The sequence below is a fragment of the Coturnix japonica genome, chromosome 7 (assembly GCF_054131305.1).
Source record: "Coturnix japonica strain WE chromosome 7, WE-NBRP24, whole genome shotgun sequence".
Classification (NCBI taxonomy): Eukaryota; Metazoa; Chordata; class Aves; order Galliformes; family Phasianidae; genus Coturnix; species Coturnix japonica.
In genome coordinates, this window is record NC_140669.1 from 8,918,776 (window position 1) to 9,163,890 (window position 245,115).

The window sequence follows — 245,115 nt, forward strand, 5'->3', positions numbered from 1 at the left end:
CTCTAAGTCATCCTGTGCTACCTGCCCTGTCCCCCACCTCCCTCCCTTTTCAGTGCCAGGAGGCACTGGGGTGCTAGGGGTGCAAAGACGTAGCTGGGGAGGTGTGAGGGCAGGTAAGACCCAGCCAGTGTGTGCATGTGTGTGCGTGTGTGCGGGGCCCCCCTGCACGCCCAGCCCTGCTGCCAGCCCCACTGCTATTCCAGGCATCCACAGCAGGTCGGGACAGGCATCAAGGAGGGGTGGCTGCCATTCGCCGGGGGCCCCACCAACCCACTCAAAGCCCCCGCGAGAGCTCAGGGCCAGTGGGACTGGGGGCTTTGTCAGGGAGGGTGCGCAGTGCGGGGGTCCTGGGGGTGTAGAGCATCCCAGCGTGCACGGGCAGCCGGGCTTTGCGGCAGGAAGGTGGCTCCATCTGCAGGACACAGCCCCGCCGGGAGCCCCGAAGCCGTGTGAGCCCCGGACCCCACACCGGGAGCCGTCGGGGCTGCGGGAGGCGGGGCCGGACAGGGCTCCACCCCGGCCCCCGGCCTACATAGGGAGGACCCCTCACCCCCTAGAGCCTGCTTTGTCCCGGGGCCGGAGGACGGAGCGCGGTTGCGGCGGCGGAGGTAGAGGGGGAGGGTCGGAGGTGTGCGGTGAGTCCCCTGTGTCCGTCCCGTCTGTCCGCCCATGGGGACACGATGCTGCGGCAGCACTACGATCGGCTGCTGGCCCAACTGCAGTGCGCACAGCAGCTGCTGGAGCAGGACGGCCGGCTGGTGGAAGGTGGGTGTGTGGGGCATCATCGCGTGGAGCTCGTGGGGGACGCTGCGAGCGGCCTCCAGCTCGGTTCGACGCCCACTGCCCTTACCTGCAGACTTCATCCGCGTTGTGCACAGCTTTGAGGCCATGCGCCAGCAGTGCTGCCAGGTGGAGAAAGAGGGGCAGCATGCACGGGAGCAGCTGGCACGTTCTGAGGCCGAGCGGGAGGCGCTGGAGGTGAAGCTGAAACACGCCCGCAAACAGGTGGAGGTGGAGATGAAGAAGCGGCTCCGTGCAGAGGCTGAGCTGGAGAAGCAGGTCTGCTGGGCTGGCAGCTGGCACTCACCAGGGGTGCTGGGAGTGCTTGCCTCATGCCACCTTGTTTGGGTCGCAGGACCGCAGGGTGCAGCTGGTCTTTGAGCTGCTGCTGCAGGAGCCATGGGGCAGTGGGGAGCAGTGCTCCATTCTCCGTGCCCTGGCTGGATGGTGTCAGAGGTCAATCCTGGCAGCAGGCAGGAGGTGAGCGGGGCTGGGGGCACTGGGCAGGATTGGGGTCCCACAGCCATGCTGACACTGTGCTCTTTCTGCAGGTCACCTGTGGTGGATGAGTCGTGCCAGTCCCTCCTGTCTCACTCAGACATCAGCTATGACCACACTGAGGATGATGTGGTGAGGAGTGACCTGGGGGAGCCTCAGGGACTGCCCATGTCAGTGGGCAATTGGGTGCTGGGGTGCTGTTGGCCTGGCTGAGCCAAGAACCTCTTCTGCCTTTAGGATGTTGACATGACGGTGGTGCGGGCTCTGAAGCGCAAGGCCCAGGAGAGACAGGTATGGAGGAGGGATGCTGGGCATGGTATCTGCCATCCCTGCACAGAGGGCTGTGAGAAACCCAGCAGGGGGTTAATGTATTGCTGCTGGGCTGGGAGCGCCGTCTCTCAGCAAACCTCTGCAATCAATAGAAACTCCATTACGCTGTGCTGTGGCCCGGCCGGGCTCCTCAATAATTCATCCCCACGTGTGGGCATCCCGTGTGCTGCTCTGCATTGCAGCCCTGGCTTGGGCTCCTGATGCCAGGATCCTTCTGTGGCTGCTGTGGGGTTTGGAGACAGCCACCTTTTTCAGGGCTGAAACCACTGCATTGGGGTGTTTGATGGGCAGTCAGAGAGAGGTTCCCTCTCCTTTTCATCAATCCTTCTGTTCTGTTCCCAGCGCCTGTCACTGGCCCCTCAGGTTGGCCCTGCGGTTGTGGCGAAACGGCACCGTTCTTCTGTGGCACCCTCCAGCACTGTGAGTGGAGACCCTCAGGGCTGGGCAGTGGGCTGAGCGTGGCTGCAGCCAGGCACCTCCTCACTGCCCCCACCTCACAGGAGAGCATCCCCTTTGCACCACGTCCTGCTGAGGTCCTGGATTGTGCCCGCAGCCCATCACCTCCTGTGCTGTTGCCACGCCGCTGCTCACGCCAGGGACGTCGCAGCTCCACGCATGCAGGTCATGGTGGGGGGTAGTAGGGGGTGGCAGGCCTTGGGTGCAGGCGGGCTGCTTGTGTGGGGAAAGTGAGACTGGAACTGGAGTGCTTCCATTGCAGGGGAGGAGATCAGGTAGGGGATGCTTGTGTGGCACTGAGGTCCTCTGGGTGTGTTGTGTGCCTCCATCTCCACTGGGGGGCTGATGGGTTCCCAGGAAGCAGGGACCCTCCTGCATCCCTTGACTTTGGGATACTGTACTGCTTCTCTCTGCAGAGCTGACTACAGCACAGAGCACCAACAAGAACCAGGACAGCCGTGCTTTAGCACAGGAGAGCCAGGCTGAGGGTGGCTCTGTGGTGCAGCCAGCGCCGTGTCCCCCTCGCTCCCCTCCACCTTGCCTCCCATCCCCCCAGCACCACTTCTCCTCCAAAATGGTGCGTGCCGAGCACCCGCTCCTTTCATTGGGCCCTATGGTAAGGGGAGCCAGCATGGCCAAAGCAGTGCTGGGCCCTCACCCCATCTCCCCTCCCCAGGTCATCCGCATGGAGCCCTGTGGTGCCTGTGGCTCCCGCCTGCGCTTTGGAAGGGCTGCGCTCAGGTGCCGCCAGTGCCAACTGCTGCTGCACCCCAAGTGCCGGGAGCGCTGCCCCAGGCCCTGCACTGCTCAGCCTCGTCCACAGCCCTGGCCCCGAGAGGCGAGTGGGTGGCCATGTCCCTGGACACCATGGTTTGGGTGCTGAGTGGGCTCAGTGCTGACCTCCCTTCTTGTTGCTCCCTTCAGGGTGTGCTGGCTGACTTTGCCCCCCAGACCGCCCCGCTGGTCCCTGCGCTGGTGGTGCAGTGTGTGACTGAGGTGGAGACGCGAGGCCTGGCCGAGGTAGGGGATGTGGTGATATGGGGTGAGGCCGTGCTCCCCGCAGGCTGAGCTGCTCAACCTCCACAGGCCGGGCTGTACCGGGTGCCGGGAGCAGAGCCGCTGGTGCGAGAGTGGAAGCGACGGATGCTGCACGGCGGGGAGAGCCCGAGCGGCGTGTCTGACATCCACGTGGTGTGCGGTGTGCTCAAGGACTTCCTGCGGGGCCTCAAGGAGCCGCTGGTCACCTTCAGTCTGCACGCAGCCTTCCTGCAGGCTGCTGGTGAGTGGGGGGTTGGATGGGGCGGGGGCTGCTCTGCTGCCATAACACCCGCTGCCTCCACAGACATCCCCGATGAGGCTGCCTGCAGCACGGCCCTGCAGCACCTGGTGGGCAAGCTGCCTGCCGCCAACAGGGACACGCTGGCCTTCCTCATGCTGCACCTGCTCAGGTAAGGGCTGTGGGGCTCCAGCCCATCGCCCACATAGAGGTGGGTGCCCTACAGCCAAGCCCTGTGCCCACCCTGTCCCCTCGCAGGGTGTCACGCAGCCCTCACTGCAAGATGGACGTCCTCAACCTGTCCCGTGTCTTTGGCCCCACTCTGGTGGGGCACAGCTCCGCCAACCCCGCGCCACTCACCATCCTGGAGGACGCACCACGGCAGTGCAAGGTGAGCAGGACTCAGGCTGCAGGTGCTGCCACAGTGCTACCATCCCCTCCTCCAGCCTCCATTCTTCCCTCTGTGCAGGTGGTGGCTCGGCTCCTGGCGCTGCCATCTGACTTTTGGAGGGGCTTTGTGGGGTCAGAACAAGAGAAACCAGGGACAACACCAGAACCAAGCAGCAAATGTGGTGAGTGTGTGGGACTCTCACACCATAGCAGAGCTGGGGTGTGACCCCCTGACCCACCCTGTGTCCTGCAGAGCCACTGTTTCGCCCCATTTCCATCCCAGAGCTACTTGCAGGGCAGCTGAGCCCCACCAGGACGTGCTGCCTGCCTGATGCCCTGCGGAGCTGCGTGGGCACAGCCGCCCAGTCACAGTGAGTGCTGCTGGAGGGAGGCTGGGGGGGCCCACCTTGCACCCTGACTCATCTCCTGTGTTTCCCCGCAGGCAGAGGGCAGCCCCTGGGAAGGTGCGGTTCTTCCCCCCTCTAGTGTAGCCATGGCTCCCTGGGGTGGAGCTGGCACCCAAGTAATGAGGGGGAAGAGAAAGAGGAAGATGGCGTGGGCCTGTGGTGCTCAGCTTCCCTGTAGCTTTGGGTTAGTACAAAGATTATGCCCCATACTGGTGGTTGGTTTATATTAAATGTTTGCAGCAAAACTGGCCTTGGGTATAAGTGGTATTACAGCAGGATTGCTCCAGGGCTTGTGGGCAGGATTGTGTGGGGCTGGGGACTCAGTGGGCAAGAGCTGTGCTGAAAGCACTGGACACAGTGGTCCTCAGCATTCTGTTTCTGCAGGGGTAAGGCAGCCGCCATCACTCCTGGGCTGGGTAGGCAGGGAGGGAAAGGCAGGGCCCCCTGCAGCCCCTCTACTGAGGGGCCCCAGTAATCAGAGCAGCTGCTAGGGGCAGGACAGCCCCAGGACTTCCCACCTTCCTGGCCCCTTTTAACTCCTTCCTCCCCTCCAGCAGAGCTGCAGCGTGCAGCAAAGGTGTGCAAGGCTCTACTCGCAGCAGAACAGGTAGATGGGCAATGGCCCAGGCAGGGCTTGTTTTTTTTCCCCCCATCTGCCCCCTATAATGTAGCACAAGGAACAAGCAGTAAAGGAGAACTTAGGGGAAAAGGATCCTTGCACAACAGGGCAGCTGAGAAACCTTTGTCCATACTAAAACCCAGGGCAAATATGGAACACAGGAAAAACTTCCAAAGTGAGCAAGTACTTTGGCTCAGCTCCCCCTCAATGCAGGGGTGTTCACCAGAGGGCAAGGAAATTAGCACATCCAAGGCAGAGGCAAAACTGAAAGAGTTTAATGTGCTTAAAGTCAGGGAACAGCTAATCCCCACCCAGGACCGCAGCAGAACTGGCAAAGGAATGCACAAGGCTGGGAGCAAGGATTTGCTGCAAATCCATCCAGCTGGGGTGGTACGGGATGGATGGAGAATCCCTAATGCAGTGCCTGGTGGGAAGTGAGGCGTGATGTGCCCTCGGCAGCACGCGGGGCTTTAGCACAGAGCTGCATGACATGGAGGGAAGGCAGGGAGATAAGTGGATAAAGGGCAGCACCGCTTTCTGCTGCGTGCCAGGATCAGCAATGAGCTGCCTTCAATAAAAACAGGTTTTACAAGCCGCAGCAAGGCAGTAGATCTCTCTGCCCCCTGCACACAAGTGAGATGATCTCTCTTGTGCCTTGTAGCCATCACTGGTGCAAGGGCAGGCGTGCAGTGAGGCCCCCCATGTTGGCCCTCAGGAAGGCAGGGAGCCAGGGCCCTGATGCAACCTGTGCAGGTTACAGCCTGATGAGAACACGGCTTTGCCTCACACTGAGCCCTTGTGTGAAGGTGCTCCTGTGGGAGTGGGTACTTTCACAGCTACCTCCAGGGCCAGCTGTCCCATTCAGTGCTGTTAGGCCAGCCTGATTCTGCTGGCGTTGCCCCATGGTAGGCAGAAACCCAGCCCAGGTTGTTGCAATCACATTATTGAATCCTCCCACCAGGTTCACGCTGGGTGGGGTGTCCGGGCAGAACAGGCAAAGTCAAAGCTCCCCTAGGATGAGCCAACACCTTATGAGGAGCTGGAGCTGGGGCAGGGGTACTGAGTTTTCCAGGGCAAGGGCCATGATGGCAGTGCCCTTTGGTATGGCAGCACCCAGAGCTCAGGACCCAAAATGCTGCAGGGAGCAAGTGCTCTGCTCAGCCAGCAGCTGGAGTGAGGGCCCTGTGTAGTCTCAAAGCTTCACCCAAACCCCTGGGCTGCAAGAGAAGCAGCATGTGAGGCTGACAGCTCACCAGCTTTAATGTCTATCTGGAGCTGGCTTCAGGCACTTGCAAGGCTCCTGCACCTGGCCCTCTGGGGTGCTGGGAACCCCCCAGGAGGTGAAGCCCTATCTGGGGGCTGGCAGAGGCCATCCCACCCCAGCGAGCAGCTGTCTCACAGGATGATCTGGTTCTTGTAGCTGCGGCTCAGCTCCTTGTGAGGAAGGACGATGGAATTGAGAATAACAACCTCAGCAGGGATGGTGACACTGCAGCCTGTAGGGAGTGCGTGAGGCCTTTAAAAAGAGGGAGAGGACCCTGGCTCACATTGCAGGACCCAGTGTAGGGCTGGGACGAACTTACCCAGGATTGTGATGGAAGGTGTGAGACGGCCGTCACGGAAGAGTGTCTCGCTGTCGATTTTGGCATAGGGATCATTGGGGTTGGGGTCACTGGGTGTCCCTTCAACACGGGCCCAGCGCCCAATGGTGCTGTCCCAGCCCACGATGGTATTGAGGACGCAGGTGTGGTCCTGGAGTACAGTGGTGGATGAGAGGTGCAGCCGGGGGCTGAAGAGGAGACTACCCCTGTCCAAGGGCAAGCCCTACTTACATGCAGTGAGGCCCCATGCAGGATGATAGACTCACGTATGCGCACACCAGCTCCCACTGTCACTCCTTCCCCAATGGAGACATTGGGGCCTAGCTGTGAAGATGAGATTGTGATAAGGTTGGGGACAGTGGTGTCCTCAACCCCCCAGTCTCCCTGCACTCACCACTGCTGTGCTGTCCACAGAGGCTGTAGGATGGATGTACACATTCCCTGCAACACAAGGCAGCTATGTCATGGAAAACAGCTCAGATGAGCACCTGATTCTGAGCATAGATCTGCCTGTGGCTCCTGGCTGCATGGAGCAGCTCCCAGGGCTCTGGGGGATGTCAGTGGGGTACCTCGGATGATGGGGCCTCCAGGCTTGTTTTGAGCCAGCCTCTCTGGGTGGCTTTGGCTGTACTGGTTCAGGTAGAGGCGGCTGGCATAGATAGCAGAGCTGGAGGAGGAAAAGCAGAAGATTGTTATTGCCTCTCTGGTGCCTCCAGGACAGAGGAGAGTCTGAATTCAGTACCTGCCATCCCACCCCCCCACCCACCAGGCTCTGTCTGGGCATCTGCCTCTCCCACGTCTGGCACAACTTACTCAAAGCTCCTGCTGCACCAGCCACAGCCCTTACCCAGCTGATTTGATCTGGCTCCAGAAGCCATCAGTTTTGTAGACGTAGAGTTTACCGCTCCCAGCCAGGGCTGTAAACACATCCTGCTCCAGCCGGATCACTTCAGCACGCTGCCAGCCATTGGAGCTCTCCTCTCTGCAAGCAAGAGGTCTCTTAGATCCCTGCCCCAGCAGGGGACCCTGGCAGACCCTCTTCCAATCTGGGGGCTCCTTCCTAAATGTGAACTCCTCTCCAGAGACACAGCCAGCCCTGCCAAGCCTACAGTTACTCTGCCAGCTGTAATAAGTTCTGTGCCAGAAGTGGATGGTGCAAGAGCTCCACCCAACCCAGGCTGGTGTAGGTGTGGAAGATCTTGTCCCCTAGCCCAGAGCCCTGCACAGCTGGACTGATGCTGGGTGGTAGCAGAGGTGACAGGCTGCTCATGCAGAGAGCTGGAAGGGGAAGCATGAGTGCTCCCAGTTGAAAAGCTTGCTCAGCCCCTTGTCCAGAGCTGTATGAGAATGGGATGGGAGGAGAGGAAGGGAAAGGGCGTCAGGAAGAGATGCATAGGACAGCCTTGCAGGGCTGCAGCAGGGAGAAAAGCATGCGTTACCGCTAGGCACAATCCAGCAGAGAGCAGCCATCGCAGACACAGAAGGACTGACTTACCCAAGGTAAGGGCAGCTGGTGCAGGACCAGGAAACAAGTGAGTGATGGCAAAGGAGGAAAGAAGATCAAGAAAGAATGGAGGATGAGTGTGCTGCTGCAGGCCTGGGAAGCAGTGGGGCGGGGTGGGAGGGACACAGGGCAGAAAGGGGCTCTCACAGCGCTAGCTCCTGCTGGTTCCTTTGGAAGACCTCGCCGATGTGCTGGAAGATGGCTGACGTGAACAGATAGATGCCACAGTTGATGATCTCACTGACAAACGTGCTGGGCTTCTCGACGTAGTGCTGGACCTGAGTGAAGAAGAGATGTGAGGGCCAGGGCAGAGCCTCAGCACCACGTTAACCGTTCTTTCTGCCCCTTCCTCTACCTCTTGCGTGTCCGCATTGGCCACGATGCAGCCGTAATTCAGAGCCTGCGTCCTGTTGGCCTGCAGAGCGGGGTGTATCAGTGCATGGGGAGCAGCAGGTGGGTGCGAGCAGAGCTCACAGCCTGAGCCTCATCCTACAGCTTCTGCCCAGCCCGTGCCACGGCTGCGCTGCTCCCCATCCCCGCCACGCACCGTGGTGCCCAGGATGACAAAGCTGTCCTTGTTCCCATGCCGCTGCCTGAAGTCCAGCATCTCCTGCAAGGGGAACTCGGAGCACACGTCCGCATTGAGGACGAAGAAGGTGTCGGCACCACCCGCCAGGATCTGGTCACGGAAGTGGTAGATGCCCCCACCCGTGCCCAGGGCCGCGTACTCCTGGAGGTACCTGTAAGGAGGGAGGGCTTAGGGATAGCTGTGCTTAGGGATAGGTGTGCTTAGGGATAGGTGTGCTTAGGGATAGCTGTGCTTAGGGATAGCTGTGCTCAGGGATAGCTGTGCTCAGGGATAGCTGTGCTTAGGGATAGCTGTGCTCAGGGATAGGTGTGCTCAGGGATAGCTGTGCTTAGGGATAGCTGTGCTTAGGGATAGGTGTGCTCAGGGATAGGTGTGCTTAGGGATAGGTGTGCTTAGGGATAGGTGTGCTTAGGGATAGGTGTGCTTAGGGACAGGTGAGAGGGGAAGGCAGGGCCACGGGGGGAACCCGGCATCGCACCCACCTGATGGGGATCCTGAATTCCTGCTGTGCCGCCGCCAGGAAGCGGCTGAGCGCCTCGTGGGGCTGGTAGAAGCCCATCAGCAGGATCTCCTTCAGGCCGGGCACCTGTGGGGACGCATTGGGATTGCAGCTCCCGCACGGCACCCGACCCGGTTCGGTTCGGTCCGGTCCCCTCGTACCTTGGCGCACGCCTCGATGTGATGCTGCACCATGGGCACACCGGCCACGGGGAACAGCGGCTTGGGCACCTCGAACGACAGCGGTCGGAAGCGGGTGCCTGCGGGGCACAGCGGGTCGGCGGGGCCGGGAACGGGCTGAGCGCCCCTATGGACCCGGCCACGTACTTACCCTTCTGCGGGCCCCCGATGAGGATCACGGCCTTGAGCGCCATGACGGCACGGCCGGGCCGCACCAACGCTTCCGGGACACATCAGCACGCTCCGCCGCAGCGTCACCGCCAGCACCGCCCCGCTGCGCTGCGCCCGCCGGCCGCCAGGGGGCGCTGTATCGCTGCCGCTATTGAGTTGAACCTTGAGCTGAACCCCCCCCCACGCTGTCCCACCCTCCCCACGCAGCCCCCTCCCATAGAGGCGCACAGACACGCTCGGGCTGCTCAGGGCTTTTATTGCTGCTCTGCACGGTGCTGCTTCAGCCCGCAGGGACAGCAGCCGCTCTGGGGCCTGGCAGGGAGGTGGGGGCACGGAGCAGGGGCGGCGCTTCTCCCCGCGGTCCATAAGTCCAGTCGCTGCAGTTGCCCCGTGCTGCCCAGGGGAGGCGATGGGGTCCGCGCGTGTGTGCGGGGGCGTGCTGTGCGTGGAGCGTGTGGGTCGGCAAGGCACATGGGTTGCACGTGGGATGGCGGGGGCCGCGGGGAGCGATCTGGGTCCTGGTGGCTACAAGCGGCTCTTCCTGCTCGGGGTGCCCCCAGGAGCACGAGCAGCGTGGGCCTGAGCAGCTGCAGAGCGTGCGTAGCCCGGGGAAGGCACCGGTGTGGGGCCCGGGCTGCAGCCCTATGGAGCAGGAGCAGAGCCGTGCTGCCGGCCCCTCTGCGCAGCACAGCGGAGCAGCCTCTGTGTTCAGCACTCCCGTGCAAAGCACGCTGACCGTGGGCATCCCCAGTCATGTCATGTCATCCCCCCCCAGTGTCATGACAGTGGGAGCCACGGGCTGCGGGTAAGGCACGTGGCTGGGCTGGGTGCTGCAGGGGCAGCCACGTTTTGGGGCCAGTCCCCCACTGACCGCGTGGCCCAGGCTGGCCGGCATGCTGGCAGATCTTCCACACCCCCATCTCCACCCCCGTCCCGTCCCCATCGCATTCTTCCCCCAACCCTCTGCCACATTCTCCATCCATCCCAGCATCTCCGCCTGACCCCGGCTGGGGCCCCATTTTCCATTAGCTCTCCTTTGACTGCACTGAAAGACTCCGCTCGTCTCTCTCCCTGTGCTGCCCTGCCGCCATCCCTGGCAGGTGGGGTCCGTGGGCTCATCCCGGCTCCTCGGCCGCCCTGTCCCGCGGCCCCTGGAATGTTCCTCTGGCTCCTCACCCCTCACGGTTACTGCGGCCCCGGTGGCTGGCCGCCCTGGTAGGAGCGGAGTAAGACCTTGTGCTTGGTGACAGCCTCACCGCGGCGCCGCTGATGCTCCACCAGGAACTCCTTGAGGCGGTTGGTGGTGAAGGTGAGAGTCTGGCGGCGCAGCTTCATCAGGTAGGCGTCCTGGAGCCAGGTGTTGGCGAAGCAGTCCTTCACGGTGGGGCGGCTCCTATAGAGGCTCAGTGTCAGAGACCACCCACCACTTCCACACCATCCCCAAGCTAAACACCAGCACTTCCCTCCGAGACCCCCTAGGGGTCCCCCTGGGTCTTCCCAAGCAGGGATGGGGTTTAGGAGTCACTCACCAGGGGTGGACGGTGAGGACCTTGCGGATGAAGAGGGCGGCGCTCTGCGAGACGTTGGGGTACAGCTTGAAGGCATCAAAGCGCCCTGCCAGGATGCGGTTCTCTGTCTCAATGGGGTCCAGTTCAAAGAATGGCGACCGTCCGCTCAGCCTGAGAGGGAGGAAGTGGCACGGGCTGGGCACAGTGGTGAGAGGGCACCGAGCACCCACCCACATCCCCGTGTGGGACAAACATCCAGCTGGAAACAGTCTGTAGGGCTACAGCAACCCCCACCCCCAATCCAGCCTGGCGGCCCTGCGTGGGGATTGCTCCATCTCAGATGCTCACCCCCAAACCCCTTTCTCTTACATGATGTAGGTGAGGACACCAACACCCCAAACATCCGCAGCGGAGCCCACCGGGTCGCCTTTCACCACTTCTGGTGCTGCAGACACAGTGAGAAGCTCTGTCATATGCACAGCAGCCAAGCCCAGTACCCACAGCACCCTGAACACCCACAGCCAAGACAGCACCACCAACACCCCACCTCTTCTTCCTCCAGCATCCCTTGCTAGCACCCTAACACAACCCAGCATCATGTACCCCAAATGCCCCACAGACACCCAAATGCACCCACTGAGCCCAACAGTCCCCTCCAGATACCCCCAGCATCCCAACCACTACTCAGCTTCCCCAGGCCCTGTGCATGGGCACAGCATGCCCCACTCACACATGTACTCCAGTGTGCCCACACGTCGCCCCAGCTGCCGCAGCACCAGGGGGTTGTAGGTCTGGGCACTGCCAAAATCAATGATCTTGAGAGCGTTTGTGCCCGAGACCACAACATTGTCAGGCTTGATGTCAAGGTGCACAATACGGCGGCCATGCAGGTACTCGAGGCCCTGCAGCAGCTGCAGGACGTAGCTCACCACGTCGTCCTCTGAGTAGCGAAACCTGGGGATAGGAGACATGAGCAGGGTCCCCACACTTGTCCCCCAAACCCCACCACCCCCACCCCCTGGACCTGTCCACGATGCTGTAGAGGATTTCCTTGCCGGCACAGTTCTCACAGATGAGCACCAAGTAGCGAGGGGTGATGTACGCCTCGTGTAGGGCCATGATCCGCTCGTGGTGCAGCGCCTTCAGGATCTCGTACTCCTGCAGCACACTCTGCTTCCTCTCTGCCTCATAGGGCACAATCTTGGCCATGAAGAGCTTTCCTGTGGCGTTCTCCTTGCACAGCCGAATTACCCCAAAGCGGCCCCTGAGCACAGGGTGATGATGCTCAGCCCCCTGAGCAGGATGCTCCAGGGGCATCCAGGGGCAGCACCCCATCCCTCACTTCCTCACCTCGCTTTCTCATCCAGGAAGGTGTATGGCTTCTGTGGGACACCCTGCCGCAGTGCTGTGCCATCTGGAGCCCTGCTGTCACGCGAGGGCTCCTTGGAAGACGGGGTTGAGGCAGGCACCTCCTGGGCAGGGGACGAGGTGGGCGGCATAGAGACGAAGGACGTGACCATGTAGGGGGGCATCTTCCTGGTGGGTGCAGTGTTGGGGGCGGTGGATGCCGAGGGGGCAGGGGAAGGTTTGGATGGAGAGGGTGCCCGAGGTTGGGGGGACACCCGTGTGGGCGAGGTGGGAGCAGATGTGTCCGTGGGAGCAGCAGTGGTGCCTGTGTGGGGCATGGCAGCAGTCTGAGGGGCAGTGAACACCAGCTCTGGGGGCTCACAGACAGTGATGTTGGGTGGGAGCTTGGGGTCTGGCTGTGCCCCCTCAGGGACACCTGGCTGCAGTGGCTGCTCAGGCTTCTGCAGCACTGCCTTGTGCTTGCGGGGCGGTGTGGTTGGGGGCAGCGCTGGGGCCGGGGGCTCCAACTGTGCCTGGGGTGTCTGGGTTGACCGGCTGGAAGCCGCCTTGTCGGGGACGGGGACAGCAGTGTTCTTGGCTGGAGCAGCACGGGAGTCTGCAGGGAGGGAGGAGAGCCATGAGCTGAGTTGGGGTGTATGTATCCAGGAGCAGGGTGCAAGCAGCATCCCACTGTCTAATGCCCTGGAGGAAGAGCCTGCAAAGCACCCTGCTGCTGCAGCCTCATTCAACACTATGGGCACTGCCCCATGGGAATGGCTGGCTTACCTGTTCCTTCCAGGTGCACTTTGCCTGATACGGTGCTGTAAGGCCCCTGCCCAGCCTTATTGACACAGGCCACTCGGAACTTGGCAGCGCTGCCAGGGGGCAGCTCTGTCACGTTGAAGTAGCAGTCAGTGATACCCGTGCTGACCAACTTCCACTCGTGTTCCCCTGCCGGCATGGAGGCATGGTGAGGTTCAGGCTGCACCCTGTCCCACTTTCCCAGGCCCCCAGCACCCATCCATGCAAGGGTGAGGGTTGTAGCCCAGCTGAGGGTGCTCGCAAGCAGAGTGGGGGTGGCCACGTTTCACTGGCCACGTACCCTCTAGCCTGTGCTCCAGCGTGTAGGTGCAGGGGGCTTTGCTCTCTGCGGGCTTCCACAGCACCAGCACCGTGTTCTTGTACTTCTGAGCGATCTCTGGGGTGCCTGGCCGCCCAGGGAGCCCTGACGGGGGACACAGAAGTAGGCAGGCTGGGTACCTGGCCAGCAGCAGGGTGTGTGGGCTTGGACACACAGGGAACTGCAGCAGCCTGTCCCCCTTGAAAGCTCCAAGTAGGGATGGGCAGAGCAAGGATCCAGTCCCCAGCCCTGTGGCTGTCTCACCGTGTTAGCAGCAGTGCCTGAGCATGCATCCCTCCTGCCAGAGCCAGCCTCGAGCAGCCCAAACAAACAATCCCCCAGCAGCTGGCATGTGTTCTATCCCTGTGGGGCAGCACCTCTGTCCCCTGAGATCCCCCCACCCCCGTGTCCTTACGTGCCACAGCCAGTGTGCAGGAGCTGATGGCTGTGCCCAGGGTGTTGGCGGCTGCACACTCATATAGCCCCGCATCCTTCCTGGAGACCTTGGAGATGGTGAGCATCTGGCGGCCGTCCTTGCAAGAGATGATGTTCAGCACATTGTCCGGCTGCAGTGACCGCTTATCTGCAAAGGGGAGCAGAGGAAAGCAATGCTACAGCTGCTCCCTGGGCACCCACCCACTTGGGCCGTCCTGGCATCAGCAGCCCCACCTTTCATCCAGACAATTCTGGGGGTTGGGCAGCCGGCGGGCAGGCAGCAAAGGGTCAGAGCATCACCCTCCAGGAGCACCTGGTCCTTCAGCTTGATGTGAAAAATAGGGGGGAAATCTGGAGAGCAGAGGGCATGGTGAGGACAGGGTGCCAGGCGATGACCCATGTGCCCTATATCCCGCTCGTGCCTACCTGACTCGCTGGGTGCATGCTGCCGCCCAGCTGCAGAGCCATCCTCCCGCAGCAGGCTGGAGGGGATGCTGGGCTGTGAGGACATCTTCTCCTTCTTCGTTCGGGAGAGCCCCCAGCGCTCCCAGCGCGATCGCTTCTGTCCCTCACCTGCGGGGAATTGGGGAGTGAGGGTGGCTAGGACCGATTCCTGGGGACTTACCGGGGAGGCAGCTCGGCCCCAGGGTGCTCCCAGCTCCCTGCTCACCTTTGGCAGAGGCGGTGGAGCGGGTGCTGCCCTCCGAGCGCAGGGACTCGGAGGACGGTGCCGGTGCCGGCGGTGGTCCCACCTGGTCCTGCGCCACGACGCCCACCCGTCTCAGGCTGTCCCCCTCCGAGATGGAGCGGCGCAGCAGGGACGGCCGCTGCTGACCCAGCTCCCCCGGCCCCTCGTCCTCGGGCCGCTCGTCCGACAGGCTGCGGAGCCGCGAGGACACCCGCTCCATAGTGGCGCTGATCTTCCGCCGCACCGCTACTACCGGCGACTCCCCGCCACCCCCCGGCTCCGACTTGAGGCTCTCCGAGTCCCTGCGCTCCTTGGAGCTGCCCAAGCCCAGGCTCCAGGAGAAGCGGCGCCCGCGGGTCGGAGTGTCACCGCCACCTTCCTCCCCTTTGCTCTTCCTCCTCTCGGGGGGTGGAGTGCGCTTGAGGAGCACAGACATCCTGCGGAGGAAGCCGCTGTCCTTCTCCACCTCGTGCAGGTCCTGCACTGACTTGGACTTCTCCAAGCCGGCGGGCTGGCTCCGGCGCAGCTCCAGGGGCACGCCGGCCGGTGTGGGCCGGTAAATGCCGTCGTCGCGGGCCGACGGGCTGGCCAAGTGCCGGTCCTCAGAGCGGGAGCGAGTCAGGAGCTTCAGCCCACGGCTGAGGGATGACTCGCGGCTCCGCTTGAATTTGGCCTCGAAGACCTCCTCGGAGTCAATGTCCTGGATGAGCAGGGAGCTGGATGAGCCGGTGGGCTGTGCTTCCTTCTTCTCCTCTGGTGCTGGTGCCGGTGCAGGGGGCTCAGCAGGGGCAGCGGGCTGGGGTGCTTCCTTGGTGGCCGGCTCCCCCTGCCACGTGGCTCCCATCGCCTGCATCACCTCCGCGTAGGAGGACTTAGTGGTGCGAGCCCCAGGGGCCAAAGGCTGCTGCGGGGTGGCTGTTCTGGGCCTGGCAGCCCCTACCCCAGGCGTCCCTGTGGCTCTAGTGGCTTCAGCCTTGGTGGGCACCTTCTCCTCCATTGGCTTCTTCCCCACAGTGCTGGCTCGGGCCTGAGGCTGGACCCGCTCCTCTGGGCTGGGCTTCCTCTCCTGGGCAGCCTTGGCCACAGGGGGCTGTGGTACAATGGCCTCCGGCACCTGGGGCCGTGCCTCGGTGAGTGCTGAGAGTGATGGGAACTCCTTGAGCCTCTGAGCCTCAGTGTGGGCCATTGGGATCTCCAGGGGTGCACCGGAGCGGCGGTGCCGGACAACAGGCTCAGCATCACCATGGCTGAAGGAGCTGCTCTTCTGCAGAACGCGCTCAGGGGGCATCAGGTGGGGAGAGGCGGCCTCGCTGGACGCTGCCCGCACCAGCCGTGGCACTGAGGGTGCCAGCTGCTCCATGCGGGGCGGCCACTGCCCCTTCTTGCTGGGGCCGACCCCTAGCGTCTCCAGGAGCGGACCCCGCAGGCCACTGACCTTGCCATCGGTGGTGCTGCCCCGCAGCAGGCGCTGCCGCATCAGCTCCAGGCGCTGGGCATGCTCGTCCTCGACTCCCCGACGCCGCGGCAGCTCCATGGAGGCTGCCTTGGCCAGGGCACGTCGAGGCTCCCGGCCCACCTCAGCCCCCTCTTCAAGGCCTGGGGGCCGGCTCAGCAGGGCACTGTCAGCCGAGCTGCCCCGCTTCAGCTCACCCCGCCGGGTGCTCTCCGGGGACTCCAGGCTGGAGCCCTTCCTCATGGCTTTGCGGGGATACTCGAGCCGCTTCTGGGCCTCGGGGGCCTCCTCATCGGAGGAGCTGGGTGCCTCCACTTCTGCACACTGCCGCCGCGGCCCTGGGGCCCTCGGCCTCTTCCCCAGGGCTACTACAGCCTTTCCTGTGGCCTCGCTCTGCCACTCCATGGCGGAGCCGTCCCCTGGCACAGCCACCTCCTGCCGCAGGCCCTCAGCTGGCCCTGGCATCTCGTCATCCGTGGGGATCTCATTGAGGGACATGCGGGAGCCAGAGAACTCCACCTGGTGCGGCATGGGGATGAAGGGCAGTTCGTCCAGGTCATCCGAGTCTGAGGAGGACGAGAGGGCTGGAGACTCCTTGAGGTGTCGAGGCACAGCGATGGAGAGGTGGTTGGAGGTGTCCTCCAGCAGCTCTGGGATCGGCCGCAGCACCATGTTGCACTTGTAGCTGATCTGTGAGCGCTGCAGCCCACGGACAGGACTGGGTCAGGCTCAGGCAGGCAGCACAGCACCATGCGTGGCATCAGCCAGGCTGGTACAAATTGCCCTCTTCCCACCTCAGCTCCTAACCCCACCTGCCATTTCCGACGGGAGAGGAAGAGCTTCAGGTGGTCGGTGCTGATGACCTTCCCCTTTGCCAGTGTCTGCAGGGAGAGGGGACAGCCAAGTCACTTAGACCCTACAGCAAGCCCTGAGCAACACTACAGCCCCCAGGTGCTGCTCTGTGCTGGGACTCACCTTGAACCAGGGGTGCTCCAGAGTCTGCTCCGCATTGGGTCTCCTGTGAAGCAGCAGAGCCAGGTGAGATATGCATCCTGCCAGCTCCTCACCCAGCTTCTCCACCCCCATGGGGCCCATGGCCGTGCCCCAGGAGGGGATGGGCTCCACAGCACTCACAGCCTGTCATTGACCAGCACTTTGATGACGAAGCCCTTGGCCTCCCGAGTGAGCCCCTGGAACATCCTTTCCTCAAAAGCCACGTTGTAGTTGCGGATGTTCATCAGCGTCGTCTTGTCGTTCTCACCCACAAAGGGGGAAATCCCAGTGAGGCTGTGAGAAGGGAACACTGTCACTGGGATGCGGGAAACAGCTTGGCATGTCCTGGGGACTGAGGGCTGCCCCAGTGCCATGGCAGGAGCAGCCAGAGAGGAGGTGAGGAGCACAGAAAGGGAACGGAATGGGGGTCCCTTCTGTGGGGACACTCTGGGGCACTTACCACAGGTAGGCGATGACCCCCACAGGCCTGTGGAGAGGAGAGCAGGGTCACCACACAGCACCAGTCCCTCAGCACAGTGGGGATGCCAGGTCTACCCGGCTGCCCTTACCAGACATCGGTCACACTGGAGACGGGGCTCTGGTTGACGATCTCGGGCCCCACAAACTCGGGGGTGCCGTACTTGCAGTACTGCGGCTCATCAGGCGTCAGCTCCTGCGCGTTGCCGAAGTCGCAGATCCGGACCTGCTCACTGCTTGAATCTGCCATCAGGAGGTTTTCTGGCTACAGGAGAGTGCAGGGCAGGAGGGAGCTTGGCAGGAGGCTCCCACTGGGGAGAGGCACAGCAAGGCACAGGGGCTGTTCCCTCTGCAGGGACCCAGGGAACACTCACTTTGATGTCCAGGTGCAGGACTTGGTGCTGGTGAAGGTAGCAGATCCCTTCCAGGATCTGCCGCATGTAGGAGCGGACCTGCAAGGGAGCAGAGGTGGGGTGGCACCAGGCAGCAGTGGGCCCGATGAGGTTGGCGGATGCCACCTCCTTTTGGCACAAAACAATGAGCATCATCTGGTATCCCAGCCATCATCTCCCTGCCCACTTCACCCACCTCAGACTCGCACACTGAGGGCTTCCTCGCCATCCTGTCCAGCAGCTCATCCTCAGCACAGCTGGGAATAGTCAAGGATCACAGGGAGCGCTGTGCCCGTGCCCTCCTCCCACCTTGCTCCCCTGCACTCACTCGGCCTTCCAGCCCCCCCCTGGCCCCCACACCACGCCCCTGGAGGATACAGCTCCATCACCATGATGACTGCATTCTTCTTCTCAAAGGCGTCGTGAAAGAAGACGATGCGCTCATGGTCAAGCTGTGAGAGGATGTGCAGCTCCCGGCGTGCTGACTGCTTGGCCTTGGTCCTGCCAGGGACGAACTTGGCAGCAAAGTCCAGGCGGCTGCTCTTCTCTGTCACTCTCCGCAGGTAGGAGAAAGCCCCCCTGCAATGTGCCAGTGGGATGAGGGGGTGGGGAGGGAAGACCTCCCCATTGCTGAGAAGCTGGGGTAGGCACTTGTACCCGTAGGGAGATGCCCCAGGACCATCACTGGAGGATGACGACTGTCCTCAGAGGATCTCCTGGCCCCGTACCTCCCGATCTCCTCGTGTACATCATAGTAGTCAGTCAGGCGTCGTGCCTTGTGCAGCGCATCTTCCTCCATGGTGGCATCGGCTGCAGGCTGGGCTGGAGGAAGGAGAGGTGTTGTTAGGGTTGAGCAAGGGGCAGGGGGCAGGCCTTGCAATGCAGGGCCAAGGGGACCTGGCTGGCTGTACCTGCGTGCACCACCAGCTCAGCCTTGCAGGAGACCTCTCCCGCCAGGTTTCTGGCCGTGCAGGTGTACACCCCACTGTCGGGCTCAGCAGCACCCAGCACCACCAGGGAGCACTCGTTGTCCTCATAAACAAAGCTCAGGTGGCTGCTCTCCTCCAGAAGTTCCCCATCCTGGGGGTTTAGCAGATGTCAGGAGACCCATGCCACCCCCCCACCAGCTCCCACCCCCAGCACCTGCAGCACGCTGTGTCATCTGGGGAGAGCACAAACCCAAAGCCCCAGCACAAGGAGCCCGAAACAGGGAGGGGAGCAGCAGCTGTGGGTCTGTTGGGCTGTGGGTCAGGGCAAGGTACTGGGGTCCCATCCCACCTTGTACCACATGATGTCCGGCAGCGGTTTGCCCTCCACCACCACGGCAAAGCGGGGTGTCTCCCCTTCCTGGGCATCAATGTCCTCCATGATGGACTCAAAGCGCGGTGCCTCTGCCAAGAGATGGGGCATGGGACACCACAGGGCAATGCCACACCAACACAGTCAGAACAGGGCGCCATGGGGCCATAACACACGAACACACTGAGAACGGGGCACCATGAGGCAGTGCCACTCAAAGGACGTGGACGTGCGTGGGACAGAGTGGGGCTGCATCTCCCTTTTATAGATGGATGTGAGGTGCTGAGGGGCAGCGCTAGCCATGACACTGGTGTGGGTTATTGTGGAGCTTCCCTCATGGCTCTTGGCTATGGAGCAGTGTGTGTCATACACGGATAAGGGGCACCATGCAGCAGTGCTATTAATAGCACGTGGCCAAGGGGCACCAAGGGCCATGGCACAGTGCCACCCATCGGGGTAGCGTCACCCATGGCACAGTGCCACCCCATGCACATGATCATGGGGCATGCGGGATGCCTCTATTCAAATCAGATAAGACACCAGACATGCATGCATAGCTTTCAGCCCCATGAGGCACCGCCACCCGGTAGGACAGTATCCCCACAGCATGTGAGTACAGATCATGGATGAGCATTGCCATGCAATGGGGCAGTGCCCGCTATGGCACGCAGCCATGGCGCACCCTGAAGGCAGTGCTACCCTGTGGGAGGATGCCACCCCCACAGCAGAGGGGCACAGCCCCCCGGCACGGGGGCACCTACCTGCGAGGTGGAGGCGGAGGGTGCAGCGGGCAGTGCCGTGGCGGTTGCTCACCTCGCAGGCCAGCGGCCCTGCAGCCCCCCGACCCACGCGCAGCAGCCGCAGGCAGTGCTGGTCATCATCCGGCATCGTCACCTCGCACGTGCCCTCCTGCTCCCCCAGCACCTGCCCGCCCCTGCGGGCACACACCATCAGCTCTGCATGTCACCATTGGGTGTATGCCCTGAGGAACACCTAGAGCGCGTCCTACCTCTTCCAGGTGACGGTGGCCTCCACGTGGTTGATGGTGATGGTGATGGAGGCTGGTTGGCCCTCCACCACGTACACTACATCAGGCTTGTCCAGGATGACTGGAGCCTCATCCAGATAGGGACCTGCCACACATTTTGTCACCACACCTCCCAGGTCACATACACAGCCCTGGGCTTGCAGCCACCCATCCTGTCCCTTCAGCCCAGCACCCTGCTGTGCACTCACCCCGATCCAGGAGCTTCACAGGCCCCACCAGTGGGGAGGGCTTGCTGTTGGTCTTGGGGGTTGCAGTGATGACACGGAAGAGGTACTGGGCCCCCTTGGTGAGCCCATGCACTGTGTAGGTAGTGTCCCGCAGGCCAGACACCAACACCATCCACTGTGTCATGCCCAGCACTTGCATTTGTACCACGTAGGTCACCGAGCTGGGGTCTGCACGGGGACAGGGTCAATGCAGAGCCCACTTTACTGTACACAGCAATGCCCACTGCCTGCCCCTCACCTATGGCCGTGTCCAGCCACCTGGGCTTGTTCCACGTCAGCGTGATGGCTCTGCCAGTCACCGAGGCCACTGTGGGGGGCCCATCCGGGGGGGTTGGCACCACATCTGCAGGAGAGAGTTGGGGAGTGGGGTGAGCCTCCAGGAGTCCCCAGACAGCACCAACTCCCCAGCAACCTGCACTGCCCTGTGGTCCCATCTGCTGTCACCTTGCTAAAGGGATGCTGAGTCCCACATATAGGGCACAGGAGTAGCGGCCCCCGGTGGTGAGCTTACTTACCTGTGACATAGAGGTGTGCATAGCATGTGGCCTTCCCTACTTTGTTGGCAATAACACTTTTATAGACGCCAGCATGCGTGTGGCTGACGGCTCTGAACACCAAGCGATGCACGTCCTTATCTGCAGGGATGGATGCAAGAGCACATCAGTGCAGTGCAGAGCTCCCTTTCTGGGCAGTGTTGTGCCCAGAAGGAGGTGGCTCTGGCCAAGGGAAGAGCAGCAGGTAACCCTACATTGCATCATCTTGCGATCGTCGGTGCTGTCAATGCGTGAGCCATTGTGAAACCAGGTGATGGATGGGTAGGGCATCCCAGCCACCTGGCATTCCAGCACCGCCTCCTTGGACTCCACCACCTCCAGGTTGTGCAGTGGCTTCAGGAAGTCAGGCATGGTGAAGCACTCTGCCTCGGTCTCCGCCTGTTCTGGTTCCTCTGGGATGGATGGCATCTTCTCCAGCTTGGAGCTGTGGGCACCCATGATGAGCACAGCGTGCCCAGCCTGGCCCCAGCAGCATAGAGTTGCCTGGCAGATCTCATGGGCACCAAGTAGGGGACACCATCTTACATCTGGGAGGCAGCGGATGGCCGTGGCTCCTCCACATAGAGCTCGGCAGAGCACTCCACGTGGCCATGGGTGTTCCTAGCAGACACCATGTACTGCCCCTCATCCTCACTGCTCACATGCACGATGACCAGTGAGTGCAGCCCCCCGTCCCGCTGGATGCGCACGTTCTCCCCTTCCTGCACCATCTGGCCTGTGTGGAGACATGAGTATGGATGGCATCAGCAGCCCCAGCACAGCCCTCTGTGTCCCTGGCCCCGTGCCTCTGATGCTCCAAGAGCAGGGCTGGGTTTCCTTTAGGGCTGCAAACCCCATGGGATGAGGGCCGTAGGATAGAGGCCATGGCACAGGGGTTACCAAAGTGGCTCCAGGTGACCGTCGGTGCAGGGGTCCCGCTGACCATGCAGTCAAAGCGTGCCGTCCGTCCTTCCACCACGTCCACATCCTCCAGTTTGCGGGTGAAGAGCGGCTGCACAGAGGGTTTCACTGTCAGCCGGGCACTGCAGGTCAACTCATCTGCAAATAGAGCATGGGGGGGGGTGAGCCCCTCATGGCCAGAAGCAGAACTGAACACATGGGGCAGGGCACAGCATGTCACTCCATGGGGGGTGTGGGGATCAGAGTGCATGTGCATAGCATCCAGGCACAGGGCTTGGGCTCTGTTGGCTGAGTGCCTCTTCCCTCTCCTCAGACAATAGAGGTGTTGTCTGCTAGGTGTAGTGGGAGGGTGCACTGTCCTGGGGCAGGGGGTTACCATTGGGATTGCAAGTGCAAAGCTCAAGATGAGGATGGTTGAAGCTGGGACTTACTGATGGGGTGTCTACTCACCCCAGGAGGGGAACAGAGACACTTGTCCCTCTATGGTGAAGGAGAGACATAGGTTGTGTGCAGGGGGAAGTGCAGAGGGCACAGGCCAGGGCAGCTGGGAGTGTGCAGTGGTTCCTGACACCAGTGGCATCTTTGGAAAAGAGGGCAGGCCACCCTGGCCCCTGCCAAATGCCCCCATCTCTGAGCTGGGCTAGCAGGGACATGTCAGTAACAGGACCCCATAGGCTCTGGAACCTGGGGATAGGAGCATGTTCCTGATGCATGGTACAGCCATGACACAAACATCTCCCAGTGCCTGGGAGCTGCACGCCTACTGGACAGGGCTGAGTGGGGTGGGCTGCAGGCTCAGGATCACTGACTGGTGCCCTTTTATGTGGCACTAAAGCCCATGAAGTTGTGCAGCACCAGCTGCAGGAGGCACAAATCGCTCTCTATCCCCCCACTCCCTCTGGCACTCAGCCACACCAAGGCCGGATCCCAAGCAATACCCCCAGGGACTGCATGCCCACCACTTACCCTTGGCCGTGCTGAGCTTGCAGGTGTAGATGCCGCTGTCGTCCTCATGCACGGAGGTGAGCAGCAGCTTGCACTTGCGCCCATCAAAATGCATCTTGCATTTGAGCAGGGCGGGTTGGAGCAGCCGGCCTCGTGACAGCCAGTCCACATCCATGTCTGGCGGGCCAGCCACCAGGCACTCAAAGAGTGCCAGCTCCCCCGCCCCGACCACCACGTCCTGCAGGGGAACCACCACAGCCAGGGACTGGCACTCGGGCCGAGCTGCCCGGGAAGGGGGGAGAGAGAGAGAGAAAGAGAGACGCATCTCAGCAACTGAAAAGCAATCATGGGGGGTGGCGAGGAGGGAGCCGTGCAGGGTGGGGGCATGCGGGGAAGGGGCCCCGATGGGCAGAGAGCGGGATGCAGGCAAAGGGATGCAGCGGGGAGGAGGTGAGGGCGAGATGTGGAAAGCGGAGCTGAGCCGGGGTGGGTGGCAGAGGGAAGGCAACGGGGGGTGAGGGGAAGTGTCCGTGCCAGGAACACACCACACAGCGCTTTACCAAACAGATTTTATTAGAGCTACAAAAAGGGTCACGGCCTCGCAGCCCACATCCCGCCAAGCCCCCCCACCCTGGGGAGAAGAGACCCAAAGCCGGGGCTGCTTCTGTGGCTGGAACTAGGCAGACCCTAGGGTCACAGCCCCAGCATGGGGGTCCCCGAGTCCCTTATCCCCCAGGCTCTGTGGTGGAAGCCATTGCACCATGTTCCCTTTCGTATGGCCCTAGCTGGCACTGAGCAGCCACGGGGCCAAGCTCCCTGCTCCCTTCCCCTGAGCAGTGAGGAGAGGAGCAGCAGGACACACAGACACAGACACACGGATGGAGCAAGACATGAGACAGCATTGGGCAGCCGCCCTAGCCCGGCTGAGGGGGTGCCTGGCACTACTGACCGCCCCCCGCCTGCTGCTCGGCCCCGGTGACACGGTGCCCAGCCACCCCACGTGCCCCACACCCGCCGTCGAGGGCCCGCGCATCCCCGCAGTGTATCCAGGACGAGGCGGCGGATGGAGCAGAAGGTAATAATGCAAGGTGAGGTCCACTGCCTAAGAGGTGTCCAACTAAGAGCCCCCGTGGCTCTGAGAGATGAACCCCCTTATCGTACTCCCCCTGCGTACAGACAAAAACCGCAGTCAGCAAGCAGAAGGGTTAGTGCAGCGGAGACGGGGCCGGCACACACGCACATGCCAACACGCAACGCTGCGTGCCACAGACATGGAGCACGGCAGGGGGACTGGTGCCTCAGCCAACACCCATCCATTCGCTGGGTGCGTGCCTGGCTCCCATGGCCACTCCTGTGCTGCCACTCTTTGCTGGGAGTGGGGGCCTGGCAGGACACAAGCAGTGCAGCAAAGGCTGGGGTGGGATTGGGACAGCCCAGGGACTCAGGCAGCCATCAGCAGGGAAGGCTGGGAGGAGCAGGGCACACAAAGCAAAGGGCAAGAGAAAGACAGCATCACTCATCCCCTTCCTGCAAGTCCCTTGGTCCCACGCCACTCCCCTGTTGCACACACATATTAGGGCTCCTAGGAGGATGCTGGAGCCCACAGCAGGGTTGGGGAGGAGCAGCCCAGCCCCAGGTACCCAAGTACTGTGGGAGCTGCTCTGAGCTGGGAGCAGCTTGCAGGCAGGGAAGGAAGGAGCTGTGTGCATGGTGGAGGGCCATGTCCCCTGCAAGGCCACCAAGGCCAGGAGCCCTTTCTGCACAGCCAGGGCCAGCGTCCAGCCCCAGTATGGGGACAAGGGGACATAGTGTAAAGCTACTCTGGTGGAGCAGCAGCCTCTGGGTCAGGCTGGGGATGTTGGCACAGCTGGGCAGCAGGACCCACTATTGTGGGGCTGCACATTTGGACTGGGCAGTGGGGCAGCGTGCCTCCTTCTGCAGGGCCAGCCTCTGCAGCAGTGTGACCACTCCATGTCCCCTCCCTGCCACCCTACCAGGCAATGCGCTTCCTGCACTGGGCTCACGCCCACCTGCTCTGCAGCAGGGAAGGGCAAGAAGCAGCACCACCGAGAAGGGGTCTGCAGCGGCCCCTTCCCCACACAGCTCATGCAGGGTGCTGGAACTGGCCAGCCCCATGGGGACATGGGGACACCCTCGGGGAGCTTTACCTCTGACCTCCAGTTTGGCCTCGCACTGCTTGGTGCCATACTCGTTGACAGCCTTGCAGGTGTAGAAGCCGGTGTCAGTGCGCTCAGCTGCCAGGATGTGCAGTGTGTACAGACCCCGGGCCCCCTCTGTCTCCTCTGCATGGTGACGGCGGCCGTACTTCACGGGCTGCCGGTTCCGCAGCCTGCTCAGGGACATGGGCAGAGAGGCATTGTCACAGCTGGCCCCATACAAAGCCCCATTCTCCTCAGTTTCAACCAAGACCAAGACCAGAGCTCCTCTCCTTGGTGCTACCCTGAGCTGGCAGGCCCCAAATGGGAACATCCCCATGCCTGCCCCCTTCCCTGCCCTACTGTGACCCAGTGAGCTCCAGGACTTACCAGTAAATGATGGGCTTGGGCTCTCCACGGACGCGGACACTCATGCTGACATCTTGTCCCTCCAGCACCGACTGGTCCAATAGGGCCACCTGAGGAAGAGGAGGTCAGGAAGCAGCTGGCACCCATCACCCTGGGACCGCGTGTCCCTGACACCACCCCGAGGACCACCTGTACCCCATCACAGGGGCAGCCCTAGAGCACCACAGGGCACAGCTCCTCCTCTGCCAGGTCCCGGGGGGGCTCTCAGCTCACCTCAAAGGTGGGTGCAGCCTTGAAGCTGCTCTCCGAAGAGCTGTGGGCAGCTCCATGCTCCGCTCTGGGCTGCAGTTTCATGGCTGGTCTGTGCTGCGGGGTTCCGGACTCGGGGAACTCTTCCAGTGGGCTCAGGTACTCCTCGTCTGAGGTGATGGGGCTGACCTGGCCCAGAGGGGGGGCCAGGTTCCCATGCCGCTCCACGGCGGGGGCTAGCAGGAGAGGGTAGGTAAGGAGCTGGCAGCACACAGAGCCGGGCAGGAGGCTATGGGACCCCTCCCCACCATCGTGTGCCTGGAGATGCCCGGGGATGCCCACCCTATGCTGCATCCCGCCAGGAGCAGCACGGTAGCCGGCAGCGAAGGGGTGCCGGGCTGCGCGGGGGGTGGGTGCGAAACACGCCCCGGGGCCGATAAGGGGACGCGATATCCCGCAAGGCGACAGCGGGGCTCAAGTGGCTCTTACGCAGCAGGCCGCGCTCCCATCCTTAAGCCGCCCGGATTCCGGGAATGGCTGCCCCTGCCTCGAGCCGGCAGAAGGCTGAAGGTGACATTGGCAGCTGCGCTTCCCTCGCAGCCCGGACGGCCGCTCCCGGGGTCCGAGCTCGGTATCGCGGCGAGCACGCGTGGGCAGCGGGTCCGGCGTGGGGGGAGCGTGGGGCCGGGATGGGGGTGAGATGTGTGCGGGGCCGGGGGCGAGCGTGCTGCCGGCAGAGCGCTGCCCGAGGTGGGGGTGCTGGCCCTACTCCAGCCCGGCCGTGTCACCCCCCACCACCCCCCCGGCCTGCGGATCCCCTTACGGAGCTGCCGAAGCGGGAAAGCGGGCGGGCTGCCCGGCGACGGCTCGGCCCCCCTGCCCCCTCGTTGCCCCCGTGAAGCGGCAGCGGGGCGGATAGCTGCGGGGGTCCCGACCCCCGACGCCCGTCGGTCCCGCACGGCTCCCCTCAGCCCCTCCGCCCGCAGCCCTCCGGTGCCCCTCGCACTCACCGGGGGGGACGCGGCCCCCTCCCTGAGCGGGACCGAACCGCGGGAGCGCCGCTGCCGTTGCCGGGTCCGGGGCCGATGCGGCGGCTCCGGGCGCACATCCAGCCCGGAGCGCTGAGCCCTCCCCGGCCGAGCGCCGCCCTGGCCCCGCGCCGCCGGCCGGCCCCCGGGGCTGGGCCTGAAGCGGGGGAGGGCCCAGCGACGGGCCGGGGGCTGCCGACCCCCTTCCTTTCCGGCCGCGGGGTTGCGCGGCTCCGAGGGGCGGCAGCTGCCTGGCTGCGCGCTCAGCGCCCCGGGGCGCAGCGGGGCGGGGGGGGATCGGGATTCCTGCAGCTCCCCGGGGCTCTGCACTCCCCAGGGAGAAGTCTTGAGATGGGAACACCTCGGGGCTGCGGTGGGATGGCAATTCCCGGATGGCGGAGGGCACGCTGGGCCCCAAGGCAGGCTGCGCGTCGGTGGGCAGCCGGGGTGCCCCGCAAGGCACTGGACTTGCCAACTCATTGGGGATGCTCGGTGCCTGACCCCGCTCCCCCCACGGCACAACCCGGCAGCGAGTCAGCTGCTTCGGTTCAGACAGAGCCTTGTAGGGTAAGGAAGCAGCTTTCCTAGCAGTGACAGCAGAGCTGGCAGGCAGCCCGTCGCCTCGCCGGCCCTCCCGCCGCCCCCCGCTGCCTGCATCCCGGCCGCCGGCACTCACCGGGCCGCACGCTGAGGATGGCGCTGCAGCAGGTGGCTCCCACCTCGTTGGCCGCCGTCACCGTGTAGAGGCCGGCGTCGGCCACCCGGGCGCTCCTGACCAGCAAGGTGTGCCGCTCGCCCTCCGCCTTGATGGGCCGCGCCGTGCTGCTCCTCAGCGGCACCCCGTCCTTCCTCCAGGACACTGCGGACAGAGGCAGGGTCACTTCAGACCATCCCGGGGTAAGAGGGAATCCTCTCTCCCCTGGCATCGGCGCAGTTCTCTGCCCAGCTTGGGGACCGCTTTGCCATCAGGAGCAGCCCCAGGTCCTCATGGACCCTGATGGAGAGAGGCCTCTCTATGGTTCCTGGCATCCTCCTGCCCTCCAGTGGAAGATGGAGGAGGGAAACAGAGCTGCTTTGCTCGTTGCCAGCCTCTGCCAGCTGCTCCTGCCTGGTGCCTCCTCCTGCTATCCCAGCACAGGAGGGTCACAGAGGTTCTGCCTGCACCCTGCCCTTTGCACCGCACGCTGGCACTTTGTTCCCCAAGGAGCACAGAGCCACAGTTCTGCCACACAGCTCAGGTGGCCCCAAGAGCCCGGGGACAGGCAGGATGACAGTGCCAGAGCCAATTGCATTCTCATGCCTTGCGACCACTCACCTTCTGGCTGCGGGTTGGCTGTGACAATGCACTTGAGCAGCACCTCTGATCCCACAGCCACCGCTGTGTCCTGGATGGGGATCTCAAAGATGGGCGCTTCCAGGGGATCTTCACCCGCCGAGACGTAGGAATCATCAGAGGACTCTGCATAGGGAGAGATGGCCCCATGGCCATGAGCAGGGTGAGCACAGGGTTCTGGGCCACTCTGGGCATCCCAAGGTGGCAGTGAGGTGTGGCAGCACCACAGTACCCCCCTGACTGGGACAAGAGCTGTTTCCTACCTAGCTCTGGAGAGGTGGGCCGGGCCCGGCGCCCCTTCCCCTTGCTCCGCGTGCCTCTGCCTTCCTGAGCCGTCCGAATGCTCTCTTTCTTCTCCACCACTTTCGCCTGCCTTCTTTCCACCTCCTTCCCTGTGCTGTGCTGCCCTGCCCAGCTCCTCTCCAGCCGGGCCTCCTGCTCCATGCCCGGCTTTGCCCAAGGCAGGAACCGCACCTCCGCAGACACCTCCGGCCTGCGGTACAGCCCGTGGGGCACGGCCAGCCTGGCAGCCAGCCCTTCACTCGCCACCCCGGGGGCCCTGGTTGCAGCCACAGGACTTCCATCCGGGCACGAAGTCCTTTCAGCGGCACGACCCCGTGGGGTGGTCTGTGCCAACAGCCACTGCTCCTTCTTCCTCACTTCCCCACCACCATCTTGCTGCACAGCCTTCCTTGACTCCTCCACTATGCCACCCCGTGCCAGGCCTCTCCGTGCCCGCTGTCCCCCCGGCTCTGGCTCCCCGTTGGGTCCCACCAGTGCCACGCTGGATAGAGCCAGGTGCTGGATGACGTGCGTGCCGTCGGCCGGAGCCGAGGCCTTGGCTGGCTGCACCTTACGTGGCAAGGCTGAGCTGCGCGGGGTGCGGGCGGTGGGGGGCTCAGCGGGTGGCTGTGGTTCAGCCTTGCCCAGCTCCTGCGAGCGCCGCAGCTGCTGCTTGGACACGGTCCTCTTGATGCGGCTCAGCTCCTCCGAGAACTTGTGCTCGATGTCCTGCACTCGCCCAGCGAACTTGCCCCGCTCATCAAAGGAGGCTGCCTTCTGGCGGAAGGCTTGGCGACGGCTGGCAGCGCTGCCTTCTCCATCCCGCCAGCCCCCCAGCGTGCCCACCCGCCGCTCCCAGCCGGGCTGGTCGAAGGAGCGTGTCTTGCGCAGGGGCAGCCATGGCCGTGCGGGGAATGGGCTGTCTGCCTGCTCCAGGCTCCCGCGGCGCTCCTCAAAGTACTGCAGCCGCTCAAAGATCCTGGAGCCGGCGCGCACCAGCTTGGGCGATGCCCGCACCGAGATGCGGCCCGATGCGTCACTCATGGGGGTGGCGGGCCGGGAGTCCTGCGTGCTGCCCTGTGAGTGAGACTTGGGCTTCTTGATCTTCTCCTCGTACTCCTCGGGGACAATGTCCTGATAGTCGGCCGGCACCGAGGACGTCCTGCGGGGGGTCACGGGAGTGCAGGAGGCGGAGGGGAGGCGGGCAGAGGGCTGCGAGGTGGCTCCGGAGGGCGTGGGGGGGCACAGGCCAGCTCTTGGAGATGGCGAGCGGATGATGGGCGGCTTGGCGGTCAGCGGCAGGGCAGCAGGTGAGTGCGGAGGCTCAGCGCCTGGCTTTGGGGAGACAGGACCGCTGTGGGGGTCGTCTCGTCGGTACCCCCCCTGGGGGATGCTGCTGCAAGGGGAGAACGGGGGAGAGCAAGTCAGAGCCCGCCCTCACCTATGGCCACATCATGGATCCCAACCCAACCACCCAATAGGGCATAGCAGGGGACAGCCCCAGGACCCTCAAAGCACCACAGTGAGGGGGTCCAGCCACACGCCATCAGGAGCCGGCTTGTTGGTATGACCCCGTGGTGTCTTACTGCTGGTGTCTCATTGCCCAGGGACACCCATGTAGGACAGCAGTGTGGTGAAGCTGGGACACTCAGCAAGTGCCCTTCCCAGAGCTGCCATGCAGGTAAGATGAGGGCACAGGGACAGAGGGGTGCCCAATCTCCCTGGGGGGTTCCAGCATGCCAGGCAGTGCAGAGAGCTCTTCTGCAAGGCCACAAGTCATCACCCAGTGTACGTGCTGCTGCCAACATGTCCCCCTACCCTGCCTCCCCCAAAATCCCCACCCACCCCCCTGGCCCCACAGCCCAGGGCTTGGCATGTGCAGTGCAGAAATCAAAAAGTGGAGATGAGGTTCTGGTGGAACAAGCAGCCTCAAACACAAAGGGGAGGATGGAGGTTGAAGGAGAAGGCCTGCGGGGCTGGGGAGGGACAGGGGCTCTGAGCATGTCAGCAGGCCTTGGGGAACAAGTATGTCCCTCATCCCCGCTGCCACACCTAGGTGGTGGGGACAGCTTGTCTGTGGGTGTCACACCTCTGTGCCCCTATGTCCCTGACCATACAGAGCCCTCACAGCTGGCCAGGAAGAGGTTCAGTTCAGATGGGGTTACCCCCAAACCTTAACTGGCCATAGCAAATAAGGACCCTGCTCCAGGCCCCCCACCCCAGGGCTGTTCCCTCCTCACCGGTGCCAGGTGCCTACTGCTCAGAGCCTCCGTTCCTCATCCGGGCATGGAGAAGGCAAAGAAAGCCCAGGTGGAGGAGAGAAGATGGCTGCGGGGAGGAGATGGCCCCAGCAATGTCCCCTCCGCGCACTTCTCCCTGCTACTTACACATGGAGCGAGAGCGCCCGTCCTCGGTACAGGCTGAAGGCGCTGCCGTAGGGGTCGCTGGCCACTGAAAGGCTATCCTCCGACCCCCAGCTTGTGCCCACCAGATTAGCCCGTGATGCCCGCACCAGCGGCTCCACGCCCAGGTGCCGGACCTCGGTGCCACGTGGGGACGGCGCGTTTGCTTGCCTTGGAGTTCCCTGCGGCTGCCAGGCACTAGGGCGGAGGTAGGGTCCCCGCACGGGGAAGTTGGCATCCGGCTCCTTCTCCACCACAGTCTGCTGGCTGCCCGACCAGCTGGAGCGCTCCTCCGCCTGAGACAGGGCCAGCACCGAGGTTGGCGTCGTGTTCATGGAGGCGTCCACCAGGGTGTCGGAGCCACCTGGAAGAAGAGCAGTGGGCATCCCCAAGTGGTATCCCACCCAGCTCAGCCCATGGGTGGGCTGCTCCAAGAGGACCTCTTCAGCTCTGTGTCCCCGCAGCTCACCCGTGGGGGTGCTGAAGGCCGTCTCATCCTGCAGCTCGCTGCGCTGCGTCACCTGGGGGTCGCTGGGCTCATCCTCGCCGGTCTCCGAGTCTGTGGGGGAAGAGTAGAGGATGAGGGGACACGAGGAGCAGGCTGGCACTGCTTCTCAAAGACCTACCGGCTCCAGCAGCAGATGGGCAGTGCACAGGCAATTCTGTACAGTGGGAGAGCAAGGGTAGGAGAGGGATGACTGAAATATGGGGGACACAGAAGGAACAGGCTGCCAGCAGGAAAGGCAGGACTGAGGCTGGAAAGACCATGGGACAGGAGTGGCATTAGATGATGCTATGTGGGATGGAGGCAGGAGAAAAGATGGTGGTGGCGGTGGAAATGCAGGGGAAGGAGGATGTAACTGGGTGATGGAGACAGGGAGACAGTGTGGCATTGCGACAGGGAGACCCGCTGGGGGCACAGGGTCCCATCTGGGAGCAGGGCTGACATGAGGTGGGCATCTTCCTACCGTAGCTTTGCTTCCTGCAGGAGCGGAAAACTTCGCTTCCATAGGGGCAGCAAGAGAGAGAGAGACATCAACACCCGGTTATCGGCCCGGCCTGCGGAGACGCGTGGGGCACTGGGGAGGACTTTGTCCCCAGCATGTCCCTGCACTACCATGAGGCAGTGACCTGCCAGGGCAGCAGCTGTGTGGGCTGTGCCAGTTCAGAGAGCCTGGCACCATGTGCTGGCCTGGGAGGCCAAAGATGGGGCTAGGGCTGGCCAATCGCCTGGCTCAGGGCCCACAGTGGGCACCTGGTGCCTTACCCTTCCGTATGGCAGAGGCCATGGGTTTGGCACCCCCAGCCTTCTCTACACAAATTCACTACACAAACACAGTCACTATGTCATCTTCAGCATCACGTTCAGCCTCTCCTTCCCTGCATCCCTCCTGTAAAGCACATGGCATCTCCTCCTCCCCACACCATGGTCACATCCTGCCTGCACAGCAGCCAGCTCCTGTACCTGCTGCTGCTCCAGCTGTCCTGTGGGCCCTGTGCCCTCACCTCCTGTGCCCCAGGTGCTGGCACACATGGATATGTGTGCCCGGGGCACACATGCTGTATCAGGCCTGCTATGCACTCTGCATCCTGAACCCCCCTACAGCAAGTGTTCAGAGGTGCTGCTGTGTCCCGTAATGTGGTTCTGGCTGGGAGAGCACCAATGCTGCTCTCAGGATGAGGCTGTGGGGCACTGTGCGCCCAGTATATTGTGGCCAAGTCAGTGAAGAACCACTGTACTGTTCCTTCCCAGGAAAGCAAACCCACATAGATACCAAGGGTCACCATTTCTTCCTCACCATTATGCAAGCCATCACAAGCTGTGACTGCAGAGCCCTTTGGCAAAGCCCTTGGGCTCCCAATGGGGGTCCACACCGCTATCGCCTCCCTGGGCTGGTCTGGTGCAGCCCAGCACACTGCTCACTGTCCCATCACTGCCATTGCAGCAGGTTGCCTGCCACCATGTCCCCAGCTCTCCCAGCAGCACCCCTGCTCCTGGAGCTGTGAGGACAAAGGCACACACACGGGACAAACCAGGAGCCCCTAAACGCATTTTAGGGCTGTGCCCAGCCCTGTGCAGCCTCTGCTCACTGCCCCCTCCCTGGTACTGCAGGGGGGCCAGACCCCATCCCAGAAGGCAGGGGCAAATCCTGGTAACTCAACGCACCATGCGTGAAGCGACCGAAGCGCCGCGAGTGGCCGGTTTTCTGCAAAGGAAGAGAGAAGAAAGCGTTATCCACAGCACAGTCTGATGCACACCCCCAGCTGCACGCCCCCAGGGTACCTACAGGCACACACCCCACGCACACAGCCGTGCACGGGTGTAGGTGGGCACGTGCAGCGCATGCCCACCAGCGCACATGCACGCACATCTCTTGGTGCTGCTCCCCTCCTGTGCCCAGGGGTGGCACGGTGTACCCCAGTCCCGCTGCCTGCAGCCAGCAGCTTCATCTGGGCATGTGCCCAAATGCTCCACAGCCCCTTCGAAGCTGCTGCCCGCGCCAGCACAGGGACTGAGCCAGCCAAGTGTCTTCCAGGCACTGGCCCAGACTCAGCCATGGGCATGGGCCCAGCATGGGGACAGCATCCCCCAGCCTGGTGGTGGCCATGCCAGCTGTGAGAGAGGCCACCTGGCACAAGTGCCATGAGATGACCAGCCCGCAGGGTGAGAGGCGTGGGAGCCCCGCCGTCTGGGCGAGCAGGATCACAGTGTGGGGCAGAGGTGCCAGCTGCTCCCTGCCAGCTCCCTGCCCTCCTCTTCACCGTAGCTCAGGGCTGGGTATCTGCTTGCCAAGGGCCACCTGGCTGCCATGCTGATGTATGCAGGTAGGACAGGGGATGTTGTCTACAGGCAGCAGGGCTGAGTTGCCAGCACCCAACGTTGCTCCCAGCCCAGCCAGGCAGCAGTGACTCCCTGGGACAACAGCAGCCTATGCCCTTGCTGCCCATTGAGGAACGTGAGTGGGGGTCTCCCAGAGCCTCCTGCCCATCCTGCTGCTTCTAGACAACCACACAGACAGACAGCCTTTAGGAATGGATGACAGACAGTCCCCAGGAACAGACAGCCCCAGGGGCAGCCAGCCAGCCAAGCACAACCAGCAGTTAGTTGTCTTTACAACAGCAGCAGGCTCATTTTGCAGCCCCTAGGGTGCCAGTGGGCAGCACAGAGGGGCTCCCACTGCTCCCTCTCAGCATGAGGTGCTGGCCAGAGGGCAGTGGATGCATGAAACACATTTGTATTCAGGCTGAGCCAGGTTGAGCCAGGCTTCACCTCCCCTCCCTGACTGCCTGTGCTGGTTCTGGCTGGCAGCCCGCCTTCCAGGCCAGGGAAAGATAGATGAGTGATTAACTGCACCATCGGCGGATAATTCCCCCATTAAAAAATGAAAATGCAATTGAGTGCCATTATCGGGTGTGCTCACGGCTTCCCCGGGGACTGGCGCCATTGACTCCCACCAGATCTGGTGACTGCACCCAGCAGGGCAGGGCCCACTGCTATGGGGGGAGGTGAGCCCCTGGCCTCTGCCCCACAGAGCACCCCCAGCCCGGACCCCTGGGACATGTCACCCACCCACAGCTCAGAAAGCAGCATCCCCCATGCATGATGTAGGGTCACCTCCGAGCAATAAACCCTCTGCTTTCAAAGAGAGGGACAGAAAGGGGGCAGGAGGTGGCAGGAACAGCTTGGGACCAACCCCAGTGAGATGAGATCTGGGCAACTTGGCCAGCAGTGATGCACCCTGCCTGGGGTTTCATTTTCAGCCTAGGAAACAGAGCAGGGGAGCCCCTGGAGCCCACCCTGAGCTCACAGAGAAGGGAAGAAAAGCCAGTGGGGATGAGCATCCAGCCTCAGCCTTGCCCCATGGCGAGGTAGGGTGAGACTTGCCCCTGCCTCGTTGCCCCAGTACCTGCATAGACCCACCATCCTCATGCAGGGTCCTTCCAGGGGGCTATCCATCCCTATAGCTGTGGCCATGGGGTGAGTGGGGCCGTGGAGCACAGCCCTCTCCTGGCACATGGAGCCAAGCAACATGGCAGTAGTATTGCTGACTGTGAGGCCAACAGGGAGCGGGGCCAAAGGGAAGCAGGGAGGCAGCGGGTGGCCCAGGTGGTGTGCCGAGCTCAGCCAGCACAGCAGGACCATGCCCTGTCACGCAGGCCATCCCCAAGGGCAGATGAGGCATCCAGGTACTGCCCCCAGGGGAGATGGGTGCCCCCGCACCTGGGCAGGACTGTCATCTCCCCACAGCATCCCTGGGTATCCACGTCCCCATCCTGCACGCCTGGGTGGGGACTGTGGGGACACCCAGCAAGTGACGGTGGGGTGGCTGTGCACCCCCGTAGGGTGTAGCAGTGGGGTGCCGCTGTGATCCCCACGAGGGGGTTCCTGGCAGGATGCCCCCATCCTCCCCCCACCGCCGAGGCCCGGTGACGTCCTTGCTCCTCGCTCGGCAGAGCGTGCGGAGAGGCCCGCGGAGGATCTCTGCTGTGCCAGGCATGCTCCTGACGCGGAGGGGATGACGCATGCAAAGCCTCATCTCCAGCTCCGTGACCACCGGCGGCGGGGCCGGGGGGAGCCGTGCAGCCGCCTCCGCTGGCTCCGGACGGCAGGGAGGGGACGGGACCCCCGCCATGGGCTCGCGGCTGTACTGGCAAAGGCGATGCTGCACACCTGCGCGGCTCTGCTGCGAGGAACCGGCGGCTCTGCGGGCGGGGCTAGCGGTGGGATAAGCCCGGGGGGGGATCAGCGCAGAGCCGGACTCGCCCTCTCCCCACCCGGGATGGACGCGCGCCCGCTTCCCGCTACTCTCCCCTCCGCCCCACCTCCATTCCCCCGTGCGCTCACCAGCTCGCAGCCCTCACCTGGAAGCGCTTCTTCACCCAGATCTTCTTCATGCTTCTGCAGAGCCCCGGCGGCCCGGCCACCGCCGCTCAGGCCCGGCAGCGCGGCAGCCCGCGACTGGGGGGGTCCCCGCTGTCAGCGCCCCGGCGGGGCCCCCAGCATCCTCCCGGGGAGGGCGGAGGAAGAGGCGAGGGCTCGCCAGGTTGGGCTCTCGGGAGGGCTGGGGCTGTGAGCATGAAGCATCACTGGAGTGCTCCTCCCTCCATCCTTCCTCCGCCTGCCTCCGCCTCCGCCTCCTGCCAGCCCTGGCACGCAGTGACAGCGGCGGGGGACGGTCAGGGCACAGGTGGCGGGGGCACCGCGGGATGGGGGATGCGCACATACATCCCGCACCCCTGTGCCCTCCTGATGGCTTTGGCCGTGCGGGATGCGGCGCTCCGAGCCCCTCGCTCAGAGTCGCAGATCTGCTCCCTCCTCTTGCGCTCAGCACCGCTCAGTGCCGGGGGTCCTCAGCGCACCCCAGCGCAGATGACAGCAGCACAACGCTCAGCACCGGTTCTGTATGGCACTGCCACATGCACACCACGATGCCTGGCAGCTCCGGCTGCTTTTTTGCACTCCCCCTCCCAGCCCACGGCTCCCAGCATGGAGCTTGTCACGGCTTCATAATAACTCGCAAATTACCGGGTACAAAGGGAGCTGCTCGTACGACGTTGCTGACAGCCCCACCATCCAAGGGATGCTGTGGGGTTTCCGTGGAGACCCTGTGCGTCAGGCGAAGCACACAAGTGGCAGAGCTGGCACAAAGGGGATCTCCTGCTGGAGCCCGGGGACACCAATATTCCACTCAGCCCGGTGTCACCCCTAAAGAAAAGTTCCTTGCTGGGTGTCCCCTGTGCACCCTGGCACACAAATCCTGTCCCTGCCACGTGCTGCATGCCACACTGACACTTGCTCACGGAACAGCCTCTGTGCAGGGACAGCCAGCCCCGCTCCCCAGCATCCCCCTGCTGCTGATAGAAGGATGCTCGAGCACACGGTGCATACTGCAGGCCGAGGACACAGCGTGACCTTGGCTGGGGTGCTTGGGCACAGAGTGGGACAGGAGGGGACATTTTCTACCCGCTGTGCCAGCCCTGCTGCTAAAGCACTGGGCACAGAGGGTGTGTAGGGAAGGCAGAGCCCTCCTGGTGCCACCAGGGCATGACACACACCAGGAGGGGAGCAGGCAGTAGTGGGAGCTGGGGAGCAGCACCAAGAGGAGGAAGGGGCTGCGGCCCTGCACACAGCCCCCAGAAGCTGTGCTATATTTACCCACACTCGGGCCCGGGTCTCAGCTTCTCGTGTGTAACACAAGCCCTACAGCCTGTGAGAATCCGAGGGGATGGCACATTCCTCAGCAAAAATAACCCCCCGACAGCAGGAGAGGGCAGGGGTGGAGGTGACTGACTGGACAGCTGCATGCTGCTCCCCTGCCTGTTCCTAGCACCCCAAAGGGGACCAGCAGCACAGCCTCAGAGTGAGTCCTGCACCCAGGTGGCGTTAGATGGAGCCAGGAGATCCCAAAGGGCTTTGCCCCCATGCACAGCCCTACCTGGGGAAATGCTCCAGCTGTGCCAGGCTCCGATGAGACACAGCCAGGCACACCGCCCACCCCATGGCATACCAGGGGCTGGGGTGGGCACAGCAGCACAGGGAAACTGAGGCAGTCCCAGGGAGTGCCCAGAGAAGGTGACAGCAAGGGGAGGCTGCGAGCTGTGTCTGACGTTGAGCAAGCAGAGAGCTCAGGAGGGCTGGCAGGGGCTCTGGAGAAAGGGGCAGCTGGCACTGGGCACAGGCACAGCTCTGCAGAGTAAGGGCCTAAAATTAGGCACCGAGATAAACGGTGTGAGGTGATGAGCCACCAGGGACACTGTCAGCATGGCTGTCCCAAGTGGGGAGCCATCAGCACCTCCAGCCATAGCCTCATACCCTATGGCTGTGGGGAAATTGGGGATCAGGGAGGGCACGGGGGTGCTGGGACCACTGCCATGGAGATGCACAGCTGTGCCAAAATATGCTGAGTCCCCGGGATACATCCTGTGCCCTGCACTCTGCTGCAGGCAGGCTTCATCACTTGCACCAAGGGGAAGGGGCTGTGCAGGGTATGTATCACTGTGCAGGGTCAGCACACAGGGAGCACCGTGCAGAGAGAATTACACAGGGACTGCTTCATCCACCTCCCTGTCCCTGCACCCAGCCCGTCCTGCAGAGGCAAGGTTACATGGTGCTTTGATTGCTGAGTGCAGGTGGAGGCAAGGAGCAGGACCCTGTGCTGGGCCCTGAAGACACACAAATCCAACCTTGAAATAAGATGCAGCTTCGGCATCACTCATTGCTGGCACAGGGAGGGGGGCCAGGCTCTCTAGCAGGAGATTAGTGGGGTTTGGAAGAGGTGATTTAAGCTGGCTTATGGTGAAAAAGGCAGGAGGTGCAGCTGAGAAGTGATATGGCATTAGCGGGCAAGGAGCCTATGGTGGGGACCCCTGGAGCCCCTCCTGGCCTCACACACACTCCCTGCTCCCCATGCCAGGCACTGACGCACTCAGGGGACCTGGGAGAAAAGCAGGAGAAAATCATTAGTGGGGTGGAGCGACAGATTCAGGGCAAGGGATTAGAGGAGCTAAATCGGGCTCGTGCGAGCAGGGGAGAATGCGGAGCCGGTGCAGGAGGACCTGAGTACAGAGCTGGGCAGCATGGAGCCCCCCCAGCAGTGACCTGAGCCACCTTGGGAGAGCTGTCAGCCCCATGGAGAGCTGCAGCTCACTTCACACGTCAGGGAGAAAAGGCAGAGGACTGGGGCATGGCACCATGCAGAGATCATCGTGCTCCAAAGCAGGGCAAAGCCACAACCCTGCCCCAGGGCTGGCTTTGGGCGGCTGTTTGCTGAACACAGCACACGGGAGCGCCTGGGGCAGGCTGACATTCACCCCACAGCTCTGGCTGCTTTGTGCCTCCTGTGGCTGCTCCAGAAACGTGGTAGTGAGGGCTGGGAATCGGGAGCAGGGAGGCATGCGTCAGCACAATGAGAACAGGCACCTGGGGAAATCAGGCAGCTCCGAGCAGAGACACACTGCAGGTCAGAGTGACAGTGGGGTGAAGCACTGCTCTATGACCCCATCACAATCCACAGCGCCACTGACCCCAAAGGTGGGATGCACAGTGACCACACACCCCCATTGCTGGGCAGGACATCTCCTGCACACTTCTGTGCTCCCTCTCCAGGCTCACCAGCAGCAATAATGCACACTCTGCAGTGGTGTTCCCTCAGCAATCCAGCCCCAATGCAGAGCAATGTTTCTTCCTCACAGCTGCCTCGTGCAGCACAACCCCGGCGCTTTCCTCACCCACAGCCCCAGTCTTGATAGCACCTCAGTGCTCCAGGGAGGTGGCACTGCCCTGAGGTGATGAACCCACTTCTGTGCAGTATAAGGCCACTGCTGCAGCCAGGTGCCCCACGCACACCCCACATAAATGCTGAGCATAGGGCAGCCATGGGGCTTTGGAGATTCATAGAATCACCAAGGTTGGAAAAGATCTACAAGATCATCCAGTCCAACCATTCACCTATTACCAATAGCTCCCACTGAACCATGTCCCTCTACACAACATCCAGTCGTTCCTTGAACACCCCCATGGTTGGTGACTCCACCACCTCCCTGGGCAGTCCATTCCAGTTCCAGACCACTCTTTCTGAGAAGTAATATTTCCTAACGTCCAGTCTGAATCTCCCCTGCTGCAGCTGGAAACCATTCCCTCCAGCCCTAATTGAGCAGATTAAATCCTAATTCAATCCTAATTCAGCAGATGATGGCCCCTCCCTCTTGCTAATTAACCAGGCCCTGCCTACTAACATGCATAAGCTCCCCCTTCATCCCTCAGGCTCCTCCCCCTGCTTCCCCACTCTTGGGGGTCCCAGTTCCCTCAGTGCAGCACCAGTGCCCCTTAGTGCGGCCCCAGTGCCCACTACAGCTTCAGTGTTGTCATCAAAGCCACTTGTGCTCATGGGGACTGGTGCACGGGGGTGGTTGATGCAGGGGAACCGGGGGTACCATATACCCAAACAACACAACCAATCTCTCTCTCCTGCTGCCCCATGCAGGCTCACCATCACATGCCCCACCACCTCCACGCTCTGGCATCCTGCCCTGCCCGGCAGAGGCTGCTGCAGCCACATGCTCTTTCCCCAGCTGCAGAGCTGCTCTGGTGCTGCCAGTACGGGGGACCTCAGCCTGTTGCAGTCAGACACGGCTCAGCTCAAGCTCAGGCAGCCCCTGGGCATGCCTGCAAAGCATCGCTGCTGCCTTCAGCATGGGGAAGCAGTGTCAGTGGGGATGCTGGAGCTGTGGTGGTGGAGCAGAGGCGCTGCTGGCCATGTGGCCCTTACCTTCCATGTCGATGATGGCCAGCACCGCGCTGGTCATGGCCTCTCCTCGCTCATTCTCAGCTACACACGTGTATACGCCGGCATCGTCCTTCCTGCTGTCCCGGATCCACAGTGTGCCGTACTCCTCCCCGCGTGGGGCCAGCTGCTCCTCATTGTGGTACCAGCGCAGGTTGGGCCGGGGGTTCCCCACCACCACGACCCGCAGCCGGATGTCGCAGCCGGTTCCGATGGCCGCGTTCTTCAGCTTCCGCACGAAGGCCGGTGCCGCCAGGCGACCAGGGCTCTCCTCAGCCGCCCTCTGCTCCGCCGTGACCTTGGCACGCTTTGGGGGGATGCCGGGGCTCGGAGGGGCTCTCCCCATCGCCCGCCCGGGTTCCCCGCTGGCCCCGCCGGTGCTGCCACGTGCCTGTGCCCGGTGCATGTTGCTTGCTTTCCTTTCCTCACCTCCCCAGTGCCACAGTCCCACGCCCCAGTTTCCTTCCTGGTGCACACCAGGGGGTGTGGGCAGTGAGGCTGCCCCCCGCTCCAGGTGCTGTCCGGTTCACAGCGTCCCCCAGGCCGGCCACAGCCCCAGAGATCGCGGTGCCGTGGGCAAACCGGGGGCTATTTTTAGGCTGGGGCTCAGATTGCTGCTCACCACATCTCTTCTCACCCAGCGCAGCACCCGCGCACCGTGCTCCACCACAACCCCTGCCCACCCTACACCTCAGCACCTGCTCTGCCGCTGCCCCGTGCGGGTCCCGTGGTGCCGGTGCTGCCCTGCCGCTGGGCCCTGACGTCCCCCCCTCTCCTGTCCAGCGCAGCCCCCACAGAGCTGCGCTCCCTCTGCCCCCTCTCCTGAAGTGGCAGCTGCCTCTGATATGTCACATTCCTTGGCCAGGCTCCCCCTCTCCGCGCCCGCCACGCAGCCCTGCAGCCCAGCTCCTCTTGCAAAGATAGAAAGGGGCCAGCACCTTTCCATATTAGCAGTGAGGCCGGAGGGGAACCGGCCTTCCCCCCCACCTTCCCCATTCCCAGGCATGTCACCGGATCAGGACACAGAGACTCTAGAGGCATGTGGAGGGAAAGGACACCGTCATGCTTCCTGCAACGCGAGACCCTGTGGTGAGCTGGGATGGGATCCGGGCCCTGCAGTGCATCCCCATGGAGGGCTGTGGGTTTGGGGGTGCCTCCCTGCAGCCAGCAGCCAGGGCTACCAGTGCCACACGGTGCTTCACCACCCCCAGGCAAGGCAGGGCTTCCCCAGCTCTGGATTTATGGCAAACATCTCATCACCTGGGCCCAGCCTCCCTATCCAGGGGCTGTAAATCTGGGTGAGCAGGACATTAACGATATGGCACGCTGCTCGCTTGCTGTGAATGAGCCTGGCTGGGTTTGGCAGAGCCAGTGTCCAGCACAAGGGCAGCTCATTAGTGGCACAGCACTAGCACTGACGTTTTGCATGTAGGGGTGCAGCTGCGATACCCTGGGACATGCCAGGATTGGGGACCCTGATACCCACACCAGGGGCTGCAGAGCAGCTGGGCAGATGGCAGCAACTCCAGAGAAAAAGCCCGTGAGAGTTTTGGGGCCTCTCTTTCTGCACTTCAGTGCCAAGAGCTGCTCCTTCCCCACTCTGTCCCAGCACCAGGGGTGGCAGCGGGGACAGCTGGCACAGGGCAGCCCCTGGAGCAGCTGGATCTTCAAGAGGATGGCAGCGATGGGCAAGGTGGGAGCAGAGCCGAGGGCAGAGCCCTGGCCCCACCACGTAGGCAGGGAGGGAAGTCACCGCTGGTGTCTGTACCCCGGGCAGTCCTCGATGTCACAGGGACACCTGCTGGACACAGCCCTTGGGGTCTGAAAGCCCTACAGCCCTCTCTTTGGTCCTGCAGCCAAATAAGGGGGGGGTCCCCACAAAGACAGTGAGTTGTTCAGTCTCTCCGGCGGCAGCCCTGTCCCCGCCGGTGGCAACAGATTGAGGACACTTGGTTTTTGTCGCTAAAACATCCCACTGGGAACGGCGATGACGAGGGGAAGAGGGGCAGCACCGGCTGAGAGCCACCTCAACGCTTTGTGACCCTGAGGGGGGAACACGGAGCGTCCCTCCGTGTGCTGGGGGCCAGCCCAGCTCCGACTGCGGGCAAAGGGTCCCAGCAGAGTGTGGGGATCCCGCAGTCATTCTGAGGCTGCTCAGGGCTCAGCTCCCTTCGGGGACGGGCTCTGCTGCAGTCCTGGTATCGGCAAGGTTGCTCCCCAGTGGTGGAACTGAGTACCCCTCGATGTCCCCCCCCGTGTACCGCCCCCTTCCCCTCCCACGCTCCCGCCCCATAGATGCACTGGAGGCAGGGCGATGCTCCTCTTGTTTATTTCAGCCGCCGGCAGTCACGTACACGCGGTGGGGTGGGGGTGCGGTGGGGCGAGGGGTGGGGGCGCCGGCCCTGGCCCCCGGGCCTCTCTCCGGCTCCTCTCTCTCTTTGCCCCCTCTCTCCCACTCACTCACTCCTGCTCTTTCCTGTGTCCACCTACGGGTTTCCTCTCTGCTCAGCCAGCCCCATCCCCGCGCAGCCTCTCCCCCTCCTCCCCCGGACGGGGCTGCCTCTAGGGCAGCGTAGGGGGGGAGCGCAGAGCCCCGGCCCCCGGAGCACCCCAACCTCTCCCCGTCCCCGGCATCGCTGCAGCCCCACCCAGGAGAAACGCCAGCTCCGGGGCGAGCTGCTGTGCCGTGCGGGGAGACGGCTCCTGCTCCTGCGGGACCGCCCCCGAGCGGGGAGGGGGCTGCGGGGCGCGGGGGGATGCAGAACCCGCTGCTGGGACCCGAGGCCACCACCTGCTCCCCCCACCCCTTCCTGCTTGTCCCCTCCGTCCCTCTCTGCCGCCCCCCGGCCCGGCCCTGATCCTGGCGCTAGCTGCGAAGCCTTGCGAAGCCGAAGGAGAGAGCCCGGGGGTGTGGGGGGAGCCCGGGCCGTGCCCGGAGGCGGCCGTGTCGGGGGGAGTACGGGCTTGGGGGGGGCAGAAGGGCGGCTGGGCACCGGGACAGAGTCTTCTACAGCACCTCGTGCTGCTGCTGGGTCGCCTCGCTCACCACCTGAGGGAAAGGAACGTGAGATGATGCCATGTCCCCGATCCTCACCGCCCATCTGCCCCCCCCCACACACACACACAGCGCTCACCTCTCCATCACGAGTTTCGATGGTTTTGATCATCACTGTCTTCTTGGTGTGCACCTCAGAGCCACGCTGGTCTGGGCTGGTCTCTGTGGGGAAGGGGACACGGGGATGGCAGCGGCCACGCAGCCAGGTGGCATGGGAAGGTGGCACTGGGGCTGGGGCCGAGGGTTTCCAGGAGCCCTGAGTCCCCCCACCTCACCCAAACACCCCATGTGCCCCTCCTCCCCACCCTCCTCCCAGCTCAGCGTGCCATTCACGGGGACTCCCGAGGGCTCAGCCCAGCTCACCTCGGAAATTGAGAGCGGAGGCAAAGGTCTGGTGCATGGGGATGCTGATCCTGCACGGACACAGAGGGGAGAGCTCAGCACCAACCATTCCAAAACCAGGCCCCCCCCCCCATCGCCCTGCTTCCCCCTATAGCTCACCGGTTCTCCTCGCCCTCCAGCAGCTTGCGGTAGGTGGCGATCTCCACGTCCAGAGCCATCTTGACATTGAGCAGGTCCTGGTACTCGCGCAGGTGCCGGGCCATCTCATCTTTCAAGTGCCGGATCTCCTCCTCCAGCCGTGCAATGGTGTCCTGGTACCCGCCGGCCTCCCCTGCAAAGCGCTCCTCCATTTCCCTCATCTGGCGCATCAGAGAGTCGTTCTGGGGGGAAAGTGGTGTGTGTCAGCAGGGGGGTGGCACACAGAGCACCCCAAAGTCCTTCCTGGGGTTCGTTCCGTGCTGTCTATGGCTCACCGTGCCCTTGAGGGCATCGATCTCACAGGTGTAGGACTGGATCTGGTGGCGATACTCCAGCATCTCCTGCTTGGCCTGCCGCAGGGCATCGTTGTTCTTGTTGGCCGCCTGCGTCAGGTCAGACACCTGTGGAGGGGATGTGGTCAGCCGGTGCTGTCATGGGGATGGACCCACTGACCCCCCAGCCCGTCCCCAGCCCCACACCTTGGATTTGTACCACTCCTCAGCCTCGGCAATGTTCTTGGCGGCGATGCTCTCGTACTGAGCGCGGATGTCCCGCAGTGCGGCTGTCAGGTCGGGCTTGGAGATATCCATCTCCACCTGGATGTGCTGCTCCTGTAGCTGAGCCTGCAGCTCGCGGATTTCCTGAGGACACAAAGGGGTGCGTCAGGGCTCCATTCCCTGCTCCATTCCCTGCTCAGCCCCAGCCATGCCTGTGGGACACAGGGCTGCCCCTCACTTACCTCTTCGTGCACCTTCTTGAGGAAGGCGATTTCCTCCTGCAGGGACTCAATGCGTCTCTCCAGGTCGATGCGTGCCAGCGTAGCTGCATCCACATCCTGGAAGAACACAGAGAGTGGGGTTAGGGCTGTTGATAGGCACCCTCGGGTTGCAGAGGGACCACCAGCCGAGGCTGGAAATGGCAAAGCTGTGCCCATAGCCATGCTCTGGTGATGGGCACTGGTTACTAGAGGAGGGGGAAAGGAGGACAGTGGTGGCCAGGCAGCATGGGGACTTGTCTACTCACAGCTCTGAAAGCAGCCAGGTTGTTCTCAGCCTCCTCCTTCAGCTGGATCTCCTCTTGCAGCCTGGAGACAGAGAAGGAGGCATTAGGGGACACCTGGAGAGACCCCTGTCCCCCAGCATTGGTGTTCCCTCTTGCTGTCCCTAAGCACAGCGTGGCTGGTGGGAACACAGCAGATTGTCCTGCGTTCCCAGCAGGCGGAGAGAGGGCTGGCCGGGGGCCAGGGGCTCTTCCTCCCATTCCCTATTATAGTCAACGGCAACGGGAGCACAAAGGCATGAGGTCAGCTTGGTGTCATGCTCACTGCCCCGGCCCTTATAGGGACGAGTGGCCAGCAGCTGGGGGACGGGGTCCTGAGAGGCAGCCACCGGCTGAGTCACTCATGGGGACAGCAGGATGGGCTGGGCACCTGGCTCAGAGTGCAGGGAACCAGAGTGAGACGGTGGGTTTTGGGGTCTCCACAGTGCTGCGGGTATGGAGGGCACTCCAGGAGCTGTGACAAAGGAAGGGGCTGGGTGCCCTAGGCTGCAGCTCACAGAGCCTCAGGGGGACAGAAGCGCCTGTCTGTGTTGGCACAGTGGTGCAGGAACCCGACACCCATTTGTCCTGTGCCCTGCTCCTCCCCTGACATTTGGGGTCATTCTACAAGAGCAGCGCAGCTGGGCGGCAGGACAGCCCACTGCCATCAGCCTCACAGCATCAGTGGCTCCAGACTGAGCTGCTGCTCCTGCTGGGTCACCCCCAGGAGATGGAGACTCCAGCTTTGCCTGTCCACATCCCCATGATGGTACAGCAGATAACACCTGGACCTCGGGACCAGAGGTACTGCCTGGTGGCCCTGTGCCAGTTGCATCATGGTGTCCCTCATCCCAGTGGCCATTCCCCCTGGCTCCAGCCTCACCCTCACCCTGCAGCATCCCTACAGAGCTGGGAAGTCCCTTCAGCTCCTGGTGCACCATAGTACCCACAGCAGGCCGGGAGCACTGCTGGCCTGCGGAAGTGTCGCCGCTTCCTCCCCTCCCTCCCTCGCATCCGGACCCAGCAGATCACACACCCCCCCCTCCTCACCCCGTGCAGCCCTCCCTACTTCTATACATCTGTCTATCTGTCCATCAGGGCTAAGATCAGCCATGAGCTCTTCTAGCTGTAAGGAGCAGGGCCCCCTGATCCCTGGCTCCAGGGATCCTGTGCCATCAATGAACAAGAGTGCAAAGGACTCCTCCTGCTGCTGGGGACATCCTCCCACTAGGTGCTCCCCGAGCACCCCCAAAGGGCTGATGTGTGCCTTCCCCGTGCCATGGCTTAGGTAACCCCATGCCCTCCCAAGCCCTGCCAACACGGTGCCAGGGCTGTGGCCCCACCGTGTGCCGTGCAGACGGGTGCCCAGCAGGAGACACACACAGGGAGAAGTGCAGGGGTGAGGGGATGGAGCAGTGGGGCCACCGCAATGGGATGCCAGAAGGGTCTACCCGAGGGCTGGAACCATCCCCAAGGAGGGAGCGGAGAGGCGAGGGCCCCCTCACCTCTGCTTGAGCTTCTGCAGGTCGTCCAGCAGGTTGTCACGCTCCACCTCCACGCGTGCCCTCTGCCCGGTGAGCGCGTCAATCTGGCGCCGCAGCTCCCGCAGCTCCTCCTCGTACATCTCGGCCACCCTGGTGGGCTCCTTGCCCCGCAGGCGATTCACCTCGGCCACCATCAGCGCGTTCTGCTGCTCCAGGAAGCGCACCTTCTCAATGTAGTTGGCGAAGCGGTCATTGAGCTCCTGCAGCTCCACTTTCTCGTTGGTGCGGGTCTGGAGGAACTCCTGGTTCATGGCATCGGCCAGGCTGAAGTCCAGCAGCTCGCCGGCCCCCTGGTAGGCGCTCTGGTAGGTGCGCAGCGGTGTCACGCGAGTGGTGCGGAAGGTGGACAGGGTGGGCACGGCGGAGGTGCGCGACACCTGATAGACGCGGGAGGTGACGGAGCTGCCGCTGCCCCTGCTCCCGAACGAGGCGCGGGGGAAGACCGGCGAGGTGCCGCCGCCGAAAGTGCGGCGGTAGGAAGAGACCCGCTGGCTGGAGGAGTACGACTGGCTCATGGTGGCGGTGAGGAGGCGGCAGGGAGCAGGCGGCGAGGCTGGCGAGCGGCCGGAGCTCGGCGAGGCTTCGGGAGCCGACCCGCGCTGCTGCTATTTGTATCCTGCTGACATCACAGGCCCCTCCTGCTGCGGGACAGCTGGGGGATGCTGCTGGAGGGGACGGCTGCCAACCCCCGCCCTCCACACTCACCTGTGGGCCGTGGCCCCCCAACAGCCCCCCGACAGCTCGCAGATGCCCAAGGGTCCCCCTTGGTGCCACAGTCCCCTCAGCACATGCCCCTTTCATGGGTAATGTTGCTGTGGGACCAAGGGGAGGAATAGGGGCAGGAGGATGGGGACCCCCCCAGAAGTGGACTCATCCTTTCGCACTCCTGGAGGCCAGACCTGATGGCCTGGTGGGGCACACTCCCTAAACTGGCCTTATGCACCCCAGCAGCATCACAACTTGCTGCATGGTGAGAGTCCCAGGCTCAGCTCTCTGTGTGGGGCCAGGCACCATCCCCACATGGAACATGCCCTCAGAGGGGGGGGGAACATGGGAAGGGAGCAATGTGGGGGGCCCTGACTTGAGTGTGCTTGGAATTACCACCACCCTGACCCCACTTTCTGGCCCACAAGGGTCCAAGTTGAGGCTGGGCACCCTCGAGGGGGTGCTGAGTGACCCAGAGCAGGTGCTGGGGTGCAGAGCAGCCCAGTGATGGTGACGTCACCCCCGGGTCCTGGCTCTGTCACATTCCCAAAGCAGCAGGCACCCAACCAAAATAGCCTCGTACTCATCCGTGTGGGACATCAGTGGTATTTATAGCTGGGGGAGGCACCCTCTTAACCCTTCCTGTGCCAGGTGCATAGATGGCGACCCGACCCTCCCACTGGTCACTGTCACCCCCATGCAGGGGTTAGCATGCCTGGGCCCTGGGGACATCTCTCCCCAAGAAAAAGCTGTCTGCTACTGCTCACACTTCTGGGGTGGCCATATTGGGAGGCCCCCTCCTCCCCAGGCCCCACTGCCCATACAGTGCTCCCTGCCATACCCAAACCAGGCTGTTCCAGGAGCTGGCACAGTCCCAGCACCACTGTCCCCAGGACGCTGTGGCACAAGGGACTGTTGTGCCACTGAGCACAGGGTGACTCAGCAGCAGGAGCAGCACTCAGCCCTGCACCTCCCAGCCCCATGTATGCAGCGAGTGGTGCCTGGGCTCAGCGCTACAGCCTGGGGGCAATGAGGGGCTGGGTGCAGTGAATGTGGGCAGATGGTCAGGGTCCCACATATGGGTTGTGCTCCCCAGACCCTCCCTCTGTCTGGAGTCCCTCCAGGCTGCCCAGACACAGAATAACACCGTGGCTTCCCGGACGGTGCTCACTGCCCGGCGGAGCCTGACTTTAAAAGGGAAGGTATTTCCAGATGGGGCTGTTTCATCCCAGCGGGGGGGACATTGTGTAAGGGGGGGCTTGAGGGACGAGAAGGAGAAGATGGAAAAACATACAGCATCCTTCCTCCCTCTGCCCCCCTTCCCTGCTCTGACCGTGCCCAGTTCATCTCTGACCCCATGCATCAGCCCGTGGCTGAGATGCGAAGGGGCACACGGGTCCCCACACCAGCACAGCCCCACTGCTCAGCTGTCCCTTCCTGTGACTCTATCCTGCTGCTCCAGGTCAGGGTTGGGGTCAACACACTGTGTGTGGGGAGTGGCTCCCAGCATGGCGCTGACCCCCCTCTGGAATGCACTTTCTGAAGTGGCCTTTCCTTGGCCGCCCTACAGCCTTCCGGGACAGAGCAGTGCAGAGTCCCTGCATTTGGCATAGGGCCGACAGAGGGACAGACGCCTCTTAGGAAATTCCCTTCCCCACGGTTCAGTAAGGAGGCGGGAGGAGCGGGAAGTGGAGGTGTGGGCAAATGGGTCCTCAGCCACGTGCTGGGTTTGTCCGACTCCACAGCACTGGGGACAAACTTAGCGTGGTCCCTCCAGTTGTGGACCCAAGCGATATCCCCCACCACGCTCAGCATCATTCGGCTCCAGCCCAGGCCATGCTGACCCAGACGGAGCCTGGGAACGGGGCCCCAATCCCCAGTGCTGGCTTGGCCCCAGCTCCCGCAGGGCCCCGGGATGAAGGCATCGGGAGCCAGAATGTCAAACAACGCCGTGAGCCAAACCAGCTGCAACCCGCAGCCGGCCCTCCTCCATGGCCCTCCCTCCCTGCTGCTCCCCCAGGATTTAAGGCACGCGGGGATCCGGGCACAGCCTCCCTGGGGCTGCGGGCACTGGGGGCTGCAGCCAGGCGGGATGCAGGGATGGGGCACCAGCTGCCACTGGGTCTCGTATCACAGTGCTGCTGGGCAGGCCCAGGCCCTGCCTGGCCTCCTCCTGATGCGGGTGAGAAAGGAGCAGCCAGGGTGTCCCCCCCACTTTGCTGGCCCCCAGCCGTCTCCCTCCATCCCGCTCCTTTTACAGACACGAGCCTCCGAGGCGCCTTTACCCTAAGAGGGAAGGAGCGGGCGCCTGTTCTCTTAGGCGCGTGCTATTGTCTAAATAGGAGATCACTCTTCCTCCGTGCCTGGAGTGCAGCCCAGCCAGCATACTGGGGTCCCATGGAGCCCTGGGTGCCCCCAAAAGCCACTGTTTGCTGCTCCCTTCATGCTGTCAGCATGGGCACACAGCAGCCCCAGTCTACATCCCTCCTGCCCCAGGATTAGGGATGCTGGGGGTGGCTGCTTGTCCTTGAGTGCCATGGGGATGCTGGGGGTGGCTGGCTGACCCCAAAATCCATATGAATGAAGGGCATGGCCCCCTCAATCCATGTGAGTTGTCACCTGTTGATGTGTTGTCACCTTCATCCATGGGGACATTGTGGGGGCACTTGTTATGGCCCAGTGAGGATGCTGGGGGACAGCCACCTCTACGCTCTGTGAGGCTGCCTGCACCCATCAGCCACATCTACTGTGACCCATGGGGATGCCGAGATGTCCATCTGTGTCACAGGCCGTGGGGATGCCCACAGCTGTCCTGGCAGCCCACAGAGATGTGGGATAACTCGCCACCCTCACGGCCCAGAAGGATGCTGTGTTGTCCATCTCCATGGCCTCGATGGCATCACCCATACCAGTGAGATGAGGCAGCTCCCGTCCCACCGCATGGCTGGTGGTTGGCGTAAGGGCGGCCGTGCGCTCAGCCTCCAGCAATGCGCGGCCGCTGACTTCACTTTCCCATGCAGCGACACGTGTCCTGGGGTGGGGGCTCGGCAGCAGTCGGGTGCCATCCCTGCTCTCATCCCGGCAGGGCGGGTGCCTGGGGGGAGAAAGGGGCGGCCCTTCCCGGAGCTTTGCGCATCCATCCTGGCCGCCTGGCCCTTAACCCCTTCCAGCGGGGCTCAGCTCCAGCCGCACGGCCCTATAGCCACGGGAAGGGGCACGGCACCCGTGGGCGCACTCAGGAGCCCCATGGTGGGACACGAGGGTCCGTGCCGCACTGAGCGCTGCAGGGTGGGGCAGTGATGGGGCGGCAGGTGCAGGGTGAGTCAGGGAGCACCCAGGAATAGCCGCCGGCAGCTTTTCCAGGAAGCCCCTGCGGCTCTGGGAATTAGCAGCCGCGTGCCAAGGCGCTGCCCTTTGCCCACTGCAGCGGGGCCACACCCGGCCCCGCCACTCACCCCGCACCCCCGGCACCCCGATCCCATACTCATCCATTGGGGACTAAGCGAGCACCCCCTGCCCTGGGGGCCCGCAGCTGATCCACATACCCCGAGCCCCCCGAGCCCCCCGGCAGGAGGCTGCAGGCCGTGGATACGGCACGCCCTGTGTTTAGCTGTGATGTCCGCGGTTGGCATGGAGACCCCCCAGCTGTCCTCTGGCTGTGTGCCCGGCAGGGGGGCCCGTTCCTTTTTATTTTGTGGGGGGTAAGGCAGGTGCTGGGCTGGGATTCAGGGCTGCCGGGGTCACGGCAGCCGGACCACCAGTTTCCAGGCCCAGATTCCAGTTTCAATGTGCCACCAAGGTCTCGCTTTGACGGGGGGTCAGAGGGGGAAAGAGCGGGGGGGGGGGGCAGGGGGCAAAGTGCGGAGGTGTCGGTCCTCCCGGCCAGCAGGGGGCGCACGGCGCGGCTCGGGGCGGGGCGGTGGCGGCCATGCAGGTACCGGGCGGGCGGCAGCGGAGCACGGGGTTGGGGGGGGGGTTCGGTACCGGGAGGGATGGGGGGGTTCGGGGAGCGGGGCGGCTCCCGGCTGAGCCCGGTGTGGGTGCCCGCAGGCGGTGGGTCCGAAGCAGGCCGTGCAGGCGGCGGCGCAGGAGCTGGTGAGGTTCGTCAACCGCGGCCCGTCCCCGTACCATGGTAAGAGCCCCCCCCGCCGCCCCTCTACCGGCTGTAACTGAGCCAGCCGTCTGACCGAGCCTTCCCCGCAGTGGTGGCCGAGTGCCGCAGCCGCCTGCTGCAGGCCGGCTTCCAGGAGCTGAAGGAGACCGAGCACTGGGACATCCGCCCCTCCTGCAAGGTGGGACCGGGGCTGGGGGGCACGTGGGGAGCGCGGCTGTCACGTCCTGCTCCGTACACCGCCCCCCTTCCTCCTCCCCGCAGTACTTTGTCACCAGGAACTACTCCACGCTCATTGCCTTCGCCGTCGGGGGTCGCTTCCAGCCGGGGAATGGGTTCAGCCTGCTGGGGGCACACACCGACAGCCCCTGCCTCAGGGTGAGACCTTCCCGATGCTTTATTGCTCTGACATCTCCCTGTCACCCCCTGCAGGGTGCTGACTCCCCGCATTGCTCCACTTTTGCGTTCCCCTCCCTACTAAGCACTTCAAGGCACGCTGGTGGGCTCTGGGCATGCTCTTCCCGGTCCCAATCCCTGGTGTCATCTCTGCATCCATCCAGGTGAAGCGACGCTCCAAGCGAGGGCAGGTGGGCACGGTGCAGGTTGGTGTGGAGACCTATGGAGGAGGCATCTGGAACACATGGTTTGACCGTGACCTCACTGTGGCAGGAAGGGTGATCGTCAAGGTGAGCCCGGCTGGGGGCTGTGGGGTAAAACACGCTGCTGCTCCTGCCACCTCTGAGTCCTGCAGACCTGGCCCAGTGAGGCAGCTTAATGGTCCTGCTGGTATTTCAGGAGCCAAACACAGGGCGACTGGAGCAGCGGCTGGTGTGCGTGGAACGGCCCATTCTCCGCATCCCCCATCTGGCCATCCATCTGCAGCGCAGCATCAATGAGAACTTTGGACCCAACACCGAGCACCACCTGTAAGGCCTGGCTCGATCCTCACAGCTGCAGCGGTGCCCAGCCCCTGTTCTATCCCTCATTGCAGTGGGGTGGACAACAGTGGCTTCACTTATAGTGAAGGGCTTGGGGATTAGCACTGGGGTGTCCTAAGGTGGCACAGTAGGTCTGTGCTTTAAGTTTAGAGTGTCCTTGCTCCATTCAGCGTAGCAGTCAGTCCCCAAGGGGTGAGCAATGGCCTGGCAGCTGCTGACACTGTCTCCCCACAGGGTTCCCATACTGGCTACTGCTGTGCAGGAGGAGCTGGAAAAAGAACCATCCACAGAGCGCACAGCTGGCGTTGCTGCAGCCCAGGTGAGTAGGTTGCTAAGGACAAGGGGGAGGCTCACTAAGGTCTCTCACATGCCATCTTTTGATCTCTAGTCCTCAGAGCTCCCTGCCAGCAAGTTCTCGTCCTTCCCATTCACAGCTACTTGCTCTCAGCTCCACTCAGAACCACTTACACAGCACATGTGCTCCACTGTTGTCTGTTCCCACCCTAGCCTGCATTCATCCTAAAGAAAAGGGGAAATCCCCCATAAAGCTGTCATGTATGGCCCCCCCTTTTCTCTCAGAGGAGGGAGGGGAGGTTGCACAATGGGAGAGAGCCCCTCACAATGCCCTGTGAGCACCACTGCTGCCCTTTGTGGGTTGAGTGCTCAGATGCAGAGTATGTGAGTAGACAGGAAGCCTAGGACTGCAGTGTGAGGAAGGAATGGGAAAGTTTCTCTGCCATCCATCACTTTGCACTGCCCACAGCTCTGCTGTTTTCCCAGACAGAGAGACACAGCCCTGTCCTGCTTTCCCTGCTCTGCTCCCAGCTGGGAGTGAAACCAGAGCAGATTGTGGAGCTGGAATTATGCCTGGCGGATACGCAGCCAGCGGTGAGTACAACAGAGCCTCCTTCTACCTGTATGCAACATGCCTGCAGGCTGGCACTGCCCAGCTCCCATGCACAGCACGCTTCCTCTGCCTGGAGCATGCAGGGCTGGGAGCTGAACCAACTGAAAGGAAATGCCTTCTAGGGGGCAGAGGTGGGGACTGGGCTGAAGACACATCACACCTGCTCTTTGTTGTCCCCAAACCTGTGCCCTACTCCTTGTTCTTTGACTGCAGACTCTCGGTGGTGCCTTTGATGAGTTCATCTTCTCCCCACGTCTGGACAACTTGCACAGCTGCTACTGTGCTCTGCAGGTGAGAGAAGGAAGAAAGGAGCCTTGGGGCTTTGTCATGGCCCTCTTGTGTCCTGACTTAGCTTTGCTGGTCTGTTAGCTGGGTCCTATTGCAGGGATCCTTGCTCGTCAAAGGGCCTGGGGTTGGACAGTGGCTGCCCCCTTGTGCTGAGTGTGTGGCATTCCTAGCATCTCCAATGTACCCACAGCTCCTTTCCTTGGTGCCTTAGACTTTCCTGGGGATGTTCCAGCCAGTTCAGTGCTGAGCTTCCTAGGATGGGGTGGCACTTACGCTAGTGCTCCTTCTCCTCCTCTGTCTCTCCAGGCACTGATTGACTCGTGCACAGCTCCCTCCCTCTCCCAGGAGCCCAACGTGCGCCTCATTGCACTCTATGACAACGAGGAGGTAAGGGGCATAGCCGTGGGGCTCTGTGTTCTGTTCTCCTTACACCAATGATTAGGACTTACATCCCAGCCACCCATGGAGCACCATAGGGTTTGCTCACCCCACCCTGGGCCTGGCAGGGAGTGAGTTGGAAGCCTCTTTGCTGGGTGTGGGGAGCTTGCTATCCCTCAGCTGACATGGAGCGCTGGAGGTGGCTGGGGTGTTGCTGGGTGGGTTGTGCTGATGGTCTTCCTGGCAGGTAGGGTCAGAGAGTGCGCAGGGTGCCGAGTCCCTTCTGACAGAGCTGGTGCTGCGTCGAATCTCAGCATCACCACAAAACCTGACAGCCTTTGAGGAGGCTGTGGCCAAGTCCTACATGATCAGTGCTGACATGGCCCATGCGGTGCACCCTAACTACGTGTGAGTACTCTGAACCCTGCCACGTTGCACGTGGGGACGCATCTTTTGCACTCCTGCTGGCATAGTGGCAGGACAGTTCTTATAATGGGGATTGCAGCATGAAACTCCTTCTCTTTTGCAGGGACAAGCATGAGGAAAATCATCGGCCAGCCTTCCACAAGGTGAGCGCAGCCTTCTGCTTTGTGCCAGACCTGCTGCCATCTGTCTGTTCAGCAGTGAAACACACAGACACTGCCCAGAGTGCAACTCGGCAGCAGTTTTACAGGAGACCTTTGTCTTGCCACACAATGCACTTGTGCCACATTGCTGGAGTTAATTACATAGAACCACAGCCCTATCTGTGGACATCTCCCTTGGCTTAGAGCTGGGGCTGTTCACTTGTAGGATCCAGGGGGTGGCACAGCATTTCTGACTGTGGGTCTCTCCTGGGCACTGGGCACTTAGAACTATGTAAGTAATAGAGTGTGTCCCTGTGCCATAGCTCTGCATCTTCTCTTTCGCAGGGCCCTGTCATCAAAGTGAACAGCAATCAGCGCTACGCCTCCACAGCTGTCACTGAGGCAGTCATCCGGGACATCGCGGCCCGTGTGGGTGTTCCCCTGCAGGTGAGCACAGCTGGGTGAGCACAGCTCCATCACCAGTTCCTGCTGAGGCCGTGTGCTGGAGGGTATCAGGAACTTAACTCTCTGCTACCATACCTATGCCTGCTGATGTCTGCAGTGCCCTGCTGTGCCATGTGACCTGATGAGCAAGCTCAGGGGATAGCAGGGAGTGCAGCTCTGGCCTGACCTATCTGAAGCTCTCTTGGGGCCTTTAGCATTTTGGCTTCCAGACTGTGCAGCTCCCCCGTCCCAGTGTGTCTCCCATTAGGACTAACCCTTCTGGGAGTCACTTGGGAGGCCGTGTGGCTCTGGGAGCAGCTGCCCACCCTATGTCTCCACTATGCAGGAGTTCATGGTGCGCAATGACACCCCATGTGGCACCACCATCGGCCCCATTCTGGCCTCCCGCCTGGGGCTGCGCGTGCTGGACATCGGCTGCCCGCAGTTGGCCATGCACTCCATCCGAGAGATGTGCTGCACCTCGGGCGTGCTGCAGAGCATCACTCTCTTCAAGGTAAGCCCCAAATCCCCTCTGCTCCCCTTCAGCCCTATTGGGAGGGCTCCCCACTGCACTGGGGCAGTGCAGCAGTACCAGAGGTGCTCCTTGCCTCTCCGCCATCCGTTCCAGCCTTCCCTGCTGCCTGCCATCCCCAAATGGTTCCTATGGTAACTTGCCTTGAGTCACTGCTGGGTTTCTATGGTGATGCAGCCCTGCTCCGTGCAGCTGCTTGCTACACATCACCCAGCAGGGAGCTGCTCCCCGTGCCCTGATGGCCTTTCTCCCTTCAGGGCTTCTTTGAGCTCCTGCCGGTGGTCAGCAGCAGCCTGGTGGTCGACTGAGCGCGATGAGAGGAAGGTTATGGGGTTCAATCCTGATTAAAGCATCTCTGTCTCAACTGGGAGTGGTTGTGTGTCCAGCTGGGGATGGGGAGGAACAGCTGCGGCTCCTGGAGCTGCTGTGAGTGTTGTAATGAAGGATGGCCTTGTGCCTCTGCTATAGCCTCAATGCTCCCACCATCACAGCCGGGGAGCTCCGTTCCAGCCCCGCTGTGCTGTGCCGGCCTAACACGGGGGGCGATCATCGCGGGGGGCGTGGTGCGGCGGGGTGGGCGCTATTGGAGGGGCGGTGGCGGTGGGCGGTGCTGGCGGCGGGGCGCGGGTTGGCGGCGGCGGCGGCGGCGGGGGCGCGGCCGGTGTGTGCGCCATGGTGCGGCCGTGAGCGGAGCATGGGGCGGCGGCTGCTCCGGGCGCTCCTCTGCCTCCTCCTCGTGGCCGGCCGCGGGCTGATAAGGGTCGGAGGCGCCACCGCCGCGCACGGTGAGAGCGGGGGGCTCCGGGAGTGGGCGGCGGCACCGCCCGGCCGGCGTTCATGAGGCTATCGGGTGGGGCAAAGGGATGCCGGACGGCGGGGGACGGGAGCCGCGGTGCCGTCACGACGCGGCGGGTCCGGCCCCGGTAACGGCAGAGCGGCGCCGTGCATCACCCGCACCGGGAGCGCCTCTGCCCGGGCTGCTGGGCCGGTGAACGGGATCCCCAGGGCGCTCCCTGACTGCGGACTTGCGGCGTCCGGCAGGACGGAACGGGAGCGGGGCGATGCTCCTCCGGACACCCAGCCTGGCGGGCGCTGCGGGGCCCGGCTCCGGGATATGGCAGCGAGAACGGGGAGCGGGGCAGCGTCCCCGCGCGGTGGCTTCCTGCAGGACCCCGGTGCCCTTTAGCCGCCCTCCTCCGGTAGGCGCTGCCCGGGACCCCCGAGCGGGCTGGTACGCTGTCTGAGCGCTTCAGCTCGGGCCGCGTCTCCTTTCCCGGAGCTCTGGGGGTACCGGGGGCCCTTACCGGCAGCAGGGCTGGAGCCCCCCCGCAAGGGCTCGGCGGCCGCTGACTCACTGCCGGTGGGCAGTTGCCGCTCCGTCCATCCGCTCCCAGGCAACGGACCCTCGCAGCCACCCGGCTGAGTATGGGCAGATCGCTCCCCGCTCCCCGGGGCGGCCCCGCGCGGTTCTGCCATCCCAGGGAGCGGCTGCGGCCGAGCCCTGCCCTGCCCGGGGTTCCTCACAGGCGCGGAGCGGGGCTGCCCGGCGGAACGCGGCTCCGTCGTTTCAGCACCACGGACAGCGCCCGGTCCGCCGCCCGGTCCCGGCGCCCCCGGCCCGGAGCCCCCCGGTGCCGCCCGCGCTTCCCTGCGCCCCGCGCCTCGTTCCGCTCCCACCCGGGGAGCAGGCGCTGGGCACCCAGCGGGTACCGGCCTTTTGGGGACCCCCTCCCCACTTGCCCCGGCGCGGGCTCGGCGGGCCCCTCCCTCCCCTCCCCCCGGTTGTTTTCTCGTTCCTTCCTCGCCATCCGGGGCTGAGTCATCGCTTGCTGCCGTCTCGCTGCTGACGGTCTTGGACCGAGATGCGGGGGGAGGAAGGGGGATGCAGCCCCCCAAAAAGGGGTGGGGGCCTCATCACACCGTGCCTTGGGGCACCCCGTGCTGGGAGAGCAGGTCCCCCCATACCGCAAGGTGCAGGGCCGTGCCCTCCTCTCGTAGTGCCACATGTAGGAGGGTGAGAAACGATCCCGCAGCCCGCTGCCCCTTCCCCGCTGCCAGCACCCCACAAAGCTCCAGGCTCCCCCCCTTCCCAGAGCCAGGAACAGGCTGTGCTGAGGCCCTACCCTGGGCTCCTCCACTGCCACTTCCCTGTGGAGCTGGGGCCCCAAGCAGGTGGCTGCCCTGCTAGTGATGAGCAAACAACACTGAGCTCCCCTTGCTGACTGTGCTGGGTCTGTCTGTCTGTCTGCCCCAGGCTGTCTGTTTGACCGGAGGCTGTGCTCCCCGCAGGAGGTGTGTGTGCAGGGTGAGTGCCTACAGAAGAGTCCCTGGTCCTGCTCTATCCTTGTGTGGGGCAGGAGGCAGGTGGGGCTTTACCACCCAGTCCCATTTCCCCACCGCCCCTCTCTCTTGCAGATGGGCTGTTCGGGCAGTGCCAGGTGGGCTCAGTGCAGGATAGGCCGCACTTTCAGGTCACCTCCCCAGTGCTGCAGCGCCTACAGGATGTCCTGCGGCACCTCATGGCACAAGGTGAGGGCAGGGGAGGCATGGCCATGGGTTGGGTAGCATTGCACAGAGACACCATGGAGACCAGGGATATTTGGGGTACCGCCTGTTGGGAACCGGGCTGAGGCGAGGAGGGACTCAGCTGGCTCTGGGAGGGACAGGGATGACCTGAAGCTCAAGGTAGCTCCCCATCTCATGGCACCCTTCCACCGCAGGGCTTTCGTGGCAGGACGGCATCACACAGTACGTAATCTCACAGGAGATGGAGCGCATCCCCCGCCTCCGCCCACCGCCCTCGCTGGAACCCTCACCAAGGGACAGGTAGGGCAGGGTGGGGTGGGAGGCACAGCAGGGCTGGGAGCTGAGCCCAGGTGCCATCCCTCACTGCTTGTCCCAAGGTCCCTGCCTCTGCGCAGCTCCCCCCGGCGCACCCCACAGCCCTTGGCCCCTGGCCTGCCTGCAGCCCAGCACCTGGGGCAGCCCCCACCACTGCTGCCCTCGGGCCTGGCTCAGCGCTACCTGGAGCACCTGCTGCTGCCCCCACCGCCCCAGCTGGGTTACGAGGAGGCCCTGCTGCACCCCTACTCCTACCACAAGGTACACAGCAGGGTGAGGATCCTCTCGCAACCCCTTCTCCCTGTGCTGGGGTGTGCAGTGGGTGCTGACCCAAGGCTGTGGTTTGCTTGCAGTTTGGCTACCAGGACACCACGCACCAGCTCCCAGGTGGCTCGGCCAGGCAGGGCCCCGATGCCGCTTCACTGCTGGTCCGTGGGCTGTATGGGGCTGGCCCCATGCCCTCCTACAGCGGGCAGCCAGGGGCAGAAGGTGGGCACCTCTTCCAGGATCTGGGCCTGCTTGCACTGCCCAGGGAGAAAGCTGTTCGCATGGACCCAGCCAGCACCAGGACTCTGCACAGTGCACGGCTCCCAGGTGACTACAAGGATGTGGGGCAGCGGGATCAGGCAGCACCCATGGCTGCCTGGCCATCCCCTGCACAGACAGGTACACATCCCTTGGGCCTGGAGCTCTCTGTCCCATTTGCCCCCCCATAGCCCAAACCCCCAACCCACGGCACCACTTGGGTGCAGAGCTCTCACCAAATGCCGCATCCCCTTGCAGATGCCTCCCTGAAGAGACTGGCCTCCCTGCTGGCTAGCTATGGGCTGGGACTGCCCGAGCTCAGTCCCCAGCAGCTCAGCAGTGTCTCTGCCCTTCTGCAGCTTCTGCAGAGCTCCGGTGAGCAGGATGCAGGGTCCCACAGTGCTTGGATAGAGGGTGCGGGGTGCTTGCCCTCCTTTGGGATCCCCATCCTTCTCTTTCCCAGGTGCTGCCAGCCCTGAAGCACCCACAGCAAAGCGGCTCAGTGTTCAGCAGGGAGCTGCTGGGCCACAGGTGGGCTGTGTGTGTGGGGGGGAAGAGGGTGTAGCCTCCCAAGGTGACTTCCTGAGGGTCCCAGCTCCTCCCTGTCTCCCCTCTATAGGTGTCAGAGGGGGACATGCAGCATGGAGAGGAGCCAGTGCCTCCCTCCTCCGCGGTGCCACCTCCCAGGGTCACAGCCAGCAGTGCCCCAGCACAGGGGCTGGGGGGCCAGGCAGCCACCTTGCCAGCCCCCCAGGCCCAGCCACAGAGGGGGCATGGAGGGGATGAGATGATGGCAGTGGAGAAGAAGAGCTACACAGAGGCGAAGGACAGCGGTGGGGCGCAGCGGGGCACGCGGCCACCCGATGAGTATGGCTACATCATCACAGACCAGAAGTGAGAGTGGGGCCGGGGCACTGTGCAGACCCCATCCCCAGCACTGGAGCCACGTGCCCCCCTCACCCTGCCTTGTTCCCTGCAGGCCGCTGGGGCTGGCTGCTGGTGTGCGACTGCTGGAGCTCCTGGCCAAGCGTGTGCACCTTTCTACCACCAGCTTCATCAACATCAGGTGAGAGCAACACAGTGCTGCCTGGGGGTGGGATGGGCTCTGTGCCCTGCTCTCACCCTGTGTCCCCCACAGTGTCGTGGGGCCCGCGCTCACCTTCCGTGTGCGGCACAATGCCCAGAACCTCTCGCTGGCAGATGTGGCCAGCCGGGCTGGTGAGTGCTGGGTTGGGGATCCCTTCTCCTACACACCTGTTTCCCCTCTTCTCCAGGGGCTGAAAGGGGGGTGTGGGTCTCAGGAAGAGAGGGCTCCTACCATACGCCCTAGTGCTGTTGGCTGAGCTGGGGACCTGGGGCATGGTGGGCAGCTGTTGGGGTGTTCTCAGACTCCTGGAGTTTCCTTGGCCAAGGGGAAGCATCCCACTGACTGTCTGTCCCCATCCACAGGCCAAATGAAGGCAGAGCTGGAGGCTGAGCTGGGCCTGAAGATTGTGCAGACGGGAGTGGGAGAGGTAGGACCAGAGCATGGGGGCTTAAGGCTGGGATGGGGCTGCAGGGAACTGGGAGCTGCGGGGGCTACGGATGGTGCTGGGGCCACTGATGGCCCCACATGAGGCTCTGATGGGGGCTTTATGTTGGGAGCATTCTGTTCACACTCCACAGCATGATGCTGCTTGTGGGTTTGGGGCACTTAGCTCTTAGTAAAACACAAACCCATGGGGTCTGAAGGCATTTTGGGAGGACATTCCCCCTCCATCCAGGACTTGGCTCATCCCCAGCCTCGCTTCCCTCCAGTCTTTATTTATTCCCTGGGCACGCCAGCCCTGTGCTGAGCACCCTGGGGACTAGGCAGGGAAAATGCCATCGTCCCTGCAGGGAGCAGCACGGCAGCTGGAGGCAGGGATGGAGCAGCAGCCATCTGCTGGGAGAGAGCCTCCCTCCCCTGGGGCCACAGGAGCCATCCCATGGGGGATAGGGATAGGGACAGAGCCTGTGTTTGCAGCTGAGGAAGGGCACAGCGAACCCCTGGACCAGGGTCCCTATTCCCACCCTCCTGCCCTGGAGACCCCTTGGGAGGAAGGCTGCCGAGGCAACTGATCTCCATCAGCCCCATGCACAGTGCCATGACGGCAGTGCCTTTAGATGTGACAAGGATTCAGGAGGGATGGGGTCTGCAGCTCTGGCAGTGCTTCCCTAATGAGCAGGGCCCCCCCCAAAGGGAGTTGTTTGCACTGAGGGATGAGGTCCTCTTGCTGAACACTCCCAGGGCAGGGGACAGCAAGCGCTAGGCCTGGCACTGCCCCAGCAATGGGTGCAGACAGCAGGGGCATCCCCAGGCTTCGTAGGCGATGATGATGATGATGATAACAGTGACGCAGCGTCCCCTCGGTAACCTCATCAGGCCCGTGGCCAATGGGAAGCCGAGGCAGTGAGGTAATGCAGGGCTTTGGCATCTCATTGGGTGCAGAGGATTTGGTGGTGGGGCTGCCCGAGCATCCTCTCCACCCTTGGATCTCAGGAAGGACCTTGGGGGGCTCGGCCTTGGGGGTCTTGGTCTCATTCAGAGAGGGCTCAGCACCCTCCTGGTCTAGCATAGGGGCTGAAAGGCCAAGGAGGGCCTGGGGTTCAAGCTCTTGGGTGGGTCAGGCAGGAGCTCACTGAGCACAGGCTCTGAGGGCCCCCACCTGCCCTGCGGTCTAGCAGGGCTGAGAGGCAGTCCCTGGTACTGGGAGCAACAGGTGGCTGCTGCTTGAGCTTGTCCAAGCTGTGCACCTCCTGCACCCCAAGGGGCAGAGCTGTGAGCTGTGCTAAGTATAGGTACAAGTGCCCCATGCAGGGACACCAGCTCTGCCCCCACTGAGCTGAGGAGTGGCACAGCTCCAAGCATCCTCCCACTGCTTTAGCCCCCACATCCCCAAAAGCAGTGTGGGATGGGTTCTGTCCCTGCACCCCTCCCTGTGCGGATGCCTCACTCCAACCCTTGCTTGGCTCTGCCTGCAGCGGAACGAGGCGGCTGTGTACCCACGCCCCTCTCACATTCGGGATGGCTTCCACTCGGTGCTGCTCACCTTCATCGCTCTGGCCTGTGTGGCTGGTGTCTCCATCGCAGCCGCCGCAGCCTTCTGCCTCCGGCAGCACGCCAAGCAGCGAGAGAAGGAGCGCCTGGCCGCCCTGGGGCCCGAGGGGGCCGCCGACACCACCTTGGAGTACCAGGTAGGGATGTGTGATGCTGCAACCGCACCGCTGTGAGTACAGGAGGGCCCTGTGGCTGAGGGCTGGGGCTCTGCTCGCCGTCCCCAGGAGCTGTGCCGCCAGCACATGGCCACCAAGTCGCTCTTTGGCCGCGCCGAGGCCCCTGCAGCACCAGCAGAGACGTCGCGAGTGAGCAGCGTCTCGTCACAGTTCAGCGATGCCCCACAGCCCAGCCCCAGCTCACACAGCAGCACGCCGTCCTGGTGCGAGGAGCCTGTGCAGTCCAACATGGACATCTCCACTGGCCACATGATCCTGGTGAGTCCCCCTGGTGGGATGGAGCCCACAAGGCTCCCCCCAGTGCCGGGCTGACCCCTCTCTCTGCATCCCAGGCGTACATGGAGGACCACCTCCGCAACAGGGACCGGCTGGCCAAGGAGTGGCAGGCTCTCTGTGCCTACCAGGCTGAGCCCAGTGTCTGCTCTGTCGCCCAAAGCGAAGCCAATCTGAAGAAGAACCGCAACCCAGATTACGTGCCCTGTGAGCATCCCGGGGCTGCGGTGCGGGGCAAGGGGGTGTTGGAGGTGCGGTATGGAGTGATGCCCCCAGTGCTCACTGCCTCCCCTGCACTCCTATTCCCCAGATGACCACGTGAGGATCAAGCTGAAAGCCGAGAGCAACCCGTCCCGCAGCGACTTCATCAATGCCAGCCCGATCGTGAGTGATTGCTGGGGTCCCCCTTGCTCCAGGGGCAGCAGGAGCTCCCTTTCAGCCCCACTGCCCCCAGAGCATCCCCTGCTCCTCCTGCTGTCACACACCCCCTGGCTCAATGACGTGCAGCATGACACCCCCTTCCAGATCGAGCACGACCCGCGGATGCCGGCTTACATCGCCACGCAGGGGCCGCTGTCCCACACCATTGCTGACTTCTGGCAGGTGAGTGTCAGCCAGCACCTGGGGACGGGACCATGCCCCGTGCAGCTCCGGAGCTCCTACGGTCCAGATGGGTCACAGCAGCTCAGCCACTGTACCTGGGCCGTCACCCAGCAGTGACTGTGGTGGTTTTCGGTGAGCAGATGGTGTGGGAGCACGGCTGCACCGTCATCGTCATGCTGAGCCCGCTGGCTGAGGACAGCGTCAAGCAGTGCGACCGCTACTGGCCTGACGAGGGCTCCTCGCTGTACCACATCTACGAGGCGAGTGCGGGCTGGCAGCACGGAGCATCCCAGGGGACCGCAATGATCGCCCCGCTCCGGTGTGCGGGGCAGGGTGCGCCGCTCGGTGCTGACCCCCGTGGGCCGCCCGTTGTCCGTGCAGGTGAACCTGGTGTCGGAGCACATCTGGTGCGAGGATTTCCTGGTGCGCAGCTTCTACCTGAAGAACGTGCAGTCGCAGGAGACCCGCACCCTGACGCAGTTCCACTTCCTCAGCTGGCCGGCCGAGGGCATCCCCGCCACCACCCGGCCCCTCCTCGACTTCCGCAGGTGGGTGCCAGCCCCGGGAGGGGGCACGGCGGGGTCCGAGCGGGGTCGGCACGGCTCGATTTGGGGGGGGGTGGGAGCCGGCGGTGGTCCCCGGTGGCGGGCATCCTCTCCGCCCCGCTCCTGCGCTGTCTGTCTGTGTCCCTGTCTCGCAGCTGCCGGCGTCATTTTTGTGATTTGCAGCTAGTAATCTGGCTCCAGTTGCATAGTCACAAAAGTGATCGTTGGCAGCCGTGCCTGCCGCACGGAGCGTGCCCGGAGCCCAGCCGGGGCCGGACCGCAGCCATCCCCGCCAGCGCCGCTTCCCCCCGGGGGCTCCCGCTCCCGGCCCACGCTGGGGGAGGCGGCAGGAGCCCCCTCGCCGGACCCCGGTGCCCCCCATTCCAGCGCCGTCCGACCCGAGCAGGCGCTGACCCGGTGCCTCTTGTCCTTGCAGGAAGGTGAACAAGTGCTACCGGGGCCGCTCCTGCCCTATCATTGTGCACTGCAGGTACCTCAGCGGGGGCTGGGGGGCAGCGGGTGGGGGCTGTGAAACAAGGGCCGGGCCGGCACACGCCGCCGCGCTTCTCTGCTTCTTCCAGTGACGGCGCAGGCAGGACCGGGACGTACATCCTCGTCGACATGGTCCTGAACCGCATGGCCAAAGGTACGGCGTGCACCACGCGCTGGGAACGCGGCGGTGGGCTCAGCCCTCACCTTCCTCGTGCCCCCTGCTCTAGGTGTGAAGGAGATCGACATCGCTGCGACGCTGGAGCACATCCGCGACCAGCGGCCCGGCATGGTGCAGACCAAGGTACCCCCGGCCCCGCCGTGCCGCCTGGCCCTGCTGCCCCCCGCCCCGATTCGGGGCTGCCCCAACCTCACCCCGCTCCGCTCCCCCAGGACCAGTTTGAGTTCGCTCTGACCGCCGTGGCTGAGGAGGTGAACGCCATCCTGAAGGCTCTGCCGCAGTGAGGGCGAGGACCCCGTCCCCCTTCCCTCTCGTCTCCCTGCCGTCCCCTTGCCCTCTGGCTTCGAGCGCGCTCCTGGCCCTGTAAATGCTGTCTGTGCTGCTGGCTCTGTTTTTTCCCACACCTCTCCTTGGGCTGCAGGGCTCGCCCCACAGCGTGCAGCCCCTTTGCTTCCACTGCTGCAGTGGGGCGCAGGCTCCTGTCCCCTGTGGCGGAGGGGAAGGGCAGCGATGCTGGGAGTGTGGCTGTGGGGACCCCCCCCCACCCCACCCGGCTGCTCTCCCGCCCCTGTCCCTGTGCTGATGCAGGGGGTACGTGTGGGTGGGGGGTCCTGGCCCTGCCCCGTCCCCTCTGTGTTGCCCCCACCTTGTCACTTGAGCAGAAATTTCTAGAGAAATATAATTTTGTATCTTGATGTGAATAAAGTTCTCGTGTCACGTTTGTGCAGCTGCAGCCGGGCCTGGCCTCTCTGTGTGTCCAGGGGAAGAGGGACGTGGTCGTAGCAGCACCCCATAGAGCCCAGGGCCTTGGGGGGGGGAGCAGAAGGAGCCCAGCAAAACTGATCCCACACCTCTTTTGGGGGCTGCCCCCATCCCAGAGACACCCCACATGCAGCAGCTCCTGCAAACAGGTTTATTGACTGCTGTAGGCAGATGAGGTTTGGGGGAGCTGCGGGTCGGGGGATGGAGGCAGAGGCTGGCGCTGTTACCTTTGCCCTGGCTGGCTGCCTGTCACTGCCTGCCACAGCCCCCTGTGCCCCCCCAACCTCACCTCAGGGTGCCAAGCTCTACACCACCCCAGCAGCCAGCTCTGGCTAAGCTACAGCAATCCCTGCTCCAGTCCCCTCTCACTGCACCCTCCCCATCACCCTGTGGTGCATGGGTCCATCCTTCTAATCCTATGGCCACACGCGCTACATCCATACCTCCCTCCCTCCCCCTCCCCCCGCAACTACATCCCATGGAGCTGGAGGGTGCTGGGGGAAGGAGGTGGCAGGGGGTGGCCGTGCAGGGACAAAGCGGAGTCCTCTGTGCCTCCGTGGGCGAACGGGCGTGCACGGTCCCCGGGCGCAGCAGCCTCAGAACACACCTGGGGAGACAAGCGGAGGGGGGGGGACACACAACATGACTGGTGAAACCTGGTGCTGGGAGTGCACGGCAGCCAGCTGGGATGGAGGGAAGAGGAAGGTCCTGGGAGGAAAGCCAAGGCACTGTACAGCTGAGCTGCACCCATCTTCTGCATACGAAGGGGGTGACAGCCATGAGAAACAAGGGGGACGGTGCCCCTAGCCAAGGCAGGCGTCCCTGGTATGCAAGGAGTGGGAGAGAGCAAGCAGGGTTCTGCAGCAGGAGGGATGGAGGAGGTAAAGGCAGGAGCAAAGGCATCCACCAGACACAAGGCACCAAGCAATGTCCGCGCACCTCTCCTTGCAAGGAGAAGCTCCCCACAGCCCCCCAGATCTGAGGTAGCAGTGAGAGCACCGGCCATAACCTCTGCATGGATACAGGGAAGGCAGAGAGAGGGGAACTCCCCTGCCCACATCCCACAAATCCTGGGCACAGAGCTGCCCATCCTACAGAGCCCAACCAAGGGCCTTTCTTTTAGCAACCAGGCTCATCTTGGCTGCCCCCCAGCATCAGCATTCCCCCCTGCCACCCTCCACCCTTGGAGGAGCAGGGAGGCAGGGCAGGACTGATCCCCCATTCCACTGCTGTGGGAGACAGCTAAGCCATGGGCGGCCACCGCATTATGGGTCCTTGCTGTAGCCCTGGCACCTCATTCTCTTCACAATGCCCTACAGAGGGCCCTTCCCCTGGGGGGCACAGCCCCTTAACCCCATGCTCACAGCAGGTGGCAGTGCCACTGCTTCGCCTTAGAGGCAGGTTTACGCCCTGGTGTTGTGGGGCTGCCAGCCCTTGGGGGCTCCCGCTCTGCCCCCCCCCGAGGCCCATGGGCTGTACTGGTAGCACGGGGGCCAGGGCTGCCCCCTGGGGCCGGGGGGGCGCTGGGGCCGTGCCCACCTGCTTGGTGGTGCCCCGCGGCCTCCATCTCAGAGAGGCTGTAGGCCATGGCCAGCTGCAAGTCCTCGTCCTCATCCTCACTGTCCGTGTAGAGGCAGATGGGCGAGGAGCTCGGGGGCTGCTGTGGGGCAGGCGGTGGGGGCGATGGGGGGCGTGCTCTGGGGATGGCTTTCTGCTCCCGCCGGCTCAGCTCCAGCCCCAGGGCCATGTCATCAGGGACACCTGCAAGGAGATGGTAGTTAATGGCAAGGGATCCCAACACCTACAGCCTCAGTGCCCCTCCTGCTCAGTGCAGTATAGCACAGAGCTGGGTGCCCACCAGGGCTTGGGGCTGGGCTGTGAAAGTGATGGGTCTATGCTTCTGTTCCACAAAGTTTGCACAGGGTCCCATGTGTCCAACCCCAAAACCAAGCTCTAAGGTAACCCCTACAGCTCCCATCAAGGAGGTCCCCAAAGGGGAGGGTGCTGGATGTGACATGGCTCAGTGGCACCGCTTCTCACCATCAATATGGATTGACTTCAGCTCCCCGTCCTCCTCCACTTCCACCCGCTCCCGTCCGTTCTCAATAATTCTGCAGGCAGACAGATGGGTGAGCAGAAAGATGGTCAGCCAACAGCCAGGCACCGTGGCAACAGCAGCCCATGCTAATGAGGAGGTCCTCACCGCTTTGTGGTGATACGTCGACCATTAACGAAGGTGGTAGAGGTGGAGACGGAGCGGAATCCCATCCCTGTGTCAGCCCCTGAGCTGAAGGACGACGCGAAGAAATCTAGAGGAGGGAACAATAAAGTAGCACCTGGGGAGCACGGGCACGTGAGGTGGGAGGGTGGCAGGGATGAGCCCAGGGTTCTGAGCCACGCTGGGCTGTGGGTGCTAAGCCCAGGCACTTCATATTCCCTACCTGAGGATCCGGGAAAGGTGGAGAAGAAGTGTCCCCCTCCATGGTGCCGGGAGCCGGCTCCCCGCAGCTCAGAGAAGGGCAGCATCTCATCTGTAATGCAGGCAGCCCCCATCAGCACTGACCCTGATGCAGGCTGATGGTGCCCCATAACCAGCCCCCGGCCCCCTCCCACCCCACACGCACCAAAGAAGTCAGCGAAGGGATCTCGCCCACCAAAGAACTCCCGGAAAACGTCGTGAGCACTGCGGAACGTGAAGGTGAATTCGGGAGCCCCAGCATCGGCTCTGGAGCCCCCTGGCCCTGCTGGAGGGAAGAGACATGGGGTTGAATGAGGGGCAGGAGCTCTGCTGTGTGGGGTCTCCACACAAAGCCATACACAGAGCCGCACCAACCCCCCCACCCCATAGCCCCCGTCCGCCCCCACCTGCCCCCATGAGGCCCTCTTTGCCATAGCGGTCGTAGATGTCGCGCTTCTGCTCTGGAAGAAGAAGAGAGGGTGTCAGGGTCAGCAGCCCCAATGCAGTGGGAGCCCATGACACAGCACTGCGGCCTCTTACTGTCCGACAGCACTTCATAGGCCTCGGCGATTTCCTTGAACTTCTGCTCGGCGTACTCCTTGTTGTCCGGGTTTTTGTCTGGGTGCCATTTCAGCGCAGCCTTCCTGTACCTATGCAGAGGGACAGTCAGTGACAGGAGCACCGTGGCCAGCCAAGCCTCACTGAGCACCCACAGCTCCGGCCATGGAGGCAGCAGCATCTCCGAGCTCAATTCTCCCTGAAATCCAACCAGCCATCAGTGCCACGGCAGCGATGCCCACACACACAGCAGTGCCTCGCGTGCAGCCTTGCAGCTCTGGCCACCAAACGGGCCAAAAATCTCCTTCCTCTTCAGTTCATTTCTGCTCCTGCCCTCCGGCTCACAGCCCCTCCCTTAGATGCACCCCAGCCCACAAGGCAGGACAAGTAGATCCATGGCTCGCACCGGCCACCAGTGACTAACAGATCCCGTGGCCGTGCTGGCCGCAGCACACCTGGCTCCCGGCCACGGCCGTGTCGGGGTCACGCCTGGGCTCAGTGAGCCGTGTCCCCGCCCCCTCCCGCTCCCCGCTCCCTTCTTCAGCTGGGTCAGGTCTCCGGGTCGCGGTGTATCACCCGAAGCCGGTTCCGATCGCCATCCCCAGCCCCCCCCGAGGCACGGACGCCGGGCACTGACTTACGCCTTCTTGATGTCGTCGGCGGTGGCGTTGCGGCTCACACCGAGCGCTTCGTAGTAGTCCACCATGACGGGCGGCCGTCCCGCGGGGTCGCTGGGGGAGGATCGGCGGTGACGGTGGGCACGGGGCGCCCCGCCGGGTGCCGCCCGTCCCGCAGCGCAGCGCTCCCGCCCCGCAGCCCCGCGATAAGGCGCTTAGCCCCGCTCGGCCTTAGAGGATTAGCGGCTCGGGGCCGGCGCTGCCGTCACGCACCGCGTCCCCCGGCCCGCGGCCCGGCCCGCATCCGGCCACGGCACCGGAGGCCGCGGCTCGGCCTGCCCCGCAACGGGACGTCGACGCGGCGCTCTGGAAGTTTCCGCCGCTCCCCCCCCGCAACGGGACCGGGCCGCCGGGAGGGGACGGCGCTCAGCGGGGAGGGCCCGGCCGAGCCATCCCACCCCATCACATCACATCCCATCCCCTCCCATCCCATCGCCCCGCAGCCCCGCTCCGTCCGCCGCGCCCCGCGCCCACCTGGAGCCGCCGCCGCCGCCGACCCGCCCCGCCCGCACCGGGACGGCGCGACGCGTCCCCTGCCCGGTCCCCGCGGGGCCTGGGGGTGGGATCCGCGGGGTGACGGGCGGCGGCCGCGGCCAATCGAGGAGCCGCTGAGCTGTGACGTTACGTACCGGGCCGTCCGGGGGCCGGGACGGGCCGTGGCTCCGCGCCCGGTCAGCTGCACGGCCGGGCCCTGCTGGGAAGCACGGTGCGAGCGGCGGCAGCGGGGACAGCTGCGGTGACTCAGCGCTTCGCCGTGCCCGAGGGGGGGTGGGACGCGGGCACCCGGTGCCGCTCCGCCTGCGGCCGGGGGACGGGCCGTGCACCGCGGGATGCGGCCACCGGGGGGAGCCCCGAGCCGGGCCCGGCAGCCCTCGGCACCGTGACGGTGTTTGCGGCCCGGCCGCACCGCGTCACTCGGTGCTGCGACGCAGCGCGGCCGCTGCGGGGCGATGCCCGACGTGAGGCCGGTCCCGGCTCCGCGCAGAACCAGCAGCAGGAGACTGATAAGGAGCGGGGGTGTGTTAGAGCCGCCCGACTAAAGGACTCTGTAGTAACACATTGCTACCAGCTCATTTGGGAATGAACGGGGGAAGGGGCAGCTCCCCACAGCGCCGAGCCCACCCGGTGCCATAGGGATCCACGGCCCAGCGGGTGACCGGACGTCCCCGCAGCTCCCTCCCATTAACTGTTTCCCTTTCCGTTGTTAACAATGTTGCAGCCATCCCCCATGTCTGCAGGCTGGCTCCTCTGTCCCACGAGCTGCTGCCTCTACGCACAGCCCCGTTATATCTCCCCAAACACCCCCCCGTGCACATCTGCCGAGCCACCGGGGGCTCTGATTCTCCCCGAAACCGGGGGAGCAGCTGAACGTGCAGGGCTGTGCCGCTGGGGATGGGGAAGCCAGCTCTGACTCTTGCCCCACGCTGTCACGCTCCTCAGCATTGCATCAGAACTGACCGCAGCTCTGTTGCAACCCACGGCCGCTTGTGGCACAGGAAGGTCTGCCGGCCTGAGGACGGGCCCCTCAGGGCCCAAAGCCCCTCCAGAGCCCCCCAGGAGCTCTAGCATCACCTGCCCGTGCACAATTCGTTGCCACCAGTAGCAGGAATATGGGTGCAGCTCATCTGCCGGCTGCCTGGGGGCACCTGCCTCACCCCTGAGCCCCGACGTGAAGTCATCGCCGTCAGCCAGACGCGGTCTGTTCGCTCTGTTCGCTGCCGTGGGTGTGAGGCCGCTTTTCCCGGTGTGTGAATGAAGAAGGGAGGTGACGCCCGGCCGGCCCCCGAGCCAGGGCGGCTGCTCGCCGAGGGCCGGTCCCGACTCGCCCCTGATATCCCGGCACGTCGGGGATGAGCACAGCTTCGTCCCAGGGAGCGCCTCCCTGCCCGGTGAGTCAGGGCTTAGGGCTGCAGAAAGGTCTGGCATTACCCTCGTTGTTCCGCACGCAGCCGGCGTTTCACAATTCTCTTCGTTTCATCTGAACCAGCAATTACACAGCCTCGGCTCGGCTCCGGTGCAGAGAGCCCACGGAGCCGGGGCACAGCCACAACACTGCTACAGCAAAGATTTGCATGGGGAAAGTGGACCCCCACCATTCCATTTCACACAAATCAGCTTCCAGGGCTCCATTTTTGATGCCTCAGTGCTCCCAGCTCACAGACTGCGTGCATCAGCACGGGCTGTGCTATCTACAGATCTCTGAGGTCACCCAAAGGACGTTTATAGCACGGGCCATGTAGGCATTTCTGGAGTCACACAGCCACCACGGCACCCTGTGGTCCAGCAGCACATCCAGCCTGAGTGTGTGCTACTCATTTAGCCCAGGCAACTCAGCAGGGCTCTGGGTGTGCTGATAAGTTCTGGCACAGCCTGCACAGCAGCACCGCTGCCTTCAGTGAAGGTGACACTGGCCAGGTGACTCTGGGACAAAGAAATGCCACTGTGAGAAGGTCGTTTACGTTCAGCTTTCAGCTCGAGCTGAAGGATGACAGCGCCTTTCAATGAGAACTCATTATGGCAGAGGTTGGGGCAGAGGCAGGGCTGGCTCTGCATCACTCACGGTGGGTGCCGCAGGGTGTTTTAGGACGGACCAAGCATCGGTGAAGTCACAGCAAAGAACTTCGAGGCAAAACTTCATCTGAACAAACGCATGCAAAATATATGAGGATCTATGCAAATTTATGCAAATTACACGGGCGGGGCCGACCGCCCCGGAGCGGAGGTGCCACCCCCGGTATAAGGCAGCAGCGGGGCCGGGCCGCCCGAGCAGAACTGCGGCGGTTCGGGCTGAGGAGGTGTAAGACAGCGGCATCATGGTGAGTGCCCTGCCGGACCCCCCCCTCCGGACCCCCGGACGGCCCGGGAGGGGCCCCTCGGGGCGGGTGCGACCACCGCGGTGTCCGTGCAGGCCGGGTCCCTCACCTCCGTACCGGGCTGCAGCTTCTTCCAGGCTGCTGTGCTTGTTGTGCCCTAAGCAGGGGGGCATCGGCGCGGGGAGAGCTGCGTTAAGGCTGATCCCATCCCTCCTCCTCCTTCTGCACCCTTTAACAGCCAGAGCTCCCGCAGAAGCATCGTGCTTCTCGTGGCCGTCCCGAGGCACTGACAGCAGCGGTGCTGGCTGCCTGCTTCTGCTGTGGAGTTTCCTAGGGCTCGCTGCTGGCTTTCGTGTTACAAAAGCTGATGGAGCCGCTTCGGGGGGTGGGGGGGGAGGATGAGAGAGTGTCATTTTGGTCCTCGTTCCTCAGCTTTGAGAAGGATGGTGAGAGCCAGAAGTCCATCTCTCTAAGGCTGCCGACGGCTTGTTTCTCTGTCCCCGTCCCTGCTGCCTCTGAGTGGTGCTGGGAGCAGCCTGGGTGCTCCCCTCGTGGGGCTGTCAGTGCTGCACCCAGCGCACAAAATGGCCCCACCGCCTTCCTGCCCGCTGACTCACATCAGGGCACGGAGTGCTGGAAATCCGGTTGGGTTTGGATGCTCTGCCCGATGACACATCCTAGTCTTGGCAACAGCAGGACAAAGACAGGGTTATTTTGGTGCTTGTCAGAAGGGCTGCAGCCTGTGCGGTGTCTCACCTGGAGGGAGGGAGGGAGGCTGCAGGACGGTTCTCAGCCCATTGCTAGGGGACTCTCTTGCATCATCAGCCTTCGGTTCAGCTGCGGCGTGCAGCGAATGCCTCCCACTCCAGAGCTAATTTAGGGAAGTGGAGCCTCCGAGCATGGCAACCATTCACTGCTGCAAACTTGCCCCTTGCCGGGCTCTTGTTCTCAATGCCGTCACATCCACAGCTCCCAGGGCATGGGCATTGCTCTGCTGTCACAGCCCTGCTCTGGAAGTAGCAGATGGACAGGGGCCATGCCAGCTGCTGCAGGGCTCAGCCTTCCAACTGTGTGTGTTTGTAAAACGAAAGAGATGCTCCCTGGGTGCTCCCAGGGCTGTAGGCTGTGGCAAAGCAGGGAATGTGCTGCACCTGCGGTGCCCACCGAGTTCTGATCCTTCTTCCCCCTCCCCAGCGCGAGTGCATCTCCGTCCACGTCGGCCAGGCCGGCGTCCAGATGGGCAACACCTGCTGGGAGCTGTACTGCCTGGAGCACGGCATCCAGCCCGATGGGCAGATGCCCAGCGACAAGACCATCGGTGGAGGGGACGACTCCTTCACCACTTTCTTCTGCGAGACGGGTGCCGGGAAGCACGTCCCGCGGGCCATCTTTGTGGACCTGGAGCCCACTGTGATTGGTGAGTGCTGAGCTCAGGGTGTGCAGGCACATTCTTCACACTGACTCTAACTGCAGAGTAACCCAGGGCCTCCTGTGACCTCTCCCCATGGCCAATCATGGCTGACGTTGTGCTCACCTCTCCTAGATGAGATACGAGGAGGGGTCTACCGGCAACTCTTCCACCCTGAGCAGATGATCACTGGCAAGGAGGATGCTGCCAACAACTATGCCCGTGGGCACTACACCATCGGCAAGGAGATCATCGACCAAGTGCTGGACAGGATCCGGAAGCTGGTGGGTAACCTCAATGGGGGATGTGTGCCCCTGCACTGAGCTGCATCACGGCGCATGGGGTGGGAAGAAGAAGCGAGCCTGCTGTGCACAGGGGGGGGTCTGCAGCTGCTCCAGCAGAGCTCTGTAACTTCCCTCCAGCAAATGTCAAAGTGCAGAGGACTCTCACTTAACTCTCTCTCTCTCTGCAGGCTGACCAGTGCACGGGCCTCCAAGGTTTCCTTGTGTTCCGCAGTTTTGGAGGTGGCACTGGCTCAGGATTCACCTCCCTGCTGATGGAACGACTCTCTGTTGACTATGGCAAGAAGTCCAAGCTTGAGTTCTCCATCTACCCAGCCCCACAGGTCTCCACCGCTGTGGTGGAGCCCTACAACTCCATCCTCACCACACACAGCACCTTGGAGCACTCAGACTGTGCCTTCATGGTGGACAATGAGGCCATCTACGACATCTGCCGCAGGAACCTGGACATCGAGCGCCCAACCTACACCAACCTCAACCGCCTCATCAGTCAAGTCGTCTCCTCCATCACTGCCTCTCTGAGGTTTGATGGGGCCCTCAATGTCGACCTCACTGAGTTCCAGACCAACCTGGTGCCCTACCCTCGCATCCACTTCCCCCTGGCTACCTACGCTCCGGTCGTTTCAGCCGAGAGGGCTTATCATGAGCAGCTGTCGGTGGCTGAGATCACCAACTCGTGCTTCGAGCCAGCCAACCAGATGGTGAAGTGCGACCCTCGACACGGCAAGTACATGGCGTGCTGCCTGCTGTACCGCGGGGACGTGGTGCCCAAGGACGTCAACGCCGCCATCGCCACCATCAAGACCAAGCGCAGCATCCAGTTTGTGGACTGGTGCCCGACCGGTTTCAAGGTGGGCATCAACTACCAGCCGCCCACGGTGGTGCCGGGGGGAGACCTGGCCAAGGTGCAGCGGGCTGTGTGCATGCTGAGCAACACCACGGCCATCGCCGAGGCCTGGGCGCGCCTGGACCACAAGTTTGACCTGATGTACGCCAAGCGCGCCTTCGTGCACTGGTACGTGGGCGAGGGCATGGAGGAGGGGGAGTTCTCCGAGGCACGGGAGGACATGGCTGCCCTGGAGAAGGATTACGAGGAGGTGGGCCTGGACTCCTACGAGGATGAAGAGGAGGGTGAGGAGTAGAGCAGCTGCCTGGTGGATGACGGTGCCGCTTTGCCAGTTCACATGTGGAAACCCTTTGCAATAAACCCTTTGAGAGCCTCCGTGTCTCCCAGTGACCCCCCAGCCGTGCTGGTTTCTTGCCAGGTCAGGTGTATGGTGCGTGCTTCAGTGCTGCTGCTGCTGCCGTGCTTCCTCCCTGCGTGCTTTGCTCCTGCTCCTGCTGCCTGTGCAGCTAAGAGCCCTTTTTCTTGTTCCTGAGGACAGGATACACACCATGTTCTGGGTACATCCCCGGCCAAAGGGATCAGGAGGAATTTTTATGATGTAATGGGAGAAGCATCAGGCTCAGGACCTGAAATGAAGGGGTGCAGCATTTGAGGCACGGACTCAGATGTGAACAATCCAAATCGTTTATTGCAAGTTCTCACATCCCTTATTTACCTTCACAAGTTTTTGTTTTCTAACTTTCCCATCCACTCTTACAACTTTCCTATCCACCTTTACATGTCAACAAAGTATTCTACAAACACTTTGCAACTGTCCATGCAGGCACATATCCAATCAGAGCTGTGAGTCTTCCATCTTCTCCTTTTAGAGGTGTCCTTGGTTCTCATGCTGTTTATCTTGCTCCACAGCTTCCGCTCTGATCATCTTTTCTTGTATTACCACAAAGGGGCCTGGCAGAAGAGGGGAATGGTTTCCCTTGGGGAACAGTGCAGTAGTTTTCAGTCTTCTTAGTCAGATTTTGTTTTGTGCGAGCAGGGATTTGGGACACCTGAGGAGGCTGAACTCCAAAGGAAAAAATGGTTAAAATAGGAACAGCTTTTCCAATGCGTTTTCTCACACTGGAGCTGATACCAGAGGACTTCAAAGGATCGCCCGTGGCTTTGGTACAGTTCTGTACCTTTCCCGTGGTAGCTGCTAGGGTTGCCATGGGCACATCCTGATAGAACAGCTCCCTTCTTCACTGCTGGGGAAAAAGTGGTTACTCGTGGCCCCAGGGCCTGATGCTGTTTGTTAGGTGGGGATGCCAGCACTGTTAGTGCTGATGCCAGCACTGGGGCTCCATCACAGAGCATCCCTGCTCACTCCCGGCCTGGCTCTGCCACTCTTGGGGCACATAGCAAGCACTGCTTGCCCTGCATTGGCCCCGTGCTTCCCAGCACTCACAGGTCCGAGCATCAGCTCCTTCCTCCAGCTGTAAACAGGAGATTTGTGTTACCCATTATCCAGCATGCCGGGACCAGAGATTAATTTTCCCTGCTTAACACTAATGCTCCAGCTACACTGACCCCCAGGGACTGTCCTCTGCTGCCCTCCTCCTCCCAGCATGCAACCGTGTGTCCACTGGAGGGGAAAGTATGAGCCAGCAGTGGCTGCACCGAGTGCTGGAGCAGGGCCAGGCACGGCCTCACTGTGCAGAGCAGCTCCTGGCACTGCTGCTCGTGGCTGCAACCAGAGCACTGGGCTCAGACCGAGCCATGCCAGCTGCTCGGGGTGGATCACTGACCCTCATGCTGGGCACTACTTCCAGCAGCTCCTGAGGTCTGAGCACTGGGTAAGGAAGGACCCTTCTCATCCAAGAGTAATTCTACTGCTTTGGTACCATCTCCCTGTGCCCTCAGAGTGAGCTGGCTGCTGCCAGAAGTACATAGTGGTTGCATTTGTGTCCTGTTCCTTCTTTTTCCTGCACCTCTGAACTACACATCCCTGTAGAGAGGACCCAGCAGTGACCCTTACCATGCACAGCAGAACCCAGAGCTCGCGGGGAGCTCTAGATCCCAACAGAGCCTGCAGTGAGGCTGGTGGGGGGACAGCTGAAGAGCTGTGTGCTCCATCCTGTGGCTGATCCCTGCAGTCCCCTTCTGATACCACAGTTTCCATACTGGAAGCAGTGGGAGAGCTCCCCAGTCCCTCTGCTTTAGGGTTTCTCATCCCCTCTTCCAACTGCGCAGATACTCAAACAGACTCCATCTACCTTGCTAGGAAGCCCCCCCCCCTCTCCGCATGCAAATACCCTCCCCAAATAAAGGGGCGTGGCGACATCAGGCCCCTCCCTCCTATATGAGGTTCTCTGCGGCGGGGATTGCCGCAGCCACAGCTCCGCACCGAGGTCCGCCGCACACAGCAAGCGGGACAGCCCGGGACCGCAGCCGCAGAATGGTGAGTGCGGGCCGGGCACCGCGCACGGCGACGGGGAGGGAGCCCAGACAGCCGCCCCGGTAACGGAGGGGGGAGGCACAGCGGAGCCGCTGCGACGCACCCTCTCCTTCCCCACTGTGACCTTGGGCAGCCCCACCGGCCCCAGCCCGGGGGCTACGTGCCCCTGCCGGCCCCTCCCACCCGGCAGCCCGGGGCGCCCCGCTGTCCCTCAGCCGCCGCAGCGGGTTGCGGAGCGGGGGTGACCCCTCCAATGGCGTCCGGTGACCGACGGGGCGGACGGACGGGGACAGTTGTCGGGAAGGGGGGGAAGCACGGGCCGGGCACTGGGGGAGCGGGCGGGGGACGCGGTGGAGCTCCATCCCCGCTGCAACGGGCCGCCCCGCCGGGGCTGCCGGAGCAGGGCGAGGGATTCCCTGCGGTCCGACAGAATTCGGCCGCTCCCGTAGGGTGCGGGCAGCGGCGGTGCGGGCCGGGGCCGATGGCCAAAGCGGGTGATTGGCTCAGCCGTCGGGCCCGGGGCTATATTTAGCGGCATGGTGCCCTTCGTCTCGCCGGGATGAGCCTGTCGCTGTCCCTCCAGGCAGCTGCAATCCTGGCGCACCCCCAGATATGTCCGCAGCGATGCTGCGCTGGGGCACCGTCTCCGGCAGGTTTTGCCGCTCGGGGCTGGCCCCAAGCCCGCAGCGATGCCCGATCTGATCCTTCTTCCCCCTCCCCAGCGCGAGTGCATCTCCGTCCACGTCGGCCAGGCCGGCGTCCAGATGGGCAACACCTGCTGGGAGCTGTACTGCCTGGAGCACGGCATCCAGCCCGACGGGCAGATGCCCAGCGACAAGACCATCGGTGGAGGGGACGACTCCTTCACCACTTTCTTCTGCGAGACCGGTGCCGGGAAGCACGTCCCGCGGGCCATCTTTGTGGACCTGGAGCCCACTGTGATTGGTGAGTGCTGAGCTCGGGCTGTGCGGCAGGGGGTGCAGCCCTGGGCGGGCAGCAAGCAGCCGGTGCGTGCATTCCTGCATCCTGCACCAGGTGTAACCCCGGGAGAAGCCACAAGCCTCCACACCAGCTGTCGTTACCGGTATGTCCTAGAGGCAGCGGTGCTGGTAGTCGCTGTGTACATGGGGAGAAACCAGCCTGACCGGCACTGCGGCTCTGGCTGTGTCACAGTGGCTGGGCAGCTCCCCGTGAGTGGGAAAAGCTGAGCTCCTGTGCAGGGAAGTGGCAGCAGACTCTGCTGGCAGAGAAACCTGGCACCTGCATGGCCCCACTGACGTACAGTCCTGGCAGGTGGAGTGGGAGGAGGATGAGGGATGGGCGCTTGGCTACTTGGCAGCCAACTGAAAGCCTTCACCACCCTCAGCCTCTTTTGCTCTCTCCTAGATGAAGTGCGGGCTGGGGTCTACCGGCAGCTCTTCCACCCTGAGCAACTCATCACTGGTAAGGAGGATGCGGCCAACAACTATGCCCGTGGGCACTACACCATCGGCAAGGAGATCATCGACCAAGTGCTGGACAGGATCCGGAAGCTGGTGGGTAACCACAGACTGGGATCACATATCTCTGGCTGGGCTAGGGCACGGTGCTGGGGCTTGGAGTGTGACTGTGCCAAGAGAGGGATTTGCAGCTGTCTGTGGCAGGGATGGAACAAGTCTGGAAGGACTTCCAGAGTCAGATGTTGACAAGACTATCTGTGGCAGAGTGATCTCATGTGTTTTGCTCTCTCTGCAGGCTGACCAGTGCACGGGCCTCCAAGGTTTCCTTGTTTTCCACAGTTTTGGAGGTGGCACTGGCTCAGGATTCACCTCCCTGCTGATGGAACGACTCTCTGTTGACTATGGCAAGAAGTCCAAGCTTGAGTTCTCCATCTACCCAGCCCCACAGGTCTCCACCGCTGTGGTGGAGCCCTACAACTCCATCCTCACCACCCACACCACCTTGGAGCACTCGGACTGTGCCTTCATGGTGGACAACGAGGCCATCTACGACATCTGCCGCAGGAACCTGGACATCGAGCGCCCAACCTACACCAACCTCAACCGCCTCATCAGCCAGATCGTCTCCTCCATCACTGCCTCTCTGAGGTTCGATGGGGCCCTCAATGTCGACCTCACTGAGTTCCAGACCAACCTGGTGCCCTACCCTCGCATCCACTTCCCCCTGGCTACCTACGCCCCTGTCATCTCTGCAGAAAAAGCCTATCATGAGCAGCTGTCGGTGGCTGAGATCACCAACTCGTGCTTCGAGCCAGCCAACCAGATGGTGAAGTGCGACCCTCGACACGGCAAGTACATGGCGTGCTGCCTGCTGTACCGCGGGGACGTGGTGCCCAAGGACGTCAACGCCGCCATCGCCACCATCAAGACCAAGCGCAGCATCCAGTTTGTGGACTGGTGCCCAACTGGTTTCAAGGTGGGCATCAACTACCAGCCGCCCACGGTGGTGCCGGGGGGAGACCTGGCCAAGGTGCAGCGGGCTGTGTGCATGCTGAGCAACACCACGGCCATCGCCGAGGCCTGGGCGCGCCTGGACCACAAGTTTGACCTGATGTACGCCAAGCGCGCCTTCGTGCACTGGTACGTGGGCGAGGGCATGGAGGAGGGGGAGTTCTCCGAGGCGCGGGAGGACATGGCTGCCCTGGAGAAGGATTACGAGGAGGTGGGCCTGGACTCCTACGAGGATGAAGAGGAGGGTGAGGAGTAGAGCGGCCGCCTGTTGGATGACGGTGCCGCTTTGCCAGTTCACATGTGGAAACCCTTTGCAATAAACCCTTTGAGAGCCTCCGTGTCTCCCAGTGACCCCCCAGCCGTGCTGGTTTCTTGCCAGGTCAGGTGTATGGTGCGTGCTTCAGTGCTGCTGCTGCTGCTGTGCTTCCTCCCTGCGTGCTTTGCTCCTGCTTGCTGCCCATGCAGGTAAAGAGCCCCTGGGACTGCAGTGCTCATCCCTCACTGTTCAAGCTATGTGGATGCTGCCTCCACCTGTGGATTAACCCTGCATCCTGCTTGGAGTCCTGAGGAGCAAATTCAGCCTGAGCTGGGAAACACTGTGGCTGCTGAAACATTTCCATGTGTGCAGCCATAAGGGTAGGTGGGCTAGTCAGGAAGATGAGTGCTCGGAGCGTTGTCAGGTCATGTCTGAGCTCTGCAGTGTAGAAGGTGCACATTGCAAGGGCATATGGCATGGTATGAATCCCTGTGGCTGTTTCACTACTGTGTTTTGGTGAGGGGATTAAAGGAGGGGAATACTCCCTATGAAACCACTTGGCTGCTTCTCTTTCTTTCCCTGCTGCGGGCAGCACAACTGCTGTGTGTCTGCTACACCCCTCCAGCTTCTGGTGCCATCCCAAGACTGTCTTTGCCCCCCTGCAGCAGGGCTGCTGCCCCTTTGCACCCAGGTGCTGGGCTCTGCCTGTTTCTTATGCAGCGTATGCTGCATGAGCCCCTTTCCTGCACTGCACTGCCCCCGCGGGCCTGCACAGCAGCACTGCACAGCAGGGCTCAGCTGTAACCACAGACGGATTTGTCACACTGGAGCCAGAGATTAACTTTCTCTGCTTAACGCTAATGCTGCAGCTGCATGGAGCTGTGGAGCTCTCCTCCCCTGCCATTCCCCTTCAGCAATGCCTGGCTGTGCCTGGCTGCTTGGCCCTGGCCACGTGCCTCGCTCACCCCATTTCCAGCAGGACAGAGGACACTGTGCACACCTCATCAAGAACACCTTTATTCAAAACACAAGGCAACGTGGGTGTCAAGGCAGCGGGCACTGAGCCCCACCTGCCCTCACCTCGTTCCAGCAGCACATACTTTGGGGCAGGAGAGACCTGCCACCCTGTGGGCTCGGGGCGGGCAGCGAGGCCTTGCCCTCAGCAACAGGGCACGTGTGCCAGTCCTGCAGCCTAGTGCTGGCCCGTTTGGCCCCAGCAGCCATGCAGACCCCAGCGGTCGCACAGGCCCCAGCGGCAGCGTTCAGGGTACAAACCACTGCACTGCACACCCCCAAACGACAGTCTGACTCCAAAACACCTCCAGGATGGAGCAGCTCTCCCCAGGGCACAGAAATCCCCCCAGGGGGAAGCAGGCCCAGGGTAGCCCAGCACAGCCTAGGCCAGTGATGGGCCACGTTCAGATACTCGTGGTGATCTGGCCGGCTGGTGTAGCCTGCAGCCCCTCCAGCTGCTGTAGGATGTCCTCAATGCTGGGCCGTTCCTGGGGGTTCACTGTCATCATGGAGGAGAGCAGGCGGTGCAAGGTGGCTGAGTACCTGTGGGGAGTGAGGGGTCGGCATGGCCCCGCCATGGGGAACAGGGCCCACCCAGCTCCAGAGCCTCACCTGGAAGTTGTGGGGATGGTGATGGGGTTCTGCACCGCTAGGGCCACACTGTCACCCTTCTGGAAGATGGCATCGTAGGGGCCCTCCCCGAACATCATGCAGTACAGCACGCAGCCTAGGGACTGCAGAGCAGCCATTAGAGTGGCCATTCACCCCATAGTATGGGGGGAAAGAGGGGGGGCAGTGGCTGCGTCCTCACCCAAATATCCGTGCGCTCATCAATGACACACTGGCTGGGCACCGTGAAGAGCTCAGGGGCACGGTAGGAGATGGTGCAGCGCTGGGCAGCCCAGTCCTGCAGAGAGGCAGAGGGGACGCAGGGCTGGGGGCAGTGGGACGATGTCCCCCCTCAAACCCCCCCAGGACAGGCACCCACCTGCACAGCCAAGGCCTCCCGAGAGTTGGTGACTTCCATGCGGGCCCGGTTCATGGAGCCCAGGTCCATGAGAATAGGCTGGTCGTCCTCATCCAGCAGCACGTTGGTGGGCTTCAGGTCCCTGCAGTGGGAGGGGGACGTCACCAAGCGCCCACTAGAACCCTGCTGCCCCCAGCCCCAGCCATGGCCCCCACCTGTGTGCGTAGCCCTTGCTGTGGATGGCCTGCAGCCCACTGCAGATGCCATGGAGGATGAGAAGGATGCGCTGCTCCGGCATGAAGCTTCCTTTCTCCCTCAGTGCTTCCACCTCGCTCCATAGGGTCCCCCCCTGGCAAAGACACGCAGCGTGCACTCACCGCAACCCTGCGTGGCAATGGGGCTGGGGGCCACCCCCTCACCTTCACATAGGGCAGGAGCAGCCAGGCTTCGTGCTTGGCCCCCTTCTCCACCATGCAGTGTGCCTCCAGGCGCAGGATGTTGGGGTGCTGGAACAGGTTGTGCATCTCCACCTCGCGCAGGGCCGCCTGCCGGTCCTCCTTGTCGTGGCACAGGATGCGTTTCAGCGCGTAGAAGCGCCCGTCCCGCAGCCCCTCCACCAGGTCCACGTAGCTGAAGCCCCTGCGGGGAGCAGAGCCCGAACATCCCCTCCAGCCACGAGCATCTCTCCCCAAATCCTGCCTATCCATCCATCCATTCCGTGCCCCAAACCCCCTTATACCCAACATCCCTCGTGCCCCCGGTGTTCCCCCCGTACCCCAGCCCCCCCAGCCCCCCGTTACCCCTCTGCCAGGCGCTGCAGCAGGAGGTACCGCGCCCCCCCCACGCTGATGGTGCCCCGGGAACAGACGCACAGCGCCTGCCCCATCGTCCACGCGCGTCATCGCCCGCCGCCGCGCGTCACCGTCGCGTCACCCGTGGGACCGACGGGGCGGGACCTGGCTCTAGTGGGCGCGTCCTGTCGCGAGGGGCGGAACGCGGTGCGGGGGGCGGTCCCGTTCGGATCCTCGCCCTCATTGTGCGCTATGGGCCGTGTGCCGGTTCCTTCGCCCGTTCCGCACCGTCCCCCCGGCCGCTGAGCCGCGGTCATGGCGCTGCCGGCCCTCGGGCTGCTGCTGGCGGCGGCGCTGCTGCGTGCGGAGGTGGGTGCGGGAGGGCGGCGGGTCGGGGTCCCGTTCCCCTTTCCCCCCCCCGCCGTTGACCCGCTCTGTGTTCGGAGAGGTGCTGCCGCCCCCAGCTCTGTGCCGTCCCGCAGGCCGCCCCCCCGGTGCGCTCCTTCCAGATCGATTTCGATCGGGACTGCTTCCTCAAGGACGGGGCCCCGTTCCGCTACGTGTCGGGCAGCGTGCACTACGCCCGTGTCCCGCGGGCCGCCTGGCGAGACCGCCTGCTGCGGCTCTACATGGCCGGGCTGAACGCCGTGCAGGTGTAAGTGAGCCTGGGGGGTCACCCACGCGGGGCATCCCACGCCTCTCCTGCCCGGTGCTGTGCGCGGAGCTCCGCACCCCGCAGCCTGCACCGCCTCGGGTTGCCATCCCCTTCTCCCCCAGCTACGTGCCCTGGAACTACCACGAGCCGCAGCCGGGAGTGTATGACTTCAGCGGGGATCGGGACGTGGAAGCCTTCCTGGACCTGGCGGCGGAGCTGGGGCTGCTGGTGATCCTGCGCCCGGGGCCCTACATCTGCGCTGAGTGGGAGATGGTGAGTCCTTGCCTTGCACCGGGGCTGCCGAGCGGCCCCGCTGGCCCCGTGCTCACTGACGATGCTCTCCCCGTTCCTGCAGGGCGGGCTGCCTGCCTGGCTGCTGTGGACGGCAGACATCGTCCTGCGCTCCTCTGACCCAGGTGAGCTCAGCCCGTGGCCACAGCCGTGCTGTTCTGGTGCCCGTCCCCTCGCACTGCTCAGCCCAGCCCCAAGCTTGGCTTTTTCCATTCTCTTCTCCCTCTCTGGGAGCCTGTAGCTCCTCCTCTGCACCCCCCCGTCCCCCTCGTCACAGGGCCAGTGGCTGTGGGTTGGAGCTGAGCTGCCCCTGTCCCCAGCCTACCTGGCAGCTGTGGACGCCTGGCTCCATGTCCTGCTGCCCAAGATCAAGCCACGGCTCTACCAGCACGGAGGGAACATCATCAGTGTGCAGGTGGGTGCTGGGAGACCTGCCACCAGGTGCCTGTCGGGACCTGGCTGTATCCCACCTGGTGCCTGATTTGCAGGTGGAGAATGAATACGGGAGCTACTACATCTGTGACTCCAGCTACCTGCAGCACCTGCTGGGCACCTTCCGGGCACTGCTGGGCCCTGAGGTGCTGCTCTTCACCACTGATGGTGCCCAGGTGGAGGACCTGCGCTGTGGCACCCTGCAGGGGCTCTATGCCACCATTGACTTCGGGCCAGGTGCCACCAATGGGGAGGAGCAGATGAGATGGTGGCGGTGGTCCTGGTCCCCTCCTGCTCCAGCCTCGCTTGTTTTCCCTTTGTAGGATCCAATGTGACGGAGGCATTTGGTACCCAGCGCTACGTCGAGCCACGGGGACCACTGGTGAGGCACCATGTGAGAGGGTGGCCTGGTGGGTGTCAACTCAGCTCCAAGCAGCTGACAGCCCCTGACTTCCCCAGGTGAACTCTGAATACTACACGGGCTGGCTGGACTACTGGGGGGGACCACATGCCAGCATCAGTGCTGCACTGGTGGCCCAGGGACTCGCCAATATGCTGCAGCTGGGAGCCAATGTCAACATGCAAGTAGCCAATCTCGGGCATGGCCTGACCACCAGACCCTTCCTCTGTTGGTTTTAGAGATGGGTGGGGGGCAGCAGGGTGGTCCAGGTCTGTGTGGGTGCTGACTGCTCTCTGTGCTGTTACACAGGTACATGTTCCACGGAGGCACCAACTTTGCCTACTGGAGCGGTGAGTGGGAGACTGGTCGGGTCATACAGCAGGACTCTGTTCCTCTTTGGCATCAGGGAGCCTTTTCTAGGCTGCTGCTCTGTCCTTCGGGGGGAGGTTGGGTGCTGTATTCCAGCTTGTACTCCAGAGGGCTCCTCTGGGTCATGCTCCTGACCATTGCATTGCCTCCAGCATAGAGCCAGTGGTCCAGGTGCTCGGCTCTCCCTGCAGCTCCCATTGTTTCCTTGGCCAGGAGCTGACTTCAAGGGCAAGTACGAACCAGTGACCACCAGTTACGACTATGATGCGCCACTCTCGGAGGCTGGAGACCCCACGGAGAAGCTGTTTGCCATCCGCACAGTCATCAGCAAGGTGCTGAGCCTGACAGGAGGAAGGGCAGTGCTGTGTTCTGCTGCTTGTCCTGGGAACAGGGAGCAGAGAGGGGCTGGGCAGGGCCATCTCTGCACTCATTCTAGGGGAAGCCTTATCCCTCTGGGGCACCTCACGGTCTGCTGTTCAGTTTCAGCCCCTGCCAGTGGGCCCAATGCCACCTCCCACCCCCAAGTGTGCCTACGGCTGGGTGGCTCTGCACAAGGTGAATGTCCACCTCAATATCTGTGCTGTCTTGCCTGGCTTTGCCTGGCTGCCCTGCTCCCATCCCTGTCTTTTTTCAGTATGCTGATCTCCTGGATGTCTTGGATGTACTGTCCCCCTCTGGGCCCATCCAGAGCCAGTTCCCACTCACCTTCGAGGCCATAAAGCAGGTGGGTGCCCTGAGAGTTACTGGAGGAGACACACTAGGGTAGAAGAATAGGGTTCATCACTAGCCCTGTTTCCCTTTCTGCTGCCTGGCAGGCCCAAGGCTTTGTGCTGTACCGCACACAGCTGCCCCGTGACATCCTGGCCCCAGCCACACTGAGGGCTCCTCCCCATAGCATCTGTGATCGTGGCTACGTGATGCTGCAGAAGGTGAGAGAGCAAAGGTGCCTGCCTCCTGGGAGAGATGTGCTGTGATAGGGGCTTGGGGCAGCATGCTGCCTGAAAGCCTCATTGAGGGCACTCTGCTGGCCCATTTGTGTACCCTCTGGTGTAGAGAAGGCAGTGGGATGCTACACTAGCAGGCTGCTCATAGTGCTTATGGTAGTGAGACCAGAGCACGGGACTGGGATGCAGTGGGGCAGCACTGACCCTATGGCTGCAGGAATACCAGGGAACGCTGGAGCGGGACGGTCAGACAGAGCTGCGTGTGAAAGGCAAGGCAGGGGACATGCTGGATGTGCTCCTGGAGAACATGGGCAGGATCAGCTTCGGGGCAAACTTCAGTGACTTCAAGGTGAGGAGAGAGGGCCTCAGGGCTGCTCCATGTGAATGAGGTGGGTACACGTGGCCAAACACCCCCTCCTGCCCTCAGCCATGGTGAGAACAGCTCAAATCCTGCTACCTGGTTGATCCCACACCATCCTGTCCTTTTTCCCCACACACCCATTGGCACAGCCCTGGGCAGGTGGCAAACCCTTTGGGATAAAGCAGTGGGATTGACATCCCCCTTTCCTGCTGCTGTGGCAGCCAAGACTGTGCAGCCTGACTGATGGGATCCACTGCTAGGGGGGAGATATGTGCTGGGGAAGCCAAGCAGGGCTGTGTAGCATCTTTCTGCATAGGGCAGACCCTGCTTCCCCATCTTTTTCTTCTGCTCCACTTCAGGGCTTGCTGGGGAACCTCTCTTTGGACTCCCGACCGCTCAGCAACTGGCTCATCTACCCCTTAACTATTGATGCTGCCATTCACCAGGGCTGGCCCCATGCTGCCCAAACTAAATCAAGCAGTAGAAGCAGAGCAGGGCCAGCCTTCTATGCAGGGACCTTTGAGACCCCTGGCATTGCTTGGGACACCTTTGTGAAATTCCCAGGTTGGAGCAAGGTAAGACTGCTTAGAAGAGGGGATAAGGGTGTTAGAAGAGGGAATAAGGGTGGAGAGCACGGCTCAGTCTCATCTCCTTCTCCCAGGGCCAGCTGTGGATAAATGGCTTCAACTTGGGCCGATACTGGCCCCAGCAAGGACCCCAGCAAACCCTCTTTGTGCCTGGCTCAATACTGCGTGTTGGCTGCCCCAACAACATCACAGTGCTGGAGCTGGAGGGGGCACCCCCCAACCCCTCCCTGCTCTTCCTTGACCAACCCCTTTTCAATAGAACCATCAACCATAGGCTCCTGGACAAAGAATAAACACGGGGCTGCCAGGCACTGTCACTGCCTCTCACTGTGCCTGCAGGGATTGCGGGGTGGTGGTGGTGAAACACTGTGGGTCTAGTTGGTACTTAGGAAAAGGCACCCTTATACACCTAAGGGGTTGAACGCAACTCTTTATTAACAATGCAGGCAGAGGAGGTAGTTGTTAACATGATATGGCTGAGACTCAGTGGCTTCCAGAAGGAAGGACAATATACAGGTGAGAAGGTACCTGCAGGCATAGGGGCTCAAGGCTGCAGAGTTTGTACCAATCAGGATCTGTACTACCACCCCAAGCAGCAGCCTGCAAGGTACCCAGCAGAAAAGCAGGCAGTAGGACTTCCTAGCTGGAACCAGTCCTGGTCTTTTGCACTAACATGTGCAGGCCTTGCTTGTTACTACCTTGAGTCACACTCATGCTGCAGCTTCTCAGTCTTGTGAAAACTGCTGCAGAGAGTGATGTGACCAGCTCAGTCCCTCTTACCAGCATTACTCTACAGCCAGTGCTCAGCCATGTCTCCACCATGTGGGTCCCTGGCTGCCATGATGGCAGCCCCCACCCTTATGTGTGGTTGGCCCGGGCCCGGCGGTGGGTTTGCAGGCAGGCCGTGGAGCAGAAAGAGAAATCAAGGTAATGGAATGGGATCCGGCCCAGCAGGGACTCTCCACAGTACCAGCAGCGGCTGCAGGGAAAGAGCAGAAGTGGCCTTGAATGGACACATTCATATAATAGAATCATAGTGTCACAGGTTAACCATCTGTGGTTGTTAAGCTTATCCTGGACCATCATGTGCAGAGCTGGCTGCCTACAAGCTGCCTACCTGATGTTGGAAAGAGCTGTACTGCCATTCTTCATCTGTTCAGACAGCCTCCGCTCAGCAGCTAGGGCCCTCTGGGGAGCAGAGAGATAGGTCAGCCCCCAAGGCTTGCTGAGCCAGAGCCCACTGCATCAGGTTGGTTCCTCTCCCCTGTGCGAGGCCTTACCTTTTCCCTATCAGACAGGGCTGCAAACTGCTGCTTCTCTTCCTTCTCCTGCTCCAAGCGCTGCTGTTCCTCCCGCTGTGCCTGTTCCCGTTGCTTCCGCTGGGCTTTCTGTGCCCGCTTTTTCTCCATCTTTTTGGCTTCCATCTCCGTAGTCAGGGGGCCAGGTACCTGGGGCAGCGTAGGCAGGGGGCAGTCAGTCAGCATCTCCCTCAGAGAAAGAGGCAAAGGCACGAGGAGGTGAGAGCAGGATGCTGGGGTGTGGCTGAAGGCCATTTTGCTCAGGGGCAGGTGCCCACCTTGGCACGACTGTAGTCGTACTTGTCTGGGTGGTCCACCATGAATTTGCGGAAGGCATTGCGTGTTGGTTTGTCAGCAGAGATGCAGTAAGGGGTCTTCTCCTGCCTGTCTCTGCAAGATGAGAAACAGCAGCTCAGCCCTATGGTATTACTGCTGGTTTCTCATTGGGCTGTGATATAGAACAATCTAGGGTATTGGAGCCAAGGAGGGTAAGGTTGAATACCCCCACACCATGATTCCCCAAATCCTCTCCTTGCATTTCTAAAGGTAAATCTCACCCCAAACATAGAGATAAAACCAGCAGTCCTGACCAACCCCAGCTTGTCCCCCAGGACAAGGCTGGCATCAGCCTCACGTAACTGCAACAGGAGAGAGTTGCTGGACTCCCACAGCAGTGGCCATCAACTGTATGATGCCTTGTGGCCATACCTGAGTGCAGGGTCAGCCCCTGCTTCCAGCAGCAGGCACACAGCTTCAGCCCTCCCTGCACGTGCAGCCACATGAAGCAGGGTAAAGCCACATTCATCTACAGGCTGGTTGAGCAGGGAGTGGGGCAGACCCAGGGGTTGTTCATCATCCCCATCCTTGCTGTCCCCCACTGGGCCCCTGTTCTCTGGTACACCCAGGAGGTGCCTCAGTGTCCCCACATCCCCCATCTTGCAGGCTGTGAACAGGGCATCACGGAGCTGGGTCTGGGGGTCTCCTGTGAGAGAAGAACAGGAGGAGAAATCTGATGCTACAGGGCCATTTAGTCCAGGAAACCAACACGTTGCTGTTAAAGCATTGTCCTGCTAGCTGCATATGAGTATGTAGCAGAAATGCTAAGTCATGGCCTGAAGCAGTGATTGAACACCTGGTAGGAAGGCAGGGCCAACCCAGAGGAGCTCAGGTGCATGCAATGCATTGAGTGACAGGAAGGGAGCCAGGATCCACCCCTTCCCAGACCTCATTTAAGGGCTGGCAGTGGAGGTGAGGGCATCTCTTGCTGGAGATCCCTGCGTAACTGAGGCCTTCCAAAGGTAAGCAGCTCTTTTCTTTCATTTCTGTATCCATGGTTGCTGCATTTGGGCTCATTCTCATTTGCTGCAGCTAAAGATTTTGCCACCCCAATATTATTGTGGTACCGTTGTAACAGAGATCTCTGCTGCTCTCTAATCTCATCTATTCAGGTGGAAACACTATGGTTTGGTTACTGTTCTGTGAGCACTGCATGTCTGAAGGCATGTGGCTACTTTACAGCCACCCTGGCACTCAACTGCTCCAAGTACCTGCACAACAACTTGCTCTTCACCCCACTGCAAAGTATGCAGCATACAGGGCAGGTGCTCACCTAGCCAGGCTCCCAACTCCACTCACCTTCAGTCTCCCAGGGAAGGGGCTCAGCTCCAGGCTTCCCCTGCAGCTCTGTAACCAGCTCCAGGCTGGGCTGCCCTCCCTGGGTTCCACAGCATCCTGTCCCTTCAGCATGGAGCCCTGCTGTGAGAGCGAATGGTAAGGAAGCCCAGCCAGCCCCTGAGGCATGGCAGACCCTTCCCCCGTGCCTTCCCCCTCACCATTCTCCATCTTTTTATTCCTTTTCTTCCGCCTTTTGCGGTTTCTCTTGGGCACCACTTCAAACTCCCGGAGGTCCAAGGTCCCTATTGTTACTTCCACAGTTTCCAGTTCCCCTGCTGGACTCTCTTCCTCCTCTTCTTCCTCTTCCTCCCCTGGGGCTGATGAGAGTGAAAGGACAGGACAACCCCATATGCAGCATGAATTATCTGGGGCTTTCAGATAAGCACACCTTCCCCTTCCACCCAGCAGGAAGCCTTTTTCAGCAGATTCCCCTCTGTGGTGTCTTGCCCTGTTACAGGGCTGAAAATCTCATTAAAAAAAACAGACCACCTCCCCACCTTGCTCTGAGCCATGTCTCCCTCCATGTTTGAATTCACCACCTGTGTCCATCTGCAGGGAATCCATCTCAGCCGCCCGCTGTTTCTTCTGCCAGACTTTCCGTGGGGACCCAGTGATGTCCTCCAGTGGCGTGTCCTTCCCTAGACAGCAAGGGTGTCATTGCCCAGAGATGGGGTGCACCTCATGCCCCAAAGGGATGGAGAGCAGGAGAACCACTAGATGTGCCCAGCACTCCAGGGTCCCATGAGGGACCGTACAACCTCACCTGCACTGACCGCAGGTGTTGGGGCACCAGGGCCAGGCCAACTCACCAAACACCTGCAGGCTGGACAGCACAGCATGGACTCGCAGCACCTCCTTCAGGGTGGCCCTGCGTGTGCTGAGAGGGATGTGGCAGACACGGGGGTCTCCCCTACTGAGGTGGGGGTTCTTGCTATCAAAGAGCAGCGCCCGGTTGTGACGAGGGGCTCGGAGAAAGATGCGCTGAGCTTCCTTCAGGTGCTGCGCCCAAGTTGCCAAGAGGTTCTGAATATCCTGGAGAAGAAAGGAAGGCTCTATGGAGTCCTGAGTGGGCACCAGCAGCTCTGGAACAGGCAGATTCAAGAAATGGCAGCCTCAATTGGATCCTGACCCAGTTCTGGAGCTCATAGTCCACATATGAACTCCAACAGCAGCACGGCACCATTGCACAGAGCTGGTTGCCAACCACATTTCCCTACTGAAAGCTCAAGCCTGTGGTCCATTCTCACCTTGAGCAGTGCAGCTTCATTGTAACGCCGCAGGGAGGCTCCTGCTGATCTGGGTGCTGACCCTGGGGTCTGGGCATCCCTTAGGCTCTGGGCTGTGCCCCTCCGGGCTCGCACAGTGTAGCGGTGGAAGGTCTTGTGTTCCTGCACCTGGGGGCTACAGAGAAGGGAAGGGCCCATCCAACAGCTGGCCACACTTGTCCCTGCCCACAGAGACAACCTCAGCCTTGTGCCTTTGTACTCACCCACGGAACACGGCTCCTGCAAAGTGCCCGCCACCCATCATCAGTACAACCCAGCATGTGTTTGCATTGAGGCTCTGCAGTGACGCTATCAGCTCTGCTGGCTCCTCGCTGCCGCCCTGAGACACAAACACTCCTGCTCACATCTATGGGATCATCCCATTACTCCTCGCTGTCCCCAAGACAAAGGCCATTCCCTCTGCTGGCACATGCACAGTCCTAGTCATGCTGCTGGGGGCATCTCAGCTGCAGCGAACCTGAGGCACCAGACTTCTCCCTTCCCTTCAAGGGGCCCCAGGGACTTCCAGGCAGATGTCTGTACCACAGTGCCACCCCTCTTCTCTGGGGCCCATTCTTCTACAAGCTGGTCTGTGACTTGCCTTCCCAGTGCTCAGTATGCAGCGATAGGCAGAGATGAGCTGTCCCCTTGCATTGCGGAGCAGCACCTTGTGGGAGCGGGGATGCTGGGGGGTGGCAGGGCTGTTGCTGGCAGGGGGAGGTGATTCTGACTCGCTGCTTGCATCGGAGCTCTCTGAATCTGACCCTGAGATGCTGGAAATATCACCTGCAGCAAAGAGAAAATGGAGCAATGGAGGAAGACAAAGATAAATAGAAAGTTTGCAGGTGGTTCCGGGGACCAGCCCACAGCCCTGATGGATCAGACAGATGAAAAAGACTGTGAACATGTACAGGCACCTGGAGGCTTCACTCCCAGACAGAACAGCAAAGTCACCATTAGTCTGGGCCCTGCTGAAGCAGCCCCATTCCTCACCTGCTCTGCTCTTCTCCTCAAATTCTTCCACTGGCAGCGCCCGGCGGCCTCGGAGTCGCTGCTTCAGGTTGAAGCGGTGCCAGTCAAGTCGGTAGTGCTCAGTCTGTGAAGGGAAGAGTGAGCCAAGCAAGGTGCTGGTGCTTGACAGAAGCCACAGCTACCAAAGGCCCCACGGTGACAGAGTCCAGCAGCCATAACAACCCTGTGGCTGCAGTGATCCCGGGCAGGCAATCACTGTGTATCATGGAGTCCCTGTATATCGCCCAGCAGCCATAACATCCCGCTCACCTGCTCCTCCCGGCTGCCGAACTGCTGCCCGCAGGTGAAGCAGCACATCCGCTCCGGCACCTCGGGGGCTGTGCCGGCCTTGTCCGCTGCGTGGGGGGCTGCGGGCTGCCCTGCAAGGAGAAGGAGAGGACGGGACTGTGCAGCCACACAGGGCAGCAGAGGAGCCCCACACAGGCACAACAAGGCAACAGAGGGAGCCCAGGGGACCCTCGGGCCATAGGGCGAGGCCTGCCCCTCACACAGAGCACAACGCACCGTGTGTGTCCGCAGCCGACGGACTGGCATTGAACCCGCTGACGAGGGTCAGCCCGTGCAGGAGGGCGGGGTCCAGCGCGGCCTGGAACACCGACGTGCTCTGTGTGGCCGCCATGGCCCCGCTCAGTTCCCAGCACACCCCGGAGCCGCCATGGCCGCCGGGCTGCACCGGAAGTGCAGGCCGCATTCACGGCGCTCTCCCTACGGGTCGCCGCGAGGCTCATCCCACCTACCCTCCCTCCCGCTCTCCGATTGGCCCGGCGCGGACCCGCCCCTCGATCTCCATTGGGCGGCGCGGCTGCCAGTCGCGCTGTGGGGGCGGGGCCGGGCCCGGGGCTCGGTCCGGCTGTGGCGGCGGGTCCCGGCCATGGCCCAGCTGGAGACGCAGTACCAGCGGCTGGAGAGCTCGTCCACAGAGTCACCGCCCGGCGGCGGAGACCTGCTCGTGCACGTCCCGGAGGGAGCGAAGTGTGAGCACGGGGAGCGGGACGGGGCGGCGGGACGGGCTGCGGCCCGGGCTGTGGGATATGGGCTGTGTGTGGGGCTATGGTGGTGACGCTGCCTCTCCTCCCCGCAGCTCCGTGGCACCACATCGAGAACCTGGACCTGTTCTTCTCTCGGATATCCTGACACCTGTGTGGGGATGGGGGACACGGGGGGCTGGCACTGAGGGGGCAATGGGACGGCGGCCGTGCTGTGCTGTGTCAGAGTGAAGCAGTCCCACAACTGTTACACAATCACAGAATGACCCGGGTTGGAAGGGACCTCAAGGATCATGTAGTTCCAACCCCCCTGCCTGGCAGGGCCACCAAACATACACCTTTACTAGATCAGGTTGCCCATGGCCCCGTCCAACCTGGTCTTGAACACCTCCAAGGACGGGGCATCCACAACCTCCCTGGGCAGCCTGTTCCAGTTCCTAACCTCTCTCCTAGTGAAGAACTTCCCCCTAACATCCAACCTAAATCTTCCCTCTTTTAACTTAAAACCGTTTCCCCTAGTCCTGCTATTATCAGCCCTATCCAAGAGTTTACTCCCCTCCTGGGAGTAAGTTCCCTTCAGGTATTGAAAGGCTGCAGTGAGGTCACGCTGTTCTCCTTGACTGTCGCCTTCACGTGTATAACTTGCATCAGAAGAATGGCTTCACCTGCATGCTCATCGGGGAGATCTTCGAGCTCATGTGAGTGAGGGCTGCCCTCGTGTTGGGGCTGCAACAGTGGCCGGGGAGCAGCTATGGGAGGCTGCCAAGCTCCTGCAGTTGAGAGGGTTCCTGTTACGATCCTCCTGTCAACCCAGTCCTGTGGTTCATCCTGTGTAACTGGTGCCCTTGATCTTCCTGCTGCCTGGCTGCATCTTCAACCCCCGTGTGCCCCTGTGCTCATGCCTGCTTCCCATTAGCAGGAGGCAGAAGGCTGCTCCCCTCATTATTTCTCTCTTTCTTCGCAGGCAGTTCATCTTCGTGGTGGCCTTTACCACCTTTCTCATTAGCTGCGTTGATTACGATATTCTTTTTGCCAACAAAGCGGTAAATCACAGCCAGCATCCCAGCGAGCCTATTAAAGTGACTCTACCAGATGCTTTCCTGCCTCCAAATGTCTGCAGTGCGAGGTAGGGGCAGCCAAGGCACTGCTGGTGCTCTCTCAGGGGCTGGTAACTCTTGCCCAGGGATCATCTCCCACTACTTCTGCCACCTTCTTTCTTGCAGAATCCAGGCGAACAGCTTCCTCATCTGCATCCTGGTGATCGCTGGAGTTTTCTGGATCCACAGGCTTGTCAAATTTATCTACAACATTTGCTGCTATTGGGAGATTCACTCTTTCTACATCAACGCCCTCAGGATCCCCATGGTAAGTAGGTGGGACAAGGGCTACATGTGGTACAGGATATGGGAGGCATTTGCTGTGCAGTGAGAAGCAGCTCACCTTCATTCCTCTGGAGCCAGCTTCTCCAAGAGACTTGCACTGAATGCTCAGTCCTCTGCTTCAGCTTTTCCCTGCATGGTTTTCCTTTCAGCTCCTTCTCCAGCAGCCAACTTGCTGCTTGTTACCCACCCTGCCCAGCCTGCCTCTCTCTGTGCTGGCACACGCATCTGCCATCTGCTGCTCCATATGTTTAGTCTTCTGTGGTGGCCTTTTTTGTGACAATTTTCAACATAGAAGGCATAAGTGAGGGTATTCTTGGACTTCCCTGGGAAGCAGACAGTATCGACTTCCTTGTTTACAGATTGGAAAGATGAGGCGTGGAGCTGTATAGTTGTTGAAGATCACACCGTTGATGAGTGTGGCAAAGCTGGGCTCTGAGGCTTGTGCATGCATCCTAGTCCTGAGTCCTTGCTCTGATGGACAGCACCAAAGGGTGTTTGTGTGTATTTGGACTAGAGGCTGTGTCTTGAGAGAGATGGGATGAGCCAAGAGGTTTGGTTTATCCCCAGCTTTCCCACAGGCTGCCTTTGGGGCTTTGGTTATGTTCCCATCCCCTATTCCTGCCTCCCTGCTGACTCCAAAGAGCAGGACTGTGAGCTCTGGGAGGGAGGACCCATGCCAGGCTGCACCTGCATTTGTGTCTAATGCACTGGCGTGTGAGTGGCTGGGAAACAGCCACCTATGCTATTCGAGGGGTAAAGGGCACTAGGGCATGGTTTGAGGCTTGCTGGGATGACTCAGGCTGAAGCAGTGCAGGAAGAGATGCCTGTTGCTGTGGTGTTGCTTGTGGCTCGTACACACCCCGAGGTGTGTATTGGTCCTGCTGTTGGAACGGGCTCAGCCCAGCCTCCATCCCTGGAGCCTGCCCCTAACCTCACTGCTTTCCCTTCCAGTCCAACCTGCCCTACTACACCTGGCAGGAGGTACAGGCCCGCATCGTGCAGATCCAGAAAGAGCACCAGATCTGTATCCACAAGAAGGAGCTGACAGAGCTGGATATCTACCACCGCATCCTCCGCTTCAAGAACTACATGGTGGCCATGGTGAACAAGTCACTGCTGCCCATCCGCTTCCGCCTGCCCCTGCTGGGAGACACTGTCTTCTACACGCGAGGGCTTAAGTATAACTTTGAGCTCATCTTCTTCTGGGGGCCTGGCTCACTCTTTGAGAATGAGTGGAGCCTGAAGGCTGAATACAAGCGGGCTGGGAACCGTCTGGAGCTGGCTGAGAAGCTCAGCACTCGCATCCTTTGGATTGGCATCGCCAACTTCCTCCTCTGTCCTCTCATCCTCATCTGGCAAATCCTCTACGCCTTCTTCAGCTACACAGAGATCCTGAAGAGGGAACCGGGCAGCCTGGGTGCCCGCTGCTGGTCTCTGTATGGCCGCTGTTACCTCCGTCACTTCAACGAGCTAGACCATGAACTGCAGTCACGTCTCAGCAAAGGTTACAAGCCAGCTTCCAAGTATATGAACTGCTTCATCTCCCCACTCCTCACTATTGTGGCCAAGAACGTGGCCTTCTTTGCTGGCTCCATCCTGGCAGTGCTCATCGCTCTCACCATCTATGATGAGGACGTGCTGGCGGTTGAACACGTCCTGACCACAGTCACCCTTCTTGGGGTGGGCATCACAGTGTGCAGGTAAGGAGGATCCATGCTGGACAGGGCTGGATGCTGCTTGCAGTATGGTAGGGGAGCAGTGAGGTTGATATTCTTCATTTGAGTGCATTCTTAGGTTACAAGTGGACGTGAATCTGTGTGAGTGAAGGGCACGGCTGGGGCGAGTCAGGGCAGGGCAGGCAGGAGAGGGGGCCAGTGCTGAACTTGGGCACAGTGGCTATGATGACGGCTTCAGTGTTGATATGATGGAAGTTGCTGGAGCCATACAACAACATCCCTGTGCTGGGCTGGCAGGAGGGTTTGGGTTGGAGTGAAGGCCACAGGTGAAGCTGTAATATGTGTCAGTCTCCCGTCATCCCTGGTTGAAATCTTCTAGGAATACTATGACGTTTCCCTATCTTACCCCTCAGGTCTTTCATCCCCGACCAGCACCTGGTGTTTTGCCCTGAGCAGCTGCTGCGAGTCATCCTGGCACACATCCACTACATGCCTGACCACTGGCAGGGCAATGCCCACCGCTATGAGACGAGGGACGAGTTTGCCCAGCTCTTCCAGTATAAAGCGGTGAGCCTGGCTTGCAGGGGGGTGGGATGGACACCCTCTCCCATCTCTGCATAGGCAGAGGAACAAGGTGGTTTTCCCAGTCACCGTGCTGCAGAAGGCAGCCTGGAGCTGGGGGTTGGCTTTGGGGCTGGCAAGTTTCATGACATCCTCACCCATATGCTGAACTCATCTTTATCCTCAGGTCTTCATCCTGGAGGAGCTTCTGAGTCCCATCATTACCCCCCTGATCCTCATCATCTGCCTGCGGCCCAAATCCTTGGACATCGTTGACTTTTTCCGCAACTTCACGGTGGAGGTGGTGGGGGTGGGTGACACCTGCTCCTTTGCCCAGATGGATGTGCGCCAGCATGGCCACCCTGCGGTAGGTCCTGAGGGGGTTGTTTTCATACCAGGACTCTCTCAGGAGGCATGAATGGGGGTGTTTGGATATCTAGGAAGTCTGACTTATAATAACTGATTGTAAAAGCTGGGCTGCTTTAATCCAGGAGAGAGGCAGCCTACTGGTTGGGGATGAGGTACATATTCCCTTTTACAAAGTCTGCTCTGGAGAGAAAGAAAATGAGTCTGTTTCTTGTGCCTGGAAATTTATGTTACTAATCAGGAAAGAGTTTCTAGTGACAGGGCCATGAAACCAGTAGGGGATGGATGCACTGTGGCAGACAACTTGCAAAAACAGCCATTTGTTGGCTATAGTTGCTCCTGCTTTGGGTTGGACAGCACAAAACAAAGCTTTCACCTCTGTGACTGGCCTTCACCTCTCTAGTTCCCTTCCAGCAATGCATATTTAGGGATGGAGAAGGAAGGTAGGCTGCAAAGGCTGAGCTGGCTATGGGGCTTTTGGTGTAGTGTGTGTCAACTGCTTGGAGCTATGGTCCATCATGCAGGTTGTGTGCTTTGTCCAGTCTAGCTGGCGTTCAGGATTCCTGGGCTTAGCACGGGTGTAAAGCAGATCCCAGTCTTCAGTCTCTCTCTTTGTGCTTCACAGTGGATGTCAGCGGGGAAGACGGAGGCCTCCATTTACCAGCAGGCTGAGGATGGCAAGACGGAGCTGTCCCTCATGCACTTTGCCATCACCAACCCCAAGTGGCAGCCACCCCGTGAGAGCACAGCTTTCATCGGCTTCCTGAAGGAACGGGTGCACCGGGACAGCAGTGTGGCACTGGCCCAGCAGGCTGTGCTCCCCGAAAACGCCCTCTTCAGCTCCATCCAGTCCCTGCAGTCCGAGTCAGAGGTGCCCAAGATGGTGGGGAATGTGGGAAGGTCCTGGAGTGCTGGCAAAGTGTGATAATCAGGCCTTCGGGACAGACTTTGTCCTTATCTGGGCTGTGTCCAGGGGTGCAATATGATGGATCAGCACTCACTGGGACTAATTCTGGCTCTTTAAGGAAGGGCAGCTGGGTTTCCTGTGCCCTGTGAAGTGGGAAAGGGACTAAAGAGAGCTGGGATCCTTCAGTTTTGTCTCAGTGGTGGGGGTTTTGTCTCCAAGTCTGTGCAGGCAGTGATTCTCTTTCTCTTTTGTCTCTGCAGCCTCACAGCCTGATTGCCAATGTGATAGCAGGCTCCTCAGTGCTGGGATTCCACATGGGCCGTGATGGACAGGCCTCTCGTCATCTCTCCGAAGTGGCTTCAGCCCTGCGTTCCTTCTCCCCACTCCAGTCTGCCCAGCAGCCCTCTGGTGGCTTTCAGACAACAGGAAGGGATGGAGAGGGAACCCAGCCTCGTGGTTCCAGTGCCATGACAGCCTCTGGGTAAGAGCATGCGGTGGCCTTCACTGCCTGACCCTAGAGCAGAGAGAGGCTTGGTGGTATCTGCAGCCACATAAACATCACTCTTGTTTCCCATGGCAGTGCTGATGCGAGGACTGTGAGCTCGGGGAGCAGTGCCTGGGAGGGTCAGCTGCAGAGCATGATCCTGTCAGAGTATGCCTCCACTGAGATGAGTCTCCACGCACTCTACATGCATGAGGTGAGTTGAGCTAACCAGAGGGGATGTGGGCCCAGGGCAGGCAGGACTGGAGTGCCCTGCTTTGGGTGGCTTGGATTGGCTGGAAGAGCCTTGCTGGGGAGAGGGTGCATTGGGGCATCTGTAGCTGACCCACCTGTATCTTGGCTGTGCAGTTGCACAAGCAGCATGCCCAGATGGAGCCCGAGCGGCACACCTGGCACCGGCGAGAGAGTGACGAGAGTGGTGAGAGCACCCATGAGGAGCTGGATGCTCAGCGAGGTGCCCCCGTCCCCCTCCCTCGCTCTGCCAGTTACCCCTTCTCATCTCGGCAGCCTGCTGAGGAGACAGCCACGTTGCAGACGGGCTTCCAGCGACGGTATGGCGGCATCACAGGTATGGGAGCCGGAGCAGAGGTCTGAACCTTCTGGTCACAGTCCCGTAACCCTTGTCCTGTAATACTGGCACAAGCAACATGCTTGTCTCTGAAGACTGACAGCCCCCCAGGTAGCTGATCCTCCTTGCCTTTCCTACAGACCCAGGCACAGTGCACAGAGCCCCATCACACTTCTCCCGCCTCCCACTGGGAGGCTGGGCTGAGGATGGGCAGTCAGCGAGACACCCAGAGCCTGTGCCAGAGGAGAGCTCAGAGGATGAGCTTCCACCGCAGATCCACAAGGTAAGGGAGGAGGCTGTGGCAGACAGGGGCAGCAGGTGCTCTGGATGTCAGGCTGCAGACCAGCTGCCAGCAGCCCTTAAATGCTGAAGTCCTGTCTCTGTCTTGCAGGTATAGCCTTGCAGACCGGGGATCTCGTGGGGGTTGCAGACTGGAAGCCACCTGGGCAGCAGGATGTGGTGTCAGCCCAATTCCTCTCCTATCCCGAGGGGATAGGATGGTCATGGGCTCCATTTTGTTGCCATCGATTGCTGATGAGACAAAACTGCCAGGCCAGCAGCTTTGCGGTGGCGCCTTGTGTCCAGCCGTGTGTCAAGCCAACGTCACTCTGACTCTTGTGGGGTGAATGCGTGTGTGAGTACATACATGTGTCTGTGTTCACATCTGTGTCGTCCGTGTCGGAGGATCACTGCAGAGCCGCTGACAGAGCTGTGGATGGGCTTGGAGGTGGCAATGGCAGCTGCTGTTTGAAGGGATGTGACAAGGCAGCAGCTCCAGATGTCCGCCCGGAGCTGGGACCTGCCTTCGAAATGAAAGCAGGGATGGCTGGCAGCAGTGGGAGCTGTCGGAGCTGCCTTGCTCAGTCTGTAGCAGTGCTGGAACCACACCTGCAGCCCTGGGGAAGTGCCCTGCGCCATGTTCCACCTCGTGGAGAGGATCAATGTTGCACACCTCAGTCTGGAACGGGACAGCGGTGGGGCCCACCCCTCTCTGTGCACATGTGTGCTGCCCTGACACCCTGCAGCAGGATGATCCTCAGCTGCTGCTGTGTGTGTAGGGTTGGGAATAGCTCTGCTGCAGCTCCATCCCCAGCTCTCGTGACACCTGCCCTGTCCCAGGCATACAGGAGAGGGGTCCGTGGAGTGGCAGTCCTGGGTCTCTGTCCCTCCCCACTGGCAGCCCCCTGTGCCAGCCCTCTGTCCTGGGCTAGAATAGCACTTCCTGACCTGCATGGTGCTCGGTTGATGGGCTGCTCCCAGGCCCTCTCGCAGTGCCAAAGAGCTGGTGCAGCCTGATGTCCCCTGGGAGTGCACGTAGCCTGCTCGCAGCCCACAGTGAAGGTCTTGTGCTCTGTGCGCTGATTCCCTTCCCCCAGGCATCATAAAGGCCTTTTTCCTATGCCCGGTCTGTGATGCGTCAGGCCTGTTCTGTGATATCAGCCCTTTCCTCCTGCCCTAACAATGGCTTCAGTGTGTCCTGCCTCTCACCCAGGGGCTCCTGGCTCCTTTCCTTCCTTCCTGAAATCTTTTTGCGAGGATTGCTGTGGAGACCATAAGCTGAGCAGCTGCCTCATGTCATGTCATGGAGGGGGCAGGGAAGAAGGGGTACCTTGAACCCTGAAGTGAGAGGCAAACCACAGCCCAACCTTGATGTGATGGAAGGGTGTGAATCAGGATCTTGGCTTTACAGCACGGCCTTGGCCAGCCCTTCGCTCGGATCGTGCTGTTTTCCCTCATCTCTTGCAGTGGCTGCTTGCGAGGACCTACATCTCAGCTGCCCTTGCCCGGCTTTATTCCACCTCCCTGGCTCTTGTTGCCTGCAGGAGAGACTCCTTGCTTTTTCTATGCCCTGCCCTTCCCCTTCCTGGAGCACAGGTGACCTTTCTCTCCCTGCCAGGCTATTGCCCCGTGCCCTTTGTGCCTGGTGCAGCAGCAGGGACAGGAGGGAGGGGATGGCAAGCAGGGCTGGCTCTGCACCTCACATCCGTGGGCTGCCCTGCTGGTTGTAACTGCAGCCGTTCTAACACCCTTTATTTCCCTGCCTCCATGGGAACCGTAAGCGATGGTGATGTCCTTTGTGCTGCCTGGGCTCCCTCTAGGCACAGTGGGCAGTGCTTGGAGCCTGCAATACACAGTGAGGGGGTTTCAGAGGCTGTGCTCTGGAGGGAAGGAGAGCCCTTTTGCTGGGCTAATGGGAAGGACAGGCAGGGCAGGAGTCCTCGCTGCATGTTGTGCTTGTGTCGTCGGTGTCCCCTGTGCATGGCGAGCCGCAATTCTACATCTCCTTCCTGGGTCGGTGGGCCCGGGGCGCCCAGGGGGGGTGGTGCTGCAGCCCCGCGCCCTCACTGTACAGCTGTCTTGCCATCCAATAAAGATGGGCTGTGTCATCTGTCTGCCTATGAGTGTCACAGCGGCGTGGGGGGGCAGCGATGGTGCCGGGCACCCCGGTGCCCGCGGAGCGTGATTGTAAGGCGGTGAGGAGCCAAACCGGCCGGATTTAGGGCTCAATTTACTGGGACCACGCGGGGGGGGGGGCAGAGCCGCCGTGCCGCAGCAGCGAGGGGGCCTCGAAGGGACTCGGATCCGTGCGGTGAAGGAGCAGCAGCTGAGCGCCCGTCGGGCCGGCGGCCAGAGGGAGCTATAAATACCGGCAGCGCTCCGTCCTGCCCGACCTCTAACAGCGCGCCGGGCTATCGCCGTGCCGCACAACCGGGCTGCTCGTCGCGATAAGCAGCGCCGGCTCCGGTCCCCCACGGCGACACCCCACCTGGGAGCGCTTCGGGGGCGGGGTGGGACGCGATCCGTGGAGCCGGGGGACGGGGGGAAGGAAGGAAGGCCGTGCTGCGGGGCGGGGAGCGGGGCGGGGAGCGGAGCGGGGCGGTGCTACGGCCTGCGGGAGGCACGGGGAGCGGAGCGGAGCGGGGCAGGTGAGCGGGACAGGGGCTCGGGGGGCGGCGGGACGGCGGGCATGGGAACGGGAACGGGAACGGGAACGGGAACGGCGGAGCGGTCGGAGCCGCGATGCGCTCGGGAAGCGGCCCCTGCGCGGCTCCCACGGCGCCGGTGCCGGCCCGGCGTGTCCCTGCGCGTTGCCGGCGTTACTCGGTGTATTTCCTCGTGCGTTGTCCCGTGCTTTATCCTGCGTTTTCTCCACGCGTTGCCCCTTGTTTTTCCCCACGCAGTGCTCTGCCGTTCCCCACGTGTCACCCCTGCGTTCCCCGCCGCGTTCCCCACCCGCAGAGCGCTCGGGAGCATCCCCCTGCCCGGAGCGGTGCCTCTGTATCCCTGCAACGGTGGCAGCGCTGAGCGCTCACTGACCCGACGTCCAAGTGCACGGGGTGACTCTCCCCCCAACCTTTCTCCCCCTTCAAGCCACCAAGTGCAGTGCCAGGCCACAGAGCTGACCCCAACCGCTGCTCATGCTCTGCTGCACACAGAGTGTGTCCCACATGGGTTCACCCCCACCACTGCCCCCTGCCTGGCCGTGCCATCCTGCCCTACAGTTGCAGCCTTGCAGCACCCTGAGACCCCATCTTCTTCTCTCTAGCCACAGACCGGCCAGGATGGCGTTGCTGGAGGGATACTGCGAGCCCAACAGCTCCATGGCACAGGCCTGGGTGCAGCAGGGCTTCCAGCCCTGTTTCTTCTTCACGCTGGTGCCGGCCGTGCTGTTGAGTGTCTGCCTGCTGCTGGGTGCCCTGCAGTACGCCTGCTACGTCCGCTTTGGCCGTGCCATGGAGCCCAAGTACATCCCTCGCTCGCATCTTTACCGTGCCCAGGTCCTGCTGTCCTTGCTGCTGGCTCTGCTGCCCCTCGGTGGGCTGCTCTGGCAGCTGGGGGGCCCAGGGAGGCTCTATGGGTACATGGTGCTGTATACCTGCCTCTGGGCTGCTGCCTGGGGCTGCGCCGTCGCCCTCCTGCAGCTGGAGCACACGCGGGTGCTGGCAAATGACCGCACACGAGGCCACGGCACCGTCCTCCTCCTCTTCTGGGCTCTGGCCTTCGCTGCTGAGAACCTGACCCTGGTGTGCTGGAGGAGCCCGCTGTGGTGGTGGGCGCTGCAGGACACCCACCAGAAGGTTAGTGGGCTGCAGTGGGCTACGGGGGTGGTGGATTTTGGTGCTGACCTCCTCCTGGCACACGTGTGCTGGTGCCTGGTGTGTGCAGGTTGCACCACCACCCATCAGAGCTGAGCTGTGCTAGGGTGGGTGGTGGTGCTGAGCCCCTCTCTCTGTCCAGGTGCAGTTCAGCCTCTGGCTGCTGCGCTATGTCTGCACCTTCACACTCTTCATCCTGGGCATGAAGGCGCCGGGGCTGCCCCACAAGCCGTACATGTTGCTGATCAACGAGGAGGAGCGGGATGTGGAGAACAGCCAGGTGAGTCCCGGGGCTGGCTGGGAAGGGTGTGCCTGGGGTTGGGATGAGCTGCTCCAGGAGTTGGGCTCTTGGGGCTGATTGCTTGTCCTGTGCTCCCCCAGCCGCTGCTGCAGGATGCAGGCAGGACCAGCTCTACCTGGAAGGATTTCCGGAGGAAGCTGCGCCTGCTGGTGCCGTACATGTGGCCAAAGGGCAACCGCCTGCTGCAGGCGCTGGTGCTGTTCTGCATGGCGCTCATGGGGCTGGACAGAGCCATCAATGTCTTTGTCCCCATCTACTACAAGAACATTGGTGAGGGGCCTGGGGCTGCCCGGGGGATGCTGTGCTGCAGGATCATAGCCCACTGCTTCACCATGTGTCAGGGAGTGACCCCGGTGATGTGGGGGGGCACAGGGACCTGGCAGCAGCAGGGTACTGGGGCAGTGCTGGGTGCTGGGCTGGTCCTTATGGGGGCACCCGGTGGTGCTCTCTGCCCTGAGCCGTGCCATTCTCTCCTCAGTGAACGAGCTGACCGAGGGTGCTCCCTGGCACACCCTGGCCTGGACTGTCTGCATCTATGTGGGGCTGAAGCTCCTGCAGGGCGGAGGCGCTGGTAAGGACCACAAAGCATCTCCACAACATCCCTTGGCTGGGGATATCAAGGCAGGACCCGATCCCTGCTGACCATCCTGTGACACCCCGCAGGTTCCACCGGCTTCATCAGCAACCTGCGCACCTTCCTGTGGGTGTGGGTGCAGCAGTTCACCAACAGGCAGGTGCAGGTGCAGCTCTTTGCCCACCTGCACGGCCTGTCCCTGCGCTGGCACCTGGGCCGACGCACTGGTGAGGTGCTGCGCAGCGTGGACCGGGGCACCAGCAGCATCAACAGCCTGCTCAGGTCAGGACGCGTCTGCAGAGGGTCACCGTGCTCACCCCGCTGGGTTGACCTAATGGCACGTCCCCATCCTTCCTTCTTTCCAGCTACATCGTCTTCAGCATCGTCCCCACCATCGTGGACATCATCATCGGCATCGTGTACTTTACCTCCGTGTTCAGTGCCTGGTTTGGACTCATTATCTTTGTGTGCATGAGCCTCTACCTGAGTGAGTGGGGTCCTTGGGGTGCCGGGCCCTGCAGGGCTGCAGGCACCCACTGACACGCTGCTTTTCCTCAGCTCTCACCATCTTCATCACCGAGTGGAGGACCAAGTACCGGCGGGACATGAACACACGGGACAACGAGGCCAAGTCCCGTGCTGTGGACTCGCTGCTCAACTTTGAGACAGTAATGGTGGAGGGGTAGGGCTGGGCAGTGGGGGAGCAGGGTGGGTGCTGAGCCTGGCTCTGTGTCCCACAGGTGAAGTACTACAACGCGGAGAGCTATGAGGTGAACCGCTTCAATGATGCCATTCTCAAGTACCAGGTACGGGAGCTCAGCGCCCATCCTGGGGGAAGGAGCCTGGTAGGCACCTGTGGGGTAGATGGGGCTGGAGGTGTCACGGAGAACCTCTTCTCTCCCAGGTTTCCGAGTGGAAGGTCAGCGCCTCGCTGGGCCTCCTCAACCAGACCCAGAACCTGGTCATCGGGCTGGGGCTGCTGGCGGGGTCCCTGCTCTGTGCCTTCTTTGTCACTGAGGGGAAGCTGCAGGTAAGGCCGTGCCACTTGGGCAGCCCCTGCCTGGGGTCAGCCCCAGTGCTGCATGTGATGGGCCCTGTCCTCTGGCCCTTCCAGGTGGGGGATTTTGTCCTTTTTGGCACCTACATCATCCAGCTCTACACGCCTCTCAACTGGTTCGGCACCTACTACAGGTAGCGTGGGACTGTGGGGTGCCCTGTGCACGCGGAGCAGGGTGTGCTCCCCAAACCCTTCCCTCTGATCTTTGTCCCCCTCCAGGATGATCCAGAACTCCTTTGTGGACATGGAGAACATGTTTGAGCTCTTCCATGAGGAGCAGGAGGTGGGTGTCCCCCTCCTGAGCCCACTGCATGGCATGGCCCCATGTCCCTGCCCTGGGTCTGAGGCCACATCTCCATCCATCAGGTGAAGGATGCGGTGAATGCCAGGGAGCTGCACCTGGAGCACGGGCACATTGAGTTTGAGAACGTCCACTTCAGCTATGTTGATGGGTATGGGGCAGTGGGAAGGGATGGGCCAAGCTATGGCACCTGGTACCAGGATGTGGGGCAGGGGAAGTGGCCCCAAACACTTCTCCATCTCCATCATCCCCGTCTTGCTCCCTAGGAAGGAAATCCTGCGGGACATCTCCTTCTCTGTGATGCCTGGGCAGACCTTGGCCCTGGTGAGAGCCATGGGATGGGATGGGGGGCAGAGGGGCTGGAAAGGATGGGCTGTGGCAACCTTCATTGAGGGCAGCCCTTCTTTGCCCAGCAGCCAGGGGCACTGTGGCATCTCCAAATAAATCCTTTTACCTCCGGTGCAGGTTGGGCCTTCAGGCTCAGGGAAGAGCACCATTATCCGCCTGCTCTTCCGCTTCTACGACGTGCGGGGTGGCTGCATCCGCATTGACAGGCAGGACATCTCCCAGGTATGGGCACTGCAGGGGCTGGGGGGCACAGCGGGGCTGGGGGATGGCCAAGCCTCACCCCCTGAGCTATCCCCCCTCCAGGTGAAGCAGGCGTCACTGCGCGCCCACATTGGGGTGGTGCCCCAGGATACCGTGCTCTTCAACGACACCATCGCCAACAACATCCGCTATGGGCGAGTGCAGGCCACTGATGAGGAGGTGCAGGAGGCAGCACGGGCTGCCGACATCCACGACCGCATCCTCTCCTTCCCTGATGGTGAGACCCTGCAGCCCCTTCCTGGCTCCATAGCAACCCACTGGGGCCCACGAGGTGACATCCCGCCTGGGGTCACCCGTGCAACCCCGTGTGCCCTTGCCTTCTTCATGGCAGAATGAGCCTCTGGGCAGGGGCAGCCCCATGCAGCACAGCCCCGGTCCTTATCCCTTTCCTGGAGGGGACTGGCACATCTTGTGGCTGTCCTTATGCCTGCAGGGTACAGCACCCAGGTGGGGGAGCGGGGGCTGAAGCTGAGTGGGGGGGAGAAGCAGCGTGTGGCCATCGCCCGCACCATCCTGAAGGGTCCCCGCATCATCCTGCTGGACGAGGTAATGGCACTAACCCCTTCCATGCCCCCCCCCCAGCAGCAGCCCCATCCCACAGCTGCCCCTTGCCCATGTTCTTCTCTCACAGGCCACCTCCGCGCTGGACACGGAGACTGAGAGGAACATCCAGGCCTCCCTGGCCAAGGTGTGCGCCCAGCGCACCAGCATTGTTGTTGCACACAGGTAGGGATGGACAGGGCTGGTCCAGCTACCACAACCCTCCTGCAAGGGTTGGCAAGAGAGGGGCAAACCCCGCAGCCACGCTGCAGCATTCTCTGATGCAGCATCCTTGGGGCAGCACCAAGGGCTGGCTGCTAACTGCAGGGACCCTCCTTGCACCCAGCACACTCCTCATGCTGTGCAAACCCCTTTTTGCATGCAGGCTCTCCACCATTGTGGGCGCAGACCAGATCCTGGTGCTCAAGGATGGGCGCATCGCTGAACGTGGGAGGTGAGTACAGGGGCTTTTGGTGCCGCCCCTCCCTGGGGTCCTCCAGGGCAGCCCACAACCCCCTTTCTCCCCACAGGCACGAGGAGCTGCTGCAGAAGGGTGGTGTGTACGCCAGCATGTGGCTGCAGCAGCAGGCGGGGGACGAGGGCGAGAGCAAGGAGCATCACACCGAGAAGCCCCCCAGCAGCAAGAAGGGGCCGTGAGCGCGGCTGGGGGCTCTGCTATTGGACTGACCAAGGGGTGGGCACCCGTGGTGCTGGGACTCCGCTGCTGGCTGTGGCTACCTGTGTGTGCTGGGAGCTGCAGGGCCTGGCCTGGACACTCCGTTTGTACCTGTTTGTTCTGCTGTGGTGTAGTTTCTTAAACAAGGTCCTTCCCAGCTCTGCGCTGTGTGCTCTGGGCAGGGGTGCGCCTGTGGGATGGCCCCGGGGAGGAAGCTGTGAGCCTCAGGGACCCCAGCAGAGGGGCAGGGCTCTGAACCACCGCTTCTCAAAGCCACCCTGTGCCTTGGCCATGCCTTTATTTTCTCCCAAGCAGCACTATGACACATCAGCACTCCCTCACCCCACCCCGAGCGCACCGCCAGCCCCTGCTGGAGTTGCCTGCAGATGCCCCTTCAGGTTCCTCCTGAGGAGATGACCCAACCAGCAGCTGCTGTGCTCAGCGTGTGCTCGGGTCACCCTGCAGCCCCCACTTCTCCAGGAGCGTGCTGCACCACCTGCATGCAGGGTGAGATGTCGGCGTGTGCTCGGTGGCTTGCTTAGAGCCCTGGGGAGATCAGGTGGCTCTTGGTGTGCCACCAAGGACCCCACAGTGTCCACGTGCGCTGCCACGGCTGCTCCTTGTGCCACGAGCGGGATGCCACGTCCACCGGCACAGCCCCCGTGTGCCTGTGACATCCTATGACATGCTGCAGTTGGACGGCTTTGAGCCGTGTCCCTGGCAGGGCAGAGAGCATGCAGTGAGCAAGGTAAGGTGGCAATCTTCCTCAGCCCTGCATGGTCCCAAGGAAGCAGAAATGGGGGAGCCCACAGTCAGGCTCAGCCTGCTCACCTGCCGCTGCTGCTGCTGGTACTCAGCTTCACTCGCTGACAGCGCCCGTGCCAGTGCCAGGTCCTCCTCCTCCTGCGTGCTGTGGGGACAGCGGTGCACCGTGTGCCTGGCACCCCATGTGCCCACCCCACTATGTTCCCGGGGCTGCTCGCGTGCCTGTTTTGCAGCACCAAGCAACGAGCCCATGGGCTGCCAGCCACCCCCTGCAGCTCTGGCTGTGCCCATCAGCGCCAAGCAGTCAGGAACCAGCGTGTCCCCCCTGCGCTGCCTGGCACTGTCCCCACCCAGCAGTGGGCTTAGCCGCAGCTCGGGGCTCTTCCCTTTTCCCCAGCACCTTGCAGAGCAGGGCCATCATGTGCAGCCCCGTGCTGCGGGCAGCACCAACCCCGGACAGGCAGAGCAGGCTGTACCTGGGCGGCTGCGCCGAGCCACGTGCCGACTCTGCCAGGGACATCTCCAGCGCCCGCTGCAGCGCTTCCTCCTCGCTCTGCAACAAAGCCCCTCGTCAGCAGCCACGGCTGCCCCTGCCCAGGCTGGATGCTAAGGCAGAGGGAGGCAGCCCCCATCCTCCTCCTCCATCCTCAGCTCAGCCCCTTTGGTGCTGCCAGCCCCCAGCACACAGGGCCCCCCACCCCCCCACTCACCAGCCCATTCTGCAGCACGGCAGCTGGCGGGGAGGTGCTGCGGACCTGGGGCACAGCGGCTCCCACAGCTCTGCAGACAACAGGAGAGAAGCTGGGCGATGCCACAGAGCTGTCGCCCATCGGGTACAAAGAATGGGGCTGGCACTTACCTGGCAGGGGCAGGGCAGGGGGGGCTGCTCGATGTGCTGCCGGCTTGGGGGGGTGACGCCTGGGCCCTGGCAAGTGCAGCGTGCCTGGGGAAGTGTGTGTGCTGGTGGTGAGCGGGCGGCACTATGCACAGTGCTGGGGGCAGTGGGAGCTCTGTTCCAATGCTCACCCTGCTTTAGAGAGCGGCCTCCCAGCCCCAGCGCAGTCGTGGTCCAGCGGGTGCCGGTGCTTCAGGCAGTAGTTGTTGTGGCACTGCTCGCAGATCACCTTCATCATCTCCTTCTGCTTGCAGCCGGGCTTCAAGCACTTGTTGGTGTAGATCTACGAGCCGTGGTGTCAATGAGTGGGGACCCTCTGGGCACCGCCCGGCTCCATCCCCGGCACCTCCCCATCGCTCGGGTCTCGGCTCCGGGGGTTCCCACCTTGCGCTGTCGCTGCGCGGGGTCGGACCTGCAGTCGCGGTCGATGTGCTCCCCCACCACCACGTCGGGCATCTCGCCCCGCCGCACCGGGACCGGCGTGTTGCACAGCGGGCACACGGGCACCTGCACGTCCTGCGGGGACGGGAGAGCGCCGGGAGCACCGGAATGCGGGACTTCGGGCTGCGGGGCTGCGGGGGGCCGCTCACCTTCTTGTACGCGGAGCTGCACTCGTGCTGGGCGTACGCGATGTGGTCGGTGCAGAAGATCCGCTCGCAGGCGTCGCATTTGAGGGGCAGGAAATCTGCGGGACGCGGGGTGGGCGCTCAGCCCCGCAGCTCCCGCACGGCCCGAGCCCCCCCGAGCCCCGCCGCCCGATCGCGACCGCGGCTCCGCCCCCCGCTGCTGCCCAGCCCCGCGGTGCCCCGACCCTCACCCAGGCGCTGGCAGGCGGCCCACGAGCAGTGAGCGCCCAGGTCCGGGAACTCCATGGCGGCCCCTTTCCCGGCCGCCCGCACCGCGCCCGTTTCCGTCCCGGCGTCACGCGGGGCGGGGACGCGGCGGGCACCACCCCCCGGCGGTCACGGGGCGGCCCCGCGGCGACGCCTCCTGTTCTCCACCCCCCCGGGCAGCGAGCTCAGCTCCGCTCCTTCCTCCCGCTCCGGATCCCCCCATCCCGGGGCCCCGCGCGGCCCGACCCAGAGGCAGCCCCGGTATCCACGGCCGCCAACCCGCAGAGCCGGGCGGGGGACACGCGACCACCTGCCCGGGCTGCGCTGCGTCCTGGTCCCGCAGCCACGCAGGACCTGCCCCCTCCTCCCTCCCCTCCCCGTCACCTTCCCGTTCCCTCCCGTCCCAGCAGCGAGGGATGGAGCCGTCGAACGGACACGAAGCGCCGACCCTGCGCTGTGTAACAGAGCTTCCACGTGTTCCGACGCCCCGCTGCGGTTGCCGTGGGATGCGGGCACAGCCCGGAGCTGCTCGGCACCCCGGTAACCGGCGGCTCGAGGGACGCACGGCGCGGCCGAGGCAGGAAGAGACGCAAAAGCGGGGCCAGGAGTGAACTTCATTGATTGCAATACACTCCATAGCCACTCAGTAGCACAACTCCGATCAGACAGGGACAAACAGGTACCGCCCGACACCGTGCTCCAGCAGCCACGGGAAAGATGCCGACAGGTTGCAGGAAGGGGCTCTTTGTTGCTCGTATCCCCTCCCTCCCCCCCCCCGCAGACCCCCAGCCCCCAAAGCTGTGTCTGACTGCGCTCCCCCCCCTCCCCGACCCTCCCCTAAAACGAAACCGATGCGAGTTAAAATTATTTACACTTTTTAGCCATTTAAAAACCCAATCGAATCAGATTGCGTGTGTCCTACTGGGGGTGCGGGTATTAGCAGCAGCTACAGCTAGCTCAGTACTCGGCGTGCAAAACCAAAGACAAACAGAAGACAGACCAAAATACGGCACCATGACTAGGAAGCGTTTGCAGGGCTCGGTGTTCCGTTGTGGCGTAGGGGGCAGGGCCGCATCCCGCTCAGCCGGCAGGGGCTGGGCTCTAGAAGGATGGAAAGGATTCGTTATTCCAAACACAGCACATCAACACTCAGGCGTTTCCAGCCCGGTCAACGCAGACGTGGAAAACCCGCTGCACGTTCGCCACGTGAGTTCTTCCTTCCTTCTTTCCAGCGACGATGGAGGTCGAAGGGGGTGCACGAAGAAGACCTAGGACAATGATGCTGCTGTCATCGCTGCCTCCTCCTCCTCCTCCTCCTCCTCATCTCCTTGCTTTGGCAGCTCAGCAAGCACAGCAGAGGGGGAAGCCGGAGCTGGAGTGGCAGGAGCCTCTTGCCCTTCCCGCTCCTCCCCAAGGCCCAGCTCTACATCCATTTGCTCCAGCTCCCTCTGATCCAGTAGCTCAAAGTCATCGGCTTCCTCCTCGTCCTCCGGCGAAGCTGCCGCCTCTGCCTCCACCACTTCGCTCCCTGACAGCTGTGCTTGGAAGCTCAGTTTCTCTTCGGGTTCGGTGGGGAGGAACTCAGAGAGGGATGGCCCCTCGCTGGCCTCTGAGGAGCGCAGCAGGGCGGAGAGGGTGTTCTGCACCGCCGTGGTAATGGCAGTGGTGACGATCTCCTCGCTCAGCGTGTCGATGCAGATGCCCAGGCCCGGTGCAGGGACAGTCTCTGGTTCTGCGCTGCCTCCTGCCACCTGCCCGCTCCCGTTGAAGTGTGTATTTACAAAATGGAGAGGAGACGCTAAGCGAAGGATGGAGAGCTCAGAGTCCGCAGCCTCCTTCTCTGCTGAGTCCAGCTCACGGGCAGCGTGGGCAAGCTCAGGACCCAGAGGCACACCAAAAGCATCTTCATCGCTCTGTGGTCCCAGATCTCTGGAATGATATTCTTCCACCGAGGGAAACTCTGCCAGGTCCTTGGAAAATGACTCCTCCGGCTCACTGTGCAGGCTCTGCTGATCCAGGTCTGGAAGGCAGCAGCATTAACATCAACATTAAGGCGCGGGTTACCTTGCCTCGACCCAAAGCGCTGACGTGTCCCATCCGCTTTCTCCCAGCTGACACACCACGGCTCCCTTCTGGGTCTTGTCCCAGCTCTGGGAGCACAGGTTATTCCCCTCTCCCAGTGGCACTACTCACTCAGAGTGTTCCCTTTCCTATCCTGCTCTATGCACTCTGTGCTCTGAGAAAACCCACCTTCCTTTGCTCTCACTGCCTTTTCCTCCCCAGACACTCAAGCGGCCACATCGGAGCAATTGTCTTTATATTCCTCACAACTGACTGAGCTTTTGAGTTGCAGTGGAAATGCTATCACAGCTTGCAACAGTGGGAAGGCAGGGCCAACCCAGGGGAGCTCAGGTGCATGGAATGCATTGAGTGACCAGAAGGGGTGGAGCCAGGACCTCCAACTTCCCAGACCTCATTTAAGGGTGGGCAGTGGAGATGAAGGTGTCTCTTGCTGGAGGTCCTTGCCAACCTGAGCCTTCCAAAGGTAAGCAGGCTTTCTTTATTTGTGTCCATGGCTGCTGCACTGGGGCTTGTTCTCACCTGTTATAGCCTAGGATTGTGCCACCCTGATGGTACTGCTGTACTTTCCATCACGTTGTAGCATTACATGAGTCTGGCAGGGTGAGCTGTCTGGCCTGTTCCAACCAGTATCAGTGGTGTATGACTATACTATGGCATTATTTTTGTGGGTCTTCTCTACCCCTGTGTCCTCTGCCATCTTGCAGGGACTTTGTGGATGGCCTTCCTTCCTTTCTGGAGTGACAAGGAAGCATTGGCTTGTGGGACAGTTATCAGAAACCTATCTCTAGTCCTGACCAACTCTGTATGGCCCATAAAGCCACAGCATGCTGTGTTGCCACTTCTGCTTCCTTCTTTTAATGTTCTTCCCCTTGCAAATAGCTGAGTTCTCTCTGTGTCATCCCATTTAGAAGAGCAGTTGCACTGGGTCAAAACACCCTGGGCAAGGGAGGCAGCAAAATGTCCCACTATGTACCTTCAGAAACATCTGTCAGCTGTGGGGTGGTAGCCCTTGAGACAGAAAAGCCCCCGCTCTCCAGGATGGAAGCCTCTTCATCAGAGAGCTCGGAATCTGTGATTGACAGTGCCAGGGCAGTTTTCTTCACATCCACCTGCATAGGATGAAAGTAGAGTGACAAGTTCCTATATGTCTGACTGCCAGTGAAGCATCTCCACATAAGCCAGAGTGTCTAGGCAGAAGTCCTTCTTTGGAGAGAGTGTGCAGGGACAGTATGAAAGCAGAAGGGATGTGACAAAGTGCTTTCTGTGCTGCCAGTGAGGGACAGTCACAGCTCACTGGCTTTCCTGACTGCTGGAAGCTTTGCCTGCTGTCAGTGAAGAACCCTAAAGAGCCAGTACAAGGTGAGATCAGCCTGAAGGACTCTCACAAGACATTAATCTTTCTTTTAGGAACATCAAGGAGCAAAACACCTCTTCCCTCTTGCTTTTGCGCAAGGCACAAAGAAGCCTTTCACGTGTAACAGGAGCTCAAGTATCTGCATTGCTTTGGAAGTTAAAGCTTCCTGCTTTACCCTACGAGCCTAGCTCCATGCTCAGGGCTCCTTTAAAGGTAAACACTTGGCCCATCTCCATGGTGCATGAACAGAGGAGACCTCCTGCCCTCAGTCAGACGTGGTGAGACAATGTAAGAGACACTAGCACTGCTCATCTTCCTTTCCTAGCTGTGAGCAGAATGGGAGCCTCCTGCACATTGTACCAGCACAGCTCAGGAGACTTTTGTGTCCTCTGAGCACACAGCATAAGCAACAAAGCAATTCTTCAGGTCAGCTGGTGGCTGGGGCTTGGCTCCCCCCATCCTGCCTTACCAGTTCTGCAATGCTGAATTCTTAATAACCAGATTGGTTATTAAGCAGTCATCAAACAGATAAGCTTCCTCCCCGGGATTCTGCAGTGACTTGTTGGTGTACTGTTTACCAGTGTGGCTGTACTCATACCACTTTTGGTTCTCAAGATGCCACAGAGAAGAAGGACTGGTTCCTGTATAGGTTTGCTGTGCTCTTACCACTGGGGAGAAGCCTGATAGCTCTGCCTCGCTCTCACTCTCCGTCTCTGCTGTTGGCTCATCACCTGCTGCAGGCTCACTCTTCACTTGTCGCTCTATGAGTAAAAAAAGACGAGTTTATATGAGACTGAAGGAACTTTACTCTTTTATGCATCACTCACCCAACACTTCTACCCTATAAAACCACACAGGTTTACCAGAATGTATGAGTTTCCAGAGACAACTACAACCTGTTGTTTTTGTTTGCTATACCCAGGACAAGCCCTCTCCTAAACCCTCAAGTATCATTTTATTTCATCCTGCTCTGTCACAGCTACTGATTTCAAACACACTCTTCCCTTGTGCCTTTGCTAAGGCTTAACCATGGAGTCAGGAAGAAGGTGAATGCTTACTCTTCTTCTCATGCTTGTGGTGCAGTGTCTCTGCCTTCATACTGTAGTCCAGTTTCATCAGAACAGGCTCCAATCGTGTGTACATCCTCTGGATCAGCTCATGGTAGACCACCAGTGGCCAGAGAAGAATGCTGAGCACTGCAATGAACAGAGGGTGAAAGGAGTGTAAGAGGAAGAACAGGCACTGTCACTCTGTGTCAAGGGAAGTGCAGCTGAACTGAATGTGCTTAAAATCCTCCTTATTCATTCCAAAGCTGCTAAATTAGTCAGGTTTTCCTAACCAACGGCTGTCCATGTTTCAGTATGGGTTTATGTTAAAATGAAATAGAAGCCCTGCACTTCAGCTACTGTGTCTCAGCCCCAGCATGCAACAGAGGCCCTGAAATAGGGCATTCAAATAACAGAATATAAGCCAAAAATAACTGAAACTTTGAGAAAGGTAGAAGCGCAGACACATGCCAGCAGCAAAGCACCTGAACCTCCTCCAGAACCAAGCAGGGACTTGGGATGCAGCTAGAAAGCCTTATTTGCTAAACATATGCTTTCTTTAATAACTCTCAAATGGATTTGTTCACTGTAGGAAATGAGAAACTGCAGCTCTCTGCTTCTCTGAGACCTCACCAGCACAGCCCCAAGGATAAAAGAGGTAAGTAATGTGTTAGTGATGGCTCCCTCTCCTGACTTTGCAGTTGCACTGCATGCACACACTCAAAGGAGGAATTCCCAGAGAGCACTGCTCGTATTGATTTATTATCTAGCAGATAACCCTGCAAACAAACAACCAAAAACACCACCAAACCCACGCATGCTTCTACCAGCCTATCAACGGCACAGTTAGGTCGTGTTTCAGGGTATGTCACAAGAGAGAGCTGCTTATACTCACAAATGATGTAGGAGATCATTATGCCTGGAACATAGTGTCCAACTACAGCCAGAATCAGGCAGCCTGAACAGACACTCATGCAGAACTGAAGGAAGAGAGGAACAAACAGAAGTGACAAGAGGCAGAGATACATTTATGCAACCAGTGCAGGCAACCCAGTTAGAACAAAGAGAGGAATGTTCCTACAAAGCTCAGTCCTCCCTTCTTGCCCTTGCCACAAGCAGTATAAGTGTTTATTTTCTTGCTCAGCTTTGCACTGAGGACACTCAGATGCTGATGGTCACAACTCGGATGGGTTGGTTGGGTTAAGCTTTAAGCATTACAAGTTCAAGCACAGGAAGACATGTTAGAGTACGTCTCCTCTGAAATGTTCAGCGTTTTTAAGATTAGCTCGTACTATTCTGACAGAGGCTGAAAGTTGTTAGAGCCACTAGATGATGTGCCGCTGCTCTGCAATAAACCAGCTGGCAGAACCCACACTCCCACCAGGCCAGGTGCTTCTTCTTCTGGAGGAAGTGAAAGGACAACGGTGTAGCCCTGACGGTTTGTCTTGAATTCTCCTAGGGATGAGGGGAGGTGAAAACAAGCACCCTGCAAATCAGGGTGTGCATTAAGAAGCTGACTACATCCAGCAATGAGGAGCTTTGTTTGTAACACAGGGGCCCTAGAAAAGCTGGAGTCCTCTAAGGGCTTTGTTTCCAGTGGTTGTTGTTCCCTACTGCCCACTGCTGAGGCAGTGTTTTAACAGAAGAGCAATCAGCAGTGACAGAAACCCACTCCTTTTGGCACACTGGACCCCCAGCAGCCAGTCTGTCCTATCTTTGTGGTGCTGAGGTAATTCCTGCCTACAAACTTTTCCTAAACAAAGTTACAGCCATTAGAACACGGCTTCTGGCATACACTCAGGAACACTGCTGCACTTAGGCTTAGCAAACTGCAAGATAGGTAGGATCAGCTTAAAGGGTTGAACTGAACCTATGAATGGGGCAGAGCCTGTAGGCTCCCCTTTTCACTCCTATGACCAATCTAAGAGCTTCCTTTGCACGCTAAGCAATACAACTAAGTAAAGCTAGCTATTCGCAGAGGACAGTAAGTTCAGGTTCTGATTACAAACTCTAGAAGCCAATCACTCATGACTTAAGCTTCCCAGGGCAGAGTCTGAAAGGAAGGAACAGCAAGTGTTAAGCAGGGATAGCAACTGTAAAAACATTGATTTGACATTCCTCCATCTCTGGAGGCCGTTAGCGATGAAAAGAAAAGCCCCTGCAGGGAAGAGTAGGTATCTCCAGCTTACCTTGGCAGGATTTTGCCTCTTGTACTGTAGCAGTTCCTGCAGGTACAGCCTGAAGGTGACCCAGCTCTCTGCCAGACAGTGGCACAGCTCAGGGACACTGAGCAGGTGAGGCTGTGCCCCTGAAGTCACCCCCTCACTAGAGACAGACAAGAGTGAGAAGACAACCTTTGAACATGGTCTGTTTGGTTTGGGGGTACACAGGGACATATTAGTCCCTAGCAAAGGCTTGACAATTCTGACTGCATCTGCAACTGAACTCTGGAACAGACACTTGATTTGTAGACAATTTTTGCTCTTAAGCAGGAAGAGAGCCAAGAGAACAGCTGAGCCAAGCAGCAGCAGCAAACACACGTCACAGCATTCCCATGCCACAGGCCCGAGATGCAAAGCAGATTGCCCAAAGCCACGCAGACAGAAGCGCTGGAGGTGGAACCAGTTAGGTGGCCCTCTCTGGCACCAAGTCTCAGGTCAGCAGAGCGCAGTGCTCACACCTATAACCACAGCTGAGCATGGAATGCCAGCTACGCTGCCACAGGCAGCACGTATGACCTGCAAAAGTCAGTCTCAGGGATTTCTTGCTCTCTTCAAATAGTTGAGGATGTATTCAGGCAAGAAACCTGAGAGTTCCTAACATCAGAAGCACCTGAGCTTTACTGCTGCTCTAAGAACATTAACTTTCCCCAGTCTCAAACAGTGGCTCCCGAGCTGATAAACAGCTGCCAGTGCACAAGAAACCGCTACCAAGGTTTCACAGCAGGAGCCATGCAGTCTACTGAAAACAACAGAGAGGGCAGGTGAGATCAGCACAGTAAACGAAGGGATCCCCACTCTCGTCTTGCACCAAGGAGCACGTTACTGAGCTTACCTGTCCCCTCCTGGCTCCTCCGATGGCTGAGCTGTAGAGAGAACAGAGAACAATCAGCCAAGTGAGAAATAAAACTTGACAGTTTTGCCACTCAAATAGAGCACAGCTGGAAATGTATCATCTTCAGCTAGGGATGTACCCTGGGGACTTATCTGTGCACTCAAGCAAGCAGGAATCACTGGCTCGGAGTTTGTATTGTGCAAGCTCTGGTGAAGGCTGAAGTCCCACATGCCTGGACAATACCATCCCTATGAGATGTGGAAGCAGCCTGAAGACAATCACAGCTGTCCAGCCCTTGTCACTCACACAGGACTGCCAGCACAGTCACTGAGCTGGGTAAAGCTTCAGCTGCTCCCTTGGAACTCATCATGGCACTAACAGGTCTGAGCTGCATCTCTCTGAGACCAGATCACAGCTCCTGGCAGGATGCTGTGTACAAATGCCAGAGATCTCACTGCTGTCTCTGCCCTTTCCCATGAAATTAAGTACTAAATAGCAGTCTCATGCATAATTATCTAATTTTAGGGCTCCTTCATGCCTCCTGACAGCCCTTTGTGCCAGCAAGGCACGGATATAACTATACTGCTAAGCCTGGATAAAAACAAGGCAAAGCTTCTGCCATTCCTCTCTGCACCGGTGACAGTTAAAAGAGACTCCACACAGTGCTGAAGGCAGGAGTGGTGCTCTAGCCAACAACAAGCTTTGGTCAGGCCATCCAAGAGGTTCTGAAGATTGCTGAGACATCGTCTCGCACACCACATGTCACCCCATAAGCAGGACTGAACTAATGGAACAGAGTTTATGTTCAAAGGTCAAGCCACTTGCTAGAAACGCGCTTCGATGAGCAAAAAAGGGTTTGAAGCCATCAGCCAGATGCAAGGCCCAAGAGTGGCGGTGACTTCCCCATGGAAAGCAGCCTCGTCACCGTTCTCCCAAGGCAGGGGAAGCTGGGCCAAGTATGTCAGACTCCTCCTACCACCGCAGGCACCACAGCAGTGCAGTGGAGCGGGAGGCCATTTGCAGAGGGGAGGAGGCAGTTCTTTGAGAGCGTGACCCAGATTTCCAGTAATCGGGCCTGACAAGAGGAGTCAACTGCTCTCAGCCTGGACTGCCCACAAGCCATTGGTGTGGCTGTTAGGGCAGCAGGAACTCAGGCTGACTGCCTCAACGTAAGAAAGGAGTGTTATGGATGCGGTTGTACCCCTGGGGGGCAGTTGCTTATCTTTCACGACTGCTGCTGCTGTATTTTGTTATTGTGTGCAGACATCTAAAGCTGCTTAATCCCAGCTCGCAGAAATCCAGCTGTCTCTCAAAGCATCATCTTTTATCTGCAATGAAGCACCAAAAAAATAGCATTTGGCATCAGCCCCTCTGTGATTGCTGGCTGTACCAGCTACCAAACGAGGCACTGGGATGCCTGCCATACTCCACTGGACAGATGCACCAGCAACACAGTGAGTGGGATGGCACGGGAGCTCCAGACCACTCAGACTGGCTGCCTTTGTCCAAGCCATCAAGAACACGCCAGCAGAGGGAGTGAACCAGTTCTCCTCAGCTGCTTCTGAAGGCTTCAGAGACTTTTGGGAGCTGCAGCATGTCCACGTGACTTAAGCTCTCTGGCAAAACAAGGGCTGTCTTTAAATCAACAGTATCTTGCTTCATGTGGTAGTGCAGTCTGCCTGCTGTCCATCCCAATGCACCGGAGCCTCACAGCAGCTGGAGGAACACTGCATCCACACTAAATCCAGAGAGCAGTGCTGATAGGACGTGCTGGCTTAGGTAAGGCTTAACTCTAACCTGTGCTGCAATACGGCCTAGCCCCAGTACAATTAAGCCAGCAAGAACACCCATCTGGCCTCACATCATCAATAACCAGCTGAAATCTTGCTGTCAGCTTTTCATACCCGATGGTGGATTAATACAAACTGCTTGACATACAGCAGACTCTTCTGAGAGAGAGCAGGCAGCCACACAAGAGTTTAGGTTACATGCTGGTACTGACAAGTTAGTGCTGATGGATTCCTTGACTCTTACAGGTTTTCAGCACTTCCCCAAGAGACATTCCTCATCTGGGTATAAACTTTAGCTACAAAGCAGGGGCCCTCTTTAAGGAATAGCAGCATTCAATCGCAACCATCCCTGAATGTGTTTAAAAGCCATTTGGATGTTTTAAGCAGTTACATTGAAATGGAACCTGTGCTCATGATAAAAATACACTGTCCCATCTGACAGGGCCTGTAGCGGAAAGGCTACACAGCTTGAAGCAGTGATTGAGCACCTGGTGGCAAGGCAGGGCCAACCCAGGGGAGCTCAGATGCTTGCAATGCACCGAAGGACAGGAAGGGGTGGAGACAGGATCCATCCCTTCCCAGACCTCATTTAAGAGTTGGCAGTGGAGGTATCTCACTGGAGATCCCTGCCTTGTGGAGGTCTTCTAGAGGTAAGCAGCTTTTCTTTCTCTGTTTCTATGTCTATGGCTGCTGCTCTGGGGTTTTTTCTCATTTGCTGCAGCCTAGGATTATGTTATTGTTGCTGTACTTTCCATCTCGTCATAGGGCCTAAAAAGGTTGCGCATATTAGTGCTATTAGCATGTCTCTGATCGCAGTGTGTGAGTAACTGCAAAGTATACGTTGAGGCTTCAGCATTCCTTCAGGAATGCTCTAAGCGGTCACCTGAGACAGAGAGAACTGCCACAAGAGGAGGTTTGTGTATATACGTGCTGATTTGTAAAGGTGTGGTACTGACCTACTTCCAAAGGCTCCTGGAAAGGCTTACAGGAAGCACTGAGGAGGAAAGCCACAAAGCTACAGCTCTGCTCCAGCAGGAAGCGAGGGCCACGCGAGAATCCCTAAGCATTCAGCAGTGCCAAGTCAACAGGAGGCCCCTGAGGAATGCAGAACACTGCTCCTTCCTTGTAGAGGCTGAGGAAATGTGGTCCATATCAAAATCAGGGCCATGACCTAAGCGGGAATACCAGAAAGGTGGCACTGTTCCTGGTTTTCAGCAGCTGGGAAGCATCAGAGAGCCAGAGAGGAGTGGAATGCAGGGAGGAACAGCACTGAGGAGCAGCTCAGTGGGATGAGAGCTGACTCTGTACAGAACAGATGACATGGGATTAGCCAAACTCCTGGGCTGTGGGTGCTTTTTTCTTTCCTACGCCTTGTTCTGTATTACACAAATTGATTTCAGTATGGATTTCCCATTTCCTCTGTGACAACGCAACTTTTACAAGCCTGGTACTTTCTGGAGAGATTCCACCCCCCCTCCTTCCCTGCCTCCCATCTGCCTCAATAACACCATTCTGCATTGGACACCAAGCCTTGGTGTTTCTGGATGTGTTTCAAGTGAGATGTTTTGGGTTGGCTTGAAACTATTCCCTAAAAAACCAATGCAAATAGGCAGGAAATTAAATTGGCCGCTCTAGTTTGGCTGCCTCGCTACCTGAACCACACAAAGCAAACAGTTTGGAGACTACGGCTAAAACATATCTAATCTTATCAGGACTTATGTGAAAGCACCCTTTAAGTCAGTACCCTTGCAGGTCAAATAAAGGGCACCTTACAAACATGGATATAGAGGGGCTTTCATTCAGAAACCCTCCTTAGAGCAGGAGGGCCCCAAGCTGCCTTTGAACCACAGCAGCGAATGCAGAAGGCAGGTCTAGGTGCAGTTGTTTAAAAATACCTTCTGGTGAAGGAGCCACTTGATGACAGGATGGAAGGCTGCTGTCTGCTTCATTATGAGCCTGTTCTCCTTGTTGCTTTTGTGTCTTTTATTGGCAAAGCCCCTTCAATAAATGGGCTAGCTCAGCCAAGTGATGGGGCTTGCTGATTAGCTGCAGCCCAGCTGCTGCTCTGAACACAATACATGAACTGTCCCAGCTGCCACAGCTCCCTGCCTTCTACCTGCTGCACAGAGGTGGCTCTCTTCTGCTCTGCCTCTCTATGCTCTGTTTAACTGAACCCAGCGCAATTCAAGCTCCCATTTCTTTCTGCCAGCTCAGATCTGACATGGCCCTTCTTAGTAAGACCCGAAGGGAAGAAACAATGCAGCATAAACACTGCATCATCCCTCTCCTCAGCTTCCCTGCTGAGCTGGCTTGGACACCCTTAGTCACTCTCCCCACGAACTCCTTACAGTGTTCCTCAGCACTGGGAGCGACTGTGTCAGTTCTCAAGGCTGCTGCCTGCTGCAAAGGCTTGCTCAGGTACTTTGTGATACCTGGACGCAAGCAGGCAGGAGGCAGCAGAGCCAAAGCCTGCAGTTATAGTGCAGTTACAGACACAACCTCTGGCAAAGCCAGAGCTGTGACCATTGGAAACACGCCATTAGCTCCAGCACCACCCATCACATACCTGGCAAATCAAACAGGAACCTGGGCTTCCATCTCTCCAACAAGAGGACGCCGAGGAGAGACATGCTGAGGAGAAACAGGGGTCTCAGGGAAGTGGAGGAAAACAACCTAGAAACCAAACGAGACACCATGAGTGAGTCGGATGGGCAGGGGGGGCTGAGAGCAGAGCAGACACATCCGAGTGCTACGGGCCCCCACCCCCCGCCCTGTGCCCGGCGGTACCGAGTCCCGCACCGCCCGGTCCCGCAGCCCCGCGGTCCATCCCGTGTCTCACCATAGCGCCCCGCTGAGCGCGGTGGCGGTGAGCATGCTGTGCAGCGGCCTCTCCCATACCAGCAGCCGCTGCGCCGCCGCCACTGCGGCCTCCCAGCCCCGCAGCCGCTGCCGTAACGCCGCCGCCAACCGCTCCGCCGCCGCGGCCGCCGCTTCCTCCTCCTCCTCCTCGGCCGCCGCCGCCGCCGCCTCCTCGGAGCGGGCGGCCGTGGCCATGGCTGCTGGCGGTGGGGCCGTTAGGGGGCGCTGTGGCTGTGGCTGCCGTTACCGGTGCCGTTATAGCGGCGATACAGCGGCCCGGCCGGGCGGCACCGCCTCACGGGGACCGGCGGCCGATGGCGCAGTGCGCGTGCGCGGCACGGCCCTCGGCGGAGAAGGTCGGGGGGGGTGTCCCGGAAGCGGAAGGAGGCGGCGGGCAGAGCGGGGCGGGGCGGGCTGTTCCTGTTGGGGCCTTTGGTACGGCCGAGGCCTACCGGGCTGTGTGCGCCATGGGCATGGAGCTGAACGGCTTCCTGCTGGATGACGAGGGCGCCTTCTCCCTCAGCGGCTTCCAGGAGTTCACGGTGAGCCCCTACGGTACCGCCCCTACTCCCATCTCCGTTACCCCCGTTCCCTCCCGGCCCTCGGCTGCCCCTGAGCGGCCTGTGTTGTAGCGCTGTGCCGCTCAGCGCTGTCTGACTCGTTCCCGTGTGCCCGCAGTTCCTACCCCGGCACCAGCAGCTGAGCGAACGGGTACGGAAACGGCTGTACTATGGCTGGGACAAGGAGTGCAGCCTGGATAACCTCTCCAGCCCCGTAGCAGGTAAGTGAGCACTGTACCCGGCCGGCAGTGCTGAGTCAGGGTGGTTGGAAGCGCCCCAAGGGCCGCTAGCAGCACGGCAGCTGGTTCCCCCATTGCCAAACCCCTCCCTGCCCGGCCTCCTGTGTGCTGTGCTGTGCTGCAGGCAGCCTGCCAGCGCCTCGCATCTCTGCTCTGTGTTTATTGCCCTGCTGTTGTGTTTTTGGCACCTTGCTGTTGCCTGGAGTCCTTTGGGTTGTTGGTTAATTGCAGCAAGAGCTGTGTCCTTTCCCCTTATAGGAGGTGCCTCGAACGAGTTCTCGTGCTTGCTAAGCTTAGTTGTGAAGACCAAGGGGATAATTCCTCACTGTATGTGTGTGTTTTTTCCTGTTGGCTCAGCAGTGCTTGGGGGAGCAGGAGGGTGCTGCTGGATTGAGGTGCAGGTGATGAAGAAGAGGAGCTGTCAAGGGCTAGTAGTTCGCTAGTGTGCCTTCATAGCACAGCTGCATTGTTCTTTCTGTTAGCTCTATGTTCATGCAGTTTGCAGGAGGCACAGAGGGGGCTGGAGCACCTCCCCTATGAGGACAGGCTGAGGGAGTTGGGTTTGTTCAACCTACAGAAGAGAAGGTTGCGGGGTGACCTCATTGCAGCCTTTCAATACCTGAAGGGAACTTACTCCCAGGAGGGGAGTAAACTCTTGGAAAGGGCTGACAATAGCAGGATACGGGGAAATGGTTTTAAGTTAAAAGAGGGAAGATTTAGGTTGGATGTTAGGGGGAAGTTCTTCACTAGGAGAGTGGTTAGGCCCTGGAACAGGCTGCCCAGGGAGGTTGTGGATGCCCCGTCCTTGGAGGTGTTCAAGACCAGGTTGGACGGGGCCCTGGGCAACCTGATCTAGTAAAGGTGTATGTTTGGTGGCCCTGCCAGGCAGGGGGGTTGGAACTACATGATCCTTGAGGTCCCTTCCAACCCGGGTCATTCTGTGATCTGTGAGTGGGTGATGAGGTGTGCTTGTGTTCCAAGCTCTTGTGATGATCTTGATGGAAGCAGTCTGAAATCCCTTAGAGGTCATGTATGAACTCCTCCCAAGCAGGGAGTTGTTGGGTGCACAGTGTGGCAGCTGAGACCAATAGGGCACTCACTGCCTGGCACAGGCAATGCCCAAGAGTGTGAGGTTCTGCTCTGGGGTTGTTTTCACACCCTGTGCAGGGTGGAGCTGCTCCATAGTACATTACCAATGTTGAACGTTCAAAGGGCACATTCAGAAGAAGACTGTGTTGAGGATGATTAACTCTTAAGGCTGCCATTCAGTGAGGGAATGGCTCAGTTCCAGCTGCTGGGGCTGGGGAAGACATGCAGGGAGTATCACTTCACTGAGTATCGCTTCAGGCTTTTCTGCTCTTGCAGCTGTTCTTTGCCAGCTGCTGTCAAGAAAACAGATTTTAAAGCTATTGCATCTGTGCTATTGCTACGTGGGGTGCTAGTCCTGGAATGAGAATGGGAGCTCAGCAGCAAAATGGAGCTGGAGTTGCCTGCAGTGAATGCTTTTTGGCAAGGATCAGACTGTCCTGCTGTTAGGGTCCTATCAAATTGAGAAGCAAGATGGGAGCTTCTGATGCCGCATGCCAGCAGCTATCAGTCTTTGGCCTGGTAGTGTTGGAGTGCTGAGGTGTGTCAGCAAACAGGCTGAAAAGTGCTGGGTGGAGGAGTCACAGTGAGAGAAAATCACGCAGAGTTCCACACCAGTGAGTGTGATGGGCTGAGATGAGAAGCACACACAGTGATGAAGCTGCTCACCTGCCCTCTGTGATCTTTGACAGGAGCTGTGTGTCCTGGCTGCTCATGGGGAGCTTGCAGTGAGCTCCCATTGGAGCCTGTTGGCTGTTGTGGGCTTCAGTTTTGATAATTGGTACCTATGAAGCCAGGCAGGAAATGAGATGTGTCCAAACCATGCTCTCCTGACTGAAGTGAGCTCTGACACAGCAAGGACTTGGTGACCAGAGGCAACTGGATGCGTGGTTACACCATAGTGCTACTTCCATGCTCTGCTCATCCCTGTACACTCAAATGAACACACTGTCCATCATCATTCTGGGTACACTGACTTGGGGAGGAAGCTGGGTCAGCACTGAGGAGCAGGGCAACACTTGGTGTCAACATCAGGCCCCCAAAACCTCATACAGAGCAATTAGAAGGGACTGTCTGAGGTCCTGTGGGGTGAGGCAGGGTGTTAGCCTCTCTGTGCTGCTGCAGGTAACTCCCCATGACTCAGACGTGCTAATTAGGATCTGGCACTGCTGCTGTGTGTTGAATGCACACATGCTCTTCCTGCTTTGGTCTGGCTCTTTTCTGCATGCTTGCTTGCGTGCCTTGTCCCTGACACCTGAAAAGCCTGTCCTAGTCTGAATGAAATGAGGGACTGTGAGCAAATGATGAGACTCAGTGGGCTATGCTACGTAGGGCTCACCGTTTTTATTTCTCTGTCCTAGATATTGCTGTGGAGCTGCTGCAGAAAGTGGCTCCCAGCCCTATCCGCAGACTGCAGAAGAAATACGTGTCTCATGTGTCTCGGTAAGAAATAAAACCTGTCCTTCATGTCCCACATCAAAACTGAGAGCTCTGTTCTCACCTGTGACTCACTTCTGTCACCCCAGGCCAGCTCCAATATTGTGATTAGATACTGTTTAGTGTCAGAAAGGAGCTGGGGCCAAGTGAGAAGGTCAAGCAGGCATGGTGTCTGGTTGGTCCTGCTCTGTGGGATGCAGAGTTGCTCTTGTTAATGGGACTCTACTGGCTTGGATCAGCAGCTGAGCAATGCTTGTTGTGCAGCCAGGTTGGAACCTTGGAACAAGCTTTTGTAGATGCCTGGCTACAGGCAGAGGTGCTCTTTGGAGAACTGCCTGTGCCCAGAAATAGGAACGAGGGCTTTCTGCTCTCCACCATGTATCTCCTATGCTTTCTCTTGCTGCAGCTCAGCACAGTGTCACGGAGCAGGCAAGGCTGGATTGTGTCGCAGCCAAGTGCATAACTGTTTGCTGGGCCCCTTGCACTTAACTACAGGGGGAGAGAGAGCAGGCAAGTTGTGCTATGACAACATGCATGTAACCTTTGGGATGGCTCCTGTGTCATTCCCACAGGGAAGCTTGTATCTCACCGTGTTCCATGATGCTGGCGCTAGTTTATATTGAGAGACTGCGGCACCGGAACCCTGAATACCTCCAGCAGATTTCATCTTCAGACCTCTTCTTGATCTCCATGGTGAGCAGTGTGCGCTGGAGGGTTACTGAGTTGGCAGAAGGTCTGGTTGAGGCTGAAATTCTGTTCTTTATGCTGTTTTTAGATGGTTGCAAGTAAGTACCTGTATGATGAGGGTGAAGAGGAAGAGGTATTCAATGACGAGTGGGGAGCAGCAGGGAAAGTGGATGTCCAGACCATGAACACGCTGGAGATGAACTTCCTGAGTGCCATTGTAAGTGAAGCCTGGATTTCTGCTTTTTCCTTCATGCACCCCCATGAGGGAATAGGGAAGGATGTGTACACCTGCTGGTTAGCCTGATTGGACTGAACTGTATTGACCTGTTACTGCTGTTCCTGCAGGACTGGAGTCTCTACACAGACCCCCGGGAGCTGTTTGAAGTGCTGAGTTGGCTGGAAGGGCGGTAAGTTTGTATGGGGGGGCATCATCCCTCCTGCATCCCCATCTTTCCCACTGCTTGTTGCTATCTCTGCTGCTTTGAAATAAGAGCTTGGGTGCCCATGGGCTCTTCTTAGACTGTGCAGCTCCGTTCCACAGCCGTGGTGCCTCAAGTGGGATCTTCTGTAGAAGTGAGGAAGGTCCACGCTACAGACACTCTTCTTGTTTCTCCTGCAGTGTGGCCGAGAAGCAGGGCATGTGGCGTGGCTGGTTCACCTACACGGATCTGTGTGTCCTCATGGAGCAGTCCATGTGGCAGCAAGCACTGGGCCAGTTCTACCAGCAAGTGGTTAAGGTACGGGCATGGGAGAGCAGCTGCTTGCAAGAACATAGGGCCCAGCAGGCCGTGAGTTTAGAGTAGGACCTTCTTTTCCACTGTGAACTTCTGCTAGCCTTATTCTCTGCTTCAAAGGGAAGCTCTCAGAAACAAAACCATGCGGATTTGCAGCTGTCCTGCCTGAGACACCGCAGCCAAGTGTTGAGTTAATCTGTGTGCTGTGTTGAACCAGTGTCCCACAGGTGCAGGGGCATAAGGGAGTGCTAATGGCATATGAAGGGAGGTGGGTGCTAGCTGGGCATTTAAACAGGAACTGTTAGGTTGTAGCCAGGGCATTCAGTCCCTGATTTGCATGGGCTGTTTGCTACTCACTGTTAGGAGCGTGGCTGCCTGCTTTCTGGCCTCCAGCTCTGTGCTGCTGGAGCCCTTTGCCATCATGGCTGTTGGGTTGATGTGTTGGGGAGTGTGGGAGGTGGTCAGCCACAGGGAGTGTGCCAGTGGTCTGAGCTAATGATCTGTTTCTCTGCAGCTGGCCTGCCTCCTGGGTGTGGTGTACCTGACTGGCTTTGCAGCAGTCTTCACCTCCATCGCCGTTGTGCACCGGGCTGTGTGCATGAGGAGCACCAGCATTACAGCCCTCCATCCTGCACCAATCCCTGTGGAGAGTGGCTGCCAGTTGGGTGCCCAGCCAGCCCTGGCTCCTGAGCAGCCCCAACCCAAACTGCCTGATGTCTCCCCACCCAGCAGCACTCACTGTGTAGGAGAGAACGAGACGGCTGAGGAGCCGCGTCGTGGGGGTGTCACAGCGACTGCACTCTACCTGTGGGGCAGTGTGATGACAGCTCTGTCCTACGTAAAGGCACCCGACATAGCCCTGCACAAGAGCCCTCTGCAACCCCACCTTCGGAAAGTACCCACTGCCTGTGAGAGATCGAACCGAACTGCCCCTGTCACAGCCCACAACCAGCCTGGCCCCTTCGGACTTGCCGTGCTCCTGGCCCCCCCAGCGCTCCACTGCCATGCCTGCTCAGCTGCTGCTAGACCCACATGGGATGCCACCCCCAACCGCAGGGACTGGCTAGACCCCCTGGGTCTAAGGCAGTGCTTCTTGCACGCTGCCCTGGATCTCGGCAGAATCAAGAGCTTTATTTTTCCCAGCTAGGAACAGAGGACAGCACCTTTCCCCTTCCCTCCTAGTGTGGCACAACTCACTTCCTTGCACTTCTGGGACCTCTGATCCCTGGGGCAGCGCAGGGCTTATGACCTTGCATTATTTTCAAACCAGCATTTGTGTTCCCCACCCACCCAGGGCAGGGGGTGTTCTTCACTTTGGGGTGCTGTAGAGCAATGGGGCTGCTGGGACAGGCTAGGGCAGGGTTGGCTAGCTGGAGAGTTGAAGTGGGCTGTTGATTGTTTGGGATACTAGGCTAAAGGGGAGTGTTGTACCACTTCAAGCAGCAGATGAGTGGGCTTTGGTGATGCTGGGCAAAGGTGGTTTGTGGCACGTAGGATGATGGGGCAGTGTTTGCAGGGATTGGAGCAGAGAAACCCAGTGAGGGTGCAGTGTAGGAGATGGGGTGCCTGGGAGAGGAGGTAGAACTGGGGAGTGAGCAGCCTGACCTGTCTGGCCTTAGCAGCTATTCCCAGTGGAATACCACACCATTCCTCAGGAGTTACTGTGGCTGCACCAAGAGGGGACCTGTATGTGGCTGTGCCCCAGGGGACAGATGTACCCTGCTGGATTTGTAGATGAAGTGGTGAGTGTTTAGCTTCCTTATCCTGCCTGAGTGAGGCACTTGGGAAGTGGGGTATTCTTGGACCCCAGCTTGAATCCCATCTGCCTGCAGTTGTGAGCAGCGGTGCCTGACTGCTCCATGGGGCGGGGAGATGGCACTTTGTCTTGCTGACCAGCTCTGCTCTTTGTGCCCCTTCTTTTTACTGTGGATTTTACACCTGTTTTTTCACTCTTTTGTAGATGCGACTCTCTTCCAATAAAAGTAGTTCTTGCTGTGCACCTGCTGAGCCACTCCATGATGATGACATCAAGCATACCCACATGCAGCTGTGTTAATGTGTGTTTGCAGTTATACCAGGCAGAGTTTGCTCTCTGAATCAGGGTGCAAGGCAGATTCTGGGTGCCAGCAATGAGCCCAGGAGCACTAAACTCTTAGTTTAAAGTTTACTTAGTTTAAACCCTACTCTTGTAGGGCTTAAGAGGGACCAGGTTCTCTGGTGGTGGGGGGCAGGAATGACCTTGGGGCTGGTGCCAGGGGAGAGCAGGGGCAGTGAGAGTGGAGGTTCCCCGTCCATGGGGAATGCAGGCAATGCATGGCCTCCACTACTCTTTGCTCCTCATAGTCTGTCCAGTTAATGAGTGAGCTTTGAGCAGCAAGGGCTTTGCACAGTCACAGCTGTGGTCAATGCCCTGTGACAAAACATGGGCATTCCCTGCTTGTGGTGCTTTGGGAAGCTTCCCACCCACAGTGGCAGCTCTTAATCCCTGCCATCCTTGTCCAGGTTGCAGGATTCAGCACCAAGACTCCTACCAGCATTGGGTGTGTGGTAGTCCTACATCAGAGGCATCCTTGGCATGGGCACATTGTCCATGGATGGGAATGTCAGGACATGGGGGCACCTATGCAAGGGTTAATGGGCTCTAGAGCCTGATGGCAAGAAGGGTCTGGGCTAGGAGAGCCAGATTGCACCTTGAGTGGGTGGGGATGCTTCAAGTATTTGTAGAAAGGAGCTCTGGCACAGTCCAGTCTGTACTGAAAGAAGCAGGGGTGGATGCAGGGGCCTGAGTGAGACCCAGCTACAGGCAGTTGGTGCTGTGACAATGTCCAGTTCCTAGCCAGGGGTGGTTGTTACCTGGCCCTTATGGTGACATCCCATAGTGACACTTGCATTCCTAGCTGTAAGGGCAGGTTACTCACCAACTCAGGTTAATGGCTAACCCTAGGGCAGCTTCTGCAGAAGGTGGAAGTTCAGCCCTGTAGGGACTGCGTGGATTCCTCAGGGGGGTGAGACCCTGCCCTGCAAATTGGGTGGCAATGAGGGGAGGCAGCAGCATGAATGGGGGCCGCCATCCAGTGACTGGTGCTGGGAGCCCTGCGCTCACATCCTGCTCCTGGCCAAAGATGTGTTCCTGGATGCTGAGCTGCTGCTTAGCCCTGCAGGTAAGAAGGAACTTCAGTGAGGTAGGGTGATGGGAGAGGGCTGGGATCCTTGTCAGAGGCAGGAAGAGGCTGCATCCTTCTATGGCAGACATCCCTGTAGCTCTGGACAGGGCGTGCTGGAAAGAGTGGGGCAGCAGGAGTAGTGCTGCACCTATGCAAGGTGTTGGGCATGGGCGCAGTGGCACTGGGTGCTATGGGATGTCATGACCATGTGCCCTTTCCCCTGCACAGCATCTTGCCGTGCAGGCTTCCCTGCTCTGCATTTTCCACCTATTATTGCTGCCTGCCCTGTCTGAGGAGCAGCTTCACGCCCCAGCTGCCAGTGTGCTGCTGGCACGCAGCCTCTTTGCCTGTGGCATCTCCACGTTGTTGCAGACCACCCTGGGAAGTCGGTGAGAAAAGGGAGCGATGCTGGGCTGGGACATGGGTCTGCACCCTCTGAACATGGTGGGAAGGGGCTCAAGGGCTGGGTTTTCCATAATGACCCTTTGCCCAACATCATGGCACAGATGCCCCTCTTTCCCTCCCTAACCTGCCCTTGCTGTCCCTCTCCCTAGGCTGCCACTGGTCCAAATCCCATCATTTGAGTACCTGGTCCCTGCCTTGGTGCTGAGCTCCCACCTGTCACTTGGTGTCAGTGAAGATGAGAATGGTGAGCACAGCCATGGAACCTCTTCCCTTTATCCTGTGGGGTCCTTGGTCATGTCAGTGCATCTGTGTAGGGGTGAGGGATAGTAAAAGGTCCTGCTGTCTGGATCCTCTTCTGATGGTACACAGCACCCTGCTCACCTCTGGCTACAGAGACAATGTGTCTGGGCCCATAAATGCACAGTTTGTGGCTCGTATCGTGCCCAGAGCTGGGGCAGTGCTTTCTGGGTTGTGCTTGCTGTGCCTTTCTCCAACCAGCTGGTAGCTGAAATTCCCTTCCAGGCATGGCTGTGGCCACCATGTGCCCTGAACCACACTGCACCATCACAGAGAGCAGAGCTGCCTCGCTGCAAGAGGTGGGTGCTCCTCCTGTGCTCCTATTGCTACCCATGCCCCTCAGCTCCTGTCCTATCTCTGCCATAGCTCTCAAGGGGATTGCTATGAGTAGGGGGCACATGAGGAGGTGTGCAGAGGTAGGGGGAGATGATGGTGCACATGGGTTCCCCTGGTCCTGGGGTGAGCACAGGGCTGGATCACAGAGAACAGGTGTTCATTTGGGGGGTGACTGGGAGGGGTTGGGATGCTCTCTGTGTATTCCATTCTTTCCCCTGCAGGTATCTGGGGCTGTGCTGATCTCTGGGCTGGTCCAGCTGGTGCTTGGAGCAGTGGGTGTATGCGGCTGGGCAGTGCAGCGTTGTGGGCCCATGGTCCTGGCCCCCAGCCTCTCTATCATCGGGCTGTCTGCCTACAAGGAGGCTGCTTTCTTCTGCTCTGCCAACTGGGGGGTAGCTCTGCTGTACGTCAGCCTGGGAGCTGAGCTGGCGTGCAGCCCTGTGTGCTTCCCTGCCATAGGGACAGGAAAGAGACCTCCCCATGGTGCAAGGCACGCATTTGGGGCCCTGTACCTGTCATGCTGCATGGTGACCTGTGCCTTTTCCCAGGCTCATGCTCTTCACCATCACCTTCTCCCAGCACCTGGGATCCTGCCGCCTGCCCTTCTGTGCCTGGCCCTATGTCCCAGGGGTCTCCATGGAGCCGTCTGTTCCCACCTTGCGCACTCTCTCGGTACCACTGCTCTGCATGCTGCATGTGGGCTCCTCTGGGGTCCTGGTGGGGTTAAGGGGAGCTTGGTGGTTCTGGGGTGGAGCTGGCTGCTGGGTGCAGAAATAATGGGTGAGTGGGCAGCATTGGGGGCCATGAGAGCATGGGGGACCCGTGCAAGGGGGTGTTTGGGGTAGCAGAGCCTGGGGTGCTCCCTGTGGGCTAAGGGGAGATGTGGCACAGCTCCATGGGAGAAGTGATGGGGTGGTGGCACAATAAGTAGGATTACGGCCAAGGAGAGCAAGGCAGGAGGATCTTTCCTCAGGTTTGTGCTACCTTCCAGGTTCTCCTTCCATTCGCCATTGTCTGCACCATCTGTTCTATCATCCACCACTTCCACGTCTCCTGGGACTTGCCAGACTTGGCAACAGCACAGCTTTCTTGGGTCAACAGCACCCTTCACACACCATGGCTTCAGCTGCCCTATGCAGGTGGGGTTGCAGGGCTGGGTGCAGCCTTGGGGTCATCCCTTGGCAATGTCACTTGTTCCCTCTCTACTACAGGTGAGTGGCCACTGCTCACACCCCGAGCATTGGCGGTGGGCATCGCCATGGCCTTTGGCTGCAGCATTAACTCTGTGGGCTGCTATGTGCTCTGCGGGAAGCTGCTGCGAGCTCCCCAGCTGCCCCCTCACACCTGCAACCGAGGGCTGTGCATTGAGGGGCTGGGCAGCCTGCTGGCAGGGCTGCTGGGCTCTGCAGGGGGCACGGCTGCCAGCATCGCCAATGCCTGTGCCGGTGGCCTCACGCAGGTACAGCTGGGGGGAGGCTGGTGAGGGTGGGAGCACAGAGGGTGTGGGGAACCTACTGCTGTAGTACTGGGCTCTGGCTGCTGGAAACAAGGGGCTGAATGGTAGATCTGCATGGCAGGGTGGTGATCCTCATCCTCCCCCTTCCTCCTTGATGCTAGGATGGCTCTCGTCTCTCAGTGCAACTCAATGCGTTGGCGTGTGTGATGCTGGGCATGTCCCCGAGGCTGGTGGGGCTCCTTGCTTACATCCCTCTGGCAGTTCATGGTAGGTGTCTTCTCCTCCCCCTGTGCTGTGAAGCAGTGATGTGTGCCCACCTCCTGCAAGACTCCTGCCCCATGCAGGTGGTGTGCTCTGCGTCACCTATGCCGTGGCTGTGGGCATGGGAATCTCCTACTTCCAGTATGCGGACATTGACTCTGGGAGGAACATCTTCATTGTCGGCTTCACCATGTTCATGGCACTGCTGGTGCCACGGTGGCTCAGCGTGGCTCCAGCTCATCTGGTCACAGGTAGCAGGGATGCTCCATGGGGATGGCAAAACCTCAGCCCCATGGCATGGCAGCTACCTGTGCCCCCTCTTATGGGAGGCTGCTCTTATGGCAGCTTCTGCCCCTTCCCTGCTGCTGGCTTGAGACATCTCAGGTCTGGTCCTGTCACTCCAGGCTGGGTTCCCTTGGACCTTCTCTTCCTCTCCCTGCTCGTGATGCCTGTCTTTTTAACCGGTTTCTTGTCCTTCTTCCTGGAGAACACAGTCTCAGGTAAGGGGATGCTGTCGGTGATGCTGTGTGGCCCTGCGAGCCCCTGTTCTCTGGACCTGGTTGTGGTGTGCAGGGGGCTAGTGCTTCCATTACTCTGCTTGCAGGCACTCTGGAGGAGAGGGGGATGCTCGCTGACAGTGTGCAGCGGAAACCTGGGACCAGTTCTGGTCAGCCCTGGAGGAAGGGGAGCAAAACCAGCCCTGTGTATGGGCTCCCCACCTGGCTGAGGAGGCTGCTGCCCTCTTCCTGCAAAGCCTTCCCCTGCTGCTTCCTCTGTCCGGTGAGTGAAGATGAAAAGGAGGAAGAGGAGGATGGTGGCCTTGTAGCTGAGGAGGGGACGGCTGCTGTGGGGGAAGGGACACACCTGCTCCTGAAGCCTGGCACTGGGGAGATGCGGGCAGACAGGAGGCCAAGCCAAGCAGAGATGCTCACGTCACACACAGGAGCCTGAACAGGTGGGGACACCTCATGGGGGATGTGAACCATCCCTCCAAGGCAGCTCATAAGCCTCTCCTCCTTGTTTCTCAAACCTTTGTGGGCAGGAGGGACCTGATCTTTCACACCGCAGACTTTGTTTCCCTGCTTTGGAGAGGAACTATAAAGTCTTTCAACCACCTTTGTCCTTGGGGTTTTATTTTTGGACAGACTTTGTCTGGGAGATGCCAGTCTATGACTGTACCTGCAGAGGGCACAACCATATTGCTTTGCAGAGTGTGCCCTTAAACCCCATCTTCACCCTTTGGGTGCTATCACCTCCCACCTCCTGGGGCAGGGCTCGATGCTTTAGGAGCTGCAGGTACCAACCTTTCCCTACTGGCAATGTATAATGGCAGGAAATGATGCCCAAGACCTTGTTTGGCAGTGCCAGAGTGCTGGGTTCTATATGGTGGGCAGGTGTTTTGCAGTTCATCTCTCACGGCAGCAGAAAGGCACAGGGATCTGAGGGGCTGCCTGGTTGCACTAGTTGCAGTGAGGTCTGCATCAGCTGTGCTCCTGTTGCAGCATTCACAGATCAGAGTCCAGGAGCACAGCCCTCACTCCCAGTGCTGCCTCCACCAGTTTGAACTGGCTCGTAACAGCCCAGCTGGGAAAGGATCCGTGCAGTTCCAGTGTACAGCAAACCAGGGTACAAGGACAGAAGGTCTTGGGCTGGGAGGGCAAGGGAGCTGAACCACCAGAGGGTTGTCACTAGGTTGGGTTACAGTGCCAGGTTGCGGTTCCCCCCAGTGTGGTCCCAAGGGGGACAGTGATACTCAGGAGCACCCAAAGGTGGCTGCAGGGGGGGAAGAGAGTGTGGGTGCAGCTTTTTGCTGTCTTATGTGTGTGTAGAGGGCACGGAGAGCAGGAACTCACTCAGGTAGCACCCTGCCTCCCAGCAGGGTCCTGCCCCCAAACACTCGGTGCAGGAAGAGCTTCAGTGCAAATTTGGCTGTGCACCCCAAACTCTTCTGCAGCTCAAGGCCGTATTTAAGCCGTGCAAACCTTCTGGGACTGCTCCCCATGTGGACCCTGAACTTAGCTGCTGGATGGGGAGCTCACGGGGACCTGCAACCTTGCTGTGCCCCAGAGCACCCCAGAAGAGCAGAGTCACAAGTGCATGCACAGTATCTGGGGTGAGCAGTGAGCACAAGGCTGCCGTATCCCCTCTGCCAGTGCTGTGATGCAGGCAAGGCTTCCTCACATCCCAAACGCTCGCATCAAGCTGTTTCCCCATGCTGGTGACGTGCAGCACAGCACATCCCAGCGTGCACCCGTGCCTTGCGCAGCACGGAAGAGAGCAGCATGCTGGGAGCCGTAGTCTGGCCCTCACCTCCGGCCTGGCTGCTGCAAAACCGGCTGCTCACTGCTCTGCTCCTTGGGTAACTGTACCTGCAAGCCCTGGCCTGATAGGGAAGGCACCTGGGCACTGCTGGTCCCAGCAGAGCTGTGTGCCCGTGCAGGGTTGCCTGGAGCTGCCTGAGCACCCTCACCCTGGGCAGCACAGAGGGGCTGCAGGGAACAGAGGGTCTCTGTGAGGTCATCCCACAGAGCCTTTATGGGCTGGGGATGAGGCAGAGACCTGTTTGCTGTCTTGCAGATGGAGTGCTCCAAGGAGCTGGAGAGCAGGCTCCTGACCCAGCCTTGGGCTTCTGTTTGCTTTGGCGAGTCTGCTTTTATTGCCAAAGCTTGCTTCGGGGATACGGGCTACGCGCTGCTGATCTCCGACCTCAGCGGTGTCTGGTACGAGAGTGCCGACACGGAGGCTGTGGGGCAAAGGTCCAAGGTGAGTGTCTGGAGAGTGCAGAGACCTCTGATCCTCCTCGTGCCAGCTGATGTCCCAGCACAAACTACTGGCTGACACAACAGCTGACGGGGTACAACAGCAAGGCTGGGGTACAAACACCCCCATCAGCAGCACTGCTGCTGTTGTGCCCCCTGCTTCCTGGGTAGGCAGGGGTGGGAACATGGATGCCCTCGGCCCCAACCCCAGTGCTGAGCGGAGCTCCCTGGAGCTGACCCCCTGACCTCCCACCCTTGCTTTCCCCAGGAGCTGAACAAGCGGCTGACGGCCCCCGTGTCCTCCGTCCTGCAGCGCCTGCACGTTGTGCTGAGCCCCGTGCTAGCAGGGCAGCCGCACGCCGCCACGTCCTTCTCCTGCCAGCGTTCGGCCGACGGGCTCAGCCTGCGAGTGAGGAGCGAGCTGTCGGGGCTGCCCTTCTACTGGGACTTCCGCTGCAGCCCCGCTCCCGTGGCGACGGTGAGGCGGACCCCCCGTCGGGGCGGTTAAGCCTGAGCCGCCCTGCGACCCTGCGCGCACCAGAGGGCGCCCGGCGCTCGCTCTAAGGCTCGTGGACCCGGCCTTGCTGCGAGCCCCGGGTCCGGAGGAGATGCCGTGCCTCCTCCGTGCGCTCGGCGGCGTGGCCAGGCTGAGGGCTTTGGTGCCCATGGCTCTGCAGCCCGTGTGAGCCATGGGCGGGGGGAATCCCTCCTGCTTCTGGTCTCCTTTTCCTTCAGTTGTGCTTGTACGTCTGAGATCCTTTTGGTTTTTTATCCAGTGTGGCCATTTTCCCGTATAGAGATGCACAGATCTGTGGGGAAGGTCTGGGTGGGCCCATTGAGGGTTGGGGGTACAGAGTGGGCTCTCCGCCTCCTGCAGCACCCCAAGTGGCACAAGGAGTGTGGCTGCTGGGCTCCCACTCACGCTGCAGCCCTCAGCTATGAAGTGGCAAGGATGGGGTGGAGGGATGTGTCCTGCAGTGTTCTGGTTCCCTTCTCCTCGCTCACATCTTAGGACTGTCCTAGGTGTGCCGTCACCTTGTGCGTCCCCTGATACAGATGAGCCTGGCTTTACAGCACCAGGTGCAAGAGCTGACCTCCATGCTACTCCGGAAGGATGCTGAGATCGAAGACTACAGGGAGAGCGGGGCCACTTTGAGCAGAGGTGAGGAGGCTCAAGCAGCGAGCTGGCATGCTCTGTTCCCCCTGGCTATCACCCAGCCAGGCTTGCGTTTCATGTTCAGCCGCTCCAGCAGCAAGACGGTAGCTAGGAGGCTGGGGAGCAGCCCCTTGGGGACAGTGAGGGAAGGAACAGCCCTTGACTGGTAGCCGGAAGACTTGGGGAGTCGCCAAGGGGCTCTCTGCTTTGCTGAGTGCACCTGGCTGCTCCCCAGGAGCCCGCACTGATGCCAGCAGGGGCTGGTCCTGGAGCCGAGTCAGGCTCCTACCCGCGGAGCTCTTGGAGAGCAACCAGTGGCTCCCAGCTTGACGCTGCTGGAAGTGCAGCTGTGTGCGTGGGCCCCTGTCCAGGACACAGCCTGGTGTGGAGGATAGGAAGGTGGAAGCCCCCTGAGCAGAACATGGGTTAGGTCCTGCTGAGGGTGCTTTCTGTCCCCGAGAGTGGCTGAATGCACCCAATCTGCCCAGCCAGCCCACCTGCCTTGTGCTACAGAGCTCGGAGCAGCTGGAAAGCCCAGTTGGGGTCCAGGGAGTGATACTGGTGGGTTTCCCTTGCATTGCTCAGCAAAGATGACCAGGTACTTCTCCAGACAATATCTTTGCAATGATGGGAAAAGATTAGTGTGGAATGAGGTAAAATGGGGGTTTGTCCCTGTCTTGCAACATGAGGACACAGAAAAGCAGCTGGAGATGAGCAGCTCCTGACTTCCTGGGTGCATGGCTGAGCAATGTGCAGACTGGGATGGTGCTTCCAAGATTCTTTACATTTGAACAAGTCGTGGCGTCTCCATAGGCCCCAATCTGGGCTGTTCTTGAAGCTGGAGTAAGGCATCAAAATATAATGGACATCTACTACTAGGAGAGAAACCAGCCCAAAGGCTGCTGCAGAGGAACACTTGCACCTTTGGGTAACTGGTAGATGTGTCCCCAGGCCAAAGACCTGCAGGGTGGTGTGGCTGGCTCAGGGGATGAGTGTGATGGAGCTGTTCCCCTGGAACAAGGGGAACAACAGGCAGGAGAATGTGAAGCTGGGCTGGGAGGTCTGTCTTGGTCTCTTCTCAGGCTGACTCCTTCTCCCCCTTGCAGATCGCCTGCGAACAGAGCCCTTCCAGGAGGAGAAGTTTCTGCAGAACTTCATGGCTGAGGTAAGGAATGGTGCCAGTCCTCCTTTCTCCAACCAAGGTGTTGTGAGGAGCCAATACCAGAGGCCCCAGTTTGTCGTCTGCTGGGCTGGATGGGGAGCTCTGGTAGGGATGGCTGGACTCGGCTGGAGGGGGGTAATGCTCACTGTGCTCTCATGCGTCCCTCCTTGAGCCCTTTTGAATGGTCTGAAGGACAAGCTGGGCTGGGGACACATCTTCCACTGGGGATATGGCACAGTGTTTTGTTACCCTCTTGCCACTGCCTGGCTGCTGGAATTGCCAGGGCTGTGAGCTGAGCTGGCTGCTCTGTGAGAGCACCTTCCCATGGACCTGAAAGCCTGATGTTGACAGCAGGCAGAGAGCAGATGAATGAGGAGACCTTATCTGCTCTGTTTGGTTCATCTTTGGCTTTTCGGAGTGACTTTGCAGTGGCTGATTGTGGGGACAAATGGCTTTCAACCTGGTCTTGGTGTCATGCCCATCTCTCACCCATGGCACACTTGGCTCTGAAATCAGATACATGTGTTGGTGAAGGTGAGGTTGGAAGCAGGAGCTTTCTTTTTCCCCCTTTGCATCACAGAAGCTCTAAAATGATTCAAAGCAATGGGGAAATATCAGAAATTGATACTGATGAGCACAGAAATACTCTGGAGTTTCTGTGTGCCGGCTGTGCAGGAGAGGGGAGCAGTAGCAGAGGACCCTGGATCAGCCGGGAACACAGTGTGGTGTCACACATGCTGCATAGAGAGGGTGTTGCTCTGTGGGACATGTGCTGTGTTCTCATACAGCTGGCAGAGCTTCTAAAAACGAGAGGCAATCCTCCTTTACATGGGAGGCATTGCATCCAGCGCAGGCAGCTTTCGTTTCCCCCTGGTTATGATGGACAGAGATGAATTCATTGCTGGACTGAAACTTTGAGGTTGCCTAGGGACCGATGATCATGACCAGATTACATTCACCCTGGGCATAGAAAGGACATTCCTAAACAGTAATTTATATCCTTCATGCTCTGAAAGGGCTAATTTCCCGAAGCAGGGGGAAATTATGAGTGAAATCAGCTTGGAGGAAACGTTTAGATAGAAAAATGTGAATGAAAATTGTGAGCTCTTTCAGAAGAATCTCAGAAGCCACAAAAAGCCACAATTCCACAATCAAGAAAGAGGGCAGCGCTGGCTGAAAGCCCGTTCTGGTTCAGCGGCAAAGTGAAGGCAGCAATTAGATATAAAAGAGCAGTTTATAACAAATGGGAGAGCAGGAGCAGATAGCAATCCATATAAATTAGAAATTATGAAGTGTAGAAAATGGGTAACAGAAGCTAAAGACATCAGGGAAAAATCATGGCGAAGGACAGAAGGAAAAGGTTTTATTTAGTGCATTAGGAGAGAACCCCAAAGTGCCGGCGATGGGCTAAGCCTGTTAATAGGTGGAGGTGGTGAGAAGATTGATAATGAAGCAGACATGGCAGAAGTGCTGGGCAGATGTTTTGGTGCTGCTGCTGGAATTATGCAGGTGGATGTGCCGGTACTGGGAGATGATGGAGCTGCTCAGTTTCTGTGTGCAGTTCCATCCAGAGCTCCCACTGTGAATTTTGTAGGATCTCTACCAGGATTTCTCAGCTGTCCTTTGCCCAGGCTGAGCAGTCCTTGTGCTTTTAGCCTCTTGCTGCAGAGAAGCTGTTACAGGCTTCCGCTTACCTCTGTGTCTTTTCATTCCTACTGCATCCTTTTGGAGAGGCAGTACCAGGGCTGTGTGTGCCTGGGATGGATTCACCTCAAGGAGTACCATGATATTTGCTGCTGTCTTTTCTCTTGCCCCCTGATTTCCTTTTGCTTTTCTGGCTGCGAGGCTGGAGTTTCCAGACACCTCGTGGCATCAGCAGGGCATCTCCTTGTCATTCCTTCTTTGGCACGAGCTGCTGCAGTGCTCTGCTCAGAGAACGTGAGGCTAATTGGAAGAGTAGCTTAGTAGTAGTAGTTTAGACGATCTGGTTATCTCTGCAAAATGGGCAGGTATTTCAGCACGGTGTAACACTGTGATAGGAGAAATGAGAGGAGCAGGAGGGGTGGAGGGTCCCTCTGGGCACACTTCAGGATGCTGGGAGTGCTGCCACCAGCTCCCATGCCTGGGCTGTGAAAAAAACGCCGGGCAATCAGTGAGGAGTCACAGGAATTAACTGAGGGATAGAGAGAGCCCAGCATTGAGCGACTTGGAAGGCAAGAGCTCTGACTAGCTTATCAGAAAGAAAATTGAGAGGTGCCTTGCAGTGCGTGAGGGTCTTTACAAGGAGAAAATGCTGGTTAGCGAAGGGCTCCCTTTAATCTAGTGAAGAGCAGCAGGATGTGAGCCAGGCACGGGGAGCCAGAGCCAGGCAATTCCCAGCTAGGACAAAGGCACATGGTTTTGCTCCTGAGGGTGATTAGCAACTGGGACACGTTCCCAAGGGCAGTGGTTGAGACTCCATCTCTTGATGTCTTCAAAAGCAGGCTGGGAGCCTGCTGGGAAGCAAACCAAGATGCTGGGCTCAGTATTGGGCCGTGCGTGGTTAAACATCAGTGGCTGAGAGGTCAGATGGAGAGCTCTGATGGTCCCTTGTGCAATGGGACTGCAGATGTTTAATGATGAGGGCAGCGTGATGGGGTGCAGGGTTGCAGGATGCACAGATGAACTCCATAGCTTTGCTTGTGGCAGCTTTGAAGCCTCTGCTTCCCAAACTGATGGTGTATGTCCCGTGGAGAGGAAAGGACCTGCCAGCCCCAAGAGCTGCACGGGAGCACACCGCTAACATGCCTTTTCACAGGGCTCTGCTGGCCAGGGTGTTGTAACTAATTGTGGGGAGTTTTCCAGCAAAGCCCTGGGAATATTTATACGTTTAGGAAACGACGCTTTCACACACACACAGTTTTTGGCAAGTGTTCACTGCTTAGCAGCTGCCTGCTCTCAAGCATTGCTAAGGGAGAGCAGCAGCCACGCGCATGGTGAGGTGAAGGTGGCAGCTTTTATTGGCAAGCCTGGGGGCTCACATGGGGAGGGGGAAAAGTGAGCAGCTCCAGGGCTGGGCACCTTGGGGCTGTAGGTCCAAGGGCACATCTACAGCGGGCGCTGCTGGAGAACCCTGTGGCGATGAGGGTCATTTCTCCTGCTTTGGTCCAGCCGTACAGCACTCAAAACCACTGGGATAAACTCACAGATATGATCAGTTCAAATATAGCCCCTATGCCCCAGGATGCTTCACCCTGCATATTTTTATCTCCTGTGGCCGGTGCGCGCTGGGGTGGATGCTCCGCACCTCCGGCCGCCCTGTGCACTTGGCTTGTGGTGCAGGGCCCCGGCAAACAGGACGTGGAGGGTTCATGGTTTGACCTGGCCCAGCGAGGAGGAGGATGTGCCATCAAAACAAGCAACGCTGGAGAGGAAGATAAACAAACACTGGCTTCCAGCACGGCCCTGGCTGAGGGCAAGTGGGAGCTCTGGCCTGGGGCTGGTGGGGCGGTAGGGCTGACGTCAGGGAATGCGGGGGTCAGAGCCCCATCCCATTGTTCTGCAGCAGGGCTGGGACAGGGCTAAGCATCTGTCCCCATCCCACAAGGCGCAGGGATGCAGGCAGGTGGAGGTCTCCCACTGGGGTTGCCCAGTGCTCTCACCTGCCCTGTGCCAGCACGTGCAGCCAGCCACCTGCCCAAGCTCTGTTTACCCACACCACTCTGCCTTTCCCTTTTAATGGGTGCTAAAAACAGAGCTGGGGATGGGAGCTGCTGCTGGCTGCACATGGGTGACTGTGGCTGTGTGTTGGGCAAGGCAGGGACCATGTCCATCCTGCAAACCCAGCCTGCTGTGGCAGGGTGGCAGAGGAGGAAGCAGCCTTTTGGCTCTTTCTGTTGACAAATGGTTTTAATTAGTGCAAGGTAGCTGTGGCTTTGCAGCTGCCTCTGGGCCAGTGGCACAGGCATGATGTGGGGCACACATGATCAGTGGCACAGGATGATGCTGTGGGTGCTCATCTGCACTGGGGTCCCTCTGCATGGCACCAGGTAGGGGCTGGTGGCCACAGCTCTGCGCTAGCAGGAACAAGCACTGCAAAAGCCATGTGTCCTCATGTCAGGCTGGGGTCAGGGCAGATGGAGAGCATGGGGCTATCTCTAGGGGATGCTTGGCTGAAAGGAGCAAGCCCACATACGCATCCAAGCCTCAGCACTGTACTCATCATTGATCCAAAGCACACACATGCGCGCCAGCACTGACGTGTCCATTGGGCAGAACGTAGCATCCCGTTTCTGTATGCTACGCTCATTTCTGTGCATGCGTCCACAGGTGGTGGGGAGAGAGGCAGTTTGGGGTGAGTGTGGGTACCCACTGCCGCGTGGGGGCTGACCGCTGCGTGGGCGCCGGGCCCGCCCCGTGTGTTTGCCACCAGGGCGCGTGGCGGTGTGGCTTTATTTATTTATTTGCTCAGGCAGCATCAGGTGAGGGGGGCCACGACTGGGCAGCACTTTCTGGGTCGCCGCCGGCAACCACAGGCCACTTACACAAGCAGTGAGTCAGTGGAGCTGCACACTGCTAAAACCAGACTTGGCATGGGGCGCTGTGGGGCAGCGGGCTGCCTGAAATAGCGCCCTTACCATGGGCAAGGAACAAAACCCCTCTGGCACAGCTGGGGCCATGCTGGCTGCCTGCCTGCTGACTGTGATTGCTCCATCACGGCAGCCCATCCTGCCCCGTTAGGGCTGAGGATGCTCCCTGTAGGTTGATGTACAGGCACAAACAGGGTGCCCTTGTTTGCATTTGAGGGCTTTCTTGTCCGCTCTGTGCCATGCCATGCTATGCTGTGCTTTGCCATATGATGCTGTGTCATGCCATGCCATATGGTGCTGTACCATCATGGTGTGCCATGCTGTGCCATGACACACTCTGCTGTGCTCTGCCATGTTGTGACATGAAGGGGGAGAGCCCCTTCTCCCTCTGGAAAGCAGAGCAACTGCAGGGCGCTGTGAGGGGTGATCCTGCTACCCTGACAACCCTCAGTCCTATTCCCATGTGCTGGGGATCTGAGCCCCATAGTTTACAGGCTTCTTCCAGCCTTGCAACCCAGCCTGGCCTGAACTGTATTTGAGGCAGAGGAGGGAAAAGAGTGGGTGAGAGGACAGTGCATTGGTGTCATCTGCCCCTCTCCTCTGTGCAGGGCAGTGCTTTTTTCCAGCCCTGCAGCTCAGGATGTGGCAGTAACTCCTGTTTGCAAAGGGGGTTCTAGGGAGGAGAACAAGATGAACTGTGACTGGGCCCTTAGGAACTGCTCTGTGTCAGTATGGGATGTGGTGGCTTCTCCATCCTCCGTGCTGGGGTCTGGATGGGAGTATTCCTTTCTTGTCAATTGGCCCAGTGCCCCTGTGCTCTGCCATGCAGAGGATAGGCTCCATCCAGCTGTGCACATCTGGACGGGCTGCTGTGCACCCAGGGGCACATCCTGCCCCCCATGCACACGCCCCAGCAAAGCCATAGCATTCCTGAGGCCGCCTGCTCCCTCTCGGCTCAGACCTTTGTGTACTATTTATCTGTGTGAGGAAACAGAGCCATTCATGTATTTCTCTGCCTATTTATACCTCTCCCTTTCCGTATTTAGTGTGTGCGCAGGCAGAGGGGGCAGCGTGCGCCGGGGCGACTGATGTTCTTGGCTCCAGCTCTGGCTGGAATTTCGTCCTGGAATGTCTCCTGAACCACTCTGAAAACACGAATAAATCTCTGTGTGTTGTGTGCATGTGTGTACACAAATATATAGACAACTTATAGACACTGAGCCCTATGGGGGCATTTGTGAGTTTTGCTATTTAAAGACACGAGTAGTTATAGGGCTCTCAGTGAGCCCAACACCTCCGTATCAAAGGGATGCGGGGCGTTTTGCTAGCGGCCTGGTATTTGGGAGATATATGGCCCTTGCCCTGCCCTCTCTGGGGAGCTGAAGCAGTGGCCAGCTCCAGTTCCCTTAGTGCAGGCTGTGGTGCCTTCAGTGTATTAGGGTAAGGGTTTGGGGAAACTTGGGTGTCAAGGGTTTTTGGAGGGGCAGGCGTTGTCTCCCCACTGTGATGCTCATAGCTGCCTGGGAAAGATGAGGATGTGCAGGGCGCAAAACAGGCATTGGGTACCAGGTCCTGGTGGGTGCTTGTCTGGGCATCTTCTTGGGAAGCTCTGCAAAGTCTGGTGCTGGCAGCTGCCTGGAAAAGGCAATTAAAAGGCGAAGAAGGACAAAATAAAAACTAGGTGTCAGAAATTGGGTACCATTCCTTAAGTGGGATGCTGAGGGCATCTCCTGGGGATGTGTTGGTGACTGCCTTGCTGGGGATGCTGGGTGAAGAGGGCTTCCCACCCTGGGGGGGCAATGGAAAGGATGCTGAGGCTGAGCTGGCACTCATGGCACAGTGAGAGAAGGGGCACGGCAAAGCCTGGTGATGTGGGAGCGGACACACATTTCAGCCCAGCTCAGGGCAACGCCAGCTTTTTTGTGACCCGGGTGCTGAAAAGGCTGATATTTTGGGCTCAAAATGCCCACGTTTGGTCTCTGGCCAAAGAAGATGTGTTTGTGGGTGGGGGAAATTGGAGCAAATTCCTGCCGTGAGCACAGCACGTGTGTGCGCGCGTGCGGGTGTGTGTAGAGGGGAAATACAGTTTTCCTTTTTAAAAAAGCACCACTTATTTTTATACAGAACTCCAGAAGGACTGAATGTGGAAACTTGGCCTGTCAGCAGCTGTCACAGGGGAGCGGGTCCCTGCCTGAGTTTGGGGGGAAACCACAGCTGGGTGTTAATGGGACTGTTAATGAATTAATGTTGGCTGCCGTGTGCTAGGGGGGAGCGCACAGCCCTTCCTGGTACACGTGCTGCAGGCCGGCTATGGCTCATGCATAGGATGGCTGCGCTTTTCCAGAGAGCCCCAGCTCTGAAGCCGCTTGCTCGGCCAGGTGGGGCTCTCCTCGTGCACCTTAGCTCCTTTGGTGCTCTGGATTGTGGAACTGCCTGCAGCAGCGCTGCCTGTCTGCAGCCAGATGTGGGATTAATTCTCTTACTGTCTCCCCTGAAGTGTGGAGCGGTGCTCACGTAGATGTAGCAGCACAGCTTCAGCTGAATGTGGTGGGCTCATGATGTTCGCAGCATGTTCTCCCAACTTGGTGGAGATGGCTCTGGAGGAGCCATGACCAAAATGCAGGGGCTGCAGTGGAGCTTAAGAAGTAGCCTCGTAACCTGGTTGGACTAGAAAAGGGGAAAAAACAGACAGGACCTGTGAAAGAAGGAGCAAATTCTTTTCCATGGAGATCTTTGCTTTTTTCCATGGACATCTCCACTCTTCACTGTGGACATTTTCTTTCTTCTCTATGGATGTTTCCTGCTGCTTCTGACTTCAGGCTCTGCGGGTGACATCTCAGCCACGGAGAAGCCCCTGGCATCTCCTGAGGATTCCACCTCTGATACCAGTTAGCAATTGAGAGTGTGAGTCAAGAGGAAGAGTGAATGGGAGTAATTACGATATCAAGGAAGGGCTGGCCATGGTGAGGAAGGAAAGACCACACCAAGGAAGATGGCCATGCTGAGGAAGTAATGACTGTGCTAAAGTAGGGATGACCATGCCCAGTAAGGAATGGTAGGGATCTGTAAGGACTGCCAACTGAGGACGCTGCTATGGATGAAGACTCGAAGTTGAGACTGAATTTGTGGGCCTTGCTGGGAGGAAGGCTGGAGGAGCCCAAGCACAAATATGGATGGGCTCTGCCTGCCCCATGCTTGGAGAGTGGCCCCAGAGGATCCCAAAGCCCAGCCTGCAGGGGCTCTGAGGCTCCTCTGTGCTTGGCCACAGGCTCCCAGGGCCTGGCCTGGCTTTTGTGGGGCTCAGAGCCCTTCCCAAGCCCATCCCAGACAGACGGATATCCCAAAACCCACTGGCCACAGAGCCAGTCCCAGGGGCCCCTGCTCTTGGTCCCTCTATGTGAATGGGGTGGTGTGCGTGTGCCCAGACTGTCCTCTTCTGTGACTGTATGGTACACACGGCTAAATATATGTCTGTGCAGATACAGGAACTCAGAGGGACCGAGTGATGCTCCCTTTCTATACCTCTTTTCATGGGGAGAGCTAATGAGATTCATGTCATTAAAGGGCTGATGTTTTGTGGGATGGGAGCCTTTTAAACGGGATGTGTCCTGACTTAGTCATGGCAAATATTTACCAAAAAAAAAAAAAAAAAAGAGGAAAGAAAGGGGAAAAAAAAGGGACATACCGTATAAAATTAGAGTTCTGAAAATAGTATTTAGAGCAAGTAAGAGAGAGAGGAACCTCAACCAGAAAATACAGCCCAGTCTGTTCAGGAGTCAGGGGAAAAAAAGAGAGAAGAGAGGGAAAAAAAAAAGAAGCCAGAGATAAAACGAGAGAAACCTCGGCAGTAAAAACAGCATCTTGGTAAATAGACTATTAAAAAAATTCTGACCTGCTTTATGGCTTTCTTGGCTGCCGTTCAGCTGCGCTGCCCTGCCGGCACGGAGAGAAGGTAGCGGGGCCGGCGTCTGTGTGGATGCTCAGAGCCCTGGGACGCGGCTCCCCCCGCGAGCAGCCACGGGGCGTTAAATTTAGCCACATAATGATGGCCCTGACGAGGCAGCCTTTTGTAGCCACGCTGTAATTACTGCCTGGCTTATAAATTTTATTTTTCTTATTATGTTTCCTCCTCCTCCTCCGCTGGGGAAGGGGAAGGGGGGCTCCCGCACCCCCATCCAACCCACAGCTCTCTGGGGAGTGGGGGTACGGTTGCAAGGGATGAAGGGATGGCTGCTGAGCCCCGCGCTGCTCCCTGCATGGGCAGGGGGCTCACCCCACCTTTGGGCTGGGGACAGTGGTGAGCTAAGCAGGGTCTCCATGGCACAGAGCATGGTGTCCTGGCCTCTCTGAGCCTCAGCACTAGGACTGGGAGAGGTGGAAAGGGCCAAGGCTGGCTCTGTCCCCATCATCCTACGGCCACAGCGCTGGGATGGGGCAGGGGGACAGAGCTGGTGCACATAGGGGACAGTTTCAGACCAGGCAAGAACGTGCCAGAAAAGGTCTGGTTCCTCTCTTGTTTTCCCAAAACAAAGGAAGCAGCCTTGCATTGCTGGAAGTCGCGTGCTCAGGCTGTGCTGCCTTGTTATCATCCGATAACCCGACGACCCAGGAGCTGCCCTGCTCCTCACCCGCCGGGATCGCACTACGGGATGCGAACAGCTTCCGCATTAGCTGCCCTTTGCAGGGATCTGCTTTCCGCTCTCTGGGCGGGGGGGTGAGCAGGGCTGACTGTGTGACAGCTCCAGTGCCGAGCAGTGCAGGTAAGGATGGAGGGCAGCACTTGTGAAAGGGCAGAAAGGATACAGGTGCCCTGGTGTGCACGGGTGTTGCTGTCCCACAGGAGATTTGGGATTCTTCTGCGTCTTGCTTTGTCTTTTGCATCTTCACTGTTATCAGGGCAGGTTGGTGCTGTAAGGAAAAGGCAGTCAGAACTCTGTGACCAGATGGGGCTGCTGGGTATGGTGGGCAGCATGTGGGGTCCCTGGGAACGTGGTGATGTGTTTGGAGCTGGCAGCAGCACTGACACTGCCCACTCTCCTTTTCATCTCTGCCTCTTCACCCTAGAAATGCAGCAGTGCTGAGGCATCGTGGGGACCCCAGTGGAGCTGGTGGTTGGGGTGACATGTCCATCACAATGGATAGATGTCTGGGGAAGAGTGTCCCTGGCACAACAGTGCATGCGGGACCTGTTCCACGAGCTGTGCTCAGGAGACCACCTCCTCCCAGAGCAGCCACTTTCTCATTCCCCACGCTATAAGGGCTCTGTTCAGAGCCAGGATGACCCTAGGCAACCTCCATCCCTCACTCAAGTGCCCGTTTCAGGGCAGGTGGAACAATACTAAATCAACTCCTTTGAAGCCTCCCGGCCCACAGCCCCACAGACGTGCTGCTCTCCCTTTCCCCCATCAGCTGTGGGCACACCGGGGGCTTGGCGCAGGGATTCAGCACCAAGGTGGTCGTGGGAGCCCTTGGGGCTGCGGGATGGCTTGGGAGCCCGCCTGGGGACCGGGAGACAAAGTGCCCTTTCAGCCCTGGAAAGATGCGCATGTGTGTGTGTGTGTGCATGGAGGTGAATGCCCTCAGCCCTGGGAAGTAGAGAGCAGAGAGCTGGCTGTGTGCAGCCCATGGAGCAGCACGTGTGCCGCTGCCGCGTGTGCAGGAGGCTCACGCCTTTCCATCCCGGTGGATTTATGTACGTCATACGTGCGCCTTACTCATCAGGGTGTTTTTCTTTCCTTGTTCTTGGGTCTTCCCCCCTCCCACCCCCGCGATGCATCTATAATTCTTATAGTTTTTATTCCTTTATTTTTATTTTGTAAATCACCGGTTTTGGAAAATCCTTAGGAAAATAAACAGTATTTTTAGAGCGTGTCTGCCAGGCTGCTGATCCCGCCTGCCCTGCTCATCGCTTACTCACTATTTGTTTAAACTTCCATGCTCCCCCACTGCTGCGTCTCGGTGATGGGGCACGGGAGCAGTGGGCACGCGCGGGGCTGAGTGGCATGGCGGAGTTGTAAATGAGCAGAAGGCAGCTCCAATCTGGCCTTTATTGAGGTCTGGGCTTGGGTAGCACTGGAGCAGCCTGCCCTGTAATCAGCCAGCCACCAGAGCTGGCCGGCCTTGTAATAAAGCAGCTCTATATTTATTTGTTCTGTTTATACCCTGCTCTGTAATAAGTCGGGAGTCCTCCCCAACCCCTTTTTCGTTGGGTCTCCGAAGGGATCTGCCATCCCGCACTCAGTGCACGCTTCGGCCTGGCTCCTGAAGCTGGAGCAGCTGTGACACATCTGGGCAGAGCTCAGCCATGCACCTCTCCCTCCATGTGCCCACCACCATCCCGTTGTCTGCATCTCAGCCCTGTCTCCCTGCTCACCCCTTGCCTTTTCCAGAGCCCCTTCCCCCCGCTCTTTTGCTTCCCCCCTTTCAGCCCTGGGTCTTTTTAAAATCCGTTCATTAAAGGCAGCTCAGTCGCCCTTCTGCCGGCGAGGCTGGAACACTGACAGTCTGTTTGCCTGCCTGTCTGTAATTAAACTCAATCTCGGGGTGAATACAACAATGTGACTGCACAGAATAATTCCTGGAGATCCTGACGCCGAGGAGGAGTGTGGCCTGTGAGCAGCCCATTCACGCCTGGATTGCTATAAATACTTTACTATGTGGCACTAAGAAAACTTCAAGCCCTACCCCCCCTCAACCCCCATCCCCCCTTTTTTTTTATTAGTGCTACATAATATAGGAATTGTGTGACTTGAAGGTTCCTCCTGTGCCTGCCTGGGTTCACAGGCCTGGGTGTGACCTCACACTGCACTGGCTGAGTTCAGGAGCCTGCTGCCATGCCCAGGAACCTCTGCATTGTCCCCAAGCTGTGCCAGGGGGCTGCAGGTGACCCTGTGCACCCTCTGCTCCCTGGACAGCATCCCTGGGCTGGTTGGTGGAGCGCCACATCTACAGATGCAGTGTGCAGGTGCATTGCAGATGTGCACATCCAAGGCTGCTGGAGAGGTAGGGGACAAGGGACAGGGATGCAGACAGCCGTGCCACCCTGCTGCTGGCCCAGGCAATGGGCTGCTGGAATTGATGCCAGGCTATCTCTGCATTTGAGTGGCCAAGTGTAATGTTGGCCCAGTGCCGGTGCTTTGGGGACAGCGGTGTGTGACAAGGCACACGCAAGCAGATGGCGCCCTGTCACCAGCTGCAGAAGGCTGGTGGCCCTCAGCTCCCAGCTGTGTGCAGCTCTGCAGCATGGCACTGCAGCTCTGCATCCCAACACCACCAAGCTGCATCCCAAAAACGTCGGCACTGCGGTTCTGTGTCCTGGCTTTGCACCTCTGCACTGCAGCCCTGCAGCCTTGGCACTGCCCACGCTGCCTCTCTGCATCCTTAGCTTTGCATTTCTGCATCGCCCTGGTGCGGCCCTCGCAAAGGGATGCTCTCAAGTAGCAGGGCTGTGCCTTGCAGAGGCACTTTGTCCCCTTAGTGAGAGCCACGTGGCAGCTGCCACGCAGCAGGGCTGTGGGGTGGAGTGACCAGCGGGCTTCCCCCCGGTCTCTGAGCACAGAGCCATGCTGTTGGCAGCCAGGACACAGCCTCTGCCCTACCAGGTGTGGGTCTGGAACTGGGACGTGCCTGGGTCTGCTTCCTGTCCTGGGTTTCCCTGCTGCACAGGGGTTCTGAGGGCACACAGGTCCCTCTATGCTCAGCTCTCTTGTGTGAGTCAGAGTGATTAAGCCCTGAATTTGGGGGTTCTCAGCCCATTTTTTTGCTTTAGGAAGGCAATGAGGATTGGACGGGTTTCCATGGGAGCTGTGGAGGGCTGGGCTTGGGGTCCAGCTGCCAGTCTCTGCAAGGGCAAGGGAACCAACTGGGTTCTGTCCAGTGTGGTGCAAGGAGCAAACAGCAGCCTGCCATGGCTCAGCTACTCTTGTGACGTATTGCTTAATCCTTGGCAGGGATTTGCCTATTTATGTATGATTTTGCTGCAAAGCATGTTGATATTCGGTGTTTTCATATAAACCTCAGCTCTTGAAGTCCTGGGATTGTAGGAAAAGGCAAAGCTGTTGCAGAGTCATAAGGTCTCACCTGGCTCGTGGCAGGTTCATACAGTGGGATGCTGAAGGTAGTAAGGCTCTGCTCACTGAGGTGGACATGAAGACCAACAGGCAAGCAGAGATACCCCAAGAGTTCCCTGTGTTGTGGGTGCACTTCTCCATCTCTGCATGTTTGGGGTTGCACATGTGCTTTGCATTTGGTGCAGACGTTCTCGGAGTAAAAATAGAAGTTGCTTGCTCTGAAATGGTACCGTGCTGTCTTCTCATGCCCACGCTTCCCCTTGGGGATGGAACCTAGGGGCTCCTGCATCCTCAGGGCTGCTGTCAAACCCATTGGGGTTTGCGGTCTGTGAGTTTATGCACCCCAGGGCTGTTAGGGCATTTCTTTTTCCTAGTGGGGACTGGTGGTTATCTTCCCACTGTCCCTACACCTCTCCTCTGTCCTCAGATCCCTCACTTAAGGCTTATGATGGCTCTCAGACATTGATAACTCTGAGGGGCTGCTGCTGTTTGGGATGTTTAGGTGATCCCATTGCTCTGGAGTCAAATAAATCCTGCATTCCCCATGCACAGGCCACAGCTTCTGTGCTTTGGAGCCGCAGTGCCACGCACTCTGGGGTGAACAGCATAGGGCAGAGCAGAGCTGCACAGGGACAGTGAGGTGACTGGATCTGGAGTTACTTGTGCTGCTATCGGCCTGATTTTGCCAGGTGTATGCTGGACATAAGCCATGGGATGGCTGTAGGCATTGCTATGCATCTTCCTTCAGCAGATGCCATGACCCCCTGCTCCATGCAGTGAGGGGCTGTGGTGTCAGAGCAAGGGATGCCAAACCTGCTGCAGGGCTCTGTCCCCGTGCTGCCCCATGGTGAGGTCTCTGTGTCCCGTGGTGCCGATGGCTGGAGCCGTGGTGCCCGTGCCCCAGCTATATGGAGTGCAGTCCTGTCTGCGCAGCTCCTGGAGCTGCTGCCCTCCTGCCTCTTTCTGGTGCATGTTTATGGCTCAGAGGGAGCCGTTCTGCCCCAATTCCCCATGTGCTCCTAATTTCATATGTCCATATATATCCACGCAGCATTTGATACAGGTTTTATGGGCATTTCCATACATTTTACAGACACAGCCATTACAGAGACAGGTTTCACCTGAGAAACCTCAGGGGAGCAAAGCACTGAATCGCCTTAGTCTTGGCCTCAGAACAAGGCTCTCTTCTCTCTCTTGCCAGAACTGCCGCTATCAGCTCTGCAGAGTGCTTGGGGACGGTGAGGGGCTGCCAAAGTTCTGCCCCGAGAGCTGTGACATGGTCCCTCCTTCCACCCTGCTCCTTGCAGGGCTCTGCTCTGAGCTGTGCAGTTGGGGGCTGCCCTCCCTTGTTACCCTCTGCTCAGTCCCACATGCAGGGGTAAGCATGAACAGTACCTGGCCCCGATTTGGGCTCCTGATTCCCCCATCTTCACATCATGCTGACGATGGACCAAGGAATTTTTGACCATGTATCAGTGGTCCCATTTGCAGGGGAAACGCCTGCTCCCACTTAAGGCTGCCTCTGTGTGATGCCATGGGGACCGGTCCTCATTGTCCCATCATCCCCAGCATGGCCTCAGCTATTCATAGCATCTCCCCTCACCCCTTTCAAAGGCTGCTTGGAGCCTGGGGTCCATCCCACTCTGTTTTCTTGAGCAGGTCCCAAAAGCAGGAACCATTTGTGGCTTCCCCGGCTGGCGCGTCTCTGCTTGGCCTCCAGTGGGTGTTATTTTCTGTGCTGTTTACTGTTCTTCTGTGGGCTGTCAGGTTTCCGCACTGGGGAAAGGCTTGTAAATGGAGTGGGGGGGCGGCGGGTCTGCACGGAGGGGCTATGGGCAGGGGGGGGCTGGAGGAGCACAGACATGGCCTTTATCACAGCCTAGGGGATGTGTGGCTCATAAATCCGACCCAGGCAGATAGGGGATAAATCATCCCTGCTTGGGCATTGGTGGTTACCCATGGTTAGAAATTAACTTTGTGTTGGATGGGTCCCAGGCTGTGGGATGGGATGGGAAGGCTGCTCTGGGCAGTGTGCCTCCCGCCCAGCCCCGGGGCCAGGCTGCAGCCGGAGAGCGGGTGCCCAGTGCCTGCCCCGGCCGGCAGGGCCATTGGGTGCAATTAAACTGTGAGCAGATGAAGCAAGCGGATGCTGCGGCCAAATCTGCACTGCAGGCAATGCCCTGGCACCTGCGGCAAGCTGGCTGTGCTCTGACGCTCTGATGTTTGGCTGTGGCTGCTGTACCAAGCTCAGGGAATGGGGAGGCACTGTGCGGGAAGATGGGGGCTTGAGGGGCAAGGTGGGGAGGGATGTGCTTACTATGAGGTTTCTCTTCCCGTGCAGCTGCCAGCCAGGGCTGGGCAAAGCTGTGGCTTTGCAGGCCATGCGCTGTGTGGATGTGCAATCTCTGGTCCTTGTGTATCTGCAGGTGGGAGGATGCAGCAAAGCCTACAGCCCCCAGTTCCTCATCTTCTTCCTATTCTCTGTCCCCGGCTCTCCCTTGAGCATCCCCAAACCCTGCCCCATACAGTGTCAGTGCAACCCAGGGTGCTTTAACCCCTGTGCCTGCAGCAGTCCCCAAAGGATATCTCCCATCCTTCTGCTCAGTGCCCACAGCTGGGACCCTGCCATCCCTGGTTCCCACTGTGCCCAACGATGGGGCTGGGCAGTGGGGATGCCCCTTCCAGCTCCCAGTGCTGGACTCACTCCTGGCCTGCTCTCTAATAGCTCTCCAGCTTTCCTTTCTAACGAGGCTCTAATTGGAAGCCGGTTGTACTTCCCTTCCCCTCTCCTCAGAGCTCTCCGGTCCCAGTGCTGCAGGGCGATTAAGCTGAGGTTTTGGGTTTTTTTAATATGGCAGAATTATTTTGGAAGGGCCAGGATGGTTACATGACGGGCTTCTTGAAAAACCCCAGGCTTCGCCTTTCAGACGGGGCCTTTTCAAGTGGTTTTGCACAGTACACATCTCTGGGCAGCGACCGTCTCGAACAGTTACTGTTAATTATAGATGCCTCTTTCCCGCTCGCCCATTACTCAAAGGATTTTTGTGTGTTTTAACAGTGTTTTACATCAGCCTGAATAAGACTCTATTCAGTGTTTCCGAGAGCTGGAACTCGGGCATCCCCTGCTGTATGTGCCGTGCTCTCCCCTCCTTCTGCCTCCTGGGACCGGGCACCATCATGCCGGGCTCCTCGGATGTGCAAAGCCCTTGTGTTTGCTAGATGACCAACTGGATGCCCAACCGGAGAACTAGGGGAACCCTCCCCCTATGAGAAGATCTCATCTCTTGTCCTGTGACAACCAAGTTATTCTATGCATCCTTGGGGTCAGACCTTTCCCAGGGTGAGCCCCGCTTTGGAGCAGGGAGGCAACTGTGGGGCACATCGGTGTTGTCCAGGCAGAGCCCCGTGATGGGGGGGACGTCATCTGGGCACCTCCACAACCTTCGTCTCCTGCAGTCCAGCATATAGGGCACTGTGGTCAGGCCCATTTATAAAGCTGGTAAATATATCGGCAGGGTTTGTGTCCCCTCCAAAGGTCAATATTTGTGCAGAGTTTAATTTTAACTTAACAAGCAGTTGTTTGCAGAGGCTGCCCTGTTTGTGAGTGCGTGTATGTGCTTCTCCACCGATCGATGCTCACAGGGTGCAAGCAGTGTGTGTGCGTGCATGCACCCATGTGCCAGGCACTGAGGGCTGGCAGTGGGTACCCGCTCCCCTGAATGCTGCGGGCTGAGGGACACAGGCCAGCACCATGCGGTCCAGAGGACATGGATGCTATGGGGACAGGGTCTGCGGCTGAGGCTATAAATGCAACCCACAGACCTCTGGTGGAGGTGACAGCGGGCAAAATGTGCCCCGTGTGGCTCTGCACAGCAGCACATAGGGACAGCGGCTTCCCAGCCTGTTCTGACCAGTGCCATGTGCTTGCTGCAGCTGCCCCTGCTCTTTCCCTCACTATCCCCTCGTGAGCCCCTGTGGGTTTTGTGGCTCTCACTCATTTTCTGGCAACATGCAGCTCCGAGCTGAGCACATCGGTCAGGCTTTGCTTGGGCTCCCTGTGCTGTCCCCTGGCTGCTCCCACACTCTGAATAATGTCACGGTCCAGCATCACCACCAGACCAGTTTCATCCCTCTCTGGCTACGCTTCCACCTTGCCAAGCAGGGTAAGCTGGCACCGCGGGCACACCTGTGCCTGGCTGAAGGTGGTGGTGATTTTGGAGAGATCCAGAGGCAGATGTCGTGGTACCTTGGTGCTCTGTCTTTCTGGACCTCCAGCCAGAATCCAGTGCCACGGGGCTGGCCACACGTCCCCAGCTGTATCCCAACAGGATAAAGCAGGGTTGGGGGCTGGCATGTGACCCCCTTGGGATACAGGTCATCATGAGTACCTGCAGAGCATCCCTACCTGACTTTGATACTCACTCTCAGCCCATCTCACCTAGGGCGTGGAGAGCATTATCTGCTGGAAAACAGGAGAGCAGCAGTAGACATGGCCAGGGCAGGGATGAGAGCCACAGCTGGGACGAGAGCTGTGCAGCCATGGTCCCTCAAGGCTACCTCATTTAGGGCAGGAGGGGAGCACGTGGCCGGGAGAAGCATGGCTGGGAAGGAGCTGCTGGGTCTCCGTGTTTTGCAGCCTGCCTTTGTGGGCAATGAGGTTTGGTTTCCTCCTTTCTGCTCTTTTCCTCTTTCTCTCCAGACCCCGGGGCTGCTGACCTCAAAGGGAAAGCGGGCTGCAAGGGACAGCATTGGGGCTGGGCAGGGGTAAACACGGGGCTGAGGCTGGCCAGGCAGTGGGTGACGGGGTGAGGTCATGCTGTGACGTCAGCCCTGTGGCTTTGGGGACAGCCGTGGTTAGGCTGCCTGAGGAGGGGCGGCTGTTTTCCTCCAGCTCTGTTGCTTGATCCCAGTGCCCGTCTAACTTATAAAGTTTAATGGCCAGTTTATGAGGTTCGTGCCATGGGCACCTTGTTGCCAGTTTTAGGTTTTTAATTTGGAAACTTTCCCCTCTGTGGTTGGGGTGGAAGGACTCAGGTCCAATAGGGGCCGGTAATTGGGATGTGCGGGTGCTGAGGAGATGGTCCAGAGGACTCTTTTCCCATCACTGGTGTCAGTGGGACATGTGCAGCATGAGAGGTGAGCTGCAGGAGCTCCGTGCCCCCAGTGCCCACGCACTCATGGAATACATTCAGCAACCTGCTCCTGGTTGGTGCTGGGGGCACACAATGCCGCAGGAGCATCCTTACCCCACAGCCCTTGGGAGATGCTAGAAGTCCCCGTGCCCCCCTCCAAGCCCATCTCTGTGTTCTTTTGCTGCATGCAGGTGGCCAGAGCAAGGCAGCAGCCCCACTGTGCAGGCTGTAAAGCCATGCCATGAGCATCCCAGCTCCCAGCTGGGTCTGGAGCAGTTCTGGCCGGGGCCGCTGGGAGCTACAAGGCAGAGCAGGCAAAGAGTGTGCACCTTGCGGGTTGAACTCCCTTTGGGTGGGCACCCGGAGCACTGTCTATAAATAACATGCGGAGCAGTGCTCTGGAGGAGCAGAGGAGTGGCCTTGGTTTACCAGCATGTTCCTACCATGGCTTTCAAGTGGTTCCCCTGTGTGTCCCTGCCAGCTGCTGGCACATCTGCACCCCGGGGGCCGTGGGGTGTGCCGGCAGAAGGTGGGCAGCACTCAGCCCCAGCTCACCCGCTGCGGTGCCACGTGGGCACGGAGCTGGTGACGGAGCCCCAGAGCAGCCCTGCCTTTGCCAGGCCTGTAATTGATTCCTGTTCTCTTGCTTGGGCCATAGATGTGCTGGCATTCTCTGAAGAGACATGTTTTTTGAATTTTGAGGTGGTCGGAGAGGCTCTCATCCTCAGCTTCTGGAGGCAGGGGGCTTGAGGGGACCTTGGCCACACTGTTTGGGGCTGCTGACAAATAATCCTACACTGAACCAAAAGGAAGTAGAAAAACAGAATGGAAATGGCAAGGCTTTTAAAAAGGGGTGGGCAAACCCATCAGTGCAAGGCATTTCTGCATGGAGCAGTCAAGGGCTGGAGATGGGGTTGTAAGCAGAGTGCACAGAGCCTTAGAACAGCAGGCACCAGGGTGGACGAATGGAGAAGCAGGAGGAAACGTCCGTGCAGCAGGAGGAAGAGAGGCTGGCAGCACTCCAGGCATGCTGCCGGGCTGGGTGTGATTTCCTCTTCGCCATGCATGAAGAGCTGGCCAGCATCCGTACTCTGGGTGAGCATAGGGCAGAGCAATTCTGCTGTCACGGAGCTGAGAATTTGGGTCACCTAGTCTTTGACAGCATGGCAGCCCTGAGAGCTGTGGGAAATGGCTGGGAGCATCCTGCACCCTGCCCCAGCCCTGTAGGAGCTGTTCAGCTTCCGAAGCTAAACCTCACGGGGCAGAGATAGATGGGGATGTGGTCCCTCTGTGTCCCTGCAGCCCTGCTAGGACCCCATCTCTCTCTCAAGAAGGGACAACTCCTGACAGGGTGTTTTATTTGCAGCAGGTGCCTGAAATCAAACCCACTGCCCTGCTCTCCCTCCCCTCACCGGGGGATGAACCCGGGTGGGGGCACGGCTCTGCAGGGTCAGACTCATATGGGTTCCCCCTGGCCGGGGTTGTCCCCATGTGACACCAATGAGCTGCTCTTGCTGTGGGCAACAAGCGCGTAATGCCTGATTTCACAGCTCCAGTGTGCCGAGCTTGCTTGTGGCAATGATCTTTTCTGGTCAACCCCGACCCGCAGCCCAAGGACACTTGTCACCTACTGAGATGGGTACCATGATGGCCTCAGCCAGCCCTCTCTGCAACTGTTCTCTCCCAGTGCCACTTCCTGCTCATCCCCCTGCACCCTGCGCTGCTGGCTGAGCTCATTTAGCTCTGACCAGGCTTACAGCATGGAATGCAGAGCTGCCGCTGGCTGTCCTCCAGCCTAAACATCCCCACCCCATGGTGCGACACGAGCTGATAATGTGGCAGGTATCTCGTGCCCAGCCCGCGACCTACAGGCACACGGCCTTGGAGGCTGTCACTTATCTCCTCCATGCGCGCACGCTGTCTCTCGTCCTCGAGCAATATTCTCAGCGCCTCTGGTTTTTGCTCTGGGCCAAACCCACATGCACATTGCCCGAGACCGACTCCGAACAGGCTCCTTTGATGAGCAGGGCTTAAATATATATTTGGCATTCCAGCGGCAGCGTGCCGAGCGCAGCTCAGGGTGTGAAAGTGTTTGCTTGACAAACGCCGGAGGCTCTCGCCTCTCTGCTGGCCCTGGGGACTCACAGGAGAGAAATGTCAAGGAATTTTTCACCTCTGTTTTGTTTGATGTTTTTATTTTGTTTTCCTTCTGAGGGTGAGTTTGTAATGCTGGTGATTGGCAGCCCCAAAGCCTGAGCCCCTCTCCTTCCCTATGACAGGGATGGGGTTGGGATCTCCATCCCATGCAGCAAGTGGTCTGCAGTGCTGGGGTGCGGATCCAGGAAGGTTCTGTATGGGGAGGATGAAGAAGGCAGAGCATCCTCTGCTGTCCAGGTGTTACAGCCTGCACTCCAACTGTAAATGGGGAGGGGGTCCCATGGTTACCAGTTTGGTTTCAGAGCTCATGTTTTCTGTGTGTGCTGGAGCACGTTGAGATCCCAGCCAGCTCTTTGGGAGGGGGTAGGAGACTGAGTCTGTGTGTTCCCAGCTGTCCCTGTTGTAATCCCTCCTGAAAGAGAATCCTCTATTCTGCTTCATCCCTGTTATCTGCCAGCAGTGCAGCCTGGCCCTAAATCATCCCCTGCTCCCAGCCTGATGCATGCTCCCACCATTGGGATGCTGGGGTCTTTGGGGCAAAGATTTGGATAAGGGAGGAAGGCAGAACAGGGGTGAGAGCCTGGGGGACTATGAAGAAGGGGGGTTTTCCCCAGGGTTTGGCTTGGGCTCTCCTAGATTTCCTTCCTTGCCTGCTGAAGAATCACTGGCTTGTCTGGCAGAGTGCAGGCCCATGGATTTCCTGGGCAGTGAGCCCCTTTCATGTGGCCACTCGCAAACTCTCATGACATCACCGGGGGCTGCTCCTCCTGGAGACAAACTCGGTGCTTTTTAGGGCTTTGCCACCCCATGCCCAAGCCTGTGTGTTTTGGCCAGGGGGGGACCCTGGGAACCGCATCCAAGAACGGCTGCTCTGGCACGGAGACGGCACGGGGCCACGGGCAGGGGGAGCGCAGCGCGTCCCCTGCTGAATAAACATGGGCTGGCCGGGCTGGAGGGGGCTTTTCCAGGCTGGACCACACCCCGGGGGGCTATTTTTGCCATGAATGAAGGGGCTGTGTGCTCGCCAGGCAGCCTAGCCTCCTTCCACTGCTGCTGTGCTGAGAGCAAGCCTGACACTCAATCTGCTGCCTGGCCAAGACCCAACATCTGTGCTGAGCAGCTGGGCAGTGCCCGTGGGACACCTGGGCACCACGGGACACCTGGGCACCATAGGGACAGCTGGGCATCACGAGGATACCTGGGTCCTGCCACAGGTGGGCTCTGCTCAGTTGGACAGCTGGGCACTATGGAAAAAACTAGGCACCATGGGGATATCTGGGCATGGGCACAGTTGGGCAATGCCTGCAGGGACACTGGCCACCAGACTCAACTTGTCATCACCCAGAAGGGACATCTGCATCACTAGGGCACTGTTGAAGGGGATGTATACCCCTGCTTTCTCTGGGCAGGGTGGTACCATGCCAGGGATGGTGCTGGCTGCAGGAAATGGGAAACATGGGCTGTCGGCATCAAGGGGAGGTGACAGTGACTCAGTAGTGTGCCAGCAGTGGTGCCAGTGCTTCTGGGGCATGTCAGACCCTGTCCTGCCAACCCACTGTGCCCAGCAAGATGCCAGCGTCAGCCCAGGGATTAGCCCTGCTGTCCCTTCTGCATTTCCTGCTGCAGTTTCGGATGAGGATGGGACAGTGTCCCAGGGGCTGCCCCTCCGGCCGGGTGCGCCCATGCCGAGAAGGAACTGCAAAGCCAACAGGGAGGAACAGCTCAGTCTGGTCCTGAGCGCACCCAGATTTCCCCCAGATCTCTTAATCTCACTTGGCTCAGCCCCAGGCTTCTTCTGCTTGGAGCCTTGGTGGCACAGCTAATCCCCAGTGGGTTCAGGGTCACGCTGGGTGCAACACGCCCCCACTACTCTTGGGCTTTGCTTTTCAAGGGGCTGCTGCTGGCATGGCACAAGCTCTGATTGTCCCCTCCCTGCCCCATGCTCTCACTTCTCAGCCAGCATCACTGCCCTAGGGAAGCCATGAGTGTTTGTTCCCATGAGCTTGTCAGTGCCGGGTGGAGCTGGGGCACAGCATCCCACTCGCCACTGTCCCTTATCGCCATGTGGCACCCATGTGATTCATCAGGTGTGGCTTTGTTTCCGTCACCCCACTTTGCAGGAAGTTTCCTGGCTGGCCCCCTAGGTGCAATAACAAGCCAGGATGAGCTGGCCGACCTTCCTGAGAAACCCTACAATAACAAACCAGCGCTATGCGTCCAGCTTTCCTGGATGGACAATAATAAACCAGCATGAGCTGGCATGCCTTGCAGCGCAACCCTGCAATAATAGAGCTGAGTGATGCATACACCCGACAGCGGCAAGCTGGCATGAGCCACCCAGCTCCCTTGCCAAGAGGGGTCCCCAGGAAAAGCTGGATGCCGAGTTCAAGACTGGCACATGCCCGCAGCCAGCATTGAGCTGGATGTGCCACAGCAGCCCCTTGTCCCTGGTGCAGCTGTACCCATTGCCTCACCGACTCTCCCCTGAATTGGTCCCTGGGAGCTGGAAGAGCAGCAGGAGGGCAGGGCAGGGCAGGACCCCGGCATCCCCGCTGCCGTGCGGCAGCACAATGCGCTGCATGCTGTAATCCAACCCGCGGGAACAGCACAAGGGGAAAAGAAAAGAGTATTGAGCAGAGGGCCGCTGCGGTCACCGGGCTGCATAGACTGCTGGTTGTTAAGCGGGTGCCTCGCTCGCAAAGGCTGCCTTGATGAAGTGTGAGACGGCACTTACGGAGGGACGCGGGCAGGCATTCTCGCTCCATCTTCCGCTCACAGTGCCGCTCTTTATACGCCTGACATTTGCTTGCTGGAAAGGCCTTGAAAGTAGGGGGAAAGGAAAACATCACCCACAGCATGGCCATGAGCATTGCCAGGAGGAGTGCGGGGCTGTGCCAGGCCGTGCCGTGCCGTACCGTGCCAAGCTGTGCCAGGCTGCGCTGCTTGGCTGCCCTGGCTTCGCCGCCTGCTGTTCCCTGGGGTGACCCCATCACCTCTATCACCTTTCTCAGCTCCAAGCTGCCTTCTCCAGCCGGCACAGCTGCTTCCTGCCAGGTGTGTGCGGTGCTGGCTCTGTGCCGGGGAAGCCCTGGCCATCCTACCCTTCCTGCACCGTGCCAGCACCGCTCCTGGCTGTTGCTGCTGCGTGCCTGCATGGGATGAGGTGTTGGGGATGTTGCAGGGTCAGAGCTTGGGCACATCCCTCTGCTGTCCCTATCCTTGATCCCAACCAGAAGGCAGCAGCTTAGATGTGTCCTCCCACAGGTAGGATCCCTTGCTGGTGGCATAGACCTGTGCTCCTCTCTGCACAACCCAGGGTGAATCCCTGAGCTGTTGGCAGCACAAACCCTGCTGTGAAAGTGGCAGCAGCCCAGCCACGAGGCACAGCAATGCCCGAGCCATGAAGCCATTCTCCTGCCCACCACAGGCTGCTTGATAGAGCATCACTATGCTTTTCTATGTCAGCACAGTGCCAGCTGCCATGCTCATCCTGCTCCCAGGCCACTGCTCCATCACGCTGCTTCTGCAGATCTTCTGTTGGGGCCAACCTGGGGAAGCCGTGCTCCCCACCCCCTGGCCCACACCCCTTGGCTCCTGGCCCCTGTAGGAATTATTAAGTGTGCCTCTGTGGAGCATGTGCTGAGGCTGGCCGCGGGAATGTGGGCAGATCTGACATACAAGCCACAGCAGCCAGGCTGTAATTTCCAAACAGGCCCCGTTCGCTCTGTTTTCCAGTTAAAAATATATTAAAAAATAGGAATGTGGGGTTTGTAGCAAGGAATGTTGGTAACCACTTTGAACGTCTGGTGTGATAATGAAAGGGTCAGTCCCCAGCTTTGAGCGCGACCGATTTAGACTCTGGTGCTTGGCATGAGCACGGGGGCCCAGCACCATCCCTCCAGCCTGCAGCCCTGCACCAGGGGATGGTGATGGGTGACGCAGCCAAGGGGACATCTGAAGTCCTATATCTCTTACAGCCCCTTGCAAAAGGAGCGTGGGCAGGGATGGGGGAAGGCAGGGCGGTGGGGATGAATGCTGTGTCTCCCTGTGAGCTGTCCTCGCTGAGCACAGGTGCTGTGTCCCAGCTCCCCCTTCCTTGGCAGCCCCCCCAGCCTGGCTAATCTCGGTGTTCAGGCTGTGCTACTGAGCATCTCGTGCCGGTGCCGCAGCCTTGAGCAGCTCCTGATACTGGAGCATGGTTCTTGGCCTTGCAGGCAGGTAGTCATAACACGGGGCAACCCCCCCTAACAGCTCTCCAGGCACCTCAGTGGGGGAACCTGGCTCTCATAGAGAAAAACAAGGCTCCAGCAGCTGGGGCTGAAGTCAAACTGGGGACAACAAGCCAGCTGCAGTGGGGTTTGGCTCTGTGATGTACTGAAGGCATGGGGCAAATAGGAGATGTCACCCACAGCCACATCTTGTCCCTCAACCAGACCCTCTGGGGACACCTCCCTGTCCCTCACATCCTCCGGGGCCATCAGGTGGCCACTGGCTGGCAGGGCATGCTCTGCTCCCTGCTGAGTCACATCTCTGTGGGGAAACTCTTCCAGCTCCACTCATAAACCCATTGATTTCCCTTCGGGTCGGTGCCCAGCAGCCTCCCATCCCATTCCCATGTGGGCGAGCTGCGGCCACCCGATGGCTCAGAGCTGCCTGCTGACTCCCAGATTCCAGCCCATGCTTGCAGCAGCCCCTTCCCAGAGCCACGGGCAGTGGGTGCCCTGTACCTGTACCCCGTCTGCTCCTATGGATCGCTCGGTGGCAGGGGATAGCAGCAGGGTGCTGGCACTGGCACCAAGTGGCTGTGCAGGGACTCCCCTGCCCCACAGGGGCACTGACCCGCACAGTGCTATCTGGTACACTTTGCTCACTCTGCCGCCGTTCCTGGCTTTCCTGGGAGCTGCTGTTTGCTTTTCTCTGAATTATGACTCCAGCTCGTGCCTTTGATCTAGGCTGTGTCGGCCACCCGATGCCAGCCCCTCTGCTGCCTTTGAAGTGCAGGCAGTCCCCTTCCCAGCACTGGACACCACTTTTGCAGCCTCGGGAGCAATTCTGGCCCTGGGGAGCTGACACATCCAGTGTGAAAGCACCCACCCAGGGATGTCCAAAGCACTCAGCATCCCTCATCCTCCCCTGGATCTTATGCTGGGCCACCGTTGCTCACAGCCCAGAGGTGGCACTGCAGGGTGGTGAGCAGCCCCAAGGATGCTGCAGGGCTTGGACCAGAGCAATGCTGTCTGCTTTGGCAGCGGGCAGGGACACAGATGCCGGCTAAAAAGCAGACCCCTATGGCATGTCTGTCCTGCAGCTACGAAGTCTTCCATGATTTCTTCTCCAGCAGGAGGGCTGAGAGCTGCGGGGAAGCTGCCCTTCAGGACACTAGCCCTGCCCTCCCTTCCCAGCACAGAGTACTGGGGGTTTCTGCCTGCCCTCTCTGCCCTTGGGACGCTGTCCCAGGCTCAGGGCTCTGGCCTTGAGTGGGTCTGAGTGTCCCCATCCCCACCCCGCTTCCCCATCCTGGGGAGGAATCAGCCTTATCTGTTACACTTTGTTCTCCGGCTGTCTGGGTGTGGAGCCGAGCAGAGGTTACTGCTGGACCTTTGACACACACACATCCATGGAGAAACAAACAGCCCCACATGCACCCATAGCTACACTCATCCCACATGCATACACCTGCACATGTGTACATCTGCACATCACTCAGCGCCCTCCTACCCCCCTCACCCCAGCACACAGATGCATTACCCCAGCCTTGCAGCCATGCCTTCTTTTCTGCACCCCTTCATAGCCATTGTACCCTAGGCACCCTGCAAGGTCCCTGCACATGTTGGCACAGCCCTCAGGCTGTGAGCAGCATCCCTCACAGAGCACAGGCACCAGGGGGACTTTGCATTGGCACTAGATATGTTTTATGCTGCATGTGCGGGCATTGCTGCAGGAGGCTGTGGCAAGGCAGGGGCTCCTTGCCCCCACAGTGTGCCCGGGGTCCTGCCATGCCCAAAGCTTATGTACCTTATCAGCATACCTCTGTGCTGCTTCTGCTGGGGAAGCCACAGCCCTTCCCATGTGATCTTATCTTCAGCTGTTCATGAATGACATGCGAGTGGCTGCCCTGACCTCTTCCATCTTTCTCCTAAGGAGAAAGTGGAGCAGGTTGTGCAGCCGTGTGTGTGTGTGTGCCCGTGTGAGCATGTGCACGCACAACTGGGAAGCATCTGCATCCCCACAAGTGGTGGTGCAGCACTAGGGCAGAGCCATGCTGTGGTCCCCGTGGTGAAGGGGGCACACACAGTCCCTTCACTGCTGCCCAGCACAAGGCAGGGTGTCCTGGCAGGAGCTGGCCCATCCTGGAGCCATTCCCAAGCCTGGTGCTGGCAGTGGGGTGACAGTGTCTCTGGCCTCTCCACAGAGCCTGCCCCAAATCTGCAGCGCAGGAGATGGACACGCATTCACCTCTGCTCTGCGGCAGCTCTACATGGAGGTGACGCTGCAGGAGGCCAAGAAGGCTCGGAAAAGGCATCACCCAGGTAAGGAGCTCCTGGCTGGGAGGTGGGGGAATGAGGAATATTCCTGGGTCAAACCTCCTTCCCAGGGGAATGGGAATGAGGACCTGGATGCAGCCCACTCCCCTTTGCTTTGAGCTGAGCTCCCCTTGTTCCCAGTGTGGGTTTGGGTGATGCTCTGTGCTCCCTTAGCTCAACCCCAAATTGTATCTTTCCTTTCTGGCACCAGAGGACATCGAGGACCTGGCGCCTACTGCAGAAACCTCAGGGCACCCCGACCCGGCACCCCAGTCCCCAGCGGACAAAACAGCATCTTTGAGTGAGGAAGCCACGGTGAGCATGGTGCTGGGAACAGCCTGTTCTTGCCAGCAGTGGGATAGGGCTTCATGGACTGGAGGGGGGTTCAAGCCAGCTGCTGCATGGTCTGCTGCCCACAGTGCCCAGCCTTTGTTCTCTGCACTGTGCAGCCCAGCCCTGTGCCCCACCAGTGTGGGCTGGGGGGCTTGGCTTGGTTGGCTGACATTGCCTCCCCTTTGCTCACAGCCGACCTCCTCCCCGGTGCAGAAGCCCCGGCTACCCATGGCCAAGGCCAAGCCGAAGAAGGCAAAAGGGCTCTTCAGCTGAAAGTCTGCTGCTGCCGTCCTGAGGGTCTCTGCTCCTGCAGCACCTGTGAGAGGCTGTGTGGATCACCACATGTCCTCTGTCTCATCTACATCTCCCCGTGGATCCTTCTGGGGTCATTCCCCACTGCTGGGGAGATGGGGTTTCTTGTCTGCCTGCTGATATCTCAGGGAACCCTTTGGTGCTTCTGCCCAGATGCAGATCCCAGGCTGACTGTGTGGAGCTCCTACTAGACTTGGGGGTAGTAGGAGGGATGCTGCCACGTGGGTGCCAAAGGCAGATGCTGCAGGACTCTGGTGGGGTTTGGCTTTGGGTGGAAGACAGTGCATCCTGCCCTTATGTCAGCTTGCAATAAAGAGCTGTGTCTGGGTGACATTCCTTCTCCCACTGCTCTGCCCCTCCTCAGCCCATGGTACTGAGACAAGGGTGCAAGCCCTGGTGCAGTTGAGTCTCTCAGCAGCCCTGCAGCATATTACAGATGCTCTCTGTACTCAAAGTAGCATTTCTGCCCCTTCACACACCATCCATCCAATCCATCCATCCATCCATCCATCTATCCCTCCATCCCTCCATCCCTCCGTCCCTTCACCCTTCCATGTATGCATTAACCCTTCCTCTCCTCTCCCAGCTCTTGTCTCCATGTGCTTCCCTTTGAAACTGGGAAGCCACTCCCATACCCAATCCAGCTCCTAAAATAGCAGCAGGGTCCTGCTGCCCCTGCCTGCCCCTGGCTCCCCAGGGTTGGGCTGGCCACAGGCTCACTGCTTTCTCTCAAGGGCTGCAAGGGGGAAACAAAAACATCCGGAGCAGCCCCTGTGTCTGTAGAAGGGGAATGAAAGGGCCTTTGCAGGGCCATGGCCGGCCAGTCCCAGGGCGAGAGGTTTTTATATTTCCTCTCCAAGGGAGCAGCATGCGGGGCAGAGTGGGTGATGGGAAGGGGAAGCCATGGGGTGGGGAACATACCCTTGTGTCCTGCCTTCTCCTGTCTCAGTACAACCCAGGAACCTTTGGAACAGGCGCCTGTGGGCTGTAGGGCAATGGGAGCTCTGGGGCAGAGCTCTGGGGCTCTCTGGGCTTTCCCAACCACATTGCTTCCTTCTGGGTGAAAGAGTTGGGGCTGTACCCCATCTCCAACATGGGTCGGCGCTGCCTGGAGGGCACGGGCTGAGGGCAAGGACCTGTTGCTGAGACACATCCTGTCCCAGGGCATGGGAAGGATGGGCTGCGGGAGCAGAGATGAAAGCAGATCGGAGCTGTCAGTGAGGAAAAAGAGCTTTGCCAATACCCCCAGCCCTATGGCTCCAGCATGGGGATGAGGTGCCTTCCTGGCCCAGGTTGACGCCTACTGCAGGGAGTGTCACCTTGCATTGTCCCAGCCCTGCCTGCTGGGGTCTCCTTCCCTGTCCTCACCCCCTCCTCCCTGGAGCCGGCTGGATTTGAGCTCCCGACACACATTAAAGGCCACAAGTTCGGCCTCAGCCTCCATAAATTTGATTCCATAAATATTAGTTTTCGCAAGGTTTAATGAAGCCGTTATGCCGGGCACGGCCCAGCACCCCGACCCGTGCCCTTAATAAGGGCTCTGTGGCCTCGATTAAAGGGACCTTTCAATCGCTGTCAAGTATTTTTAGAAAAGGAAAAGAAAAAAAAAAAAAAAATGAGAGAGGAGAAGAAGACGACCAAAGCAGCGAATAGGGAGAGGAAAATCCCAAACCCAACCAGTGCAAAAATAGAGAAATAGCACCACCTAGACTGCATCTCCAGGCTCCGCCGTCTGCTTACCCAGCACTGTGCTCTGCTCCGGGCAGCCCTGCGGGGCCTGGTGCCAGCCCAATGCCAGCCTGGTACCAGCCTGGTGCCCGCAGGATGCTGCTGGTTGGAGGCTGCGGTGCCGTTGGTTGAGGGGGTGAAGCTGAAGAGTGGAGGAAAGAGGGACTTGGGTGAGGTGAGGACACAGCTGGGAGCAGTGAGTGGGGTTGGTCCTTACAGTGCCTAAGAGTGGCTGGGTGCTGCGGGAGATTCTGGAAGTTAATTCCTCCACGTACCCCAGTGCTGTGGCTGCAAACATCCCTTTCCACCAGTCCCTGGGCAGACAGCCCCCTCCACTGGCTGCCCAGCCACACCTGGGGTCCGGTCCCGTGTGCTGGCAGGGATACAGGCTGGCAATGGGATATGGATGCTGTGATCAGTGCTGAGCCCCGTCTATGTCATTCCCCCTGGAAGGGGTTGCAGAGAACTTAGTGGTGTCCCCAGCCGCTCCTGAAGTGCTTCCTGGTGGGATGCTCTTCATATCTGGGCAGTGTTTATGAGCAGGTAACCATCCCATGTCCCATTTCCCATGCAGGAGTTGGGCCATCCCCACAGGTCCCTGCTGCATGGAGACACAGCAGGCTCTGCATTGAGGGGCAGAAGCCTGTCACTTCTTGCCATGCCCAGAGCCAATGCAGAGTACTGGGGCCCTTGGAGCCACAGTCACAACCAAGTCAGTTCCCTGTTTGCATCTCTCTGGGTCTCGTGGGGACATGGATTTTGTTCCAGTAAGGGCAGAGCCGGGCTGCTGCCAGTCTGGAGCTGGACAGGGGACAGGCATCTGTGACATGTGTACTGCAGAGACTGTTTGAGTCTGGTTTTGAATTAGAGAGGCAGGGAGCTGGGATTGCCCCACCAGCAGGAGTGCAGAGCAGCCTGCAACCTTAGCTCAGGCTCTGCACCTCCCGTGCCTGTGATGCACTGTGAGCTGTGCCCTTCCTGCAGCCCCAGAGAGAGGGACAAGGAGAGGTTCTGTGACAGCTCTCTGCCCTTCCTGCTGTCTCCCATAGGATGCTCTGCTGGAAGAGTCAGCTTAGATGTGCAAGTGTTAGGGATGGGGACTGCAGGCAGAGCTTCTTGCTCCATCACGTGTGGGATCATCAAGACACCAAGCATCCTGGGCTGTGGCAGACCTTCGTGCAAGCTCTGACCCCGATGCAGACACCTCACGGCAGCTTTGCTCTGCATCTCCTGCAAAGGAAACAGTCCTCCGTGGCCACTGGATAGCAGCATCCCAAGTGCATGGGTGCTGCTGGTAGCATCCCACTGCCTGGATGGCTCTGTCTCCATCACCCAGTACAGACCTGCAGCTATTCCAGCCTGGCCTTGCCGTGTGCCCACTCAAGGGATGTGAGGGGCTGTCCCTGCCAAGGTGGTGTTCGTAGGGCCATCCCGAGGCACTGCCTCACCTGGGAAGGACATAGGGAACTTGCAGGGGTGCAAGCAGAGTGCAGCCGGACCCCTCCCAGGCATGCAGCTGGGGGAGAACCAGGGGGGCCCCGTGAACCCTCGCTCCTGAAATCAGGGTGTTGTATTTACTTTCCCCTTTTGGCAGCTAGAAGGGGAAGCCCATCCCAGCCCCTCATTGTTGTCTCAGCGAGTTAATCAGATGCCATAATCCTGTTGTGGAAATATCGGGCCTCCCTGGAAACAATGGGGAGCGAGAATATTGTGGTTAAATTTCAACCAGCTGCCTCCCTGCTCTGTTTGATCCCCGCCCGCAGGCCCGGGCCCCTGGCGAGCAGGCGGCGCGGCGGGGGCCGGAGCCCCGGGGGTGCCACCTTGTGCCCGGGGGTGTCCCGGGGTGGGGGGCGTCGGGCCGGGCGGTGCGGCGGGGGCGGCCCCGAGGGGCAGGTGTCGGGGTGGGCTGCGGGGCTCGACCGGTGGGAGGAGGCTGCGGGCGGCCCGGGGCAGGTTCCGCGGGGAGGAGGCGAGGGAGGGAGGGCACTGGGAGGCTGGGACACGGGCAGGGTGCGGTCCTGGCGGTTCCCGGTCCCGGATCTCTTCAATTTCCCCTCTCACTCCTGCCCGGGGAGCGGAGGCAGCGGCGGCTCCCGCTCCGGCTCCGGCTCCGGCCCCGCAGCGCTGACCGCCAGGGCGCAAACCGCGGGGGGCTCCGGCAGCGCCGATCCCCGCGCCCCGCAAGCGGCCGCTCTCCTGCCAAAACAAACGGCCCTTCGCTATTTATTGCCGCCGCCGGGGCACGGCAGCTCAGAGCGGCACGACAGCGGGCGGCCGCCGCACCGGGCAGCCGGAGCGCGCCGGGCAGCCGCCGCGCCCGCACCCGCAGCGGCACCTGCGCGCCGCATGGGGAGCCCCGGGGTGGGCGGCGGGAGCGGCGGCCGAGCATAGCGGGGCACCCGGAGCCGCCGGTCCCCCCTCGGGCCGCCCCGGGGCCGCCGGGCGCGCCATGAAGCCGGCGCGGCTGCTGCTGCTGCTGAGCGGGTGCGCGCTGCTGCTGGCGCCCGCCGTGCGCGGCTGCGGGCCGGGCAGGGTCGTGGGCAGCCGCCGCCGGCCGCCCCGCAAGCTCATCCCGCTCGCCTACAAGCAGTTCAGCCCCAACGTGCCCGAGAAGACGCTGGGGGCCAGCGGGCGCTACGAGGGCAAGATCGCGCGGAACTCGGAGCGCTTCAAGGAGCTCACGCCCAACTACAACCCCGACATCATCTTCAAGGACGAGGAGAACACCGGCGCCGACCGGCTCATGACCCAGGTACGGCCCCCGCCGCCGCCCGCTTCTCCCCCCGCGCCGGGCACCTGCGGGCACCGGGCTGACGGCACGGCCCGTTCGTTCGGGCGGGAGGCGGAGACCGGCGCCGCGGCCGCCCCATCCTGTCCCGGGCATCCCGGTGCCGCACGGGCATCCATCTCCCTGCTCCGCCGCGCTGCTCTGCCCCTTCGGCGGGGCTGGGCGAGTAGGAGCCGGAGCCGGCATCACCCCGGCCCCCCGAGGTGGCAGGACTCACGGCTGCTACACCGCAAGGTGTGTCTGGTGCCCCCGAACCGAGTCCCACTGTCCCCGGGCTGGCAGCCCCCTGCCCCGCTGTGCCCATCCTGCCTGTGCACCTCTGCTCCGCCTATCGGGGGGCGCAGCGGGAGCGCACGGAGCCCGGCGTGCTGGTGAGGAGTGGGCAGAGCGGCAGGTTTATCCCACTCGCTGTCCTTGTCCCCAGTGCTATGCCTCAGTGCCCCCACTTCCATCGTGTTCAGAGTAGGATGCCTGGCATGGGGCTGCCCCTCCTGGGTATGAAGAAGGGAACAACCGGTTGTTGCGAATGCTTTGCTGTTGCATTCGGCTTCAAAGTGCCCTGAGCCAGAGGGAAGGAGGGGGGGGACGGGACAGAGGACGGCAGCGGGCGGAGGGGGTGATGCCGGACGAAGGTTATTCTGTGTTTTAATATTGCCAGGAGAATGCCTGAGGGTTTCAGGAATGCAGATAAGGAGCCACACGGCCTTGTTCTAAGAAACCTGGCCATCGGCCTCAGTGCGGGGTTCCAGCCCGAGTAAGCTGCTGGAGGAGGCGGGGAGCAGATGGGTGCCTGCTGCACCCCAGGGCTGGGGATGGGCGTGTGAGCAGGATGGCCCCGGTGGCAGCAGCTGAGCCGGGCTCTGGCCATGGACTCTGCCCGAGGTGCTGGTGACAAGAAAAGGAGAATGGCGCGGGTGCTGGCTTGACAGTTCTGTAACCCTGTGTGCCCCAAGGGCAGGGGCTATGGCACGGGGAGGTTTTCAGACCAGGGGACGCAGCAGAGGGGTTGAGTTCCCCCTGTAAGTTGCTGATCCCCGGAGCCTGCAGCCCTGATGCAGAACAGCTTCGTACCCAGGGACGCTGAGGAATTAGTGAACTCTGCCATTCTTTGTAACCTGATGGTACGGTGGGTACCGCAGTGTCCTGGGGTTTGTCCACATTGCCGAGGAGATGCTGTGACTTCTGGTATCTCACTTCCATCCCGCAGCCCTCCGGGCTCATCCTGTGCCCCTGGCTGTGGGAGATGCTCCCAGACATAGGAGCTCGGGCACCGTGCCCTGCCACGGGCTGGAAAAAGCCATTGACCCAACTCCTCATCCCTTCCCCCAGTGCCCTGGCTTTTACTGCTGTTGACTCACTTCAAACCTGTTTTCTTTCCCCAAGTCCAAGGGTCTGGGTGTCCCAGGCAGCCGGAAGATGCCGCCTGCTTAGGGGGGTGGGTAGTGCTGCTCTCTGCCCGCCTTTACTTTATCGTTTCATCTTCCTCAAGAATTCCAGTGTGTTTGCTCTTGCTGGTCCCACTCGGAGGTGCTGAGATAAGGCTGGAGGCAGAGCTCGCCTCACCTCTCCCCACAGCCTGGCCCAGGAATGTCCCCAGCCCCCTGCCCCCACGGTGTCCCCACCCCACACCCCACACCACTCCCCATCACCCCTCACAGACCCTCGTGGTGTAGAGACCGTCTTTGCAGAGGTGATTAATTTCTCATGGGGAGCTTGCAGTGGGACTTCTGGCTTTCTCTGGGATAAACCTCACCTGAGGGCAGGTATAGGGTGACCGTTCTTCTCCTAGCCATGCTCTGGGCTTGGGGGCAGCTGTGGCCCATTGCACTCCAGTGCTGAGGCGATGAGTCCCGGGTTTCCCGATGACTCTGCCCTGCCCCGGAGCTGTGTCCTTCCTCCAGTCCTTCTGCTGCGGGACTCAGTCCTGCCCACAGTCTGGGCATGAGAAAGAAGTCGTGCCAGCGCCTGGTGGCAGAGAGCATCTCTCCGCTCAGCCCAGCCTGACATCCCCAGGGTCTTCTCTTACCTTGCCCGTCCCCACCCGCTCTCTGCATCCCACCTGCTCTCCCTCTTTCTCCTTATTTGTCACCTCTCGTCGCTCCTCGCTGCCGGTACCTGCTGCCCGCTGGTCCCCTCCTGCTCCCTACCCGCTCTGACACCTGCTGGCCACCGAGGGCACAGGCAGGGCCGCCCGGCTCGGGACTCCGGGACACCGGCAGCCTGGTGCTGCGCTGCGGGGACCCCTCTGGGGACGAGGTGGCGTGTCCCTGGGCTGGTGTCAGCCGGCGGGGGACAGCACTTGGAGGGTCTTGGTGTGCGTCCCCTGCAGGGAGCACCGGGAGGGTGGAGGGGACAAACGGGTCCCAGAGCGGGGCGGTGAGGGGACACCTGGAGCAACACAGTGTGGCACCGGGGGCTCCTCACTTCTGCAGGGCACGGACCCGAACCCTCTCACTGGGGTCCTTGGAGTCCTCGTGCCTGCACAGAGTGGCACCGCGCTGGTGCTCGCTGAGGACAAAAGTCGCTCCCCTCCCTTCTCCTCCGCTCCCCTGGGCACTGTTTGTCCAACACCTTCCTGCCTTATCTCCCCACGCCCAGGGAGCCACGAGACGAGGGTAGAGGCGCTCCCCTGCCCCATGTGGAGCAAAGGCCTGCCGGGCACTGCCCTCCCCAGGGCCCGCGCCGTGCCAAGAGCGAGTGGAGTTCCCCTGGAGCAGCACCCCAGAGTAGGGACAGGTGATGGGGGACAGGGAGAGGGCAAACCTACTGGGGCAGCTCCCTGCAGGTTCTGTGTGAGGGCCTTTCTGATCCACTCGGCACCCAGCAGCAGGTCTACAGCCCCGCTTCATGCTCTCTGTGGCACTGTCTCATGACCTGTGTGTGCTGCTGCCAGCATGACAGTCTGCAACAGGAGATCCAGCACCAGGCTGTGACCGTATGAAGCATCCCCCACAGTGTGTGCTTTTAGCCTGCTGCCCTGTTGTGTCATTTCATGCTTCCCAGGACTTACCCCCATATGGGACCACCACTGGTCCTTTTTTTTTCCTATATCCCCTACTGGGCAGTCAGCCCACCCGCCCCACTTTATCCAGAAGCACCTCAGTACCATCCATATCTCTTTCTCTGCACCTTTTCCATCTGACCTCCATCCCTCTTACAGGCAGAGGAGGGACCCAAAGTGCAGGCTGTACTGGCAGAGCTGGACCAGGTTTAGTCCCATCCATGACGCAGCTGCGGGTGGAGCAGCTGTGCTGGGGGAAGTGGACAGGGCTGCATCTCTGAGGGGTGCTTTGGGGCAAGAAAAGGACAGGACTAAGCCAGCCAGCTCACTTGTCTGGCCCTTATGGCCACAAGCTGTGGGGCTTTGAGGACCTGCTGTTGTTCCTCAGCCCTTGTGTCAGGGACATGTGGAAGTGGGCTCACGCCATGTGGACAGGATGGATGAGGTTGTGAGGCCGCTGTGCCCCTGGGGCAGTGATGGAAGTGCAGTGCAACTTGGGCAGAACCCCCACCCCAAAGCCCTTTACTGACTGTGCCCCCCATCCCGCAGCGCTGCAAGGACCGCCTGAACTCCCTGGCCATCTCCGTCATGAACCAGTGGCCGGGGGTGAAGCTGCGGGTGACGGAGGGCTGGGATGAGGACGGCCACCACTCGGAGGAATCGCTGCATTACGAGGGCCGAGCTGTGGACATCACGACGTCAGACAGGGACCGCAACAAGTACGGCATGCTGGCCCGCCTGGCCGTGGAGGCTGGCTTTGACTGGGTCTACTACGAGTCCAAGGCGCACATCCACTGCTCCGTCAAGTCAGGTAAGGATGGAGGGGACACGGGGCTGGGGGGCAGCCTCGTGCTTCAGGGTGCTGTGGGCCTGGCTGGCTGATGGGGTGCTGCTGGGGGAGTGCTGTGCCAGGCAGTGGGGCCGGGCATGAGGCACAGCTCCGTGTCCAGAAGTGCCACGGGGCAGATTCCCTATGCTCATTCTCTCCACCCTTTCCCCACCCTACACACCCTTTTTGCCCCCATGTGCCCATCGCTGCTGCCTCCCCTACCCTTGCAGTCCCTTAGCCCCCATCCAGCCCTGCTCTCCACAGCAACACTCAGCCAGACCTGGGGTGTCCCATGGCCATTGTGAGACAAGGGCACCCTAGAAAGGTGTCCTGCAGTCAGGCCCCTGCTGTGGAGGGGTGTTGGGGGCTGCGGGAAACTGGGGACAGGTCTGGGTGCTGTGCGCGCTGGCGTTGCTCTGTTCTCGGGTGGTGCCGTGCGGGGCAATGCTGCAGGATGTGACGGTGTAGGGTGCACCGCCGGGGGACAAGAGCTGTGCTCGGGGTCCTGCACAACTCCCGTCCCCTCCCGGCCGCGCTGGCTGCGTGCGGCAGAGGGCAGCAGCGGCCCACGCACGGCGCGGGGCACCCATATATATACGGGCTGCCGGGACGCGTCGGGAGAGCTCCCCACTGCTCGTGGGCTTGCGCGTGCGTGGGGACAGCCGCAGCGCCGGGCTCCCAGCGCACTGTGCCTGTCGTACCGCTCTAGCCCGCGCCCAGCGGCCCGACGCCCCCCGACGGCAGCCGGTCCCCCCGCGCTGACCCCATCCCCGATGCCAGGACGGCCCGCGATGGACGTGGGGCGACCGCGGCGCAGAGAGGAAGCGACGCGGCCCCGCAGCAGAGGGACGAAGCGTGGGCGAAGCGCCGGGGTTCCCCCATCCCGGGGAGCCCGGCGGGGCCGGCCGCAGGAGCGGGGCCGGGCTCTGGAGCGAGGACCGTGACCCCGGTGCGTGGGGGCTGGCCTGAGGAGTGGGGCTGTGCCCCTGGAAAAGGACCGAGACTCTGAGAGCCCCCCGGACTGATGGAAGACAGATGCTGCAAGTGGGGCCCCGAGATCCTGGAGGGCTTTGGGGGACGGGTCGGAGCCTCATCGCTCACATCAGCAATCCCCCATGAATGTGGATCCCCCATATTTATCCCTAAAGCCAGGGGAACCCCGGGGCAGTGTGGTGGAGGTTGTGGGGCGCAGCCCCCCAGCGCTGTGTACAGAGGGCAGCCGGGCTGCCTGGTAGTAAATGGCTTTTATTTTTGTATGGATGGCCACGTGGCCTGGTGTATGTATTGTGTCCCTTTGGGTCCCCCTGCACCCACGCACCCCTCCGTGTCCGGTGCCTGTGCCCCCGCTCCTGCCAGATGCCTCCCTTCTCCTTCTGCCAGCCCCTGTCTGGGGACGTGGGGTGCAGGGCTGGGGACCTGTCCCTTGCTGGGAGCAGGCACGGGGCAGACATTGCACCTCGTCTGAGCAATAAAAGGATTCTGTCCCACAGATGGGTGACTCTCTTCATGGGGCTGGGAGCTGGGGGCTGAGTGATCTTGGGGGAAGGCTGCTGGGTTAGGTCGGGAGTGGGGTAGGTTGGGGCTGGATCCTGGGCAAGGTGCCCCAGTGGTGGGAGGGCATCACATAGAACCTAAGAGAGGACTGGAAGAGACAGGGCTGCTAGGGGGGCTGAACACCACTCCTTGGAAAGCCAGCATTCCCTAACTGGGTCAGTGTTCTCTAACTGAGAACCTGGTGGCTTGTCCTGGCTGTGGGCTGTGACACCTCCCTCCAGCTCAGAGAGGGGTTGTAGGGAGGGTGGAGTGAGCAGCAGGTGGGAGGAGGGGGCTGCAGCATGGGATGAAGACAATCTGTAGGGCTACATGCAGCATCCCGCCACTGCGCCTCGCTGCATCCCTGAGTGGTACCCAGGCAGGTAGGGGACAGGCAGGCAGTTCCCACACACCCTGGGCACACAGTGCAGGGCTTGCAGGTTTGGGTGTTTCCCCCACTGCCTTGTGTGTTCGCGCTGCCCTTTGCCCTGGGGCTGCCCTTTGCCCAGGGCACTCCCTATACCAGCAGGTTTGGGGGCCCTGCTTTGCAGAGCAGCACTGCAGTGGGTCACAGCTGCTGGCAGGCACAGCTCGGCACCCCTGGCAGCACAGTGGCAGACGTAGGGCTGTGTGCAGGGAGCTGTGCACATCGGCAATGCCGGGGCGATGTTATCCTTGTGGGGCAGCATGGGGCCTCCATGCACTGTGGGGAGATGCTCGGGGTCTTGCAGACGGGTAACCCTCTCCTTTGCTCTCTCCCTGTGCAGAGCACTCAGCTGCCGCGAAGACGGGTGGCTGCTTCCCTGGGCGGGCGCTGGCAACGCTGGAGAATGGTGCCCGGACCCCACTGTGGGCACTGCGGCCAGGCCAGCGGGTGCTGGCGATGGATGGGGCGGGCCGGCCCACCTACAGCGACTTCCTGGCCTTCCTGGACAAGGAGCCGCGTGCCCTCACCGCCTTCCATGTCATCGAGACGCAGCAGCCGCCCCGGCGCCTGGCCCTGACACCCACCCACCTGCTCTTCGTGGCCGACAACGCCTCGGCGCCCGCTGCCCAATTCCGCCCCACCTTTGCCAGCCACGTGCAGCCCGGACACTTTGTGCTGGTGGCGGTGGGCTCAGGGGAGCTGCAGCCCGCCAAAGTGGTGGGGGTGAGGGGCCGGATGGACGTGGGGGCTTATGCCCCGCTGACACGACATGGGACGCTGGTTGTGGACGACATGGTGGCCTCGTGCTTCGCCCTGGTGCAGGAGCAGCAGCTGGCTCAGATGGCTTTCTGGCCTCTGCGGCTCTACCACAGCCTGCTGGGGGCAACAGGGGTGCAGGGCGATGGTGTGCACTGGTACTCGGGGCTGCTCTACCGCCTGGGCAGGATGCTGCTGCCCCCCGACAGCTTCCACCCACTGGGGGTGCCCCAGGCTGAGAGCTGAGGGTGTACCAGCAGAGGAGGTGGCAGTGTGGGGACCCACCCCCAGCTGAGCCCACATTGGGCTGGGGGGCTGCATCCACCCCAGAGCTGTGGGGGCTTTGCCCCACACGCCCCTTCCTCACCCCTTTGCTGGTGGGATCCACATGCTGCTATTTGTGTGTGTGCGTGCGATGTGCGTGTGTGTGTGCAGGGCTGGGGAGTGAGGACCAGAGGCTGCACCCAGGGCTCCCAGTAGCTGCAGCTGGGGAGGCTTTGGGGAAGGGGGGGGCAGGTGCTTTGTGAGGTGATGCCATTCCCAGCCCTGGATTGTGGCAGCTGGAAAGAGGGGGATGCAGGTACTGGGATTGAAAGAAGGGCACACCCAAACCAGAGCCTTGTGTGGAGGGGATGGCGTAGATGCGGTGTGAGACCCATGACTTGGTTGCGTGGTGCTGCCAGGACAACAGGCTTGGAAACAGGACCCAAAGGCAGCACCGTACCCACCCTGCCTGCAGGGACAGCGTAACAGCACGGGGGAGCTGCTCTGGGATCGCACCCTAGGTATGCAGCCCTGCAGGAGGAGCACGGAGGAAGCAGCTCCCTCTTTGCCTTCTCCAGGCTCAGCCCCAAATCCCTGCATTTGCATCCAAAGCTATAAAGCCCCCAGGTGCTGCCCTCCTGCTCCAGCACCCCACACCCTCAGGGTATCTCATTGCTGCTTGCCCACTCTGGGGGCCTGGGGGGGTCCCGTCAGAGCCACAGCCACAGTCACACGTCTTTATTTATTTATCTGCTCTTTGTATGTACCATAGCCGGGAGGCACCATGGGCGCGTGCAGGGTAAGAGGGGAATGGGATGGGTGGGCAAGCTGGTTTATTTGGTAGGAGGGGATTTGTTTTGTTTAGGTTTTTGTTTGTTGTTTTTTTTCTTTTTTTTTTTTTAATTTTTTTTTTTTTTTAATGAAAAGCAGAAATTATTTAAAGATTATTTTAAAGCACAGTTTTGCTGGTGATTGTTGTCCAGGGCAAAGCAGGTGTACTTTTGTCTCTTCACTGGATGTACCTTTCCTGGTTGGGGACATGGCCCAATAAATCTGTCATCTCCCAGGCGGGTGCTGTGAGCTGTGGTGTGGGGGGAGCCAGCCCCATGGGGGGATGCAGTGTGGTCAGCCTACAGCCCCCAGGGTGAGCAGAGCACACTGAGAGCTGGGCCAGTGGGAGAGAGATGTTCTATGTGGGGTATATCTAAAGCAGAGCTTTTCCTGAGACCCCATAGCGCAGTGAGTGTACAGCAATTCGATGACAGCGTCTAATTTAAGGGCTCTACGAGGTAGCATGGCTAATTTAATTAGGTTCTTATTACAGGGAAGGACAAATTGGTCCCCGGGGGGCCTGGGGTCAGGCCTTGGAGAGGTGCTTTATGGAGTGAGATTTCAATCGGGGGCTGCATGACGGGAGCCCGAGGCGGGAGCTGTGGGGCAGAGGGGACACTCATGGCCATGCTCTCATTCCAACTCAGCACCAGCCCAGTGCTGAGCCTGACCCCTCATGTGCCAGTTGTGCCCTGTAGTGCTGTGGGCATTGCCAGACCAGATGGGCATCTGTGCCATTGCCAGATGGGTATCAGTGGGCACAGAGGAAATGGTCTTTGCCCCCATTAGAGGATGCTGTGAGTACAGGGGGCTCCTTTGGGGTGGGAGCAGGGAAGTGGGTGAGTCTCAGATCATGGCAGCAAGGGGGAGAGAGGGGATCCAGAAATAAGATTTTGGATTGTTTCCCTTGCTGAAGCCCCATAATCTCCCCCGTAGCCCCATACAGCCCCATGGTAAGGACAGTGAGGACAAAACGATGCCAGTCCCGGTGAGGGGGTCCCTCCAGTGCCCCATCCCATCCCGTGCCCCTGCGTTGTGATGGATGGGTTGGTGATGGATGGGGATGCCGGTGGGTGGCCGGCAGAAGGGCTGGGTCGGGGAGGGTACCACAATGGCTGTCTCCCCATCAATTTGTCCTCATTACCATGTGAATTGTGGGCGGGGGAGAGAGGAAGAGCATGTGGCGGCGGAAGAACCCCCCCACATGTTGCCATCTGGGGCATCACGGCATTTCCACACCCATCCAGCTCCGTCTGAGAGCCTTAACCCCCTCCCGGCCCCACATGAGGGGAGGAGAGGTCCCACCCCCTATTCACAGCCTTGAAAAGGATACAAGGCCCGGCGATGTTAACAAGGGTTGGGGGCAGCCCCGTCCCCGGCCTTCCCGTCTGTCCCTCTCCCCAGAGCCTTCTGCTGCAGCCTTACTCCCGTCCCAGCCCTGTGCTGGGCTCCCAGTGGGATTAGAGTGCCATTGCCATAGGGAAGAAGGGAGCACCCCAAAAGCATCTTCTGCTTGTGGGACAAGAGCAGGGCTGAGCAGGGGGATCTCAGGGCCAGAAGGGGTTCATCACCAAGTTCACCCCCCGCCCACCCCCCCAGCACTGCCGGGTGCTGCAGCTCAGTCTGCTCCAGCCTCCAGTCTCACTTCCATTAGCTTAATTTCTCTTAATGACTTTTTGGAGCAATGTAGCTCCAGGGGCAGGACCCTGATCTCTGCAGCACTGTTCATGCTACGTTGTCCTTTTCCCCATGGCTGTGGGGTACCCAGGACAGCAGGATTCGCTGTGTGAGCATGCGGGATGAGGAAAGCTTTAATCAGGACTCTTTCCTTAATAAATCACCCCACGCCCTCCCTCCTGCTCTAATAACTGGGCCCCACCACCACAACAATGCACCTAATGGAACGATTTATTTTCATAATGGTGCTGGTGGGGAGAAGGGGTGGCCGGGGCGGGGGCAGCACGCACTGGGGCAGGAGTTTCTAATTAGTGAATGAAATTTGATGTAAAGCTGGAGGAAGATGGATTTGCTGCTTGACAAGGGGCCTTTCAGCTCATCAAATGTGCCCGAACAGGGAGGTAAATTAAATTATTTCTAATTCTTTGCTAACCTCTAGGGAGCCACCCCCCCCTTCCTTCTCCCCAGCAAAAGGTGGGACTGCTCCTGAGCTGAGGAGGTGCTGACAGACTGCGGCTGAAGGGAAGGGATCAGGTTCTGGGAAGGGACGGGGATGGGGACAGTGGGATGAGTTGGGTCTCAACGAGGTGGGATGCAATAGGATGGGATGGATGTTGTGGGATGGATCACAATGAAGTGGTACGGGATGCAGCAGGATGGGATGAGATGAAGTGGGATGGAGTGGGCTGCCACAGGTTTTGCGGGGAGGATGGGGAAGGCAAAGGTGGTGGCAGAGGGAAGAGCTGCAAATGGTCAATAAGTAATCAAATGATGATCTCAGTCCAAGCCCCCCATCCATGCTCATTATCCCAAAGAGAGGTGGAGCAGGGCTGAAATACAGCCAGCAGTAAGGAAATGGCATCCGAAGCCTCCAGGGCATTGGGTTTTGAAGAGGCGATTGATCCTGAAGAAGGTGAAGGGGATGCTCGGGCACAGAGACCGTGCCCAAGAATGGGGGGAAAGGTGGGAATGGAAGAGCTGTGCCTTATTGCAAAGGAAGCTCTGCAGCAGTGATGAGGGCAGTCCCTCACTGCTGGGCACAGGCGCAGAACGATCTGTGCTGAGCCAACACTCCAGGAATTTAATTTGCTTAATATATTCCCTGGGAAAGAAGAAAATAAATAAGTGGCACCTTGCGTGCCCCCATGGCTCACTCTCGCAACGGAGGTGTCAGCTTAACGAGCCGAAGCCCTCAGCCTGATTAACCAGCCGCTGCTCCCACTAATAGGGAGCCACCGAGCCGCATGATTGATGTAAAGGAGCATTAGCCCAGTAGCACACTGCTGTGTGGAGGTGCTGTGCCTCAGCCCCTTGCTCCTGCCCAGGCACAGGTCAAGGACAGAGATGGCTCCCACCTCCCTGAGTCAGATCCCTCTGCCTCACTGCTCTGCCAGGTCAGGCTTTGGGACTGTGTGGCTGAGCGCTGTGCTCTTCCCTGAGGCCATTTGGGGACACTGAGGCACAGGGATGGTGACAACCCAGCTGCTTGGCAGCTTTAATCTGCAGACCCCCTGCCACACCACTTGGTCCCACCCATTCCTCACTCAGCCACTTCTGCAGACATAGAAAGGTCCTTCTTGCCTGTCCTTCCATCTGTTGCCCCTTACTGAGGTGCCCTGGGTGTTATTGCAGAGACATCGCCAGTCCCCTGCCATTCCTGCCCAGTGCCATCACCACCCCCTGCTTTGGGGAAGGGTTAATCAGCAGCCAGGGAGACAAGGTAATAAATGGCCGTTATCTCGTTAATGAGCTGACATTAATTAGAACCCAAGGTCCTGGGAGAAGCGGCTGATTTATCCAGTCACCCTGGGAGCAGGTTAGGAGCTGACTCCATGGAAAGACCATTAGAGAGGAGGAGGTGAGTCTGTGCTGGGGATCACACTATGCTGTACCCACAGCTCAGCCCTGGCTCCCTTCCCTCTGAGTGAGCAGCTCCAACCCCACAGGAGTGAAGCAGAGGATCCTGGAGCTGACAGGATACCTCCCACCTTCCTGAACAACGCCAGGCTGTTAGATACAATGCCTTTCTCCTAGAAGCCAAAGCCTGGGGCACAGCCACAGATCTGCTGGAGACATGCTTGGGCTCCCACTGCTGCAGGGTTGATTAAGAGCTATTATCCCCTTGGTTAACGTGCCTGGGCCACCCACAGGTGACTTCTGGTCTGTTCATTTTATCACAGCTCTCTGTGGGGATGGTGGTTTGTTTACCTTCCCCACTGGCCTCCTGCAGCTTCCCAGAGCCTAGAGATAGGGGCAGCAGGTGATGGTCGGGGCTCTCATGAAACCAAGGGCAACCCAGTCAACCACACAACCCCAGCAGCAGGGCTTGGTGGTCTATGGTCAACCAAAACAGCAGGTTAGGTGCAAATTGAGACACAGCCTTGGCATCTGTGACCTGAGCTTGGTGCTCAGGCTGCCCTGGTTCCTGCATGAAGATACCTTCTGCCTAGGGAGGGCAGAGGTAAAGGGCCAGGCCACAGCCCTGTTCTCTTATTGCAATAAGCAGATCTAGTTAGCAACCAGGTGAGCTGTCACCAGAGGAGCTGATGGATGGGGAAGCAAGTTCCCTCCTTCCTGAGGCGGGAAATGAAGCTAATCAGAGCTCGGACACCTTAATCCAGCTCTGATCTGATTAATGCCCCTAAAGACTGTGAACTCATCAGCACCCCAGCATCTATCACTGCCTGCATCCCGCCCCTTCTGCTGGGCTCTCCTGGCTTTGCTCTCCTCCCCACGTGCTGGGTGCCCTCCTGGGAATGGCCGCTGTGTAGCTGTTCCCATACAGGGATTTGGGTATGGAGTGATCTTGTGTAACGGAAGGAGGAAGTTGTCCCATCCATCATAAGACCTTTGGACCTCAGTGGTGTGGGTGCAGGGAGCTCAGTGGGCTCCAGTCCAGGCAGGATGGGCTCAGGAAGAGAAAGCTTTGGAGCTGTTGGGCAGAGGAGAGGGGGGGAAGTCCGGGCCCACTTCTTGCTCTAAAATCTCAGGGGATTCGGCAATGGTAGAAAAAACAGGTGAAGGGGAAAGAAACACACAGATGGAACCTCCGTTTAGTGGTTAGAGTATTTAAGCAGGGATATAGCAGCTACCTCATCTACCTTCCAAAGGACCGTTGGCTGGACAGAAGCTTGGGTTTGATGCAAGGGTTGGACCCAGGGATAGACAAGCGCAGATCTGCTCACAGATGTTCTGCCTCTCCCCAAAGGTCGGAGCCAGTGGGTTTGGGCCAGCTCTGCTCCTGCTTACCCACCTGTCCTAGAGCAGCCAAGGCTTTCCTCTCCATCTGTCTCTGGTGCCTTCATCTGGAGAAGACCAAACCAGGCAAATGAATAAAAATCTGCCTGTAGGCACCTGCTCCATGGGCTTCTCAGGCAGATAGATGACGCAGGGCGGTGGCCCCTATGTACAGCCAGCTCAGATCCGTTGACGTCCTTGTACCAAAGAGGTGCAAAGAGGAATGGTACGGGGTATGAAGAGCAGGATCGGGCCCCGGGGTGTGCCGAGGGGCTGCGGAAACCGGGGGAGGGAGGCCGGACCGACGGGGCGGGGGGCCGGCGGGGAGCCAATAGGGAGCTGGGGCAGGTGGAGGGGGGGTTAAAACCCCCCCGGGTGGCGGCGAGCAAGCGAGTGCCCGGGAGGAGGAGCGGAGAAGAGGGCTGCCCCTGAGGGCAGCCCCGCGGAGCGCGGCGTTGCGGGGCCCCGCGAGTGAATGCCCGCCGGTACCGGGGTGGCCCGGGGCTGCCCGGCCGGGCGCTGCCCTGGCAGCCGAGCGGCTGGAGGAAGCACGCTGTGTTTTACCAGTGGGGCCCGGCCGGGCCATGCACAAACCCATGGAGAAGTCCCAAAACTTCCGCATTGAGGCGCTCCTGGCTGAGGAGCCGCCGCGGAACGTCTCTTCTCCAGCGCTCAGCCCCGCAGGAAGCCCCGGCCCTGCCGGCCGCACCGACACCCCCTCACCTCTCGCTCCCCAGGCTGCCACCCCCCTCGGCCCGGCCGGCTTCGTCCCCAAACCCGGCTTGCTACATCTCCCCGGCCCCGGGCTGGGCACCCTGCCGGCCCTCTACCCGCCTGCCGTGTATCCGCTGCCTGCGCTGGGGGGCCAGCACCCCGCTTTCGCCTACACCGCTTTCCCCCAGCTGCCTCCGCCCGGCTCCGAGCATCTGAAGGCGGCAGTGGCCGGTTCCTTCCCGCTGGAGCAGTGGATCCGAGCCGGGATGCTGGTGCCGAGGCTCTCCGACTTCCACGGTAGGTGAGCCGGGAGTTGGGCGCTACCCTCCCGTCGGGTAGAACGGGGGCTGGGGGCTGAGGCTCTCCAGGGACACACCAGCGTGGATCGGGAGCACCAGCCTTACCCCGGGGCAGTGCCCGTCCCGGTGCCCGCAGAGCACGGGCTGCTCTTGGGTGGTTCCGGGGAGGGGAGCGGGGGCTTTCGGGCTGCCGCACGGCAGCTACGGGCTGGTTGGGCTCCGTCACTGAGAGATGGAAACGAAAAGATGGAAGCGAGGAGAGCAGCCGGTACCTCGAAACGAATAAATGCCACCCGGTGCGGTTGGGAACGAACCCCCGCTTCCTGGTGCGATAGAGATAGGGAAAGGTGAGCGGCTGGAAGAAGCCGAGGTGGATACGAGCAGCACTGGGAGCTGCTGCGTGCTTTCAGAGCGGGGTTCTGTCATTAGCACCAAGACGGGATCACCCGGTGCTGCCCTGCTCTGGTGTGTGGGGTCCGGGCACGCAGGTGGGACAAGGGGGCACTTGGCAGTGTAATGCCGGCAGGAAGGCCACGGCTTAGTCGGGTGCTTAAAAACCTGGGAGCCGTTTACAGGTAGGAGAAAAGGAATGAAAAAAAAAAGGAGGGGGGAAAAAAAAAAGAGTATGGGCAGATAAGTCTGTTAATTAATAAACTGGCTGGGTGAATAATAGCACAGAAGTGGAGAAATATCATGAATCGACCCATTCTTTGCTGCTTCCTCAAGTTCCATCGGGTTGAAGGGAAACGGGCTGTTCCCCTCTTGCAGTGGTTCTCCCTTACCCCAGGCTCTGCCCCAGGCTGTGGGATGGGGCTGGCTCTGAACTGGTGATGCTGTGCCTCTGTTTCTGAGGGCTGTGTGCCCCCTGTGAGTGTCAGTGGGAGAAGGAAAAATTATCTGTCATTGTTGAATGAAGCACCTGCACCTTCCTGCTCCTCTGCGGAGTCCACGTTGGGTGCATCTCAGCATCCTCATGGTTTCATGCACAGCTGTTTTTCACCACAGTAGGTGTGAAGCACTTCCATCCTGAGAGCTTTCAGAGCTTCTCCTGAATTCCTTCCAAGCGGCTCCTCTGTCAGAGCATGGACACCAAGGCTGGATGCAGATTAGGAGCTGAAGACTCGCTGTGGGAGAGGGATGAGGCACTGAGACTGCAGCCACATGCCTGTGCCTCCCTATAGACCTCGCTTCTGCTGTTGTATCCGTGGTGCCTTCCCTACCAGCTGCCACTGTGGGGGCCTCTACTACTGCAATGCGGTGTGAGATGCTGGTGGGGAAGCTCTGCATGCAGGAGCAGGAAGGTCTTGAGTCCTCTGCTCCCAGCCTGGGTTCCTGTCCCCAGGGTTCAGACCCACTGTGGCTGCCTGCCCAACCCCCTCCAAACCACACAGGGAGGGAAATAGTTGCTGATGTGCTGTATGCATCAGGATCAATGGGAGCTGTGATTTTCTTGCCCAGGTTCTCAGCAGAGATTTGTAGGAGCAGAGTGCAGCGATGCACAGCTGCAGGGTGGGAGATGCAGGAAGAGCATAGGGCTGCCTGCTGGGACTGGTGCTTGGGTGTCTGCATGGGGCCAGGCTGCACACTGAGGCTGTGGGATGGCTCCACCTGAGGCTTCTGTGTCAGCAGTAGGGGAACGGGGAGCAGCAGGTTTGGGATGTGCCCTTATGCTGTCCCACAGAAAGCAGGCAGAGCTGCTGGCAGAGGTTGTGATACTGGTGAGACCACCTGTCCTTCCAGCCCTGACATCTGGGGGAACACCTCCAATGCTGGCTGGTGCTCATTTCCTCTCCTTTATCTGCCAGCCCACAAAGCTAAGTGAGGTATAACTAAACAAAACAAATTAAAACCAAGTGGGTTAATAGCAACCTTGGATTAGCCTTGTTATCAGGTAGATAGAACTGTAACAAATAAACCAATAATCCTTTATAAGCTTTATCTAACTAGCCAGGAGGTAGCTGTATCCCAGACCTTCTGGGCTTGGGGACATTGCTCCAGGGTAATCAGTTTCTTCACTGATGTTGCAGCCAGTTGCTGGACATCCATCAAAGGGTTCTGGTCCAGTCAGGCTGAAGGAGGGTTGAAGTAATCTCTGATCCTTGAGGAGATGTCTGGGCAGAGAGGATCCCTTTGCAAGCAAGTGCGTGATGCTGAGGCAGTTGTTGGTCTTCTGGTGGGAGCTGGCTAATGGGGAGAGCCTTCCTGAAGGTTTCCTTTCCCTATGGAATGGTGGTGGGGATGGAGATGTCCATAGCTCGGCTGATAGAGCCCTGGAGGATGCTGGCTGTTCCCCATGGAGGACATCCCAGAGTGGGCTGGGCTGTGGGCTGGTTGGTGACTTTGGAGTGTATGTCAGTAACACAGGGATTTTAGGGTTGGGTTGGGTTTTGCCAGCAGCAAGTGGGGCAGGAGGCAGCATGGGTTTCTAGGGATGTTATGGTCTGTGATGGTCACCATTGTGCTGAGTGTGGATTGGAGGCACTAAGGTGGAGAACCCACCTGACAGAGGGACCATATTCCAGCAGCTAGTCCTCTGCACTGGTGGTCATTCGGGCTACATTCCATTGGTGTTTATGAGCCCTGGCTCTGCCTGTTTGACCCGTCCCACCCAGGTACCCAGGATCAAACCCAGATGGTGCTCGGTTAATGCCCCTTCATAAATTCCTGTGCCGTGCGTCACTGCTGTATTTGTGCAGGGCTCGGGGGGCACTTGGAGAGATGGGCAGGTCTGGATCAAAGCTGGAATCTGCGGGAGATAACGTTGGTGGGTGCACTGTGCCCTGCAATGGGGGCGAGCCCCTCTGACAGCCCTGCCCTGCACCATTCCCATGTGGGACATGGCTGTGAGGTTCCATCTCTCACCCCACACAGCTCTGCCTTCCATGTGTTCTGGCTGGGGAGCGGTGGGCTCTGCAGCTGGGCTGTGGGATGCGGTGGGGCTTTGCAGCAGGGACGTGCCAAAGATCTTTCCCATTAATGTCTCTCTGTGCTTCTCCAGCCCTTTACTCCCAGCTGCAAACCTGTGTGTTTGGTTGCTGCTGCAGTGCTGGGAGAAGCAGTAAAGCTGAACGCGCTGAGGACAACAAAGCGAGCGGACAGGAGATAAGCAGGGATCAAACACGGCGCAGAGCCACCCCACGCGGGCTGCTCAAAGGCCCCTTTGTTCCTCCTGCTCCAGGCCGCCGATGATAGCAGCCCAGTGAGGGAACCCTCAGCGGTTGGGCAGACACCTGTGTGTCCCGGCAATAAAAAGCAGCGTTAATTTCAGCCGCGGGACTGATCCTGCTTGCACACCGAGGGCTGATAACATATCTTAGTGGCAATAAAGCCATGGTTGGGGTGGGAGGCGATGGAGAAGGGCTGGCAGAGGGCTGTTCCCCGCTGTCCTCTGACCCTGTGTGTGTGCCCCACAGCCACCCCACAGTCTGCCTTGATGGGGAAGTGCCGCCGGCCCCGCACCGCCTTCACCAGCCAGCAGCTGCTGGAGCTGGAGAACCAGTTCAAGCTCAACAAGTATCTGTCCAGGCCCAAGCGCTTCGAGGTGGCCACGTCACTGATGCTCACTGAGACGCAGGTACTTTGGGATGGGGGCAGCAGGCTGCTGCGGGGCACGTGGGGTGGGAAGTCAGGGCAGTAATGATGCTCCTCCCTTGGCAGCCAGCCACTGGCACCCCTTTCCTGGGTAGGGAGCCGTCCGATGGGATCCAGGCCTTTCCCTTTCTAAGGGCACCCCAGAAACCTGCCCCTCATTCTATCCATCACCCCCAGTCTGCATTGCAGAGTCTCCCCATCTCTCCCTGTGCTGTGGGTGAGGGCTTCTCATGGGGTTAAAAGTCCTCTTTTAATGTCCCCGTGCATGTGTGGTTACATTCTGAGCACTTGGTCCTCTCTCTCCCCAACCCGCCCATGCCAGTATGGGACAGGGACAGCCCATGGGACCCCATGGCCTCCTGCAGAGCCAAAGCACTGCAGGCTGTTGAGGCAAGGGCAGTCTGGAGGTGCTTCAATGCAGGGAAGGCCATGGGGTGAGTGGGGATGGGTTGGGGTGGGAAAGGTGCTGATGGGTACCCGTGGCTGTGTTGTGATGGCTGCTCCCTCTTGAGCAGGTGAAGATCTGGTTCCAGAACCGCCGCATGAAGTGGAAGCGGAGCCGCAAAGCCAAGGAGCAGGGGATGGCAGTGGAGCCTGAGAAGCCACGGGGGCTTGGCAAAGCTGACGAGAGCCTGCTGCCCAGCCAGCCCCAGGGACAGGCTGGTGACAGCCCCGACTTTGTGGGGTGCAGCCCTGAATCGGGCTTCCTGCGCCACAGCGCTGAGCTGGGATACGGCCCTGACTCCTCCTGTTCAGGGGGAGAGGAGGATGAGGAAGAGGTGGATGATGAAATGGGCACTGCGGAGAGGAAGATGGGCTCTGTGTTGTGAAGAGGGTCCAGACTGAGGGGTCAGAAGCCTCTTGGCTGGCAGACACAGACTGTACCCATGTGCAGCATGGGGGTTGAGGGGAGCTTGCCCCCCCCCCCTCCTTAACTTATGTGTGTTTGGAGTCTATTTAATGTGTAATTATTCCTGTGTGTATCTGGGGCTGTCCCCATGTTCCTCCCCTATAAAGCTGTTATCTGGATGCCTCTGCTTTTCCTTAGGGGGATGGGGCTCTTCATCTTCTGCCCCTCAGGGCAACCAGCTTCCCCATGTGGCACTGTGCTTGTCCTGTGGTGATGTCTGATCCACTCTCAGCACCTCTAGGTCCATTGTATGATCTCCTGAGGACTGTACTTGTTCTGTGTTTGCTTGGGATGATAGCAGCCACCCTCTGCTGCCTCCCTAGTAGCCATGGGATAAGCCATGACACATAAGCAAGCAGGCCACCCTTATCCTTGGGATGCTGGAGGGTCCTGGCAGACCCTATGTATATATATAGGTCATATATATATGTAGAAGTGTGTATATATAATCCTTCCTCAATATACCTGTCTGTGCTTCCCTTAGAGATGCTGTGATGGTAATGCAGGTAGAGAACCAGGGCTGGGGACAGAAGAATGGATGAGAGAAGTGCAGGAGTGGACAGCTGTGCTTTGTGGGGGGACAGTGACCCTCAGTGGCTGCTGACAGCTCTCCCTGGGTGCCGGGCATCCTGGGTGCCCTATGCAAAGGTGAGAGTGGAGAGGGAAAGGAGAGAAGGGAGAACAGAGGGAGCAGCAGGAAGGAGGAGGGGAGCTGGAGGGATGTCACAAGCTTAAAGCATTCACCTTGATGGGCTGTGACAGCTTTAATTTCCAGAGTACAACCATTAAAGTGATGGATGGGAGGCGTCCGCCCCACTCCTGCTGCACGCAGGGACTCGGTGGCTGCAGGAGGGGTTGTTTTGCTGCTGTTATTTATGAGATTGTTTTTGCAGGAGCCAGGCACTCATCCAGTGCTGGGGGACAGAGGAGGGGATGTGGCTGCAGGAGGGGTTGGGGTACTGATTTACAGCTGCTCATTTGGATGACTCATGGTGTAAACACCGACAAATGCCGTTAAAGCTGCATCTCCTCCCTGCCTCTGCCCCAGCTCTGGCAGTCCCGCTCTCTGCCATGCTATGACCTGAGGGGTTGTCCGGGTGTTCCTGATGGGCACACGAGGGTCCCCTTTGCCTGCTTCCATCCAATCCCAGATCTACTTTTGGCAGCAATCACAACTTGTCACTTGCGCCACTGATGTTCCAAGGGGTGGCTCCGCCCCATTGAGATGTAATCCCAACCCCATGCCGGTGCTCTCCAGCCTATTGCATCCCACACACACGGGATACTCCCACCCCTGAACCCGCAGCCCTCTCTTCCACCCCTCCCATGCACCCATGCTTTTTCACTGCACCTCTGCCTTCAGCTTCATTCCATCTCTGCCCCCTCTCCAGTGCCTACCCTCATCTTCTCTTTCCCTTAGGTTCTTTCTCGGACCCCTCTCTGCCCTCACATCACCCCTGCACCCCTCCATCTATATCTGCCCTCTGTACCACCTGCACCTGACTGCCACTATATGCATTGTGCCCCTCTCTATCTCTACCTTCCTGTCCTATCTCCTCCTGGCCTCCATCTGCCCTCTGCACCACCTCAACCCCCACATCTGCACTTCCTTACCTGCCCCTGCACGCTTTGCATTTCCCTCTATGCTCCCTAAACCACCTGGTCACCCCAATATACTCCCTGCATCCTCCTATCTGCACCCCTTTACTTGTCCCATGCATCTCCTATCCGCCTCCTGCACCCCTATGTGTCCCCATATAACCCTTATCTGCACCCTGAGCCCTTATATCAGCCCCCATACACCCCTACCCGGACCCCCCCCACTCCGTACCCAATCCACGTCCCACTGTTGCCCCCTGGCGGCCTCAACCGCGTTCAGTTTGACCCGGGGCGGCCGCCGTCGTTACTACGGGAGACACCGCATCCGCGTCCGTTTGCCATGACAACGGGAGTGATGCTACGTGGCGCTGAGCCGGGACCGGGAGGCGAGGTGAGGTGGGCTGGGTGGGCTCAGGTAGAGGGAGCCCTGGAATAGAAGCAGTGTGAGTGAGGACTCTCTCCTCTCATTCCTCAGATGCTGGCTCAGCTGCAGGGGGAGCCCCCCAACCCAGCCCCTCTTCAGAGGAGGTGCAGTAGCTGCATCAGGAAGGTGAGTGCAGGAGCCAAAGGTGCCACGGGTGGGTTTATTGGAAGGGCAGGGGAAGGGAGAGACATCGACTCTTTAGCCCTGCTTCTGTAGTTTGGGACATCCAGGAGGATCCCACAGAGCTTTGGGGGCTCCTGGAGCCCTGCCACACACCCTTTACCAGGATCACAAGCTTTTAGTGCAAGGCAACAGCTGTGGGGGTGATTTCTCCCCATTTCACAAGCTGCTGATGTTCCCGTTGCAAATTTCTAAGCCACCCTCAAGAAAGACAAAGAAGAAAAGCACGTTTTGGGGCATCGAAGTAGCAGAAACACTCCATTGGCGTGGCTGGGAGCTCGGAAAGGAGGTGATCAAACATCTGGTCCTGAAAAACGTTCATGGGAAAACCCAGAGGCTGAGCTACAGGTGTGTGGGAAGTTCCCTTCTCCTTTTCCTCTTGCTGCACCTTCGTCTCTCTGCTCCACCCATCCCTTCAGCACCCACTCTCTGATCCATCTGCCCCTCTTCCCTTGGGCTATGAGCTGTAGGCTGTCTGCATGCTGGCACAGCAGGGCAGAAACCCACTAATTCACATGCACAGCCCTTGTTCCCAGCAGGAGTATTTCAAATGAAATGCCTTTTTAAAAGTGGGTTTTGCTGATACTTCTGTCTGTGAGGCATTTCCAGTCTAGTGAGATTGGAATTGTGGATGTATGCCAGCCAGCTGCTGCTGTGTCCCCAAGCCATCGCTCCAGGGAGTCCTGCTGGACATCGGGCCATGCCAGCACTCTCTGTGACTCTGCCTGCTCTGAGACTCAAATGTTTCTGCCCTTAATAAGAGTTTGGCTCACACTGTGTGGCCTTGGAGTTGTTTAAGAAAGGGGCATGGATTCAGAGCTGGGGACGGATATTCAGAACACCTGGGTTCTGTTCCTGTTTGCTGAGTGTCTTTGGGGTCACGTTTGTAAGTCATTTCTAACCATGGGGCTTTGGAGCCTTTTAATACCTCGTTCTCTTTCCTGCTGCCTGATAGAACTGCAGCTGTACGACATCAGACAACACGTCCCGTTTTAATTTCGTTCTCCAGGTGTCCTTCCACGCAGTTCTTCATCACAGTTTTTCCCCAGCCAATTGCCCTGAGCCCCGGCATGTCCTTAACCCTGCCCATCATTTTCCGGCCCACCGAAAAGGTAAAGTGGCAGCAGCAAATCTGCTCTCTGTCCTGCTTGGCTTTCAGGGAAGGAACCCATCCTTATGGGAGGTTCTGGCGTGGGACAGCACAACCCTCCTGCAACCTCCGTATCTCCAACAGCTGGGGGAGCAGTTTGCCTGTGGTTATGGCTGGCAGTTAGAAAAGGGCTCCTTGCAAAGTATTCCCAGTTTTCCCATACTACCTCTCACCAACGCCAGTAAAATAAGGCGTTTGAACTACTTGTCCCTGGCTTGATCCCAGAAATCAATGGGATGAACCCAGTGCAGAACTCAGCTCAAGGGAGCCCATCTGACTGCTGTCTCCTCTCACTTCCCTGCACAGAGGGACTATGAGGACAGCATCTGCTTCCAGAAGGCTGAGGGTGAGTTCTCTGTCGCCCTGCGTGCTGTGCTCCCACGGCCCTGCCTGTCCTTCCCAGCTGCTGTCCAGCTGCCTCTCTGTGCTGTGCACAGCGCCGCGGAGACAACATTCACTGTGCGCAATGTGGGGTGAGTGCCACGGGGCTCAGCTGCCCCTCTTGGTTTGGTCAGATATATGACCACCTTCTTGGGCTTCCCATTGAGTACAACTCGTCGATGTTGTTTGGCCAGATGCATTAGGCGTTCTGGCATTCAGCACTGCTTGTTTTGCATCCTAACTGAGCAACCTATTGGGAAAGGCCCATCCTATGCACGACTGTGCAGTCAGAACGGCTTCATTCATCTTCTCCAAACATTCCTTGCTTCCCAGTGACCTCATCACGGTGTTTGCCTGGGAGACAGCCAGCCCCTTCTGCATGATTCCTGAGCATGGGGTGCTGAAAGCAGGTGCTGAGTGTACCATTAGGGTGCTCTTCCAACCCAAGGCAGCTGCAGTGTACAACGTGACAGCAACGTGTTGGTTTGGTGTTGAAGAGAAGCAAAAGAGAACCATGCGGCTAAGAGCCCAGGGTTAGTCATTCTTGTATCTAATGCTCATTAACATGGGTTGTCCCTAACCTTAGAGCAGCATCCCACAGAGATACATGGAGGTGATGCTGTGTGTTATCTTCTTTAATAGCTAAATACCCGCATCTGCAAGTGAACGTGCCAGGGGAGCAGCACATAGGTGGACAGCCTGGCAAGCTTCGGGATGTGCTGTGCTTTGGGTCAGTGCCAGTGGGCACAACCGTGGAGAAGCGTGTAGAAATCCTCAACATGTCTGTGGTATGTGGAGAGGGAGATTGCTTCTTGTAAGAGGGTGACAAGCTGCCACGTGTCCCTGGGGGATGTGGTTAGGAAACTCCTGTAATGCTGTGAAAACAGCCCAGGTGGGAGTGTGAATAAACCATGATGAGTCTGTTTCTTCTCTGCTTACAGGTTGATGCACCATGTATGATAGAAAGAGCAAAAGACCCTCTGTTCCAAGACCATGTCTTCTCCTGCGACTTGTCCCACGCTATTGTCCCTGCCAAAGGGAAGCTGGCCTTGTGCGTACGGTTCCAGCCACAGGCAGTAGGAGAGCACAGCACAGATTATTTCACTGTCACACCCACCGGGTGCCTCCAGCGGACCGTTCTGAAGATGGTTGGCTCATGTAAAGGTGAAAGCCTTCCGTGTTTCTGCCTTCTTCTCAGTCTTCTTCTGCAGGAGAAGTGCTGGTGCCTGGGGAAGTACTAGGGACTGTCCCAGCCCTCATAGATGTCCCTTCTATTGCCATCCATGCCATTCCTGGGGCACTGATTTAAATTCACACTGTCTTGAGACAGATGCGAGATGACTGTGATGTCTGGGAGGTGACTCTGAAGCTGTTTGCTGGGGCTGCTGGGTTGGCTGGTAAAGCCACGCTGGCTGGGGAAGATTGTTTGTGTCATGCTGTTGTTCTAGGCCCTTTGGTGTCCCTGAACCAATCCTCTGTAGACTTCGACTGGATCAACCTTGGGGAAAGATCAATGCAGATTCTGAAGATCAGCAACGTCTCAGATGTCCCTGCGTATTACCAGTTTGATATTGATAACAGGGGGAGCGTCTTCTCTTTGGATCGCCCCTGTGGGGTCTTGGAGGGCGCAACAACCCTAGTGCTGAAGGTGACCTTTCGCCCTGCTCACCCCATCAGCTATCACCGCAGAGTGGTGTGCCTCGTCCACCACCAGGTAAGGGAGCAGGGGGTGGCATCTCCACTGTGAGAGCTCAGAGAGTTTTTGCAGTGCTGGCCTCTCAAAGCTAGTAGTCCCTGGAAGTCTGTATTTCTCTGTATCTATGACCTATAAGGTAACTTTCAAGGTAATCATAGAAGGGCAGCTTAATTTCTACAAGAATTTCTGTTGTTTTCCCAGGAACCCCTGTATGTGGACTTTTTTGGTACCTGCCATTCAGACACTGCTAAGCCAGCCATCCTGCGGGCGAGACACCTCTCCTGGTACCGAACCAACACGGTGAGGGGGCTGACCTTCTATCCACCCGATATCCTGTGTGCGATGCTGAAGGATGGGAAGCTGCAGATGGATGAGAAGAGGGCCCTCATGCTGCTTCCTGAGGTATGAGCTGCCCTCCCTGAAGTCCAAGGTGCTACATTTACCCTGCACACACTGAGATGCTCCCATCTTGTAGATCCCTCTGGACGAGCCCCCCAAGGAATACACTGAAGCCAGCCCCATGAGCGAATATTTCTATGATGGTATAAGCAGCGACCTGGCCTTGTTTCCACCTCACGTTAGTGTCAGCCCCAGGGAGCACGATTTTGGGTGCTGTGTGCCACTCTGCAAGGCAGAACCGCTTCCTCTGTGCGTCACCAACCACACCAAAGGAAAGATCACCGTTGCCTGGACTCCAAGCTGTGGCAGTGCCTTCCAAGTGACCCCCAAAAGCTGTGACATCCCACCTTTGAAGTCTTCAGCCTTCCGTGTCCTTTTCCAACCCACCCAGCTCAACAGCCTTTATGCTGCAGAGCTGGAAGGTTTTGCTTTCTACAAGGTTAGTAGCAATAGCTAGGAGGTACTTTGCCACGCTCCCCTCCCTCATGCACTCAGCTCTGTCTTCTGCATGTCTGTAGGTTCTGAGACAATACAGCAACATTGAGGAGGATGCCACCATCTGCCCCCCCTGGTGCCTGACCATCAGGCTGAGGGCGCACACGTTCGAAGCGAAACGTGAGCACTTCATCCCACGGTACCGCCTGGATGTCCCCAAGGTATGTGGACTTAAAGAAAGTGGGATTTTGCAGAGATGCTCAGTGTTCACTTGTGAGCTTTTGCTTTGCCCTCATCGCAACATCCTGAGAGACCTCTTAGGTGATTTACAATGAAAGGGAGATTACTGATTTGGGACAAATGTAGGAAGCCTTTTGTCTTGCATTGCTTTCTCAGCCTCCAATGTGACAGGTTGCATACAGCATTTCGTCAGCCCTGAGTGGAAAGCTCTTGGAATCTCCTTCTTGCCTTTTTAAGTGGGTGTAGGCACTGACAAGGGTGCTAAGGGCCCTTCTCAGGTGCATTAGGCACTCCACATGCCTAATACATAATACATGCCTCTCCACATATACAAATGGAGAGCGGAGCACAGAATCCACACCTTTGTAAGAGGCTTGCAAGGTGAAGTGGAAATTTTCCTGCCTCTCCCTGCTGTATTTGTAGCACAATAAAGCAGTGATCCTGTAAGGTCAAACAACCCTTCTTGTTTGTTTCCTCCAGACTTTTCCTCCTGTGCCTTCTGACACGGACACCTACTGCAGCGCTCTGCTCTCAAACACAGGCACCTCAATGATAACCTTCAGTGTGAACCAAGCTGCTTGCCCCTCTGTTCTGGTGAAGCCCCACTCAGGACACATCATGCCAGGAGGCCACCAGATTTTCTTTCTCTCCACTCGTCCAGTTAACACTGTATCACAGCAACACATCCTGCCCTTGCAGCTGAACTCCTATCCAGGGTACACCAAGGTAAGCAGAGGGGTGGAGAAGCTTGTGAGCAATATTACTTCCATTCTACTCATCTTCTTCTCAGTTCTCCATCCACACTGCAGATGGAAGATTTCTGTGATGCCAGATACTCTATATCCCTTGTTTCTTTGCGTCTCTGTCTCCTGGAATGCATTATACAATGCTTAGTCCAGGCTCCTTCTCATCCTCCTTCAGTCTCTGTTTGTTCTCGATTCCATCTTGGAAGGAGCAACACCTTTTCAAGGTTCATGCAAAGGTCAGCTGAGACTTCTAGCTCACATCTATTATTTTTCCTTGAATGCTGCAGGAGATTGTGCTCCGGAGTTGTGCAGAGTCCCTTCTCTTGCTCTTAGAAGACAATGGGAATCTATACTTCAAGCCTGTTTGCATAGGGACCTCCTCAACGCAAAGGTACACCATAAAGAACTGCACACGGCTACCCATGGCCTTCACATGGAAGATCCACCACTCTGACAGCAAGATCCTGTCCGTCAGACCAGCAGCAGGGCTCCTCCAGCCCTATGAAGCCATGGTAAGCTCAGGTTCTACCAAAATAGATTTGTACTCTCTACAATACAGTTCTGGTCTGGAGCTCCCATGAGTGTTACACTTCCCTTTGTGGTTTCAGGCTCAAGCGTGGACTTTTACCCCTGACAATGTGACCAAGTATCTCCTGCGAGCTGCAGTGTTTGTGGGTTGGGAAAGCCCAGCACCTGTGTCACCCCAAAGCATCCATTATAATTTAAGGATTGTTGGAGAGGGGGCACTGAGCACCATCAGGGTAAGGAAATGGGGCATGTATTGTGGGCTGTGGTGAGATGTGAGTCTTTGGCTCCTCTGACACTCCCAGCTCTCTCCTCTCATTACCTGCTCTCCTCCATTTGTTCTGAACATGGTCCAACGTGGTGGCCAAGATCCAAAATGGTGGCTACATTGACTGCTAAGCTCTACATGGAACGGTGACCTTTGCACGATGGGTTTGTGTTTCAGGCACAACAGGAACACTTGGACCTTGGAAATGTTCTGGTTGGCAACCAGAAAGACTGCAGCGTGGTACTGCTGAACGATGGGATCTGTTCTCTTCAGTACATCCTCAGCGTGGAACAGCTCATCACTGGGCTTTGTGACTCTGAGGAAGTCTTCAGTGGTCCAATGGGTACTGGGAGAAATTAGCCTGGGATGGGGCCTCGTTCTTCCCCACTGTTCTACCAAATGCTGATAGCTAGCTCAGAGATTGTTGCTTGCTGGCTAACTTGCAGCCATTCTCATAAGCTGTGTACTAGACACTTGTGTGCTTTAGGATACATCACCAATGCCCAGAGCTCATGCCATCTCCTTTCTCCTACAGCTCTGGAACTGGAACACTCCAGCGGGACAATCCCCGCAAGGTCAAAAGCTTCTGTGAAGGTAACAGTCAGGCCAGCCCAGCAGCTGCACTACACCTGGTTCATCAGCTATACAATCTGCACCCCTGCAGGTGAGAAATGGGTGTCTGTGGGAAGGGGGAGATGTTCCCTCCCAGCTGAGCAGACTGTACAATAATAAACCAAACTATGCAGGACTGTAACCATCCTGGCAGCAGAAATCCCTGTGCTGAGCAGTTCGTCCTCTCCTGCATGCTCGCTTCCTTAGTCTTTACTTTTCTCTCCCAAGTTCCAGATCTTGCAAGTACAAAAGCAAAGCAGCAACCCCTCTGCTGCATAGAAGTGACCGGCGCCTACCCAACGCTCTGCATTGCTGATGCTTGCTCAGCAGGGAGTGCCAGTGGCATCAGCAGGCTGCTCCTCTGGAGGCTGCTCTCCCTGGACACACTGAATGAATACCTGCAGCGAGATCCAACTCCCAGCGAGCTCACCTACAGCGTTCCTACCAGGCACAGGTGAGGTGAGGGGCTCAGCCTACCAGGACTCAGAGATCCGTGTATCCCATACATAAAAGATCAGGGAAAATCCAAAGGCATTTCCTATACTCAGTATTCTTTCTCTAAAAGAAGCTGAAGGATCAAAGAAAAAATGATAAGGAAGATGGATAGCATAGCATCATAGAATGGCTTGTATTGGAAGGAACCTTAAACCATATAGTTCCAACCCCTCTTCCTCAGTTTAACCTGTTCTTTCTCCCTGCTGATCAGCACGTGCTTGACACCCCCCATATACACACCTCTCCTGCTGGACTTCAACTTTGGGGCTGCCCCCATAGGCTCGGAGCCTGCCCTTGTGATGCTCCTCCTGGTGAACAACGGTGTGGTGCCTGTGGAATGGTAAGCAGTGCTGGATGGAGCTCATCCTTCTCTAGGGATCTGCATGGGGTGATGGGAATACTCACAGAGGCCGTGAGGTGTTAGAGAATGAATAGGGTGGTGTAGTTTTTGTTGTGTGGCTGTGAACGAGGCCTATTGGTGGGTCTGGGTGGGGAAGCCTAGCTGAACTGAGCACATTGACCTGGGCAAGCTGTCCATTCCTCCCACTGACCAGCTCGCTGGGTCCTTAGGGCCTTCCTCTTTCCTTCTGACCAGAAGATGGACATGGAGCGCTGGGCAGAGGATGTAGATCTCAGCCCACAGGAGCTGCACCAGATGAGAATTAAGGATAACCAGCTCTTCAGCATTTCCCCTAAGTCAGGAAAGCTTCTTCCAGGACAAGAGGAAGCCGTCCAGCTCTCACACAGGTGATGGCATCATCCTGCATGCCAGGACAGCACCTGCTGGCAGGATGCCTTCCTTCTTCCATGCCAGATCCTTTCCCTCCACATGCCCCTTGCCCAGTAGACATTGGGCATGTGCAATGGTTCCTGAGCCTGTGCTTTCTGCAGTGATGAATGTACAGTGATAGTCTTGTCCTTGCCAACAGCTAGAGGCTTGTGTGCCTGTGGGAGGTGTGCAGGCAGCTGGCCAGCTCTCCTTCTATAACAGCCCTGAGCTGAGAAGGGCTGGTGCTTCATATGGCCTAAAATCTCAGGACCCTGCACTGGTGTATAACTAAAACCAACACTGCACCACTTGTTCCCACCCTAGCACAACTGTCCCCCTCCCTCTCCCAGAGGCACTTACGCAACAGTGATTCTTTAGCAGGGAAATGAGTTGTCTCTAATGTACCGTGTGACCCTGATTCTACCACCCTGGGCTCAAGGTTGGTTTCTAATTATTATTTTTTTCCTCCTTCTCTTGTGCTGTTAGACATGATTTCATTGGCACCGATCGCCTGCCTGTGCTGCTGAAGGTTTCCTATGGCCATGAGATTCTGGTAAGGCAGCAGGTGTCTGTTGTGTGTGTTTGCAGAACAGCATCAAGTAGGAGCTGGATTACAGGGCATTTGCCCAAGTGCTGCATGAACCAGGAGCCTGGGGCCTTCCCCTACAGTCTGCACTGGCCAGTGAAGGGATATAAAGCCGGCATCGTGTCCCACCTGTGATTCCAACACACTGTGATGTGGCCTGTGCTGCTTCCCCATCCTGGCAGGCATTCCCTGCACTCCTGGTTAGCTGATCCTGCTGCAGTCCCAGCCTTGATCCACCCACTTCTTCCTCCTTGCCAACAGCTGAGGAGCTTCCTACTCATTCCTCCTGCTTTGCCACTCGCTAAAGCATCCCAGAGCTGATCTGCTGTGTGTTATCTCATGGCATTTCCTCAGGCTTGGAATGAATTTTTCTGCCTCCTCCTCTCTCAGACTGTCAGTTAGAGTCAGTCACCTTGTGCTCTGTTGGGCTCAGCTCATGCCCTTCATGTCTGCCTCTGAAGTTTCCTGTGAGACCATTGTGTTCACACAACTCTTTTATTTTTCTTTTCTTTCAGGACTATTGTCAGCTGAAAATCCAACCCTTTGACCAAGCTGTTCAAACAGTGGCTTAACTGTGCCTTCCCTCAAAGCCCTTGGACAGGCTCCCTGTGCTCTGCCTGCCTGGCACAGAGAGTGGCAATGAGCATTTCACCAGCTGGCCATTGAGCCATTCGGCTTTGGGGGACCAGGTGCCTTTAGGTTGGACAGAAGGAAGTTGTTTACAGTAAGGGTGGTGAGGCACTGGCACAGGCTGCCCAGAGCGGCTGTGGGAGCCCAGTCCCTGGAGACACTCAAGGTCAGGCTGGAGGGGCTCTGAGCACTGATGGAGCTGTGGGGTTCCCTGTTCAATGCAGGGGGTTGGACCAGATGGCCTTTGAGGTTCCCTCAAACAGAGTAGTGATGTTATCCACCCCTCAGGTAATATAAATGTGTGCTTTGCTCCCAAAGTGAAGGAAGGTTTCTGATCCATTTCCCTCTTGCAGTTTGGAAACATCAGCTCTTGTTTTCTCTTCTTACTTGCATGGTAGTTGGCTTGTTGAGGGCCCTGGGAGGCTGAACACTCACATAGTGCTTTAAAAAGATGGAAACAATGAAATCCCGTTCAGGTCTTTGTTAGCTTTGTATTTTTACTCCTCTCTCCTTCCTTACTTTGCTTATGGAACTGAACTGGAAGGGGCTCTTCTGGAAGAATCAGCATTCTCTGCTCTTGTTTAAGCTGCTGAAACACACAGCATCTCCCTCGGGTGTCCATCCAAGACTACTACCTACCATCTCTAATGTCTTCCTTATCTTCTTGTGTGCACTTGGAAAGTAGCCATTTAGGCTAATGGCAAATTGCAGGGGCTTAGCTCCCTTTATCCATGCAGAGACATTATGAGCTCTGTGATTCCATCTCAGCCTGTCTCCAGGCAGCAAACAACTTGTGGGTGCTTTGAGGTGATCCTGCTGGAAACCTTGCACCGTGACTCATCTGAGCCTGGCTACAGCTTTCTCAGCGTGCAGAGCCCTGTGTCTCTTCCTATCCATAAACCAACACTGTAACTCCATCTGCTTTGCATGATGCGGTGGCCGCTTTACTAACAGGGTGCTGTTAGTCATTATTCAGTCACCTGAAATTCAGCTGTGAACTTTGGCAGCCTTTGGACTCTCGATTGGACACATTCTTGGAGCAGCAGTTCTGCAGAGTGAGGGCTTCCAAGAGGACCCTTCCAGACCTTTATCTGGTCTTTATCTCAACTCCTGGCTTTATCTCAACTCTTGGCTTCCCAAAGGGATGGATGTCACAGCAGCACAGCCTGCCATGTGCACATACTTCCATGCATAGAGAATTTCTGCTGTATACTTGCAAAGAGCATTGAGGCTGGTGTCTGACATAGGAAGGAGAAACATACCATGTGTGATACAACCTGCAAACCTGTCAGAGATAAGCCAGCAATTGGGCAGACTATCAGCTCCTTGCCTTTGCTTTTAGGCTTAATGCCTTGGTTTTACCAGTGTGAGGCTGTGAATGTATTGCCCTCAGCTCACAAAGTATTCATGTTGTCATTGTTGATGGGGCCGAAGCTTTGTGAGACAGTGACTGCGTTTCTTTCTGCCACAGCTGAACTTCAGAGGTGTGACGGTGGAGAGGGAGCAGCGGTACGTTCACTTTGTATCCTCCAAGCATCTCTTCACTCCCATTGCCATTGGGACATCCCACCCCCCCAAACAGGTGAGTGTTCTGGGGTCAAACCCAGCAGCAGTTGAGCCTAGTACCAGGCAGAGCCTGGAACTGAGTGCTGAGGTGGTTGTAAGGAAAGCAGCTCTCCTTACATTCAGATCTATGAGATTTGGAATTGGCTCCAACCAAAATGCTTATAGAGTGTTGGACTTTTCCCTACTTCTCTTACACTGGATCCAAGTGATGACTTGCCTGGCTGCTCCAGGCACTCTGGAAATAAATCCTAATTAGTTTCTTAGTAAATTAATTAAACTTCCTTAAATACTTATTTGGGGGGGGGGGGGGGGGGGGAATAAAAGAGCTTTGATTCTGTTCTGCCTAATTTACTTGGGAAATGAGCAAGACTGAATTGAATTAAAATCACTTTAGTAAGAGTATTTTTGGCATTTCAAGTAATCCGCTTTGCAGCGATTCCTTGAGCTAATTTGTATTCATTTTCTCCAAGATGAAATTCACGTGGCACCACTTGGAGTCACCAGCAGGCGTGTGTAGTGATAAACCTTCAGCACGGAGCCTATTAGAGCCCCTGTGATAACTCCTGATGCTACGAAGTCCCTCATTCTTAGAGATGGGCTGACTAATTAATCATTAATGCTTATCGGAGTTCTCTGGGGAAGGGTTAACAAGTTTAACTTGTGCAGGGTTATCATGAGCATTCCACTCTCTGATTCACATTAGAGTTATGAACTCTACAATGGGGGCTCCACGACGGTGATGTTTGAGGTTCAGCTGGACAACATCGTCATGGTGCAGGAGGACAATAATCAGCATCCTGTATTTACCTGCTTGACTCCCAGAGGGGAAATCGCCCCTGGCACTACAGGTCATATTGAGTGGATCTTCTCACCACTGGAAGCCAAAACATACTTGGTAAGGCCTTTCTCATAACTGCCAAGAACCCTTTCTGCTGTCCTATGCCTCACATTCTTTAGATCTTGTACTGATTTTTGGTCTGTATGATGCTACAGCTGAATTGAAATCCATCCCTCCAAGAAGCAGAATCTGAGAGCAGATAGGTAGTACCATAAGCCTCTCCATTCCAAAAAGCACATTTCTACCACAGCCAGAGGCATCACAATATATATTTTTCCAAGGATGTAACAGTATCCAGGGGGTATAACAATATCTGTTCAGATCTGTGGTTCACTGCTGGCTTCCAGTAACTCCCACAAAAGAAACTGAAGCTGTGATATTTCACTCCTGCAGTGTGCACTACTGAAAAGAAGGCAAAAGAACCTGGATTTCTCTTCACCTATGAATGTGATTTACACAAACCAGTTGTAGTCTGTTAGCCAGAACACTGCCTTTTTCCATATCTCTCCTGATTACAGCTTTGGATTTCATGCTCTTATTTTGTCCAAGGCAGGTTGATGTTCCCATCCACATCCTGGGGGGTGATTCAGCTCTGATCACCTTCCAGGGAGAAGGCTACGATCCAAAAGCCACAGGAGTGAGTGCCACTTACAGAGAACTTTTGCCCCCTTCAGTCCTTCTGGGTTCCACCAAACTAACTGTGCCTGGGCAGGTAAGTCCAGGTGCTGATTCAGGCAATATGATCAGACCAGAAATGTGTGAAAGATCCCCTTTTTCCCCAACAGCAGCAGGCTATCCTGCTCCTTGCTTCCTCAATCCCACTGCAACAGGGCTGTTTCACCCTGCTTCCTGCAGGCTGCCTCCTTATCGCACCACAGGATTTGCATTGGGAATATCCCAGACTATGCCAGAGCCAGTCGACTGGTCTTTCTCAATAACATCTCAGAGGATAAGGCAGTTACATTCACCTGGAGGACAAGCAATGTGAAAGACAGCGAGGTGAGTCCTCTCTTTCTTTAATTCAACTCTACCCTTCTCTGCCCTTCTGTGTCCTACCCTACCCTAGAACAGCAGGAGGAACCCCACAAATCTGTATTCCCTGGAGGGAGAGGGCACATAGAAGGGCACTGAACAAAGAAACAAATCCTCTGTGGCTTTTCTTATTTTCCCTACAGGTATTGCAGATTGCCCCAGAGCAGGGAGTTGTGCAGTCCGGAGAGAGCACCCCCTGCTTCATCACACTGCAGCCTTCAAAGAACGTGTCCTTCTACAGCATAGAGTTGGTGTGTGAGGTGAGAACCAGGAGCCCACGTGCTCCCATCACCTGAGCTGAAACAGCAGTCCCCACCTTCAGGCTCTGTCATTTGCAGCTCCTTTCCCTGCTCCCTCAGTCACGGTGCGCTCTGTAGGTGTACATCCAGGAATCCCTGCTTCAGTACGAGAGGGATCTGCAGGAGTGGGAAAGGGAGAAGGAACGGCAGGCAGTGGAGTTCACCATCACAGAGAAAGACCTCAGGGCTGAGAAGAAGCCCAGGCCACCCACTGGGGTAAGTTGCAAAGGGAGAAGCTTGAAAATTACTTTTCTAAATATGCTGCAAATTGTGCATTTGCTCACAATCATCTGAAATTTGGAAGTGCATGAACAGCTTTAGGGAAAAAACCCAAACCTGCAGCTCAGGAAATTGGTCGTTGAATTTGTAAACATGTGGCATCAAGTGTGTAATTACCATGAAGAATGTGGCCAGTGCAGAATGGGATGACTGGGTCATTGGCTTTCAGCTGAGGCAGGGTAAAGGAGAGTCCACAAGTCTCATTCTGCTCCTTATGTTTCCCTGCACTGTGATTTCTCTCTCTCTCTTCTTCCTTTTTACTTCTGTTTTTTATCTTTTCAGAGATCATCAAATTCTGCTGAGACAGAAAGTCTCTCTGAGCCCTCAGCAGTGGTCAGGAAATTCAAGGTAAGTCAAGCCCACCTCAGCTTAGAATTAAACTGACTGTGTTAGAACAGAGGCAGATGTTGGATCTCACAGCGTGGGAGCCCGGGCTGAGAGCACACCAGGATTTGTAGCTTCAAGGCTTTGGGACACAGACTGTTTGGAGGAGTCAGGAGAATCAGACTGTCTGGCTGTGCCCCGTGAGCTGTAACTTTCCAGCTGAGGGGAATGAGAAGTGAACTTGGAACCCTGTATGCACCCACGACTGCAGCAACCCTTTTTGAATAGAATTGGAAGGTTTTGAATAGGCTGAAAAGCTGCATGTGGGCAGGGCAGGCAGCACCTGAACTGCTGCCACATAGGGGCAGCAAGACTATAAGGTCTGGGCATCTTCTGGGACAAGCTTAAGGATGGCTGGGGTGACGTGAAAGCAGTTCCACTTAACCCTGTCCCATGGTTGGTGGAGCAGTAAGGATCTGCATTTCTTACTCTCCAACAGACACTGCCCCCCATTAAGAACAACCCAGCAGCCCACCTGCCTGTGGGGAAACGTCAGAGGAGGCTGCTGTCTGACAAAGAAGGCAGCCGTGTGTGGGTCAAGCCAGAGCCTCCCAGGCCCATCCTTTTACACCTTGCTGTAACAGCAAGATCCCACTCTACTGAGGACTTCTTCAGTAACTTCACCTCGGAGTTCCCCAAGTACTTCTTGCCCCGGTAAGGGACTGGGAAGAGAAGTGACCCATTGGGAGATACTGTCAGAGCATAGTGCTCCTCTGGGAGAGTGTCTCTCCTGGTACCTCTGCAGCTTCCTGCAGTGCTGCTGTTCAGCCAGGAGAGTGCAGATCTGCAGGAGCTCACTTAGGTAGCACGGCACTGATGGAACATCTCCCTGGTTCTCAGCCCTGGTGTCCACCAGCTGCTGTTTGTGGATGGGAGTGTGGACAGAGACAGAATGGAGATGGACCCCAAATGGCTGTCCCTGGCTACTGCTTCCAAAGAGGAGCTGCAGATAGTGACGGACGTGCTGACGGGTGTCATCAGGTGTGTGGCCATTCATCCTCACACACTTTGCAGCCCTTGTCTTCCAGGTTCTCCCCCTGGCTTTCTCTGGCTTACAGTGATCCTCTGGGGTCACTTGGATACCTGATTTTCTGGGACTCGTTCTTCCTTTCCTCCTCCCAGGGGCCTCTTGGAGAACACCCAGTTTCATGATGCAGCCAGGAGAAGCCTGAAGGAGCCCATCCCATATTTCTTCCAGTTTCAGCATGAAGAAACAGCAAAGACCCAACACAGAGGACAGTGCTCCACTGTTCCCTCCAGGCTCTTTGCTTCCCCAGATCTTTTCACCAAGGAGAATGGAGAGAGGAAAGAAATGAGACAGGAATCCTCTCCCAGCAATGATTTTCTGGGCTCCTGGCAGGGGCTGAGTGAGGTTTTTCGCCATGAGTATCTGAGGGAGCAGAAGATGATGATGAAGGGGTGAGGAAGAGCTGTACACACAGAGCAGCCATTCACTGGCCTCAGCACATAGAAAACAGTGTGCTCTGCTGCTGTGCCCATTGTGCGCTGGGGGGAGCTGCAACAAGCATCCTTCCTTATTGACTGTCTGATAAACCCCCCACAGGCAGCCGGCCTTTGGGAGTCTGGTGCAGATGGTGCTGGAAAACACACTGCAGAACATCCTGGTGGAAGCCAGCCGTGGGGAGGTGGTGCTGACAGCCCAGCCCAGGGTCGTTGCTCTGCCCCTCAGCCCCTCCCGAAGGTAAAGAACCTGTTCTTAATGCATCAAGCTGAGGCACAACCCATGCTCTAGTTTAGGCTGAGGTCTCTGTGCAGCAGACTGCACTTTCCACACCCCAAAGGCAATCTTTTCTCTTTCAGAATCACCAGTCCAGCACCCTAACCCTCAAGAGCATAGCTGTGGTACAGCGTGCTGCGTGAGCACTGCAAGCACGGTGCATCACCACTTTTCATCCCATCCCTGAGACGTCCAGAGCTGCTCCAACCCTTCCACCACAGGACTCGATGCCAGCATGCTGCCTGCCTCCAAGGCTGTGCATCCTGACCACGGCCCCAGCTCTGGTTTGAATCTTCCAGCAATTCCTTGCCCTAATGGCTGCGCTGCAGCTCCTGCAGACAGTGAAGGGCTGCAGCGCTTCCAGCCCACCCAGCAGCCCAATAAAAGGAGCTCAGACTCTGCAGTCACTGACACCGGTGTGCAATTGGCCGTAATCAGCGCATCCGGGTTTAGTAGTGCCCTGGACGAGCGCTCTCCTTGTAAATCTACGGGGTTCTCACTGGGGGAGCAGGGTGCCGCTGAGCTTCGGCTTCCCGTAATGGTTGTGACCATCCTTTCCCACGTGTCACTTTGTCGCAGCCGGGAGGTGGCACTGTTAGTTCTCAGAAAGCCCCGGTGCCGAACTGGAGCCTCTCCTTCTCCCGTCGCAGCCCCCAGGAAAGCCACGCACTGCGGGATGCTTCAGCCCTGCTTGGCAGAAGGCAGATGCCGGCTGTGCCCGGGGCTGCTGCGGCTCTCCCAGAGCTCTGCTCGCTGCAGGAGCCCTGCGTGCGTAACGCGTACTGAGCCCCAGGGCCAAGCTGTTCCTGCTGTCGGAGATACCGCACCGCCAGCTCAGGGAGCGCACCTCCTCCTCCCTCCCCAGCACGTTGGGTGCCAGATCTCCCACGGCAGCTTCTCTGTTTTCCTGAGTGCCACGTCCCTGCTCCCCAGCCAGGCAGCAGCAGCTGTTTGGTCCGTTTGTGGTGAATCAGGTACAGGCACCTCATTGGGATCTTCTTAATACAGGTCCCACGCTGGCTTCTCAAAGGGGCAGCATGGGCAGCAGTCTCACAGTCCTCCTGAAGCAGATGGGATCCAGCTGCCTGCAGGGCTGTTTGTTCACCGTGGCTGGGATGCAAGGATGTAGTCAGAGAGAAAGTCTGGCGAACCGTGGGCTCCCTGGTTATCAGGAGTGCTCTGTTGGGAGGCAGTTTGTGCAGCACACAACGGTCCTTTTCTTCTTGGCCGCTTAGCCTGGGAAGAGTGGGATGGCCTTGGGGCAAGTGGGCGACAGAAGCTATCCTGAATCCCATTAAAACATTTAACACCTGCTGAATCGTGCCTTTGTCTGGGAGATAAAGGGAGGGGAACAAAGCTGCTTTTGGTCTTCCTTGCTATGGTGCCTGCCAGGCACGTTTATCCCATTTGCCTGAATCCCACCTTGTGTGACCCCACGTTCATGCAGGGACAGTGCTAGAGCGCAGTCCCCTGCGTCCCCTGCACCTAACATTGAGTATGAGGAACATGGGCAGGTCCTGCCATGAGCAGCCTGCACAGCCAGAGAGAAAAGTGGGCACGATGGTGACAGGTTGACATCTGGACATGAGAATCACAGAAGTCTTTTCCAACTCTAGTGACCCTATGATTCCCACAGCACTTGGCAGAGCAGGGTAGGGACCCTTCACCTCTGCTCTCACATGTTTGAGATACCAGGTTTTGCTGGCTCAGCTTTGGTGTTTGGCAATGGGGACTTTTCGGTCCGCAGCGGGGTCAGGTCAGGACAGCAAAGGTGGCTCCTGTGGAACAAGAGAGAAGCTGCCATGTAAACCTCTTACTCTGGTGGGAGCCCTGCCCGCTGCCTTTCCCACACCAAGACAAAAGAAGCAAGTAGGCTCCATATGGTGTCAGGAGGAGAGAGAGCATTGCCTCGCCTCTTAGCATCATACCCAGGGCACTGATAGTTCTGCATTTCCTTTTCTGGCTAAATTGCTGGGAAAGGGGTAAGGGCCACCAATGCCAGTGATCTGGAATTCCTCCAGCTCCTGCCTGTGCCAGGCTGGGCCGGGTAAAGGGCTGGGCAGAGGGCTGGTCTGGCAGCCTGTGGGATCACAGCCCCAGGCAGGAGGGATGGATGAAGCCCTCCTTTCAAATCTGGCTGCCAGGGACAAGGTTCCGAGGATGAAGAGCTGGATGGCAGCGGCTGATAGGGATCTGCTGCTATCCACTTACATGTGGGAATCCATTTACTGCAACCTGCAGGTAAACTCTCACTACGCAAAGGGACACGGCGGTGGTTTCTAACACGCTGCCAAGAGACAGGATATCTGTGGGTGTCTGTTGTGGGGGTTAAAGCAGCACCCACAAATGCCCCCATCTGCACAAACAGCCCAATGCACCCGCACAATGGAGCTTCTCCTTTCACCACAGTTGCACTTCATGCTCTGTTATCCAGGGAGCTGTGAGTGCCAGAGAAACCCAGAACTATCCCGGCTCCTGCTGGCTGAGGGTGAGATCAACAGAGGCTGCTGGGGCTGGAGAGCACACCTATGCTGCTCCTGGCCCCTGTGGGTTCTGTGTAGGGATGTCAGTGCAGGTTCCCCACTGGGGATGCCATGCAGGTTGGGTGGATGCAGAAGCTGGTGCAGCTCTGGGATGGAGTGACCCCAGGGTAAGGCACGAGCACAGGGAGGGAATGAAACACATCCTGTTCCCAGCGCTGCACCTCAAGGGCTGACTGCCAGAGGGCGAGCAGAGGTGTTACCACTGAGCTCTGCCTCCTGTACACACATTGTGTGTAGCCCCATCCCAGGGCAGGCTACCCCAACTTCCCCTGCCCCCCCTCTCCCCCCCAGCTCTGCCAGCCTGCACTCCCCTCACCTCCAGCTGCAAAGTGAGCAGGGCAGGTGGGTGGAAAAGTGACAGCTGGTGTTGTTCCAGTGCAGGTTAATGAATGTCTCCTCCTCTCCCCCCTCCACACCTCCTCCTCCCCACCACCCGCCCCAGCACCCAGGCTTCTGGCTCCTATCAGCCCATCAGGCTCCCATTAACAAAGGCAGCCCTGGAGAGTTTGCATAGAGACCTGCTCTGCCTCTAATCGAGGTGGGCTAATCGCCTCCCTTGCCCAGCCTGCCTTCCCTGGGTCAATATTTGCTCTGAGCAAACACAGAGCTGTGACAGGTGTGCTGGGAGAAGGCTCGCCACGGCCAGCCCAGCCCTCTCGCCTGTCTCTGCTCAGCCCCATCTCTCTGGCCCCCCGACCGACGGCCAGCAGCGCTATTTTTATCAGGGCTATAAAAGCCCCATCCTGCCGGCGTCACCCTCATTTTCTGCTTGCCAGCCAGCAGGGGAAGGAGAAGCCGCTCACCTGCGAGCTGCCAGCGTGTCACCGGAGCCAGGTGAGGAGCTGCAGCCCAGCACTGGGCCGGGTGCTGCCTGCCTGGCGAGAGCAGGTGCTGGGCATGGGGTTCTGTCGGAAACAGCAGGGGATGAGCCCATAGGAACCCTCCAAGGAGAGGAGATGGGCTCGGGGGCACTCTCCTGGCTGTCCCTTAACTCATCTCTTCTACCTATATTTTCCATCCCTTTCTGACCCCCTCTCTCCTCCCTTTACTTTCTTCCTTTCTTTTTTTTCTTTCTTTCTGTTTTCCCACTGTCCCTCCCCACCCTACGGTGCCAGCTTAACCCACCCCGCTCTGTTTGGCTTTCCCAGGCAGCAGATGTCAAGCATCCATCCACCTCTTGGACTTTACCCCCCGAGCAGCGGCTGCATTGAGGACACCAGCTCCCAGCCTAGAAGGACTTGGCCGGGGAGGAAGAATGGGGAAGGGGCACTCTGCAGCCTGCAGCACAAAACCTCCCAGCCCAGAGCGACTCTGCACTTGCCTGGCGTCGAGCCCCACGTGCAAGACCTGACCTGAACGTTTTGTTCGTTCGGCTCGCGTTAGGCAGGTCCAGCCTGTCTGCAAGCACACGCACCGTGCCAGCCGCACACGGGCACCTGCAGCCCACCAAGAGTGCACTCCTGGCAGGCAACACCTGTACAGGATACACGGGCTGGTTTGCAGCATGATGAGCACACATAGGACGATGTGCTCACAACATACAGTTCTCGCTTGCACACATGCACAGCACTCAAGCCGTGAATGGAGCTTGCACAAAGCCATCAGCACACAGAACATGCAAGCTGCACACGTTCGTGGGACCATACACACGTGCAGGACACATGGCTCTGATGGCACTCAGCATTGCAGGCAGTGACACGCAGGACACACAGAACGTGTGCCCATGGCACTGTGGCACACGGGCACAGGGCTGGCTGCCCTACAGCAGACAGGTGCAGCCCCAGGTAGGTCTCAGTGGTCTGCTGGCAATGAGCAAAAATGGGGAAGGTCAGCAGGAGCAGGGCAGAGGACTGACTGGGGGGTTGTATCTTTTCCCTGCCTGTGCATCTGCATATGGTGCTGCTGCTGCAGTCCCTCTGGCCACGTGTTGTGGAAGGATCTTGGGGAGGAACTGGGATTTTCTTCTCCAAGTCAGCACGGAGCCCAGAGCTGCTCCCTACTTCATTCAGACCATACGGAGTCCTGGAGGGATGGGAGATGGGAAAGTGAGGGAGCCCAGGAAAAGGGCAAAACCAGACCTCAGAGCTGTACCTGCGCAGCTACGGGAGCAATTGAGTGCTCAGAGATGCCATGATTCCTGCTGCTTCCCCCAGCCCCATGCATATGGGCTCAGCACTCCATGCTCCAGCACAGGTCAGCTACACCCCTGCACTGGATGGAGCAAAGGCACATACTGGGCTTCCTGAGTGAGCTTGGAAAGTTTCCAGCGCGTGGTGTGGGGAAGAACCAAAAGCACAGAGCAAAGAGCCCCCCTGGAGCCAAGTGCCCACCCTGGCCTGGGGACAGCTGCACTCAGTGTGTGACACTACACAGAGCATGGCCAGCATAACCCTGCAACCCTGCACTCTGTCTGTTGCTGCCAAACATGGCCCAGTTGAAAAGCCAAGAAAGCACAACACACCCCCCGATGCACACAGCCCCTTGCAGCCACCTAACTCGGGATCAAACAGAGTGTGATTAATGGCACTGAGCAAAGCCAGACCCTGCTGCCTGCATGCTCCAGCCACCGCACGTCCCCTGGTGCAGATGCTATCTGGCACAGTGGGACACTGCAGGCACTGGGGATGCTCACCCCGGAGTCTCCATGTACCATAGGGACACGTGATCCCTTAGCACAGCCTGAGGCTATTTGAGCCGATGTCACCCTCCTTGCACTCTGCAGGTAGCTCAGGTGCTACAAAAAGCCTATTGGTTCTGTCCCAGCAAGAGCTGGAGGCAGACCTTGTGCACATGTCCCACTGGGAAAAGGGGACACCTGCAGCATCAGCAGGAGCAGCACCCAGATGAGCCCTGGGGTGAGCTGCTCCCTGAGCCCCACAGAGCAGGGATCTCTGTGCTGTCACCTTGGCTCTGTGTGAATAAAGCAGCTCAAGCTGCTCATGCTCTGTGCCCAGCTCCATGCCCAGCAATGGTGAGTCAGGCTGACAGGGGACAAAGCACAAGGGTCCAGTGACACCACCACTGTCCCATAGCTCTGTTTGCATCACGTTGGGCTCTTGAGGCCCTGTGCTGGGGATTTGCATGGTGCAGCTCCGCACAGGGCCAATTTGCATGAGGAGGGCAGGGTGCAGGGGGAGTGCTGGGGAGCAGTGTGTGCCCCAGCGTCCATTTGCATACAGGTGTGTTTGCATTCAGGTGCGTGTGCATATATGCACTCATGTGCATTTGCATATGTATGAGCACATGCACAGCTCACTGTGTGTGTGTGTATGCATTCCTGCTGACCTAAAGCTGTGGACCTGGTGATTTCCCTGCCATGCTCACTGCTTCAAGTGCACATTGTGCAGGTGTGGGTGTGCACTGCTGCTGTCTCCCCATGGTGTTCTGCCAGCACACTATGTGTCCTGCCCAGCCCGGATGCTTTGTGCCATCCCAGGGCGGGCACCACTTTGCTGCAGGATGTGGCAGCTGGCTGCTGCCCTCTGCATGCCAGCGTAACAAAGGGGGACAGCCCAAGGACCTGCTGCTTTGTACAGAGCCATCAGGGCTGTGTGGTTCTGCCATACCTGGAGGAGACACTGGGGCTGAGCAGGGGCTCCCTGACCCACAGAGGTCACCATGCCCCTGAGCTGGCACTGCTGCAGGTACCCAACCAGCTGGCACGAGGGCTGGGCTAAGAAAGCTGAGGCTGTTGTGTCCCTGAGGTTGGGTTAATGTGGGAGGTGGGCACTAAGGGAACCAGCACCTTCCTCCAGGACACAAAACTATGGGGAGCCCCAGGGGCTCCAGGCTGGGGACATATGGGGCAGCAGGCAGGAGGTTGATATCAGCAGGCTCTGCTTCAGGTCAGGCTCTGGACCTTAGGACCACCAGCTCTCCCACCCAAAGCATGGCATCCCCATGCAGGCAGGGTGGGATAGACCTGGGCAACTCCTGAGGCTGGGAGGGACCCATCACCCTTTTGGAGCTCACCTGTTGGTCGTAGTCATGCTACCACAGGGCAGAGCTGGTGCAGAGATGCAGCACTTGCCACCTGCTCACACCCAGGCTGTAATCCACAGGCAGGAGGCGAGCAGCTGGCGGAGCCTCCCTGACCTTCAGGTGGGATTAGTCCCCATGGGAACAGCGGGGAGCAGGCAGGTGAGGCCACAGCTCCTGCAGCAGCGTGGGGACCCAGGAAGGCTGAAGGGTGACCGGACATGGCCCTGGATGGGTACAGCCAGCTGCACTCCTCTTACTGGGGTCCATCCCCAGCACTGTGTGCACCGTAACTATTGGGGTCCATCTCCCGTTTTGTATTCACCCTAAGACCCGTTCCACAGTCAGAGCACTGCAGAGGAGCTGGGGCACACACAGTGACCAGCATAACCTGGCAGCACTCTGGGGACCCCAGTATCTTGGGGCAGTGTGTGTGGGAGCTGCGTGTGGGAGCTAATCCCAGCAACATCTGCCAGGCTGCTTGCCATGTTTCTGGCTGTGGGCAGGGAGCAGGATGGCTGCACAGGGTACACATGTGTGTGAGAGCTCCTGCTGACAAGGGAGCCTGCAGCACCCATTGGCCTGCCAGGTGTGTGCTGGCACAGGTGCCATCCACAGCCAGCAAGGAGCGGAGAGGTGACGAGTGACACTGAGGCATAATGAGACTCAGCTATGGAGTCTGGGTGTCTTTGAACCTTGATTGGAGTTTACCCATCCTCCTTGTTCGGGGAGATGCTTGAGGACAGCAGGGCATTATATACATCCTTCCCAGAGAAATGAGTCGGTGGGAAAACATGAGGAAGAAGGAGTAGGGAGGCTGGCTGGGCAGATGATATGTTGCCCCTGATCTCATCAGCCATCCCCTGCAAATAAAAGCCACCTGTTTCAGCCCTGGCAGCAGGAAGCCATCTCCAGAACAAACAGAGCGCCAGGCAACTGGGAGAAAGGCAAACAGGGGCTGGCACCAGCTCCATCTGCTCCCTCCCAGCCCCAGTCCTGGACCTCCGGCCCCAGGGGTGACAGCACAGCCCCCAGCAGTGCTGGGGCAATGAGGAGCCTGGGGGGGGTTTGCTGGTCCACCAGCCTGGGTGCTTAAAATAACGGTGGGAAAGGCAGCGTGCTGCCATGAGCCCCAGATGTGTGCCAGATGAGGCAGATACCCAGTCAGAGCCATGTCCCCTCCCTCCCTCCCTCCCTCGGTAGGAAGCCAGCACAGGGCACAGGCTGTGCCCACATGGATGGGGAGCACAGCGGGGGAGCGACCCCGTGCTGGGGCTGGTCCAGAGAAACCTGATCTGTTTTTCTCCTGCAGGGAACAGGATGAGCCGGGAGGGACACGGGGCCCTTATTAAATTAGCCTATGCAGCAGGCCCTGGGCGAATGTTCAGCAGCTCGCAGAACCAATATTAGCAGCTGCCCTTGAGCAGGCTCATTGCCTGCCCCCGCCTGCCTCCCCCTGCCCGTGTTCCCATCCCAGTAGATGTTGCAGGTGATCAAACAATGTGTGGGGATGCTGGTGGCAGGGACTGCCAAGGGCCACTGGAGATGCCTAGAGTGGGTCAGATGGTGTCAGTACCCTGGGGTGCAATGGGGAAGGGCTCCGACCATGGGGACCCTCTCAATCTGCTGTTCCCATCTGGGGCTTCCATATGGCTTCTGTAGTGTGCCAGGATGCGGGATGGGGCAGAGAAGCAGGGACGTGGCACAGCCCCTACCTGGGGGTCAGCTTCTTCCCAGTTCCCTCCTGCTCCTCCTGGATGCTTTTGTCAGATTGCACCAGGCTTCCTCTTAGGGCTGCATGCCTGGAACATCACATCAGTGCTCAACACATCCTATAGCACAACAGCCATTACCCCACACGCCCCATTCCATATGGGATGTTCAGCCTGCATTCCATACACTCCAATGCAGGGGCAGGGATTCCATCATAAACCCCACATCACTCCATAGCCCCAGGCTGTTCTACGATCCCATCCCAAACAATCAGTGCTCCACACCTCCGCATCCTGATGCACAGTGATGGGGCTGCCCAAACACATGCTCAGACACTTCGAGGATTGTCCCCAGGCCACCCTAAGCAAGTGGGGCAGTGTCACCCCACTGTGCCCTGCGTACTCAGCGGTGCTTTATGCGCCCCAAAGGACCGCTGTATAGCGCTGACGCTGGGCAGGAGCCGGATTCAAGCGCTGCCAGGCTGCACCCTCTGCTGGGACCTGGAGGCATCGGCACCGCACGATGGGGACAAACGCTGCCCACGCTCCACGAGGCGGCCGCAGGGGATCCGCGGGTGCTCCGCACTGCGGAACGGAGCTGCCGGCCGATGGACGGAGGAGGACTCGGAGGGGGGACAATAAAGGCATGTTGGGTGCTGTCACCCCTCAGATCCCAGTCCTCGCCCAGAGAGGCAGGGATGCTGCAAGAACAGGGCCACTGGGAGCCCCCTTGTTGTCCACATCCAGCTTCTCCCAGTACGGAAGGCCCTTTGCCAGGCTGGGGCCATTGCAAGCAAACAGCACGGAGCACCGTGCGGACATCAGCTGGGGGTGCTGCCCTTCTCCCCAGACGGCTGAGCCATGGCCATGCCAACGCCGCTTCTGCCCGCCGCCACCATCCCTGGCACAGGCTGCGAGTGCCCTGGGAAAGGCAGTGCCCCTAATCCCAGGCCAAGCAGGGACATTGTCCGGGGGCAGAAAGCAAAGCGACGCGTCAGGCCCTTTGCCCATTGTGCCCTGAGCCCCTGTGCAAACACAGCCCAGCATTTTCTTTGTCAGCGGCAGGGGGTGCGGGGGGGCCGCTCTCGCCACACTGCCTGAGTGGAATGGACAGCGGCAGCCTGCCCGGTGGGTGCCCCGGCCCCCGCGCTGACACAGCGCATAGAGCCCCCGGCACAGCCCTGCTTCGCTGCCCGCCTATATAGGACTGGGGAAAGCCAGCACCGGCACCACCACCTTCGCCTCTGTGCCCTGCGACCAAGTAAGTACCAGGCTGTGAGCCCCCGATCCCCGATGCACCACTGCTGCCTTCGCCCCTCGCGTGAAACCCCCATGTATAGACCACAGGAGGGTGTGGGGATCATCCTTGCTAGAGATGTGCCACCCCACACGGGTCCAACAGGAACCCAGACCCTTCAGCAAGCTGGGCAAGGGGCTTGGGAGCAGCCCCACAAGATGGGCTTATCACAAAGAGGGAGAGGGCATTACAACTGGAGGGGTCTTGAGACCCCATAGCAGTGAGGGAAAGGGATGGGAGGTGTCTCCTGACCAGTCTGGAAGGGGCCGGTGACACGGGATGGGGTGACACCCAGGTGACACAGGGGCTCTGCCCACAGCTGAGCTCCCGCATGACCAGCGAAGCCATGGACACTCTGGGGCAGTACAAGATCACGGTGTGGGAGGAGGAAAGCTTCCAGGGCAAGCGCTGTGAGTTCCTCATGGAGTGCCCCAGCATCATGGAGCGCGGCTTCCGCAAGATCCGCTCCATCAAGGTGGAGTCCGGCCCGTAAGTGCCCCCCGGAGCCCTCCCCATCACCCCCTTCCCACAGGCTGCCTGAGAGATGCGACACCCAGGTCCATCTCCTCCTCCCTTGCATGGTGTCTCAGTTTCCCTGTCTGCAAAGCGGGGAGAGAAGCCCTGCAAAGCCGAGGTGTTGGTGGGGAGAGGCTCTGCCTGCAGCAGGGATGTTTGATCCTGGCAAGGACTTGGACCCTGAGTACCCCCTCCTCTCCCACAGCTGGGTGGGCTTTGAGTACCCCGAGTACCAGGGGCAGCAGTTCATCTTGGAGAAGGGCGACTATCCACGGTGGGAGGCCTGGAGTGGGAACAGCGGGTACCGCACCGAGCATCTCCTTTCCTTCCGACCCGTCAAGTGTGCGGTGAGTTGTGGGGATGGATGTTTGGGCCAGCAAGGAACAGCAGGGATGGTAGGTGGATGTAGGATGGATGAGTGGATTAGTTTTGGGGGGGATGTAGGATAGAGGGGTGGCTCTCACCTCCCTGTAGTCATCCTGGGGTGAGCATCTGGGCTCACATTTAGCCCTAAACGCTGCCCCAACTCCTGCTCTGTGCACTGCAGAGCCACCCCCAGCCAGGGGACCCCAGGACTTGTCCCATTAGCCTGGGGTAGGGGAGCAGACTCAGGGAGATGCTCAGGAGTAAGGTTCATCCCCTCCCTGCCAGTACCCAGCCCCAGCGCAGCCGCAGCCACTATCAGTCCATCGCAGGGCTGCGGGTGCTCGCAGTGCCGGCACGTCTGTGCCTCCATGTGCCCCCCCCCAACTTTTAATAATCACCAGGCAGATATGCTTGGGCTTTAATAAAGAGGACGCGATAAGATCGCTCCTCGCTGGCAGGACCGCTCCACGGTGCAGATGGATGTGCATGGGGGGCTGGGCATGGAGGGGGGGACAGCGCTGCATCGCTGTGTCCCAGATATTAACCCCTTGGTGCCCAGCACCCAACTGAGCCCCACGGAGATGGAGGGGCACTTCCAGCAGCCCACCTTGCCCTGCAGCCTCAGGAAGGGTGAGGATGCTGAATACGGGAGCCACAGGGACACGAGAGCAGCATCCTCTGATCAGCCCCGGTGAGGCTGAAGGATACTTCATGGCTCACAGCCCTGCACCAAAGTAGGGCGTGCCCCCCCCAATGCCACATCCCCTTCCCATGCTGGCTGCTGACCCCGGTCCACTCATCCTGCAGAACCACAATGACAGCAAGGTCATCCTGTACGAGGCGGAGAACTTCCAGGGGCACAAGTTCGAGCTGAGCGACGACTACCCCTCGCTGCAGGCCATGGGCTGGGGCAACAAGGAGGTGGCATCCATCAAAGTGAACGCTGGAGCGTGAGTCCCACTACCTGGGGGTGGCAGAGGCACGAAATGGGTGTTGTGGGACACTTCCAGCCCAAAGGGTAGGGAACCCCAAAATGTAGTGGCATCCTTCCCTTGGAGATCTGCGCCATGCTCACCATGGGGCCGACAGAAGGAGAGGATGGGAAGCAGGGGTTTGGGCTCTGAGCTAGAGGTGTCCCTGCAGGTGGGTGGCATACCAGTACCCAGGATACCGGGGCTACCAGTATGTGCTGGAGCGGGACAGACAGAACGGCGAGTTCAAGAAGTACAGCGAATACAGCAGCCAGGCCCACACCAACCAGATCCAATCCATCCGCCGCATCCAGCACTGAACGGGGGCAGAGCACGTCCCCTCGCAGCCTGCGGGCTGCCGTGCCATAGACCTGTACCTGGTAGCAAATAAAGGCATTTGTCAAAAAAAATGAGTGCTCCCCTCTCCGCTCTGCCACGGGGCAAGGCACCTGCCACAGCCCCACTGCTTCCCAGTATCACCCAGCCCTAAGTCCTGGCTGGGGTTTCCCATTCCTCCTCCCCCCCCACTAAGCTTGGCCACGCCATCACATCCGTGCCAGCATCCGGCTCCGGCTCCGCCTGGGCACACCGTGAGCCCCACCCTGCCTTCTCTTCCCGCACCCTTTCCCAGCCTCCTCATCCTCCTGCATCCTGCTCCGGCACCCCCAGCTCTCATGGGGGCATGTTGAGTTGCTCCCTGCTTGGGGGACAGGCTGAGGTGCTCCCTACCTGCGCAATGTCCACTGCAAAGCCTCAGATGGTGGAACACTGGGTGCTGGGTCTCCAGTGCAGCTGGCCTTGGGGCTGGGGGGGCAGTGAGGGGTTCTGGAATGGGGCTACACCTGTCTGTGTGCAAAACCTGCACCTAAAAGCCCCAGCCCTGAGCTGTGTGTGTGCACACATGCAATGAACATGAGCTCTCACCCAAGTGTGCGCATACAAAACTTACAATTCCACGCTCCTCTCGTTCCACAGTAGTGCGACCCACGCAAATACCCCCTTGCACCCATGTCACGCTCCCAGTGTCACGCTGCAGGGCGTCCCCACTGAGCCTCTCCCAGCCCCCTTTTGTCCCCACCCCACCACGGCCCCACGGCCGCCCGGCCTCGCCCCCTGCACAAACACATTCCTGCACAGCAGCCGGGCTGCAGGGAGCCCAAGGCCACGTCAGCTCACCGCTCTGTTCCACGCCACCCACCTGCAGGTGAAGACCTCCTGGGCACCGACCCACAGGGCCGTATTAGGGGGAACTGCGGGGTCACAGAAGATGTGGGGGCTGCTCTGCCCTAACCTGAAGGGGTGAGATTGCTGGATTGGGGGTGGGGGGTGAGCCATCTGCTGCTGCCAGCGGGGTGCTCCAGGGGTTCCGAACACCTCACCGAATACCCTATGGACTTGAGCTCTTATCTCCTCCAGACTCGATCCCCTGTCCCCTGATTGCCCCATGAACTTGGGCCCCATTACCTGTATTTCTCCTCATCCCATGGGTCTGTCCCAGCTCTCCTTTGTTCCTGCTCCTTGGGTCCCCAAAGCCTGCCATCCCTTGGCTTCCCTGTAGGCACAGAGCTCCCCAAACCCTGGCATCCCACTCCCCCTGCCCCTCTGCACCTCTCAGATTTCTCCAGTTCCATCACACACCCACTATCTTCCCCCATCCCTCTTGCCTTCCCCCACACCTCCAGCTCCCACAACCCTAACTCTGCCTGCCACATGCCCTGTGTGATGCAGGTTCATGGCTGCAGGATCTTCACCACCTGTGTGGCTGCCAGGAGAGAGGGGCTCATGTCTCTTCCCCAACCCTGCTGTGTCCCGGGCTTGTTTTCCGTTGCCTGCGGTGTGTTGTAGTGACTCAGGCAGCGAAAGCAAGTCTGGGAGGCTGTGGAGAGGCTGCAGGGCAGGCAGAGGGGCTGTGGTGGGCTGGGGGAACAAACAAAGGTGTTTGGGGATTGGAGGTACTTTTTAAGAGCTGTTGCATCCTAGTGGCTCCCTCAGGCTGGAGGAGTTTGGTGGGTTGTGTGGTGGGTTATGCTCTTGTCACTGATGGAGGTGAGCAATGAGGGCAGAGAGTGGGGGCTGGCTGAGAACCCACAGAACCCCTATTTCAGCCTGTGGTTTGGGCACCCCCAGCCAGGAGGAGCTGACTACCAGCTGATGTCCCAGCCCACACCCACCCCTCCCCCATGGGCTGCATGGCTAGGCTGTGGTGTCTCCTCCTAAATGGCACATTTGGGCTGCAGGATGAATGAGAACCACAGGTTTGGCACCAACACATCCTGGTTTCCATTGGATTCACACCTCATGATGAAGAAATGCCGCTGAGTCCAGAGTGAGAGCTTTAATAGACATCAGTGGAACAGCAGAGGAGAGGTTTGATGCAGATGAGCAGCTTGCTCAGTGTCTGTGCAGTGTTGGGGCAGGATGGATGGCAGCACTTCTGGATCTGTTGGGAAGGAAGGTCCATTCTCGGCTGTGGGGACAGAGGTGGCACTTGGATGCAGCACCTGTGGCTGTGGGTGATGGGGCCGATCTGCCCACAGGAGTCCTTTGGGATCGAGGTCCTTCCCATCTTTCAGCCGTTTCCTTCCTTGCCCTGAATCACCCTCCTGTCTTCACAATGCTTGCAGAGACTGGAGGCACCTGGAACACCTCTCTCCCAGTGCCAAACTGGGCAGCACCAGCTCTGGGATTCAGTAGCCGGCAGAGCCTCCCACAGGCTGATGGAGATACGGCCGTGCAGGTGTGGGTGCCACAGAGCCCCCCCAGTTGCACAGACGTTAATGATGATGAGAACTGATCCGTGCAGCAGGGACTGCATAACGGGACACCAGGGGAGCGCCGGAGCCGAGCCACATCCCGGTGCCGTGAGCGCCTGGCACTGAGCTCATCCTCCCCCGAGCTCTGGGACCCCCCCAGTTGCACAGGGGACACGGTGGGACCCCGCTTTTACCCACACCGCGGGGGCACGGGGTGCTGGGGAGGGCAGTGCCGGGGCACGGGGCAGTGGACCATGCCGAGCAGGGGCAGCGTGCAGCCAGGAGAACCCGGAGGGGGGGGGCCGTGGCCCGGCGGTCTCCAGGCAGTGTCCGAGCTCTGCTCGTAGCCGGGATGGCAGCGCCGTGTTTGCGAAGAGTTAAGGAGGCGGAAGAGGCAGGAAACGGCCCGAGCCTCTCTCCATAGAAACCCGCGGCCGTGATTAAAGTCTGATGCGGGCCCGATAGCGGGCTGGGTTGGGGGGGAGCGGTGGGGGTGGGGGGACAGCGCCCGCTTTAATTACAGCGGAGGAAATTGCTGGAGCCGGGGCCCCGAGCCCCTGCGAGTTGCCTGGAAACTCCCCCTCCTCCCCGCCTCCCTCGGCCCCTGCCCGTCCCCTGCCCGTCCCGCTGCCATTTATTCGCCATCAGCTGCTCCCTGATAAAGTGGAATAATAATAATAATAATAGGGGCAGGAATATTAAAACATGCAGCCCGCGGGCCGCCCCCACAGCTGCCATGAGACACGGCGCCGGAGCGGTGCCACTGCTGCTCAACATGTACCTGCCAGGTACGGGCGGACCCCCCCGCAACACAGCGCACCCCCGGCCCCCGCCCTGCCCCGGCACCTGCGGCACCCACCCTGCCTTCCCCACGCACCATCCCTTCTGCTCTTGCAGCCTTTCACACCCGCACACCCTCCTCCCTTCCTCCCTTCTTTCCCTCCTTTCTTCCATCCTTCACCCACCTGCTATTCTGCTGCCCTTCCATCCATTCAGTCTTCTATCCCTCCAGCTCATCCTTCCAACCCATCCTTCCATCCATCCACCCACCACACCCACCCGTCCTTTCTGTCCGCTCCGTCTATCCACCATCCCTTCTTCCATCAGCCCATTTTCCCACTCTTACCCACTAGAGCTGCCCCTCCACATCTGTCTCTCATCTTCCCTTCCTCTTTCCATCCACCCACCTGTCCATCCATCCATCCATCCATCCATCCATCCATCCATCCATCCATCCATTCACCCATCCATCCATCCATTCACCCATTCATCCACCCCTTCATCCAACCACCCATCTACTCATTCACCCACCCACCACCCTTTTTATCCATCTCTTTCTTTCCCTTTCTCCACTCCCTGACACTTTCCCTTCACTCCCATCCATCCATCTCTCCACTATTCCATCCACCCACCCATCCTTCCACCCTGTCCACCTCTTTCCCTCTCCCCTCTCTCCCTCCCATCTCCCTACCTCAGCCTGTGGGATTTTCTATTCCTATATAAAAGCTTCCCCGGCTCTGTCAGAAATCGGATTTCCTTTTTCCTGGACGCGTTTCCTGGCTTCACCACAGCGGTGAGGTGGGAGAGGGGGAGCAGCCGGGAGGTCACAGTCCCTCCTGGCCCCAGCCCTCCCCACACCTGCACCCCTTTTTTCCCCACAGATCCAGTGGGGGAAACTTTGTTCAAAGACGGCAAGAGCCAGGCATGGGGATCCCTCAACCCGGGTGTGCAGAAAGGTAAGAACACCCAACCCTTTCCCTGCTCCACGTCCCAGGAACCTGCCCCTCTCCCTGGGACCCTCTTGCAGCATGGACCCCTGGGGCACTTTCCCCTCTGCATGTCCCATCCACTGCGGCTTCCCATATGGGACACGATGCCCTGGTGCCTGCTGCCTTGGGTTGGGGCTACTTCACTGGGAGCTGAGGTTCCAGCAACCATCCCAGTGCACAGGAGTGGGGTGGCAACTCGGGTCCACACAGTGCTCTGGGTGTGTTGAACCCATTCTGGGAGTAGGAAAATAAGGGAACCACCAGGGAGGGACATGCTGCGGCCAGGGCATGGGATGCCTAGAAGAGGATGGATCTCATGGAGTCCACCCATCCTTTGGGAAAAGCCATCCAGGGATGCAGGGGAGCAGCCCCAGAGCACACTGGACATAGGGGTGATGTGAGGTGGGCGCCAAGTGTTTGGGATGTGTTTCACCTGCCTGTCAAGGGGATGGATGTCACGGTTTGGAGGGGTGGCAGATCAGTAAAGCTGGGGCTGAGGGTGTTCTTTTGCCTCTGCATTGTGGACTCAGAGCAGCTGTGCTCTGCACAACGCACTGTGTGAGGAGAGACCTTTTGGGGTCACTGCAAGGGAAGGTGCAGAGGAAGGATGAAACCCTGCCACCCCACCTGGCTGCTCGTGTGGGGTGGGGCACGTCACGGGGTTCACACATCAGCCTTGCACAGAAGTCTGCAGAGAGGGCTGTGGGGATGGGGTGTGGATTGTGAATGCGGCACAGGGATGAGAAATCCCCCATTACGTTCTGCAGGTGATAGCAGAGGTGACTGGGACATCACAGCCCCCACGCTGAGCTTTGGCTGTCTGCAGGGCATTGTGTGAAGTGTGAGTGCCAGGCTGCAGGGGAAGGAGGAACACAAAGGAGTGCAGAGAGCAGAGGTGTGGGATGGCTTGTGCCAAAGGCACAGCCTTGGAAAAACCTGGGCTCACTTGCTTGGGTCGGAATGTCTGAGTGGGGTCTGACAGACAAGGGCAGAAGAGGAATGGCTGCTCCTTGGATCTGGGGATGTGAGCAGGGATATGCAGGGGGAACTGCATAGGTACAAGTGTGGGGGAAATGGGGTGTGGGACTGCGGGGCAGCTGTCCGTACTCATCACCCTAGGGCTCTGGGACCCTTCCTGTCCTGCCCTCTGTGCAGCTGCTTGTGTACCTCACCGTGGGCACACCCAAGGTGTGTAAGGATCTTTTGGGCACCAGCGTCCAGCAGGGCACAGGGGCATCTTGGGTATCCTCAGTGTAGTCTAGAGGTGCAATGTCCTCAGAGAAAACAGTTTTCACCCGGAAACAAGGAATGTTTGTACCTGACAAATCCACAACCTGTCCTACCCCGTGCTCGGTGCTCTGGTCTCTTCTTTCATCTGTTCAGCTCAGAGCACTGTTGCACCATGACATCACTATCCACGCAGGGATCTCTGCTGTGGCACTGGCCCCATTTTGGGACAGAGTGCAAGTGAGAAATATGGTACTGGGATGGGTCTGGGTACTAGACAGGAGCACTGGAGCTGAGTATCCAAGCAAGCGGGTGCCCACTGGGAAGTGGGAAGGTACAGCAAGGCAGTGGTGAAGGTGGTTGGGACATTTCCTGCTCCCCCTGCTCTGACGGGAGCTCTGACCTCTCTGGGGCAGGCAGTGGGCAGATCCAGTTGTGGCAATTCCTTCTGGAGCTGCTCTCAGACCGAGCCAACCTCAACTGCATCGCCTGGGAGGGCACCAATGGCGAATTCAAGCTGATCGACCCTGATGAGGTGGCGCGGCGCTGGGGCGAGCGGAAGAGCAAACCCAACATGAATTACGACAAGCTGAGCCGGGCGCTGCGCTACTACTACGATAAGAACATCATGACCAAGGTGCATGGCAAGCGCTACGCCTACAAGTTCGACTTCCATGGTCTGGCACAGGTCTGCCAACCCGCTGCCCCCGATCACACCCTCTACAAATTCCAGGGCAATTTGGCCCCTCTGCCCTTCTCGGGCATCTCCAAACTCAACCTCATGACCTCCGGGGTGACGCCGGCTGGTTTCTCCTACTGGCCCGGCTCCAGCCCGTCTCTCTACCCTGGGCACAGCCTCCAGCCCTCGGCCCCGTTCAGTGCCATGGCAGCCTCCCACCTCAACAACATGAACAACCACTACCATTAAGGCTTGGCAGATGCATCCCGGTGGTGTGGGGTTGGGGAGCTTGGTGGGGAGGGGTGGGGGGGTGGGATGCTGCCCTGCTCCAGCTGCCCCTGGTGAGGTTTGGAGAGCGGTGATTCTCTGCCATGGGTGGTTGGGGGGCTACCTTTAGGTTGAGGAGGGATCTTCCATGAGGGAATGCACAGGTATGCCCAAAGTGGAGGTGAATGGGAGGAGAAACCATGCCCCAGCCCACAAACCCCCCTCAGGATCAGCTCAGCCTCCAGCCCTCCCATCTCCTGACAGAGAGGGGTCGGGAGTTGTAGACCCCAGAAAGCCTTGCCTAAGGGTGAGGGATCCTTGTTGCAGATCCTTGCTTCCTGCCTTCATCCTTACCTCCAGGGAACAAGGCTGAGTAAAGCAGGAGCAAAAACAATGCTGGGAAGCCCAGGGCACCAAGGGGGAGGCTTAGTGTCCAAGGAATACCCCCCACCCTCCAGAGCAGGACTTTGGCTCAGTGGATGGAGAGGTGCTGGGTTCTGCCAGTCGGGGAGGGATTTGTCTTCAATAAAATGGAGAGGTGCTGTGAGCTGTGTCTGCTTGTGTGTGCAGGGGCTGCAGCAGGGGGCACTAGCCAGCAGACTTCCACCCACGTGAAGCCAGAGTACCGAGGGGCTGGAACACAGCCACCCTGCTTCATCCTGCACTCCTTCCTTTCCTCAAGCACCACCTCTGGCTCTTACCCCCAAGAGACAGAGGGGATAACTGGTTTCTTGGGATAAACCTCTGGGGCAGCTGCAGGTGAGGAGTGCCAAGCCTGGGGGTCCTCAGTGCCACGAGGGGTCTCTGGGCAGATTGCAGTGTTCACAGAGTCAGGGCTGAGGCCAGATTGATGGAGCATATGGGGGAGTGGCCAGCCCTCAGCCCTTCTCCATGTCCCCCTGGGCCACAGTAGACACAGGAGGGATGGCTCTGTGTTGCCCTCTCTGCATTCTTCCTGTGTCCAGTCACCCTCGTGGTCCTGATGGCATCTGTTCAGCCACGTCCTCTCTGCTCTAATCAGCTTAAGAGAGGGGATCTGACAGCAGTGTGTCTCCCAGGGAGGCCTCAGGCTGCAGAGAGTGGGGGGGTTTGGGGTCATGATGCAGAGAGCCCATGTCTAGAACAAGGCGGTCAAGGGGGGTCCTTCCTCTGCTGCCCTGCACAGGCTGGACCAAAGAGGTGAATAGGGGGAAGAAGATAAGTTCCCACTATGCCAGAAGCAATAAGTAGTCATACTGGAGACACCCCCCCCTCCCCCCCCCCCACACTCCAATTTTGGCTTCACAAAAGTAAATGGTAGGGAGGGGCAGCTGAACACAGCTGGTTTCATCATAGCCAGGGCAGGGGTATATGTCCTCATCAGCAGAGCGGGCGTCAAGGCTTAGGAAGAGGTATGACGCAGGGACAGGACAGAGATTAAGGGATGTGGGTCACTAGTAGCTACTCGCCAAAGTCCTACTCCTGTCCCTCTGCCAGCGCCTGTAGCAGGGAAGCCCAGGTGAACCCAGCTCCTCGCTCATTCCCAGCCCTACAAGGGCAGGTTCCTGCTGGACCAGAGCCCTAGGTGTGCTGGGAAGGGAAGGAACCATCACCCACCCTATGTGACAGGCTGAGGGCGTGCTTGGCTCCACTCTGAGCTCACCCAGGCAGGATCCCCTTGTTTAGATTGCCCCTAGAAGCAGGAATCATGCACTGAGGTGGGCAGGCAGGGGGGAGGTGGGGTACCCATGCAGGACTCTCCATAGACAGAGGATACAGTGCTGTCACTGTGGCAACCTGGAATGCTCCAGTCCCCAGACCCCACTGGGAGAAGTTCCCTCCATGTGATGCTCAGCGGAGGGGTCCGGAGGATTGCCCCCCATGCAACACAACTGTCCCTCACCCTGCATCCCCCTGCCCCAGCCCAGCAACAGCATTGCTCTCTTCTGTCTCCAAAACCACTGGTTCAGAGCAGACTGCAGCAAAATCCTACCAATGGCTGAGCAGGGCTGAGCCCAACACGTGGCACCGACCGTCCCCAGCCCTGACCAGGGTGCTCAGCCCAGGGGAGTGACGTGAAAGCACCATCCCCAGCAGTGGGGTGCATGGGCTCAGTATGCCGCAGGCTCCAGACTTACCTGCTGCCTCGGCTGTCACGCTGCTCCTTTCATTCATGCACAGCAGAAGGAGAATAGGTGCTGCCTGACAACGTCCATGAGGATGGAGAGGAGCTGGGGGGGATATACAGCTTGCAACACCTGCTTTGCTGCTCACCAAACAGCCCCAACCCTGGGTGCCCTGTGAGGAATGAGGTGGGAAACAGGGTTCCAAAGGCCCCTGCAGAGCACATGGTCTCAGAGCTGTTGGTGCTGCCTCATCATTAAAGGCAGGAGGAGGGTTTTATTCTGATATACATATATATATATATATAGTCTTTTTTCTTACTGCTGCTTAAGCAACAAGAGGGGATGACTGAGCCCTGCCCTTGTCAGGATAAGATATGGATCCACTCCCCCCTCCCCCACAGTTCCCCCACATCCTCTCAGCCCCTCTGTAAGGGAAGAACCCCCTCTCCCATTTTAGCCCCATCACCACGTGTCTCATTTCTCATGCTGGGAAGAGCCTTTGCAGCACAGCCAGGTGACGACTGCCTCCCTGCCCACCCCTTCGCCCCCTCCAGCTCCCCCTCTTCCCACCTCTTTTCCCCTCTCCACATGCCAGCTGCTCTGCCATCACCCCTCTGCTGAGCTGCTGACTCACATCCTCCCTCCAGACACGTCCTTCCCTCAGCCTTGCTTACTGCATGGGCTGCACTGCTCCCAGCCAGGGGGCTCAAGACCTGGTAGCAGATCTAGAGCTGTGCCCTGCTCCCAGAGCCATCCTTCATGCCAAGGACACCTTCTGCAGAGTCTGGCCAAGCACATGCACCTGTTCTGCACGCACCCAGAGGAAGGGAAGGAGCCAGTCAACCCCCAGGTGTCCAGGCAAGGAGAGCATCTCCTGCCCAGCTGAGTACTGAGACCTTGGGCCGGATGCTGCAGAGGGCACAGGCTGGGCTGTGGGGAGGGCTGGATTAATGCGCTAATGCCAGATTAAGCTGTAATACAGGACTTCTGACGAGAGAGCCCAGCCCTGTGCTCCCCCCACAACCCAGCGTCCTGCCCTGGGACACTGCTGAGTACCCCTGGCTGTGCAGCCAGCAGCTGGGGTGACGTGGACAGGGAGGCAGGCAGCATCCAGCAGATCCCCTAGGTATCTCCCTACAGCTGTGACCAAACCTCACCTGAACCCACAAACCCTCCTCATTTCAGTGGAGCAGCACCAATTCAGAGCCACAGTGGATCCAGCGTCCAGATGGCTCCCCACAGAGGCAGGAGAGAGACATCCCACTTCCATCTACCTTGAGGAACACATTATCCACCATCCATCACTGCAGCTCAAGGATGCAAGGCAGCGAGTGTTGCAGAGCACTGGTCCCTAACCAGCCACACAGGCTGTTTCTGAGCAGCTCTGAGGAGTGCTGCCAGCTCTTAATAGCCAGAGCACATTTCTCCTGCTGTCTGTCCATCAGGAGGCATAGCTCACCAGGTTGGCTGCTGCCACATCACCCCTCCTCCTGTACCCTGTGCCACTGCCATGAGCACATCGAGCACACAGAGCATGCAGCACAGGCAGAGCAGCAGGGCTGGAGAGCACACGGGGTTGTTGCTTTGTGAGGAGTAGGCAGAGAAAAACCCTTTTGTTGGTGACTACACAGCTTGGAGGGGGCATGCTGCACACTAGTGGGGAGCAACAGAAATATGCTGCAGCCTCAGGAGGGGCTGCACCCTGCAGCTTGCCCACTCCCCCAGTAACACCCCATGCTGGCCTCACCTCTGCCTCAGTGGGAGCAAGTGGGATTTTTGTTCCCTGTTCTCCCAGCAGCCACACAGGTTGCTCTGGGGATGGGGAGGGAATACCAGACATCTCCCATCAGCGAGGCTGAGGCTGAGCTGGTGATGCGTATTTAAATGCACGGGAGCATCTGAGCTTGTCTCCCATTCCTTGACATTTCCAGAGACTCCAAGCTGTCTTCAATTACCAGTCTGCAATTAGCTCTTCCTAAATCCCCCAATGAGGCCCAGCACTCTTAATCAATGAAACACAAGGGAGGAGGGGAAGGACACAGCCTCTGCAGCTGGAAGCATTTTTCATGCCAGGACTTGAGGCTGAAAGAAAACTGTTAGTAGCCCTAAGGAGAATCTGTGGGGTGGGAAACCTTGGTGAGCACTGGCACCTTGTGCAGCTCTGAAGCTCTGCAGTCAGGGTAGGGGTTCTAGGGTCTGCAAACAGCCCTGGCTCAGGGTAGAGGTGTCTGGCACCTTTGGATTGCATCCCTCATGAGGATGAAGGCTCCTCTTGCTAGGATACATCACATGCTGCTTCATTGCACTGTACCTCAGTTTCCCTCTCTATGTATAATACTGGTAGACAAGCATCAGAATTCCCCCAGCAGCCCCATAGGAGCTCTAATGGGTCTGATTCCAGCTCAGTTTGAGACAGAGCAGGTCAGAGCAGTCCCCTTTCCCAACACAAATAAGGGCTATAGCCAAATTTGGGGTTAGATGAGGTGGTGAGTACATTTTGGCCCAGACAGCCCTGCACAAGGTCACACAAATGTCAATATAAAGAAAGGATCAGAGCACATAGTAGGGACAGGGAGGATGGGAGCAGCGGAGGTCTCAATGGGTGCACACAGCACAGAAGAGCTTTGCACAGCACCCTGCCAGCTCAGACCCCGTCACAGGGACATCTGTGCTGTCTTCCTGGCTGCACAGCTTTGCCTGAATGAGCCAGATTGGGCCTAATTAGCAGCTCTGCTGATGCACACAAAGGTAGGGAATCCAGCTTACCCTCCATGACCTGCAGAGCCAGCACAGCCCTTCCTAGCTAAGGAGAACCCATGGGTCTGTCTCAGAGGGGCTGGGAAGTGCTAGATGCAGACCCCAATAGGAGACCACATGCAAGGGATCCTGCTTGAGGAGCCCCAGAAAACTGAGCAGCTGGAGGCATAGCAACCAGCTCTGAGATACTCCACCCTGCTCCCTGGGGTCTGCAGAAGCACAAGGCTGGTAATCGGGCTAGCAACACAGCTCCCACAGCCTGATGCTGCCAGAGAAAGCAGCCAGGCCCTGCAGAGCACAGGCAGGAAGGAGGGAGGGTGGGGTATCTTTAGGGAGAAAAAAAAAAAAAAAAAAAGAAAAAGAAAAAAGGAGGTGACGTGAGCTGTGGGCTCCTGGTTACATTCATTGCAGCAGACAGCAGGCATTCCATCTGCAATGGAGGAGGCCAGGATTGCTCACAAGGAACCGAGGGTGGACGCAGCAAACAGTGGTGAAATTCTGACCCCCCAGATCACGGTGGGAAAGAAGACTCCCTCTGAGAAACAACCTCCCACATCCCCATGGGGAGGAGAGGGGAAACCCCCCCCCCGGCTCCCCTTTGCACCCCACAGCCCAGCAAGTCCAGGGAGCCAGCACCAGGCCCATCCAGGCCACCTCTTTATTCTCCAGTGAAGCAAAGCAAGAGGAGAGGACGCCCCCCCCTCCCCCCTCCCCAACCCAGAGCCCCCACCCCAGTCCCCTAGGCCTCCTCTGGCACATACACCATTCCCCACAGCAAGCCGAGGTGGGGAGGGGGATAAGAAGGGTAAAGGGGAACGCTGCCCACCCCACAGGTGCCCTTCTGAGGGGGGGCTACACCTTGGGGGGTTGGGTGGAAGGGAGCAGGAAGCCCCCCCTCAGCCACTCAAACAAAGGGACGAGCAGGTGGCCACCCAGCTGAAGGGCCCACCGCACCCGAGGGATTCCCACTCCCTTGGAGGACCCCCCCACCCCCATAACCGGGCAGCGAACATCGCCGGTGACACAAAGGTCCGCGCCCCCCTCCCCCCCGCCCCCAGCCCGCTCCCCCCCCTTCCCCGCCGCCCTTTGTCTGCTCGTCTCTGCCGCGGCGGCGGATTCAGCACCACGGACAGCTCCGGCAGCGTGGGGCTGCCCGCGGCTGGGGGGGAACACGGGGACACGCACCGGCCCCGCAGCCCCCTCGCCCTCCTCCCCCCCGGACCGCGTTGTTGTTGTCGTTGTTTTGTTTTTCTCTCTCCGTTTTTCCCTAAAGAAAACATATCCGAGAGCCTCCGCTCCTCGGCAGCCCTCCCCCTCCCCGTCGTGCAGGCGGAAGGCCAACACCCTCCCCCCCCCCCGATCTTCGCCTCCGTCTCGATGTCCCGGAGGGCAGAAGGGGACAGGGTGGGGAAGCGGCCGGATCCGGAGCGGGGAGGGTCCAGGCAGCGTCTCCGCGAAGGGGGGAAGGCGAGGAAGGTTGGGGTGGGGATGGATCCGGCAGTCCTTCGCCTCCCCCGCCCCTCGGTGCGCGGCCCCTTCCGTCCCCTGGGGCCCGGTACCTCCCTAGCGGTCCAGGCTGATCGTCCAGTGCTTGGACCCGTCTCCTCCCTCGCCCTCGCTCTTGAGGTCCTGGAAGAGTTGCGTGAAGTAGTGCGGGTCCGCGTTGATTCGCAGCATCTTGGAGCTCAGGCGCTGGATGATGCCCAGGCAGCGCTCCCAGAAGCGGCCCTTGTCGCCCTCCACCAGGAAGGGCTTCAGAGGGTAGGAGATCTCGTTGCCCATGTAGGAGTAGGCGAGATAGAGGCAGGTGAGGAAGGCGGCCTGCAGCTCGGCCTGGCTCCCGATGTCTTCTCCCCGCAGAGCCTCCCGGCACAGCAGGTACACGAACACCAGGTTGGCCGGGGTGATGAAGCCCTGGTCCTGCCAGCCCTGCAGCAGCAGCGAGCGGTCCACACTGCGGAACCAGGAGATGAGCTCGCCGGGGCTCAGCTCCTTCAGACGGTAGCAGCGGCGGCACACGAAGTCCCCCAGGCAGCGCAGCAGCTCTCCGGTGGACGCCTGCACGACCACGCGGCGCGGCGAGCCCGGGGCGCGGCTACCGGGGGGCGGCGGCGGTTTTCCCCCACCGGAGCCAGGGTGCAGCTCCTGGGGCGCCGAGGGCACGGTGGGCACCGGCACGGCCAGCGGGCCCTGCTTGGCTCCGTCGGACGGCCCTCCCAGCGATTTGCGCAAGTTCTCGCGGTTACGCTGCACCACCAGCGGGTCGGGCTGGGCCCCGGGGGGGGGCACTCCACCGGGTTTCGGCGTCACCTTCTTGGTGCTTTTCTTCTTCTTGGCCGAGGCGGCTACCAGCCGCTTCCAGGTGAGCGCCGAGATGAGCACCCCGGGCCTCTTCAGCCGGCTCTCGCCCTTTCCCGGCAGCCTGCCCGGAGCCTTGTCGGCCAGCAGCCCCCCGCCGCCGCCGCCCTTGCCCGAGGAGGCGGCGGGGGACAGGGAAAGCACCGTGCCCATGCTAACGCCGAGCGGGACGGGCGTGTGGGGGCCGGGACGCCGGCACCGCCCATAGGAGGCCGAGGTGCTGCGGGGGAAGCGGCCCGCACCGGGGCCGCGGTGCCCGAAGGATGCTCCGCCGCGCCCGCTCTGGGCTCCGCGCCCTTCGCTGCAGCCCAGCCACCGCCCCGCCGCTCCCCGCCTCCCCTCCGACAACCAATCGGCTCCGCACCGGGCTCCGGTGATGCCCGCCCCCTCGCCGGCGGGTGGTGGTGGGGGGGGGGTTGGACCGGCGCGGTTCCTCTGGGCGGCGGCCGTCCCGCCGTGACCTTCAGCGACGGCTCGACTGGTCCCGTGGTTCCAGTCTGTGTTCTGGGGAAGTGGGGAGGTGGCGGGGATGCAGGGATGGGGGAACGAGAAGGTGCTGGGAGCCCTTCAGGACGTGGCCGCCCCCACCCAGGTCCTGCTCCTTGGATGGACCAGCCCGGCTCAGCTGAGCACCCAGAAGTGGTGCTGGGGGAAGATGCAGGTGGTCACAGGAGTGGGGAAGAGCCCTACGTGATGCCAAGGGGGATGCATGCAGTGTCTGTGCCTGAGGGCAGCTAGAGAAGGTTTGGGGCTGTGGAAAGGCTGCCCACGTGGAGCCACCATGGAGGGGTTGGGGGCCTCGGTGGGAGAGCTCCAGGCTCCGTGAGAGCCAGCCTCTCTGGGTACATCACTGCAGGGTGCTGCTCCACACTGCCTGCTCCAGCCACCCAGCACCTGCTGTGTAACAGCACGGCGCATCCTCTGTCTGCCTGTCCTATCCCTATCCTGCCTTTTCAGCCACACAGGGGAGATTTCCAACCGCTCTGACCACCACCAGCATCAGACAAAAGTCAGGGTGCTCAGAGACAGAGGAAGGAGGGGGAGGATGCTGCGCTTCTGCATCACTGCAAAATGGTGAGCGATCAACCAGCCGTGTGCACACAGCCTGCTTCCCCCCCTTCCAGATCTGAGCGCAGCACGGATGGATCCTGCACCCTCTCTGCCTCCCTGCCCCTCGCAGGAGGATCCTGCTGTGTTTCTCAGGAGCTGTAGGACGGATCCTGCGGTTCTGATGGCTCCAGCTGGTGCCAGGCATCCATTAGGAACAAAACGCCCCGATTGCCTGGACTGCTCCTGCATGTAAAGTGCCCGAGAGCTGGGAGCGACGGCTGGGAAATGGTTCAGAGAGGATGTATTGATGATGCATTTCAATATAGCATCTTACCCGTGAAATTAACACGTCAGTGCCAGGATGGAGCTGTTGCCGGATAGATCCAGGCTAACAGGCGGTAATGAATTATCAACCAGGAGGAGCTAAAGCAGCTCCCCCTTTCTCCTGCAGTGCTGGAGGTGTTCGAAATGGAAGCGCAGGCTCAGAGCTGGCTTCATCCTCCCTGCGGGGCCTCCCCATGCCTGGGGCTATTGTGCCTCATCTGGGACCCTCTGCCAGAGCAGAAAGAGGGGTAAAGTCCTATTCCTACATGTCTCCCACTGTGGCAAGCCACGTGCCTTGGTGGTCTATGCAGAAACACGCACGTGTACACAGACACACAGATCTGCTTTGTGAGCAGCCAGAACCCAAACCGATCTGGGCCAGCATTGCCTACCCAAAGCCTGCTGAAAAAAAAACCAAACAAATACACAAAAATGGAGAATTTGGTGTCAAATGGGGAATATGGGATACAAATGGGAAGGAACAAAGCCAGGATGAGGTTCCTGAAGAAGATTAAGTGAGATTCTCCAGCTTCAGCCGAGCAAAGATGGAAGGGCTCCACCCCCAGGGAAGCAGTCAGTCCTTGTCCTCTTTCCATGCTTGAGAATGGACTGATTTTCCAATTGCACAAACTCATCAGAAACCACAGCTGAATTTTGCAGGTGAAGAAGCAGAGCCCTTGCTGCATGCTGCTCTCTCCTCCCGGAGCAAAATTGCTCCCAGATTGCTTAATCTGAAATACATGAAACTGCCCCCACCCTCCATGCGCTGTCCCAAATTGGCATCCCCGAACTCATTAAGCAGGACTATTTGTATTCGGCAGCCATGAGCCAGGCTCTGCAGCCTTCCCACAGAGCAGCAGGCAGAGGCTCCCTTGCCTCCCTCAGCCAGATCTTCCCAAGCAGCAATGCTTCCCAGGAGGGGAAATGAGGCTGAAGCCTGTACAAACCCCAGCCTAGGGCCAGCTGTTCCCCTTGCCTGCAGCATCATGCTGGGGAATCGGCTCCCATAGGAACAGCTCTGGGGTAGAAGCAGCTGGTGAGATCTTGTCCTTCCCCATCCCAGGTGTCACGCAAACACCAGGGAATTACCCTGCACGAACAGAGGGACGTTTCTTATGCAGGTAAAGAAGCGGCTTTGCAGCTTACTTGGGAGGCAGCTGTTCTTCCACGTGAAATAGGAGGATCCTTTCCCCCCTCTCCAGTTTTATTCTTCAAGCTCTAGGCCTGAGACTGACAGGCAATGATACAGCACAAACCACACACACAGCACCATGGCCGGCCACCTCTCAGCAGCTTCGGGCAGTGGGGATGGCAGAGAGCAGAAGCAGAGGGCATTCACAGACCCCCCGCTCCTAAGGGTCACCCTAGTTAGGACAACACATACATCAGCTATGTGCCTGTGCCAACAAAAGGATGCTTGTCCACGTACCTAATTTTGACTGTGTTAGAGGTATCCCTATTCCAAACTCAGGGTGGTATGGAAGGGGAACTGGAGCACACAGGCAGCCCTACTGTGATGCTAGTCCTCTGCTCCAGGCTGCAGAGCTACCAGGCACGATCTTCCCAATGCATCCCAGCAGAAGGCAGCTGGCACGTCCCCCTGCCTGCTCCACAATGATGAATGAGCGACTTGCTGGCTGGAGCTGGTCTCTAATGGCTCACTTGCTGTGCCGTGGTCTGTCTGCACTGGCAAAGACAGCATAGCACGGCTCAGGGCGGGGACAGCAGCAGGTACCTGGAGGGCCTTGTGCAGCCCCTGTTCCGAGGTCAGTCCTGGAATCACAAAGCAGAGCACAGCCCCCAGGGAACAGCTATTTCTGTCCTGCTGTTTGCCAAGTAGAAGTGGTAGAAACAGTCCAGGGACCCTGAGAAAGGCAGCTCTTCCAGGTGGAAATCGCAGTAGAGAGAACTGACAGGGAAACACATCAGAGCATCCAGATTGCTGAGCAGAGTGAGGGGTGTTGGAGCAGCACAGAGTAACACAAAGCAGCCCCCAGGCTCCCGCTTTGCAGATACAGAGAGAGAATGGGGATTACTGCAGCACCTGTCCTTTTCAGGGCCTTCAGCAGCTAAAAACTCGGGAGAGCTTAACGATTGGGCTAATGATCTCCTCCTGCGGGCAATTAGGAAGGATGGGGCTCCATGGGCTCGGCCCTTGAGCTTGCACCCTGTGGTGGTCCCGGAGGCTGCACCGTGCGGGGGGCAGATCGCGGGGTCCCGGCCATGGGGATGCGGCGATACACGCGGGGAGGTCCGCTGCCCACCAGGTGGAGCTGCACCCCGCGTTTTGCTGCTGCTGGGGTGGCTCCGGGCCAGCTCTGCTCTCCTGTTGTTTTTTCCTACTCTGGGAATGGGGAGTCCTGGCCTTCCCCGGCCTCTGGGTAATGCGTGGATGAAGGACACGCATGAACTGTATGGATGTTCTGGAAACAAGCCCCCAGTGCAGACCTCACTATCTCCGCAAGGCTGAGGAGCGCAGTGAAGTTGTGCACCCCCAGTGGCTCAGTATTTTGGGAACCTTCTCCCCATCAACATGGACATGGGGAGTGAGCAGCAAGAAAATGGCCTTGGTGCTCTTCTGGCCTTTCACTTTCCCAATGCCTGGGGCTCCCAGCTACCCCTTATCTCTCTGCTACCACGCTGCTTCCCCAAGCCTGCATCACATCTGTTTGGGGTCAGAGCGTGGCTTGGAGGAAGCAGAAGTAGTGGTTGGCACCTGATGGGTCCTATGCTGGCAATGTAACCTCCAGGGTTTGGCAGAACCCCATGAAGCTGGGTCTTGGAAAGCCCCCTGCTTGCAACCCAATGCCTTCCCCAGTTTTCCCCTGATATCTGCCATCCTCAGCCAGGGGTCCCATCATGACGGGTAGGGGCATCAAGCAGGATCTGCTGAAGTCCCCTTGGTCCCAGCCAGCCTGCAGATCTGCTCCCTGCCTGGTGTGATGCTGTCAGGCCGGGCCTTTAGTGCAAGAGAGGCAGCTGTACAGGAAATAATCACGGCTTGTTCAAGATTAAATCACTGGCGGGAGCGTGCGAGGGGATAAAAGGAACCGTCTGTCGTTAGAGGGAATATTAACCCGGCAGCAAGCTGGGAGGGGGAAGAATTTTCTTCCCTGTGCTTGCTGCCTGCCAACCCCACAGTGTGCGCTGACAGCAGCTCTCAGCAGGATGCATGGCTCAGCCTCAGCACTGGGATGAGGGAGGAGCGGGGATGCGGCAGGGGAGGGTTGTGGGAGCAGTGGGGAAACTGAGGCAGCACATGGCACAAGTGCACTGTGTGCTTTGGAGACACTGAGATCCTGCTCTGCCCTGGTCAGGCTTTTGCCCGGCTCCTCCAAGTGAGCACAGCGTGACACAAAAGGTTCTTGTTTGGTCTGACCCTTATCAGGGATCTTTGGGGTCCTTCAGCATGGGAGTCATACTGGGGCTGCAGCAGGTGGGGCTGGGAAGCGAGGCAGTGGGCAGGGAGAAAACAAGAGACCAGCTGCAAGGGGGTGAGCCAGCAGGGAGATAAGATAGAGGGAGAAATGCAAAATATGACGGGTGGCGGGCAGGAGGGAACGTGGGAAACTGCGGGGTGCCTTGGGTCAGAGACACATCAGGGATGCCAGCTGTGGTGACAGCTCCCAGCACTGCTCCTTGTCCTTGGGCTGGGACCTACCATGGGGCCTGAAGTGGCTGAGACCCCAGTGCCAAACTGTCCTCCTCCACTCTAGGCTGTATAAGTTCCAAGTGGGGCTGTGAGAAGCACCTGCAGATGTGAGAACAGGGACATCTTCCCTGCAGCCCTGCTGGCTGTGGCCAGGCCTGGGAGCCCCACTCCCCTCCCTGCAGGCTGTTCCAGCCACGCTGCTGGGGCTGCAGTGCAGAAAAGCCTCACTCTGCAGGCCGGCTCAGGGCTGCAGTTTATGGGCTCTCCCGTGCCAGGATAAACAGACCCATGGGGGCCGGGGTTTGCAGCGAGCGGCTCATGAAAGCCTGCAGCCCTTCTCCTAGGGCTTCCTTCCCTTTGATGGAAAAGCCCCGGCACTTTCCCAAGCAAGAAGATCCCAGCTCCTTCCCCCTCACCTCCTTTCTTCCCTGCACCAGCCCACTCTCCTCCAGCTGAGGCTGAGATGGGAACATCAGCCATCCTTGGCTGCCTATCTTCCTGTGGTACTCAGCAGAGCTGAGCCTTGGATTGTGCATCCTGTGCTGGCAGCACCAATAGCTGCTGGTGACTGCCCCCAGCCCTTCTGCCCCTCTGCTCCAGGCAGGGTTCCTGAGATGGGTGGAAATCCTAAAAGCTCCCTGCGTGTCTCCCACAGCACCTGGGGAGGGTCTGGCCCCACTGCACACACACCCCAGGACTCAGCCGTTGCCAGGATGCTGCGATTTCCAAGCTGACATCAAAAAGCAGCTGGGGATTGGCTTGTGAGTACTCCCACACAGCACATCCTGTGTGTTTTATGAGCGATGTTTTACAACATAAGTGCTGCTATATTAAGCCATACATTCAACTGGAAAAACAGGAGACAGTGAGGCGAGCATGGCTACCTCCGTGCGTGCTGCTGTAGTGCTGCACGAGCCGTCCGTTCCGTGCTCTGCTCTGCTCTGCCTCATGCAAAATGGGGACCGTCCCCATCCTTTAGGGCAAACTCCTGCCTGGCAACAAGATGTCACAGTCTTTGGGCGGGGATTTGGCTTCAGCTGGGCTCTGAGTAAGGGATGGGCGCAGGAAGGAGAAGGGGCTCTCTTTCCCCAGGAGAGGGTGCTCTGTGCCCGCAGCATCCCAGCATTCGGGGTGCCCAGCACTTCGAGGTGCCTTGGTCTGGCAGGAGAGAAAGATCGGGCTAAAATATCCCCCCTTTTCTCTGATTCCACACTACACCCTGGGTTTGCAGAGGGAGGTTTGATTTTTGGGAGCTCCTGTTTCCATACTTTGGGATGGTAATACACTCGTGTCATGGATAGATGTGAGGCCACGCTGTGCCCTCCCCAGGGAAGACCGGTCCCTGCCTTGCACCCCCTGTTGAGCCAGGATCCTTGTGAAAGAGGTGGAGGTGATTTATGCTCCTGACATTTCTCTCCCCGGTCGAGCAGGGCTTTTAATAAAGAGTGAGTGATTTATGACTCCTTTTAAGTGGGAAGGAATGTTACCTAAGGCAGTCCGCCCCCTGACACCCCCGCCTCACCGTCTCACTGAACCCCCAGCATCTGAGCTAGTGGGAAGAGACAATCTGTCCCCATCTTCTCATGGAGACCTCCTACAGCATCCTGCCCCATCCCTGCCCCAGGATGCCCTTCTACCCTTTGGGGAGTGGCACTGCCCCCACCCTATGGCCCAGCAGCAGCAGCATTATGGGGTGTACAACAGTGATTCAAAGAGAGATGCTGCCCCGAGGCCCTTCCACCAGAACCCCTGTGGTGGCTGGCCTGGGGACAGGATGACAGCTCTGCTCCAGTTGTCATGGTTACTGGGTATTAAGGGATGCAGGCATGAATGCTCTGCGGTGATGAGCAGCCCCAGAAGGGAAGAGCTGCCCCCCGCCCAGGGGGCTCGGCCATGGGGCTGCCTTCATCCCCCTCCCCACAGCCAAAGCCTGCTCTGAACCCAGTTGTGCCATTAACCTCCAGCTCAGAGGGATTCTCAGGGCCTTAAAATGACTCTGAGGTCTCCCAGAAGGGATAAAGAGAAGTACTCGCCCTGTCCTCTCCCATCCACGGGGCTGGGGACACAGAGGCCTGGGGACATGACAGAGGTACAGGAGCCCAGCAGCCAGTCCCCTTCCCTTCCCCTCTCCAAAGAGCTAATGAGTGAGGACAGGGGATAAGAGCAGGGGCGGAGGAAGCTTCTCCCAGACAAAAGCCGCCCCAAGAGGCTCCCAGCTGCTAATGAAGATAAAGTGCCCAGTTCCTTTTTCTTCTCTGAGTGAAATCTGGTGGCTAAGGGGAAAAAAATGCTTTCAAGTGTATTCATCTATAACACGGCCTGGGAGGCAGAGATTCCAGCTGAGACACTGATCTCACCGTGCGCACACGTGCACACATGCATGTGCACACACACACACACACACACACACACACACACACACACAGATGCAGCATGCGTGAAATACCTGCAGAGCCCAGCATGCACCAGCATCAAAAGCACGGCTTTTCTCTGAATCAAAACCGCAGCTGCAGATGAAGGCATGTGTTGAGCAAAACGCCCGGCCCACGCGGAGCACACGCACTGCACCGAGCTGCCAGCTCGCACACGTGCCCTTCCATGCACATGGCAAACACAATGCAAACACAGGTGTGCGGCGAGCCAAGGGTGCCGGCATGGCTGCGTGCATGCATGCACGCATGCACACACCTCTGCGCTCTGCTCTTTGTGCAAATGCAGCCCCCAGTGCAGACCCCCTCCAGGTTGTTGGATGCATTCTGCAAATAGGCGGCCCATGTGCTGAGCTCTGCTGGCAATGTCCCTGACTCGGGCTAGCTCCCAAACCACCAGCAAAATCTTGCCCACGCCGAAATGACACAACGGCAGCGCTAACAATCCCCACGCGGACAGTCACGCTGCCCTGCCTGGGAATGCCCTGGGACTGTTTGCTTTACAAGTGCAAATGTAAGCAGAGATTCCCTCCTCCTTTCTTCCAGAGGCTCTGAATTAAGCAGCCCATTTACAGGCTGGCCGTGAGGGAGTAGAATAAAAAGCACGGGGATGGGGAGCTCCTCCCCAGCACATCTGGATGCATCTCAGACCCTGTGGAGAGCCCACGGGGAGCAGAGGACTTGCTTGCAGCTCTGGATGGACAGGGATGCTGCAGAGAGGCTGGACCCAACTGCAGGGGCGCACTGTTACCCTGTGCCTGTCCCTGCAGCACCCTGCTCCCAGCACATGGGGCCATGCCTGGCTGCAGGGATGTGGGGACAGAAGACATCTGGGGTGCATCAGTAACCCCATATGGGACTGATGGCACAATGGAAGGCGACAGTGGTGGAGCCTGGCCCAGAGTGAGGCAGAGCATCAATGAGGGCTGGACAGCCCGGGCAAACTCAACAGAGGGCAGTGAATGCACATACACATGCACATACATGTGTGCACATCCTTGAACACTTGTGCACACCTGCACCTACGTGTGCATGCAGGGACAAGGGACCTTCATATACGTCATACATGCAGCCACATTTTGTGCCATGCCATCAGCACTGTGACACGCCGTTCTGCAGCCACTCTGCAGCCACAGATGTAGTAGAGAGAGAGAGGGAGCAGCCCTGGCAGCTGTGGAGCATCCGACCCAGATGTGCCAGGCACACTTTGCAATGCAGAGGCCACCGAGACCAAGGGCTGTACTTATCCAGCCGCAACATGGCACAGGAAGAAAGGACATTCCTCCCTTAGGAACAGCTTGCGCGCATAGCGTCATTCCCTCCTTACTGAGAGGGAAGCCACAGGGAGGGTGTTCCCAGCCCCCCTTCTTGGGCCAGGGATGCTGCCTGTGCCATCCCATCCCTTACAACCTCCCTGCTGGCTGTGAGGGCAGGAGCCACCCTTTCCCAGTTCAGCTGACTCAGCACTTTGGGCTGTCACTAAGCCCAGGCGGTGGCAGGGGGTGTGCAACGGAGCCATGCCAGATGCTGGTTGTGCACGCCTGCCCTGGCTGCACAGTGGTGGTGGCTCTTCGGCAATAGGCATGAGCCTCCAAGATTGATTTTTCTAGGTAAGGGATAATGGGGCAGGTCCCCCCCAAGCTGGGCTTGGGAGATTGGAGCTGTGAGGAGATGGAGTGCTTGCCCTGCATGGGATGTGAGATGTGACAGCATGACACTCGGTGATTCAGAGCACCAGTGTGGAAGGGAAGCTTGGCTATGCAACGGGATTGCCTACAGCCAAAGGATGTTGGGGAGCTGTGGGACAGGGAAGGGCAGAGCATCACTGCTCTCCTGGAGCCGGTTTGGTCCTGTATGAATCAAAGCTGCCTCAGTGCTCTTTGTGAAAGCCCCATGCATTTGTTGTCTAACCTTGCGAAGGGCAAACCCTTCCAACAGTCCTGCAGGCGGACGCAGCTCCCAGCTGGTGTGCGGGGAGGAACAAAGCCAGCCCCTGCCCAGAGACCACAACCTGCAGCAGTGCCGGGTGTCGGGAAACATCAGAGCACGTGCCTCCTGTCCGCACAGGTGAGAGCGGAGTGTGGGTGGTGGGGCACGCCTGGCCAGAAGAATCCCAGCAAATTGCTTCTCCTTGATGTCTGCCAGCTCTTCACGATAGAAGAAGCCGGAGCTGGGGCTGCTGCCAACTCACCTGTCACTGCCCGCGTGCCCCAGGGCTGGTGGGATCGGAGAGGCAGCTGCAGGGAGCTGGCCACAGCCAGATGCTGCTGGGCCTCAGAAAATGCAAGGTGTTTCCATTCTTACAAGTGGTTTGGGTTCCCCCCTTCCCCCTTGGGATCTTCGCTGTGTTGGAGATGGAGAGGTTGTCTCAAATCAGAAAGAAAATGCAGTGGATGCATACAAGGAGATGCACCATAGGAGCAGAGTAGGTCACAGACCCTATGGTGCAAGGTATGAGATGCTATGCAGCCTCTTGCAACTTGAGAGGACATTGCATAACACGGGTCACCCCTTTTTGCTTCTCTATAGCATGTGAGCCAGCAATGCCACGCAGCAGGGGGACACAGAGGAGCTTCAGTGCTGCTCTGCAGCCATACAAGGATCCAGTCTCATACCAGCACTGAGCACAGAGGCCATGGCAGCTCCCCTGCACCAAGACCTCTCCTGCACAGACACAGCTGAAAACCAGATGGGGACTGTACTGGTGGGAAGGTCCCATGGTGAGAACTGTGTCCCAGCCTGGCTTGGTGGGGGTAACTGTGTGAGCTGGCCCCTTCCTGGCCCTGTTTTCCTTTTTTTGCAGGGTTTTAGCACAGAGCATTGTGTCTGGTTCATGGCAGGGGGTGCACCGGGGATCTGCCTGAAGCTTGCAGTCAGCAAGGCAGGGTATGGGGCCCTTGCTGGTGTGTCCCAGGGACACATGTGAGCTTGCATGTGGGAAGGTGACAGTCCTGTCGAGTAGGTGACGTGCAGGCTGGCAGCTGCTGGCAGTGAGAAACAGTGAGCAGACAAGCATGGCGTGTGTGTAGCTGTGCTGGGGGTGAGGGTGAGGGCAGGTTCTACCTGCGGGACAGGAGGTTCTGCTTCATGGCGTGGGGCTTTTGGTGCCCAGGAACCAGCACAGTGCTGTGGTTCTGCCCACAGACAGTGCTGTTGGGAAGATGAGGGCTTCCCCTGGGGTCAGCTGTGCATCTGTATATAGCCTGGGTATCTGCTGGCTGAGATCTGGTGTGAAGGACCTCATCTGTTTGTCCAGCAGTGGTGGGGATGCTCTGAGCCCTCAGGAGCACTGTGTGGGGAGCCAGTGTGGACCAAAACTTCTGCCCTAGGTGATGTTCGTGCTGGAGGCAGGACTGTAACCAAGGTGACATATCCCAGCCTGGTGCTGCTGCCCCAAGGAGAAAGCAGCCCAGGACACACCAGGCTGTGATGGGCAGCTGCAGCCCAGCTGTGTCCCCTCTCCTGTCACTGTGTCCAGCTGAGGCGAGAGCGCTGGGGAAGGTTTTGCAAGGCTCTGCACAGCACCCTGTAATCAAGGCAGCATGGCTTGTTAACTCATTGCCACGAGAGCCTGGGGAGATAATGAACAAAGCCCAGATTGTGTAAACCACACCAGCCCTGGTGAGGTGTCTGCCACCTTCCTGGCCTCCTGCCCTCTGCACTCAGCCTATCTCAGCCTGTATTTAACAATTACCTGCTCTCTGTGCAGCTCCCAGGTGCTCCCAGTGCTGCAGGCCAATTGACGTCAGTGGGGTGCCGGGCAGATCCTACCTGCAGCACCTGGCAGTGGCACCCAGATACAGCCAGCACCTTCCCTGGGCGCTGGGGTGGGCATGGGTGGGCATCACTGGGGGGCACCAGCTTCCCTTCTCCCCCAAGATGATGGATAGCAAGGAAGGGATTCTGACAGGTGCACGTGCCCAAGCTGGATGTGGTTCAGAGCTGTGGATTTAACACCCATGGATGCATGAGAGCAGTGCCATGGGGTGGCTGTGTCTGCTGGCATCACAGGAAAATCTTCCATACTCGTAGCCAGGCAGGACTCATGTCACCTCCTTCCCCAGAGGGAACATCTTACCCCTCCACTGGTTCCAAAGGGACAGGATGGGAGATGTGGTATCATGCCTGTGGGAGGGGTGAAATATTCTGAATGTGATGGTCTGGGCTTGCTCTGCAAGAGGTGACATCAGGGAGGACGTTCTGGTCACCTTACATGGTCAGCTACACCATTCTAGTTGGTTCCAAAGGGTTCCCATCGTGAAGGTATGTGCGCTCTTGCTCCTGGTCCATTAGCTCTAGAGCAGCTACAGCATTGGAAGGGATGGTGCAAGGTCACCCCTGCAGCTCCATCCTTCATCCTTTGCTGCACCTTCACCCATCTCAGCGAGGGAGAGGGAACCAGCAGCTGGCCTGAGGGCTGGGAAGGGCAGAGAGGCTCCACTCCCCACTCAGGGGTTGGAAAATTGAGAGGTGTGTTGCTGCCGGCTGCCATCTCTACCCTGCCCTGCATCAAAAGGCCGAGATGAAAGCCTCTGGCCACAGCCCTCACGACAACAATGCGGACCCCCTCGTGAAATTACTGCTCCCCTGAAGGAGGTTGTTTCTGCCCCAGTGGTGGAGGAGAGCGCTGTGTTTACACGGCATGGCTAACCAGCTGCCTCACTGTAATTATCGCCGTGAGGAGGGGATGAGTTGCTGCGGCTCGGTGCTTGGGTGGTGGTTTGTTTGTTTGCAGCCTGACACGGGCAGCTGGTGAGGGAGCCCACTGAGCCAGCAGCTGGAGCTGGGCTCGCTCACACAGCGTGCTGCTTGGCTGAGGGATGTTGCGGTCCATGGTCAGTGACAACAAGCCAGCCTGGGGCTTCACAGTGGCTGTGGCTGCAAAGAGGGATGCTGCAAGGAAATGGCATCACCACAGAGGGATGGGCAGGAGCTGAGTCAAAAAATCCTGGGAGTTCCAACTGCTGACCAGTGGCACCCCATCATGGGTACCCTGCATGTCAGGAGGACGCAGCTGGAGTCAGGCACTAGGAGGATAGCAATGCTGGGACAAAGTAACTGGAAGGGCTGGGACTGATCTCCTCGAAAGCTGTCACCTCCATTGACTCAAACTCCACCAGTACTGCAAAGCTCCCCAGTTGCTGGCTGAATGCACTCCATCATTCTCATTGCTGGTAGCATGACTTTAGGATGCCCCCAGGGATATATTCCTGGACTGAAGCTGCAAGTGAGCAGAGAGCCTGGGGCCTCTTGGGACAATATGCTCATGGTGTGGTGCAAATGGTGTGAATGGACAGTGGCAGAGGGCTGCAGACTGTCACATCCAGCAGGATCCTGCAGCAACAGTGAGCAGGGATGCAGGTGGCATGGATGTGCGTCACGTGGATGTGTCCTCATGCTTGTGAGTAGCATGCTGTCCACCATGCCCAGAAACACGTGTAAGCAGTAAGCAGAGGCAAGTTACCCAGCACTGCTATTTGCATGGGGCCAGTGGCTGTGTGAGACTCCATAACAGGTGCAGAGCATGTGGGGATGGTGTATGAGGGCCAGGCTGGACCTCGGTGCCCCACAGCATGTTCCTTTTTTTTTGCTGGAGGATGGAGATTCTGGAGGAAGCTGGTGCACTTCCAGAGGTACCCAAATAGATAAGAGTTGTTGGGATCTCCATGGAGAGGTGATGCCCACGGAGCTGAGATGACTGAGCTCTGTGAGGGGCTTTGGAAGGAAAGGGTCCTACAGAGAGTGTAATTCTCTCAAGGGACTCAGGCGTGTCCAGCGGCACCATCCCCTCATACAAAGAAGCGCCCCACTCCAATGGCCTGAACTGGGCACAAACAATGGAGATATCCCATTCATCCCAGGTCATGAATTTACTGGGAGGGCTGCTTCCACAGAATAAGTGACCCAGTGGGATGGGAGCTAGCTTTGTCTGCTAAGTCCTGCTGCAACCTAATGCCAAGCCTGGTGGCCTGGAGGTGCGATTCAGCACACGATAGAGAGGGACAGAGCACATGTGGCTCCCGCACCCACACCTATGCTCTGGGATGCATCTGTGGGCCCTCCATGAGACCATGAGTGATGCTTGATCCAGGCACATCCCACCTGCTTGCCACGTGTGTAACCACCTTGGAGCATTGCCCACCAGGATGCTCCCTAGGGCAGAAGACAACACGCCTGTGGCTGGCTCCAAACCCAGTGGGATGCACACTGGGGTGTCCCCAGACCTCGCATGCGCTGAACTTTGCAGGCGATGGTTAAGTCATGTGTTTTGTGTTGGTTTCTCCCCCTCCTGGAAAGTCCCTCTGTGCGGAGCAGTGGGGCTGAGCCGACCGCACACAGCTGCAGGCCACCACATGAGAGGAGGCAGCTCCCCGGGGATTACAGAGCCCAGGGAGCCCCAGGGAGGAGGCAGGAGCACCCGTGCCGTCGCCCTTTCATCTCTCCCCTGCCTCACTCCCCCTTTCATGTCTGCCTCTCTGGCCGTGCTCTCTTTTCCTCCACCCCCTTTGCTCTCTTTGCACTTGGCCTCTTTTCCCTGCTTTCCCCCCACCCCTTCCCTGTGCACCTGGCTGTGCTGGCTGCCTCTGCACCTCTTCTGTGTCCTCCCCCCAGGACCCTGCACTTTCATCCCCTGGCTGCAGCCACCTGCTCCTACCTCCCCAGCACTGGTTGCCTGCTTCTGTGCCAGTTCTGCCCCCTGTGATCTCCCTCTCTATCCCCATGGTGGGAAGAATGGCAGTGGCACAAGTGAAGTCTCCCCTGGCATTCCCCATGCATTTCAGAAGAGCTTTTCTCCTTTCTTCCATCCATCCTTGCAGCGCTACCCCCTTTCCATGTGTGCCCCAAATTGTCACATTCCCTTGCCCCCTCCATCTGCCTCATGGAAGAAGGGCACTGGGGATTCTGGGGAACCCTGACATCCCTCCCTGTCCATGGAACCTGCCTTCCTCTTCTTCAGCTCTGGATGGGGGACCAAGAAAAGCCAGTGTTGTCCAACCAAGGCAGATCTCTGCACAGCAGACAAGAAAAAGAAGAGGGTGTCCTGTTCTCGAAGCTCACAGGTCTCACAGGTTTGTGCTAGAGACTGTTGTGTTCTTCTGGTGCTGGATGATGGGATGTGCAAGACTGAAGGCATTTTGGTCCAGATCTCCCCACAACCGTGGCACCGGGAGCACATAACAAGGTGGTGCAATGCATTGAACATTGCCTTTGAGTCCACAGACTGCCTGTGTTGTGATACAGCCCTATGTCCCAGGCCACTCTGTCACAATCCTACGCCATGAGGACTGAGTGTGGCTGAAGTCCTCCCAGGCAGTAGGGGCAGTAGAGTCAGGCAGCTGCCAGCCTCTCTGGTCACTCAACCAGAGTCTTTGTGCTGGGCATGCCACCTGCCTTCACCTTGTAGGCAGTGTCACCAGGACACCATGCAAGGTAGTGACTGGACCTGGACCAGGCACAGGGCTCCTGGGTTCCTCTCCTGAGCCAGCAGCTGCCTTGCTGTAGGTACTTTGCCTTGCCAAACGGGTCAGCTAGGGCCAATTTTTTTATATATATTTTTTATTTTTTCGAGGGGGGGTTGCACGGGTGCTGGTGCCAAGCACGACATGTTGGGGCTGAACTCCAGGAAAGCCTCGGAGCACTTCTCTGCAGCTCAAGTTGCAGCAGGGTGCCAGCCAGGCTCTCAGGAGTGTTCTCAGACCGTGGCCACCTGCCTCCCACCCAGAGAGCTTGCTGGGGGCGAGCTGTCCAGAGCAAGGCAAGAAAGAGGCTGTTCCATTCAGAACAGCAGTCCAGCAGCCAGGGTTTATTCTTCGGTTGCTTCCATAGATCTGGTGATGGTTGGCAGCTCATCATGCTCTGCCTGCCAGCAGCAGGTGCTGGTGTCCACGTTATGCCACCTCAGTGAGGGGATGGGATGGTGCAGGGGCTCCAGGGAGCCATTCTATCGTGGCTCTGCTCCATGTAGGCTCTGCTGGGAGAAGGAATGGAATTTGGATGGGGCTGGGTGTTCCCGTGTAGTGATTCCCCCAGGCAGGATCTGGCTGTGATGACTGTTCTGTGCAAGGAATAAATACCAGAGGAGTTACTCACGACTCACTGGGGCATGATGTAGCAACTCCTCACTGGTTCCCCCCACCCTCCAGCCAAAGTTCCTCCTGTGATCTCCTGGGGAAAGTCCCAGCCCCCCCATTCCCTCCTGCCACCCCCAGAGACCTTCCCCACCCTTGTTGGAGCTTTCCAGAATCAGGAGACATGCTGGGGTTTGGGGATAGAAGAAAGCATCAGCACAACCTGCCGTGCTGCCCCCATGGCTCTTTCATGGGCACAAAGCCGACCTCTGAGATAGCATCAGCATGGGGTACCCTCAACTGGGCAGCCACACATCCAGCACCAGACCTGGCAGAAGTTCAGAGTGATCAGCTCAGGTCTCTTGATTGCCATTTTGGTGGTCACACTAAGGTCAGGTTTCCTATTGCTCTCCGTAGTTGCATGGACAAGTGAGATTTACTTCAGTTGGTTTAAGGGAGATGAAAGGCTTTCCTGCCTTCACTACAACACTGGTGTAAGTTCCACCTGTCCATATGGTTGGCTGGGAACAGCCTCCCCATGCAAATGTGAGGAAATTAGACACTTTGGCGGGACAGGGACCAATCCTATCTGCCAGCCAAGAATGAAGCAAATGGGACAGAGGGACATGGAAAGAACCCCCAGTGACAAGTCAACCACGTTGAGTTCCCCAAGTCAAGGGAGCATTGCATTTCTGTCCTGGAGAAGGAGGAAGGCTGCACTCAAACTGGAAGAGGTGGGGTTTGAGATACACAGTCCCCAAGAAGCCCAGCCCTGCCGGGAAAATGGCTCTGGGAGCTCAATAGTTATCATGGGAGAGGAGGTGTCCTGCAGGCTTCTTGTGTGGTTGGAAGGATGGGTGCTTGGCAGCTGGTTTACCAATTAGTGAAACACAGGGACACTCTTTGCAACCACAGGCTTTCTGGCATCTTGCCTGTGGGTCCCAGATGCACAGCAAGGGAAGGTGCAAAGCAGATCTGAGTGTTGGTATTGCACTGGGAGCCAGATAGCCCCACAAGCAAAGGAGCTTCTGTGATAAGGCAGCCCATGCCTTGGAGCTACCTGAACATCGAGCTGGGGGACAAGTTAAGTCCTTGGGAGAATGGTCCACAACTGCAATCCCTCTCTGCATCTTTAAACACATCTCGTCCCATGACACACTTCATGCCCAGCCAGCAGCAGGGCTCAGGGTGCCCACAGAAGCATTATGAAACAAGGACGCAGGGCTCCTCC

General features: G+C 59.1%; 24 protein-coding genes and 1 long non-coding RNA gene across 127 annotated transcripts; 16 read left to right on the forward strand and 9 right to left on the reverse strand.

Annotated features, from left to right (window-relative positions):
• Positions 1 to 279: 279 nt before the first annotated feature.
• On the forward strand, positions 280 to 4,385 carry LOC107317009 (rac GTPase-activating protein 1-like). 2 transcript variants are annotated; one of them, XM_015869196.3, is made up of 16 exons: positions 280 to 765; positions 857 to 1,059; positions 1,136 to 1,260; positions 1,332 to 1,410; positions 1,516 to 1,569; positions 1,951 to 2,028; positions 2,109 to 2,229; positions 2,481 to 2,641; positions 2,741 to 2,902; positions 2,989 to 3,084; positions 3,151 to 3,343; positions 3,407 to 3,512; positions 3,599 to 3,731; positions 3,810 to 3,912; positions 3,984 to 4,101; positions 4,173 to 4,385. In XM_015869196.3, exons 1-16 carry the CDS (start codon positions 681 to 683, stop codon positions 4,219 to 4,221), a joined length of 1,866 nt encoding a protein of 621 aa, XP_015724682.1. In that variant the 5' UTR covers positions 280 to 680; the 3' UTR covers positions 4,222 to 4,385. The 2 variants fall into 2 exon arrangements, 1 of the variants encoding a protein (XP_015724682.1); XR_014948239.1 differs by having other exon boundaries at positions 302 to 765; positions 2,741 to 2,906.
• Positions 4,386 to 5,008: 623 nt separating this feature from the next.
• Positions 5,009 to 9,363, reverse strand: GMPPA (GDP-mannose pyrophosphorylase A). 3 transcript variants are annotated; one of them, XM_015869197.2, is made up of 13 exons: positions 9,280 to 9,363; positions 9,111 to 9,208; positions 8,933 to 9,036; positions 8,409 to 8,601; positions 8,217 to 8,276; positions 8,009 to 8,139; positions 7,853 to 7,867; positions 7,205 to 7,339; positions 6,927 to 7,024; positions 6,752 to 6,798; positions 6,589 to 6,681; positions 6,340 to 6,508; positions 5,009 to 6,252 (listed from the first exon to the last, which is right to left on the reverse strand). In XM_015869197.2, the coding sequence occupies exons 1-13, from the start codon at positions 9,320 to 9,322 to the stop codon at positions 6,152 to 6,154; spliced, it is 1,287 nt and encodes a 428-aa protein (XP_015724683.1). In that variant the 5' UTR covers positions 9,323 to 9,363; the 3' UTR covers positions 5,009 to 6,151. The 3 variants fall into 3 exon arrangements, with proteins under 3 accessions (XP_015724683.1, XP_015724684.1, XP_085409234.1); XM_015869198.2 differs by lacking the exon at positions 7,853 to 7,867; XM_085553108.1 differs by lacking the exons at positions 7,205 to 7,339; positions 7,853 to 7,867.
• A 175-nt stretch (positions 9,364 to 9,538) lies between these two features.
• Positions 9,539 to 40,332, reverse strand: SPEG (striated muscle enriched protein kinase). 9 transcript variants are annotated; one of them, XM_085553056.1, is made up of 43 exons: positions 39,774 to 40,332; positions 32,672 to 32,711; positions 31,473 to 31,507; positions 30,974 to 31,063; positions 30,676 to 30,868; positions 28,084 to 29,498; positions 27,803 to 27,946; positions 27,164 to 27,346; positions 25,484 to 25,695; positions 25,232 to 25,320; positions 24,854 to 25,035; positions 22,707 to 22,967; positions 21,720 to 21,878; positions 21,366 to 21,555; positions 21,035 to 21,264; positions 20,802 to 20,921; positions 20,525 to 20,629; positions 20,248 to 20,454; positions 20,021 to 20,144; positions 19,773 to 19,945; positions 18,991 to 19,103; positions 18,624 to 18,792; positions 18,441 to 18,534; positions 18,091 to 18,291; positions 17,909 to 17,969; positions 17,695 to 17,772; positions 17,413 to 17,585; positions 17,304 to 17,330; positions 16,985 to 17,137; positions 16,826 to 16,868; positions 16,663 to 16,731; positions 14,380 to 16,549; positions 14,136 to 14,282; positions 13,944 to 14,060; positions 13,690 to 13,857; positions 13,257 to 13,379; positions 12,941 to 13,105; positions 12,158 to 12,770; positions 11,832 to 12,071; positions 11,538 to 11,761; positions 11,177 to 11,252; positions 10,829 to 10,978; positions 9,539 to 10,692 (listed from the first exon to the last, which is right to left on the reverse strand). In XM_085553056.1, exons 1-43 carry the CDS (start codon positions 40,192 to 40,194, stop codon positions 10,485 to 10,487), a joined length of 10,155 nt encoding a protein of 3,384 aa, XP_085409182.1. In that variant the 5' UTR covers positions 40,195 to 40,332; the 3' UTR covers positions 9,539 to 10,484. The 9 variants fall into 9 exon arrangements, with proteins under 9 accessions (XP_085409182.1, XP_085409180.1, XP_015724627.1 ...); XM_085553054.1 differs by having other exon boundaries at positions 30,490 to 30,868; XM_015869141.3 differs by lacking the exon at positions 39,774 to 40,332 and adding an exon at positions 35,368 to 35,546 and having other exon boundaries at positions 30,490 to 30,868.
• Positions 40,333 to 42,101: 1,769 nt separating this feature from the next.
• Positions 42,102 to 46,549, reverse strand: DES (desmin). The gene is made up of 9 exons (XM_015869160.3): positions 45,927 to 46,549; positions 44,407 to 44,467; positions 44,123 to 44,218; positions 43,863 to 44,024; positions 43,659 to 43,784; positions 43,345 to 43,565; positions 43,207 to 43,256; positions 42,923 to 43,005; positions 42,102 to 42,837 (listed from the first exon to the last, which is right to left on the reverse strand). Exons 1-9 carry the CDS (start codon positions 46,478 to 46,480, stop codon positions 42,796 to 42,798), a joined length of 1,395 nt encoding a protein of 464 aa, XP_015724646.2. The 5' UTR covers positions 46,481 to 46,549; the 3' UTR covers positions 42,102 to 42,795.
• Positions 46,550 to 50,578: 4,029 nt separating this feature from the next.
• DNPEP (aspartyl aminopeptidase) lies at positions 50,579 to 55,198 on the forward strand. Its single transcript, XM_015869159.3, has 15 exons — positions 50,579 to 50,604; positions 50,721 to 50,802; positions 50,874 to 50,962; positions 51,046 to 51,159; positions 51,342 to 51,467; positions 51,577 to 51,707; positions 51,954 to 52,038; positions 52,500 to 52,607; positions 52,840 to 52,917; positions 53,221 to 53,301; positions 53,540 to 53,700; positions 53,822 to 53,861; positions 54,204 to 54,305; positions 54,649 to 54,816; positions 55,092 to 55,198. Exons 1-15 carry the CDS (start codon positions 50,599 to 50,601, stop codon positions 55,140 to 55,142), a joined length of 1,422 nt encoding a protein of 473 aa, XP_015724645.1. The 5' UTR covers positions 50,579 to 50,598; the 3' UTR covers positions 55,143 to 55,198.
• Positions 55,199 to 55,497: 299 nt separating this feature from the next.
• On the forward strand, positions 55,498 to 64,279 carry PTPRN (protein tyrosine phosphatase receptor type N). 4 transcript variants are annotated; one of them, XM_085553057.1, is made up of 23 exons: positions 55,498 to 55,619; positions 57,089 to 57,139; positions 57,250 to 57,363; positions 57,555 to 57,660; positions 57,738 to 57,948; positions 58,029 to 58,341; positions 58,459 to 58,575; positions 58,664 to 58,731; positions 58,820 to 59,094; positions 59,180 to 59,266; positions 59,339 to 59,418; positions 59,650 to 59,714; positions 61,204 to 61,416; positions 61,504 to 61,713; positions 61,788 to 61,935; positions 62,039 to 62,112; positions 62,254 to 62,331; positions 62,472 to 62,591; positions 62,713 to 62,879; positions 63,313 to 63,366; positions 63,458 to 63,522; positions 63,596 to 63,669; positions 63,759 to 64,279. In XM_085553057.1, exons 1-23 carry the CDS (start codon positions 55,529 to 55,531, stop codon positions 63,828 to 63,830), a joined length of 2,853 nt encoding a protein of 950 aa, XP_085409183.1. In that variant the 5' UTR covers positions 55,498 to 55,528; the 3' UTR covers positions 63,831 to 64,279. The 4 variants fall into 4 exon arrangements, with proteins under 4 accessions (XP_085409183.1, XP_085409184.1, XP_015724456.2 ...); XM_085553058.1 differs by having other exon boundaries at positions 58,029 to 58,269; XM_015868970.3 differs by having other exon boundaries at positions 57,738 to 57,936.
• Positions 64,280 to 64,445: 166 nt separating this feature from the next.
• DNAJB2 (DnaJ heat shock protein family (Hsp40) member B2) lies at positions 64,446 to 68,896 on the reverse strand. Of its 10 annotated transcripts, none has more exons than XM_085553115.1 (10): positions 68,631 to 68,896; positions 67,966 to 68,055; positions 67,307 to 67,416; positions 67,174 to 67,227; positions 66,933 to 67,052; positions 66,750 to 66,839; positions 66,512 to 66,617; positions 66,349 to 66,419; positions 65,848 to 66,069; positions 64,446 to 64,915 (listed from the first exon to the last, which is right to left on the reverse strand). In XM_085553115.1, exons 2-10 carry the CDS (start codon positions 68,028 to 68,030, stop codon positions 64,905 to 64,907), a joined length of 849 nt encoding a protein of 282 aa, XP_085409241.1. In that variant the 5' UTR covers positions 68,031 to 68,055; positions 68,631 to 68,896; the 3' UTR covers positions 64,446 to 64,904. The 10 variants fall into 10 exon arrangements, with proteins under 10 accessions (XP_085409241.1, XP_085409243.1, XP_085409242.1 ...); XM_085553117.1 differs by having other exon boundaries at positions 66,933 to 67,049; positions 68,631 to 68,792; XM_085553116.1 differs by lacking the exon at positions 68,631 to 68,896 and adding an exon at positions 68,476 to 68,511 and having other exon boundaries at positions 66,933 to 67,049.
• A 1,869-nt stretch (positions 68,897 to 70,765) lies between these two features.
• LOC107325743 (tubulin alpha-4A chain) lies at positions 70,766 to 73,744 on the forward strand. Its single transcript, XM_085553107.1, has 4 exons — positions 70,766 to 70,817; positions 72,009 to 72,231; positions 72,358 to 72,506; positions 72,695 to 73,744. The coding sequence occupies exons 1-4, from the start codon at positions 70,815 to 70,817 to the stop codon at positions 73,664 to 73,666; spliced, it is 1,347 nt and encodes a 448-aa protein (XP_085409233.1). The 5' UTR covers positions 70,766 to 70,814; the 3' UTR covers positions 73,667 to 73,744.
• A 2,807-nt stretch (positions 73,745 to 76,551) lies between these two features.
• On the forward strand, positions 76,552 to 79,067 carry LOC107316923 (tubulin alpha-5 chain). Its single transcript, XM_015868978.3, has 3 exons — positions 76,552 to 76,750; positions 77,192 to 77,340; positions 77,540 to 79,067. Exons 1-3 carry the CDS (start codon positions 76,570 to 76,572, stop codon positions 78,509 to 78,511), a joined length of 1,302 nt encoding a protein of 433 aa, XP_015724464.2. The 5' UTR covers positions 76,552 to 76,569; the 3' UTR covers positions 78,512 to 79,067.
• A 441-nt stretch (positions 79,068 to 79,508) lies between these two features.
• On the reverse strand, positions 79,509 to 81,429 carry STK16 (serine/threonine kinase 16). Of its 5 annotated transcripts, XM_015868982.3 has the most exons (7): positions 81,293 to 81,399; positions 80,912 to 81,131; positions 80,708 to 80,841; positions 80,514 to 80,634; positions 80,337 to 80,432; positions 80,138 to 80,259; positions 79,509 to 80,068 (listed from the first exon to the last, which is right to left on the reverse strand). In XM_015868982.3, exons 1-7 carry the CDS (start codon positions 81,376 to 81,378, stop codon positions 79,930 to 79,932), a joined length of 918 nt encoding a protein of 305 aa, XP_015724468.1. In that variant the 5' UTR covers positions 81,379 to 81,399; the 3' UTR covers positions 79,509 to 79,929. The 5 variants fall into 5 exon arrangements, 2 of the variants coding, with proteins under 2 accessions (XP_015724468.1, XP_085409247.1); XR_014948245.1 differs by lacking the exon at positions 80,337 to 80,432 and having other exon boundaries at positions 80,138 to 80,252; XM_085553121.1 differs by having other exon boundaries at positions 80,912 to 81,429.
• Positions 81,430 to 81,519: 90 nt separating this feature from the next.
• Positions 81,520 to 85,639, forward strand: GLB1L (galactosidase beta 1 like). Of its 2 annotated transcripts, XM_015868975.3 has the most exons (16): positions 81,520 to 81,652; positions 81,766 to 81,938; positions 82,061 to 82,211; positions 82,294 to 82,354; positions 82,550 to 82,644; positions 82,718 to 82,898; positions 82,985 to 83,043; positions 83,121 to 83,242; positions 83,371 to 83,411; positions 83,644 to 83,762; positions 83,911 to 83,985; positions 84,065 to 84,154; positions 84,246 to 84,359; positions 84,592 to 84,723; positions 85,095 to 85,310; positions 85,397 to 85,639. In XM_015868975.3, exons 1-16 carry the CDS (start codon positions 81,599 to 81,601, stop codon positions 85,613 to 85,615), a joined length of 1,902 nt encoding a protein of 633 aa, XP_015724461.1. In that variant the 5' UTR covers positions 81,520 to 81,598; the 3' UTR covers positions 85,616 to 85,639. The 2 variants fall into 2 exon arrangements, with proteins under 2 accessions (XP_015724461.1, XP_015724462.1); XM_015868976.3 differs by lacking the exons at positions 82,550 to 82,644; positions 82,718 to 82,898.
• A 100-nt stretch (positions 85,640 to 85,739) lies between these two features.
• On the reverse strand, positions 85,740 to 91,275 carry ANKZF1 (ankyrin repeat and zinc finger peptidyl tRNA hydrolase 1). 20 transcript variants are annotated; one of them, XR_014948231.1, is made up of 15 exons: positions 91,096 to 91,275; positions 90,841 to 90,950; positions 90,553 to 90,655; positions 90,161 to 90,345; positions 89,784 to 89,899; positions 89,542 to 89,695; positions 89,058 to 89,326; positions 88,834 to 88,932; positions 88,453 to 88,611; positions 88,256 to 88,372; positions 87,329 to 87,602; positions 86,899 to 87,010; positions 86,603 to 86,770; positions 86,440 to 86,510; positions 85,740 to 86,301 (listed from the first exon to the last, which is right to left on the reverse strand). XR_014948231.1 is itself a non-coding variant. In XM_015868973.3 (15 exons), exons 1-15 carry the CDS (start codon positions 91,208 to 91,210, stop codon positions 86,181 to 86,183), a joined length of 2,127 nt encoding a protein of 708 aa, XP_015724459.3. In that variant the 5' UTR covers positions 91,211 to 91,275; the 3' UTR covers positions 85,740 to 86,180. The 20 variants fall into 20 exon arrangements, 7 of the variants coding, with proteins under 7 accessions (XP_015724459.3, XP_015724458.3, XP_015724457.3 ...); XR_014948230.1 differs by having other exon boundaries at positions 88,256 to 88,375; XR_014948233.1 differs by having other exon boundaries at positions 88,792 to 88,932.
• Positions 91,276 to 91,409: 134 nt separating this feature from the next.
• ATG9A (autophagy related 9A) lies at positions 91,410 to 99,928 on the forward strand. Of its 2 annotated transcripts, none has more exons than XM_085553060.1 (14): positions 91,410 to 91,565; positions 91,673 to 91,716; positions 92,211 to 92,275; positions 92,542 to 92,703; positions 92,801 to 92,942; positions 93,911 to 94,659; positions 95,049 to 95,202; positions 95,384 to 95,563; positions 96,188 to 96,433; positions 96,730 to 96,950; positions 97,050 to 97,167; positions 97,320 to 97,539; positions 97,680 to 97,822; positions 97,912 to 99,928. In XM_085553060.1, the coding sequence occupies exons 1-14, from the start codon at positions 91,463 to 91,465 to the stop codon at positions 98,149 to 98,151; spliced, it is 2,787 nt and encodes a 928-aa protein (XP_085409186.1). In that variant the 5' UTR covers positions 91,410 to 91,462; the 3' UTR covers positions 98,152 to 99,928. The 2 variants fall into 2 exon arrangements, with proteins under 2 accessions (XP_085409186.1, XP_015724452.1); XM_015868966.3 differs by having other exon boundaries at positions 97,931 to 99,928.
• A 480-nt stretch (positions 99,929 to 100,408) lies between these two features.
• ABCB6 (ATP binding cassette subfamily B member 6 (LAN blood group)) lies at positions 100,409 to 105,855 on the forward strand. Of its 5 annotated transcripts, none has more exons than XM_085553100.1 (21): positions 100,409 to 100,466; positions 100,722 to 100,977; positions 101,087 to 101,618; positions 101,779 to 101,916; positions 102,018 to 102,207; positions 102,416 to 102,508; positions 102,601 to 102,793; positions 102,877 to 102,998; positions 103,070 to 103,179; positions 103,252 to 103,317; positions 103,416 to 103,541; positions 103,626 to 103,702; positions 103,788 to 103,851; positions 103,935 to 104,020; positions 104,136 to 104,193; positions 104,335 to 104,439; positions 104,521 to 104,695; positions 104,912 to 105,024; positions 105,110 to 105,204; positions 105,404 to 105,472; positions 105,549 to 105,855. In XM_085553100.1, the coding sequence occupies exons 3-21, from the start codon at positions 101,103 to 101,105 to the stop codon at positions 105,673 to 105,675; spliced, it is 2,523 nt and encodes an 840-aa protein (XP_085409226.1). In that variant the 5' UTR covers positions 100,409 to 100,466; positions 100,722 to 100,977; positions 101,087 to 101,102; the 3' UTR covers positions 105,676 to 105,855. The 5 variants fall into 5 exon arrangements, with proteins under 5 accessions (XP_085409226.1, XP_085409224.1, XP_085409223.1 ...); XM_085553098.1 differs by having other exon boundaries at positions 100,722 to 100,877; XM_085553097.1 differs by lacking the exon at positions 100,722 to 100,977 and having other exon boundaries at positions 100,409 to 100,656.
• Positions 105,856 to 105,975: 120 nt separating this feature from the next.
• On the reverse strand, positions 105,976 to 108,824 carry ZFAND2B (zinc finger AN1-type containing 2B). 4 transcript variants are annotated; one of them, XM_085553112.1, is made up of 9 exons: positions 108,572 to 108,824; positions 107,945 to 108,039; positions 107,739 to 107,870; positions 107,486 to 107,637; positions 107,319 to 107,402; positions 107,170 to 107,239; positions 106,936 to 107,012; positions 106,526 to 106,604; positions 105,976 to 106,411 (listed from the first exon to the last, which is right to left on the reverse strand). In XM_085553112.1, exons 1-9 carry the CDS (start codon positions 108,822 to 108,824, stop codon positions 106,373 to 106,375), a joined length of 981 nt encoding a protein of 326 aa, XP_085409238.1. In that variant the 3' UTR covers positions 105,976 to 106,372. The 4 variants fall into 4 exon arrangements, with proteins under 4 accessions (XP_085409238.1, XP_015724542.1, XP_085409237.1 ...); XM_015869056.2 differs by lacking the exon at positions 108,572 to 108,824 and adding an exon at positions 108,172 to 108,271; XM_085553111.1 differs by lacking the exons at positions 105,976 to 106,411; positions 106,526 to 106,604 and having other exon boundaries at positions 106,639 to 107,012.
• Positions 108,747 to 115,622, forward strand: LOC146760063 (uncharacterized). 2 transcript variants are annotated; one of them, XR_014948248.1, is made up of 3 exons: positions 108,747 to 108,866; positions 113,262 to 113,327; positions 115,162 to 115,297. It is a non-coding gene; the product is annotated as an uncharacterized LOC146760063 (long non-coding RNA). The 2 variants fall into 2 exon arrangements; XR_014948247.1 differs by lacking the exon at positions 108,747 to 108,866 and adding an exon at positions 110,540 to 110,732 and having other exon boundaries at positions 115,162 to 115,622.
• Positions 108,783 to 120,866, reverse strand: RETREG2 (reticulophagy regulator family member 2). Of its 3 annotated transcripts, XM_015869052.3 has the most exons (9): positions 120,353 to 120,866; positions 120,080 to 120,186; positions 115,724 to 115,754; positions 114,859 to 114,994; positions 113,565 to 113,649; positions 112,682 to 112,819; positions 112,290 to 112,384; positions 111,243 to 111,378; positions 108,783 to 110,207 (listed from the first exon to the last, which is right to left on the reverse strand). In XM_015869052.3, the coding sequence occupies exons 1-9, from the start codon at positions 120,565 to 120,567 to the stop codon at positions 109,456 to 109,458; spliced, it is 1,695 nt and encodes a 564-aa protein (XP_015724538.1). In that variant the 5' UTR covers positions 120,568 to 120,866; the 3' UTR covers positions 108,783 to 109,455. The 3 variants fall into 3 exon arrangements, with proteins under 3 accessions (XP_015724538.1, XP_085409231.1, XP_085409232.1); XM_085553105.1 differs by lacking the exons at positions 113,565 to 113,649; positions 114,859 to 114,994; positions 120,353 to 120,866; XM_085553106.1 differs by lacking the exons at positions 113,565 to 113,649; positions 115,724 to 115,754; positions 120,080 to 120,186; positions 120,353 to 120,866.
• On the forward strand, positions 120,769 to 127,114 carry CNPPD1 (cyclin Pas1/PHO80 domain containing 1). Of its 2 annotated transcripts, XR_014948241.1 has the most exons (9): positions 120,769 to 120,914; positions 121,051 to 121,153; positions 123,619 to 123,700; positions 124,267 to 124,387; positions 124,470 to 124,598; positions 124,727 to 124,788; positions 125,001 to 125,118; positions 125,630 to 126,857; positions 127,076 to 127,114. XR_014948241.1 is itself a non-coding variant. In XM_015869053.3 (8 exons), exons 1-8 carry the CDS (start codon positions 120,840 to 120,842, stop codon positions 126,260 to 126,262), a joined length of 1,323 nt encoding a protein of 440 aa, XP_015724539.1. In that variant the 5' UTR covers positions 120,769 to 120,839; the 3' UTR covers positions 126,263 to 127,114. The 2 variants fall into 2 exon arrangements, 1 of the variants encoding a protein (XP_015724539.1); XM_015869053.3 differs by having other exon boundaries at positions 125,630 to 127,114.
• A 785-nt stretch (positions 127,115 to 127,899) lies between these two features.
• Positions 127,900 to 163,537, forward strand: LOC107316949 (non-homologous end-joining factor 1-like). 37 transcript variants are annotated; one of them, XM_032445662.2, is made up of 19 exons: positions 127,900 to 128,276; positions 128,508 to 128,668; positions 128,834 to 128,928; positions 129,207 to 129,280; positions 129,539 to 129,720; positions 129,866 to 129,989; positions 130,309 to 130,456; positions 130,529 to 130,776; positions 130,935 to 131,040; positions 131,118 to 131,285; positions 131,439 to 131,534; positions 131,639 to 131,814; positions 133,612 to 133,797; positions 134,062 to 134,271; positions 134,817 to 134,955; positions 136,056 to 136,114; positions 162,450 to 162,567; positions 162,773 to 162,876; positions 163,087 to 163,537. In XM_032445662.2, the coding sequence occupies exons 1-19, from the start codon at positions 128,151 to 128,153 to the stop codon at positions 163,165 to 163,167; spliced, it is 2,601 nt and encodes an 866-aa protein (XP_032301553.1). In that variant the 5' UTR covers positions 127,900 to 128,150; the 3' UTR covers positions 163,168 to 163,537. The 37 variants fall into 37 exon arrangements, with proteins under 37 accessions (XP_032301553.1, XP_032301552.1, XP_085409188.1 ...); XM_032445661.2 differs by having other exon boundaries at positions 130,309 to 130,776; XM_085553062.1 differs by having other exon boundaries at positions 131,118 to 131,534.
• Positions 163,538 to 167,236: 3,699 nt separating this feature from the next.
• IHH (Indian hedgehog signaling molecule) lies at positions 167,237 to 174,660 on the forward strand. Of its 3 annotated transcripts, none has more exons than XM_015869227.3 (3): positions 167,237 to 167,686; positions 171,273 to 171,534; positions 173,853 to 174,660. In XM_015869227.3, exons 1-3 carry the CDS (start codon positions 167,384 to 167,386, stop codon positions 174,512 to 174,514), a joined length of 1,227 nt encoding a protein of 408 aa, XP_015724713.2. In that variant the 5' UTR covers positions 167,237 to 167,383; the 3' UTR covers positions 174,515 to 174,660. The 3 variants fall into 3 exon arrangements, with proteins under 3 accessions (XP_015724713.2, XP_085409235.1, XP_085409236.1); XM_085553109.1 differs by lacking the exon at positions 173,853 to 174,660 and adding an exon at positions 172,333 to 172,641; XM_085553110.1 differs by lacking the exon at positions 173,853 to 174,660 and adding an exon at positions 172,262 to 172,465.
• Positions 174,661 to 180,668: 6,008 nt separating this feature from the next.
• LOC107317030 (motor neuron and pancreas homeobox protein 1-like) lies at positions 180,669 to 185,910 on the forward strand. The gene is made up of 3 exons (XM_015869226.2): positions 180,669 to 181,288; positions 184,704 to 184,864; positions 185,397 to 185,910. The coding sequence occupies exons 1-3, from the start codon at positions 180,862 to 180,864 to the stop codon at positions 185,709 to 185,711; spliced, it is 903 nt and encodes a 300-aa protein (XP_015724712.1). The 5' UTR covers positions 180,669 to 180,861; the 3' UTR covers positions 185,712 to 185,910.
• Positions 185,911 to 187,644: 1,734 nt separating this feature from the next.
• CFAP65 (cilia and flagella associated protein 65) lies at positions 187,645 to 204,380 on the forward strand. Of its 4 annotated transcripts, none has more exons than XR_014948251.1 (33): positions 187,645 to 187,781; positions 187,866 to 187,940; positions 188,191 to 188,342; positions 189,004 to 189,106; positions 189,451 to 189,617; positions 189,859 to 190,058; positions 190,168 to 190,313; positions 190,467 to 190,689; positions 190,974 to 191,239; positions 191,423 to 191,623; positions 191,697 to 192,059; positions 192,139 to 192,276; positions 192,776 to 193,021; positions 193,329 to 193,553; positions 193,650 to 193,802; positions 194,012 to 194,177; positions 194,370 to 194,498; positions 194,675 to 194,900; positions 195,153 to 195,281; positions 195,512 to 195,688; positions 196,197 to 196,263; positions 198,398 to 198,508; positions 199,196 to 199,387; positions 199,880 to 200,042; positions 200,186 to 200,329; positions 200,506 to 200,622; positions 200,740 to 200,877; positions 201,223 to 201,288; positions 201,764 to 201,978; positions 202,165 to 202,305; positions 202,447 to 202,743; positions 202,889 to 203,026; positions 203,146 to 203,473. XR_014948251.1 is itself a non-coding variant. In XM_015869221.3 (33 exons), exons 1-33 carry the CDS (start codon positions 187,731 to 187,733, stop codon positions 203,165 to 203,167), a joined length of 5,343 nt encoding a protein of 1,780 aa, XP_015724707.2. In that variant the 5' UTR covers positions 187,645 to 187,730; the 3' UTR covers positions 203,168 to 204,380. The 4 variants fall into 4 exon arrangements, 1 of the variants encoding a protein (XP_015724707.2); XR_014948249.1 differs by having other exon boundaries at positions 199,884 to 200,042; positions 200,701 to 200,877; XR_014948250.1 differs by having other exon boundaries at positions 199,884 to 200,042; positions 200,722 to 200,877.
• Positions 204,381 to 212,523: 8,143 nt separating this feature from the next.
• CRYBA2 (crystallin beta A2) lies at positions 212,524 to 214,855 on the forward strand. 2 transcript variants are annotated; one of them, XM_085553122.1, is made up of 5 exons: positions 212,524 to 212,556; positions 212,888 to 213,081; positions 213,314 to 213,455; positions 214,282 to 214,424; positions 214,618 to 214,855. In XM_085553122.1, exons 2-5 carry the CDS (start codon positions 212,924 to 212,926, stop codon positions 214,763 to 214,765), a joined length of 591 nt encoding a protein of 196 aa, XP_085409248.1. In that variant the 5' UTR covers positions 212,524 to 212,556; positions 212,888 to 212,923; the 3' UTR covers positions 214,766 to 214,855. The 2 variants fall into 2 exon arrangements, with proteins under 2 accessions (XP_085409248.1, XP_015724335.1); XM_015868849.3 differs by having other exon boundaries at positions 212,912 to 213,081.
• Positions 214,856 to 216,682: 1,827 nt separating this feature from the next.
• On the forward strand, positions 216,683 to 221,687 carry FEV (FEV transcription factor, ETS family member). Of its 2 annotated transcripts, none has more exons than XM_085553123.1 (3): positions 216,683 to 216,812; positions 218,860 to 218,934; positions 220,611 to 221,687. In XM_085553123.1, exon 3 carries the CDS (start codon positions 220,769 to 220,771, stop codon positions 221,120 to 221,122), a length of 354 nt encoding a protein of 117 aa, XP_085409249.1. In that variant the 5' UTR covers positions 216,683 to 216,812; positions 218,860 to 218,934; positions 220,611 to 220,768; the 3' UTR covers positions 221,123 to 221,687. The 2 variants fall into 2 exon arrangements, with proteins under 2 accessions (XP_085409249.1, XP_015724721.2); XM_015869235.3 differs by lacking the exon at positions 216,683 to 216,812 and adding an exon at positions 217,926 to 217,986.
• A 4,943-nt stretch (positions 221,688 to 226,630) lies between these two features.
• On the reverse strand, positions 226,631 to 228,660 carry CDK5R2 (cyclin dependent kinase 5 regulatory subunit 2). The gene has a single exon (XM_015869236.3). It carries the CDS (start codon positions 228,511 to 228,513, stop codon positions 227,566 to 227,568), a length of 948 nt encoding a protein of 315 aa, XP_015724722.2. The 5' UTR covers positions 228,514 to 228,660; the 3' UTR covers positions 226,631 to 227,565.
• Between the last annotated feature and the right edge of the window lie 16,455 nt (positions 228,661 to 245,115).

Coding starts and splice junctions, on each gene's coding strand:
- LOC107317009 (XM_015869196.3), top strand. CDS start 681: ATGCTGCGGCAGCACTACGATCGGCTGCTGGCCCAACTGCAGTGCGCA. Junction 2,642..2,740: donor ACCACTTCTCCTCCAAAATG/GTGCGTGCCGAG, acceptor TCCCCTCCCCAG/GTCATCCGCATGGAGCCCTG. Junction 3,513..3,598: donor CTCATGCTGCACCTGCTCAG/GTAAGGGCTGTG, acceptor GTCCCCTCGCAG/GGTGTCACGCAGCCCTCACT.
- GMPPA (XM_015869197.2), bottom strand. CDS start 9,322: ATGGCGCTCAAGGCCGTGATCCTCATCGGGGGCCCGCAGAAGG. Junction 9,037..9,110: donor ACATCGAGGCGTGCGCCAAG/GTACGAGGGGAC, acceptor GCGTCCCCACAG/GTGCCCGGCCTGAAGGAGAT. Junction 6,799..6,926: donor TGGAGGCCCCATCATCCGAG/GTACCCCACTGA, acceptor CTTGTGTTGCAG/GGAATGTGTACATCCATCCT.
- SPEG (XM_085553054.1), bottom strand. CDS start 40,194: ATGCACCGGGCACAGGCACGTGGCAGCACCGGCGGGGCCAGCGGGGAA. Junction 17,970..18,090: donor GTCATCATGGTGATGGAGCT/GTATCCTCCAGG, acceptor GACTATTCCCAG/CTGTGCTGAGGATGAGCTGC. Junction 16,732..16,825: donor TGGAGCACCCCTGGTTCAAG/GTGAGTCCCAGC, acceptor CTCTCCCTGCAG/ACACTGGCAAAGGGGAAGGT.
- DES (XM_015869160.3), bottom strand. CDS start 46,480: ATGAGCCAGTCGTACTCCTCCAGCCAGCGGGTCTCTTCCTACCGCCGC. Junction 44,219..44,406: donor ACCTGGCTGCTTTCAGAGCT/GTGAGTAGACAA, acceptor GTGTTCTTCCAG/GATGTGGATGCAGCTACGCT. Junction 43,566..43,658: donor TCGATGCCCTCAAGGGCACG/GTGAGCCATAGA, acceptor CTTTCCCCCCAG/AACGACTCTCTGATGCGCCA.
- DNPEP (XM_015869159.3), top strand. Junction 50,963..51,045: donor ACATCCGCCCCTCCTGCAAG/GTGGGACCGGGG, acceptor TCCTCCCCGCAG/TACTTTGTCACCAGGAACTA. Junction 51,468..51,576: donor CAGGAAGGGTGATCGTCAAG/GTGAGCCCGGCT, acceptor CTGGTATTTCAG/GAGCCAAACACAGGGCGACT.
- PTPRN (XM_085553057.1), top strand. CDS start 55,529: ATGGGGCGGCGGCTGCTCCGGGCGCTCCTCTGCCTCCTCCTCGTGGCC. Junction 61,714..61,787: donor CCACTGGCCACATGATCCTG/GTGAGTCCCCCT, acceptor TCTGCATCCCAG/GCGTACATGGAGGACCACCT. Junction 63,523..63,595: donor CCTGAACCGCATGGCCAAAG/GTACGGCGTGCA, acceptor CCCCTGCTCTAG/GTGTGAAGGAGATCGACATC.
- DNAJB2 (XM_085553118.1), bottom strand. CDS start 68,030: ATGGTGGACTACTACGAAGCGCTCGGTGTGAGCCGCAACGCCACCGCC. Junction 66,840..66,932: donor TCCCTTCGCTGACTTCTTTG/GTGCGTGTGGGG, acceptor CCTGCATTACAG/ATGAGATGCTGCCCTTCTCT. Junction 66,618..66,749: donor CACCTTTCCCGGATCCTCAG/GTAGGGAATATG, acceptor TCCCTCCTCTAG/ATTTCTTCGCGTCGTCCTTC.
- LOC107325743 (XM_085553107.1), top strand. Junction 72,232..72,357: donor CCTGGAGCCCACTGTGATTG/GTGAGTGCTGAG, acceptor CACCTCTCCTAG/ATGAGATACGAGGAGGGGTC. Junction 72,507..72,694: donor TGGACAGGATCCGGAAGCTG/GTGGGTAACCTC, acceptor CTCTCTCTGCAG/GCTGACCAGTGCACGGGCCT.
- LOC107316923 (XM_015868978.3), top strand. CDS start 76,570: ATGGGCAACACCTGCTGGGAGCTGTACTGCCTGGAGCACGGCATCCAG. Junction 76,751..77,191: donor CCTGGAGCCCACTGTGATTG/GTGAGTGCTGAG, acceptor GCTCTCTCCTAG/ATGAAGTGCGGGCTGGGGTC. Junction 77,341..77,539: donor TGGACAGGATCCGGAAGCTG/GTGGGTAACCAC, acceptor CTCTCTCTGCAG/GCTGACCAGTGCACGGGCCT.
- STK16 (XM_085553121.1), bottom strand. CDS start 81,394: ATGACGCGCGTGGACGATGGGGCAGGCGCTGTGCGTCTGTTCCCGGGG. Junction 80,842..80,911: donor TGCTCCTGCCCTATGTGAAG/GTGAGGGGGTGG, acceptor TGTCTTTGCCAG/GGGGGGACCCTATGGAGCGA. Junction 80,260..80,336: donor ATGAGCGCACGGATATTTGG/GTGAGGACGCAG, acceptor GCTGCTCTGCAG/TCCCTAGGCTGCGTGCTGTA.
- GLB1L (XM_015868975.3), top strand. CDS start 81,599: ATGGCGCTGCCGGCCCTCGGGCTGCTGCTGGCGGCGGCGCTGCTGCGT. Junction 81,939..82,060: donor GGGCTGAACGCCGTGCAGGT/GTAAGTGAGCCT, acceptor CTTCTCCCCCAG/CTACGTGCCCTGGAACTACC. Junction 83,986..84,064: donor GCTGGGTGGCTCTGCACAAG/GTGAATGTCCAC, acceptor GTCTTTTTTCAG/TATGCTGATCTCCTGGATGT.
- ANKZF1 (XM_015868974.3), bottom strand. CDS start 91,210: ATGGCGGCCACACAGAGCACGTCGGTGTTCCAGGCCGCGCTGGACCCC. Junction 89,696..89,783: donor GCAGGAGCCGTGTTCCGTGG/GTGAGTACAAAG, acceptor CCTTCTCTGTAG/CCCCCAGGTGCAGGAACACA. Junction 87,603..88,255: donor CCTTCCCTGGGAGACTGAAG/GTGAGTGGAGTT, acceptor CTTCTCTCACAG/GAGACCCCCAGACCCAGCTC.
- ATG9A (XM_085553060.1), top strand. CDS start 91,463: ATGGCCCAGCTGGAGACGCAGTACCAGCGGCTGGAGAGCTCGTCCACA. Junction 92,704..92,800: donor CCAAATGTCTGCAGTGCGAG/GTAGGGGCAGCC, acceptor TCTTTCTTGCAG/AATCCAGGCGAACAGCTTCC. Junction 96,434..96,729: donor CCCTGCAGTCCGAGTCAGAG/GTGCCCAAGATG, acceptor TTGTCTCTGCAG/CCTCACAGCCTGATTGCCAA.
- ABCB6 (XM_085553097.1), top strand. CDS start 100,508: ATGGGAACGGGAACGGGAACGGGAACGGGAACGGCGGAGCGGTCGGAG. Junction 103,852..103,934: donor TCTTCCATGAGGAGCAGGAG/GTGGGTGTCCCC, acceptor TCCATCCATCAG/GTGAAGGATGCGGTGAATGC. Junction 105,025..105,109: donor GCATCATCCTGCTGGACGAG/GTAATGGCACTA, acceptor CTTCTCTCACAG/GCCACCTCCGCGCTGGACAC.
- ZFAND2B (XM_085553111.1), bottom strand. CDS start 108,824: ATGGAGTGTATTGCAATCAATGAAGTTCACTCCTGGCCCCGCTTTTGC. Junction 108,040..108,571: donor GGACGGGAGGGAACGGGAAG/GTGACGGGGAGG, acceptor CGCGTCCCGCAG/ATTTCCTGCCCCTCAAATGC. Junction 107,871..107,944: donor GCAGCTCCGCGTACAAGAAG/GTGAGCGGCCCC, acceptor CCGTCCCCGCAG/GACGTGCAGGTGCCCGTGTG.
- RETREG2 (XM_015869052.3), bottom strand. CDS start 120,567: ATGGCCACGGCCGCCCGCTCCGAGGAGGCGGCGGCGGCGGCGGCCGAG. Junction 113,650..114,858: donor AGAGGCAAAATCCTGCCAAG/GTAAGCTGGAGA, acceptor CTCTTCCTTCAG/TTCTGCATGAGTGTCTGTTC. Junction 111,379..112,289: donor TATCAGGCTTCTCCCCAGTG/GTAAGAGCACAG, acceptor CATCCTATGCAG/GTGGATGTGAAGAAAACTGC.
- CNPPD1 (XM_015869053.3), top strand. CDS start 120,840: ATGGGCATGGAGCTGAACGGCTTCCTGCTGGATGACGAGGGCGCCTTC. Junction 124,388..124,469: donor ACCTCTTCTTGATCTCCATG/GTGAGCAGTGTG, acceptor TGCTGTTTTTAG/ATGGTTGCAAGTAAGTACCT. Junction 125,119..125,629: donor TCTACCAGCAAGTGGTTAAG/GTACGGGCATGG, acceptor GTTTCTCTGCAG/CTGGCCTGCCTCCTGGGTGT.
- LOC107316949 (XM_085553063.1), top strand. CDS start 128,151: ATGAGGGGAGGCAGCAGCATGAATGGGGGCCGCCATCCAGTGACTGGT. Junction 131,041..131,117: donor CATCCCTCTGGCAGTTCATG/GTAGGTGTCTTC, acceptor TGCCCCATGCAG/GTGGTGTGCTCTGCGTCACC. Junction 134,272..134,816: donor GCCCCGCTCCCGTGGCGACG/GTGAGGCGGACC, acceptor GGACTGTCCTAG/GTGTGCCGTCACCTTGTGCG.
- IHH (XM_015869227.3), top strand. CDS start 167,384: ATGAAGCCGGCGCGGCTGCTGCTGCTGCTGAGCGGGTGCGCGCTGCTG. Junction 167,687..171,272: donor CCGACCGGCTCATGACCCAG/GTACGGCCCCCG, acceptor CCCATCCCGCAG/CGCTGCAAGGACCGCCTGAA. Junction 171,535..173,852: donor CCACTGCTCCGTCAAGTCAG/GTAAGGATGGAG, acceptor CTCCCTGTGCAG/AGCACTCAGCTGCCGCGAAG.
- LOC107317030 (XM_015869226.2), top strand. CDS start 180,862: ATGCACAAACCCATGGAGAAGTCCCAAAACTTCCGCATTGAGGCGCTC. Junction 181,289..184,703: donor GAGGCTCTCCGACTTCCACG/GTAGGTGAGCCG, acceptor TGTGCCCCACAG/CCACCCCACAGTCTGCCTTG. Junction 184,865..185,396: donor TGATGCTCACTGAGACGCAG/GTACTTTGGGAT, acceptor CCTCTTGAGCAG/GTGAAGATCTGGTTCCAGAA.
- CFAP65 (XM_015869221.3), top strand. CDS start 187,731: ATGACAACGGGAGTGATGCTACGTGGCGCTGAGCCGGGACCGGGAGGC. Junction 189,107..189,450: donor TTTTCCGGCCCACCGAAAAG/GTAAAGTGGCAG, acceptor TTCCCTGCACAG/AGGGACTATGAGGACAGCAT. Junction 191,624..191,696: donor CCCTCATGCTGCTTCCTGAG/GTATGAGCTGCC, acceptor CCCATCTTGTAG/ATCCCTCTGGACGAGCCCCC.
- CRYBA2 (XM_085553122.1), top strand. CDS start 212,924: ATGACCAGCGAAGCCATGGACACTCTGGGGCAGTACAAGATCACGGTG. Junction 213,082..213,313: donor ATCAAGGTGGAGTCCGGCCC/GTAAGTGCCCCC, acceptor CCTCTCCCACAG/CTGGGTGGGCTTTGAGTACC. Junction 214,425..214,617: donor ATCAAAGTGAACGCTGGAGC/GTGAGTCCCACT, acceptor GTGTCCCTGCAG/GTGGGTGGCATACCAGTACC.
- FEV (XM_015869235.3), top strand. CDS start 217,935: ATGAGACACGGCGCCGGAGCGGTGCCACTGCTGCTCAACATGTACCTG. Junction 217,987..218,859: donor GCTCAACATGTACCTGCCAG/GTACGGGCGGAC, acceptor TTTTCCCCACAG/ATCCAGTGGGGGAAACTTTG. Junction 218,935..220,610: donor CAACCCGGGTGTGCAGAAAG/GTAAGAACACCC, acceptor TCTCTGGGGCAG/GCAGTGGGCAGATCCAGTTG.
- CDK5R2 (XM_015869236.3), bottom strand. CDS start 228,513: ATGGGCACGGTGCTTTCCCTGTCCCCCGCCGCCTCCTCGGGCAAGGGC.